This window comes from Rhineura floridana, chromosome 9 (assembly GCF_030035675.1).
Source record: "Rhineura floridana isolate rRhiFlo1 chromosome 9, rRhiFlo1.hap2, whole genome shotgun sequence".
Classification (NCBI taxonomy): domain Eukaryota; kingdom Metazoa; phylum Chordata; class Lepidosauria; order Squamata; family Rhineuridae; genus Rhineura; species Rhineura floridana.
The window spans coordinates 127480645-127752949 of record NC_084488.1 but is presented as its reverse complement, the minus strand read 5'-3'; the positions used below and the strand labels follow the sequence as shown (position 1 = coordinate 127752949).

The following is a 272305-nucleotide window of genomic DNA, read 5'->3' as shown; positions in this document are numbered from 1 at the left end:
TGGCCCTCCTGCCTGGGTTTGGCCCTGCTGAGCAGCTGGATGGAGGGACCTGCTTCAGGCGGGAATTGGCTATCCTTGCTCCTGCAGCAAAAGGCACCTCAAGCCAGGCTTCCCATGTGAAAAGGAAATGCACGGTCTTTCCAGTGTCCCAAGAGTGGAATTTCCTTAGCTCCAAAGGGAGGCCATAGCACCAAAGCCCTCTGTCTCAAACAGCCCCCTCCCAAGCCCTCATACCCCATGGATCAGCGGTCCCTTTGTGCAACCCAGATGGGGCGGCAGCTGCATGCCCTCCCCCCCCCACTTAAAGGCTCTAACTCAACACCCAAGGGCTGCCAGAGGATTTTAGGCATGCCCTTGCCAGCGAGAGCCATTTCCACATGCTTTCCTGAAGCCTGAATGGTACCTGAAGGCCAGCTGCTCAAACCCAGGGTGGGTTCTCCATGGCTAAAGTCTCTCAATGCTTTCAGGCTGTTCGCCAGTGGTGTGCTTGGAGGCACCTGCAGCAGACATCTACTCCTACTTGCGTTCTGAGGACTCCACATAGGCACTTGCTGCTGCCCTCTCCCCAGAAGACACCAGGGCTGCTCACTTCTTCTACAGAAGGTACAGGAGTCAAGGCTGGTCTCCTGACTACTGTGCTTGTTTTGTTCTTTAATGACTTCAAAGGCCCCCACAGGCTAAATACACCTGAATAGCACTTTCACACACTACTCAGAATGCTCAAAGATAATTTTGAGCTTAGTTCTGAAAGGAATCCCTTTCCTTAGGCCCTTCAGATAAGTCTCAAACTGCATTGGACTCAGATTTAAGTGGCACACAGAGCTACATTTTCAGAACTTGGGAAGTGGCTTTGGACTGGTTCACACATGCACGTCCACCACTAAAACTGCACTTGCAGCAGCTACACAGGACCCGCCCCATATCTCATTGAGCCATTGTGGACTGAACACTACCAGCAGAACGCCCTCCAACTCTCTCAAATGGAGGTTTCCTTCCCAATAGCATTGGCTCTCTCACACACATGGACCCACAGAATGCCACTGTGTTCACAGCATGGCGGTAGGGGGGCAGCCTCCTGAACATAGGTTTGTGGGACACAGACTGCCGTCCCCCTGCAGTGCTTGCTGAAGACCTTCCCTAATCACAGAAAGGATCAGGGCTCCTTTTCAGCTCCATGTGGCTACTGACTTGGAAAGAGCAGCATGCAGTCAGGAATCTAAATCTGGCAGGTATTTACCCATATACACAATGCCTGCCTGAAGCGTATGGGCACTGAGAAGGACAGGCCCAGCCACCTTGCACCAGCTAGAAGACTGTCCTGGCCTTGAGCTGCAGTTCCGGAGGGGCCATCTGGAAGCAGCAGGGGGGCATCCAGGCCCAGCCCAGCCAGCGTGTCAGACCTAAGAGGAGGAGAGGCAGGTCTGGGGAGCCGACTCCAGCTGCTGTGCAGACTGCAGTGCCCCCCATCGCTGGTCCCCATCCATGAGAGCTGTACATTCCACCGAAGCCACGGCCCACGTCCTGGACTTGCCCAGGCAGCTGACCCACCGGAGTGTGGGAAATGCAAGGGGCTTGTTACAGGGCTGAAACTGTGGGTTTGATGTTGCTTTGTGAGCTGCTTTGAGGGTACTATTTGGACAAGGCAGGATACAAATGTTAAAAATAAAATAATATGCACGAGTCTGCCTTGGCAGTTGCCATTGCTCCAGCTCACAGCAGGTGACGCTGTGCTGCTGCAGGAACAGCATTACATCCCAGTCCCATTTCCAACATACATCTAAGTGCTATCATACCACTTTCAACAGTCATGGCTTCCCCCAAAAATCTTGGGGAATCTAGTTTATGAAAGCTACAATTCCCAGAGTCCCCTAGGAAGAGGATTGATCATTAAACCACTCTGGGAGCGCTTGTTCAAGGGAGATATCCAGGCTGCGGGCACAGTAGTCACTTCAAAAGCAGCCAGAATTATTTCTCTGGCTGCAATTTGAAGCAACACTGCCCTCTGCTGTCCACACCTCCTGTCCCCACTGCTGCCTTGAGACCTTTCAGGACTGCCCATAGCAAAGTGTTGGGCCAATCACTGTCTCTGCCTGAGCCTGCAGCAAAGAGTTTCCATTGGCCACACCTGGAAGACAAAAGGGTCAATCTACAATCAGTTGTGAAACCTCCCTGAAGCTGAATTTTTTTTTTGAAAAAAATGCGCTGGACCTGATCCGATGAGGTTTCAAGAGTAAAAAGGGGCGGGGTTTACTTGCGTCATGTGTCCGTATTTTCAGAAGAGAGACATAGAGACGCGCTGGCACCGGCACAACAGTGTCTCTACGCTCAGTGAGATCCTGGCTGCAGAACAGCCAAACAGCCTGGTTGTTGCTGCTTCAGATTCAGGCCAAGGTGCGCCTACACCATCCTGCATCCGCCTTCCCACACAATTACTACTACGACGACTATAATCAACATCGGCTATTACCTACCCTTCACCCAAAGATCCCAGGGCTGGTTACAATCATTTTAAAATATTAGTTGTTGTTTTAAAAAATCCTTAAAATCCCCAAATCAGGTGGGGCCCTAAAATTCCATCTCAGGTCAAAGGCCAAGGTAAAGAGCGGTGCCTCACATTTGCCTGAAATTGTACAGTGAAGTTGTCAAAGGTACCTCTTAGGACACCCAGACGCCAGAGCTCTCCCATGGCTGCTCTCCAGCAACTGATAGCCTGCCTTGGGTGTTCAGACCAGCTTCTGGCAGCAGCCCCTGCACTTCACGGCGCTCAGTGGCAGATCCAGCACAAATTGCCCCTTAACCCAACAGGCAGGAGGTCTCGGGATGAGCTGGGCCTCTCCATGCTGCAGCCTAGTGGGGCCTCCACTACCTCCCACTCTGGAGGCAGGAGGAGCATTCTCTCCTCCTCCCTTTGCAGGGTGTTGCCTTCTGTGCTTCTAGGGACACCCGCAGGCCACAGGGTGGCACTGGCAGGCAGCGTCCTGGCAACCCTGAACCACAGCTGGGGCCCCTCCTTGCTCTCCACTGTTCATGCCACACTAGCTCCACAGCAGGATAACCTTTGCTGCTGGCTGAAGGCTCAGGCCTGGCTCCAAATATACTTAGAAAGCAGGGTGGCATTTTAACTGCTCACTAGATCAGAACAAGTCCTCCTTGCTCAGTATCCCACTTCCTGCTGCCCTGGAATCTCGACTGCAGAGCGTGGAGGAGGTGGCTGTGGGCAGCCGTTGCAGAGACCCACCAGCTGCCTCTGACCTGGAAAGCTCTGTGTCGCTATCCTGGCTAGGAGCTATCTGTCAGTCCGTCCTCCATCACGGCCTCCTGTCTGCGCGGTGTGGGTGGGTGATGCCCTATCACTGCCCACTGCTAAGGGCACCAGGATGACGGGAAAGCAGCACTGACCACCGAAGAGCCACATGCAAAGAAGAGCTTTGCTCTTTGGGGGAACAGCTGCAGCGCGAGGAGACTGAAGAAGACCTGCCCTGGGAGTGAGTATCTGGCATCTGGGTGCTTGCGACTAGCTCCTTTGGGCTGCTGTCTGTCCAGACAGCTGAAGTCCCTGGGAAGTGCTGCAAGGACTGGGACCCCCTGCCTGGCCCTTGCTCCAGAGAGAGGCTGCAGTTAATCTCGCAGCCCCTTGCAACAGCTGCTGGCTGGGCCAGGAAGCATAAAAGCCCAGCTGCCCTTGGGGAGCCCCTTAGGGAGTCCTGAGGGCGAGGGCGCTATCCCCCTTTCTATTACTTTTTCTTTTTAAATTTGTTTTCTGTTAAACCAGTCTAGAGGAGATTGGTGGTGGGGAGGGCATGTGGTGCATGCGTAGTTCCTGCACAGGGTGGGAGCCTGTGCAGTGAACTGAATGAGAGGAGAAAGTTGCCAGATGCCTTCAGAGTGAGAGTCTGTAACTGGCAGAAGGCTGGCCCTCCCTGGGTGTGAGACAGGAGGGGGAGTAGATGGGCCCTGTGTGAAAAAGTTTGAATGGGTGTGACTGCTCCCAGTCCTCGCAGAGGCCTCCTGGGATAATTCGCTCTGGCAGGCTTTGTTGGTGGGCTTGTGTTGGGCCCATATTAGGTGTTTAGGAGGAGTCTTAGTATGGAGGAACATGGGTGATGCCACCCCAATTTCAGTGATTATGGGCAGAGGGAAATATAGCCGTGGGGAGGTGGTGAATTACCCGAGAAGGCGAAGGCAAGGCTATCTGCGCCTTGTTCCTTGCTGCCATTCCTCTCATGGTTTGGTTCCTCGTTGCTCATCTGCTGTGCCCATTGGCCTGTGTGTGTTGTTGTTCAACGCCAGATCGGTACATAATAAGACCACTCTCATCCATGACTTGATCGTGGATGAAGGTGCTGATTTGGTGTGTATTACCGAGACCTGGGTGGGTGAGCTTGGAGGGATTGATCTGACCCAGCTTTGCCCACCTGGATACTCGCTGCAGCACCAGCACAGGCTGAAAGGACGGGGGGGGGAGGAGTTGCTGTGGTCTACAGAACCTCCATCTCTGTCACCAGGAAACCACTCTGTCTTGGAGCTGGCTGTGAGGGCCTGCACCTGGTGTTGGGCCGAGGAGACAGTAACTAGGGTTGCTGCTGGTGTACCGTCCACTCTGCTGCCCAGCAGCTTCTTTGACCGAGCTGGTGGAGACTGTCTCAGCTGTGGTATTGGAGGAACCCAGAACAATGGTCCTGGGTGATTTCAATGTCCATGTGCAGGCTGCCTCTAGTGTTCCGGCTTGGGACTTCATGGCCTCCATGATGACCATGGGGCTGTCTCAACTTGTTACTGGCCCAGCCTCGACTTGGTTTTTGCTCCAGATGGAGGAAGGGGTGGTCTGGAGATAGCAGGGGTGGATGTCACCCCATTGTCATGGTCAGATCACTTCCTGGTGAAGTTTAGACTTATGGCTCCGATCCTTCCTTGCAGGGGTGGTGGACAGATTAAGATGGTCTGCCCCCGGAGCCTAATGGAATCCATTGGATTCCTGAATGCCCTGGGGGAGTTCCCAGTAGATAGAGCAGGTGACCCTGTTCAAGCCCTTGTCATGCTGTGGAACAGCGAGGCGCGTTGGGCTCTCGACACGGTTGCCCCCAAGCACCCTCTCCAGCACTGTGGAGCCCAGCTTGCACCTTGGTACACCAGTGAACTAAGGGCAATGAAACAGGCTGGACGACGGGTAGAGCGCAAGTGGCGAAAGATGTGCTGTGAGGCTGATCGGGCATGAGTAAAACATCATAACTGTGCCTACTGTGTGGCTGCGAGGGTGGCGAAGAAGGCTCACTTCTCTGCCTCCATCGCATCTTCAAGTAGCCATCTGGTGGAGCTTTTCCATATTGTCAGGGGTCTGTTGACATCAACTCCAGGAAATGGAGTTTTAAACCCTTCGGAGGCCCACTGTGAATGGTTTGCAAGGCACTTTGAGGGTAAAGTTGCTTGCCTCCATAGCAGTCTTGATGCCTCATCCACATCTACTGTAGTCCCCAATGAGGTGTCCAGTGCAATGTCTGCTGCAACTTCTTGGGAACAGTTTCAGTTGATGCGGCCTGATGACGTAGACAAGGTGCTTGCGATGATGCGACCAGCAACATTTCCTCTCGACCCTTGCCCTTCTTGGCTTATTAAAGCTTGCCGAGGGGGTCTGACTGAGTGGATCCAGGGTGTGGTCAATGCATCATTGTGAGAGGGAGTGGACCCAGCCGCCTTGAAAGAGGCGGTGATCTGACCATTCCTGAAAAAGCCCACACTGGACCCATTGGTTTGTGACAACTACCAATCAGTTGCAAATACCCCCTTTTTAGGGAAGGTGATTGAGCGGGTTGTGGCGCAACAACTGCAAGTACTCTTGGATGAAACAGATTATCTTGACCCATCCCAGTCAGGCGTGGTTATGGTACTGAATCGGCCTTGGTCGCCCTGATGGATGACCTTTATTGGGAGAAGGACAGGGGGAGTGAGACCCTGTTATTCTTACTTGATCTCTCAGCGGCTTTTGATACCATTGACCATTGTATCCTTGTGGGCCGACTTGGTGAGATGGGTATTGGAGGCACTGTTTTACAGTGGTTCCGATCCTATCTCCAGGGTTGCTCTCAGAGAATAGCATTGGGTGACTGTCTTTCTGCCCCCTGGCAACTGTGCTGTGGGGTGCCACAGGGTTCCATCTTGTCCCCCTGCTGTTTAACATCTATATGAAGCCCCTGGGAGCAGTCATCAGGAGCTTTGGGCCAAGGTGTCAGCAGTATGCTGATGATACCCAGCTCTATTTCTCTGTAACCTCTGAGTCGGGAGAGGCCGTGCAAGCCCTGGACCACTGCCTGGACTCGGTGGTGGGCTGGATGAGGGCAAATAAACTGAGCCTGAATCCTAGCAAGATGGAGGTGCTGTGGGTTGGTGGTTCCCGAGTTCAGATAATTGGTCAGTTGCCTGCTTTGGATGGGGTCGTACTCCCTCTGAAAGAGGTCCATAGTCTGGAGGTGCTCCTGGATACATCTTTGTTGCTAGAGGCCCAGGTGACCTCCGTGGCTAGGGGTGCCTTTTACCAGCTTCGGCTGGTGAGACAGCTGCGGCCGTTTCTGGACCGGGATAGCCTGACCACTGTTGTCCACGCACTGGTAACCTCTAGGCTGGATTACTGTAATGCGCTCTACGTGGGGCTGCCCTTGAGGTTGGTCAGGAAGCTGCAGCTGGTGCAAACTGCGGCGGCGAGACTGCCCACTGGAGCAGGGTATTGCCAACATGTCTCCCTGCTGCTGAAAGAATTGCACTGGCTGCCCATTTGCTACCAGGCGAAGTTCAAAGTTCTAGTTTTGGCATGCAAAGCCCTATACAGCTCAGGACCAGGATACCTGAAAGACCGTCTTATCCCTTATATGCCCAGTCGATCACTGTGCTCTGCAGGTGAAAGCCTCCTGCAGATACCATCTTATCAGGAGGTTCGTTCTGTACAATATAGGAAACGGACCTTTAGTGTGGCGGCACCTACCCTGTGGAATTCCCTCCCTTTGAATATTAGGCAGGCGCCATCTCTGCTATCTTTTTGGCGCCTTTTGAAGACTTTCCTCATTCAACGAGCCTTTTAAGTTGAGACCTATCCCAGTCTGCATCTGTGTCAGACTTGTTTAATATGTTTTTTTAATGTTTTTAACCCTTTTGTAAGGTTGTTTTTAATGCTGTTTTGTTTTAATGTATTTTAAGATCTGTTTTTATGATGTTTTAAATGGTTTAGTGCTTTGTTTGCTGCCCTGGGCTCCTGCTGGGGGGAAGGGCAGGATATAAATTAAATAAATAAATAAGGAACTTTGAGAGCTCTTTGGTGAGACACCCCATGAAATAAAGCCTTGTCAACTGAAAAGCCCAGAGGGAGGTGTGGAGACACCAGTCTATTCCAGGTTGTTATCGAAACAGCTGATCCCCAACAGATTAACCATTTCTTTAAAAAAGTATTTTGCCAGGATTCTGTTGTCCAAGTTTAGTACTCAGTAACATGTTCTCAGGACCTCAGGTTCTGTGTTGTCATAAAGCTGGGCCTTGTTGCTCTGTTCAGCAGTCTTGAAACAAGCGGAAAAGGCAACGAGGCTGAGCTGGGCTGCCCTGCCCACCCCACGCCCCATTGCAAGGTGCCTGCCTGCCCACCACAGTCACAGATCCTGCCAGCCACTTCTGCACATGCAAGCAGCTTTATTGCAAAATCCTGGGCAGAAGCCTGTGCTCCCCACACACCCATGGCCTACGCTGGGCCTCTCCCTCAGGAACTGGAGGGGCCGAGGAGAGTCCAAGACAGTGTGTGGGGCAGAACCATCAGTACAAATTGGGGAGTGATGGCAGCGGGGCCTGTTATGCTGAGGGGCCAGCGCAAGTGAAGGACATTAAGGGAAATGAAAATCCCAGACCGGTTACACCATTAAGGGGTGAAGCACCTCACCCCTCCCATGGCAAGAAGCCACTGTTGGTGCTACAGGGCTGGAGCCCTTGCTGTGAGACTCGTGGGGCTGCAGCCTTCCCTGCCTCTCAGCTCCAAAGCTGGGCGACGGCAGGACTCTCTGCCTCCGGGACTCAGTGCAGCTCTGCCAGGTGAAGGTTTCCTCCGGCCCCAGCCACAGCCACCGACTGTCCTCCAGGTGCCGAGGCCACCACATGAACCGGCTTGTTTGGCAGCAGTATCTCCCCGATCACCTGTTTGTAGTAGGGCAAGACAGCAGTCAGCAGAGGGGCCTAACAGCAAGCTGGCCAGCCAGGACCCCAAGCACCACACTGAGGACAATGATGCATCTTGGAGCCAACAGCCCAGGGGGAAGCCACAGCGCAGTGGCAGAGAACATGTGTTTTGTGTGTGGAAGGTCCTGCAGCCAATCCCTGGCATCTCTCTCAGGTATCCAGCTGGGTAATAAAGGCCTGTCTTGGCCCAAGATGCTGGGGTGCTGTTGCAAGCTCTACTGAGCTGCCCACCTAAAAAAGCTGCATTTGTTTATAGGGCTGTCAGTCCAGCCCCCTGAATCCAGCTAAATTCCTGAGTGCACTGATGATCTGAACTGGTGCTCCTTGTGATGTTCCTGTATGTTAATGTAAATATGGTAAGTGGAGTGAGTGAGAAGGGGGAGTACATGGGCTGTATAATGCTGGATGATGATTGGCTGTGTGTTTGAATGGCTGACGGTATAAATGAGAGGATGACAGTTGAGTAGTGGGGGTTGGTTGAAGGTGGTGGGTGTTGAAGGTTGTTGTAGACAGAAGGTGGCTGTTGAGAGATTGGATTAGGAGTTCTGAGGCATATATTAAGAATTAAGAACATAAGAGAATCATATATGAAACCATACGCTTGTCAACAAAATCTATAAGTAATCTTGTTATTCCTAGTGTTAGCAATAAATATTTTCTTGGTTTACTTAAAGCCTGATTCCTTAGCTGGAGTGTACAGACCTGGGGGGGAAGGCAGGGTAACCAAGGCTGAAGAAGAAATTGTATCTAATGGTGGCAGCGGTAAAGGAGAAGAAACTGTATCAGCATTCAGTACCACAGAGCAACCCAGAGCTGTGAGCTTCATAGGCAAGAGGCTTCAGGGGGGTTGGGAATTACCTAAACGCACAGACACAAAGTATCAAAATAGCCAGGAAGAGACTAAGGCACAGTCTAGAGGCTATACTGGATACACAGAGTGTTGGGTAGTGTGGCCTAGCAGGGGGATCTTTTGAGATCTGTGCTAGAGTGGAGAGAGGTAAAAATAAACACGACAATCCTGACTGCTGGTAGCCATGAGTGAGAGCATCACAGGTGGTGCCAGGGGAAGGATGTCACACTCTTCCTTACCTGACCTGTGCCAATGTGGATAGCACTTGCTCCACTGCTCCCACTGCCCCCAGCCAACACCACATCCCCTGTGCAGAACTGGGCTGAATAGAGGAATTCTCCTTGGGTGGGGCTCCCGGGGAAGGGCAGGTTTTGCCACAGACGAGACATGCGCAAGTCCCAAAGCTGGAGGGCATTGCGGGGCACCCACGAACCAGTCAGGACCTGGTCTCCCTGTGTGAGGAGGAAACAAATATGCAATGTCAGCTCCACAATGGTCTTTGAGGAAGTGACTTTCCTGGTAACTGTAGCAGAATGGGAAAAGCCCCAGGGTATGCAGCTAAAATCACCCCCATTGGCCTTATCACCTAGTGCCTCTTGTACATGAGAGTCCTGCTGAATGAGACCAAGGGCTATCTGCATGAAAGAGGCGATGGTGTTGCCCCTCCTGAAGAGGTCCAGATCTCTGGATCCAGAGGTTCTAGAAATCATCCAGTCTCTAATATTTCTAGAGATGTAAAATTTCTGGAGATTTTGAAGCCATGGAAAAAAACTGGGTTTTTTCCATTTTTTTTCCAGAAAAAAACAGAAATTTTCAGAAAAATTGAAAACATGCAATATTAGCACTTTTTATAGATTGAAAGTCACTTTGTTACTTCAGGAACATCAAATGTAATTATATACAAGTTGGTCTGGCATAAAATTATCACATTTGGTATATTAAAAGTACATTTTATTCAAACAATTATTACAAACTGAATTTACTTTTAAAAATTTTTACTTTTTTTTTTTAACAAACGGATCTACAAGATCCTGAACTGTAAGGAATCTCTTTCGTTTTGCCAGTTTAGGAGGAGCAGGCAAAAAACAATTAAAAAACAACAACAGAAGAAACCATCATTTATAACAAAGAAAATTATGTCTCCACTAGTCCTCCAGAGTGTCAAGCAGACATAAGGCATCCATTGCCATAAAAAGAACTGAGAAAAAGTGGGGACCAAGATTCAATGAAACATTTTATTCATCATGCTAAAATAAAACATTCCATAATCCATTTTTTCTTCGTTTTTTTTTTCAATTTTTCAAGGGAAAAAAGGCTTCGGGGAAAAATGTTTTTTTTCCCGATTTTTCCAGGGCTTCACATCTCTAAATATTTCCTTCCGAGTAAGGTGACTGCAAGAGGACAATGGTCTGCCAGCTGAGGTGTACCTGGAGGGAGACATGCTAGATCCATTTCAGTCTGGCTTCAGGCAGTTTCAGCATCAAAACAGCCACAGCTATCCTGGTTTGGTTACATTTCTTGGGAGAGAGATAGGGGAAGTGCAACCCCGTTGGATTCTCCTTGATCTCAGCAGCTTTTGACACTGTTGCCCATAGTGTCCTTCCAGAACAACTCGGGGTTGAGAGCTGGAGGCATTATGGTAGCTCCACTCCTACAGCAGGGTCATTACCAGAAGGTAGTACTAGGGCACTTCAGCCCCATGGCTTTTGGGCCATGGGATCCCGCAGGAGTCCATTCTGTCTTCTGTGCTATTCAGCTTTTATATAAAATCTTTGGCAGCTGTTATCCAGGGATTTGGAACATATCAACAGTATGCTGATACTGTGCAGCTCTCTCCCTCCATTCCATCTGAACCAGGACAGGCTTTAAAGGTGTTGGACCAGTGCGTGGAAGGAGTGATAGGCTGGATGGGAGCCAATAAGTTAAATTATGTTAAGGAGGAGGTGCAGTGGGTGGGCGGTTCTCATCTCTGGAATTTAAGTGGATGACCTGCTCTAGGAGGGGTTGTGGTTCCTACAGAAGGAGCTGGTTTGTAGTCTGGGAACGCTCCCTGATCCCAGCTGTCACTGGAGTCTCAAGTGGCCTCTGTGGGTATACCTAGCTGAGGCTTGTTAGCCAGCTACAGCTGTTCTTGGACTGGGATAGCCTAGCCTTGGTAGCCCATGGTTTAGTGAGGCTGCCCTTGAAGATGATTCAGAAGCTGCAGCTAATGCAGAATGCAGCTGCCAGTTTGATGAGTGGGACAGCCCGATGGGACCATGTGCCACTGTGCCTAAAAGAATGGCACTAGCTGGCAGAGAGCTTCCAGGCCCAATTCAAGGTCTTTGTGCTCAAGTACAAAGCCCCAAACAGCTCAGGCTCCAAGTAACTAAAAGATTGCCTTCCCTAATAGTAACCACCTTAGGCCTTACAGGGGAGGCCCTGGTGGTGGTGCTGCAGCTGGGTACCATTGGGCTGGTGATGACCTACCACAGGGCCTTCTCAACAGCAGGTTCCTACTTATGAAATGCCTTCCCTGGTGAGGTGTGTCTCTTTTCCTCATTGTTAACATTTGGGTGAAATTTTAAAGCATCACCATTCACCCAAATGTTTGATGACTAAAATATATTGTTAATAGCGATCTTCAAATTATTTAGCTGTGAGAACATTCGACTGCTTATAAATATTTTAAAGAACTTTTGTGTTTTTATTACACAAAGGAGGAAGGGTGGGATAAAAGCTGAATAAATAAACAAAAATAAATAAATGTACAGCTTGAGCTCTGCTAGATAAAGGGTCACACCAACCTCTACAATAAATTATGCCAAGTACATTTGTACCACACCCTTCCTCTAAGGAGCTCAAGGATAGTTCCTTGCGAGGTGGGTGTGACAGAATGTGGCTGGGTTAAGGTCACCCGGTTGTAACAGACAGAGCCACCACTATGGGAAACAGGATACAAGGCTTGATAGGACTTTTCTCTGATCCAGGAAGGATGCTCTTTAGCTACTCTGAGACAGAGAAAACAAACCCAAATCCCCTCCCCACCTCCTCACCTTCACATCAATACCAGGACCACAGATGTGAGGCCCATTGATCACGCTCTGGGCACCCTTGGGCACACGTTTGTCCCACACCTATCACAGAGGAGAGAAAAAGTGAACTGTGCGCACACACGACTATGCAGCAAATTGCCACACTCCCCTCTGCTGGAGACGCAGGCCAAGTCCCCATTGCGCATACAGGTAAGTGATGGAGTAAGGTCAGGAAATGGAAGCCCCTCAAGATGACTGACCTTGACAGAGTTGTCCCAGCCGCCAGTCAGAAAGAGATGCAACTCAGTGGGGTGGAAGCACAAGGCAAAGATCCGCCGGGAGTGCCCGCTGTGGGGTGTGAACTCATCCCCAGCCATGAAATCTGGGGCCTGCATGACGTGGAAGAGCTAGGCAGTGGGAGAGAAGTATGGAAGAGAGGTAGAAGAACAATATCCCCCAAACCCTACCTCAGCTCAGCACCAAGTGCTCACCTGGTTGGTGTGGCTATCATAGAGTCGGATATGCCGGTCTTTGCCAGCTGTGGCAAAGGTGCTCCCGTCCCGGCAGAAGTCCATGGCATTGATCTCATTCTCCTTCTCTAGGGAGCAGAAGGGAGGAGAGAGTGAGGCATCCAGGACGGCTCTTCAACAGCAGATGCCTCCTGCAGCATCTCCCACATCCCAAACCAAGCTCCTGGGGGAAGTGCCTCCCAGCACAGCTGCTCCCCTGGCCGTACCTGACAACAAAGCCAGAGGATAATGGGAAAGCAGGTCGTAGATGCAGATGGTGCCATCCGCTCCTGTGGCTAGCAACAGGCCAGGCTTCACCCGGTGGAACTTCACAGCAGTGACTGCATGCCGCACGCGGTGACCCGGGAACAAAGAGGAGCCTGGCAAGCCTGTCACTGCGTCCACCAGCTGGGGAGGAGGCGAGAGCCACGTCAGCCCAAGGGAGAGGCAGGCCGGCTGCTTTGGAGGGCAGGTTCCCCAGGCGGCCACTTCGCCCATAGGGGCTGGAGGGAAGGAAGCCACCTCTGCTGAATTGCCCCATGGAGTAGCCAGCTGCCCCGCTTCCTGCTCCCAACAGCCCACCCCAGACTTACTCCGCTTGCAGGAGCCGCCTGTGCTAATCCTCCCTCTGCCACCAGCCAGCCCTTTGGCCAAGACACGCAGGGGGCACAGTGGCATCCACGTGTGTCCGGCAGTTGTCCTCCCTCACCTGCACAGCCCCGTTGCCAAAGCCGGCTGCAAGCTGCCCACCGCCGGGGGCAAAGCAGAGGCTGAAAATGCCGTGAGCATCCTTGCTGAGGGGGACTCGGTGTGGGCCAGTCAGGCTGCTGGGCCAGCAAGACTCGCCCTCGGCCTTCTTACTGTGGCACCCCACAGGCACTCTGTCGCGAGAGAGCTGGAGGGCTTCTGCCAGCCGCCGGTGAGCCATGCGCCCAGCGCCCTGAGAAGGCATCGGGGAGGTTAGGGGACGGCGGGCACCTGAGGAGCAGCAGGGCGGGTGCGCGGGCAGAAAGGTCAGGGACCCCTCGCCCCTCCCTTCCTCTCCCCTGGCGGTGAGCCAGAGAGAGGCTGCCTGCGGAGCTCGCATCTCTAGACCCTCAGAACGGTTGTGGGATCAGACCAAGGCAAGGCCACTCCCACCCGCAGCCGCTGGAGCCTAGAGGCAGACTGTCATGTCGTGGCCGCGAGTTCCACCGGCGAACGCCCCCCCCCGCCCCGAGGGCCCTCAGTTGGGGAGGGAAGAGGGGAGAGAGCCGAGGGTGACGTCACGGGGCCAGCGCCGCCTTTCGGCTCACCTCCGCCTCTTCTCACCTTTCTCTCTCTCCCCCGCCCTCGTGCGCCTCCTTCAAACGGTCGCCTGGGCGACGGACGCTCTGCTCCGAACGACCCGCCCCCAAAGGAAAAAGCGCTGCATTTTCCTATTCGCGGATTTACCTGCCTCCTCGAAAGGGGATAGGTTGGGCGCGCCTTTTCACTTTTCACGCAGGAGTGCATGATTGGCGGGACGGACGGCGTCCTCCCGCCCCTTCCTTCGATAGATATAAGATGGGAAAGGCCTCTTTGAGCCTCTAGCGCTTCTGCTTCCGAGTCACGATTTACGCTCCGGAAGAAGAACAAGAGGGAAACGCCTTGGGTGAGCTGCCCACAAAGATATAAACGTTGTAGAGACGCGTGGCTTGAACTTCCAGCTTAAACTGTCTTTTACTTTTTGCCCACTCTCCAGCGTGGCGTGGGGATGGTAATTGAGCCGGGGGGGGGCCCGAGAGAGGCTGTGGGCGGCAACCGGCACCTCCCCCCCCTCACACAGAGAGCAGCCTTCCCGCCCCGGATTGTCTCCCGGTCGTTTTATGAGGCTCCCTCCCGCGGCCCCCTTTTCTGAGGAGCGGGAAGGGGGCGGCCGCCCTCTCGGCTCCCCTCCCCCCATCGACCCCATTCGGAGGAGACTCCGGTGGCCCGTCGGCCTCCGCGAGGGCGGGAACGGGCGTTGTTGCTGCTCCCCCCCCGGGTTGGTTTTAATTTGCGAACCGCTCCGAGGCGAGTTAATTGGGAGGCGAAACTGCCAAAACCGAGGCCAGAAGCCCCCTCCGGAGCAGCACGGGAAGAGCATATCCGCCCCACTAGCGCTGCGGGCGGGGCAGGTGCGGCGAGGGGCTTGGAAGCCCTCCCGGCACTTTACAATACAGCGCAATTGTTTGCATCTCGCTGCCTCTTAAGGTCCCGCTACATATAAATGGACATTTTTCTGGCTGAGATCCAGAGCCCCCTCCCTTTTGAGTCACACGTGGGAGACCTACTGGGGCAACTTTCCTTCCATCTGCGTTGGAGAAGGGGGGGGGTCTTAGCTCCCTTCCTTCGGGTCAGGAGTCCCTTGCCCTGCCCCACAAGAAAACTCTTCGCAATTGGTGCCATCCCTATAGGACAGATGTACAGCCAGCCCCCGCCCTGTCACCTTGTTGCTGCCCAGCTTCACCCGACTGCAGCCTGCTCTCTCAGGTACTGGGCTGAGTTAGGCAGTTGTGTTTGCAGAAAGAGGTGCAAAGCCAAAGCGGGGGTGGGCGGGCGGAAGCAAGATATAATTATTTTTTGCATAAATATTCCGGCACATCCCCAACCCTCCCCTGGCTCTGGCGTAGTTCAAATAATTTGGGACCAAATACACTTTAGAAGAGGAGAAAGACGGAAAGGCTGCAGGTAAACAGTAACCGCATACAGGAGAGAGATGCTGTCCCACCACAAGAGGCAAAGACCTGTGTCACCACCAGCCAGCCCATCTCTCCCCCATCTGGGCGTTTGGGGACACACCCTCACTGCTCCCACAAGCTGAGATGGCAAAAGTGAGAACAGCCAATGAGCTCCTTAGTTGCATCCTTTTTAATAAGTCACAACATCAGGAAGTTAAAACCCAAACACAAGTGTGAGCACACAACACCCGTTTCACAGAAAGATGCTGCCTAGGAGGTGCTGCTTCTTGGGAAGCAAATACCCTGCAGGACATCAAAAGGCAAGGCGGGGGTGGGTGGGTGGAGGAAAGAGACAGCCAGGACATGAGATTTTTTTTGGGGGGGGAACAATACACATTTGTCCACATTCCAAGGTGAACACCACAATCTGTCCCTTGAGTACTGGGGGGGGGGGCTCTCTTCCCAAGGATCTCTCTCCTTACACTCTCTTGTTTGGGACAGGGAAGTCCCACATGGAGCTTCCTTCATATTTGTCAGTCAGAAAATGCCAGTAAAAGGAGTGGGGAAAGCAGCCTACTGTGACTCAGTCCAAAGGGTAGCTGCAGGGATTGAAATGGAGGTGGACAAAGAGAGGAACTGGTCAGCCCCCGCTTCTCAGTAAACATTCCAGGTGCTGCCACTTCAGCTGGCCAAGTGACCCGCACGCCAGGGTGCCACTCCTTCCAGGCACTTTGGCAGTTCCTTCACAGCAGACTCCAGGAAACCCAAATCAGTCCCTCTCAGAACACGTGGCTTCCTGGGAACACGCTATTAGGCCAGGCAGGTCTCAGAAGCTGGCCCAAGACCCTCCAGGAGGCAGAAGAGCAGGCCCCCCTGGGAAGAGTGACAGGCAGGCAGACTAAATCCCCAACATACAGATAAAACAGTTGCCGTTGTCTAAGACCTTCTCCAGGCCAGGGAAACCACCAGCCCTGTGACATCTCTCAAAGGCCCCTAGTTCTCTCTGGAGCCCTCAACTCGCCCACCTTCTCTGGCCACTAGAAGGCTGAGCAGGGCTGGAGGAGAGACCCACAGGCCTGCTCCTGGAGAAAGTCATTTAGTCTAGTCCTCTGCCATGAGCAGCAGCTGCTCACCAGGAACGCAGCAGAGCTTAGCTGGCCCTGCAATAAACTTCTGCTCCGGCCCAAGGAGAGATCCCAGCAGCCAGGCTACTGCACTGAAGCAGCCCGATCATGCTCCCACAGAGCAGGCCCCACAGGGAGCCAGCAAGAGTGACGGGGGGGTTCCTCTAGATGGAGGTTTCATCGCACTTGGCCAGGGGGACCCCTGCCAGGTAGATGTGGGCTTGCTCTGTATCCAGCTCATTGATGTACAAATGGGGGTAGCCGTTGAGGATGCCATTCTTTTTGGTGGTGGCCAGTGGGTGGCGCTCATCTTCAGGAGAGCTGGGGGTCTGAGGCTCATGGCTGCAGCTTGTGGTGGTCGACTGCATCAGGTCCAGCCCATTCCGCTCACGGCAGATCAGCTCCCGCTCAAGGCGCTCTCGCCGGCGCCGTTCGTGCAAGAGAAGACAGCCGCTACTGACAATGACGCCCAGGACAAAGCAAAGCACCCCGACAAGGACGCTGTAGCTGCGCTCTGCTGACTTGGAAGCGCTGGGACCACCCTGCCCGCCATTCACCAGGCTGTAGGAAGCAACCACCCCTCCCACACCAGACTCTGTGCAGCGGCAAGTGTACTCTCCCAGAGTTGCTGAGGCCACGGTAAACTCTATCCCGTCTCTGCGCATGGTATAGGCAGATGCATCCTGGGAAGGCCTCTGCCACTCACAGCTAGACCAAGTGGACTTGGAGATGCAGGGCAAGACCACCCGGGCAGAGAGCAAGGCTGGCACTTCAACCACAGCAGCTGCCTCTGAGGAAGAGGGAGAAGGAGGTCACAAGGAGGAGAGGGAGCCCCCCCTCCCCCCAACCTGGATTTCTCTACACTTTGAGATGCTGTTGTCAAGATTGTATTCTGGTGGCAGAGATCCCCGAGTGCAAGAAGGTATCACTCAGTCAATTGGGATTGCAAAACGAGCAAGTTGTAAGTGCAAAGAGATTGGGGGCGGGGAATCTGAAGCAGAGAACCCACAGCATGAGAGGTAGAATTAATCTCTTCACTGGGAAATGTAGTTCAAACATGCATCTTTTAGGGTTCCTGAAAACAAGGCCTCTGGTATTGCCTTTTGAACCATCTCTTCCCTGATGAAAAGCTCGTTTCAGGCCTGCTTCCGACTCACATTCTCTGGACCTGCAGACACTTCTGTGTCATCTCTGAGCTTTATTTCGATGACATTTTATGTGGTTAGTTCCAAATACGGTGACCCCAATTTCATGAGATACCCCTTTAAGTCCTGGCATTATGTGAATGGACAGACATACAGAGTGCTCCCTCTGGACTTCATGCACTTCCATCCATTTAAGTGGCAGGCACAGCCATCTCCCCCCACCCCATAATTCCCACTCTCCTGCTAGCCTCCCAACTCCCTCACCACCAGGGGGGGCCCTCCAGGAGTTTACTGTCAACTGGGATGTGTCAGACCCACCTGGAAGGTCTTCCACGGGGCACAGTGCCAGCACCTTCCCGGCTGTCATGTCCTGGATCAGGCTAAGGAGAGAAAAGCTGTTGAGCAAAGCCCTTGGAAAAGGGTCTCCCACTGGCAGGGGCAGCCTTGCAAGCGGCCCAAATGCCCGCCAGGCACACTTTGTGCCTGATGAGCCTTCCCACTTTAGGAGACAGCCCTGGTGCTGGCTGAGCTTGTACAAGGCCAGCCGCCTCCACCCCGACCCTGGCTGGAGCAGGGTCTGTGGCGCCAACAACTCCAGGCAGAGGCAGGAGCCCTCAAAGGCACTGCTGAAGTCTGTCCTGAGCAAGATCATGGCGGCATCGGAGTCACTTACCCAGCCTGCCCCTGGTGGTCTCTGCACGCCCCCAGGTCCCTGCTCCAGGCACAAGCAGGGTCTCTGGCCAGAACGCAGTCCTGGCAGGTCCTGTACAAAGCACAGGTGGACGTCCTGATTTGGGTCACTTCGCTGTCAGAAGCCACGAAGAGCCAGTTCTGCAGAGAGGACAGGAAGAGAGGCCTAACCCTATGGAACTGGATGTCTCAACAGAGCCCCCAGCATGAGGAGTCGCAATCTGCGGCACAGGTTCTGAGGGGTGGCCTCACACACACACCAGCAGAGATGTATTCCCCACACCAGCTATGCAAAAAGGTCACAACAATGACACTTTTGTCAGGTGGTGTGTGGCATCTTTCATGTCGTGGCAACCAGAAAGGGTTAATATTGGCATCTGGGCATTCAGGAGCGAATATGGAGCACCGCTCAGCATTCTGGGATTGCTCTTTCCTACAGAGGTCTGTCAAGTCTTGGGGTGAATTTCTTGACACGTGTTCTGCATTGCTGTTTGTATTTGTTTCCTGGCCTGCTCTGCACATCTCTTTTGCATATCCCTTGACAGGGGAGGAGCCGCTTCCCCCCAACCCATCCAGAATGATCAGGTGAGATCTGGACAAAAGAGCTGGGTGGTGGTGGTGAAGGAATCTTCTTTGGTCTATTTTAATAATTTTTAATTGCATTGAGTTCAGTGGAACGGTGAGGCTGAGAGGATGAAATCAGCACCGATAACACTGGAAAAGGGAAGTAAAGTGCTCTTGACCAGCAGAGATAGAGGGGCAGGTTTGCACAGTTCTCTCTCATCCTACAAGTCCATGCTTGTAATGACCACCACTTTGCAGTGACAATCCCGCCAGTTACAGGCATCACTGAGAAGGCACAGCCCTTGCATGTCTAGGAGAGCTCGGCAGTTCAGAGCCCGCCCCCCTGCAAGCTCCCCACACCCACACTCCGCATTCACACACTGCAAGGTTCCAGATTGTAACTGAGAAGCAAGACCTCCCCTCTCCTCCCAGGAAGAGCAAGAAGAGCCCCCAGCCAGGAAGAGAAGAGCCAACAGGCTCTTGTTCCTTTTGAGCCACTGGCTTTGACGGCAGAGGGGCTTCACTCCATGAGGGGACAGGCGCCCACACAGAGAAGCTGGTCTTGGCAAGGCTGGAGAGCAAGCGAGTGAGTGGGAGCGCCGCCTGCAAGGGCCTCCCTCACCTGGTGGAGTTGCAGGCTCCGGATTGGCTGAGGCTTTGCAAACAGCATCAGGTCCTCAATGAGGGCAGCTCGAGAGCCAATCTTGACCGCCTTGTGCAAATGTCCATCCTCTGTGGGTGCAGAAGGTCAGGTCAGGTCCTGGAGTGAGGCTTCCTTCCAATACGCTCCCCACCGAGTTCAGGCAGCCCACTCAGCCTCCAGCCTCTCCCCCCAACCCTTGCACACCTGTCTCAGCCCCAACTCCTGCCTGCTCCCTCACCTGTTCCCAGGTACAGGACATCATGCTCCTGCCCAGAGAGCGCCCTGACCCGGTGGACAGCCAGCCGGCAGTACTGCGTGTCTGGCTGGACCAAGACCGGTGTGTTCTCCAGGGGGTGGACGGGCTGGTCCATGAGCGGGTGGTCACGGACAAAGGTCAGGACCCGGTCGGGGAGGGCCAGCGAGGACCCGATCCCGCCCAGCTTCATGCTGTTGGTGACACACTGCAAGGAAGGACAGGGGAGAGGCGCTAAGCACCAGGACCTAGGACTCTGCTCCAGCTCATCCCTCCCCCGGAGCAGCACATCCCTCCCCAAAGCCACTTACGGCCCCCGGCCGTGGATCAGGAACATCGCCCTGCATGACGGTCGTCCACTTGTCACAGTCCCTCCGGAACTCCTTAAAGCGCCCATTCATGGCCTTCCAGATATCTTGGATGCTGTAGGCACAGACAGCAGAGCCGCTCCCCTCCTTCCTGCAAGGCAGAAGGATAGGCACGACTCAGGAGAGGCAGGGAGGAGAGTCCCCAATGCCCAGCCCTGCCCCACAGAGGAAGTTTAGACCAGCCAAACCACAGTCAGAGGAGGGAGCACTTGCTTGGGTTGGGCCAAAAACAAAGAGCCCCCCCTCCAGGCGATGCCATTTCACTGCTGAACTGCCTACAGTTCTGACATTTGCCCTGCATGTACACCCTCCTCCTCATTTAAGTCTCTCACTCTTAGCAAATCTGGGGACGGATTCACTCCTTACTCTTACTCACAGCCTGTAAACCAAGCTTTTGAGGCCTGCAGGCCGATGACCCATCTGTTCTCAACAGTCAGCCACCATCTCAGCCTTTGTAAAGGAGGTCAATCTGGGATGGAACCCAAAAACACTGCTTGGGATTGGGGAGGGCGCAAGAGAGGCTGAAGACATGGGGGACACTTCTAGCCCGGGGCTCCAGAGAGCCATAACCCCTTTGGCCCCAAGAGAGGGCCTGGGAATGGGGGAGGAAGCCCTGCATCAGATCAGTGTCCATCAGAACCCCCCTGACCACCACCATGACATGTGCACAGTCCCAAGCAGAGGGTCTTCCTCAACCCAGCTCCCAGGGGTTCTTGCCAGGGCCTGATGGGGGGGCGTTCTGTCATGCCCCTTGGGCAAGGGGCAGATCTCTGGGCCCAGAGAGCGAATCTACAGGACAGTGGGGGGGGGAGAGGAGGAGGAGGAACTCTACACTTAACACCTGCAGAGAGGACCAGTCACATGGCTGGAATGAACACTGTATGCTGGGGAAGGCAAAACCAGCCAGCAAAGCAAGCCGGGGGGAGGGGGGCTCCTTAATCGAGGGGTCAATGCTACAAGCAAAGACACAAGGAGAATATGTAGAGCCCCCTCCCCCCTCCCAAATACCGTAGTGCCTTTATATAGATCTATGGAACAGCCCTGTGTGGAATACCGACTCTGATTCTGGGCATCTCATCTCAACAAGGGAATTGCAGAGCAAAGGAGGTGCAGAAAATCTAAAGTAAAGCAATCTCCAGGGGCTGAAGGCCGGGGGCTTCCCTGCAAGGAAGAGGAGGAGGAGGAAGGAAAAACATCTGCTGTCCTTCACTTTAGGCAAAAGGCAAGCCAGGGCAGGCGTGTCGGGGGGGCATGGTGGAGGCTTATAACATCATGCCTGATGGGGAGATCCCCCCCCTTTCTGGAAACCCAATGAAGCAGACGCTAGCAAGGAAGTCGAGAGACGAAAAAGGACTCCTCCTTGACAACTGATTCCTTGGTATTCACTGCTGCACAAATGCTTCCAAAGGAGATTAGGCATCCAGGCAAGAAGAGACATCAGTCACTGGCCATGTGCTTTGGGCCCCTGGTTGGCCCCTGCAGGAAAGAAGGTGCTGGCCCTTATGGGCCCCCTTGGGCCTGATCCAGCAGCCAAGCTTGACTTAGGCTGGCAGACAGAAAGGCACAACCCCACATCCTGTCACCTTTCAGCCTTTAAGAATCTGGCCAAGCCAGGTTTTGTCCAGCGCCCTTCAGAGAATCTCCTGCCTTTTCAAAGGCTGGCTGGGACCATGCGCGCACGGGGCAGGCAGAGCAAGACGCCCCCTGAGGGAGAAGACAGAGCCCTTGTAGGCACTCTCTCACACACTCCTCCTTGTTCCCTGAGCTCTCTCAGAACACCAGCAGGAGGAAGAGGGGCTGACATCCTGACATGCAAACTGAGAAACACCTGCATTTGTGGAGCCATCCAGAGGGATGTGCGCACGCACACACGCAAATAGGTGGCCTTGGGGGAATCGCACCTGCCTCACCTCTGGGCTGCAAAGACACCATAGAAGATGGTGGCATTCCAGTTGTCCGACGACAGAGTGACCATGTCCTTCAGGATGTTGAAGACGGTGCCACTCTCAGGATCCGAGCAGACCAACTGAGTCTTCAGGAAAGTCGTCCACCTCTTCTGCAATGTCTTCTGGCCACCCAAGTCCCCCTGGAGGCAGATGGGTGGTGATGAAGGCTGGGAGGCAGACAGGAAGCACAAGGGGACCCCCGAGAGACGCACTGGGCAGGAAGCAGAAGATGCATTTGCCTCCCCAGGGACAGGCTGGGAGGCAAGTCAAATGTCTCATGCAAGAAGGAGTGGCTGCCCACTTCAAGGGAGAAGAGGAAGCCAGCTCAGCACCAAGCCTCAGCTCCAGAGCAGCCAATGCCCACGAGAGAGGGCACCCCCAGCACATCAAGACAATTCACCTTGCAGACTCTGGCAACACGGGTGACCTTGACTTTCTCATAGAAGTCGTACTCGCGAGCCGTTTCTGTGAAGAAGAAGTAGATCTTGTCGTCTTCGCTATTTTCACTTTCCCGGAGGAAAGCCGAGGCCACGAATTCGGGATCTGAGCAGCGAGAGGGAGAGACAGAGAGAGAGAAGCCTCAGTGTGTGTTATCCCAAGCCACTGGCCCCAAGATCTCTCTCTCTGCCAGTCTCCCCTAGGCTGGCTCACCATTCAGCCATGTCACAGAGGTCTCGGTCCGGATGAGCTCCGCAGGACTCCCTGTGGCTCTGGAGATGATGGGCTCTGTTCCAAGGAAGTTGTTAACCGTGGCTGCATACAGGATGCCATCTAGAGGGCGGAAGAGGCGTTGCAGGAAGATGAAGATTCTACTAGTCTTGGACCCCAAGTTCAAATCCCACTTCATGCCAATGGCTAGTTGGCAGGCCATGGGCACAGCACTCAGCCTCTGCTCTCCACACCTAAAATGGGGGGGGCTAGGGACTTGTACCCCAGGAGACTGATGATAAAGGAAAATTGTGCAGCCATGTGCAGGTTGCCTTGTGCAAGTTCTCTACCAGGGACCCAGTTCAGCCAGTGGGAAGAGTGCACAGGAGGGTCAGGCCCGAGGGTCTGTGGTGGGCAAGGAGGACAAGTCTTTCAGGAGTGCTTCAAGATGATTCCACCCCCTCCTCTCAGCCCCCCATCCTTCTTTAAAAGAACAATACAGTGGCGCCCCACTCATATGGCGGGTTACGTTCCAGACCCCTGTCTAAAAGCGGAACTCCGTCAATAGAATGGTGCCTGATGCCTGAATAACGCCATACAAGCAGAACAAGCGCAGTATGAGTGGGGCCTTACTCTAATTGAAAGCCGCCGTATTAGCGGAACGCTGAAAAGCAAGCCGCTGAAAGGTGGGGCCCTACTGTGTGCAAGACCACCTCTCTGTAGAGTATAAGTCTTCACCTTTCTCACACCTCAGAAACCTGGCTGGAAAAACAACATGTTCAAATGTGTCTATGCATCACTCAGCGTCCTCAGAACTCAGAGTTGGTTACAGTATATCTCCTTTCCCAGAGCAATGTACACTGACACTGATTCGGCCAGAAACAGACAGCGCCCACCTAATGATTTCCAAGGGATATACTGCGACAGCATCAACACCACCCTGTGTTCATTTTTTAATAGGCTACGTGTGCCCTTCAGATGCAGCCACAGTTAAGTGGGTAGCAGAGACCCCTTCCTCTTCCAGCTTCCTGCTCAGATCAAGATCCAAGCCCAAGCAATGAATCCACATCAGCCCCGAAGCCTTCCTGGGCCCCTGCAAAGCCAGGCAGGGCCTTTGCACCCTATGGGAGCTGGACTGCAAGGCCAGGCTCAAAGCAAATCCCTGGATGGTGAGGACTTGCCTCTGCCCCAGAGCAGACCTCACACACTCTTGATTACACCTTTCAGAGACAGAGAGACCTGCCGTTCTATTTACATTTGAAAGATTAGGGGCAGCTCCAAACTGAATGGTACTCTGAAGTATTTACGTCTTAATTGTGACAGTTTTCACTGAAGAATTCCTTTTGCATTTCTCTTCACCTGAAAGAATTTGAAGGGGGGGGGAGGAAGAATCTTTTTCCTGAAGAAAATTCCTGAATATTTTTTCCCAGAATCCTCACCAGGCTCCAGACTGCAAGGTCCTTCCCACACCTGATTGGGTGTTTAGGCAGTAGAAACTGGGAAAGTGCAAGGGAGAGGGAGGGAGGGAGATCTCTAGCCACAAAGAGGGGGCCACCACTTGGCCTGCACTGCACCTCAGTCACTCTTCTGGAGCCACCCACCCACGCGGATTGGGCCAGCTGAAATGGGAGTGGCCCATGGCTTGTGGGCGTCTCCTTGTGCTGCTTCCATGTGCCTGACCCTTGAGATCCCTCTGCCTGGATGTGTCCACACAAACGTCAGCCCCCCTCCCCCGAGAGCATACCTGCCATGACGGCTGCAGATGGCTGCAGAGGTTCAAAGGGGCACCTCCCTCGCCCGCTCTCTAGTCTGTCCACACTGCGGAATTCACTCACTTTCTGCAAGACATGAAGGACCCTGCAGTCACATGTGTGTGAGAGAACTGCATGCAGGGAGGTGAAACCACCCCTCCCCTCTGAAACTACCAGTGAGAGTAAGGGGGGCTTATGGGGCTCTTCCCTACCCCCACGTGGTTGAATCAGATCCATGCCAGTCAGGAGCGCAGGAGTGCCAATGCACCCATGGGGGGGAGAATCCCCAGGCAAGGCTGAGCCAGACCAGCTACTCACAATGTAGCCACACTGCGGGCTGAAGGCGAAAGTGCCACAGGTGAAGAGGTGGGTCCGGTTGGCAAATTCCAGGATGCGGACAAAGTTGTGACACTCAGCCTGCAGGAGGCAAGAAAAACGAAGGACCTTAAAAGCAGGTGGTCAGAGCACACACCGCATTCTGCCTGCAGGAGGGCCCAGATTCGACCCCTAGCAGCCTCTCCAGGCAGCCCCAGGAAAAGCTCCCTGCCTGAACCCTTGGTGACCTGCTGCCAGTCAGTGCAAATCAGGGGTTGCCCGCATCATCATCATATCATCATCATCCCTGTCCACTGGCCCTGCTGGCTGGAGCTGATGAAGGGCATCACATTGGCTACCCCTTGGTGGGCCAACGAGCCCAACTCAGGAGAAAGCAGCTTCCTATGCTGCTGAGAGGAGGAAATGGACAAAAAAGCGCTTCCAGCTGGGCATCACCCCAATAATCCTTACCAAGGCCAATATCAGCCCCCCTGCTTCAGACAGGTAGGTGCAGAAGGCAAGGCCAAGGGCACAGCTGAAGCAAACTAGGACCTTGCAGGCTACACCAGCTCTGTAAAAAAAGTGGCGTCATTCCAGCACTCGGTTTCCCGTGCGCCTAGTAGGCAGAAGGCATCACCTGCCTGCGGGTGGCTGGAGAGCCATCCAGGGCAGCCCTCCAGCAGGCACGGATCCGTGGCTCAGCCTGAAGCCCTTGCAGCCCCCACCTAGCCCTCACACCTTGCGGGGCCAGAGCCCTCCCTCTCCAGACTCAGGCGCTCTCCCTGGGGCAAAGGATCCCCTTGCTTTCCCCAACAGCTCTCCCGGCCAGGCAGGGCAGACGAGCTGCCTGGGATCGCTGTGCTGCTGGTGCCACCACCCTCATCAGGAGCCACCCAGCTGCCTTTCCTGCACAACTCCTGACCCCCATGGCCAGCCATACAGAGCCAGTCCCCCACCTTCCTGGATGCAGTCTGGGGGAGCAGCAGCCTCCCCTGGCAGGTGTGCAGAACCTCTGTGGGGCGCAAGAGCAGCGCTGACCAAGCAGCCAATGGAGCCCCAGACTGAGGAAGGGGCAGGAAGGGCTGACAGGAGCCACGGCTGTGAGGCCCGCCATCTGCAGCTGGGTCTGGGGCTCAGCCACACCAACAAAAAGGCTGGGGGTGAGGGGCAGCGTGCTGGAGCCAAGGGGCACGGCACAGCTGGCCCCAGACACAGAGCCCAGAAAGGCCCTGGAGATGGCGGGTGCAAGGCTGCTAAGGCAGGATGGCCAAGAGGCAGGCCGGAGGGGTCACCCTTCAAGATTGGGCAGAGACAAAGGAAGCAGCCGCCACCCCCCCCAAACTACAATGCCTCCCTGCTCCTCCTCAGAACAGCAGCGGGAGGAGGGGAGAGATAGAGAGAGGAGGAAGCTTCCTCTGGGAAAGCCATGTCTCAGGCAGAGAGAAGAGAACACTGGCCTTCTAGGGGCCTTTGTCTCTCAGGCTCTGTGGGGCTGGTTTCCCCTCAGAGTGCCGAGATGCAGCCAGCTCCAAAGCACCACTCAGAGCAGAAGCTAAAGGAGGCTCCATCCACCACCACCACCACTTGCCTCTTTCTTCCCTTTCAGGGTGCAGGAGACCCTCAGATTCTCAGGCACGTTCCAGGAAATCTGGAAGAGAAGCAAGAAAAGCCAGTCAGTTTGCCAGTGTGGCTGTGGGTGTCCCTCACCACCCCGACCCACCACAGGTGCGAGACAGAGAGGGCCCTTCAAGTGCTGAGCAGTGATGCCCCTGACCCACACCCAAGCCAGGGGAGAGGCAAGCAGGGACGCCACCCACCACCACCAGGGCCCAGAGAGCAACACTCCCACCCCAGCCGAACCTCAGGAGGGAAGGGCACCTCAGTGTGGGACAGAATGGTCCAGCAGGAGGAGACAGCAGCACCCCACCGCCTCCCCCGGTGCACATAACGGGCTCCGAGCCCGCCAGAGACATCTCCCATTCCCGCCCACCACCCATGCCAGCCAAACCAGAGAAGTACTGGGCTCCTTCTCCCCAACTCAGGAGAGAGGCAGATAGAGTGTCACGTGGCCCGGGGCCTGCAGCCCCAGGGCCACAGTGGGGCTCCACTGATGTCAGGCTCACCTTCTGGGCCCCTTGGCTGATGGACTCCAAGGGCAGGGCAAGAATGGCATCCTTGGCTCCCACATAGAGTGTGTGGGAATGGGGCTCCACTTGCAAGGTGCTGTAGTTGGAAAGAGTCTCACGCGAGAAGCGCTGCACCACCCGGTCCACCTCTGCAACGAGAGCACCAGGCAAGTGACTTGGACCTGCCCCCCAGCCGGCCTAAGCGCTGGGTGAAAGCATCACTTAAAAGCCAGGTTGGGGGTGGGGAGGGGAGAGAGGGAGAAGGCTGCTTGGCCTTGGGAGCTCTTGCCAGCACAGGCTGAAAGGCCAGGAAGCGCTGGCCCTGCCCAGCTTCCCAGGGCTTGGGCTCCTGCCGCCCCCCTGCCCGCCCCCATCCTCCTCTTATGTCATTTCTCACCCCCAACTCTGCTGCAAGGGCACTGAAAATCACAGAGTAGCCTTAGCGATGAACAAGGCAGGAGCTGGAGCACATCCCTGAGCTCTGACGAAGGGGCGAGGGGGGCACTGCCCAAAACGCAGGCAGCGCCCTGGAGCCTGTCCATGCAGGACCTGTGCTCAGCCCGACAAAGAGAGTGTCTGATCCGTCTGGAGGGGCTGTCCTTCCAGGGTGGGGGCAACCAGCATCACATCCAGCATCTGACCTCCAGGACAGCGGAAGTGGAGGCCGCAATTTGTGCCAGATCCTCCTACCTCACGCCAGAGGTGCAGGGGTCCACGGCTACACCACACCAGCCAAGCCAGCCACAAGGGCCTCTGCTCTCCACCCCGTGGCTGCTGCAGGGGAGACACTCTGGGCACAACTGCCAGCAGGCGCTGCCCCCAACACTCACTCGCAAGCTCGGCTGCAGCCCCAACTTGGAGGGAGGCAGTCGGACAGGCTCTCGAGAGCTGACCTAGAGCCTCTTAGACTAAGGGAGGACCCAGCACCTGACAGGATAGTCCCCCCCCCACACACACACACAACACACACACAAGTGCATACATCCTTCCTCAAACCTCCTGGGACAGCAGCATGATCCAGGGAAGGCTGGGCAGTGGCCCATATGGGCAATTCTTGCATTCTTGTTATGGCTATTATTATTTTCTTCATTTGTTAATTTGCCTAATACAAAGCGGTCGCTAGTCAACTTACAACTGATTTTTTTTAAAAAAAAATCATTGATAAAAACACATATAAACAGTAATGTCTAAAACTCTTCAATACAGTAAAACCCAAACGCAGATATATATAACAGCTAATAAAAACTTAGAAATCCACCAACAATGAATAGAATAATTGGGGACGACACACTTCGAGGGCCAAAGGCCTGCCTGTTGCCTGAAGATGGATAAAGAAGGCACCAGGTGTGCCTTCCTGGGAAGAGCATTCCACTGCCAGGGGGCCACCACTGAAAAGGCCCGTTCTCGTGTTGCCACCCCCCACACCTCCCTTGGAGGGGGCACACAAAGAAGGGCTTCTGATGAATGCAGGGTCCAGGTTGGTTCAATCAGGGAGAGGCAGTCCTTGAGATATTGTTGAGCCCAGGGGTGTTGAGCCCAGCCTCTCTCCTGAGGATCAAGGAGGGGGAAGGCATGAATTGCAGGCACCTCAGCCATCAGCGGGCATGGACGATCCAGCTGTTGTTGAGTCTAGACCAGACCTTGAGGAAGAGAGCAAGCTAGCCGCCCCACCAGTTCCCATGGATGGCCCTGCCCCTCAATGGGACAGTGCTCAGCCATCGAGCCCCCCCACGGAGCCGTTAGGGGAGGATTCCGAAAGAGCAGTAATTCCTCCTGTGCCAAGCAGTATCCTAGAGACGCCTGACGCTTCCCAGCTCTCTGCTTCCCCGCCTGCAGCTGAGGACCCTGTTCTGTCAGATGAGCCTGTGGAGGCTCGCCCCCCTTCACCACGCTCACGACGTAGGGAGAAGCGGACAGGGCAGAGGGCGTGTGTGCGAAGGAGTGAGAGGTTACGCTCCAAGACCTCTCCTATTTAAGACTGCCGCGCTGTGAAGGGGGCGCTGAGTCAACTTTCATCACACATTGCAAAGCATGTCCAGAGGGTAGTTAGGGACTTGCAGTGAGTTAGCATAGGGTCTTTTCTATGAGGCGCTCAGCCTTTGATGTATCCATTACGTTAATAAAGCAAGAGTTCCTTCCACCCTCGTCTCCGACTCGTGTTTCCCACTCTGAACCGGACAGACATTGGAGTCTTGAGCTGCATAAGGCTTTATAGATCAAAACCAGCACTTTGAATTGAGCCCAGAAACAAATCGGTAGCCACTGCAGCGTGCCAGAATTGGTGTTGTATGTGAGGACTGGCTTAGCCCAGGCTGCTGAGTTCTGCGCCAGCTACAGTTTCCAAGTCATCTTAAAAGGCAGCCCCACATGTAACATCATCCACCGGAGAGTCTGGTTCTGTTAGTGGCTGGAGATGGCACCCCACAAGTCCCACTTTAGAACAAGAGCCTCAAGAGTGTGGGAAGAACAGAAATAGGCCAAGCAAGAAGGGAGCATCTGCTAGGAACTCCCTTCTCCCTCCCAGCGGTGCTCTTTGAAGGCAGCCCCCCCCCACACATGGCTCCTTTCCACCTCCAACATCAGGGATGGAAAGATGAGTTCAAATCGGCAGGGCCCGATAAACTGCATCCTAACGTATTGAAGGAACTGGCTGAAGAACTCTCAGAACCGCTCTCTATTACCTTTGCGTAATCGTGGAGGACTGGTGAAGTGCCGGATGACTGGAGGAGAGCTAATGTTGTCCCTATCTTCAAAAAGGGCAAAACGGAGGAACTGGGGAACTACAGACCAGTCAGCCTAACATCAATTCCTGGAAAAATTCTGGAGCAGATGATAAAGCAGTCAATCTGTAAGCACCTTGAAAACAATGCAGTGATGACTAGGAGCCAACATGGATTTGTGAAGAACAAATCCTGCCAAACTAATCTTATCTCATTTTTTGATCGGGTAACCTCCATTGTAGACTGCAGGAATGTTGTGGACATAATATATCTTGACTTCAGCAAAGCTTCTGACAAAGTGCCCCATAATATTCTGATTAGCAAGCTGGATAAATGTGGGCTGGATGGAACAACTATCAGGATCCACAGTGGGCTACAGAATCATAGAGTGCTTATCAATGGTTCCTTCTCAAACTGGGCGGAAGTAACGAGTGGGGTGCCACAGGGCTCAGTCCTGGGCCCAGTGCTCTTCAGCATTTTTATTAACGACTTGAATAAGGAGGTACAGAGCATGCTTATCAAATTTGCAGATGATACAAAATTGGGGGGCACAGCTAATACCATAGAAGACAGAAACAAAATTCAAATGGACCTTGATCGGCTGAAGCTTCGGGCTGAAAACAACAGAATGAAATTCAACAGGGATAAATGCAAAGTTCTACACTTAGGAAAAAGAAACCAAATGCACAGGTATATGATGGGGACACTTGGCTCAGCAATACGACATGTGAGAAGGATTTTGGAATTGTCATTGATCACAAGCTGAATATGAGCCAACAGTGTGATGTGGCTGCAAAAAAGGCAAATGCTATATTAGGCTGCATTAACAGAAGTATAGTTTCCAAATCGCGTGAAGTATTAGTTCCCCTCTATTCAACACTGGTTAGGCCTCATCTTGAATACTGCGTCCAGTTTTAGTCTCTGCACTTCAAGAAGGATGCAGACAAACTGGAACAGGTTCAGAGGAGGGCAACAAGGATGATCAGAGGACTGGAAACCAAGCCCTATGAGGAGAGACTGAAAGAACTGGGCATGTTTAGCCTTTAGAAGAGAAGACTGAGGAGAGATATGATAGCATGCTTCAAGTACATAAAAGGTTGTCACACAGAGGAGGGCCGGGATCTCTTCTCGATCGTCCCAGAGTGCAGGACACGGAATAATGGGCTCAAGTTGCAGGAAGCCAGATTTCGACTGGACATCAGGAAAAACTGCCTAACTGTTAGAGCCATATGACAATGGAACCAATTACCTAGGGAGGTAGTGGGCTCTCCGACACTGGAGGCCTTCAAGAGGCAGCTGGACAGCCATCTGTCGGGAATGCTTTGATTTGGATTCCTGCATTGAGCAGGGGGTTGGACTTGATGGCCTTACAGACCCCTTCCAACCCACCTATCAGTCATATTATTGCTCCACCCACCTGTCAAAGGGGCCAGATAAAGAGCCCCCCCCAGACCTTTCACTGTTCATAATGGTTGAAGAGCCCCCCATGGAGCAGGCAGCTGAGCTCTCCTACCCTGGCTCACACAGGATGTAGCCCCCCTGGGGGGTGGCAAGGGACAAGACGCTGCTGCACCCTGTGCCCACCACCCAGTGGGAAAAGGCCAGACACCCCCTCCCCCATTTTGTAACAAAATCAGTATTTTGCAGCCACCTTTGACTTTATGTGCTTTAATTATTGCTTATCTTTCATTCATTTTACTACAAAAGAAAAAGAGAAAAACAGGAACGGATACAAAGGGGGCTGATATTAAAGAGAGGCTGCCCAGGGACAATTAAGAGGCTATTTATCAGCCAGCCGCCAGCCACTGTCAAGAAGCAGGGATAAAAGGGGCAGAACTGCAAACAGGAAGCTTCTAAGTAACATTACGGTTGACCTTTGGTAATGTGACTTACTTCTGAATAAACATTCTAGACAGCTCTTGAACATGAGGAAGGACACTGCTAGATAATATAGCACTATATTATGTGCTATGTGGAAGCACCATTTTAATTCTGCTTCCAGCTAATAATTCTGCTTCTAGAAAACAATGCCTCAGTCGTGCTAAAGAACCCTAGCATGGAAACAGTTAGCAAGCAGCTTCAGAGCCCCCTTGCTACAGGGCCAACAAACTCTCTACAGGCTGAGATCTTCTCATTTGGGAGGCAGTGGCAGCGATGGGGGTGTATATGGAGGAAAGAATGAGACTATATAGTGCATATATAAATATATATTGTGTGCAACAGAAACCCTGCAATGCAGGCACAACATACCAACTGTTAACCCTTCACAGGGACGGCTGGACCTTCTAGAAAGACCAAGAAACTGCTGCTGCCACCTCACCCACCTTGCCCTCCCACCAAGCGTCCCCCCGTGCCCTCCCTCCTATTAAGGGAGCAAATGGGTTCCTTTCAGATGGGAGGCTGTTGCTGGTGCCTGAGGAGGCAACTGTGAGCATCCAGGCTGAATCTGCAAGGCTCCTTTGGAGGAGCCATTACCAGGGCACTGCAGATTGTGCTGGAGGAATTGCAGACGAACCAGCCGAGGTGAGAGGCTCTTCTCTCTCTCTACTCATGCAGGCATAACAAAACCGTTGCTCCCTCCCTTGAGCTGCTTGCTCCCTCAAACCCTGCCCAATCCATACTGAGGGAGGCAGCCCTCGGCACCCACACAAGCCGTCTCCTTCCTGCACTGCACCATGCCCCTTGCACACATGCAGCTGAACACTTGGCTGGGAATTAATCAGGCACCACGGCCTCTGCTAAACCCAAATCTGTACCACACACAGAGAGACCCACTGGACAAAGGGAGACTCGGCAGACCAGCTGATCCATCCCTCTCCGTCACTGACCACCCAATGCACTGGAACTTCACTGCATTCAGCCATTTGTGGGTTAAGAAAATAGTGCCCAGGCAGTCTCTTCTCTGCACCCGGCTTGGCGGGCATCAGCATCTGAACAGAAGGAGGCAGTGGGCCACAAACAATCCTGTCTTTAAGGAGAGGTTAATGAAAATCACAAGGAACAGCCAGGGACCAGAGCAAGCGTGTGAAAAGGCTTCAGCCCAAACCATCTTGCTGAGAGCAAGTGGCGGGGGGGGGGGAAGAGAGGCAGGAATAGGCTTGGACCACAGCCCAGAAATAGCAATTGAGGTTTGGCAGGAGCACCCACTGTCCTCTGAAGCCAGGCAAGATGCTCCTCAGGGACAGAGAGAGGAACCCCATGTGATGTTCCTGTATGTTAATGTAAATATGGTAAGTGCAGGTTTATTATAGGAAATATGGTAAGTGGAGTGAGTGAGAAGGGGGAGTACATGGGCTGTATAATGCTGGATGATGATTGGCTGTGTGTTTGAATGGCTGACGGTATAAATGAGAGGATGACAGTTGAGTAGTGGGGGTTGGTTGAAGGTGGGGGGTGTTGAAGGTTGTTGTAGACAGAAGGTGGCTGTTGAGAGATTGGATTAGGAGTTCTGAGGCATATATTAAGAATTAAGAACATAAGAGAATCATATATGAAACCATACGCTTGTCAACAAAATCTTTAAGTAATCTTATTATTCCTAGTGTTAGCAATAGATATTTTCTTGGTTTACTTAAAGCCTGATTCCTTAGCTGGAGTGTACAGACCTGGGGGGGAAGGCAGGGTAACCAAGGCTGAAGAAGAAATTGTATCTAATGGTGGCAGCGGTAAAGGAGGAGATATTGTATCAGCATTCAGTACCACAGAGCAATCCAGAGCTGTGAGCTTCATAGGCAAGAGGCTTCAGGGGGGTTGGGAATTACCTAAACACACAGACACAAAGTATCAAAACAGCCAGGAAGAGACTAAGGCACAGTCTAGAGGCTATACTGGATACACAGAGTGTTGGGTAGTGTGGCCTAGCAGGGGGATCTTTTGAGATCTGTGCTAGAGCGGAGAGAGGTAAAAATAAACAGGACGATCCTGACTGCTGGTAGCCACGAGTGAGAGTGTCACAGGTGGTGCCAGGGGAAGGACATCACACCCCACAACAGGAAGATGCTTCCACGAGGGGAGAGAAGGGACCGCTGCCAGCATGGACTAGAGCCTGCCAGGCAGCACTCCAGCGCACATCCCAGAAAATAACTCCAAGCAGCACCAAAGCCCCTGTGGCTGTTGAGGCAGAGAGTCGGACTGCAGCCACGCTGCTAGCCAAGAACGTTGCCCAGGCCTGCAGTCTTTGAGGTCAGAGCTCAACATACACATGCACACGTGCGTACATACTGGCTAACCCATAGACAAAAGATTCCATGTGGTGATGAGAGAGAGGGAGATCTTTCCCACGGTCCTTCTTTGGAACCACCAAGATAGCCCCAGCTTGGCCTTTGGGACCACGGCCACTCCACCTCCCTGTCACGCAGCTGCCCACGCAGGATACAAACATTTCGGGGTGGTTGGTTTAGTAAAAAGGCAAGTCAACCATTTGGGTTTAAAGTTTTTATATTACAGACTGCAATATCTGTTCTATATTGCATGTTTTTAAATCTGCTGTAAGTTACCTAGCGACCATTGGATACGAGGTGATAAACGCATGAAAATAAGACGACGATGATGATAATAAACAAAGGTGGACAAGAGTAAGCATAATGTGAGGAAGCAAATAAGATGTTTCTCTCACATAATATTAGAGCTTGTGGACATCCAATGAAGCCGAATGCTGGAAGATTCAAGGCAGACAAATGAAAGTCCTTCACGCAGTGCATAAATAGAGTTCACTCCCTCCAGAGGCAGTGACGGCCACCAACTTGGATGACTTTAAAAGGGGATTAAACAAAGAGGAAAAGACTATAAATGGCTACTAGTCACGTCTGAATATCATCTGCTGAGGGACAACAGTGGGAGGAGGGCAACAGACCCAGAAGAGGCATCTGCTGGCCACTACCAGGAACAGGACCCTGGACTAGGAGAAGCCTTTGGCTTGTCCCAGCAGCCACACTCGTCTTACACTCTTGCATTCTTAACGTTTCATGCTACGGGAAATGCAGCTGTGCACGTACCATATGGAATCATAGAAGAGCAGAATTGGGAGGGGCCTGTAAGGCCACACGTCCAACCCCCTCCTCAATGCAGGAATCCAAATTAAAGCATACCTGACAGGTGGCTGTCCAGCTGCCTCTTGAATGCCTCCAGTATTGGAGAGCCTACTACCTCTCTAGGTAATTCCATTGACGTATGGCTCTAACAGTTAGGACACTTTTCCTGATGTTCAGTTGAAATCTGGCTTCCAAAAGTTGAGCATTATTCTGTGTCCTGCACTCTGGGATGATATAGAAAAAATCCTGGCCCTCCTCTGCAGAAACCTGGTTGGCCACTGTGAGAACAGGATGCTGGACTAGATGGGCCACTGGCCTGATCCAGCAGGCTCTTCTTATGTTCTTATGTTCTTAACCTTTCCTGTACTTGAAGACTGCTATCATATCTCCCCTCAGTCTTCTCTTCTCCAGGCTAAACATGCCCAGTTCTTTCAGTCTCTTCTCATAGGGCTTTGTTTCCAGTCCCCTGATCATCCTTGTTGCCCTCCTCTGAATCTGTTCCAGTTTGTCTGCATCCTTCTTGAAGTGTGGTGTCCTGGACTGGATGCAGTACTCAAGATGAGGCCTAACCAGTGCCAAATAGAGGGGAACTAATACTTCACTGCTTCGTGGCAGGCAGGCAGGTGAGCTCAAAGACAACGAAGACGAAGGTAACACCGCTCTCTGATCCCTGCTACTTAACCAGTTCCTGATCCACATGAGGACCTCTCCTCTTATTCTGTGACTGCGAGGCTTACTCAGGAGCTTTTTGTGAGGTACCTTCTTGAAAGTACAGTGTCAACTGGATCACCTCTAACTATATGCTTGTTGACCCTTTGAAATAATAGGATAGCGAGACAGGACTTACCCTTGCGGAAGCCATGCTGGTTTTCCTTCAGCTAGATGGCTTCTTATATATGCCTGGTAATTTAATCTTTGGCAATGCTTTCCACCACGTTTTCTGGAGCTTAACCAGCCTGTAGTTTCCAGGGGGCGCCCCCCCCAGCCGGATCCCTTTTTAAAAAATGGTGTTACACTGACCACTATCCAGCCTTCAAGTACAGAGGCTGAACTTAGGGGTAAGTTACTTATTTTTGTTAGAAGATCAGCAATTTCACATTTGAGTTCTTTAAGAAATTGAGATAGATGTCATCTGGACCTGATTTGTCAGTTTTTATTTGAACTTCATATCTCATCGTCACCATTTGTCCCATTATCTCAAACTCCCTTCCAGTGAAAGTTAGGTCAGGCACAGGGGTCTGCCCTATATCTTCTGCTGTGAAGACACGTGCAAATGATTCATTCAGCTTCTCTGCAATCTCTTTATCCTGCTTTGGAGTGCACTGCCATCAGTATGCTGATGACACGCAGCTCTATTTCTCCTTTTCATCTTCATCAGGTGAGGCTGTCAATGTGCTGAACCAGTGTCTGGCTGCGACAATGGACTGGATGAGGGCTAATAAACTGAGACTCAATCCAGACAACACTGAGATGCTGCTAGTGGGTGGTTCTTCTGAGCGGATGGTGGATGTTCAACCTGTCCTGGATGGGGTTGCACTCCCCCTGAAGAGGAGGTTTGTAGCTTAGGGGTTCTCCTAGAACCATCTCTGTCACTTGAGGTTCAGGTAGCCTCAGTGGAACGGAGTGCCTTCTACCAACTTTGGTTGGTGGCCCAGCTACGCCCCTATCTGGACAGGGATAACCTGGCTTCAGTTGTCCATGCTCTGGTAACCTCCAAGCTAGATTACTGCAATGCGTGGGGCTGCCTTTGAAGACGGTTTGGAAACTGCAGCTTGTGCAAAATGCAGCGGCCAGATTGGTAACAGGGACTAGACGGTTCGAACATATAAAACCAATTCTGGCCCACTTGCATTGGCTGCCTGTATGTTTCTGAGCTCGATTCAAAGTGCTGGTTTTAACCTATAAAGCCTTACACAGCTTGGGACCACAATACCTGATGGAACGCCTCTCCTGACACAAATAAACCCGTACATTATGCTCAACATCCAAGAGCCTCTTCCGGCTGCCTACTCCGAGGGAAGCTCGGAGGATGGCAACAAGGGAGAGGGCTTTTTCAGTGGTGGCCCCCAAATTATGGAATGATTTGTTTGACAAGGTGCGCCTGGCACCAACACTGTTATCTTTTTGGCACCAGGTCTTCTCCCAGGCATTTTAGCATGTGTTTTTACATATTTTTTTTAAAAAAGTGTTTTTAAATGTGTATTTGTGTATTTGCTTTTAATGTTTTTAATTGTTGCAAACCGCCCAGAGAGCTTCGGCTATGGGGCGGTATACAAATGTAATAAATAATAATAATAATAAATAATTTGGAAACTATATTTCAGTTAATGCAGCCTAAAATAGCATTTGCCTTTTTTGCAGCCACATCACACTGTTGGCTCATATCCAGCTTGTGATCATCAACAATCCCGAGGTCCTTCTCGCATGTACTATTGCTGAAACAAGTATCCCCCATCTTATAACTGTGCATTTGTTTTCTTTTTCCTAGATGTAGAACCTTGCGCTTATGCCTGTTAAATTTCATTCTGTTGTTTTCAGCCCAGTGCTCCAGCCTATCAAGACAAATTTTGGTTCTATCTTCCAAGATATCAGCTATCCCTCCCAATTTTGTATCATCTGCAAATTTGATAAGCATTCCCTGCACCTCCTCATCCAAGTCATTAATAAAAATGTTGAAGAGCACTGGGCCCACGACCAAACCCTGTGGCACCCCACTCATTACCTCCTCCCAGTTTGAGAAGGAACCATTGATAAGCACTCCAAGTATGATTCTGTAGCCCACTGTGGATCCACCTGATAGTTGTTCCATCCAGCCCTCATTTAGCTAGCTTGCTAATCACAATATCATGAGGCACTTTGTCAAAAGCTTTGCTGAAGTCAAGGTATATTGATGAGGTACGCCTGGCGCCAACATTGTTATCTTTTCGGCGCCAGGTAAAAACCTTCCTCTTCTCTCAGGCATTTTAATATTTAATATTTTTAACATTTTGATATTGATATCTTAATATTTCAATCAATTTAATACTTTTTTACCATTTAACATTTAGTATTGATTTTTATAGTTGTTTATGTGTTTGATTAGGTTTAGTTTTTAACTTGTTTAATATATGTTTTAATTGTATATTGGATGTTTATCTGTTGTGAACCACCCAGAGAGCTTCGGCTATGGGGCGGGATATAAATTCAATAAATAAATAAATAAATATGGCCACAGCATTCCCACAGTCTAATAGAAACACTACCTGATCAAAACATGAGATATGTCTGGCAGGATTTGTTCTTGATAAATCCATGTTGGCTTCTTGTCTTCAAGGTGCTTACAGATTGATCACTTTATAAGCTGCTCCAGAATTTCCCCTGGAATTGATGTCAGGCTGACCGGTCTGTAGTTCCCAGGTTCCTACTTTTTGCCCTTTTTGAAGATAGAAACAACATTAGCCCTTCTCCAGTCATTTGGCACTTCACCCATCCTCCACAATTTTGCAAAGATAATAGACAGCAGTTCTGAGAGTTCTTCAGCCAGTTTCTTTAATACTCTAGGGTGCAGTTCATCAGGCCCTGGAGATTTGAACTCATTCAAGATGATTAGGTATTCCTTGACCACTGTCTATCAATCTCAAGCTGCAATCCTGCCCCTTCAACTTGTACTTCACATTCGCCAAGAGGGCCATAGACCCTCTTTTGGAAGAAGACTGTGCCAAAGTAGGAACTGAGCATTGCTGCCTTTTCTTTGTCATCATGTTGCCATCCTCACTGAGTAGCTGTGCCACCATTTCGTTTCTGTCTTTTACTATGCATGTACCTGAAGAAAGCTTTTTTGTTGCTTTTGGCATCTTTCGCTAACCTCAACGCATTCTCGGCTTTAGCCTTCCTGACTCCACCCCTTCAATTCCGTTCTATCTGTCTGTACTCTTTTGTGGTCTGGGCCTTCCTTCCGCTTCCTGTATGTGTCCTTTTTTGTAGGGCCTGTGGTACAGCATGTGTGCATGTGGCGTGCCCAAGACTTAATGGAGACAAAAAGAGTTCCCGCTCACTAGCTGATACCACTTTTGAGCCTGCAGGTTCACAGCTGTCTTCAAGTAACCATCTGGCCATCCCCACAGTGGATCACCAGCCGCCCAACATGAACCAGCGTGGGCAGCAACAGAGTGTGGGAACTTGATCTCTGTGAAGTGCTGGTGATTCCCAGCACAGATAAGGCTGCTTGCCTTCTCTTTGATAAATCCCTGCCTCTAATTAAGGAGGAACCTCCCAGGCTTCGCCTCTTTCTTTTAGTCAGAAGCTGCAAACCTTGCTTGTGCTGCAGGTTTGCATCAGAAGCACAGCAGCCTTTGGCCAACTAACATGCCCTGTTTTGAAAAGCATTGAACAAGCATCACAAAGGCATCGTCCAGTGCAGGGGGGTGGGCAGAGACAGCAGCTCTGAGAGGGGGTGCTCCCTACAACTCCCCTCAACACACACACAGAAAACATAGGCAAGTTGCCAGCATGAAACACAAGCAGCCCTGCTGAGGGAATCTGTAGCAGCACACCTGCCTGCCCACACAGAGCAATGCGAGGCACTTTGAAGGAGAGGGCTGCAAGGCCGCTTCCCTGCAAGAAGTGCCAGCCGCAGGCAGCATCACAAGACCATCTGCTGGCAAGGGGTCACCACGCCCAGCTGGGGCGGGTAGCAGAGACTCTTCTCTTCCTCCCGCGGCTCCAGCGGCCAGCCTGCACGCTGCCAGAAGGTGCACCCCCTGGCACGCAGCATTGTGTTCTCTGCACAGGAGAGCCCCCTCCTTGAGGAAGAGGCGAGAGGACAACCCTTCCCTCTCAGGTCTCTTCCTAGCTGGGCTCCTCCCTTTTCTGGGATCAACAGCAGCACCGATTTAAGCTAGCCCCAGGCCAGTCATCATGTGCAAATCAAGCAGCTCCACCTCACCAAGGTTTCCTTGCCAGCTAGTCCAGGATGCCACCCTGTCCTGCCCTCTCCCCGCCCCATGGCACCAGCCTCACCATGCTTACTGCTGCAGGACAATGCATCAGAAGAAGGGCACGCAGACAGTTTGTCTCTGCTGTTCTAGAGGACCCAGCAGGCAGGGAGACACACCCCAAATCCACATCAAATAGTGAAGGGGACCCAAAGGTCAGGTAGCACAAGCTCCAGCCTGAAATCCCAGGCCAAGAACATCCCCAGAGTCTGGTTCTTTGTCCCTGTTAGGGAAGACAGGCACTAAGGTTACAAACTCTGGCTTTTAAAAAAATGCTGGCACTTGGAGCTAAGTGCCTCTGAGCATGCAGAGAGTTCCTTTCCCCAGGCAACAACCTGCTGTCAAAAAAAGGGTGTAAAGGCACATTGTCCTCAGTCCCTCTGCCGCTGCCACCATCAGAGGCAGCGTGCGTCTGAATGCCAGTTGCTGGAAATCGCGGGAGGGGAGAGTGCTCTTGTTCTCAGGTCCCGCTTGTGGGCCTTTTCCATTGGGGCATCTGTTGGCCATTGTGATCTCACAGCCTCTTCCTATGTTTTTCTGTTACTCCATGCACACTGCACCAGCTCCAAAAGCAAGGGGCCTTGCCCATCCTTCGGTGTGGGAGCTCGTGCATTCACCCTGGGAGCACTGGAGGCTCACCTGAAACTTCCCCTGGGCTTCAAGGCCTGGGTCATTTCTGCAGGCAGCCAACCCCAAGGGGAAAAACTCAGATTATGGAGAAAAGTGGCTCCAGGGCTTGCAGAGATGCTCTTTGGACAAGGGATCCCAATGGCTGAGCTTGTACACACACCCTAGTGCCTCCCCCCCAAAAAAACAACAGAGATATTAGCACTGAGGCACCTGCCATCCTCCCGCTGGTTACATCCCTCTGGGCCCAGTGCTCTCCCCCCCCCCCAGTGAAGGGCATGTAGCTCAGTGGCAGAAAATCAGAGAGGGTTGGTCAAGGCCCCACTGAAAGCCTGGAGAGCCAACTGGGGGCCCTTTAAAGTGGGATTCATCACCACCTGAGATACTCTTCCGAGTGCACGCGTCTGACTTTTTTATCTATCCAGGCTGAATGAAGAACAGCTTTGTCAAGGCACCTCGCCAAAGACTCCTGCGTAAGCTTAGCAGTCATGGAATAAGAGGAGAGGTCCTCTTGTGGATCAGGGATTGGTTAAGTAGCAGGAAGCAGAGGGCAGGAATAAATGGACAGTTCTCCCAGCGGAGGGCTGTAGAAAGCGGATCAGTATTGGGACCTGTGCTTTTTAACTTGTTCATAAATGATCTAGAGCAGTGAGGTGGCCAAGTTTGCTGATGTTATTAAATTATTCAGGGTGGTTAAAACAAAAAGGGATTGCAAAGAGCTCCACAAGGACCTCTCCGAACTGAGTGAATGGGCAGAAAAATGGCAAATGCCATTCAGGGTAAACGACTGTAAAGTGATGCACATAGGGACAAAAAATCTTGTTTCACTTGTACACTTTCGGGGTCTGAACTGGCAGTGATTGACCAGGAATGAGACACAGATTGTTGTGGATAGTTCGATGAAGATGTTGACCCAGTATGCGGCAGCTGTGAAAGAGGCATACTCCATGCTAGGGACCATTAGAAAAGTTACTGGAAATGAAACTGCTGGTATCTTAATGCCATTATACAAATCTAAGGTGTGGTCAGACTTGGAATATTGTGTAGAGTTCTCGTCACCTCACCTCAAAAAGGAAAAAAGGACATTGTAGAGCTGGAAGAGGTTTAGAAAAGGGCAACCATAATGGTCAAGGAGATGGAACAACTCCTGACAGGAAAGGTTGCAGCATTTGGGGCTTTTTAGATTAGAGAAGAGGCAAGTAAGCGGTGACATGATAGAAGTGTGTAACAACATGCATGGCATGAAGATAGTGGATAGAGAAAAGTGTTTCTCCCTCTCCCATAACATTAGAACTCGTGGACATTCAATAAAGCTGAATGTTGTAAGATTCAGGACAGACACAAGAACGGACTTCCTCACACAGCACATAGTTAAACTGTGGAATTCACCCCCCATGAGGCAGAGATGGCCACCGACTTGGATGGCTTTAAAAGAGGATTAGACAAATTCATGGAAGAGGAGGAGGAGGCTATCAGTGGCTACTAGCCAGGATGGATATGTTCTGTTTCCATGGCTGGAGGCAGCATGCTTCTGAATACCAGTTGCTGGAAACTACAGGAGAGGAGATGGGCTGGTTCGCTCAAGTCCTGCTTCTGGGCTTTCCATGCGCAGCTGGTTGGCCACTGTGAGAACAGGATGCCAGACTAGATGGGCCACTGGCCCGATCCAGCTATAGGGCTCTTACGTTCACGCTGGCTGGCCTTGCCCTTTGCTCTCCAACAGGGGGACGCTGAGCGCCAAGCTGGATGCCAGCCCCAGCTCCCCCCTTCATGACATTCCCATCTCCCAAGGGGGCTGGGCTTCAGGCCTGCCTCTGCCTGTCCCCAGACAAATGCTGCAGTGTCCTCTGGGGGCACGAGGCCAAGCCAGAGGGCCGCAGGCACGGCACAGGGACAAGAGGGCCTGTGTGAGTGGAGGCCTGCTTGGGGGCAGCACAGGCTCCCCAAGCAAATGGTGGGAACGGCCCATGCCCTCCTCCCCCATCCCAAAGTGCAAGGCACACCACCCTAGCCAGGCACTTAGTTGGCACCAGGGACCACCGGCCACTCCCAGGCCCCCAAGCCAGGCTTAGGCAGCCACATGCTGTCCGTACTCTCCCAGAGACATCACAGACCGGTCAATCCCCCAACTGCCCTGGGCACTCAAGGCGGGCTGCCCTGTGCCTGCCCCAATTTTTACATCCCAAAGGAGGGGGCAGGCATGATGGAAATCGACCCCTCCCCACCCCCGGAGCAAGGGAGGCTTTGGAGACAAGGGCCAATGCAAAGCATGGGAAGGACCTAGAGAGGCGTCGTGAGTGGACAGAAGAGGCACATGAGCAGCCAAAGCCCCCTTCCTGGCTCTGGCCGCATGTCTCGCCTGATCCTTCCGGGGTGACCATTTCCTGGCTGGTTTTTGAAAAATAGCTCTTCCTCTAATAGCAAACTCAGGTGGTGAAGTGTCTGCCTGACAGAGCCAGAAACGGGTTACGGGGGGGAATCTGAAGGTTTGCAGAAATGTTTTTAAAAATTCAAAAGCAAAAAACTGATCAACCCCCCCCCCAAAAAAACCCAACACTTAGCAGGGGGTCAGTGAATGGCTCTGGGCAGCTGGTGCCAGAGGCGACGGGACCAAGCAGGAACTTCGCAGCCCAGGTTGCCCCAGCTTCACCTTTCTGCTCCATCCAGACAAAGTGACTAGTGCAACCTGCCTCGGGAGCCGCTGTGGAGAGTGGCCCAGGCAAGGGCCACAGGCTCTCTGTTGACCAGGAGCCCCAGGCAGTGCGGCAGATTGGTGGGTTTGTCCGTCAGCAGGAATGGCTGGGGCAGATTCCCCTTTGCAGGTCTCAGCAAGCAAGGGGGCGGATCCAGCAGGCTAGACAAGGCAACCAAACCACGGAGCACCACCGCTGCCCTCCAGGGGGGCTCTGGCCTGCTCCCTCCAACTTCCACCCCTGAAGGGAGCGGCAAGGTGGCACTCCCCACCACGGGAGGCTCCCTCTGGACAGAGAAGCTGCAAGGGCTGGGCAGGAGAGGCTCAGAGCAAAAGACTGGGAGGTCACGAGGAACAGTCCACACACACCCCCAAGGGCCCTGCCCTGCACAATCACTGAGCACACCTTGCCCAAGGAACTCCCTTTGCTCAAACAGATGCCTGCAGGGCGCTTTCAGCCACCCAAGGAACAGTTTAAGCCCCAGGCTTAAGAGGAGCTCTCAGCCGGCCCAGGGGAAGGCCCACGTACCCGGGCCCCTGCACGGAGGGGGAGCACCACAGGACTGAGGGAAGTGGCCCCCTTTTCCCTGGAGGAAGAAAGTCCTGCAGGAGCAAGCCTGGGAATCGTGGGGTTTATGGCATGCTCATGTTGCAGAATGCACACACACACCCTTGGCCCAGGCCCAGAACAGCAGCAAGGGAAGCAGCAGTTGGAGCACCAAGCAAGCACTTCCAGAAGCCCCCGCCCCCAGGGAGCTCCCCAGTGCCAAGAGTGTGGCAAAGCCCTGCCTATAGGTCAGAAGTGAGGAGCCCCTGGCCCGCCTGGCCTCCAGCGCTCTGACCCAGCTACCTAAGCCCTTCCCTGCACTCCTCCTCCTCCCAGCTCCAGGCCAGGCCCCTTGTTCAACAGCCCACCCTCTGGATAGCCTGGATCTGCAGGAGGGAGTTCCGGCAGAGGATGCCTCAGCCCTCCTCAGGCACCGCACTGTTCCCATGCAGGCCAGGGAGGAGGCGGCTGCTGTTCCTCAGGAGTCAGAGCAAAAGCCAAGCAACTCACCAAAGGCGGGGGGGCACAGCACCTTCCCCTGAGCTACGCAGTGAGATGGCAGGCACAGGAAATGGGTTTGGCTGCAGCTCAATAGGAAGCAGCCTGTTCCCTCCCGCAGGGGTTGCCCACTCTCGGGTGCATCCAAGCGTGGCGCTGGGGGAAGGAGAGGCACACACCTCTCAGTACCAGTGTGGCTGCCCCGGCTGCCTTCACTTGTGTGGGGAGAGAGAAAAGGGGTGGGCCATGCTTACTTTGGCTCTGACCCACCCATCATCAGTTCCAGCCCCCAATGGACATTTCCTGGGGGGTAGCAGCCCACCCCTGCTACAGATGGCGCCTCAGTCCACAGCAGGACTGCCCTGCCCTGGGAAGGAATTCTGCTTCGGGCAGCAATTGAGCAGCCTGAGAATGGCTCCAGAGCCACTGTCCCCGTCGCAGTCTGGACTAGGCACAAAGAGCAGGGCCAGGTGGTACCTTTGCAGACTGACCACCAGCAGCAGGTGAAAGGCCTCTAAGGTGGGGGAGGTGGCAATACTGGCCTCCTGAAGTACATTAGTACTGGAGGGGTACTATCACCTCCCTGACCAAAATGCCCAGGGTGGCCTTGACACTGAGAATGACATCAAGGAGGCATCCAGAAGTGAGAGGAATGTAGCAATGGACAACTTGCATTACCCTTCCACAGACTGGGGCACTTGCATGTTCCAGACACAATGAAGAAGTTAAATTTCTGGATGCCCTAAATGATGGTGCCCTAGAAAACGTGGTCATGGCACCAGCCAGAGGGCCAGCAACCGTGGACTTAAATCTGAAGTGGCGCCCAGGATCTGGTGCATGATGTAAGTGCTGCTGAACCAACTGGGAACAATCACCATCAGGCTACCTAACTCAACATATATGTAAGTGGACAATTGTCAAGAAAATCCAACTTTAAAAGAGGAAACTTACCAAAAATGAAGGGATTGGTAAAAAGGAAGTTGAAAGACAAAGTGAAGAGGGTCAGTTCTTCCTGACAGGGATTGTTCAAAACCACCACAACAGAAGCTCATCAGAAACGTATACCGCAAATCCAGAAAGGTATCACAAAGGCGAAGAGGGTGCCCGTGCGGTTAACCAGCAGAGTCAAAGACGCTTTTACAGGAAAGGTGGATTCCTTCAGAAAACGGATGTCTTATCCAAATGAGAACAGAATGGAACACAAACTCTGGCAAAACAACACAAGCAAATGATGCAAATATGGTATTTGTAGCACATTGCTACAAGCAAAGACCAACAACAAAAGGTTGGACCCTTGCATAACAATGAAGTCAAAAGGTATGCAGAAGCAGGATAAGGAGATTGCAGAGAAACTGAATGAATCATTTGCACGTATATTCACAGCAGAAGATATAGGGCAGACCCCTGTGCCTGACCTAACCTTCACTGGAAGGGAGTTTGAGATAATGGGACAAATGGTGGCGATGAGATATGAAGTTCAAATAAAAACTGACAAATCAGGTCCAGATGACATCTATCTCAATTTCTTAAAGAACTCAAATGTGAAATTGCTGATCTTCTAACAAAAATAAGTAACTTACCCCTAAGTTCAGCCTCTGTACTTGAAGGCTGGATAGTGGTCAGTGTAACACCATTTTTTAAAAAGGGATCCGGCTGGGGGGGGCGCCCCCTGGAAACTACAGGCTGGTTAAGCTCCAGAAAACGTGGTGGAAAGCATTGCCAAAGATTAAATTACCAGGCATATATAAGAAGCCATCTAGCTGAAGGAAAACCAGCATGGCTTCTGCAAGGGTAAGTCCTGTCTCGCTATCCTATTATTTCAGAGGGTCAACAAGCATATAGTTAGAGGTGATCCAGTTGACACTGTACTTTCAAGAAGGTACCTCACAAAAAGCTCCTGAGTAAGCCTCGCAGTCACAGAATAAGAGGAGAGGTCCTCATGTGGATCAGGAACTGGTTAAGTAGCAGGGACCAGAGAATGAATAAATGGGCATTTCTCCCAAAGGAGGGATGTAGAAAGTGGAGTCCTGCAACTATCAGTATTGGGACTTGTGCTTTTTAACTTGGTCATTAATAATGTGGACTCCAGATATGGTGTCCAGTGTGGGGCAAGGAAAGGCTGCAACGGAATAATCAAGAGCCTTAAATGGCCTTCTGCTTACTCCTCGGCAAGCAGGCTTTGTATTCAGCATTCCTTAAACTTGGCGCCAAATGCAAGCCCTGCTGGAATTGGTTCCATTTTGGAGCTTCTGATCATAGCCACCCCTGGCAAAAGCAGAGACTGAAGACAGCACTCATCAGCTGTGACTTCAAGCCCCCTCTGGATTGGCTCGAAGTTGTACTTGCACTATCGGAGGCAGTAAATATCAGTCACTGGGAATGACATGCGGGGTGGAGCACTGCTGTCACACTCAGGTATTGCTTACAGCTTTCCTACAGCAGCATCTGGTTGGCCACTGTGAGAACAGGATGTTGGACTAGATGGGCCCCTTTGGCCTGATCCAGCAGCCAGGCTCTTCTTACATTCTTATAAACGGGCCCAGAAACAAGGGGGAGAGATGTGATGTGAGTCTGCCCCAGTAGATGGCAGAATATTGGCCCATCTGGTCTACCCTTGTCTACTGCAGGGAAGAATTAGCAGAAGACATGGTAGAACCATTAAGATGCAGAGAGCGAACAAATTGTTCCTTATTGGAATGCTCCCATTGGGTTTATCCAGTAAAAATGATTGGCAGCAGAGTCAAGGCAAAAGAAATAACATTTGCTTAACTTGCAGAACTCTTTGCTGCAGGATTTTATTTGTTCATATGTGTTTATAGCCTGTTCATGCAGTCCTAGGATGGGTTATATAAGTCTCAATTAAATAAGTAAATAATGTAACACATAAACATTACTAGACTACAAATGAAACCAAATCAACAGCAAGAAAGGTCTGTGCAAAAAGGTGAATTGAAATGTATACAGTGATAAGGGCAGATGCATACCTGGTGTGTGTGGAAGACTCTGTGTTTGGAAGGACTCTGTATGCTGCAGCAGCTGCTGTGGCTGCTTACTCTACAACTCTGCCATCCTGTTTTTTCCTCTGCTCCAGGTATATGAAGGAGAGGGGCTGCCTGGCCTTGGCACGTGCCTCGGCGTTGCGCCAAGTGCGACACACTTAGCGTCGCACTTGGCATCATCTTCAAAAAGAAGACCATGAAAGATTCTTTGTTTTTACTGCTTTGTTTAGTTTTATTTTTTGCTAACTGTTATGTTATGATGTGGGAATCATCTTATTTTATAGTTAGTTACTGCAAATGTTAATTAATTGTTATTTAATTTTGAGAATTGTTATTTAATCTTGAGAGCTGTATTATTTTATTGATGTATTATGTTCATGGTTTTTTGTAAGCCGCCTTGAGGGCCTTTTGGCCATAAGGCGGGGTATAAATTTAATAAATAAATAAATAAAATACTTTGGATACCCAGCAAGGGTATTCCGCAATCTCAGGGGCCACTGTGGAGAAGGCTGTCTCATGCACTGCCATCTCACAAACTTTACACAGCAGAGGAACTGCCAACAAAAAACAAGAGGAACTCCCTCCCTGCAGAACCCAACTTGCAAACAGTTCTATATAGGAGACAGCGCTGCTTCAGATATTTGGAGCCCAAATCATTTATGGCTTTGTATGTCAACATAAGCACTTTTGACCAGGCTTGGAAGCACACCAGCAAACTGGTGTACAGATCTTTACCAAGTGGCATAACAGTTGCTCAGGGACTAGTAACTGCCAGCACCCCGGCTGTTATATTCTGCACCAGTGCAGCTTCTGAACCACTTTCAGGGCACATTTCAATAGCCATGTCTTGAAGTCACCGAACTATGGATCACTGCAAGCAGCTAATGCAACAGCACCTTCCTTGCAGGCCAGATGCTGGACAGTTTAAGATCAGCCCTACATAGATGCCTGTTCTGGGAAGCTCTCAAGCAGGATCTGGATGCAAAAGCTCTCTCCCTACTGGTGATTCCCAGAAACTCCTTGACAAGGAAACATGACTACATTTTGGGGGGGGGTTAGCTTAGAAAAAAGGGAGTACGAGGAGGTACTGATAGAGGCGTACATGATTATACATGGTATGGATAAAGTGGACAGGGAGATGTTTCTCTCCTTTTCTTATAATGCTAGAGAACCCAGAACTATCAAATGAAGCGCTGACAGTGAAGCTATTTTCTTTTGTGAGACGCACCTGTCGCTGAATTTATACTGCTCTGTTCCATTTGTAGTGGTTTTATTGGTTTTATCATTGTCTGTTGCTGTAACCCACCCTGGGACCTCATGCTGAAGGGCAGGCAAGAAATAAAATGTTGGAAAATTCAGGAGATACAAAATAAAGTACTTCTTCATACAGCACACAATTAAACTATGGAATTCGCTCCCACAAGAAGCAGTGATGGCCACAAACTTGGACAGTTTAAAAAGCAATTTAGACAAATTCATGGAGGATAAGGCTATCAATGGCCACTAGCCATGATGGCTATGCTGTGCCTCCACTGAATTCACAGAATCATGGAAGGGGCCTAAAAGGCTGTTAGGTCCAACTCCCTGCTCAATGCAGGAATTCAGGTTAAAGTGTATCTGACAGGTGGCTGTCCAGCTGCCTTTTCAATGCCTCCAGTGTTGGAGATTATCAGGGAAGAATGCAAAAACACAGTACCTCTAGTTAAAAAGAGAGAAAGACCTCAATAGATGACAGACGAAACTCTTAAAATGGTTAAAAATATAAGGAAAGGAAAAGGAAAAGGCGATAGAAACATGGTCAGAACCCTAAGTGCAACAATACAGCGATTAGTACACAGAGAACTATTACAATAGTAATTGTACAGAAATAGAAAAGGACAACAAAAAGGGAAGAACAAGAGTCCTATTCCAAAAGATTAGAGAAATGAAAGGGAAATTTAAAGCAAGAGTAGGGATGTTGAATAATCAACAGGGGAACACACTGACTGACAGAGATGAAATAAAAGGAAGATGGAAGCAATACACTGAAGAACTCTACAATAGAGATGCCAGGATAACAGATTCATTCGTGGAGGAACCATATGATGAAAAACCAGACATTTTAGAATGTGAGGTGAAAGCTGCTCTTAAAATACTTGGAAGAAACAAATCACCAGGAACAGATGACATACCAATAGTTACAAGCTACTGAGACTGAATCTGTCCAAAATTTGACAAAAATCTGTCAAGACATATGGAAAACTAAACAATGGCCCACAGACTGGAAGCGTTCAATATACATCCCAATTCCAAAGAAAGGGGATCCCAGGGAATGCAGTAATTATTGAACTATTGCCTTAATATCCCATGTAAGTAAAGTAATGCTCAAGATTCTACAACTAATATTTCACACGATTTGGAAACTATACTTCTGTTAATGCAGCCTAAAATAGCATTTGCCTTTTTGCAGCCACGTTGCAGCCTTGCTTTCCAGCTTGTATTGGGCTCTTGAGAATTCCCCCCTCATTCTGCAACCATTTGCTGTCCCTAACTCCTTCCTGGTTTGCCTTATTATTGCCTTACATTTAGCTGGCCAAAGGGTGTTTGTTTAAAAAATAAGTCTCCCAATCTGATTTAGCCTCCTCTTCTCCATTTAGCCATGTCTGATGTTCCTTTGAGCCTTTCCTAATCTGTCCAATACATTTTGTTGTCTTCCTTTGGTTGAAGTGCATTTTGGTAAGCCTGGAGGTAGTTGTTGTTGATATTATTATTTATATTTATTGTCCACCCTTCACCAGTAGGTCCCAGGGCAGTTTACAAAACCTAACGTACAATACTCAAAAGAATTAAAACACGTTTCAATCACAAGAATAGGGTGGGTTCTGAGAACAAACAGCTCAGGAGCCAAAGGCCAGGGTAAAGTGGTGTGTCTTTAGCACTTGCCAAAAGCTATATGGCGAAAGTGCCTGAGGCACCTTTGCCTCCCTTTTCTCTCTCCTCTTTTGGCATCCCTTCTCCCCATCCTTATTCTGGGCAGCCTGCAGTTGCAGCACAAGCGGTAGAGTTCAGAACTCAACACTAGGCAGGCCCCCGAGAGGAATGCCCAGAGCAGGCCAAGGTTCTGCGGGCAACTACTCCACAGGCCTTGCTGGTGGCCATGCACTGTCCAGAGGCCTGGACTAGGAGGCGTCCCAGAGGGCAGCCACAGCTACGCCTTGGGATTGCCTTACTAAATTGTTTCTCTGGGTATGTGCGTTGGGGGGACAAGGTCCAGGTCACTTGGTATCGTTAGGCCAGGGTAAAGGCGGGTAAAGGCCAGGGCCTCTCAGAGGCAGAGCCTCTGCCCTCCACGCACGAGGTCACAGTTTCAACAGGAGGTCACAGATTCAATGGGATCTCCAAATCGGTGATGTGCACGGGTCTGCCTCCGATGGTCCCAGGACAGAACGAGCCCTTCCGCGTGATCGGCGGCTACACACGCCGACTGTAAAAAAAGGCTGATTTTCAGCCGTCTCGCAAAGAGGATCCTCTAGCCGCCTGCCGGGCACCCCTCGCCTCTCTCCCTCTCCGCGCCAACGCCTCCCTTGAAACCACGCGCCCCACTGCTGAGAGCGCAGAATCCAGCCCCGCGGCGCTGCCCCCAAGCCTGGCGCCCCATTTCGCCCCACGGTCCCCCCCCATCAAGCACGGCGGCGCCCTTCTGCAGCCAACTCAGGCCCTGCCCGCCCAGCGGGACGCAAAGACAATAGCCCGGAGCGATCCCCGCCAGCCGGCCGACCACCCAGCCGACCTTCCCAGGCAGGAAACGCAGCAACTGGGGGAACCGGCGCGGCAGGGAAGGCTCCGCTCAGGAACAGATCCTGCCGCGGGGGGGGGGAGAGCCGGGAAGCCCGCCAGGCCCCCGGCGGAGGCGGCGCCCAGCTGCGGCAAAGCAGCTCCGACGTCGTCGTGCCAGGCAGCCGGGCGAGGGCGCGAGGGCGATGCCGCTCCCACCCACGCCCGCAGGGAGGGAGAGAGACGGGGAGTGCCGCGCCCCCTAAGCCCGGGCGTGCCAGCCTGCGGGGAGAGGAGCGAGGGAGGGACGGAGGGGGAAGTGGCGGAGGAAAGCCCCAGGCCAGACGCCGCAGCTCTCCCTGCCCACCCACCGACCCACCCAAGCCAAGCCAAGGCGGTGCCCTTACCCGGGAAGAGGCGCGCGATGCGGGGCAGCGCGGAGGGGGGCGCCACCGAAGCCACCGGCGAGAGGAGGAAGAGGAGGAGGAGCGCAGGCGGCGGGGAACGCGGCACCATCCCCATCCCGTCGCTCACGGACCGGGTGGGCAGACGGGCGCGCTGGCACTCCCTACAGCTCCACCTCTCGCAACAGCGGCGGCTGCGGCGGAGGCGTCGTCTTCGTCGTCCTCAAGCTCGCCTGCCTGCCTGCCTGCCACGAAGCCCCTCCCACCAACCAGGTGGGGCGGTGACGTCACTGCCCGCACACTACTTCCCCCCGCGCCTCTGGCCGTGCAGGTAGCGTCGCTCACTCGCCCGCCTCCACGCCCGTTCGGAGGGGCGCGCGCGACGCAGGCAGGTGAGGCGGGCGGGGCTTGGTTGGGCTGGTGAAATCCTTCAGCGCAGGAGGAAGAAGGCGGGAGAGGAGTTCCTCCGTTCTTCTTAGCCTCGGGGCTGCGAGAAGGGTGGCGACCAGCACGGCTGAGCGAGGGAAAGCGCGTGGCGGCCTCTGCGCCCAGGGATCGGGCGTGTTGCATCCATGGCACAGCCGCCGCACAGAGAGCCTTTATTTATTTGTGGCTGTTATGTGCCTCCAAGTCGATTACGACTTATGGCGACCCCATGAATCAGCGACCTCCAAGAGCATCTGTCGTGAACCACCCTGTTCAGATCTTATAAGTTCAGGTCTGTGGCTTCCTTTATGGAATCAATCCATCTCTTGTTTGGCCTTCCTCTTTTTCTACTGCCTTCTGTTTTTCCCAGCATTATTGTCTTTTCTAGTGAATCATGTCTTCTCATGATGTGTCCAAAGTAGGATAACCTCAATTTCATCATTCTAACTTCTAGTGACAGTACTGGTTTACTTTGTTGTAACACCCAATTATTTCTTTTTTTTTCGCAGTCCATGGTATGCGCAAAGCTCTTCTCCAACACCACATTTCAAATGAGTTCATTTTTCTCTTATCTGCTTTTTTCACTGTTCAACTTTCACATCCATACATAGAGATCTAAAATACCATGGTCTGAATGATCCTGACTTTAGTGTTCAGTGATACATCTTTGCATTTGAGGACCTTTTCTAGTTTTCTCATAGCGGCCCTCCCCAGTCCTAGCCGCCTTCTGATTTCGTGACTATTGTCTCCATTTTGGTTAATGACTGTGCCAAGCTATTGATAATCCTTGACAAGTTCAATGTCCTCATTGTCAACTTTAAAGTTGCATATCTCTTCTGTTGTCATTACTTTAGTCTTCTTGACGTTCAGCTGTACATTTTCTTCTGAAATTCCTTGCTGTGTTCCATTATCCAACGTATGTTTGCGATATGATCTCTGGTACCTCTTCCCTTTCTAAATCCAGCTTGGACGTCTGGCATTTCTCACTCCATATGTGGTAAGAGCCTTTGCTGTAGAATCTTGAGCATTACTTTACTTCCATGGGATATTAAGGCAATAGTTCCATAATTACTGCATTCTCTGGGATCCCCTTTCTTTGGAATTGGGAAATATATTGAACTCTTCCAGTCTGTGGGCCATTGTTTAGTTTTCCACATTTGTGGACTAATTTTTGTCAAAATTTGGACAGATTCAGTCTCAGTAGCTTGTAGCTACTCTATTGGTATGCCATCTGTTCCTGGTGATTTGTTTCTTCCAAGTATTTTAACAGCAGCTTTTACCTCACATTCTAAAATGTCTGGTTCTTCGTCATACGGTTCCTCCATGAATGAATCTGTCATCCTGGCATCTCTTTTATGAAGTTCTTCAGTGTATTGCTTCCATCTTCCTTTTATTTCATCTCGGTCAGTCAGTGTGTTCCCCTGTTGATTATTCAACATCTCTTGCTTTAAATTTCCCTTTCATTTCTCTAATCTTTTGAAATAGGGCTCTTGTTCTTCCCTTTTTGTTGTCCTCTTCTATTTCTGTACAGTAACTATTGTAATAGTTCTCTTTGTCTCTACGTACTAGTCGCTCTATTGTTGCATTTACGCTTCTGACCATGTTTGTATCGCCTTTTGCTTTCCTTATCTTTTTAGCCATTTTAAGAGTTTCTTCAGTCATCCATTGGGGTCTTTCTCTCATTTTAACTGGAGGTATTGTCTTTTTGCATTCTTCCCTGATAATGTCTCTTGCTTCACTCCATAGTTCTTCTGGTTCTTTGTCAACTAAGTTTAAAGCCTCAAACCTGTTCCTTATTTGATCCTTATATTCTTCTGGGATGTTATTTAAATTGTATTTTGGCATTATGATTGCTTTGTTGGTCTTCTTTAGCTTTACTCTGATTTTCGATACGATCAGTTGATGATCTGTACCACAGTCTGCTCCTGGTCTTGTTTTTGCAGAAAGTATGGAACTTCTCCATCTTCTGCTACCAATTATAGAATCAATTTGATTCCTATATTGACCATTTGGTGATGGCCATGTGTACAGTCATCTTTTCAGTTGCTCAAAAAATGTGTTCGCAAGAGACAAATTATTGGCTTCACAGAATTCAATAAGTCTTTCTCCTGCTTCATTTCTGTCTCCTAAGCCCCATTTCCTAGTTCTTCTTTGTTCCCTACTTTTGCATTCCAGTCCCCCATGATTGTCAGAACATCTTGTTTTGGTGTGTGATCAATTTTGTCCTCTACGTCTGTGTTAAACTCTCCATTTCCTCTTCTCTGCATTTGCCGTTGGAGCATAGACTTGGATGATGGTTATGTTAATAGGTTTCCCGTTTAATCTCATTGATATAACTCGCTCAGACCTTGCATTGTAGCTCCTAATTGCTGTTGCTACATCGCTTCTCACTATTTAAGCAACCCCATTTCTTCTTAATTTCTCATTTCTTGCATAAAATATTTTGTAGTTGCTTGATTGAAAATGTCCCATTCCCATCCATTTTAATTCACTCACACCAAGTATTGTAATGTTAATACATTCCATTTCTTGCTTGACAATTTCTAACTTTCCCTGGTTCATGCTTCTCACATTCCATGTTCCTATTGTGTGTGTTGTACAACTCCGGACTCTCCTTTCGCATCTGTTTATTTACTGCAATGTATTTAAATTGCGCTTATACCACCTTTCAGGCAAGACGGGTTACAATTTGTAATCCTAACCCAAACATGGAACTCTGCAACATGAAACTCCAGCGATGGGCAGCCAGTGGCGGTGAGTGGCCTCGGCGGTCCCCCCTTCCAGATAGCTTACTGAGGGGGGAGGAGAGAGAGGTCCTAAGGCAGCCTGCCCTGGGCTAGTCTGGGTCACCTGCCCTTTACAGCATATCCATAGATGCTGTTCATTGCTTAAGGATCCCTGAGTGGAAGTGGATCTTGGATTTTCCACACACTCTTTTCGTTCTTTCTCCGCTTTCCTCCAGGGAGCTCAAGGTGGAATATAGGCTTCTCTCATCTCTCCATTTTATTCTCACAACAACCCTGTGAGGTAGATTAGGCTGAGAGATTGTGACAGGCACAAGGTCACACAGTGAGCTGCACAGCTGAGTGGAAATTTGAACCCTGGTCTTCAGAGTCATAGTCCAGCACTCTAACCAGTACAATCACACTGACTGTTGCCACAAGCACCGTCCTTGGGCCTGTTTGTGAACAAGATGCCCAAGAACTTCTGCCTGTCTCCCACCCACACACGCTCCCAGCTGGGCTGGTCCCCTTTTCAGGGGACTCTAGAGCCTCCCTCCTGCCTGCCCTGCCTGGCTGTTAAGAACATTGTCAGGTACAGGCCTCTTGAACCAAGGACTGCTGCTTTCAGACTTGGGTTTCCTGGGCAGAAACTGGAGGGAAGATGGAGCATGCTTGGTGTGGGTTGGTGCCCTGTGGAGGAGTCACAAGCAACAGGCAGAGCAGTGCCAGTACTGGATGTAAAGAATTGCCAGGTCAGCCTGCAACCCCAGGGCAATTGAACCAGGCCAGGCACAACCTGTGCCTCCCTTATCAGGGATGAGTTAAACCAAACCCCAGCCCTGTAAGGTAGGTAGGCTGCCACCACCCCTTAGCTTGGTCTCCCACTCGGACAGAGATTTCCAGAGCAAGAGCCAAACTTTAACACTCACTACTCTAGAGCCTCAAGCCAAACCAATTCAGTAGTTAGTAGCTTTGTGGTCAGAATGCTGGATTAAGAACCACACTGATCCCAAGTAACACACACCAAATAATATGAGGGAGTTCATTGATTAAAATATAAGTGCGTATAAGAAAAAGCAGCATACAGTTCCTTGAAGTCAAACACTCCAACTGGAGTTAGGCATGAGGAATGCCCATACAAGAAATAGTTAGAAAATACAATACAGATACACAATAACAAATCTCAGCAGCCTAAAGTACATACTCACAAACAGGAATGCATAAGGACACCCTTGACTCCTTATACCTGCAGATATCACACAGGTAAGTCAGGATGGAATGGGGCAACTTGCTGAAGGATTGTTGTTGTTGTTGTTGTTATGTGCCTTCAAGTCGATTACGACTTGTGGCAACCCTATGAATCAGCAACCTCCAAGAGCATCTGTCATGAACCAGCTCATCTTGTAAGTACAGGTCTGTGGCTTCCTTGATGGAATCAATCCATCTCTTGTTTGGCCTTCCTCTTTTTTTACTCCCTTCTATTTTTCCCAGCATTATTGTCTTTTCTAATTAATCATGTCTTCTCACGATGTGTCCAAAGTAGGATAACCTCAGATTCATCATTTTAGCTTCTAGTGACAGTTCTGGTTTAATTTGTTCTAACACTCAATTATTTGTCTTTTTCGCAGTCCATGGTATGTACAAAGCTCTCCTCCAACACCACAGTTCAAATGAGTTGGCTTTTCTCTTACCCACTTTTTTCACTGTTCAACTTTCACATCCATACATAGAGATCGGGAATACCATGGTCTGAATGATCCTGTCTTTAGTGTTCACTGATACATCTTTGCATTTGAGGACCTTTTCTAGTTCTCTCATAGCAGCCCTCCCCAGTCCTAGCCGCCTTCTGATTTCTTGACTTTTGTCTCCATTTTGGTTAATGACTGTGCCAAGCTATTAATAATCCTTGACAAGTTCAACGTTCTCATTGTCAACTTTAAAGTTACATAAATCTTCTGTTGTCATTACTTTAGTCTTTTTGACGTTCAGCTGTAGTCCTGCTGTTGTGCTTTCCTCTTTAACTTTCATCAGCATTCGTTTCAAATCATTACTGGTTTCTGCTAGTAGTATGGTATCGTCTGCATATCTTAAATTATTGATATTTCTCCCTCCAATTTCCACATCTCCTTCATCTTGGTCCAGTCCTGCTTTCCGTATGATATGTTCTGCGTAGAGATTAAACAAATAGGGTGATAAAATACACCCCTGTCTCACAGCCTTTCCTATTGGGAACCAATTGGTTTCTCCATATTCTGTCCTTACAGTAGCCTCTTGTCCAGAGTATAGGTTGGGCATCAGGACAATCAGATGCTGTGGCACCCCCATTTCTTTTAAAGCATTCCACAATTTTTCATGATCTACACAGTCAAAGGCTTTGCTGTAGCCCCTCTTTTATGGGAATTTGCCCAGCAACAGCAAGAGGGCCAATTGGAATCCTATCAGGTGTCATGATCAGCTAATTACCACTGCTCTAAACCCTTCGCAGGGGCCGAGGACCAATTAGAATGGTCCACCCTGAATCCGTATGGAATTCTGAGAGCCGTAGGGGAATTCCCAGTGGCTAGTTCCAGCGATTCTGTCAATCCTGTAGTAACCATCTGGGATAGGGAAGCTGCTCAGGCGGTTGATACGATCACTCCCAAAAGTCCTCTCCAGAACTGCAGAGCTCATTCTGCACCCTGGTATACCATGGAACTACAAGCAATGAAGTAGCTTGGGAGACAATCAGAGCAACACTGGAGGAAGACTCGCAACAAATACAACCGGACACAGGCTAGAGCTCATTCTAGAGTCTACTCTCTGGCGGAGATGGCAGTGAGGAAGAGTTTTTTCTCTGCCACCATAAGAACATAAGAAGAGCCTGCTGGATCAAGCCAGTGGCCCATCTAGTCCAGCATCCTGTTCTCACAGTGGCCAACCAGGTGCCTGGGGGAAGCCCGCAAGCAGGACCCAAGTGCAAGAACCATCGTGTCTGCAGGGAAGCAGCCAGCAGAATTTTTCCAAGTGGTGAGAGGCCTTCTACATCAAAAGCCTCAGGAGGAAGGGTTGAAGCCCTCGGTTGTCCACTGTGACCAATTTGCAATGTTTTTTGCAAATAAAATAACTTGAATCCAGTTCGATCTTGACTCAATAATAATAAATAATAAAATTTTATTTCTAAGGATTATAATAGTACTTACTGAGTTGCCTGGGGAACTGGATTGTCCTGTATTACGGATTATTTTCCTGCTTGTGCAACCTGAGGATGTGCACAAGATCCTTTCCATGTTCAGGGTGCCACATGTGCTCTGGATCCATGACCACCGCAGGTAGTAAAATATGCCAAGAATGGGTTGAGGGAATGGATTAGCAACACCGTAACTGCATCTTTATGAGAGAGGCGATTACCAGTGTAATTAAAGGAGGCAGTAGTGTGTCTACTACTGAAAAAAATCTCCTTGGATGCATTTCAACGTAACAACTACCTCCCTGTCTATAACCTCCTTCTTAAGCAGACTTATTGAGCGCATGCTGGCATCCCAACTGCTGTGGATCTTGGATTAAATTGTTTATCTTGACCCATGGCAGTGTGGTTTTTGCCAGGTCATGGCACTGAAAGTCCAAGGATGTGGGCTGGGATGCTAGCAGTATGCTGATAACACCTAGCTCTATATATCGGTCACATCAGATCCCAAGGATGCAGTGCAGGTGCTGGACTGGGGACTCCCAGCTGTAATGGGCTGGATGTGAGTAACTAAACTGAAATTAAATCCGAACACTTGAGATTACTCGGAAGCTTCAGCTGGTTCAAAATGCGGCTGCCAAGATGTTAACTAGGAAGAGCCACTTTGAGTGCATTATGCCTGTGCTAAAAGAGTTACTTTTGCTCCCAGTTTCTGAGCTTCCGAGTACAATTCAAGGTGCTGGTTTTGACCTTTAAAGCCTTAGAGGGACCTAGATATCTGTCTGTCCGCCTTCCCCTCATTAGTCATGCCCATCGCACGAGAGACAGAGAAGAGGGCCTGTTGCGAGTGCCTGCTATATCTGAAGCCCTATTGGTGAATTCTCGCAACAGAACCTTCTCTGCTGTGGCCCCTAGACTGGAATGCCCTCTCTGTTCCTATTTTTAGACATCTTTCTATCCAAGCATTTGGTTAAATGTTTACCCTTTTGTATTGATGTTTTTAAAGATTTTATGGATTTGTTTATGTATGTTTCCTTGTATGTTTTGTATTTTTAAATTTCTATATGGCTTATGTATGCTTTGTATTTTAACATTTATGTAATCCATCTCAAGACCTGCATTCAGGTGAAAGGCGGACAACAAAATTATTATTATTATGCCTGTGGATTTCCTGCCTGTATCGCACTGTTCACCACATAGTAGTTGCTCACCATTACTTACAAAATGTGTCATGTCAGACAGAAGCAGGGGTGATGTCTCATCTTGGGCTAGTGAATGAAATTTTAAACAGCCCCTATATTCTCTCCAAGGGAAGAATGTAGGTCAACGATTGATAAAAGGCGCTGTGGATTAGAGGCAACAGCAGGGCCTTTCCTTTCTTTGGAGAGCTAAAGCAACAACCCAAGATTAGTGGCAGATGCTGGGGTGGTGGTGGTTCATTTCAGAGCTTTTTGAGATCAACAAAAGCTGCCAGGATCTGCAGATTTTCACCTCTAAATATCAGGACCTCTTCACTCCAGTTCCCCCAAGAAACATATTCTGGCCAAAGGCAATTGATTTGCTGCTGAAGGAGTGCAAAGGGGTATTCTGCTGAGAGACAGAGGCCGTGCTCCACTTCTGTGCCTGCTTCAGTTTAATTTCTTTGTTCAGTAACGAGGAGAAGCTTTCCCTCAGATTCTTTTCCATTGCCACACAAACTCCTGTAAAAATACCAGCAAGCCCAGCACTAGATCACCCAAGCACTTCCCAGGTAAGCAAAAGAGGCCAGCCTATCTCTTCTGCTTGGAAAATGGTGAGCCTAGGTATAGAATTACTGCTTGGGCCTACGTAACTTGGAGGGCATTTCAGGAAGGAGCCAGATAAATTCATGTAACAGGGCAAAGCCAGGATGAGACAGGCAGGACATTGGCATCCAGGGCCCTGTGTGTGGGTGGTGGGAGCCATCCAGGAACCCGAGAAAAACCTGCAGTCCAGGTGTGGGGAGCCTTTGACCCTCTAAATGTTGCTGAACTATCACTCCCATCATCCCTGGCCATTGGCTGTGCTTGCTGGGGCTGATGGGAGCTGCAGTTCAGCAACGTCTGGTGGAAGGCGCCCGGCTGCTCCTGACATTCTTCCTTGGCATCCACAGCCACACCACAGCACTCTCGTTCTTGCTCTCTCGGCGGTGGTGGAATTGGGGCTCCCCAGCCAGGATCCCTGTATCCTTAGTCCTTTGCCAAATCAGGTGAATCCTCACCTCTCCCCAGCCGTGCCCCGACCTCCTCCATGTGTGCCTTTAAATACACTGGGGGGGGGGCAGCAGGGGTGCACAGCCCTTTGATGGTGGGATGTATGAGTGGCAGCTGCCAAGTGGCTTCTCCCCATGTCAGCCTGTTAGAAAGTGTGTGTGCATATGTGCACGCTCCTGGGCTGCCTAACCTCCTCTCAGGAAGGGAGGCCTGAGCAGTGCCATTCTCCTGAGTTGCTCTGCCTCTGGGCCAGTGCCTTGTCTCCCTCCAAATCCTTTCCTGCAGGTGCCCCCCCCCATCTAATCTGGCTTGGTTGCTTGGGTGGGCAGGGGACGTGAGCAGGCTGAGGGGCCTGGCTGGCTGTGCCGTCGTGTAGGCCGAGACCAGGCCTAGGCCTTTCCCGCTTGCTGGCCCCACAGAGGTCCAGCCAGGGCGTCTTTTTCTGCTCCTTTAGCCTGCCTGTCCTCTGGTTTCCCTCCCAGGCCGGTGCCTCCAGCTGGGCTCCCATTCCTGTGGCCTCCCAGGGCCTGAGCTACCCCGGAACGGGCAGGCCCTGAGCTGCCCCAGCTCAGCTGAGGGGCCCCTGTTGGAGACGAGGAGGTGGGGCCCTTCATCCAAGGCTAGGCATGCCCACGCGGGCCCTCCTGAGCAGCACAGTTCCCTCTCTGGCCAGGTGTGGGGAGGGGAGCATCGGTCCCCGGACTGCTTAAAATGTCCACCCCACATCCTCTCCAGCAGGGCAGCTGTGGCCACGCTGGGGCAGTCAGCCCAGCCCTCGGGGCCTCCTCCTCCTCAAACCCTAGTTCAGCAGCAAGGCAGCGCCCTCGTCCTGCTTTCAAGGGGAGCAGGGAGCTTTGAGGCCACTGGCATAGGGGTGCTGAAGGCCTTAGAGGGCCGGGCACCAGGCCGTATTAAGGTGGAGCGAGAAACCCTTTCAGATCTTCCTGTCTCCTCTGAACCAATCTGGCGCTGGTAGGTCACGCTCCAAAACAGGGAGGTTTGGCACATGGGGTGGGGGAACAGTTGCAGAATTGGTGTGTGGGGTGGACAGTCTGGGGGGCAGCCAGGCCTCGCCTCAGCCGCTTTGTTTCTTCCCCCACCCCACCCTGGGACTGCTGGCCTGCGGCGTAGCCACTGTTGGCTGGTCCCCATCCCAGAACCGGAGGCCACACCAGCCCCTCTGGGCTTGGTGAATGTTTCTTTTGTGGGTGAGTGAGTAGATGGGTAAGGGCATCCTGGCCCTTCTCCATGACAAGCCAGCCAGCAGGCCTATGAATTTTCCCTGCAGGTCTGATCATCTCCCCCCAACCGCTAGGCACAATCCATTCCTGCTGACTGCAGAGACTTTCTCATTGTGGCACTTGGGGGAGGGGTGCGACGACCATTCGGGGGTGGGCCCAGACAAATGGGATTTTTCTTCTAGACGGGCATGGGTTTCCAGAGTCTCCCTGCCTGCCTCTGACTTGGCCTCTTCTTTCTTGTCCCCTAGGTCTGCGTTTTGGTGACTTAACTTTCTTTTGTGTAACAGGTAAACCGATTTGGGATTTAGTCATTTAGCACAGGTGAGTAAAACAGATTGGGGATAAATTTTCCCAGGCTAGCCAGTCGGGAGCAAAACCAGGACCTGCTGGTGTTATGTTTCTTCTGAACAATGCCCCTGTCCCATAGCTGGTGAGATTCTCCCTGCAGCTGGAGATTTTATCTACTTGTTGATTAACAGATAAATAGATGTTAAGAAATTTGTAGGCAGCCCTTTAGCTTTGCTCCCAGGGCACTTTGCATACAAAACTGGCCATGTGATGTAGTTGGACTAGGACCTGGGAGATGATGGTTCAAATCCCCACTCAGCTATGAACTGGATGACCTTGGGCCAGTCACTGCCTCTTAGCCTAGCCTACCTCACAGCACTGCTGAGGATAATATGCAGAGGGGGATAATCAGGTATGCAACCTTGAGCTCCTTGGAGGAAATGTGGGATATACATAAAATAACAAATAAGAATGAATACAAATAACAGTAGATAATGCAAGTGCAAATCTAAAAGTACAATGCAGATCACAGAAGCAGCTAAAAAAATTATATTCTAAAAGCCTGGGAGAATAAAACTATTCTTGCCTGGCACCCAAAGGATAACTGTTGGTGTCTGGCAAGCCTCCCTGGAGAGGGAATTCTGCTAATGGAACTCCACAGCTGAGGAAGCATTCTCTTTCTTTTGGCCATCCACATTCCCTCAGACAATTGGGGCAGCAGCACATAGGGAAGTGTATCCCAAAGTGACCATTACAACACGGGACAGGGCGGCTGATTTAGAAGCAGCCATCTCCATCCTCCCCCCACATCTGGGTTCTGATGCCTGGAAAGCCACTAAAGCTGCAATCCGATGCACACTTTCTTAGAAATAAATCTTAATGTGCTTGGTGGGATTTCTTCTTAGGAAACATGAAAAGGAGGATGGGACTGCACAACCTTGCTGAGGTTTGTTCTCAGAACTGTTGTGTTTGTGCCCAGGGCCTGGCTCCTGTTTAGCAGCAGAGGCCACAGAACTGCAGTGACCAGAGAAGAGGATAGTGGGGAACATGTTCCTCAAATCCTGGCCAGTTGATGTATCTAGTGCCAGTCACCTACAATAGAATTGGACACGTTTTCAGTCTGTTGAACTATTGTTTAAATCCACTGGAGTTGGCTCTGCCTTTGATTGTGAGATAAAACAGCTTGTAAAGGCATGTCTGGAATATGATCAAACCACTTTTTATTAACCTCTTGGATTATCTCCAGAATTTAAGTCTGTAAAGTAATCCACTAGAAAGCAGTTTTTTCAGTGCTTCCCTGAGTTCTGAATAGGCCTCCCACGAGACTGGAGAAACTTATGGGGCGTGCAGGTCTGTCCTCTGCAGTAGCAAGACTCCCTGGAGTTCAGTAGTCGTTTGGAACATGTGCATTGCCTTGGTGGATCATACCATTTAGTCTAGGGTTTGGTCTCTAGCAATGACCAGGCAGATGCCCCTGGGAAGCTCGCTACCAGGGAATGAGGATTTCATATTATTTGCCATCAACCATTTATTTATTAAACTTGTATACCGCCCCATAGCTGAAGCTCTCTGGGTGGTTTACAATAGCTAAAAACAAATACAATTTAAAATACATCTTTTGAAAACATTTTAAAACACAATTTAAAAATTTAAAACAATATAGAACACATGCTAAAATGCCTGGGAGAAGAGGAAAATCTTGACCTGGCGTCGAAAAGGTAACAATGTTGGCGCCAGGCGCACCTCGTCAATAAGATCATTCCATAATTTGGGGACCACCACTGAGAAGGCCCTCTCCCTTGTTGCCATTCTCTGAGCTTCCCTCTGAGTAGGCACCTGGAGGACGGCCTTTGATCTTGAACGTAGTGTACGGGTGGGTTCGTATCGGGAGAGGCGTTCCATCAGATGTTGTGGTCCCAACCCATGTAAGGCTTTATAGGTCAATACCAGCACCTTGAATCGAGCTCAGAAACATACAGGCAGCCAATCCAAGAGGGCCAGAATCGGTTTTATATGTTCGGACCGTCTGGTCCCTGTTACCAATCTGGCCGCTGCATTTTGCACAAGCTGCAGTTTCCAAACCGTCTTTAAAGGCAGCCCCATGTAGAGTGCATTGCAGTAATCTAATTTAGAGGTTACCAGAGCATAGACAACTGAAGCCAGGTTATCCCTGTCCAGATAGGGCCGTAGTTGGGCCACCAACCGGTTGGTAGAAGGCACTCCGTGCCACCAAGGCTACCTGAGCCTCAAGTGACAGAGATGATTCTAGGAGAACCCCCAAGCTACAAACCTGCTTCTTCAGGGGGAGTGCAGCCCCATCCAGGACAGGTTGGACATCCACCATCCGGTCAGAAGAACCAAACAATAGCATTTCCCCCAATTCCCATGCCCTACTGTCCTACTAAGCATATATAACTGAAACTGCTGCATATTCCTTTTCTTTTTATACCTACTGCCTCCACTTCTGTCCTCTTCTTCTGTTGTCTCCCCTCTGTCAAATTTTAGATGGTAAGCTCCTTGGAGCAGGGACCTGTACTCTGCAAAGTGCCATACACGTTGATGGCACCCTATAAGCAAGCAGTAACATGTAGTAGTCAAATATGAACCTCCTTTCTCAGAGGCAGTCTGTTAAACTGTCCTTGACTGGTGGATATGCAAAATGCTGCAAGGAAGGAAACTGCACTGTTTCCTTGGCAACTCATCTCACTTTCTGACCATTCATATCCATTTATTATTTACCATGTGCTGGCCATGTTAGGCATTGGTTTTAATGTTGTAAAGCACTTATAGTTTACAACTAGCTTTAACTCATTTAATGGAATTTTATTCTCATGTTCCTGGGATCATAGGAAGGGGCCTTGTCCCAAATCAATCTTCAGCTCAGTATTGTCTATGCTAGCTGCCAATTACTCTGGTTTTTCCAGCCCCTACCTACGGATGCCAGGGACTGAACCTGGAAGGGGCCTCCTGCATGTCACTGATCTACAGGCCTCCTTGGGAAGTTTCTTTATATGTGAGTTCAGGAGTGTTTCTTTTTTCCTTCCTTTTGGTTTTCAGGACACCCTAAAGATTCTTGTTGAGTTTTCTGAGCTTGGCACCTCGCTAGCCTCTTTTTCAACAACAACAACAACAACAATGGGTGTCTCTTAATTCTTCTTCAGGAGCTGCCTATTTGCCTGGGCAGTTTGGCCTCCTGTGTAGGTCCTGAGACTTGTCTCATCTGCTCCCCTTCAGCTAGTGCAAAATGTTTGCTGTCTTTGCTTGTCAAGGCCCTTCTGTGGTTACAAATTCATTTCTGGGTGATTAAAATATTGTCATGATTACAATATAGTCACATATTTCTGGACACTGCGCTTTAAGAGTATCAAATCTAATATAACTTTATTGTGTATAGCCAAAGGCCTTAACAATATATACAAGAATTATTAAAGGGACCTTTCTCATACAATACTGTCACTGAAATAAAACAGAATTTTATAAAACTCATCAAAACTATTAAAAACGGCCAGTTACTACCATCTATTAAAAGGTTAGGAACCCAGGTCTTACAAGTGATTTTTTTATCATACATCGTCGTTCTTAATATGGGGAGCCTGCAGCTTCTTGGCTATCAATGCAAACTGGGCTACCGAGTATGTAATAAATAAATATTTGATCAGCTAAGAGTTCCACTGCCACTTCTTGGGGCATTCGATCTGAGAACATCTGGATAATATGTGACAATTTTTTTCCTGGGATCCAAATACAAGGGGCAGTACAGCAAATAATGAATTACATCTTCAGTCTGGTTGCACCTCAAAATACATTTCCATTCTGTGACTGGAATCTCCCATCAAGTTATGCAGAGGGCATCTGCTGAAACCTAAGTTCTGCAAGTGCCCTTCGTAGCTGAACAAAAGTCAGAATCTCAAAAAAATTAGATCTTGCATGATTAACCTAAGTTCGGGATACCAAGGGGAAAATCATTCAATTGCAGTAGCTGCCCTGTCTTGAGCAGCATCGTGGTCAAAAATTCAATTCCTGAGTGCATGTGGACTGAGGTTAAAATATTTTTCACTTGAAAGATTATGCACCTGAAGCTTATCTTGACACTCATCTTAATTGCTCAAACCAACAAAGCTTAGTAATGGAGAGATCCTCCATTCCATTTAATCTACATCAATATCTAAAACAAGACAAATCTGTTCTTGCTGTTACTGATGGTAAACCGAGTTCAGCTCTAAGGTGAGCTCCAGTATCTGTCTCATAAATTTATTTTGAAGAGCTTTCAGCTCGTGCTTAGCTGCTGCTGCTCCCCATAATTCTGCTCCATAAAGCATTTGGGCTATAATTTTAGCAGCAAAAGCTGTATGGGCAAGATTAATTAACTGGCCCCCTCAGGTATGAGCTGACCAGTAGATCTGGCACACGATAGTTTGATAGCTTCTAGGCGTTGTTTCCATAAGAGTTTCTCATTAAAATGCAAGCCTAATATTTGAATGACTGGACCTGCTCCAGTGGATACCCATCTAGTACCCAACTGGACTTTGGTGCCCTCTTACCAAATACCTTAATCTTGGACCCAGATTTGGCTAACATCCTTTTAAGGCCAATTTTATTCAGGGATAATAGTATCAGATGGTCAGCATACAGCAATATTGATACCTTGCAAATACCAACTGGGGGAGGGAAAAGGAAGGGGAAGCCATTCCAAGAATAAGCTCATTGATATACGAGTTAAATAAAAAGAGCGCCAAAAGGCAACCTTGTTTCATCCCTCAATTGATATGGATAACTCGAGATGAAACGCCATGTAGGCCACTTCACACCTGCAGTGAATTATCTTGATGGAGTAGTTGTATAAGCCAAAGTAATCTTTTAGCAATATTTGTCTTGGCCAATTTGTGCCATAGATGCTCCCTGTCTATTAAATCAAAAGCTGAAGAAAAGTTACAAAGGCTGCAAAAATAAACTTACTGGTCTCTTTATGGTTTTGTAAATTAAATTATGCAATACGTAAGTCTGGTCAATTGTGTTCCTACCTTTCCTGAAACCCACTTGTTCGTCAAGAACAATAGATTGATTACAGTACTATCCCATTCAAGCAGCTTCTAGATATGGTGAACAGTTTGGAGGCCGCATCTAGAAAGCTAATAGGTCTATCATCATGAGGGTCTGCTGTGTCATTTTTCTTAAAGATAGACACAACAATGCACCAAACCGAAGGAAGATCACATGTTAAGCTGATATATGTAAATAAATTTTCTGGAATTGGAGAACACCAACTAGCATCTTGCAGGAAGACCTCAGGAGGAATCTTATCTTCCCCTGGGTCCTTACCGGATCAAAGAGTTGAAATCAAATCCTCTATGTCATTGGGAGAGACAGGTAGCCAGTCCGGGAGGTTGGAAGGTTTTCCATTCATAGCTGGATGTATATTTATATTGCTTCCAAAAATGCCACTGAAGTGGGAAACTCATGTTTCGATGCAATTGAGGAAGCAATCTCAGGAAAGTTGTGGGAGAGCCCTCCCTGGATTAAATTCCAAAATTTGGGCTTATTCCCCTCAATGAGGACAAGACCCAGAGACTTCCAGTTAACAAAAAAAGTGCCCTTTTTTTCCTCCTGAGCATTGTTTTATATTCTCTCCGCTGTTGCAGAAAAAGAGTAGCTTAATCAGTGCCAGTAGTCTTCATCTGCCTTGTTAATTTGTGCAACTCCTTTTTCTTGAGCTTACTTTCCCTATCAAACCAAGACCGGGAAATTATGGGGATTTTGTCTGATACGGAAGTAGTCAAAAGAGGTCTAAGTGCATCAATTATATCCTGATATATCTCACAGATATTCCAGGGCTTTTCAATTGCAAGTTGTCATCACTCTTGAAGCTTATCCTTTTCTAGCAGCTGGCTTATATTGCAATCAATTTCTAGTAGATGATAGATAATTATATCTGTCAACACCCCAGATTGTATTTGCTGTAGATTAAGAGTCAGCCTAATCGGAAGATGGTCGTTTTGGGGTGTACCAATTGTCAGACATTTCACATAAGCCACAACAGAAGATTCTAGTGCAGTGTATAACTGACTCCCTTGTCAGTTATAGATGTATATCCCTTCACGCAGTCTAGATAGGTACCATTAAAACACACCAACTGAAATTTAAAAATTAAAGAAAAAAGAGCCTGGCCATACTTATTAATTATCTTATCCTGTGAGATTTGTGGAAAGCTCACTGATTCTCCCAAATCAAAGCCAAGAGCTTTTTCCAACGAAGAGTAATCATTTCCTATCCTATCATTAATAATGCCACAAATTAGAAAGAGATGATTAGGATAGTCTGTGAAAAGGCTAACAAGCAGGTAATCAAGTTTGCTCCAGACCTCTGCTGCAGGAGGGCAGAGAGTCTGGGGGAGGGGAGACAGACATTAATACAAGTGGGGGGCTGGCTTGCATCCTTGAATGATTAAGACCTGGCAAAAATTTAAGAGGCTGCCCTAGCTACCTCTATTCCATGCATCTCTAGGGTGAAGGAGATCAAGATAGCCAGGCTTCCACTGCCACGACCTAGAAGGGTAGTTTTCAGGGCAATATGTTCCCAGATCCTGAATCCTTGTAGATTTTAAGAAGTTTTTCTCCAAAGCCAGGTATCTTATAGGCAGACGATATTGAAGGTCTGAAGATAATGGACGAAATCCAAGTCCACCAATTTATTCCTCATCCTGCAATATTCCAGGATAGGACATTTATAGGATTACTTTGTCATGGTGGCCTGGTAGATGTATTACAGTATTAAGGAGAGACCTTTTTTGTCACGCCAGAGTAGATGGTGGCATTTTTTCATCAAGGTTCTGTAGACCAATGACCTCCTTCACACTTTGCAATGTTTGACCTGCATTCATGTGTTCATCTGAGAACACAGGCCATCCATCTTGTCTAACAATATGACCTTGCTGCTTATTTGATTTGATTTTTGGGGGATATGCCTCTCTCCTGCCCCCATGTCTCCCTCCAAACAGTCAGTTTGCTGCCTCGCTGTTCTGTTACCTCAGGCTGAATGAAGGACTCTTTGGTTTCCTTTCTCATCACTACAAGGTAGCTGTGCAACTTGTCTTAGCATCAATTCATTTAATTGGTTGCCCTCTTTAGGTTGCAGTGTTGGCCCTAAAGGTGCCATGTTCTTAGCTAAAGCCAGCTCCAGTGCAAGGTTCACAGAGGATAAATCCTCGTTTAGATCATAAATGTTATTTTTAAAGTCCAGAGACCAATCTTGGATAGTATTCGGGAAGTTCGGGGAATGTAAGATCTCATCTCCACATCCTTCTGCCCTGGTTGTAAAGAACTGTGTAATTTTCATTTGGCTTTTCCATTTATTTAAAGGGATATTCCCAGCAGATGGGGTAATATCTAGGTCCCTCTAGCCCAGCCTTTCTCAACCTCCAGATGATGTTGGACCACAACTCCCATCTTTCCTGACCATTGGCAATGCTGGCTGAGGCTGATGGGAGTTGTGGTCCAACAACATCTGGAGGCACACTGGTTGGGAAAGGCTGGGCTAGCCCTTTCTAGTAACGACCATTTTGTTGCAGAGCTCACAAAAGTTTCCAGGGGTTTACAGTGTTAATAGGGATAGTTGTCAATCGCCAATTAGTAATTAGTAAGAATACCCGAGGCCCTGGCAAAAATTTAAATCTTAAGTTTGCTCAGTGGATTTTATTTGTGCTGTCCAATTTGCTTATAGCTGTTGTGGCTGCCTGAGTTCTTATCTTCCCTTCTGCTGTTCAGTCCTCTGAGTTTGCAAGACAGTTCCTCTAACTAATTGTGTCCCATATCTTAGTAGAGTGTGGCAAAGTAGAAAAAGAGTTGCTGCAGTGAGTTCTTCTTAGACTAGAAACCAAATAAGCTACAGTAAATTGTAATCATAGAATCATAGAATAGTAGAGTTGGAAGGGGCCTATAAGGCCATCAAGTCCAACCCCCTGCTCAATGCAGGAATCCAAATTAAAGCATTCCCGACAGATGGCTGTCCAGCCGCCTCTTGAATGCCTCCAGTGTTGGAGAGCCCACTACCTCTCTAGTAATTGGTTCCATTGTCGTACCACTCTAACCGTTCGGAGGTTTTTCCTGATGTCCAGTCGAAATCTGGCTTTCTGCAACTTGAGCCCATTATTCCATGTCCTGCACTCTGGGACGATCGAAAAGAGATCCCGGCCCTCCTCTGTGTGGCAACCTTTCATGTACTTGAAGAGTGCTATCATATCTCCCCTCAGTCTTCTCCAGGCTAAACATGCCCAGTTCTTTCAGTCTCTCCTCATAGGGCTTGGTTTCCAGTGCCCTGGTCATCCTTGTTGCCCTCCTCTGAGCCTGTTCCAGTTTGTCTGCATCCTTCTTGAAGTGCAGGGAGGAGAAAATGGCACCATGAGTAGTAGGAGCATTTGCTGAGAGCTCTGCAATTTAAGCTGAGAATGAGCTGAGGTTAGCGAGGGATGCTAACCAGTGCTGAATAAAATGTAAATGTACTGCCTTCAAGTTGATTCCGACTTATGGCGACCCTCTGAATAGGGTTTTCATGAGGCTGAGAGCAGAGCTTGGAAAAGTTACTTTTTTGAACTACAGCTGCCATCAGCCCAATCCAGTGGCCATGCTGGCTGGGGCTGATGGGAGTTGTAGTTTAAGAAAAGTAACTTTCCAAGCTCTGGCTGAGAGGCAGTGACTGGCCCAAGGTCACCCAGTGAGCTTCATGGCTATATGGGGATTCAAACCCTGGGCTTCCAGATCACAGTCCAACACCTTTACCAGCTAATACTTCCCCCTGCTGGGGAGGAGGAAGGAGTGTCTCAAGGATTCCACCATCAGGTTCCAGAGCAGCTCAGTTCACCCGTTGCTGAACTGGAGTAGGAGATCTTATTGTCTCCTGTGACCTAATTTGCCAGTTTTCCTTAGCTTTCTGGCTGGAATAAAGGCTAGATTAATGAAAGGGCAAGTTCCAAGCCACTGGGCTGTTTAGAGGCAGAGAAAGAGTGGTCTACACAGGCACCCTGTTCCTCCTTGTCACACAGGCAAGAGATGAAGCCCCATCTCAGCTGCCAACCTTCTGCTGTAATGAAGGCACTGATAACGAGCCTAATGCAAGAGTCCATGCCAAGAAGTCCACTCTCCTCCTCCTCCTCTGCTTTCTCCGCCAGCCAAGCTGCTCAGGGCAATCCTTTTGGGCGGATTTACTCTCTCTCTCTCTCTCTCTCTCTCTCTGTGCTACGTTACCTACGGCTGTAGCAGTCCCCCTTCTCTAAGCACTGGGGACAGGATCATGCCCCTTCTCTTCCAGTTTCATCAGCCCTGAACAACATGATGCCCTCCACATTTCTGTGTTCACATTTTGTGTCTCATGACCCCCCACCCCAGTTCCACCTGCCTGTACATGTATTGAAGGAAATCAACACTTTGGCCACTTGTAGCATTAATATTCATAAAAGAGCTGTGGATTTTCTGAAATGTGTCCTGTGTGGGGATACCTTTGATACCTCAGTTGGACCAAACCAGGGCAGCAGGTTCTTAACAGGGACAGGGACTATAATCATGTTATGCCATCTGCACTGGCTCCAGTCTATTTCTGGGCCAAATTAAAAGTGCTGATATTAACCTTTGAAGCCCTAAATGGATCGGGGCCAGGAAACCTGAAGGATCACCTCCTCCCACGTCAATACTTACGCAGATTATGAGGTTGTCATCCGAGGCACTTCTCTGGATGCCCCCTCGACATATTATTTGATTTGTATCCCACCCTTCCTGCCAGCAGGAGCCCATAGAATCATAGAGTTGGAAGGGGCCTATAAGGTCATCAAGTCCAACCCCTGCTCAGTGCAGAAATCCAAATTAAATCAGCCCCAGCAGATGGCTGCCCACCTGCCTCTTGAATGCCTCCAGTGTTGGGGAGCCCACCAACTTCCTAATAGAGGATAAAGCTACGGGTGGCTACTAGTCACAGTGGCTATGTTGTACCTACTTTCACTGTTGGGGTGGTGTGCCTCTGAGTACCGGGTGCTGGAGCTGTTGTGCTCAGGCCCTGCTTGTGGGTCTCTCCCCTTGCAGCTTCTAGTTGGCCATGGTGAGAACAGGAGACTGGACCAGAAGAGGGCCTCCCTTTGGCCTGATCCAGCCGGAGGACTCTTCTTAATGTCCAGGCTAACAGTGGTGGACAGCAGGAAGCTGGCCTGGGGGCCCAATCCTCTGTCCCTACCAGCAGCTTATCTGCTGTTAGGCTGTGTGCACACTAGTTGCCTACAGCAAAGTGTTTCCATTGGCCACACCTGAAGGTCAACGGGTTGATCTGCCAATCAGGTGCAAAATCTATTTGAGCTGATTTTTTTACATAATATGCACTCCAGTGGCCCTCACCAGGTTTTACAGTAAAAAGGGGTGGGGTTTGACTAGTGTTGTGTGCCCGTTTTCAGAAAACAGAGGTGGGAAAGCACGGGAAGCAGCAGAACAGTAAGTGCATCTCCTCCCTTAGAGTGGGCACAGGAAGAGGGCCTGGGAGCTCAATGGGGGGGGCAGGCATGCTTGCTCTGGAGAGCATTGGGTCATTGTAAAGACATTGATCTGAACGCTGGTAGTTGCCTCTCTGGGTCAGATTACTGGTCCAGTCTTGGGTGCAAAGAGAGGTGGCCTTTCCCAGACAGCCTGTGTTTGCTACTGAAGTCCTTTCAGCTGGAGAGGCCAAGGACTGACACTGGGACCTCCTGCAGCAATGCCTGAGTCCTGGCCAAGGCCCCTCACAAGCCTAACAATGTTGAAAGCAAGAGCCTGCCTATGCCATCAGCTTATGGGATCCATTACCTTGGGACAGCAGCCCCTGAACTCATTCCCACCTCTGATTTGTTTAACCTTCAAGGGGTGAATCAGAGGCTGGAATGGTTCGGAGCTCAATAAGGATGATCAGGGGACTGGAAACAAAGCCCTATGAGGAGAGGTTGAAAAACTGGGCATGTTTAGCCTTGAGAAGACCAAGGAGTGATGTGATGGCACTGTTCAAGTACTTGAAAGGTTGCCACACAGAGGAGGGCCAGGATCTCTTCTCAAGTGTCCAGAGTGCAGGACATGGAATAATGGGCTCAAGTTGCAGGAAGCCCGATTTCGACTGGACATCAAGAAAGACTTCCTGACTGTTAGAGCCATACGACAATGGAACCAATTACCTAGAGAGGTAGTGGGTTCTCCGACACTGGAGGCATTCAAGAGGCAGCTGGACAGCCATCTGTTGGGAATGCTTTGATTTGGATTCCTGCATTGAGCAGGGGGTTGGACTCGATGGCCTTACAGGCCCCTCCCAATCTACTATTCTATGCACTGAAAGAGCCTCAGCACCACTCCCCCTCTATCCCCACCCCTTGGGCCTCTGAGGCACAGGCAATCATGACAAAAACAGCAAGGCGATGATGTTGACTGTTTGGAATTCACTCTTCCAAGCACAGACACTGTGCTCTGGAAATGCCCCACCAGAGATGTTGGCAATGGAGTGTATGTGTGTGAATATTTACCCTTCATTGTTTGCCTTAGCCCCCTGGGACGGCTGTGGATATCCTTTCTGCCATAGTACATATGAAGCTCACTCTCCCCCCCTTTTTTTTTAGTTTGCGATTTCCCTAATAGTCTCCCCCCTCCAATCTCTCGTCACAAGTCACAGGTGGGCAGTGGTGCTGATGTGGAAGAAACACATTCATTCCAGCTGCTCTCCACTTCCCTCTTCAGTTTCAGGTGGACCACCATGAACTCTGGAAGACGGGGAGGAGGTGTTGCTGGCAAAGGCCTTGCTGCTGCTCCTGCTGCTGCTCCCCCTGCTGGCTCCTGGCAGCCCCCACGCATTCTTGTGGTAGACATTCATCCCCCTCACTGGGCCCATACCTGCCACAAGCTCTGTGAAGCCCTGGAAAATGTCTTCTGTCTAGCCTGCAGCTTGACGGGTCCACCCCGCATCCCTCTGCTCAGCCTCTATGCGGTCCAGAGCCAGCAGGAGTGCCTGCTGCCCCTTGTGGTGAGTACTGCTGTTCCCCAAGAGGGAGGGAGGGAGGGTCTCTCTGGCTGTCCGTCAAAGTCAGGCGGAGCCCATGCAGAACTGGCCTCTTCTTCCTTGACTTGTCTTCACTGCACACAGCAACAGTTTTCAAAGTGCTTTAAACACCCACATGCAAGGAGACCTGTTTTATGGTTTTTTGTTTCTATTCTTTGATGTTATGTGCCTTCAAGTCAACTACGACTTATGGTGACCCCATGAATCAGCGACCTCTGAGAACATCTGTCATGAACCACCCTGTTCAGATCTTGTCAGTTCAGGTCTGTGGCTTCCTTTATGGAATCAATCCATCTCTTGTTTGGCCTTCCTCTTTTTCAACTCCCTTCTGTTTTTGCCAGCATTATTGTCTTTTCTAGTGAATCACGTCTTATCATGATGTGTCCAAAGTATGATAACCTCAGTTTCATCATTTTACCCTCTAATGATAGTTCTGGTTTAATTTGTTCTAACACCCAATTATTTGTCTTTTCTGCAGTCCGTGGTATCCGCAAAGCTCTCCTCCAACACCACATTTCAAATGAGTTTATTTTTCTCTTATCTGCTTTTTTCACTGTCCAACTTTTATATCCAAACATAGAGATGGGGAATACCATGGTCTGAATGATCCTGACTTTGGTGTTCAGTGATACATCTTTGCATTTGAGAATCTTTTCTAGTTCTCTCATAGCTGCCCTCCTCAGTCCTAGCCTTCTTCTGATTTCTTTTTTTTTTACAATAATTTTTATTCAAATTTTCATAAAACATACAAAACAAAATCGTAAAACATTCAAAGACAAAAAACAAAACAAAACAAAAATGATTAAACAAAAAAATAAAATGTTGACTTCCCATTTGTCGCAGATCAAATCAGTTATAGGTCTACAATATATAACAATCCTGTCTCTTAAATTATATTATAAAATCACTTTCCTCCAGTAGTTATCTTAATTAATCATCAAATCTCATAAACATTACTTTATTCTTTCCACAAAAAGTCAAAGAGAGGTTTCAATTCTTTAAGAAATATATCTATCAATTTTTCTCCAAATAAACATATCGATTAATCCATCTCATCAAAATCTGTTAAGTCCAATAATTTCAATAGCCATTATTCCATTATCCATATTAATTCCATCTTCCATCTTCAATAGTCCTGTTAGGTCCAGTAATTTCAGTGTCCAATCTTCCATTATCAGTATTCCATAATAATCTTGCTGTCATAGCCATAGTCATATAATAAGAGTCTGATGGGAATTTCCTCTATCCCAAATATTTTCTTGCCATCAATTCTGAATAAGTTGCTGAAATATTGTTGTAAAGTCATATCTGTGTTCTTCTTTTTTACAAAATGCACTGGCTCATCTCTTGAGAGTTTTTCCATTGTCACATGGCTGCTGTTAATTCCATAGATTTTCTCTATATCAAGCTCCATCATGTCATTCCAGTCCAGAAGATTATCCAAGCCATTGATAACTTTATCTCTAATATCTTCATTAATTTCTTAAGAGATAATGTTAAATTCCAAACAGTAGATTTTATTTCTAATATCCATAAACTCCAGATCTTTTTCCAATTCCACATTTGTTCCAATCTCCAAGGCTTGTATCTTCCCTTTATTTTTTCTTTTCTCATCTCTGATCTCATTCTCCTCTCTCACAGGATCCCCTATTTCTTTAAGCTCCTGCGTCATTTTGCTCAGTTCAATTTTCAGCTCCTTACTGCCCTGTCGCAGGGTTTGTTTCGTTATCTCAATCTCATCCATTATTTTCTGAAACATAATTACTTCCAGATTCTCAGCCATTTTCTTGATTGCCATTTTTAAAACCACGAAAACAAAACAAAACAAAAATAAAGAAGAACCACTTCTTATTTCAGCAACAATTGGGTTAATATTCCAGGCTTGATGACATCACAGTATAAACAGAGCAGCCTGCCTTATCTCTCTATGTTCAAGAATACAAAACAAATTTAGTTCCCAGCATCAAAACAGTTAGTGGCGTCGTGAAGAAGCATATTCGTCAAAATAAAATAGACCAAAAAGAGAATAGTCCCAGACAATATAATGTTCCTCGGAATAGAAATCCCTCTTCTGTTTATATCTTTAGAATGCACTTCCAGGACAGCTTTTTGCAATAGAAACAGAGATAAGCTGTTAATTTCGTGAATAACAGAGAAGAGTTATAGCTCACCCAGAAGTTCTTTAAAGCTGATTCATTTGACAAATCTCTTTTTGCTGCAACAATTTAAACCAAGTAAAAAAAATAATAGAAAGAAGGGTGCTTGCCTGTTAGTCCGTTTTCTCTTTGAAGAAAAGATAAACGTATCGCATTAATCAGATAGAGCTTGTTCGGAAGTCCGTCCGGCATTGCTGGCTGGACCTTTTCTCATAAATTAATGAAATCCAGTCCTCCCAACAAAAACAGGCTTTTGAGGTTGATCTCTACGTTTCTCCCTGCCCGGGATAAATTTCATCAGTCAAAAAAAAAATATCTGAATAAGCTTCTTTTGAGGCAGGAGCCCGTCTCAAAAGCAGGCACAAGCGAAGTCACCCTTCCCGGAAGTCGCCTTCTTCTGATTTCTTGACTATTGTCTCCATTTTGGTTAATGACTTTGCCAAGGTATTGATAATCCTTGACAAGTTCAATGTCCTAATGGTCAACTTTAAAGTTACATAAATCTTCTGTTGTCATTACTTTAGTCTTTTTGACATTCAGCTGTAGTCCCACTTTTGTGCTTTCCTCTTTAACTTTCATCAACATTCGTTTTAAGTTATTACTGGTTTCTGCTGGTAGTAGGGTATCGTCTGCATATCTTAAATTGATATTTCTCTCTCCAATTCTCACACCTCCTTCATCTTGGTCCAATCCCGTTTTCCGTATGATATGTTCTGCGTAGAGATTAAATAAATAGGGTGATAAAATACACCCCTGTCTCACACCCTTTCCTATGGGGAACCAATCGGTTTCTCCATATTCTGTCATTATAGTAGCCTCTTGTCCAGAGTATAGGTTGGGCATCAGGACAATCAGATGCTGTGGCACCCCCATTTCTTTTAAAGCATTCCATAGTTTTCCATGATCTACATAGTCAAAGACTTTGCTGTAATCTATAAAGCACAGGATGATTTTCTTCTGAAATTCCTTGCTCCGTTCCATGTATGTATAACTTTATTGCTTAGCCATAGGCCATCGCACAACAGATAACACATGCAGCATTTCAGTACACAAGTTACAGTTAAAATTAAATTAAAATTCATTCGTTGGATACATACCAACTAAAACCTGAAAGTCACAACAGACTATTGTGCTTCCCAGCTAAAGGCCCACTATTAAATGATTAAAACCCTGTTAACACTTACAGACTGTTACCATAGGGCATCCCCCTGACAGTTTATCGCATGATCGGAGATGTATTTCGCATGTAGCTTTTGGGCTGCGAGTGCAAAAAGGGCAACCCTATATGTTATGAAAATGTCTAAATCAGACATAAGATAAGAGATGGATTGGAGAATCTGGTCCTGGCACAAATGGGCCAACAAACAATTCAAGTATTTAGCTCGGGGACAGGAGTATAAAGGGCAGAACAGTAGATAATGAGGCAGATCTTCAACCTCTGAGACACCACATATGCAAAGACGGTGGGACCAAGGGGTCTGTGTGTAACGACCATCCAGCACAGCGTTCGGCATAGTTTGGAAACAAAGCGCTGTAAATGGTTGCCTAAGTTTTAGATTTAAAGGCTGGGTCAGGTATGCAGCTCTATGATGGTCACCTTTATAGAGCTTATACCATTTGGAGAATTTAGAAACATTAATGACCTGCCTGTCTAACATGGCACTGTGCTGATAAATTTCACCTCTAAACTTTAATCTGGTGTTTATGGTAAACGGTACCTGTCTCTGGATGTGATATAGATGATAAAGACTATCGACTCTTGAGGCCCAGTATTTAACTTTTGGTTCTTGCTCAAGGCACAATTTGAGTAGTGACTTGGCTGGGGCTACTTTGGAGATGTTCCAATAATTAATGAAAGCGTAGTGGACACGAGCTCCAACTGAGGGCAGACCGGTCTCTGCTCGAAGCAGGGCGGCTGGGGTACCATGAGGTAAAAACAGTAACCTTTTCAGGAAACTATTTTGAAGAGACTCGAGCCTTTTTAGCTGGTTTTCTTCCCACCCCCAGACTGCTGCACCATATAAGATCTGCGGAAGAACCTTAGTCTGAAAAATTTTTAAGGCAAGGGCAATTAAATTGCCATCTACTGTGCGATAAAATTTTAGTATGGCTCCAATTGTTTTTAATGCAGAAGTTATAGTCATATCCACATGTTTTTTCCATGAAAGATTTTCGGAGTATACTCCCAGGTATTTAAATTCACGGCATTGTTCAATTTGATGTCCTTCAATTCTCCATGTGAAATTAGTGTGCCTTTTGCCAAACACCATCACCTTTGTTTTCTCGTAATTGATCGTCAACTTTTCTTTAGCACAGTAATCGCTAAGTTTCAACAGTAGCCTCCTTAGACCATTGCGAGTGATAGATAATAGTATCATATCATCCGCGTATAGTAAAATGGATATTTTCCTAGTTCCAATTGAAGGTGGAAAAAACTCCAGCCCAGATAGATAAGGGACTATGTCATTTATATAGAGGTTAAAGAGTATTGGGGCCAAAAGGCACCCCTGCTTTACCCCTTTATTTATAACAATGGAATCAGTTAGGGAACCAGATATCCCCACTCTTACTCGTGCCGAGGTATTTGTGTGCAGTTCTCTAATCAGGAACAATAGACTTTGTCAATGTTGGTATTTGCCAACTTAGTCCACATTAAGTTCCTGTCGATGGAGTCAAATGCAGCTGCCAGGTCGACAAAGGCAGCATATAAATGCTTGGTGGGACCTGCCATACACTGTTTGGCTAAAAAAAGGAGGGTCAGGCAGTGATCAATAGTGCCTATTCCTTTCCTAAATCCAGCCTGTTCGGGGTGAATAACCTGGTTAGAGGATTCCCAGTCCTCTACTTTTAACTGAAGATATTTACTATAGAGCTTAGAGCCAATATCCAGGAGGCTAATGGGGCGATAATTATTTGGATCCTGCTTATCACCCTTTTTATAAATAGGGAAGACTATGCTCTGCTTCCAACCCTCGGGGAAGATGCCCGAGCTATTGATTTGATTAAACAACTTTGCCAAAATAGGGGCCCACCAGTCAGGAACGGTTTTATAAATTTCTGGAGGCAGCATATCTTCTCCTGGAGCTTTGCCTGATCTAAGGGCTGATATGAGGGATTTAATTTGTAATGCAGTAATCGGTGACCATTGAGGCATGCTTGTTTTCTCAATGGGAGGAGGATTATTAGTGGGGGAGGTCATGTATAGCTTACTGAAATGGGAATGCCAGGCAATTGAAGGTATTTGTCCAATAATTAAAGGTCTGGGAGTACCCATGCCCTTAGAGACAAGGTTCCAAAATTGGCTCTCATTCCTCGCCACTACGGCTAGATTATTTTATTTATTTATTTATTTAATTACATTTTTAAACCGCCCTATAGCAACAAGCTCTCAGGGCGGTGTACAAAAGATAAAAACAGGTTAAAACACAAATAAACATGAAAACAATACAGTATAAAAATATATAAACAAAATTAAGACAAAGACAAATTAAAGTAGAATTTAAAATGCCTGGGCAAAGAGGTAGGTCTTTACCTGGCACCGAAAAGATAACAAAGAAGGCGCCAGGCGTATCTCGTCAGGGAGGGCGTTCCATAACTCGGGGGCCACCACCGAGAAGGCCCTAGCTCTAGTTATTACTCTCCGGGCCTCCATATGCGTTGGAACCCGGAGAAGGGCCTTCGACGTCAGGCGCAGTGAACGGGCTGGTACATAGCGGGAGAGGCGTTCCACCAGGTATTGCGGTCCAATGCCGTTAAGGGCTTTATAGGTAAGAACTAACACTTTGAATCTGGCCCGGAAACATATTGGTAGCCAGTGCAGCTGGGCCAGGACAGGAGTTATATGATCATATTTTTTTAGTCCCGGTAAGAACTCTGGCCGCAGCATTCTGCACTAGCTGAAGTTTCAGAACCGTCTTCAGAGGTAACCCTACGTAGAGTGCATTACAGTAGTCCAATCTAGAGGTTACCAGAGCATGGATAACTGTGGCAAGGTTCTCCCTGTCCAGATAGGGTCGTAGTTGGGCTACCAGCCGAAGCTGGTAGAACGCATTCCATGCCACCGAGGCTACCTGAGCCTCCAGTGACAGGAGCGGATCTAATAAGACCCCCAAACTACGGACTTGCTCCTTTAGGGGGAGTGTAACCCCATCTGGGGCAGGTCGGACATCAGCCATCTGGGCAGAGAGCTCCCCCACCAACAGCATCTCAGTCTTGTCAGGATTGAGTCTCAGTTTATTAGCTCTCATCCAGTCCATTATCGCGGCCAGGCAGTGGTTTAGTACATCAACAGCCTCACCTGAAGAAGATGAAAAGGAGAAGTAGAGCTGCGTATCATCAGCATATTGCTGGAAACGCACTCCAAATCTCCTTATGACCTCACCCAGCGGCTTCATATAGATATTAAAAAGCATGGGGGACAGAACAGAACCCTGCGGGACCCCATATTGGAGTACCCAGGGATTCGAGTAATGCTCTCCAAGCACCAACTTCTGGAGACGATTCTCGAGGTAGGAGCACAGCCACTGCCAAGCAGTGCCTCCAACTCCCAAGTCCGCAAGTCGCCCCAGAAGGATACCATGGTCGATGGTATCAAAAGCCGCTGAGAGATCTAGGAGAACCAACAGAGTTACACTCCCTCTGTCTTTCTCCCGACAGAGGTCATCATACAGGGCGACCAAGGCTGTTTCTGTACCAAATCCCGGCCGAAAGCCCGATTGAAATGGATCCAGATAATCAGTTTCATCCAGGAGACCCTGGAGCTGGCGAGCGACCACACGCTCTAAAACCTTGCCCAGGAATGGAACATTTGCTACCGGTCTATAGTTGTCAAGGTTTTCAGGGTCCAAGGAGGGTTTTTTTAGGAGCGGTTTCACCACCGCCTGTTTCAGACAGAGTGGTACCACTCCCTCTCGTAAAGAGGCATTGATCACCTCCTTGGCCCATCCGGCTGTTCCATTCCTGCTAGCTTTTATTAGCCACGAGGGGCAAGGATCCAGAGCAGACGTGGTCGCCCGCACCTGTCCAAGCACCTTGTCCACATCCTCGAGCTGTACCAACTGAAATTCATCCAATAAAACAGGACAAGACTGTGCTCTGGACACCTCATTAGGATCAACTGCTACAATATTGGAGTCAAGGTCCCGGCGGATGTTCGTGATGTTATCTTGGAAGTGTCTCGCAAACTCATTACAGCGAGCTGTTGATGATATTATTGCGTTCTGAGGACCAGAATGTAAGAGTCCCCGAACAACTTTATAAAGCTCCGCTGGGCGGTTGGAAGATGACTGAATGGAGGCAGCAAAGTACTGCTTCTTTGCTGCCCTCACCGCCTTCACATAGAGCTTGGTGGAGACCTTCACAAGTGCAAGGTTACAGCCGTCGGGAGTTCGTCTCCATTTGCACTCAAGCCGTCTCCTTTCTTGCTTCATCACTCTTAGCTCCGGGGTAAACCACGGAGCCCGTTGAGCTCTGCAAAGGAGAGGGCGCATTGGGGCAATCGTGTCAGCTGCCCGGGTCATTTCCGTATTCCACAGATTTCCACAGATTGACCAGGGTTTCGACAGGAGCGTCAGTTTTATCAGCCGGAAAACTCCCCAGAGCCTTCTGAAAACCCTCAGGATTCATTAGTCTCCTGGGATGGACCATCTTAATTGGTCCTCCACCCTTGCAGAGGGAAGAAAACATTGTGAGTCTAAACCTCAATAGGCGGTGATCTGATCTAGCTGTTGCCATTGGAGTCTAGCGTATAATTCTTTTTTTTGTTTCAAAAGTAACTTATATGAAGACCTCAAATGGACTAGGTAATCATGCGAGTAAGTTACAGTGTATCTAATGGCCGAACGTGAATAGTTCATCAGCACTCTCCTGGCTATCTGTCAGGATGCAGGATTGGGACCCTAGCACTTCAGAGGATGAGCAGGAGATCACTTTCTCAGAGCTGGGTGAAGAGGGGGAGGGAGAACTCTCAGAGATAGTGTTGCCCAGTGACCGCAGAGGCCTTGAAACTCCAGCAGACAAAGTTACAGACACTACTCGTGGTAACGAGAGAGGAAGTTCTAAGCTTAATGGACAATATAAAAACTGACAAATCATCGGGCCCGGATGGCATCCACCCGAGAGTTCTCAAAGAACTCAAATGTGAAATTGCTGATCTGCTAACTAAAATATGTAACTTGTCCCTTGGGTCCTCCTCCGTGCCTGAGGACTGGAAAGTGGCAAATGTAACGCCAATCTTCAAAAAGGGATCCAGAGGGGATCCTGGAAATTACAGGCCAGTTAGCTTAACTTCTGTCCCTGGAAAACTGGTAGAAAGTATTATTAAAGCTAAATTAACGAAGCACATAGAAGAACAAGCCTTGCTGAAGCAGAGCCAGCATGGCTTCTGCAAGGGAAAGTCCTGTCTCAGTAACCTATTAGAATTCTTTGAGAGTGTCAACAAGCATATAGATAGAGGTGATCCAGTGGACATAGTGTACTTAGACTTTCAAAAAGCGTTTGACAAGGTACCTCACCAAAGGCTTCTGAGGAAGCTTAGCAGTCATGGAATAAGAGGAGAAGTCCTCTTGTGGATAAGGAATTGGTTAAGAAGCAGAAAGCAGAGAGTAGGAATAAACGGACAGTTCTCCCAATGGAGGGCTGTAGAAAGTGGAGTCCCTCAAGGATCGGTATTGGGACCTGTACTTTTCAACTTGTTCATTAATGACCTAGAATTAGGAGTGAGCAGTGAAGTGGCCAAGTTTGCTGATGACACTAAATTGTTCAGGGTTGTTAAAACAAAAAGGGATTGTGAAGAGCTCCAAAAAGACCTCTCCAAACTGAGTGAATGGGCAGAAAAATGGCAAATGCAATTCAATATAAACAAGTGTAAAATTATGCATATTGGAGCAAAAAATCTTAATTTCACATATACGCTCATGGGGTCTGAACTGGCGGTGACCGACCAGGAGAGAGACCTCGGGGTTGTAGTGGACAGCACGATGAAAATGTCGACCCAGTGTGCGGCAGCTGTGAAAAAGGCAAATTCCATGCTAGCGATAATTAGGAAAGGTATTGAAAATAAAACAGCCGATATCATAATGCCATTGTATAAATCTATGGTGCGGCCGCATTTGGAATACTGTGTACAGTTCTGGTCGCCTCATCTCAAAAAGGATATTCTAGAGTTGGAAAAGGTTCAGAAGAGGGCAACCAGAATGATCAAGGGGATGGAGCGACTCCCTTACGAGGAAAGGTTGCAGCATGTGGGGCTTTTTAGTTTAGAGAAAAGGCGGGTCAGAGGAGACATGATAGAAGTGTATAAAATTATGCATGGCATTGAGAAAGTGGATAGAGAAAAGTTCTTCTCCCTCTCTCATAATACTAGAACTCGTGGACATTCAAAGAAGCTGAATGTTGGAAGATTCAGGACAGACAAAAGGAAGTACTTCTTTACTCAGCGCATAGTTAAACTATGGAATTTGCTCCCACAAGATGCAGTAATGGCCACCAGCTTGGACGGCTTTAAAAGAAGATTAGACAAATTCATGGAGGACAGGGCTATCAATGGCTACTAGCCATGATGGCTGTGCTCTGCCACCCTAGGCAGAGGCAGCATGCTTCTGAAAACCAGTTGCCGGAAGCCTCAGGAGGGGAGAGTGTTCTTGCACTCGGGTCCTGCTTGCGGGCTTCCCCCAGGCACCTGGTTGGCCACTGTGAGAACAGGATGCTGGACTAGATGGGACACTGGCCTGATCCAGCAGGCTCTTCTTATGTTCTTATGTACTCAGGAATTTCCCACGCTTACCCCCCTCACTGAGCCAGAGCCGTTAGACCAAGAAGGAGGGGGGATTCCACTCCCTCCTCAGCCAGGGAAAAGTCAGCCTGATGGGCATGATGCTCACCCCCCCCCTTTCTCCAATCCCAGAAACAGAATCTTCAGAAGAGGAGGGGGAGGCAGAACTTCCACCCTCACCACGAACCCGGAGAAGGGAAAAACGAGTCAGGGGGAGAGAGAGAAGGGGCGGGGAAGAAATTGTCCTAAGGCGGAGTGAGAGAATTTGCGCCAGAAAGCCCCCTTAAAAAGGATAAGGGGGGGCGGGAATTCCTTGTTCTGTCAACTCTCTTGCATGTCGCAGAACACGTGTATTGTGTTGCTTCATGAGGAGACGTAGTCTCTGGATATTACATTAATAAAAACTGAATTGCTTTCATCGACTGGTGTGATTCCTGAGTCCAGCCCTGGACACGACACTATCCTACACTCCTGATCAAACCATCCATTTCCTGGTTGTCTAAAAGACAATATTCGTTTTTTCTGGACCAACATTGGTCTTAAATGTTGCAAAATAGTCTGGTAAACCTGAATGGCATTCGTTTCGGAATTCATAATGTCTTGCCGTAGGGAATGAAGAGTGTTGCTAACAAGTAGTTGTGAAACAGAGGAGTGCAGGTCAATGGACCAGCGAATTCTCTGTTCCGCATGTTGGAACCCCTCCAGATTTAGTAGAGGTTGGGGGGGAGAAGGTATCAAAGCTCTCACGTATAACAAGAGCGGGAAGTGGTCACTTTCCACTCTGTTATCCACTACAAACCTAAGTAAGTCGGGAAACAGGGCCTTAGATACTGACATATAATCTATTATGCTGGCACCCCGATTAGTCAGATACGTAAAAGAGCCATGTGACTCATCTATGTCAGTGCCATGTAAACATTCTAGATGATGCAGTAGCAGAAGTTCTGCCATTCTCCTCCCCTGTTTATTAGACTTTTTGTCCTGAACAACCCTCTCAGTCAGTGGAGTTTGAGGACTAGGCCCCTGGAGTATGATGGTCTCACCCATTGACCATACTGTCCCCATTCTGGCGTTGAAGTCACCACACAGCAGCAATCTACAGTTGGGGAATTGAAAATCTAACTGTGACAAGATTCCTGACAGTCGATCCCAAATACTGTTAAAATCCAAGTTCTTAGCTAAGGTAGGTGGAAAATACACATTAATACAAATAAACGGGCTGAGGCTTTTACCCATAATCCTTAAAATCTGGATATACTGTGAAGAGTTGTTATTCAGCACCTGAATATCAACAGGCAAATCCACCGAAATGAAAATAGTAAGGCCACCACTACCACGGCCTTTTTTGTTAAGTTTTGCCGCAGGACTAGAAAAGGCACGAAAGCCCTGAAGAGATGGTAAATTTGCTTCAACAGCCCAGGTTTCTTGTAAACATATAATCTTGAATTTTTGAAGGTAAGTGACAAAATCCAGGTCGTACTGCTTATTTGCCCAACCCATGATATTCCAAGATAAGATACTTGATTGTCAGGCTGAAGAAATTTCATTGGCGTCTCGAGCATCGCATATACAGCCATTTAGTTTAGTGTGCGATTGAGTGAGGGTTGGGAGGTGTGGGCTTTTCTTTTTAAGATCTATAACTGTTGCACGGTGACTTATGACTGGAGTTGGCAAGTTTTTCCGGGGTTGCGTATTCGTCTCAGCAATGATCTGAATAGATGAGGTTGTCATATCACTACTTGGAGAGGACCTTTCCTGTGATCCTAACTCCGGCTCTTCAAGGTATCTCATCTTGAGCCAGTAGTTAGAATTTGGGAGGTTCCTATTATCAACATATGTAGAGCCTTTGGAAGTTGTCTTAAAGGAACTAGTGGCCTCATCTCCAGGTGGAGCCTTATGTTCTGTCACAGACTGAAGAACAGGAAGCGAGACTTCCGACTCGACAGCGAAAGACCCCTCTTTCTTAAAGGGTGAGGTGGAGGACACTCCGACAAAAGCCCCACAGGCCTCCAAATCTGTTCTCTGGTGATCAGTCACCCGTCTCCCCCCCGAGACTCTCGGGGTCATATGTTCTTGTTCATACATCACCGGATCAGTGCCATGTTGAAACTTCTTTAAATGGATATCTAGAAGGTGGGACTTAAGTTGGTCAAGTCTGCTTAGTATATCCCCTTGTCGAGGCGATAAAATGGTGAAAGACTCTATCAGCAAATTCTCTTCCTTTTCAAACGGTTCATTCTTTGAGTCAGGGGGTTGGGGACGTTCTTGCGTCCCAATGTCCATCCAGCTGTTGTTACTAACTAACTTTCTAGTGTCATTGCCGATGCTTGAGTCAATCGGGTCGAGATCGATTAAGATTCCCTGGCTTCTTTCCCCCTCTTCTAACACACAGTCAGGATGAAAAGGACGTCGAGTGTGTAAAGCCAGTGGAGGGGCCTTGTTTTCAAAAAAATTTAGGATTATTTTTCCCATTTTGGCAAAAGCATCCTTGCAATTATAAATTTGGCTCACAATATTGCAGGCATTAAAGGAGATAACAGCACGGGCTCTTATCCCATTATAGTATAAATACTCCACCTGGTCAATGTCATTTATGGTAAACTGGATTGAAAGAGTTCTCTTCAGAATTTTTAACAGATGTACTTTACGATCACTTTGGAGTAGTCGGCCTCTTGGTTTGGGGAAGCTTGCTAAAACCAACTTACAGCGATTCAATACTAGGTCCCATTTATTGCCCTTAGGGCTTTCCAACTTCTCCTGCCTTAAGTTCACATTCAACAATACATCGAGCCACGGATCTTGGCAAGGTCTATACAAGACCTGCTCTTGCGTGGGGGATGCTAACTGTAGAGGCGGAGTAGTTATAACAGCCCTTTGTGTATTAGAGTCCTCAATCTGGTTTGTGTTAGTTTTCCCCATGGAGCTCTTCGACTGCATTTTTATGTCCTTCTCAGTTTTCTGTGTAGGAGGGTTTCCTACTAACTTAAATAGATTTCTAAAATTCATTTTCTTATTTCGCGCTGGCTTTTGATTTTTCAGGTTTTTACTCTTTTTCACGTTAGTAAGCCCCCCTTTTAATTTCCTGCGTTTCCGAACTCTAGTCACCAGCTTAGTGGAAGTGGTGGTTGTTAGTGAGTTTGATCGGGTTGATGTGGTTGAGCCCCCAGGATGAAGAGTCGGAGTGGCCTTTTGATGTATTTCAACTAGTAGTGTTAATAATTGGTTACATTCAGTTAAAAAGGATTTGACATGCTCTAAATCCATTGCCAGCAGGAACAGCCATCTCATTATTGGCAGCCCTGTCTTTGGGGAGTCTAGTAGTTGCACATCAGGTACTGACTCATTGCCCTGTTCCTTTTTTGAAGAGGCTTCCATGATTATAGAGTTTGCCAACTCAGTAGATTGTGACTGAGGTGAGTTGTCATGGAGAGAGCCTAATGAATGAGTTAAAGGTCTTGCACCTGAATTCTCAGCTAGTGCCAGCTCCATTGTGAGATTTAAAGTAGAATACACCCCTGGTACATCGTGCATATTATTCTTGAGGGTGAGGGACCAGTCAAGGGGGAGGTGAGGGTCTTGAACAAGATCCTCATTAGGCTCCTTATCAGTTACTGGTGAAAAAAAGTGAGTAATTTTTGTTTGACTCCTTTGTTCTTCTACTGAGGTTTCAGTCCTATGAGGTGACTCTTGGCTTTGATTCCTCTTGCTCAAACCTCCTTCCTGTGGCATAATACATTCAAGGGTGAAGGCAGCTCCCAAGGCTTTCCGAGCATTTCTTGTTAGTACCATTATGTTGTTAATCACCTCACCAGCTATCTACTTAACAGTTCACAACTTAAAGGCTGGTCTAGTTAGTGTAATCTCCTAAATTACATAGCAGTTCACTCCTTTGTCCTAGCAGTCAAACGGAAATAACTTTACGTGAGTCTCTTTTTTAATGTAAATTTCTTTGCCCAACATCTTCAAGGCATTTGTCAGTCAGCAATAAAACATTATCCATTGGCTTCCAAAATTGACTCTTAGCCCGCAAAAGTCCTTCACTTTAATTACTAAGTGTTCCCACACTCTTATCAAGTTGTACATAGGCCACTGATGTTACAGCCCACCTCCTAACTTCTTAGGAGATTTAAGAGACACCAATGGCTTCAGCGGAATAAATATTTTTGCTCACCGTACAGAATGAATCACCATGTCTCATTTACAGATATTGTTTCATACGACAGACTCCTCAGTCCAAAACCCCCTGACTGGGCATGAGACAGGAGAAAAGCAGGGAACAATCCTACGCACTCGCAAGGTCAGCCAGACGTTCCATTATCCAGCGTATGTTTGCGATATGATCTCTGGTGCCTGTTCCCTTTCTAAATCCAGCTTGGGCGTCTGGCATTTCTCGCTCCATATATGGTAAGAGCCTTTGTTGTAGAATCTTGAGCATTACTTTACTTGCATGGGATATTAAGGCAATAGTTCGATAATTACTGCATTCCCTGGGTTCCCCTTTCTTTGGAATTGGGATGTATGTTGAACGCTTCCAGTCTGTGGGCCGTTGTTTAGTTTTCCATATTTTGTGACAGATTTTAGTCCAATTTGGACAGATTCAGTCTCAGTAGCTTGTAGCAACTCTATTGGTATGCCATCTGTTCCTGGTGCTTTGTTTCTTCCAAGTATTTTAAGAGCAGCTTTCACCTCACATTCTAGAATTTCTGGTTCTTCATCATACGGTTCCTCCATGAATGAGTCTGTCATCCTAGCATCTCTTTTGTAGAGTTCTTCAGTGTATTGCTTCCATCTTCCTTTTATTTCATCTCGGTCAGTCAGTGTGTTCCCCTGTTGATAATTCAACATCCCTACTCTTGGTTTAAATTTCCCTGTAATATCTCTAATCTTTTGGAATAGGGCTCTTGTTCTTCCCTTTTTGTTGTCCTCTTCTATTTCTCTACAATAACTATTGTAATAGTTCTCTTTGTCCCTACCTACTAGTCGCTCTATTGTTGCATTTAGGGTTCTGACTGTGTTTCTATCTCCTCTTGCTTTTGCTTTCCTTCCCTCTTTAACCATTTTAAGAGTTTCTTCAATCATCCACTGAGGTCATTCTCTCTTTTTAACTGGAGGTATTGTCTTTTTGCATTCTTCCCTGATAATGTCCTTGACTTCACTCCATAGTTTTTCTGATTCTCTGTCGACTAAGTTTAAAGCCTCAAAGCTGTTCCTTATTTGATCTTTATATTCTTCTAGGATGTTCTTTAAATTGTATTTTGGCATTATGATTACTTTGTTGGTCTTCTTTAGCTTTACTCTGATTTTCGATACGATCAGTTGATGATCTGTACCACAGTCTGCTCCTGGTCTTGTTTTCGCAGAATGGAACTTCTCCATCTTCTGCTACCAATTATAGAATCAATTTGATTCCTATATTGACCATTTGGTGATGGCCATGTGTACAGTCATCTTTTCAGTTGCTCATAAAAAGTGTTCGCAAGAGACAAATTATTGGCTTCACAGAATTCAATAAGCCTTTCTCCTGCTTCATTTCTATCTCCTAAGCCCAATTTCCCCACAATTCCTAGATCTCCTCTGTTCCCTACTTTTGCATTCCAGTCCCCCATGATAATCAGAACATCTTGTTTTGGTGCGTGATCAGCTTCTTCCTGTACCTCTGCTTAAAATCTCCGCAGTTCCTCTTCTTCTGCTTTTGCTGTTGGAGCATAGACTTGGATGATGGTTATGTTAATAGGTTTCCCATTTAATCTCATTGATATAACTCGCTCAGACCTTGCGTTGTAGCTCCTAATTTCTTTTGCTACATCACTTCTCATTATTTAAGCAATCCCATTTCTTCTTAATTTCTCATTTCCTGCATAAAATATTTTGTAGTTGCCTGATTGAAAATGTCCCATTCCTGTCCATTTTAATTCACTCACACCAAGTATTGTAATGTTGATGCATTCCATTTCTTGCTTGATAATTTCTTACTTCTCCTGGTACATGCTTCTCACATTCCATGTTCCTATTGTGTACATTGTACAACTCCAGACTCTCCTTTCGCATCTGGGTATATCAGCTCCTTTCAGCTTTGAACCAGCTGTGTCATTAGTCACAGCGCTACTCATATTTGTCCGTTGTTCTTCCCCAGTAACTCGGTGAGTGCCTTCTGACCTGGGGGGTCTCATCTTCCAGCATTATCTCATGTTGCATTTTGGATAGCTTGTTCATAGGGTTTTCGTGGTAAGTGGTATTCAGAGGTGGTTTACCATTGCCTTCCTCTGAGTTTGGATGCATCTTAGTCTGGTGTCTCAGCTTTGACCATTCCGCTTTGGATGCCCCTGCTAGGAGTCTAGCCTCTTGGTCTAGACTCCTGGATGGCATTGCTCTCAGCTTCTTCAGCACTCTCAAACCCCCTCACCACGTTAAGGTGTGCATCCTAGAGGGGGGTATTCTTTGGAAGGGGTAAAACATTGCTGCTTCAAAGAGCAATATTGCTGGGGAGGAGAGGGAGAGAGAGTCCAGTGCCCTTGGCTGAGGGTGGGTAGCTTGGAAGTAGTTCTGGTCACCTCACTTCAAAAAGGATATTGTAGAGTAGGAAAAGGGCAACCAAAATGATCAAGGGGATGAGGAAAGGTTACAATTTCGGGGGCTTTTTACTTTAGAAAAATGGTGGCCACAGGGAACATGATGGAGGTGTATAAAGCGATGCATGTTGTGGAGAAAGTATATTGAGAGGAGTTTTTCTCCTCTCATAACACTAGAACTCATGGACATCCAGTGAAGCTGAATGTTGGGAGATTGAGGACAGCACAAGAACGGAAGTGCTTCCATCTTCACACAGGACATATGTAAACGATGGAATTCCACGGGAGGCAGTGCTGTCCACCAGCGTCTCTCTTCTCCACTCCCTAGTGCCCAGTTGCCGAGGGAGGGGAGAAAACCTCCTTCCAGATGCCGCTGCTTTGGGCGTGCTGCAAAGAACAGGTTTCTTATCACTGTGAGATCAGAGGAAATCTTGACACTCTGTCCTGGAATCCGACTTTCTGCCTTGTTCTGGCGTGTTTGCCCAGGCCCTGAGAGTTGCATGTGAAGCCCTCCTTCAGGTGTGCCGGCCACCTGAGATGGCAGCAGGAGATCCTTGGGGGAAGGGCCTTCTCAGGGGCGAGAACATCAGGCCAGTGGCCCATCTGGCCCAGCAACCTTTTCTCACACTGGCCAACCAGGTGCCCATTATGGGAAGTACTTGGGAATCTTGCCCCAGCGAGGCTTGTGCCTGATTCCTACCTTAATGTCATATCAGCACCAGGCAAAGATCTCCCCCCCCACTGCCTACAATTCTCTGAAGAGTGAAAGACATTAAATATCCACGTAGGAACATGGGAGTCTGCCTTATATCAGGTCAGGCCATTGGTCCGTCTAGCTAAGGATTGTCTACACTAAGTGGCAGCCGCTTTTCAGGAAGTAGAAACCATAATAAAAGGAAAGAACTTTAATTTGCCAATAAAGATTATATATATACACACACACAGGGGCTTCGCTTGCCAACCCCGCCTGCTGTCACCAGCGCTCCCTCCCAAGGGTTGTCAGTGCTCCCGCCTCCCCTCCACGAGTTGCCACTGCTCCCCCTCCCTCCCCTGTCCATGGGTCATCAGCTCTCCACCCTCCCTCCATCTCCCCCAGCGGGTCACCAGCACTCTTCTCCCTTAACCCCTCCGAGTCACCAGTGTACCCCCTCCCTCCCCCCTATGGGTCATCAGCTCTCCCCCCCCCGGTCACCCTTCCTCCCACCAGTGCACCAAGGGACAGGCCTAGCCAGCACAGCCACCTCTGCCTGTCTTGCTCACCCGCCTGCCCACCCGCCTGCCCACCTGCCATCGCCGCCTCACAGCATCATGCTACTTGTGAGTGCTTCTACGCAGGCATGCACAGAAGTGTTCACATGTAGCATGACACTTAGAAAAATATTATATAGTAAGAGCCAGTGTGGTGCAGTGGTTAAGGTGTTGGACTATGACCTGGGAGTCCAGGGTTCGAATCCCCACACAGCCATGAAGCTCACTGGGTGACCTTGGGCCAGTCACTGCCTCTCAGCCTCAGAGGAAGGCAATGGTAAACCCCCTCTGAATGCCGCTTGCCATGAAAACCCTATTCGTAGGGTCACCATAAGTGGGAATCGACTTGAAGGCAGTCCATTTTCTTTCTTTTTTTTCAAGATATTTTTATTTTACTAGCAAAACATTTCGGCTTCCGCCTTCATCTGCTGCTAACATCCAAATGCTGTTACCAAGGTGGCATTATAGAGCTTTGAGGATGGAATGCTCAGAGGGGCTTCCTTTGCAGAAGCTAGGTAATGCTGGTACTGTCCTCCAGGTTAAGGCCACGCAGTGCCAATGTGTCCAGGGAGCATATCCAGAAGTTCTCCCTCTTGGTCAATGCTGTTGGATCTGTTGGCATCTCTATAGCTGTTATAGATGTCCAACAGGCTGTGGCCCTCCGTGTTAAAATGTTTTGCAACTGGTTGCTCCACTTTTTTAGTCAAGATTGCCAGTTTGTGGCTTCTGAAATGTGTATGTAGGTCATTGTAGTTTTTCCTGTGTATTGGATATGACATCCTGGTTTTGCATTCGATGGCATAAATTATATTGCAGGACCTGCAGGTGATGTTCTGTTTGATGTAATACATTCTGCTCGCTCTAGTGCTTTTGAAAGTAGTTGTCTCCATGAGGTATAAACAGGTCAGCTCACAGTGTCAGCTCAAACCATTTTTTCCCTTGAAACTGCCAACATATACCTGTCTTAATCATTTGTAGCATGATGGTAGCCTGGAGAGGAGACAGCTCTCCCTCCCAGTTCACAAAGGCTTCCTTGCCCAGATATGGTCCTCGCTAACCCCGGGGCTGAGTGACCCCCGAGGTGCCATTCTGCCTCGTAAACCCATAAAGGAGTCAGAATGGCCTCAATTAGTCCACCAGGGACATAGGAAGCTGCCTTAGACTGAGTCAGGCCATTGGTCCATCTAGCTCAGTTTTGTCTACACTGACTGGCAGCTGCTCCACAGGTTCTTGGGGACATTTCCAGCCCTACCGGGAGATGCTGCTGGCGACTGGACCTCCTGCGTGCAAAACAGCAGCTCTGCTCCTGAGTCCCACCCCATTGAGTCCTGGATGAACAAGTTCATCTGGTATGGGTGACCAAAACCTGGTTGGATGGGGGGGGGGTCATTTTGACTGAAATGGCCAGTGAAAGGAGCAGCGATAAGAGTGTTAGCCTGGCAGACATGAAGCCATAAAAACATCAGAAGAGTTCTATGGCTGGATCAGGCCACAGGAGGTCCACCTAGTCCAGCATCTAGTCCTCACAGCAGCCAGCCAGATGCTCCAATGGGAAGAAGCCCACAAGTAGGATGGAGGCACAGCAGCAGCACTCTCCCCTCCCGTGGTTTCCAGCCACTGACATTCAGAGGCATCCTGGCGTTGGTCTTGAAGGTAGCCTATAGCCAGCACAATCAGTAGCCATTGCCTAACCCGCTTTGGAAGCCACTTGAATTGGCTGCCATTACTGTGTCCCCACTGCCCCCTTTGCACTGGAGGAGTCACTCAGATTCTGTCAGGTCACACTCCATCAAAGGCTTGGAGGATATCAGTGGCTACTAGCCATGATGGCTGTACTCTGTTGCCATAGTCAGAGGTGGTAGGCTTGTGAAAACCAGTTGCTGGGAACCACAGGAGGGGAGAGGACTCTTGCACTCAGGTCCTGCGCATGGACTTCCCATTGGGGCATCCGGTTGGCCACTGTGGGGACAGGATCCCTGGTCCAGCTGCAGCCAGGCTCTTTTGACATTCTTACGGCTACATCTATGCCAGGCTAATACTCTTACCACTGCTCCTTTCACTGGCTGGCGATGCCAGGGGGATCTCATTACCTGCCACTTCCAGGTAAGCCAGTTTGCCAGGGTATTTCTCAGGTGCCACCCAGGCCTGTTTCTTGAACTGTGAGCAGCCCGTTTCCAGAATTTAGTGTTGGAGTCTGCCTCCCCCCCCTTCCGTTTTCCTTTTGTTTCATGTCTTTTATATCCCTGAGGGCAGACCTCTCTTGCTTTTATCTATCTGTGAGCAACTCTAGGAGCCCTTTCAGTTGTATATGCCTATAATAATAATAATAACAATAATAATAACAATAATAATAACAATAATAATAACAATAACAACAACAACAACAACAACAACAATAATAATAATAATAATAATAATAATAATAATAATAATAATAATAATAATAATAATAATAATAATAATAGATGAAGCTGTCTTCTGTTGAGTCAGACCACTGGCCCATCTAGCCCCTGACTGTGCTATCCTGTCGGACGGGGGCTTTCTAACGGCCTCCCAGCAGAGGAGGCCTTTCCCAGCCCTGCTGCCCCACGTGGATGGACAGCAGGGCCCCTCTCTGCAGTGCAGCTGCTCTGCCACTGGGCCTGGGCCTCTCTCCTGGGGCCACTTCATGCTCCAACAGATCTGCATGGATCCCCTCAACCCTTGTTCTTCGCAGGTCAGTGTGGCTGTGTGAAGTGCCCTTCACTCCAATTGGACCTTTACCCTTTGCCCACTCGGGGCCAGAACTACAAAAATGACAACAGGGCAAAGCAAGACTATGATTTCTCCCCACCCCACCCCCTGCCCTTGCAGAGTCAGGCCTCCCCTTCCCCTCGAGCCCAGCCTGGGCCACTCAGCAGGTGCTTTTGTCCTCCTGACGGTGGAGGCTGGTTCCTTAGCGTGGATGGGGCCCTGTCCCACCAACTTCGGTTTGCCCTCACCTGCCTGCCTTCTTACTTTCATCCAGTCCAGGAATGGCGGCCCTGCCTGTCAGCTTCCTCCTGCTTAGTGTTGTCCCTTCTTGAACCCAGCAGGGAGGAGGAGGAGGGGGAGGAGGAGGATATAGGTAGAATGAGTTGGCTCTGCTTCCGCCTACTGTTGGCCTCCCTGTCTCCTGCCCCACCAGTCCCAGGGGGGCTCAGCTGCAACTGGTCCCTCCTGCAGCAGCTGACAGGATACCTTTCTGGTTTCTGTATCAGGTCCTCTTCTTGGTGTGCCCTTTTCCCCAGCTTTGGCTCCTCCTTGCTGTAGCCCAGCTAGCTTTGGCTTCTGCGCTTTGTCCTGGGAGCATGAGCCCATTTTCTGTGCCTCTGCTCCCTCCTTCCTTCCTTCCCTAGCCTTGACCTGCTCCCATTCCCTTCTCTGTTACCTCCTGGTATCCTTCTTCCAGACAGGCTGAGGAGGCAAGCTCGCCACCGCATCCTTGCATTACCCGCATAGCAGGCTCCCAAGCTGCAGTGTCCGGCCTTTGCTGTAGCTTATTCATGGCACATCAAAGCATGTCTAGACACTGGTCTCTGCTGCCTACAGAGGGGCTCATTAATGCTGCTTAACAGGCACTAAAACTGATCTCAGCACCCCAGCCGTATCTCTGTGCTGGCCCTTGGCCATCCCACCCAGCCAGGTCAGGCCCATCAACAGTGCAGGGAGCTGCATTGTACACCAGGTGTGCAGCCCCTGTTGTGGGGCCCTACTTTGTACAGAGTAGAAGCCTGATGCCCCCACCCCCAGAGAAGAAGGGGTGGGCTGAGGTCTGAGCGAGGGAAATGCGTGGCTGTGCCAGGGTCTGCCTCTGAGAAAGGAGGTGGTGGGAGTAACTGCATGAGAAGGAGCTCTTTGTCCCTGCTGGTGCCCCAGGCAGTGCACCCATCACGTGGGTGTAACTGGGTCCTTACTGATGCACTGAAGGGCATCCCCTTTCTCCTGTCTTTGCAGCCGGTAAGAGGGAACTTTCCTCGGCTCCAGAGTTGCATTGCAGAGCTGCGTACCTTGCCAGCAGAGGGGGCCTTCCCCCCGAAGGAGGGGGCCTTGATCCAGGCGGTGCAGGATGGGCTCCAGCAGTTTAAGCAGTACACAGGCCAAGGTATGGCAGGAGCATCTCTGAACAGCTTTTCTGTTGAGGTAAGACCTGATGCAGAGATGAACCGGGCTATTGACACGATCGCTCCCGCGCGCCCCCTCCGCTTTAGAGCTCATACAGCTCCGTGGTATACCCCGGAGCTGAGAGCGATGAAACATGAGAGGAGGAGGCTGGAGTGCAGATGGAGGAAAACTCCCAGTGGATACAATCATGCCTTGGTAAGTGCCACCAATAAGTTGTATACAAAAGTGGTAAGGACAGCAAAGAAGCTCTATTTTGCTGCCTCTATTAGATCATCTTTAAGCCGCCCAGCGGAGCTTTTTAAAGTCGTGCGAGGGCTCTTACACTCTGGCCCCCACGATACTATGGAAACATCTGAGACCCGCTGTAATGAAATTGCTGGACACTTTCAAGATAAGATTGCATGTATCCGCAGGGACCTTGACTCTGATGTTGTGACAGATGAATCCATTGAAGTGTCCGGAGCACGGCCTTGTCTTTCTTTATTGGATGAGTTTCAGTTGGTGCAGCTCGAGGAAGTGGACAAGGTGCTTGGAATGGTTCAGGCGACCACGTCTGTTCTGGATCCTTGCCCATCTTGGCTAGTGAAAGCTGGCAGGGCTGGAACCACCGGTTGGGCCAAGGAGGTGGTTAATGCCTCCTTGAGGGAGGGAGTGGTCCCTGGTAGCCTCAAGGAGGCAGTAGTGAGACCTCTTTTAAAGAAACCCTCCTTGGACCCAGAGAATTTAAACAACTATAGACCGGTGGCGAATGTCCCTTTTCTGGGCAAGGTTTTGGAGCGGGTGGTTGCCAGCCAACTCCAGGCGCTCTTGGATGAAACCGATTATCTAGATCCTTTTCAATCCGGTTTCAGGCCCGGTTTTGGCACCGAAACAGCCTTGGTCGCCCTGTATGATGACCTGTGTCGGGAGAGGGACAAGGGGGAGTGTGACTCTGTTGATTCTCCTTGATCTCTCAGCGGCGTTTGATACCATCGACCATGGTATCCTTCTGAGGAGACTCGCGGAGTTGGGTGTCGGGGGCACTACTTGGCAGTGGTTCCGCTCCTACTTCGCGGATCGTCACCAGAAGGTAGTGCTTGGGGAACATCACTCGACACCATGGACTCTCCATTGCAGAGTCCCTCAGGGGTCGGTTTTGTCCCCCATGCTTTTCAACATCTACATGCAGCCGCTGGGTGCAGTCATCAGGAGTTTTGGAGTGCGTTGCCATCAGTATGCTGATGACACGCAGCTCTATTTCTCCTTTTCATCTTCTTCAGGTGAGTCTGTTGATGTGCTGAACCGTTGCCTGACCGCGATAATGGACTGGATGAGAGCTAATAAACTGAGACTCAATCCAGACAAGACCGAGACATTGTTGGTGAATGCCTTCCCTGCTCAGATGGTGGATGTTAACCCTGTTCTGGATGGGGTTACACTCCCCCTGAAGGAACAGGTACGTAGTTTGGGGGTTCTTCTCGACTCTTCCCTGTCTCTCGAGGCCCAAGTGGCCTCGGTGGCACGGAATGCGTTTTACCATCTTCGTCTGGTAGCCCAACTACGCCCCTATCTGGACAGGGACGACCTCGCCTCCGTTGTTCACGCTCTGGTAACTTCAAGATTGGATTACTGTAATGCGCTCTACGTAGGGCTGCCCCTGAAGACAATTCGGAAGCTTCAGCTGGTGCAGAACGCAGCTGCCAGACTACTGACGAGGACCAGTCGGTCTTCGCATATAACACCTGTCTTGGCGCGTCTGCACTGGCTTCCTATTTGCTTCCGGGCGAGATTCAAGGTGCTGGTTCTTACCTATAAAGCCTTACACGGTGTGGGACCTCAATACCTTGTGGAACGCCTCTCTCGATACGAACCTACCCGTTCACTTCGTTCAGAATCTAAGGCCCTCCTCCGGGTACCAACCCATCGGGAAGCCCGGAGGGTGGTTACTAGATCTAGGGCCTTTTCTGTGGTGGCCCCTGAGTTGTGGAACAGCCTCCCCGAAGAGGTACGCCTGGCGCCTACACTTTTATCTTTTCGGCGCCAGGTAAAGACCTTTTTATGCTCCCAGGCATTTTAATTTTCTTAACCATTTTAATCTTTTAATCCGTATTTTTAATTTTTGTCGTATTGTGTTTTTGTAGTGTTTTTTGTTGTTTGTTTGTATATGTTTTTATGATTTTTATTATGATATATTGTATTTTATCTTGTTTGTTCACCGCCCTGAGAGCTATTCTGCTAAGGGCGGTATATAAATTGAAATAATAAATAAATAAATAAATAAATAAATGCTGCTCGGGTTGCCGGGGGGGGGGAATCCCTCTATCTGCTGCCCACTACCAAGCAGCGGCCTGAGGAGCCCACCTTGTGTTCAGATTCGCTGCCTCAGGTTGCAAGAACAGGAAACTGGGGGAACAGCAGACCTGTTTCTTCCCCACCCCTCCCAGTCCTCCTCCAGACCGCTTTTGAGAGCAAAGGTATTCCCAGTTCTACAGCCAGCCTGGGCTCTATTTGAGATTTTTGCCAAAAGTCATTCACTTTCACAGGCTGGTGCGGAGGGGCATTTGTGGTGGAGAGAAGCCACTTGTGCCCACAAGAGCCACCTCTCCATTCGCATCCTGATTCCTGTCAGCTCCAATCTGGCATTCTAGAGTCACTGCCTCTGCCCCTCCCACCAGCCTTCAGTAAGATAACTATGTATTGTAAACCCACCTCTGTCATACCTGAGAGAATGCCCAGAGCCCAGTAAAGCTTCACTTTGTATGGAAGGAGCAAGTTAATGCACTGCAAAGGGCCCTAGGAAGTGGCCAGTATGACTCCAGCAAAAACCAAATGTGATGGGCCCCTGAATCTGAATGGAAGGCTCTCGGCTCTTGCCAAGATGTGGCTGTGCATAGCTGAGGAGCACAAGGAAGACTTGGCAGGAGTCTGTCACATTTTCATGCATTGCTTAAAGAAATTAGAGTCCCCCAAAAATGTATCCTCACAACACGCTTGTGAGATACCTGTGCAACGATACCTTGTGAGAGCCTGTGCAGTGAACTGAATGATAGGAGAAAGTCACCAGATGCCTTCAGAGTGAGAGTCTAACTGGCAGACGGCTGGCCCTCCCTAAGTGTGAGACAGGAGGAGGAGCAGATGGGCCCTGTGTGAAAGGTATTGAGCGGGGATGACTGTTCCCAATTCTCTCAGAGGCCTACTAGGATAACTGGTTCAGGTAGATCTTGTTGGTGGGCTCTTGTTGGGTCCATATCAGGTATTGGGTCCATATCCTCGTTGCTCATCTGTTGTGTCCACTGCCCTGTGTGTGCTGTTGTTTAATGCCAGATCAGTACACAATAAGACCACACTCATTCATGATTTGATCATGGATGAGGGTGCCGATTTGGTGTGCATTACTGAGACCTGGTTGGGTGAGCTGGGAGGAGTTGATCTAATCCAGCTTTGCTCACCTGGACACTCCAAACACCAGCACAGGCTGCAGGGATGGGGGAGGGGGAGGAGTTGCTGTGGTCTACAGAACTTCCATCTCTGTCACCAGGAAACCTCACTCTGTGAGGGCCTGCGCCTGGTGTCGGGCCAAGAAGATAGGAAACTAGGGTTGCTGCTTGTGTACCATTCATCCTGCTGCCTGGCAGCTTCTCTGACCGAGCTGGTGGAGGCTGTCTCAGCTGTGGTATTGGAGGAACCCAGAACAATGGTCCTGGGTGATTTCAATGTCCATGCTGAGGCCGCCTCTAGTGTTCTGGCTTGGGACTTCATGGCCTCCATGACGACCATGGGGCTGTCTCAAGTTGTCACCAGTCTGACACATAGGGCAGGGCACGCCATCGACTTGGTTTTTGCTCCAGATAGAGGAAGGGGTGGTCTGGATATGGGGGGGATGGATGTCACCCCATTGTCTTGGTCAGATCATTTCTTGGTGAAGTTTAGACTTACAACTCCAGTCCTCCCCTGCAGGCATGGTGGACAGATTAAGATGATCTGCCCCTGCAGACTAATGGAATCCACTGGATTCCTGAATGCCCTGGGGGAATTTCCAGTAGATAGAGCAGGTGACACTGTTGCATCCCTTGTCACACTGTGGAACAATGAGGTGCATCGAGCTCTTGACATGGGAGAAGGACGGGGAGTGCGACCCTGTTATTCTTACTTGATCTCTCAGCGGCTTTTGATATTCTTGACTATTTATTTATTATTTGATTTATATCCCACCCTTCCTCCCAGTAGGAGCCCAGAGTGGCAAACAAAAGCACTAAAAACACTTTAAAACATCATAAAAATAGACTTTAAAATATATTAAAACAAAACACCTTTAAAAACATTTTCTAAGGTTTAAAAACCGTTTTTAAAAAAAGAAAAAAAGAAAAGGTTTAAAAACATGTTAAAGAGCAATTCCAACACAGACTCAGACTGGGATAAGGTTTCAACTTAAAAGGCTTGTCTTTAGTCTTTAGTAGGCGCTGAAAAGATAACAGAGATGGTGCCTGTCTAATATGTATGGAGAGGGACTTCCAAAGGGTAGGTGGCACTACACTAAAAGTCTGTTTCCTCTGTTGTGCGGAACGGACCTCCTCATAAGATGGCATCTGCAGGAGGCCCTCACCTGCACAGCGCAGTGATCGACTGGGTGTATAAGGGATAAGACAATCTTTCAGGTATTCTGGTCCCAAGCTATATAGGGCTTTGTACACCAAAACTAGAACCTTGAATTGGCCCGGCAGCTAACTTGGCCTGTGCTATTCTTTCAGCAGAGTGACATGTTGCCAATACCCTGCCCCAGTGATCAGTCTCGCTGCTGCATTTTGCACCAGCTGTAGCTTCCGGACCAACCTCAAGGGCAGCCCCACATAGAGCGCATTACAGTAATCCAGCCTGGAGGTTACCAGTACATGGACAACAGTGGTCAGGCTATCCTGGTCCAGAAATGGCCGCAGCTGTCTTACCAGCTGAAGCTAGTAAAAGACACTCCTAGCCAATGAGGTCACCTGTGTCTCTAGCAACAAAGATGGATCCAGGAGCACCCCCAGATTATGGGCCTGCTCTTTCAGAGGGAGTATGACACCATCCAAAGAAGGCAACTGACCAATTTTCTGAACTCGGGAACTACCAACCCAACAACAACAACAACAAACTTTATTGCAGACTAAGCCATAGGCCATGTGCAAGGTTACAAATGTACATAGAATAACAAAAGATAGAAGTATTTTTAAAATCAGTGTCTTGCTAAAATAAATGGGTTAGCTTTTCAGGGCGTTGGCCCTTTTACAAAAATTTTCCTCAGTTTTTGGGCCGCCAAGGCAAAGTTGGCGACTGCCAGGGTCACTGAATTGTTATTATCGCATAAAAGAAAATTGACCTTCTCTTCGTCTGTATGGCAGGTTAAAAGGGCTAAAATTACGGATAAAAATTTCCCTCTGGGGTTTTCGTGTAGAGGGCAGTAAAGTAGGTAGTGGACTAAATCTTCTATTGCCTTACATCCATAGACGCATTGACGTTGAGCCACTGGTATACCGCTGTACCTACCCTCTATATAGGCTGTGGGCATAGTTTGGAATCGGAGGGATGTAAAAGCTCTTCTGATGGGGGCGGAGTCGAGGGCGTCTAAATAGTTAGACATATAATGGTTAAGTTTGAAAGATGGGAACCAAATTGAGTAAGCAGCCGCTTCTATATGTAGACGATCCTGCTCAGCATCCTTATCAAAAATCCAGTTACGGAGCGCAATATTGTTTAAATCCATTAACTTTTCCAGGGGGAGGTTATATTTAGCTAGAATCGTCAGATAGATCTTTGCCCAACCTCCCACTCGCATTTGTTCATACCAGCAGTGTTTCACTAGGGTTGAATCCTCCGTTTTTAGGATTCGGATCCAGTATCTTAGAAATGCCAAGTCAATACGTGCCCCGACTGAAGGAATCCCCAGTTCTGCTCTGAGGTGGGTAGCCGGTGTTCCTGGGGGGAGGCCTAACACTTGTTTCATAAAGCTATTTTGAATAGTGTCTAATTGAGTTTTTGCTGTAGCCCCCCATAATTCTGATCCGTACAGGATCTTCGGTAGTATTTTAGTTTTTAATATTTTTAACATTGGGGGGACAAGTTGGCCTCCCTTTGTATAGAAATTTTTTTTCATTAAACCAAGGACTCGGGAACCGGTTAAGGACATGGCCTTGATCTGAGTTGTCCAGGAGAGTCTATTTGACAAACGTATACCCAGGTATTGAAAATTTGAGACTTGTTCCAATGGGGCCCCATTTATTGACCAGCTATTCTTTGAATTCCTAAATTTGCCACATACCATGATTTTAGATTTGGCTTGATTGATTCTTAGCTTCTGGGAGTGGCAATAATCTTCCAATTTTAGGAGCATTTGTTTAAGTCCTATTTTTGTTAATGAGCATAGAGCAAGATCGTCGGCATATAAAAGCATTGATTTTTTTGTGTGTTAATTGAGGGGGGGGAAATCTGGCGATGATAGGGACTCCACCATATCATTAATAAAAAAATTAAATAAAAAAGGGGCCAGCAAACACCCTTGTTTTACTCCCCTATATACTGGGATTTTAGATGATAGAACGCTATTAGTCCCTTGACATACCTGTATGACGTTTGATTGATAGAAAGCTCTTATTAGCCATAGCAGTCTTTGATCTATGTTTGTTTGTGACAATTTTTGCCAGAGAAGGTCTCTGTCTATTGTATCAAAGGCCGCGGCAAAGTCTATGAAGGCAATATATAAGGATTGATTCGCTTTGGCTTTAGTTTTGCTTATGAGATGTTGCAGAATAAATGTTTGGTCTATTGTGCTCATGTGTGGCCTAAACCCGGCTTGTTCTTTACAGATTATCGAGTTTGTTTGCTCCCAAGCCATGAGTTTGTTAAGGAGCATACTGCTAAACAGTTTCGATGTTATGTTTAATAGGCTTATGGGTCGATAGTTTGACGGAATCGTTGGGTCACCTTTTTTAAAAATTGGGACCACAATGCTGGTCAGCCATCCCTGTGGAATTAAGCCTGTATTGATTATGTAAGTAAAAAGTGAAGTGAGCAGAGGAGCCCACCATGCTAGATCTTGTATGATAAATTCGGGTGGTAGGGTGTCTTCACCTGGTGCTTTGCCTGCTTTTAAGAGGAATACTAACTCTCTAATTTCTTCCGGTGTTGCCAGAGGCCAGGGGGGAAGGTCCTTCAGCTTCTCTGCGATATTATCCGGTTTTGGGGGGAGGAGGCTTCCAAAAATTGAGCTAAAGTGAACCGCCCATTCATCATTTATTATCAGGGGGAAATTAATGTGAGTTATTGGGGTTATCTTTCCCTGGAGAAATCTCCAGAATTCTGTTTCGTTCTTCTCACGGGTTACTCTTGTTAGAGTTCTCCAGTTTGTCTGGTAAAAATTTTTTTTCTTTTGTTTTATTAGTTCTTTGTATGTCCTTCTTTGTGTTATTAATTGCTGGAGGGTATCTGGGGAATTATTTAGGCGAAATATCTTAATTAGCTTAATAAGTTGTTTTTTGGAGGTTCTACATTCCTTATCAAACCAGGTTCTAGGCTGGGGCGGAGCTGAAGTCTCCGTAAGGTCAGCAATTCGTGGGCTTAACTCAGCTAATAATAATTCATACGCCTTTAAACAGTTTTGGGGATTTGTTATGGTCATTTGGTGTAACTGGGCTATGGGTTGGCTGGACAACAATTGATGGGCTTTTGTCCCAATTTCTTGCAACCATTTTAGGCGCCTGCGCCTACAGGTGGACTCATTTTGGTTGTAACTTCGTCTTTGAGTGGCCTGCAGAGTAACCATTATTGGTAGATGGTCACTCTCTGGTCTTGATAAAACATTAAATTCCTTTATTCTGTTTAGCAAAGGGTAAGAACCAAGAAAATAATCGACTATGCTAGCCCCCGTTCTTGATAGGTATGTGTAGGCGCCCCTGGAGTAGTCCCATGAGGAGCCATTTAAACATACCAATTGGAATTTTAGGATCAACTGAGAGAGAGCTGTACCGTATTTGTTAACTACTTGGTCTTTAGTACTTCTATTTAGAATTGGGGGGTCTGCAATATATTTATTTAAAGAATCTTCATTTGATGAGGAACAAGGACCCATTCTGGCGTTAAAATCGCCTCCAAGGAGAAGCTCATGAGATATAAACTTAGATAATAATGTTTCCAAGCATGTATCTAACATCTGCCATGGGGAGTCTTGGTGGGTAGAGTTTGCCGGGGGAATATATATATTTGCGCAGATAAAGGGTGGTAGGCCAGGGATCTTTATACCCAGGGCTATGAGAGGAGTTTGTGTCTCTACAGTAAGATCTGTTATGTAGCTAGTAAGGTGAGTGGCCACCAGGGTGGCTATACCACCCTTAGCTCTACCCTTAGATGAGATTTTAATGGCTGGTTTTAGCCAAGTTTTATACCCTATAAGTTCAATAGGCTCTCCTGGTGTTAGCCACGTTTCCTGCAAAAGAATAATTTCAAAAGATTGTAAAAATTGCATTAGAGCCAAGTACAATATTTTGTTTTTCCAGCCAGCTATATTCCATGATATGATAGATATAAGGTAGTCCTTTTGAGAGGTGTCCAGAAGGTTATCACTTTTGCAATGACTAGATGAAGTTATTAAATTGTTTGTATTGTCTATTGCTCTTGGCTGTTGTCATGGGCAAGGGGTTATAATATTCACTGTTGGCATAAGTGTACTCACATTAGACGATACTCTATATGTTGGTAGTGTTCTTTTGGAGAAGTCTGGATTAATAATTTGGTTTTGGACTGGGGATCCCATTTCTTCCGGTTGTAGCATTCGCATCTCTAACCAAGTAGGTTCTGTTGGTGGCCTCTCTTGGTCTGGAACTACTTCTCTAGGTTGTGGGCTGGAGAATCTCCCTTGTCTTCCAGGTGGAGAGGAGTTAATTTCACTATTGGAGGTCAGATGTTGTGGTAGAAGTTGTTGAAATAGGTTTTTAAGAGAGAGGACTTTTAGGTTGCTTGGGGTCAGCATCTGGTCTGGGGAATAATTATCTTCATTTGGCTTGGAGCTTTGCTTCATTAGATTATGTATGAGGTTGACCAAACTGAAAATTATGTCGTCTTGGTCAGGTTTCGATAAGCGCTTGTACGATTCCATAAGGAAGCGTTCTTCTGGGACAAGTCCTTCTTGCCTCAGATTCTGATACTCCGGGGCATCATTTATATGTCGAAATTGGCAATGGGTTTGTCCGGTAGAAGTGATTTGTTGTCCTTGATTATTCAGCCCCCTAGGGGTTATCTGAGTTCGATGCTTCTTAGTCTTTGTCTGTGAAGAGAACTGTCTACACAGTGGCTTGGGTGGAGCATTATTTGCAAAATAGCGTTGCAATGAAATACCATTTGCAAGGAAATCTCCCTTGAGCTTGTAAATACGGTCAGCCAACTGTGGTGAATGTAAGGTAAAAATAGCCCGCTTATCTGGCTCCATAGAAAATAAGTGGGTCGCATGTTTAATGTAAGTTTTATACCGGATATCTGGTAGAAGGGTCTGTAGGCAAGTATCAAAGCATTGTCTTATTGAAGTAGTCCTCCATCGATCCAACGTTGTTACTGAGAGAGATACCACTAGTTTTTCTCTTTGTAGTTGTAGGTCCCAGTTCCAGTCATTGCGATTATTTGGGGAGAAGTGAAGTTTTTGTTGCGAGTTAGTAGTATCTTTGGCGTTGATTCCATTGGGTGGTAGCTCTGAGGCCAGACTAGCTACAGCTTTATCATTTCCTACAGTGGTGCTTGTATGTGTCGAACTTGTGGGGCTTACTCTTTGTGATAAGTTTTCACCTTCAGGGGGTAATTGATGAGTTTTAGATGGAGTATCTAGTAATTTAAAAAGAGGTTTGAAGTTCATTTTTCTATTTCGAATCGGTTTGGAGTTTTTAACATTTTTAGATTTTTTCGGTCTTTCCTTTTTTCGGTTATCTGGACATGTTATCTTGGAGCCCTTTGCCTTAGTCCTCATCCTTGGTTTCTGTTTCAGAATCTCCTTATTTTGAAAACTGTTAGCAGGTTTATCTTGATCAGGAAGAAGAGTCCCCATAGACTTAATTAAGGTGGTTAATAAGCTATTTGTTTCCGTTATATACGCCTTTATTAAGCCTAGTCCCTCAGTTACTGCCCTGCCCCATCCTATAGAGAGTAAACTGAGACCAAGATTTTCCTTATTCGGGATAGAGTTGTTTTTAATGCAGTTATCAGAGGCTCTTGATTCCTGGAGTTCTTCCATCGGGTCGCTAATAACTATTTCTGATGGGAGATCTTCAGCCTTTGGTGTTAATGAGCAATTAAGGCCCGCATCTTGTAGTTCTTCTGCTAGGCTTCTGCCATGTGGATTTTCTTTGAAAGGTCTAGTTGTTAGTTGCCGGTCTAACGACCATTCGTGGGGGGATTGATGTTGTGGAGTAATCTCAAGGTTACTTAAAGGTGCAGGCAAGGCTTGGGTCGCTTCCATTTGTGTGGGAAAAAAATGGGTTATTTTAGTTTGAGAAGTTATTGGAGAGAATATCTCATCTTCAGGGACAATGCCCATTTCCTTGCATTTTTTCCTTGTAAAAACCATCAGTTTGTAGCTTAAGTAGCTTAAGCTCTCTTCCCGTAAGCAGAACTCTAGTGCAAGGGCAGCTTATCGGCTCAGTTTGTAATAGAAGATATCTTAATTAAGCCAAAGTTCATAAGATCATAAGTTATACGAGTAAGTTGTAAAGTTCGTTCGTTGTTCACCAGCTGGGTGTTTTTTTTGGGGGGGGGGAGGGATAAATGTTTCTCTTGGCGTCCTCTTAAGTCAGCTTTATTTGCTACTATTTGCTACTATTCCGGTTGGAGTACAGCGAGGTATCTTGATTATTATTAAGTTTGTAGCTTTGAAGCAGCTTTGGAAAGTAATAACATCGTTAATGAGTGCTCCTAATCTTTGCCTTTCATAGAGGGAAAGTTTTCGTTGTTTAACTAGTTGATTAAGTAGTTTATGGAATTTCTGAGTTTTATGTTTGGAAGAGCTGTGTAAGAAACGTTCTTACCGGATGCTGCCTCCCGGAAGTTCTTTTTTCAACTACCAACCCACAACCCATCTCTTGAGGTTGGTCTGGAAGCTGCAACTGGTGCAGAAAGTGGCGGTGCAACAGCTCACTGTGGCAGGGTATCACCAACATGTTGCCCCGCTGCTGAAAGAATTGCACTGGCTGCCAATTAGGTACCAGGCTAAGTTCAAGGTTCTGATTTTGGAGTACAAAGCCCTTTATTGCTTGGGACCAGGATACCTGAAAGACCGTCTTATCCCTTATATACCCACTGCGCTCTGCAGGTGAGGGCCTCCTGCAGATACTATCTTATCAAGAGGTCTGTTCAACACAACATAGGAAGCAGACCTTTAGTCTAGTGGCACCTACCCTTTAGAATTCCCTCCTCTTAAAAATTAGATATTTATTTTTATTTATTTATTTATTATACTTGTATACCGCCCCATAGCCAAAGCTCTCTGGCACCATCTCTGTTATCTTTTTGGCGCCCTCCTCTTTCAACAAGCTTTTTAAGTAGAGACCATATTCCAGTCTGTGTCTGTGCTGGAATTGCTTTTTAAGATGTTTTAAAACCTTTTTTAAAAAAAGCTTTTTAAAGATGTTTTGTTTTAATATATTTTGAAGTCTGTTTCTATGATGTTTTAGAGTGTTTTAGTGTTTTTGTTTGCCGCCCTGGGCCTTACTGGGAGGAAGGGTGAGATATAAATTTATTATTATTATTATTATTATTATTATTATTATTATTATTATTATTATTATTATTATTATACTTGATACCAATTGGCCCAAGGTTGTCATCCACAGAGGTTCATAACTGAGCAGGGATCTGCGCAAGGGTGGTAGTGGTGGTGGTGAAAGTGCAGCACTCCCCCACCCCCCAGGCCACTGCAGTGTGGCTTCTCTTCCAGATTACAGTCCTGACCAGCCAGCTCAGCGCAAAGATGGCCAAGCAACTGGAGGCTGGGCTGCAGGGTGTCGACCTGCTCAGTCTCCGCCAGCTGCAGGTTGTTGAGATCTCCAGGGGGACAATGCAGGGGCCGTCCGATGATGCTGAGTGCAGCAGCTGTCCTGGGGAGGGAGCCGCTAGCAGCAGCAGCAGCAGCAGTGGTAAGTGACCCATCCACATGCACACTCACCTTTTGCTAAAACTGGGGTGCTTCTGCACAACGGCTGCGGAGGCATTACTTTCAAATTACTGGAGGCGCAATTTCAGAGTGTAATTCCAAACGGCGCTTCACCAAGCAGCACTCCTCATTGTTACTGCCCAGCAGTATCTGTCTCCATGGCCAAGCTCTTTCTGTAACGTCTACTCAGAAACACATCCCATTCAGTAAAGGTAAGGAGAGGAGCTCATGGCTTCTGTCTCTAATTTCTTATTGTTCAGCTCATCGCATTACTGGTTAATTACTGGTAAAGTACCCTTTAATTGCACTGTCAGTTTCTGTTCCCCATGGGGGAAGGTAGTTCTAATTACTTGGTTCATCTCATACGTTTTTTTCCTCTTGCTTTTATAGAACATTAAAATAAAACAAAAGCAATGAAAGGAAACGAGTCATTGAAGTTCAGCCACCCTGTGTGGAACAGAAATTGAGTAAAGACCTAAATCACTGAGGTCTTGCCATACAGTTTAATTTTAGCAAAAATGGCCTAGTTTGATTAGAAGCCAGGGGTGCTGGGGATGGGGTGGGGAGTTAACTCACCCACCCCAGGTGATATTTGCTAGATTAGGGGAGAGTTATGCAGTGTGTGTAAGTTTCACTTAAAAGGGCACATAGTAACTTTGGGCAGAGTGAGAATTTCATTGGGAATGCAGTGCTGCTTTTTGGCTAATGCAAAGCGATGGGAGATTCAGTCACAGATCTTGGTCATCTCATCTATTTTTTCCCCTAGTTACAGACAGCTAAGCGGCAATTAATCAATAATTCATGGCTCAAAGCGAGCTATACTGAAGAGGAAGCAATTAGAGGCAGAGGGAGTTATTCCTTCCACAGGAGGAAATCTCTAATTAAAGGCACGAGAGCCCAAAAAGCCTCAAGAGCACTTTACCTGTCCCCACTAGACAGGCTGGCACTGCAGCTGCATTTTAAGGGGGGGGGAATCACCACAAATCAAGTCTTGAGGGGAAAAGGCAGGAGGACAACACAGAAAGCCCTGGAATGCAATCAGGTTGGCAAAAGCACTGCCTGGATTCTCTGTTGAAAGTGAATGAATGAAGGATGGTTGCAATTCAGGCTAAACTGCTTGAGACTGAAGCAGCAGCCTTGATGGTTGTGATGGTCACTGGTGTCCTGTGGGGACTGCAGAGAATGAACCGGCTGCAAGGAACCCCAGTGCAGTTAAGCATTTGAAGCAGCAGAGCAGGCATGAGCCACCTACCTTCTCTTGGGCCTCCAGAGCACTCCCCCCTCCCGCTCTTGCCTGTGGAGGCAGAGCATAGCCATCATGGCTAGGAGCCACTGATAGAGCATCCCCTCTATGGATTTGTCTAATCTTCGTTTAAATCCATCCAAATTGGTGGCCGTCACTTTCTCTTGTGGGAGCAACTTCCATAGTTTAACTATGTGCAGTTACGAGGACATCCGCTAACTTCAGGGAGCCTGAATCCTCCTGGGTCATTTGAGGAGCTGGGCTAGATCGTGCTCCCTTAAGAACATGAGCAGAGCTCTGCTAGATCGGACCCAAGGCAGGGCCATCTTGTCCAACCAGCACCCTGTTTCTCAGAGTGGCTAACCAGATGCTCTTAACCACGGACTCCTAACTGAGCAGAGCAGAAAGAGCTGTCTAAGCTGGTGCAGAGGAGATACAAGCAAGCCAGCTCTCAGAGAGTGAATGAACAGGGAGAGCTAACAGGAGTTTGGCAGAAGAGTTCAGCAAGGGAGGTCAAAGGGAGGTCCCTAAAAAATGTTTCTCTTGTACGGCACACCACATACCGGTGGGACTCTCCTATTTACCCTGAAGGAGGACAGGACAAAGCACAGGCCATTCCAACACAAGTAGAAAGAAAGGAACAAAAGGTAGCAGAGACTATGGACGGGAAGGACACTCCCGTGGTGGTGACCTGCAAGGTGTGTACAATGCTTGTTTTCTTGCCTGAGAACAGCATGGCATACACGTGCAGCAAGTGCAAGCTGGTGGCACTGTTGGAAGAAAAAGTGAGAGGCCTGGAACAGCGGGTGGCCACACTGCAGAGTATAAGAGAAGATGAAGAGTTCTTAGATAGAACGCTGGAACAACAGCAGCAAAGAGAAGTACAGGAAGTGGAAGAACAGCAACCTGTTGCAGCAGAAGAGGAGACTGTTGTGGGGAGCAACAACGAAGTGGAGGAAACTCCATGGAGAAGGGTGACAGGAGCAGAAGAGCTAGAAGACACGCTTCACCGGTGGAACTACGGAACCGCTTCCAGGCACTTGAGGATGAGACTAGAGGACAGCCTGCAGGGGAAGAATTACAGGAGACCTACGCAACAGCAAGCGAGAGGCTGAAGCTCAGTCAAGCAGAGGCAATGAAACCACGCCCCACGACAAGAAGAAGAGAAGAGTGGTGGTGGTGGAACACTCCCCACTGCATGGCATTGAAACCCAAGTATGCAGAGAAGACCCATAAATAAATAGATGGTTATCATGTAGAAGAGGATTTTAATTTTGGGGGGATTGCAAAAGTATGACTGGGGCAACATGGCTTCCTGCTGCCACCTACTGGACGCAGCAGCATCTATCTGTTGTGTGGTTTGCAGTTTGCCCTCTGGATGGACCCCTGCATGGAAGAGAGAGGGAAGGAGGGAGGGGTGTGTGTTTATATAGCCTTCTCAGGGCTGTGTGGACAGGGGCAGATGGTGGCTTCTCATTACTTTTAAGCTGGAGCTGCTTTCTCCTCTGGCTCTGACTCCACTGTCCTTCCTCTCTGCCTGCCTGATCCCGCCTCCTGCTTACTCTGGATTAAGCCACCCTCCTTCCTTGGGCTGTGGCTGGTTCTCTCTTCTGTTGGCAGGCAGGCATGCAGGCAAGGATTCTCACTCCTCCTCACTCAGAGCCTTGTGGGCTTCCCACTGGGATCTAGCAGGTCACTGTGCTGGACTGGATGGGCCTTTAAACTGCCAATATCACAGTGCCTTCATGCAAATCTCTATTATCTTTTTGCTGCCTGCTGAAAACTCCTCTTTTAACAAGACTTCCAAGTGGAGATTTTTGTCCCAGTTGGCATCTGTCTTGCATTTGAATTAATTTTTATATATGTAATTGTTTTTATTGTCTTTATGTTGTTATGTGCCTTCAAATCGATTATGACTTACAGTGACCCTATGAGTCAGCGACCTCCAGTAGCATCTGTTGTGAACCACCCTGTTCAGGTCTTATAAGTTCAGGTCTGTGGCTTCCTTTGTGGAATCAATCCATCTCTTGTTTGGCCATCTTCTTTTTCTACTCCCTTCTGTTTTTCCCAGCATTATTGTCTTTTCTAGTGAATCACGTCTTCTCATTATGTGTCCAAAGTATGAAAACCTCAGTTTCATCATTTTACCCTCTAATGATAGTTCTGGTTTAATTTGTTCTAACACCCAATTATTTGTCTTTTTCTCAATCCATGGTATCCGCAAAGCTCTTCTCCAACACCACATTTCAAATGAGTTGATTTTTCTCTTATCCCCTTTTTTTAACTGTCCAACTGTCACATCCATACATATAGATCGGGAATATCGTGGTCTGAATGATCCTGACTTTAGTGTTCAGTGATACATCTTTGCATTTGAGGATCTTTTCTAGTTCTCTCACAGCTGCCCTCCCCAGTCCTAGCCTTCTTCTGATTTCTTGACTATTGTCTCCATTTTGGTTAATGACTGTGCCAAGGTATTGATAATCCTTGACAAGTTCAATGTCCTCATTGTCAACTTTAAAGTTACATAAATCTTCTGTTGTCATTACTTTAGTCTTCTTGATGTTCAGCTGTAGTCCTGCTTTTGTGCTTTCCTCTCTAACGTTCATCAGCATTCGTTTCAAATCATTACTGGTTTCTGCTAGTAGTATGGTATTGTCTGCATATCTTAAATTATTGATATTTCTCCCATCAGTTTTCACACCCCCTTCATCATGGTTCAATCCTGCTTTCCGTATGATATGTTCTGCATATAGATTACAAATAGGTTGAAAAAATACACCCCGTCTCACACCCTTTCCAATTGGGAACCAGTCGGTTTCTCCCTATTCTGTCCTTACAGTAGCCTCTTGTCCAGAGTATAGGTTGCACATCAGGACAATCAGATGCTGTGGCACCCCCATTTCTTTTAAAGCATTCCATAGTTTTTCATGATCCACACGATCAAAGGCTTTGCTGTAATCTATAAAACACAGGGTGGTTTCCTTCTGAAATTCCTTGGTCCGTTCCATTATCCAACGTATGTTTGCGATATGATCTCTGGTACCTCTTCCCTTTCTAAATCCAGCTTGGACGTCTGGCATTTCTCGCTCCATATATGGTAAGAGCCTTTGTTGTAGAATCTTGAGCATTACTTTACTTGCATGGGATATTAAGGCAATAGTTCGATAATTACTGCATTCCCTGGGTTCCCCTTTCTTTGGAATTGGGATGTATGTTGAACGCTTCCAGTCTGTGGGCCGTTGTTTAGTTTTCCATATTTTGTGACAGATTTTAGTCCAATTTGGACAGATTCAGTCTCAGTAGCTTGTAGCAACTCTATTGGTATGCCATCTGTTCCTGGTGATTTGTTTCTTCCGGGTATTTTAAGAGCAGCTTTCACCTCACATTCTAAAAATTCTGGTTCTTCATCATACAGTTCCTCCCTGAATGAATCTGTCATCCTGGCATCTCTTTTATAGAGCTCTTCAGTGTATTGCTTCCATCTTTCTTTTCTTTTATCTTGGTCAGTCAGTGTGTCCCTGTTGATTATTCAACATAATTATTATTATCTTTATTTTTATCCCGCTCTTTTTCCAAGGACTGGAACTCAAGGCGGCTTCCAAATATAAAAGTACATATAATTACAAGCAAAGAAAAAATCTACATTAAAATACAATTAAATTATGTGCAATAATAAAACCATTTAAATATGCAATTGGAGTAATTCAAAACTCACTTTAAGATAGTATAGATAAAACAGTAAAACAATACAACATCCTCTTCAACCGCATCCTTAGGAACCAACGGTTCCAAAAGCCTTTCGGAATAAAAAAGTGTTCACCTGCTGACGGAAGGACTGCAGGGAGGGAGCCATTCTTGCCTCCCTAGGGAGGGAATTCCAAAGCCCAGGGGCAGCCACTGAAAATGCTCTATCTCACGTCCCCACCAATCATGCTTGTGAGGGTGTTGGGACTGAGAGAAGGGCCTCTCCTGCGGATCTCAAAGCCCGGGCAGGTTCATATAGGCAGATATGGTCTAACAGATAGCCTGGACCCGAGCCATATAGGGCTTTATAGGTCATAACCAGCACTTTGAATTGTGACCGGAAAGAAACTGGCAGCCAGTGGAGCTGTTGTAGCAGGGGAGTTGTATGATCCCTGTAACCAGCCCCAGTTAGCATTCTGGCTGCAGCTCGCTGCACCAACTGAAGTTTCCGAACAGTCTTCAAGGGCAGCCCCACGTAGAGTGTGTTACAGTAATCTAAACGGGATGTAACTAAGGCATGTGTCACCATGGCAAGATCAGGCAACTCCAGGAACAGGCGCAGTTGGCACACTAGTCTTAACTGTGCAAAGGCACTCCTGGCCACCGCAGAAACCTGAGCCTCCAAGTTTAAAGCTGAGTCCAGGAGCACACCCAAACTGCGAACCTGCGTCTTCAGGGGGAGTGTAACCCCATCCAGCACAGGCTGAATCCCCATTCCCTGATCTGCCTTTCGACTGACCACGAGCACCTCTGTCTTGTCTGGATTAAGCTTCAATTTGTTCACACTCATCCAGTCCACCACTGATGTCAGACATTGGTTTAGAACCAAGACAGCTTCCTTGGAATTAGGAGGAAAGGGGAAATAGAGTTGAGTGTCATCAGCATACTGATGGCATCTAACCCCAAACCTCCGGACAACCTCTCCCAGCGGTTTCATATAGATATTAATAGCATGGGAGACAGAACTGAACCCTGAGGGACCCCACAGACCAACAGCCAAAGAATCCCCCAGCACCACCTTCTGGGACCGCCCCTCCAGGAAGGAATGGAGCCACTGTAAAACAGTGCCCCCAAGTCCCATCCCAGCAAGGCGGTCCAGGAGGATACCACGGTCAATGGTATGGAAAGCCGCTGAGAGGTCCAGCAGAACCAACAGGGACACACTCCCCCTGTCCAGTTCTCTGCGTAGGTCATCCACCAAGGCGACCAAAGCTGTCTCCGTCCCATAACCAGGCCTGAAACCAGACTGAAATGGATCCAGATAATCTGTTTCATCCAAGAATCCCTGGAGCTGGGAGGCCACCACACGCTCTGTTACCTTACCCAAAAATGGAATATTAGACACTGACCGATAATTATCCATTATAGAGGGGTCCAGGGAGGGCTTTTTTAACAAAGCCCTTACAACTGCCACCTTTAGGCACATTGGAACTCTGCCTTGTTGTAAGGGGGCATTAACCACTCCCTTCACCCACTGCAACTTCACCTCCCCGCCCCCCAGGTCTCGCCTGCTGCAGCACAGAGAAACCTGGTGGGCAAAGCTGAGAGAGATTACCCCCCCACCTTCATCCAACCAGGTCTCCGTAATACAAGCCAGGTCGGCGTGCTCATCCAGGATCATGTCCTGAATGGCCGTTGTTTTACCATTCACCAACCTGGCATTCATGAGCAGCATTTTCAACTCAGGGGGACTGTCCTACTCTTGGTTTAAATTTCCCTTTTATTTCTCTAATCTTTTGGAATAGGGCTCTTATTCTACCCTTTTTGTTGTCCTCTTCTATTTCTATGCAATTTATTTATTTATTTATTTATTCAATGTATATACCGCCCGACTAGCATAGCTAGTAGCAATAACTACTGTAATAGTTGTTTTTGTCCCTATGTAGTGGTTGGTTCTAACCATGTTTCTGTCTCATTTTGCTTTTGCTTTCCTTCTTGTATGTTGCAGTAGCTTCAAGATGCTTCATTCATAAATGGAACAGAATGCTGTGTGCAAACTATTTTATTTATTATTTATTTATTATATTTATATTCTGCCCTTCCTCACTGTTGCCTCCCTCAAAAAAGATATTACAGAGCTGGGCAATCAAAATGATGAAGGGGATGGAGTAGCTCCCACCTGAGGAAAGGTTACAACAGCTGGGGCTTGTAGTTTAGAGGAGAGGTGTGGGGAGGAAGACATAGGTTTATATGAGTATGCATGGTGTGATGGACTTGGTCAGAGGGACGTTTCTCCTCCCTCTCACATAACACTAACCCAGCAGGACCATCCAGTGAAGCTGGGCATTGGAAGAGGCAGGACAGACAAAAGAAATCACTTCACGGAGTGCCTAATTTTTCACTCCCAGAAGATGCAGTTGGATGGCTTTAGAAGAGACAGACAAATCCATGGAAGGAGGAGCCTTGGTTGGGTTGGACTGGATGAGCCAGGAACTCCTTTCCAACTGTAGCTTCATAGTGGGACTGTTGAGAAAACATGAAGCCCCCTCTCGGCAAGACCATCAGAGGGAGTGTGACGATCCCACCAGCTGGCGCTACCTGTGATACTCCCACCAGGGCCACCACCTGTCAGGATCTCGTTTTTTATTTCTTCTCTCACACGCTCTAGCACAGATCTCACAAGACCCCACTGCTAGGCAGCACCACCAGTCACTCCCTGTAAACAATACTGCTAGAGACTTCACCTTAGTCTCCCTATAGCTTGTTACTTTGTGTCTGGGTGCCCTTGCTGTCCACAACCCCCTTGTATCTTTGTCTATAAAGCATACAATCCTGGGTTGCTCTGGATACTTGGCAATGTTACAATATCTTCCTTCACCGCTGCCACCATTTATTTGATACTGTTTCCCTCCAGCCTTGGTAATTACCCTGCCCTCCCTTCTGGTCTGTATATCCCCAGCCAAGGATCAGGCTTTTGGTAAACCAATAAAAGTATTTATTTGATAACACTAGGAAATAACAAGATTACTTTAGGAATGTTCAACAAGCGTATGGTTTCATATAGTGTCACTCTTTATGTTTCCAGTCATATATATTCTGCCTAAATACCAGCCAAATATAATTCAACCCACAACCAACTCCAATCCGCGCTCCACAACCAATCGCCAGCAACTCCCCCCAACTCAACTGTCATCCTCTCATGTATACCTTCAGCCATTCAAACACTCAGCCAATCATCATCCACCATTCTCCAGCATTCTAGCCCATGTACTCCCCCCTCTTACTCAGTCACTTACCATATATCACTTAATAAACCCGCACTTACCATATTTACAGATATTAAAATACAGGGACATCACAGGGAGCTCCCGCAGCTGTGAGAGCGGTGGGTCATGTTGCTGCTGTGGGGAACTGGCAGGGAACTCGTGTGTGTGTGTGTGTGTGTGTGTGTGTGTGTGTGTGTGTGTGTGTGAGTGAGTGAGTGAGTGAGTGAGTGAGTGAGTGAGTGAGTGAGAGAGAGAGAGAGAGAGAGAGAGAGAGAGAGAGAGAGAGAGAGAGATGAACTTGTTGGGATGTCCAGGCTGCGGATCTGTGAAGTATTCTTGGGCAGGGCAGTCTGGTCTGCATGGGGCCTCTTTCCTCTTCCTACAGAGAGTGCCATGATTCTGGGCTTAGCTATTGACCTCCAGACAGTGGAGAATGATGTGGTGGCCTTGGAGACTTTCTTCAAAGCCTGGTTCCATGACCACAGCACTGATCAAGAGCACCTCCACCTCCTCCTGCCCGCTGGAGTCATCAGCCACTCTGCTGCAGCCAAGATAAGCCTGGGTAATTTTATTTTAACAGGATTTATATGCTGCTTAAACAGTATATAATTTACATAATATCGTTCTGTCAGGGCAGCCGTTCCACAGGATGTCGGAATCTGGGCTTTAGCATGGCGGCACCTACCCTTTAGAACTCCCTCCCACTGCTTATCAGGCAGGCCCATTCTCTGTTGTATTTTCAGCACCTGCCAAACATGTTTACGTTTCAACAAGCCTTCCAAAATCTATGTGCCAGTTGGTATCTGTCTTGGATTCAAATTGATTTTATGTGAATGCTGCTGTTTCATACTGTTTTTGTATTTATATTAATTTCCTAAAAATGTTTTATGTATGTGCTTGCTTTCACTATTTTTATATATGTAACTTACATATCTTATTGTATTGTTAATTGTTTTGGGGTGCCTCATTGGAAAAGGTTCATAAATGAAAATAGCAGCAGTAGTAGAAGTAATAAAATAAATAAAATATAAACATTAGAATAGCCAGTGAAATCAAATGTTAAAAAGAAGTTGACCTAAAAAAAGCTCAAAATATAAATAAAACCAACAGTTTTGAAAAATATACCCTATAAAATAAAATTATATATTAAAATACATGTGCATGTCTGGGTAGTCTTATTGAAACAAAAAAGGTTTAACAGGTGCTGAAAACAAGAAGGCAAAAGTGCCAGCTTAGTATCAATGGGCAGAGAGTTCCAGAGAGTAGGGCCTGCCACACTGAAGGGTTGAGTCCTTGCAAGTGCCTAATGAACGCTGTGTGGCACTTGGCGTAGAACAGCCAGCTCCGCAGATCTAAGTGGCTGAGTAGGGCAAGGCTGTCCTTCAAATAAACTGGTTCCAGGCTGTTAAAGCCTTTACATACTAAGTGTTAAAGCCTTGAATGTTGGCCCTGGTAATTAATTGGCAGCCAGTGCAGATCTTTTTGCCCAATTGTGATATGTTGACAGAGTCTCATTCCTGTCAGCAATTGTGCTGCAGCATTTTGCATTAAGTGCAGTTTCCAGACCCAGTGCAAGGGAAGCTCCACGTAGAGTGCAATGCAGTAATGTAATCTTTTAAGTTCTTCCCAGTCTTTGCCTTCCCTTCACACAGCGGCCAGCCAGTTGTACCCATGCCAGCTTCGCTGAAGGGCTGACTGGTGTGCCACAGACTGAGCTTCGTGGTCACTGTGACTTTGTGGAAATCACACCCTCGCTCACCCTGGAGCTGCACCAGCTGGAAACGGCAGGCCAGAGCATTTCTCTCTATGCTCCCCACCCCAGCATCTGTTGTATCTAGTGCTTGCCAAAAGAGCCTGCCTACACGCATAGTCCTGATCCCTCCAAACCTCTACATAGCCCAAACTCTCTGCTGTAGTAGCTCTCAGCCCAACACTAGATGTTGTGTTTGGACTTCATAGAATCAGAGAATAGTAGAGTTGGAAGGGGCCTATAAGGCCATCGAGTCCAACCCCCTGCTTAATGCAGGAATCCAAATGAAAGCATTCCTGGCAGATGGATGGGTGAACTCTCTGAAGCGAGAGGGGGTGGCTCAGAGTGGTTCCCAGCTGCCCACATGTCATTTGAAGCATGTTACTGGGTGGGAAAGCAGGGCATGCAGCCCCAGCACCAGCACCCCGAGCCCTCACCTCTTCTTCTACTCTTGCAGTGTGTGTGAAATGCGATACACAAGAAAGGCTCCTCAGTCCGGCTCTGTTTCCTGCCGCCTGCAGCAGTGGTGGCGAGAGCATGACACGAGTGGATAATGCCAGCAGCCCCTTCTGGATGGCAGCTGGGCAAGGCCTGGCACCACGCAAGCTCCGGGTCCTCAGGTACCTGCCTGGGGGGCACTTGAGGGTCCAGCACGGGGGGGCAGAGGGGAGCAACAATGGGATCTTTTGGGAGGTCTCAGTCTAGACGAGGGCCATGCCTGTCCTGCTATGTGGCCCCTGTGCACCCAGAGACAAGGCCCTTCCGCAGTGACCAGTTTCTAACGGGAGAAGAAAAGCCAGGAGCCCGGCCCTACATCCAAGATCTGTGACTGTGACAAGAGGTACTCTGCCCATTATAGACACTCTTTATTAAAAAAAAAGTGCTGGGGCTAGGCCCCGATACTCCTTGCCCGAGATCAAGGCCATGCTCCACAGGTGCATGAAAGGGCTGCACCTGGGTTGCAAGAACAGCACTTTGGGGCATCCAACAAGCTGGTGGTAAAAGGAAGTAGAATTGGGACCTGATCTCTACTGGCCCTCAGTGTGAACAGTACTCTCCCTGGATGCCCATTAATTATCCATAGGGCATTCTCTTTCCATCACTGCCTTCCCAGCTTGCAGGGTGCGGAGGCTGGCCCTCTCCTGCAGGTGAGCCCACTCCTTGCCTTTGAGGAGGAGCAAGGTCTGTTTGGCCCAGGCTGGAGTCACCTTCTGGTTAGACCACAAAGCCCACTCTGGGCTGCCCTTGGGGGGGGTGGCATGGAGTGTTGAGCCCCCTCCCAGAAAGCTTTTTCTCCTAAGAAAAGAGAATAAGTGGGGAAGGGGGAGCCTTAGCAGAGAAGGACCAGGGGGAGGGGGTGTCCCTCTGCCCTGCCATCCAGTCCACAGTGCATCCAGCTGGCTGTGCTTGCTCCAGCTGGGCAGGCAATGCCGCCTTTGCTCTGCCTGGGCCATTCTCCAGGGGAGGAAACATCAAGTCTGAAATGCACAACTGAGGCAAGCAAGGAGGCTGGGAATGCAGCAGGATTCAAGCGGGGGGGGGCACTTCATGCCCTTGCTCCTACCTGTGGCTGGCTGTGGCTAAGGGCCATTTCTGTCTGAGGTTTTTGCTGTGAGGAGGAGTGCCAATGTGAAGGAGGGAGTCTGCCTGTGGCCAGCAAATTAAGATACCCCTTTTTGCCACAAGCAGAAGGTAGGGACAGATTGGAAAGAAAATGGGCAACTTCTTAGCCCAAGTATTGGTGACTTGGAGCTGTGGGCCAGACTGGGATCTCTAGCCTGAATGGGCAGGTTGTAAGTGGCTGAGAAGGCCTCTCTTGTGGCTGGGACCCTTGGAAGTGCTGGTGCCAGTCAGGAAGCAGTCCTGGGCCCAGGGGAGAGGCAGGCTGGCTGGCTGCTTCCACACTAGGCTTCTGCTCTGGAATTGCTGATTCATGTGCTAATTTCTTACAGGGCAGTCGCATGCCTTCGTCATTAAATCATTGCTTCCCCCCCAGTGGTTCTTCCAGCTCTTTTGAACGTTCAGAGGATCTGGCTTTGGGCACAAAGCCCCAGAACAGTAGCCCCATCTCCCTGGGGTGCAGAGTGGAAAACAGGCAATTGAGGCACCTTGCAGAAGGAGCTGTCCAGGAGGCAGCAGGGAGGACTGTAGGTGCCTCACCTTGTCCTGTTTCTGTTCATAGCCACTTTATCTTCTCTCACGTCCCCTGAGCCTTCTCAGCCTGCATCATTCAGTGGCACTTGGGATGCAGTGAGCGGGCCTGTTGCTGACCTCCCTTCCTGAAAAGCAGCAGCAGCACTACCCCCCATCTCTTGCCGCTTTCAAAGTCCAAGAAGCCTTAGGAGCAGGGAGGGGGAATCCTCCTCTCTTGGTTGTTGTTGTGGTTGTTGTGTGTCTCCAAGTCGATTACGACTTATGGCGACCGTCCAAGAGCATCTGTCGTGAAGCACCCTGTTCTTACTGGCAAGCGGGGTGGAGCCTCTTGTGCTCATGATTGCTCCATGGTTCTGGTAACTGCCTGGGCCAATCTCACAACCTACGGCCGAGGCCCTGGAACTTGGTATGTGCTGAGCTGGCCCTTTGGGGTCTCTGGCTAACACAATGAGGCAAGCGCTCTCATAGCGCCAGGAAAAGAGGAGGCAATGGACTAGAAATGATTTGTGAACCTGCTGTGTACTCTGTTTAGGGGAATAGGTGAGTCCCTCCCCACTGTTTGATCTGGCCCTTTGCCGTGGCAAGGCCGGCCTCCTGATCCAGGATCATGAGGAAGGAGTGGGTGAACTCCCTAAGACGTTGGCTTAAAGGACATACTTGCTTCTCTGCTCTTACTGTGCCTTCAAGTCGATTACAACTTATGGCGGCCCCATGAATCAGGGACCTCCAAGAGCATCTGTCGTGAACCACCCTGTTCAGATCTTGTAAGTTCAGGTCTGTGGCTTCGTTTATGGTGTCAAGCCATCTCTTGTTTGGCCTTCCTCTTTTTCTGCTCCCTGCTGTTTTTCCCGGTATTATGGTCTTTTCTAGTGAATCATGTCTTCTCATGATGTGTCCAAGGGATGACAACCTCTCTTAGTGCGGAGGCTGAATATGCAACAGGAAGCCCCGCAACAACAAATAAATGGCTGCTTTGGCCTGTGGTTTTCTCTGGCTGGGAAGGTGGAAGTTGCGGTCCAGGGGGGCTTTCCTCTTCTTCCACCCACTACCCACCTCTGTCTTGGCATAAAGAATGAGACCCCCACCCCATTTTCTTTTTTGCCTTTTTGAAAACCAGCAGAGTCAAGCCTCAGCAGTCCCTTCGCTGCTCCCCTTCCTCCATGTCCCCACAAGCGTATTGCAGGAGGGGAATAAATTGTCCCTCACAGACCATAGTGGGATGTGCACATGCATGCACGCACACACACACACACACACACACACACACACACACACACACACAGCATTACACGCTGGTACTATGGGAAGCACATCGCACAGTAGAACAGCAATGGCTCAGGAGTACTTGGAGCTGCCCACTTGGGTGCCTCGTGGTCTGCCTTACTATGGCCTCCTGGCTCCCCGTTCCCACCCTTGCCAGGTAATGGGGAGGACTGTATGGGCTGTGTACACACCATACATTTAAAGCTTTCTCCCTCCCCCCCCAAAAAAAATCCTGGGAACTGTCATTTAAGAGTGCCTCACATGCTGAAGATACTTTTCCGAGGGTGGAGGGATCCTGGTAGTGGTCAATTTGATCATTAGCAACACAGATAGTTGGGTATGTGGTGGGAGTACAGACTGCAAGATTAACTGTCTGCCTGGTGCAAAGATTGCAGATGCCACCCATCATCTAGATAGCCTGGTCCATAGTGCTAGGAAGGAGTCAGTGGTCGTGGTGCATATTGGCGCCAATGACATGGCAAAATGTAGCATGAGGTCACGGAAGCAAAATTCAGGGTGCTAGGCAGGATGCTGAAAGCCAGGACCTGCAAGGTAGATTTCTCTGAAATGCTACCAGTCCCACGCACAGGGCCACGTAGACAGGTGCAGCTTGCAGTCTCAATGCGTGGACGAGACAATGGTGTCAGGAGAGGGAATTGGATTTGGTAGGCACTGGGGAACATTTTGGGACAAGCCAGGCCTGCACAAAAGGAGCAGGCTCCACCTGGACAGCAAGAGGCAGCTGGACAGCCATCTGTGGGGAATGCTTTGATGTGGATTCCTGCATTGCACTTGATGGCCTTATAGGCCCCTTCCAACTCTACTATTCTATGATTCTAAGATGGGACAGAACCAGACTGCTGGCACTTAAAAAGGTGGCAGAGCAGCTTTTAGACTCATTGCGGAGGGGGAGAGGGGAGCCGACACGAGCTGAGGGGTTCCTGTTTGGAGCAAATTTCACCCCAGGATGAAGATGAAAAAACTGATTAAAATTTAAATTAGGGTGGTATAGAACTTGGCATTGTGAGTGCAGAGGCTCAGGATAACTATTCAGAGACTGAAGTCCCACAGGCCAAACCACAAGTGCCAAAGACTCTTGAAGAGAGACACTGTATACAAGTGATTGTACACTAATGCTAGGAGCCTCCAAGGCAATGTGGGTGAACTGGTGTGACTGGTCTTATAGAGAAGAGCATTGATAGAGTGAGCAAAACAGAAACTTGCTGGAATGGAGAGAACCACTAGGGCATGGTTATCCCTGAATATAAACTCTATAGGAAGGGCAGGGAAGGGGGGTGCTGAAGGTGGTGTCACTCTGTACTTTGAAGAGGGCATTGAGTCCAGCAAGGCAGAAACACCAAAAGAAGCAGATTCCTCCACAGAATTGTTGTGGATGATGGTATTGAGCCCCAAGAGTAATTTAGTACTGGGGACATGCTATCATCCCCTTGATCAAAATGCTCAGGGGGATCTCAAGCTGAAGAATGAAATCAAGGAAGCATCCAAAGAGGAAATGTTCTAGTAATGGGTGACTTCAACTACCCTCACATAGACTGGCTACAGGTGTGTCCCAGTCATAACAAAGACGTAAAATTTCTAGTTACCCTAAATGACTGTACCCTACAAGAGTTGGTCATGGAACCAGCCAGAGGGACGGCGATCGTGGGCTTCATCTTAAGTGGCACCCAGGACCTGGTGCCAGATGTAAGTGGTGTTGAACTGATTGGGAGCAGTGACCATAGTGCTATTAAATTAAACATCCATGTCAATGGCCAAGAAAATCCAACACGGTCATACTTGACTTCAAAAGAGGAAACTTCCCAAAAATGAGGGGACTGGTAAAAGGGAAGTTGAAAGGCAAAGTCCATAAGTTCAAAACACTCTGAAATGCTTGGGAGTGTCATGCCCCCTTTGGAGGAGTCCTCAGAGGGAGAAGAGGAGGAGGACTCGGAAGTAACAGATGCAGCTCCCACTTCCTCTCAGCTGGCAGAGAACAAGATTCAGGCAACGAAGAAGAGACTCCCCTCCCACCTGCAGAGCGAAGACAACAGAGAGTCATGCAGCAGCAGTGTTGGCCTGGCCATTTAAGACAGAAGCCAGAGGACTGATTACCTATACTGTCTTAGGGAGTGGGATTTAAAAGACCACTCCTGGCTTCAGCATGTTGCTGACTACAACATCAGGCATGACCTCTGTGTTCCTCCTATCTTCCAGAACCCAGACCCTCGGACTGACCTCTCAGAAAACTGGACCTGGAAACTCCCATTGACTATGCCTCTTGGACATGGACTTGGCATGTGAGCTCAGAACAAACCCTCTGACCCATTCTCGCCTTCCCCCTGGTTATCTCTCCAGCCTGGCAGATTTATAACCCAAGCTGCCAGCTAAAGACTTTCTTCCTGTTGTCTTCTTCTTGGTGATCACTCGTGACCGAGTAAGATTGTCTTCCAAAATAAAGTCTTTAACAAAGGATCTATCTGAATCTGTATCCACCGCCAATGTACCAGTTCATGACTAGGGGCTTCTGGATTTCACAGTCCTGCCCCCGTCATCATTCACTGACCGCCATGGGACTTTTATTATGGAAGATGCCTGTGCGTGAATTTGTTCTACGTGGGGAGATCAGCACACCACGATCAACACACAATCTTGACAGAAAAAGGCTTTAATCCAATGGCATGGGTACCACAACGATTGGAAGTCCTTTATCTGCTGCAGCCTTCATCCGCCTTCACAGCCATTGTAACATACACATTGTTATCCTCCGCCTGTTCTGCCGTTGAGGACTTTCTTGGATCATTCTCTGTCTGGTTCCTCTCCCTTGACCTTACCGCCATGGGTGACCCTGCTGGGAGTACATGACTCCCGACAACATCGCTCATAGGGTTCATTGGAACACACAAACCCACTCACCGCTACAAGGTGACGATCCAGCGAGGGGTAAAGACTTTACGACCCTGACAATTACTAAGGAATTTATAGCCCAGCCTGCATCCCACCGATGCTGACATCTCCCTGTAAAAGCTGACAGGGAGCTGTTTAAAAACATAATATTATAAGCTCAACTAGAGTGTATACCACAGATCAGGAATGGTACCACCAGGACCAAAAGGATGCCAGCATGGTTAACAAGCAGAGTCAAAGCAGCTGTTAAAGGCAAGAAGGCTTCCTTCAGAAAGCGGAAGTCTTGTCCAAATGAGAACCAGAAGGAATATGAACTTTGGTAAAAGAAATGCAAGGAGACAATGGAAAATGGAAAAAATGGACTGCCTTCAAGTTGATCCCGACTTATGGCTACCCTATGAAGAGGGACTTCATGGTAAGCGGTATTCAGAGGAGTTTACCATTGCCTCCCTCTGGGACTAGTCCTCCCCAGTTCGCGAGGGCCTGCTCAGCTTGCCACAGCTGCACAAGCCAGCCCCTTCCTTGTCCGTAACTGCCAGCTGGGGGGCAACTGGGCTCCTTGGGACTATGCAGCTTGCCCACAGCTGCACAGGTGGCAGGGCACGTAACCCCTGAGCCACTCACTGTGGGGGGATCCTTAGGTGGCCCTTGACACCCAGGAGACACAAGCGGGGATTCGAACTCACAGACTCTGGACTCCCAGCAAGGCTCTCCTCCCCACTGTGCAATAAAAGATGCTAAAAAAAGAGTGCATTCAGAAGTACACTGCTAAAAGCATAAGACTAACAACAAGAAAAGTCAAATACATTAATAGTAGGAGACCATCTAGGGAGGCGATTGGACCCTTGGATGATAAGGGAGTCAAAGGTGTACTAAAGAACGATAAGGAGATTGCAGAGAAGCTGGATGAATTCTTTGCATTGGTCTTCACAGTGGAAGATATAGGGCAGATCCCTGTGCCTGAACTAACGTTTGCAGGAAGGCAGTCTGAAGAAATAATGGTGACAAGAAATAAAGTTCTAGATTCTTACTGACAAAATAAAACTAAACAGATCACTGGGTCTAGATGACATCTATCTGGAGTTCTTAAGTTCTTAAAGAAATCAAATGGGAAATTGTCAGTTTTCTAACGAAAATATGTAACTTGCCCCAAAGATCAGCCTCCATACCCGAGGACTGGGAAGTGGCAGTGTGACCCCAATTTATTAAAAATGATTGGGGGGGATCCTGGCAATTACAGGCTATTTGGATTAATGTCTGTTCTGGAAAAACTGGTGGAAAGTATTGTTAAAGATAAAATTAACCCTTAAAGATAAAATTAAGCCTCGCTGAAGCAGAGCCAGCATGGCTTCTGCAAGGGAAAGTCCTGTCTCACTAGCCTATTAGAGTTCTTTGTGAGGGTCAACAAGCATATAGACAGAGGTGATCCAATGGGTGTAGTTCCCTTGGACTTTCAAAAAGATTTTGACTAGGTTCAGAAAAGGGCAACCAGAATGATCAAGGGGGTGAAGCAATGAGGAGAGGTGGCAGCATTTGTGGCTTTTTAGTTTAGAGAAAAAGCAAGTAAGAGGTGACAAGACAGACGTGTACAGGAGGGCCCGCTTTTCAGCGTTCCACTAATACAGTGGCTAAATATTAGAGTAAGGCCCCATTCATACAGCGCTTGTTCCACTTTTATGGTGTTTTTCAGGCGTCGGGCACCATTTTATTGAAGGCGTTCCGCTTTTCAGCGAGTTTCGCTTTTAGGCAGGGGTCTGGACCGTAACCCGCTATGTGAGTGGGTCCTTACTGTACAAAATTATGCATGACAAGGAGAGAGTGGATAGAGAATGGGTGTTTCTCCCTCTCACAACACTCGAACATGCGGACATCTAATGAAACTAAACATTGAAAGATTCAAGACCGACAAAAGAAAGTACTTCTTCACAGAGTGCATAGTTAAAACTATGGCATTCCCTCCCACCAGAGTAAGGGATGGTCACCAACTTGGATGGCTTTACAAGAGGATGGATCAACTATATAGAGGATAAGGCTGCTGATGGCTACTAGCCACGCTGGGTATGCTGTGCCTCCACAGTCAGAGGGAGCATGCTTCTGAATACCAGTAGCTGGAAACTGCAGGAGGAGAGTGTTTTTGCACTCAGGTCCGGCTTGTGGGGTTCCCATTGTGGGGAACTGGTTGGCCACTGTGAGAACAGGATGCTGGACTAGATGGGCCATTGGCCTGATCCAGCTGTAGGGCTCTTCTTATGTTGGGAATTGTAGCTGTGTGAGGAGTAAATGACAGTTCCCTGGATTGTTGCAGGGGATGCTTTGAAGGTATGGTGTGTGCACAGACATGGAGAAAGTGTGCAGGGGAGGGGCCACACGAAGTTCTTCTAGCTGGGCTCCAAAGAACAGGTCAGAGAGCTGTCTAGTGGCCAATATCTTTCTCCATATGCAAGAAATTCATACCAGTTAGTGATAAACGGGTGAAGTTGAGCATTCTTGGGGGGAGGGTGACACCCTGCTCAGGAAGTGGCATGGCCTTGTGGGGGAGGGGGGCTGGCTGGGATCGTTGCACAGATGCAGGCCACCAGCTCCCTTTGCTTGCCCAGGCGCAACAGAAAGGCCTCCCTCGCTCAGGATCAGGCCAGATAGAGGCCAAGGCCCCAGAGGAGGGGGGGCAACAGACACTTGAACCTCACAGCGGGCTTCCGTTCCCTCCCCCCCAAGGCTGTCACTGGGAAATCCCCCAGAGTTGCTGACAGCCAGAATGCAGGTTCCCCTTTGGCCCAGGACATCCTACCAGGAAATGTGAATTGGCTTGCAGAAATGGCCACTCTGGGAACCCGGCCGTCCTCCTGTCTTGTTTTTAGGCAGCTGATAACAGCACTGTGAGGTGGGGAGGGACTTTGTTCTGCACCCTCCTGTTCCTCTCTGGCAGGCATGCCCCCAGCCCCCACGTCCAGTCATCTTCCCTCAGCCAGGTCAGCAGCCCTCTATGTTGCTCCAGTTTTGCGTAAGAAATAGCTCTTTAAGAAGAATAACGTTGGATTCCTGTCCTTCCTGAGGGCTCTGTGAAGAGCACGGCAGCCATGGGGCACATTCAGCCCCCCCTGCCCCCAACAGGCCTGGGGGCTGACGAGGGTGGCCCTCCCTTGCAGGGCAATGGAGGCTGAAGGGCTGTGTGCGTCTCTGCTTTTCGGGCTGCCCCTGGTCGTCAGGCCCACAAACTGCTGGCAGCTGAACTGGGATGAACTGGAGGCCAACCAGCACCGCTTCCAGGCCCTCTGCCACTGCCTACGGGTGAGTCTGGAGCAAGGAGGGCCTGCAGACCAAGGAGCCAGGCCAGGCCTGGGCTGATGGTGGGCGGGGAGCTGCTGGTACCTGCAGGTGCGCCATCCTGCTGGGCTCAGCTGCCATAGTGGCCACTCAGTGGCGGTGCCTGCCTGATGCCAGGCCCTGCGGGGCACACTGCGCCCTTGAGGAGGGGCAACCCCACCCTCTCCTGGCACAGACGGCCAGTTGAAAACAGAAAGGGCCTCCGCTCTCCCACCCCCAAACTTCTCATGGGGTTTTCATTCCTCTTTCAGAAACGGGAGTGGGTGCTTCTGGCCAAGTATGAACCCCAGCAGGAGGGGGCAGGCCCTGGGCCAGGCCCCTCCACGAACTCCTACCAGGTTCTCCGGCCCTCCTCAGATGCCGCTGCTGCCTCCTCTCTGCTGCTGTGCTCGGTGGTGGTTCGGGAGCTGCTCCTGCCTTCCAACATCCCTCTCCTGCCTGCTGACCCTCCTGAAGCGGCACTCAGGGACATGGAGGCAAGTGGGGAGGGGAGCCAGTCAGCTGGCGAGGGGGTGGGCTGCACCAGGAACCCCGTTAGGGAGGCGAGTCACGCCTTGCCAGGCTCAAGCCAAGGTCCTTCTGGCCCACCCTCCTTCCTTCCTCCCTGCCCAGCAAGAAACGGTGATGGTCCTCAGAAGAGGACATCTTGGCCAGCAAGTGCCCTTGCCCCGAACAGTGGGGCCATTTCCTTCCCAAATGCCCCCCTCTAACCCTTACCACACCCACAGCAACCAGGGCAAGTGCTCCCATTGTCCCTCCTGCTCTCAGCCCACCTCGCCTGGGTGTTGTGGGCTTGCTTTCCATGCTTGCTGGGAGAGGGTGGATGGCAGGGAGGGAAGGAGGCACACTCTCTCTTCTTTGCTCTAGGGCATCCTGGATGGCCTAGACATGGAGCCAGCCTACAACCCTCTGAGTGTGACCAGTCACCTGTACAGAGTCCTGAAAAGCAACCTGGGCCGGCCACTGGCTTCCCGGTCTCAGCGCCGGGCAGAACGGCACTTGCCTCGCCAGGTACATCAGGCAGCCACCTGTCTTGCCTCATGGAGGTTGTACAGCAACCTCAGTAGCCGCTAAGCAGGATGCAGTTTGGGGAGGAGCACAGGGCCCTTCTGTCCCCATTGTACCAGATCAGCTTCAGTAGCACATAAAGCAGGCAGCTATCCAGGCACAGCACCCTCCTCGTGGGTGCTCTGAGGCTGGCAGCTGGCAATGCCTTGGTGGTAACAGCCTTTCTGTCTCCTCTTTCTGCCCACAGCAAGCCAGCCGGTCTCACCCAAGCAAGGCCAGAGCCACCGTGGCTCCCCTGCCCATGCTTCCTCCCACTGCAAGCCCTGCGGTCCTCTCCCTTTTCTCCAGTGAGGAAGAGTTCCTGGACTCTATGTAAAACCAGCCCCGCAGAGCCTTTGGCTCGGTTAATCAACACATGATGCCCCACAGATAGCCCCCACAAACCCACCAGGGTTGAGGCAATATGGACGGGGCGGGGTGGGGCCAAGGCAGGCTCCCCCATCCCTCCACTGCCTGCTGTTGGCTCTCAGCCAGGGCCACAGTCCCCCCCCTTACAAGGCCATGGGTCTAGGGTATTTCTAGGGCAACCTCCCCCACACACACACACCCTGCCCCATGGGCTCAAGCCCCAGCAGGCTTTAACAGATGCCTCAAGGGCAGCAGAGCATTTTCCTTCCAAGCTGCGGGAGGTGAGCCATGTGGGGTGCTCCTTTGACCCTCCTACCCCATGTTCATATCGGAACACCAGACGCCTGCTGAGTGCTCTTCCCCCCCATCTTCCTCTCCCCCGCATGAAGGAACCCCTCAAGGTCTCTCTTCCCCCAGAACTCCAAACCCAGAGCAGGAAGGAAGGCGTCCCTTTCAGCCTTCCCTTGGTGGGAACAGGGGCTGTCCCTCCACTTCTGGTGACAAGACTGGACTACTTGCAGGAGTGTCTGCACTGCCTGCCTGCCTGCTGGGCTCCTGGGGGCCAGCCGGGGGAGTATCACTGTACCACTCCCCCGCTTTCTTGTTTCAGGTTTGTGCCTCTTCCTGTTTCAATAAACTCTGTCTTGGCAGATCTGAGCATTGGCCCCTCTGCTCTTCCACATACCACAGCCGGCCCTTCCAACAGCGCTATGCTGCTTCCCTACAGAAGAGGGCCCACCTCTCCCCCTGTGCATCAGCCCACAGAGGAAGCAGCAAGCAGCTGGCCTCCGGGCTGCAGGAGCCTGAGCCACACCAGCTGGGACTGCCGCAGAGGGCTCCTTTCTCCATCGCCCTTGGGCAGCTCAGTGGCTGGGAAAGGGGCCTCTCTCTCAACCCTCCAAGTTGAAGTAGGGGCTGAACTGGGGCAAGGCCACTCCCTGAGAAGGTGTTGCTGCCGCCTCCCCTCCGTCCCTTGGAGGAGTCCATGCACAGGCCTTACACCGGGGCAGGGGAAGGAGCAGAGCTTGTGCGGGCCCAGCTATTGCAGCACTCCCAAGTCCCATCAGCCCGGACCACTGCTCATAGAATAGCAGAGTTGGAAGGGGCCTATAAGGCCATCAAATCCAGCCCCCTGCTCAATGCAGGATTATGGGACTCAGGAGTCCAAAACATTGGGGGGCAACTAGTGTCCCCCACCTCACCTCGCCCACAGGCAGAAGAGGAGGTATTGTTTTCCTTTTAAAAAGCCCCCGAGAAGTCCAGCCCTGGCCAGAGGTGGCCATCCACCTCCTCCTGACCGGGGAGGCCCGGCTCTGCTCCCCTCTGCAGCCCTCCCAGACCCAGTGTCGCCCTGCTCTACACACGGTTCCAAGTGGAGGAAGGTAGGGCTGATGGGCCTCGTGCTGCAGAAGGAGCCCTCCAGCTGCTGCCAGCCTGCTCCAGAGCCCAAGCCAAGCCCTGCACGTGGCCCTCGGCTCAAGCCTGGCCGCCGTGGACTGTGGCAGGAGCTTTTTCCCTCCCCTGCAGAAAACAGGGCGTCAGTGCTGCAAAAGGAAACTGCAGAGCAGACTCCAGCGGTGAAGGGGCGGGCGTCTATAGAAGAGACGGGGAGGGAGAGAGGGCAGCTCAGGGCAGAAGGCCCCTCGGCATTGCTGGGTTGCCAGGGCCCTTCCCCCGCGCTCTGGAAACCCCACGGTGGGGAAAAGCCACGGGAGGTGGGGGGTAGGCATGAGATCAGAGAGCTGGGTTAAGCACACACCCCTTCCCTTGCCTGCCCTGGATTGCACCCTCTCAAATAAGCTTTCAAAAGCGGTTTTGTTCAGGGATTCAGCCAGGCTGCATGTGCCACAGTCATCTGAGCAACCAGGAGCTACTCAGCTTCACTAAAACAAAATGCTTTAATATCAAAATAAACATCTGTAGAAAAATATTTTCTGAAGCACATCCTGCCAGGAGATGGGGGAGTGTGTGTGCTAAGACACCCAGCTGACCCCAACTGCACTGCCTGGGAAGGTGGGGGGGGGGGTCTCCGCACAAGGCCTGCCATCATATCTCGCCCAGGTCTTCGTACACAGAGGCTGGCCGGCTCTCGTCCACTGACTGCTCCTGCTCTGAACGGCCCGGACTGGCGGGGGCAGGCAGGGGCAACTTCACCACTCGGCTGTAGAGGACTTCTTGCTTGTTGTTGTTGTTGTTGCTGCCGCTGCCGCCATTGTCAGAGCTGCTCCTTGGCCCGTCCTGGTCAGGCCCTGGAGAGGAGAGGGGCTTGCTGGTGCTGCCCAGCTGAGGGGGCCTCTTAGGGGCTCGGGGGCGCTTGGGGGGCTTGGGGAGGCCTGGTTTCTGGTGGAAGGCAGGAACAGCATAATCCCCAGTCCCAGGCAGGCAAGGGAGTTCGTAGCCAGCTTGTGTCTCCATGCCCTGAGTCCGCCAGGCCTCGTAAGGGAGGCGTGCCTCATCGTAGACTGCAGTGGGAGCAGGCGCCGGCCATGGGGCCCGTCCCTCCGGTTCATCATAGATATGCACCTTGACCTTGCCATTCTGTGGCTCCTGTCCACTGCCAGCCACTGGCCCCACTTGCTCGTACAGCAAGCTGGTACTTGGAGGGCGGTGCTCTTCCCTGCCCCCCTCACGCCAGCTGTCAACTGGGTCAGCATACAGGGCTTCTGCCCTGGGCCGGGAGCCCTTGACAGCATCCAAGGGCTCAGAGTAGACATTGACCGGGTCTTCGGGGGGCACTCCAAGGTGTGGGGAGCGTGGCGGGGTGCTAGCCCACTGGGCCAGAGGGTCTCGCAGCCCCTGCTGCCGCTTGGTTGGTTGCACAGCCACCTCCTCTTCTGCAGTAACGCTGAGCTTGGCAGTCAGAGCAGTCCTAGGCACCCACCGCTCGGAAGCAGGGCTCTCCCGCTCCAGGCTGAGGGAGTTGGCCATGGCGCTTTGGATCTGGCCCACGCCACAGGCCTCTGCCTCCAGAGAGCTGCTGCTCTGCCGGTTCTCTTCCACTTGGGCCTTCTGAGCCTGGATTGCCACCTCCACAACACGGAAGATCTCATTCCCCTGCTTGGTCTCAAAGGTGAAGTTGCCAGGGCCAGACTCGCACCGCCGGCCAGCTTCAAAAGAGAACATCACCTGCCGAACAGAAGGCTGGCGCCTCAGTCCCCAGCCAGGCCCATCCGAGGGGCCACTGGGATGCCTGCATTTGCTCACCAGCACCATCAGCCCCCTCCCTGCCCCCATCATGGGTACACAGACCCGGCCCTGGCTCAGTCTACACTGAACTTTGTCCGGCTCGTTGCCTGTGGGCAAGAGGCCTGCATGTCAGCAATCCTGGCATTCTGCTGTTTTGATGGAAAGCAGGATCCTGACACTCTTGGTGGCAAAGGGGAAGAGTCGTAGTGGAAGAGACACCCAGAGCCCTTCACGTGAGGACAGGCACACTCACCACTCCCCATCGCTCTTGCAGCAGAGAGGATTCCTAGCTTTTTCTGCACTTGCCAAGTACTCCTTGGGCAACACACGCCGGCAGGCAACGGGGCCTCTCCCCACCTACCCACTGCCTAAGCCTAACTCCATTTGCTGCCAGCTGGTAGCCTCCCTTGAGCCCTGGGAACCTGACTCTGGCTGGTGCTGGTTCCTCACTGAGGGAGCCCCATCAGCCCAGCCCCTCCATGCCAGCTCCCTCCCCCCCCCCACTGGCTCTCCCAGGACGACGCTTTGGCTAGCAGGCAGCAAGAGAAACTCCTCATGTTGGGCTCTCTCTCCCCCCCCCCCACACACGCATCGTCCTGGCCTCACAGTACCCACCTTGTCCCTTCCGTATCTGCGAAGGAGGCGGTAAGGCCAGGTGTAGAGGGGCTGGTTTGAATGGGGGTCTCTAAGGATGAGGCCGTCACTCGAAGCCTTCAGCACATACACCCCATGCAGCTTGCAGCACTCTGCTGCCTCCGTCTTCTGCACCGTCACCCAGAACTCGTTCACTGTGGCAAAGGGGAAGAGTTTTAGTGGAAGAGACACCCAGAGCCCCTCCCGTGAGCACACGCACACACCGCTCCCCATTGCTCTTGCAGCAGAGAGGATTCCTAGCTTTTTTATTGTTCTCAACTACTTTGGACAGGCTTGCCGATGAAAGTGGCATATAAATATTTTAAAATAGAGCGCAACTCAAGAGTTTCCATCAACAAGCTCCCCCCAGCGCCTGTACATCCCCAGAGCTCCCTGAATCAACAGCCCTTTAAAGCCACTGGTCCTCATGCCCAGAATCTTCCCATGCTGGGCCGTTATCTCCCCTAGGCCCAGCATGCAACTCTGTTTTACGGCAGCCATGCCCTGCGGTGGCATGGCGCTTCCTTAAGCCAGGGACTTGAGGATTTTTCCAGGTGGGAACTGGCTAAAAAGAGCCTTCAAGGTTCGGGGATGGAAGCAGCCCACCCCAGCTCTGCCACTGCCACTCCTCCTACCTTCCTCTCGTGAGTAATATATGGAGTTCATGGCCATTTCCAGAGACTGCTCTCCACCATGCTCGGCTGCAGGCTGGGCTGTGTTGCCAGGGTTACCCTGTCATGAAAGAAACGTCAGCATTTGTGCCCACAGCCCTCCTCATTCAACCACAGCTCCCTCCCACCCCCCAAGGAGAGAGGGCCAGATAGGCTATGGACACCGTATTTTAATTCTTCCTGTGCTAAGAGCTAGGAGGATGGGAAAGGAGGGGGAGACAGCCAAGGTGCTTCTCTGCACACAGACACACACACACACCTGCCACCTCAGGGCGCATGCCTTCCCCACATGCACGCAGCACCGCAAGGGTGGATTGAGAGCCAGAGAGTGAAATGGGCCCCCTCTCCACCAGCACAGGCAGACCAGCCCACCGTCATCACATCCCTGGCACCCATTCCTTTCACCTGGCCTTCCCCACCATCCCAGGGAGGCCTCGTGGCCACTGCCCTCCCTGCTGACTCACCAGAAAGGCTGTCTCACAGAGTCTAGCCACCCAGTCGGCAGCTTCCTGTCGCTCTGCAGCAAAGAGGAAGGTGCGCTCGTTGGTCTCCAGGCGGAAGGCAGACAGGCCCTCCTTGTGGCTGAAGTCTGGGGCAGGAGCCACACTCACACAGTCTGCCAGCCGCACAATCTTCTTGTCTGGGCGCTTGGTGCTGACTCGGTCAGCTGCAGTGGCCCCCTCCTTGCAGTCAAAGAACTCCAAGCGAGCCACGCCGTGAGGGCTGGACGGATACAGCACGAACCAGCTCTTCTTCCATCGCTGCCAACAGACACGGCCATGAGAGCATGAGGTGGCCCTGCACAGCAGCCCCGTCTCCCCAACTGACCTCAACCCTCGTTTCAACCTCATGGCCACGTATGCAGTCAGGGACCTTCCCCACCACCACCCTTGACTGGCATATTGGAGACATGACAGGGTTGGAGTTAGAGGAGAAGCCCTGCGCCAGCTAACATGCACACGGTCAGTTGGTCCCCTTTCATGAATTATATGAAACAGAAATTTAATATGGGTTTACACAGCGCCTTTTCTATTCCATATTTGAAGATGATTCATAAGCACATAAGGTGAGCCCTGCAGCGGGATCAGGCCAACGGTCCATCTAGTCCAATGTCTTGATCTCACAGTGGCCAATGAGATGCCCCGGTGGGAAGCCCACAAGCAGGGCCTGAAGGCAAGAGCATGGTCTAATTCTGTCTAATCCTCTTAAACCCATCCAAGTTGGTGGCCATCACTGCCTCTTCTGGGAGTGAATTCCACAGTTTAACTATATGCTGCATGAAGTGCCTTCTTTTGTCTCTCTTGAATCTTTCAACATTCAGCTTCATTGGATGTCCACGAGTTCTAGTATGAGAGTGAGAAACACTTTTCTCTATCCTTTTCTCTATGCACTCCATGCATAATTTCATTCACTTCTATCACGTCACCTCTTACTCACCTTCTCTCTAAACTAAAATGCCCCAAACATTATAACCTTTCTGCATTGGAAAGACCTACCACCACCTTGATCTTTTAGGTTGTCCTTTTCTGAAACTTTTCCAACTGTACAATATCCTTTTTGAGGTGAGGTGATCAGAATAGTACACAGTATTCCAAATGTGGCCACACCATAGATTTGTTTGATGGCATTATGATGTAGACAGTTTTATTTTTCAGTCTCTTTCCTAATGGTCCCTAACATGGAATTCATCTTTTTCACAACTAACAAATATTGGGTCAACATTTTCATTGAGCTATCCACGGCACCCCCAAGGTCCCATTCCTGGTCAGTCACTGCCAGTTCACACCCCATGAACATACATGAAATTAAGACTCTTTTGCCTCGACATGCATCACTTCACATTTGTTTACATTGAATTGCATTTCCCATTTTACTGCCCATTCACTCAGTTTGGAGAGGTCCTTTTGGAGCTCTTCGTAATCCCTTTTTGTTTTAACAATCCTGAACAACTTAGTACCACCAGCAAAATTGGTCACGTCACTGCTCACCCCTATCATTTATGAACAAGTTAAAAAGCACAGGTCCCAGTGCCAATCCTTGGGGGAAAGCAACTTTCTACATCCCTCCATGGGGGGGGGGGACTGTTCATTTATTCCTACTCTCTGCTTCCTACTACTTAACCAGTTCTTGATCTACAAGAGGATCCTCCTCTTATTCCATGACTACTAAGCTTACTCAAGAGTTTGGTGAGGAACTTTGTCAAAATCTTTTTGAAAGTCCAAGTACACTATGCCCACTGGATCACCTCTATCTATATGCTTGTTGACCATCACAAAGAACTCTAATAGGTTAGTAAGGCAGGACTTACCCTTGCAGAAACCATACTGGTTCTGCTTCAGCAAGGCTTACTCTTCTGTATGCTTGGTTATTTTATCTTTAACAGTACTTTCCACCAGTTTTTCCAGATAGTCTTGCCCTCATCTTCTATGGTAATTCACCCCCCCCCCATGGCTATACTTCCCTCTACCCGTGATCACTGAAATTGGGGTGGCATCACCCATGTCCCTCCTTACTAAGACTCCTCCTAAACAGCTGATATGGATGTGATTCCACAACACATATCCTTTGTATAAACAGTACATCTTATAATCATCACAGGAAAAACCTGCTGGATCAAGCAAAGGACCATCTAGTCCATCAACCTGTTCTCAAAGTAGCCAACCAAACATACACACACACACAGCATTTTTTAAACCTAAAAAAACCAGGAATTTAAAACCTGAAACAACTTCAGAGGAGGGCAACAAGGATGATCAGGGGACTGGAAACAAGGCCCTATGAGGAGACACTGAAAGAACTGGGCATGTTTAGCCTTAAGAAGAGAAGACTGAGGGGAGATATGATAGCACTTTTCAAGTACATGAGAGGTTGTCACATAGAGGAGGGCCAGGATCTCTTCGCGATCGTCCCAGAGTGCAGGACATGGAATAATGCGTTCAAGTTGCAGGAAGCCAGATTTCTACTGGACATCAGAAAAAACTTCCTGTTAGAGACATTCGACAATGGAACCAATGACCTAGAGAGGTAGTGGGCTCTCCGACACTGGAGGCATTTAAGACGCAGCTGGACAGCCACCTGTCAGGTATGCTTCAAGTTGGATGAAAAATGATATTTATAGGCATTAATTTAATTTTTAAAGTGAAACTTCTCTTAATTGCTTTCCTGGTGTGGCAAAGGACACCAGGGTAGCTAGTTCCGGGAAGTAGCTGCCTCAGGAGAATTGACCTGACAGTTCACAGGCTTATGAAGCCTTTCCATGCATGCACTTTGTATGCTGCAGGACTCACCTTTGGTGCATCTACAGCTGTGTGTGAAAATTCATTCTCAACTTTGACGCACGTGCTGACATCATACAGGTGTTTAATGCTTCATCACAGAAAAACAAACTTAGTAACCTTAGCTTTTGAAAGTAACATATTTGAAGGTATTTCAAGTGAACAGTTCCTCTGCAAGTTTGTGGAGAAATCACAGCGCATTACACTTAATAAAGTTCAAATCATTATGATAGGATGACTTGTATGATATACATTACTTCCTAGTCACTGTTATTGAGTTTACACAATTATTTTCCATGTGGAAAATACTGTATTTAAATTGATTTGCTTTTCTGTAAACTTCACAGTCATAGTTCCTAATTAAAATGCATAAATTGGGAGAGGAGTTTGTCATTATTTATGAAAACGTTTCCCCCCAGAAACCTCTTTTATGGTGACCAATGCCCCAACCCTTCCCCCCCCCATTTTTGACTCTGCCGCCCCCTGAAAAATTATCTCCTTACACCCCTGGACTCTGCTAAGACCTGCCACTTCGGTCTGATCTAAAAAGGGGGACTCCTCCGCTGGAGCTGCTGCAGTAGCAGCAAAATCCAGACGCTCTGCAGGCAGGCAGGCACAGGCAGGCAGCCCCCTCCGCCCCCCACCCCGAAGATGCTCCGAGCCGTTGCCAGCAATAAGGCCGGGCGACCTTCCGCTCCTGGGCACCATGCCCCACTCCGGGCTATAGGGCGGCTTGGGGTGCGAGGACGAGCCGAGCTGGGCTCGAAGGCGCCCGCCGCGTTCTCGGAGGCGCCGGATTGCGAACGGGCGTCAAGTTTGCGCGGTATCACCCGGAAGCGGAGAATCTCCTGAAGGCGCCGCCCGCCCCTCCCCCGGCGGATCAGTCTCTCCGGAGCCCCGGCATAACGCTCCGTCCCACGCGGCACGCCCAGCCGCCCGCCCCTGCGCGAGATCCCCAACACTCGGCGCCCCGCAGCCCAGCCAGGGAAAGGAGGGTGAGGGCGGTGGCAGAGGCAACAGGACTTCCCCACCCCGAGGACGAGCGGGCGGGCGGAACGGGGAGCCACGGCGGCGGCCCGCTGCGTGGCTTGCCTACCTTCGACCCGATGCGCAACCCCGACGGCTGCTGGAGCAGGAGCGGCCCCGCCTTGACCGGAGGGTCCATCCGGATACTCTGCGGGAGAGACGGGGAAAGCGAATTGGGGCGACTCCGGATCTGCCAGCGCTGGAGCCTCCACTTCGGAAGGGGGCGGCGCTTACTCGAGGGCGCGTCAGCGGCCCCGCCCAGAAAAGGGAGCGGAAGCAAGCGGGGGGAGGGACAGGCGGCTTCTCTCCCCCCCGGCCCAAATGGGCGCCGTCCTGGCTCAGTCGGGGGAAGGAAAGTGGGCTGGATGGGGGTCTCGGAAGAAAGGGCAACCGGTAACACCAGCCCAGGCCTCGAAGACGTGGCAGGAGAGCCGGAGGAGGAACTGGAGGGCGCTCGGGAGCGCCCCCTTGGCAAGCGCCCTGCACCTCTTTCAGCGCCGTTTCCTTGTGAAATGCTGCATGTGGTTATTTATGTATTTATTAGATTTATATCCCGCCCTTCCTCCCAGTAGGAGCTCAGGGCGGGGAAAAATCTTCCCCTCGCCTTTGGGGAAAAGTCTGACACACACACCCCATTAATCTTACCAAGGGGCAACTGCGAGTAAGTTTCCCCCATGGATCATCCCCATGCCCCTTCCAAAGGCTGTGGGGCCGAAGCAGTTCCCCCAAACCGGTGGGCAGGCTGCCTCCCTCCAGACACGGGGCAAGAAATGTTCAGTCGCCTTGGCTAGTTTGGCTGTCAAGGCTGACCTTGCAAGGGAAAGTGGCTTTGAGGGAGTTAGTCATGATTTTACCATGAAAAAGGCCAGAAAAAGTTTTAAAGTTAATTGCTTTATTTATAAAATGCTTCCAGCCACGTTGGTACATTAAAATAATAAAAAATCAAAACAGTAGTTTTACTAGGGCCAAAAAAAGTGTAAAAATAGCAAGGCTTGTAGAATTCTTACTAGGCCACATCCATGCCAGACCTTTATTTCACTTTAGACAGTCATGACTTCCCCCAAAGAGTCCTGGGAAGTGTTAGTGAAGGGTCCTGAGAGTTGCTAGGAGACGGCCTGTTCCCCTGACAGAGCTACAGTCCCCAGAAGAGGGGCTGCCTGCTCATCCCCTCTGGCCACTGGAGTGGTCAGGGGAAGAGGGACCCTCCTAACAACCCGCAGCACCCTTCACTAACTACACTTCCCAGGATTCTTTGAGGGAAGCCATGACTGTGTGAAGTTGATGCGGCCTTATTTCAGACTACAGGTTACATTAAACAAAAATACCACCCCCCCAAAAAAAGGGGGTGTTTGGGGGCATGATGGTAAAGTCCCAGTGTGGGATGAGTGGTAATTTCAGAAATGTAATACAAACTTTTCTTAATGACTCTTGAGATTGTATGTACAGGATGGGACCACAGTAGGTGTGTAGGAGGGAGTCCCTCCCCCCATTCAGCACTGGTTAGGCCTCACCTTGAATACTGCGTCTAGTTTTAGTCTCCGCACTTCAAGAAGGATGCAGACAAACTGAAACAGGTTCAGAGGAGGGCAACAAGGATGATCAGGGGACTGGAAACAAAGCCCTGTGTGGAGAGACTGAAAGAACTGGGCATGTTTAGCCTGGAGAAGAGAAGACTGAGGGGAGATATAGTATTCTTCAAGTACTTGAAAGGTTGCCACACAGAGGAGGGCCGGGATCTCTTCTCGATCGTCCCAGAGTGCAGGACATGGAATATTATTATTATTGTCTTTATTTATACCCCGCCATTTTTCCAAAACTGGGACTCACGGTAGCTTCCAGATAAAAATACATATAATTAAAAACATACAAAGTCTACATTAAAATAAGATTAAACTATTTCCAATATTAAAACCATACACACATATAGCTAAAAGAGTTCAAACTAGTTTAAAAATAATATAATAGACATTAGCAATGCAGCACCCTTCACGCCCTATCCTTAGCCTTCAATCCCAAAGGCTTGTTGGAATAGGAAGGTCTTTGCTTGTCGGCGGAAGGACTGCAAGGAGGGGATCATGCTTACCTCCCTAGGAAGGGAATTCCAAAGCCTAGGGGCAGCCACTGAGAAGGCCCTCTCACGCGTCCCCACCAGTCGTACTTGAGAAGATGTGGGTATTGAGAGAAGGGCCTCTCCTGAGGATCTCAGGGCCCGGGCAGGCTCATACAGGGAGATACAGTCTGATAAATAGCCTGGACCTAAGCCGTATAGGGCTTTATAGGTCATAACCAGCACTTTGAATTGTGCCCAGAAACAGATTGGCAACCAGTGGAGCTTTTTTAACGGGGGTAGTATGGTCCCTGTAACCAGCCCCAGTTAACATTCTGGCTGCAGCACATTGTACCAACTGAAGTTTCCGAACAGTCTTCAGAGGCAGCCCCATGTAGAGCACATTACAGTAATGTAAACGGGATGTAACTAAGGCATGTGTCACCGTGGCCAGATCAGACGGCTCAAGGAATGGGCGCAGTTGGTGCACTAATCTTAATTGTGCAAAAGCACTCCTGGCCACCGCAAAAACCTGGGACTCCAAATTTAACGCTGAGTCCAGGAGCACACCCAAACTGCGAACCTGCGTCTTCAGGGGGAGTGTAACCCCATCCAGCACAGGCTGTATCCCTATTCCCTGATTCGCCTTAGGACTGACCAGGAGCACCTCTGTCTTGTCTGGATTAAGCTTCAATTTGTTCACCCTCATCCAGTCCACCACTGACGCCAGACATTGGTTTAAAACCGAGACAGCTTCCTTGGAATTAGGTGGAAAGGAGAAATAGAATTGGGTGTCAGCATACTGATGGAATAATGGGCTCAAGTTTCAGGAAGCCAGATTTCAACTGAACATCAGGAAAAACTTCCTAACTGTTAGAGCCATACGACAATGGAGCCAATTACCTAGAGAGGTAGTGGGCTCTCCAACACTGGAGGCATGCAAGAGGCAGCTGGCCAGCCATCTGTCGGGAATGCTTTGATTTGGATTCCTGCATGGTGCAGGGGGTAGGCCCCTTCCAACTCTACTATTCTATATTACAGTTGCTATATTACAGTACTGCTTGGACCCCAGCTCCCCTGCAGCCAGTGGAGGCAGAAAGATCAGCCAGCCACAGTTCCCCAAAGCACCTTCTCCACCCACCTGCAGCCTCAGGGAAGAGGCAGTGGCGGCGGCAGCAGCACTAACCAACTGGAGCCAGCCCAGGGGGTGGACTGTGCACCTCTGGGATGGGTGCAGAGTGTGACGCCCTTCCCTGGCTCTCCCTGTCAGGTTCCTACCTGCTTGTGGCTACTGCCTTTCACTAGGCACCACCAGGGACTCCACCAGTCCGGACTGTCCTTTTTTATGGTTTCTCCGCTCTAGCACAGATCTCACTAGATCTCCCTGCTAGGCAGCACCACCAGTCACGTCCTATAACCAATGTTCCCAGAGACTTTGCCTGAGTCTCTCTCTACCCGGTTACTTTTGTGACTGCGTGCTTATGCTGTTCCCAACCCCCTTGTATCAATGTAGATAACTCATATAACTCGGGGTTGCTCTGGATACTTGTAATGTTATTATTCTCCTCTTCACCGCTGCCACCATTTGTTACTGTTGCCCTTCAGCCTTGGTAATTACCTTACCCTCCCTTCTGGTCTGTGAAACCCCAGCCAAGGATCAGGCCTTCGGTAAACCAAAATAGTATTTATTAAATAACAGAAATAACAAGATTACTTTTCTAATGGTACTTAAGCATATAGTTTCATCTATTCCTGTGATACTTGACTTATCATTAACTAGAACTCCCACTCCCTCTTTCTCCACACTCTCCTGACAGCCACCACCTAACACCCACCTCCAAACACCACCAAAACAACCCACAACACCTCCCAGATTCAACTGTCATTCTTCCATTTATACTCCCAGCCATTCAAACGCTCAGCCAATCATCCAGCATTCTACTGCTCATCTACTCCCCCTCCTCTTTCATTCCACTTACCATGTATCTTCTATACAAACAGCACTTACCATATTTACATTAATACAGGAACATCACACAGAGCAGCGGCCAAGAGCTGGCCTTTGAGCTGGCTCCAGTGGAGATGCTACCTCCTCCGTCGGAGGCTTCAGAAGACCAGTTGCTGGGACTTGCAGGAGGGGAGGGTGCTCTTGGGCTCAGGTCCTGTGTGGGAGCTTCCCTTTGGGGCATCTGTTGGCCACTGTGAAAACAGGATGGTGGACTAGATGAGCCCCCTTTGGCCAGATGCAGCAGCAAGGGCTTTTCTTGTGCACCAAGTGTCAGAATTCTTAGAGTTAGGGTTAGCCAGAGGAGTTATGAATGTGCTCAAGTTCCCAAATTGTTGTGAGGCTGGGTTGCTTGGTGCAAAGTGCTCCCACTGGGTGCAGAGCACTCTGGCTCAGCTGGGGTTATTATCTGCAGTACAGAATTGCACCCTGAATGTCTTTATTTTAAGCATTTATCACCCGCCAAGTGCAGTCGGGGGTCAGAGTTTTGAACCAGGAGTAAAGGTGATCCAGGTTCATATCTCCCTAAGCCATGAAGTTCACTGGGTGACCTCGAGGTCTCTCAGCCTAGCCTTCCTCACAGGTTGCTGGGAGGATTAAAGGAAAAGGGGGACGAGGCATATGTGGATATAATAATTTGTTTTGTTAGAGGCTTGGATGCTTTTATTTAGAGACTGTCATGAACTTGTATATTTTTATGAAATGTTAAAATAATATGTAATATCATGGCTCAGTGCAAAGAACTCTGGGAGCTACATCTTGTTAGAAAACAGGCCTCTGGAAAGGCAAAAATGTTAAGTTTCGTTTCCAGCTGAAGGCAGTTAGGGAGGCCTGAATAGAAGCACCTGGTTATCTGTGCTAATCAGTGAGAGCCTGGCACTCAAGGCCATGCAGGCCTGTGAAGGTTGAGAACACCGTTGGGAGGGGGGCCTGCAAGGCGCGAAAAAGTGAAGAAGCATCAAGAAGGGATTACATCAGAAAGCTCCTGACTGGTTAATTAATCCTGGACTGTTGGGTTTCTTTTCCTTAAGTATAGGGCTTGAGACCCATAGCTTTTGTTCTCTCTGGAAGGTTTCCCTGGATGATGCCTATGGGTATCCATCTTGCTGGTGGTCACCTAAGTGGGGTTCCATTGCTTTGTACCTGATGCTATTCTCTCTGAGGAGAGGTGAGATTACAACCAATTACCTCATAAGTAAGTAGACAGGCTAGCTAGGTTGTTATTTTCTTGTTGTGTGTGTGAATTCTCTTATGTGTACCTGAACCCCTGATTGGGTGTGTGGTTTTGAGGGATTGTTTTGCTGCTATATTTTAATGTGCACTTATATTTTTGAATAAAGCTACTTCTATTTAACCTGGTGTGTTCATTGAGGGTAAGGGTGGTTCTGAATTCAGCACCTTGACCATTCGACTATGCAACTACCAAAGGAAAAAGGAGTTAAGCCTCATTCTAATTTGTGGGGTTTTACCAGAGGTTTCTTGACAAGGAGTGTAAGTTTGGCTCTTGTCTTATAGAACCTTGGTTTACCTATTTTCTGGGCTCAGAGTTCCCCTAGCTCTGAGTTGAACCAGTGAGGGGTGGTGGCAGCCTACTTTCTACCTTGCAAGGTTGGTGTTAGTTTGCACAGCCTTGGCAAGGGGAATTTGGTGTTTGGGTTCCAAGACAATTGCCCTAAGGGTGGGAATTGGGAATTGGGTCTGAAGCATGGTCCCCGTGCCTTGTGGGGGCGGTGGTCCATGACAGATACAACATCAAGACATAGTATATTAGAAAACCACCCAATTCAAATGAATCAGCAGCGGCACTGAGCAAGAAAAGTCACTAAGCAGAGTAACCCAGAGGCCCCCTGGACAGGAAGAGAAGAGAGATAAGGAAAGTCTTATCTTTCCATTGCAGGGCCTGGAAGGGCTGCTGTTTGCCCACTAGAGGGCACTTGTCAGCCATACCAGTGCAACTGCTTGGGAACCCTGACTGGAGCCAGTGGGTGCTCCCACAAGTGGGTCACAGGAAGGGAGACACTAAGCAGGGCCTCCTCAGGTCCAGATCAATAGGCAGGGCAGCAGCACTACGTACAACTGGCTAAACATTTAGACGGGAGGGGTGTTGGGAGGAGAGGGCGACATGCAGTTTCTGGAAGGCAGAGTATATAGGCCACATTCACACTACGTTTATTCCACTATTCCATTTTAAACAGTAATGGTTTCCCCCAAAGAATTTGGGAGGTGTAGTTTGTGAAGGATACTGAGAGTTGTTGGGAAAGCCATAGTCGCCTTACAGGCTGGCAATTCCCAGAGTTCTCTGGGGAAAAGGACTGACTGTTAAACTACTTGGGGAATTGTAGCTGTGTGAGGAGAATAGGGGTCTCCTAGCAACTCTCAGCACCCTTCACAAACTACACTCCCCAGGATTCTTTGGGGGAAACCATGACTGTTTAAAGTGGAATAATAGTGGAATAAATGTACAGTGTGAATGTGGCCTATGCCCTGCTTGGGACAGGCCTGGACTCTGGTTGCTGAAGCTGGGAGGGAGGGGAGAGAGCGGCACCCAAAGGTCTGGGCTCCCTCATTCCGTCTCCTCTCACCTGACTTGCTCCCTGAGCAACTTGAGGAAGCGGAAGCCCCGAAGGACCTGGCTGCTGGATCAGGCCAAAGGGGCACCACCAAGCCCAGCCTTCTCTGTCCCACAGTGCACAGAGTCCTCTGTCACTCTCCACCCCATGCATCCCCTGCCTTGATTGGGTATCCCCCCCCTCCCCTAACAAACAATACCCAAACACTGGACTTTTTCATGGTAGGACATTCACTCCATTTGAGTCGCCTTTTCCAGCACCTTTCCCAGCAAAGGGTGACAACAAAGAAGGGAAAAGGTCAGAGGCAGGGAAGGGGAGACCTGCTCTTGGGAGTCAAACTCTACAGAGAGCAAAAGGTCTGATCCCCACCTGACTTGCCTTGCTGACAATGTAATCTAGAACAGTAAAACTGTAAATGCTGCCTTCAAGTCGATTCTGACTTACGGGGACCCTCTGAATAGGGTTTTCATGAGGCTGAGAGGCAGTGACTGGCCCAAGGTCACCCAGTGAGCTTCATGGCTATGTGGGGATTCGAACCCTGGTCTCCCAGGTCATAGTCCAACACCTTAACTGCTACACTACACTGGCAACAGAGGGGTCCCCAAACTGTGGTCTGTGAGCTTCACTCAGATGGTCTATGGTGTGTCGGATTTATGGTTGAAGATAAGAGATGGCACAGCCATCACCCTGAATATTCTTGTTGATTTTAATTGCATTTTATTGCTTCATTTATTTCTTATATTGTATTACAATTTGAATTACATTAAATTGCGGTTGCTGTAATAGGGAAAGAAATCTTTAAGTGGCCCGCCAAGACCCTCAGCAATATTCAGCTGGTCCATAGGGAAAAACTGTGGGGACCCCTGTTCTGGAAGGTGGAAGGAGAGTCCAGGGGCCAGTTGTCCTAGACCTGATCCTTGCCCACAGGAAGACCTGGGGCTTGAGGTGAACATGGTGGGGAGACTGGGTAGAAATGACCAGGTCATCTTGGGATTCATGATGCTGAGGAAAGGGGAAATGTGTTGCAGAATAGCGAAAATGAGAGTGGAGTGTCTGAATGAGCTTTTGTGTGTTTGAATCTTTGCTAAAGATTACACCTTCCTTGTGAATTAGTCAGAGACTTTAAGCTTTAAAATAAGAAATAACTACTTTATTCTGGAAGCACATACTTGATAGGAAAGAGTTCTACATCTAGCTAACTAGCTAAGTTGGAGATGCAAACACTAAGCCTAGTGTTTGTCCTCATGCTTGGAGGAGAGGGAGAAACAAAGGAATATGTCTGCTCTCCCTCTCAAGAGAAAGAAGAAGGAAGGAGGAAAGGAGATGTGGTCAACATCCTCTGCATAACAGTCTAGCAGGAAGGGAGAGTCAGCAGGAGATCAAAGGAGAGAGGTATAGCTTAGCAATCAGGAGGTCTCCTCTCTAGCTACCCTTTTTAACCCCATGCAGCCTCAACCCACCAGTTCGAGTTGAACCACATATTCCAACAAAACATGCCTCCTGGCCTTTAGGAAAGCAGACTCCACCAGCTAAAAGAAATACTGGTTGTGATCCCATAGAGAGAAGTCCTTGAGGAGAAAGGAGTTCAAGATGGGTGGGAGTTCCTTAAAAGCAAGCTGTTGAAGCTACAATTGAAAAACATTCCTATAAGCAAGAAAACAGGGACATGTCTAAAGAAACCAGGGTGGCTTCCCAAGGATAACCTGTGATTGAGTCATCAGTGAAAAATGGGAGAGGGGGCCAGCCCCCAAGAACAAACACAAAGAAGTAGCCAAAGCTTGCTGGAAAGTGTCTGGGGGACCAATGTTCAGGATGAGCTGAGGCTTGCAAAAGATGTTAAGAATAACCAACAGAAGAGTTTTAGAACATGTTCAGCTCAAGAGGGAGGATAAACAGATGAGTGGTCCACTGAGATGGAGAAACATCCACGGGTGGTGAAGACAAAACTGTTCAACTCTTATTTTGCCTTCCATCTTCTCCCACAAAGGAAACTCTGCTCGGGCACAAGGTAGGTGAAGAGGTGATACGAAAGCACCCACCCACATTGGACATGAATCCAAGTCTTCTGGGCCTGTCAAATTGGATCCTAGGGAACTAGTGGGTGTGATTTCAGAGCCTTCATCTATAATTCTTAAATTCTTGGAGAACAGGTGAAGTGCCATGAGATTGGAGGAGGGTAGGGGGAGAGAATCCAGACATCTGCTGACCCATTGGCTTGATGTTGATACCTGGGAAGGTTCTAGAACAGATAATTAAGCAGTCAGCCTGTGAGCATTTAGAGAAAAATGCTATGATCATGTAGATCCAGCACAGATTTCTCAAGACTAACCTCCTTTTTTGATAGAATTACTAGCTTCATAGATCATGGGAATATTGCAGATATAGTATACCTTGATTTCAGCAAGGCTTTTGACAAGGTTCCTCATCATACTCTTGTTGGCAAGCTAGGAAAATGTGGCCTAAACAATGCTACAATTAGAACCAACATGTGGGGTGCTAAGTGACTGGGATGAAGGAGTGGACAGGATGATCATCAGATTTGCAGATGACCATCAAGTTCTGGTTGCCTCACCTCAAAAAAGGATATTGTAGAGCTGGGAAGGGCAACCAGAATGATCAAGGAAATGGAGCAATGCCCATTTGAGGAAAGGTTGCAGCATTGGGGGCCTTTTAGTTTAGAGAAAAGGCAAGTAAGAGGTAACATAGTGCATATGCATGGCATGGAGAAAGTGGATAGAGAAAAGTGTTTCTCTCTCATAACGCTAGAACTCATGAACATCCAATGAAGCTAAATGTTGGAGATTCAGGATAGACAAAAGAAGGCCCTTGTTCACTCAGAGCATAATTAAACGATGGAATTAGCTCCCATAAGAGATAGTGATGGCCACCAACTTGGATGGCTTTAAAAGAGGATTAGACAAATTCATGGAGGAAAAGGCTATCAGTAGCTACAAGCTATGATGGCTGAGTTCTGCCTCTACGGTCAGAGAGCATGCTTCTGAATATCAGTTGCTGCAAACCGCAGGATGGGAGAGTGCTGTTGCATTCAGGTTTTTCTTGTGGGCTTCCTGTGGGCATCTGGTTGGCCATGATGAGAACAGGACGTTGGACTCAATGGGCCACTGGCCTGATCCAGCAGACACTTCTCAAGTCTCCCAACATTTAGGCCCAGATGTTCTCCAACACCATGGCCAAGACCACCTCAGTTCAGTCAGGAAAGCCATATAGGTCAGCAGAGTGAGTGACAGACAAATAGCAGCCCCAGTGTGTCTTTTGGGGCCAACACCAGGCACAGGTTCTCACAGCTTGGTTCCTGATGAGTAAGATTTTAATTTTTATGGACCACAGCACTCCCAAAAGTCTCTGGTCTGGCTAAGTGCTGCACTGAGTACCTGGGCAGGGAAAGCTAGGTCAGTTTGATCCTGCCCAGCTCACCCACTCAGGTCTCAGTAATACATGCCAGGTTGGCTCCCTCGTCCATGATTAAATTTGGCATTTAGGTGCCAGGTTAGAACTCTGCTCTTTTCCCCAGGCTGAGTCCCCTCCACCTCCCCCCATGCCCACTTAGCCCACATCTCCTCATTCCACCCACCCCCAGGACCCACTTCTGGCTGTCAGTTCCCACCCCCATGGCTATGGGCCCTGTTTTCATGACTGGCCAAGAGCATATAGCCTAAAGGCAAACCGTTCCAGATACATAGAAGTTGATCTGTGTAATTTTTTCAATTAGTAGCAGGTTTAATTGTTTTAAATAGGTTTTTATTAATTACTTTGAACTGTTTCATTGGTAATTTTAATATTTTTTATAAACTGCTTAGATGTGTTTACATTCCAACAGTATATAAACTTTGTTAAATAAATGAATAAAATAAACAAAGGAGCATCAGAGCGACCATGATGCCTGAATCCATGCTCTCATGCCCCCAGCAGGCTTGGCCTCAGTGTTGGAAGTGGGGCAAGAGCAACTCCTGTTTTGTTCTTTTGTTTATGTTCCAGAAGGGAGATAACTAGGGAGCTTATCTGCCCCTCCTCCTTCTGCCCTTTCTTCTCTTCTCTGACTGTCCCAGAGAGAGGAGACACCTTTGTCTCTGCTCTCTCCCTCCTAGCCATGAGAGCAACTCCCAAACCTTCAACTTAGTTGCGCCTTAGTATGCCTTTCTATCTACTATGTATTTCTATAAATAAAGTAGCTTTTCTTATTTTACTAAGTCTTAAGTCTCAGTGATTCAAGGCAGGGTAAAAGCCTGCCACTTAGGTAAATGCACACACGCATTTCAGACCATTTATGTTCTCTGCTAAAATCTATACAAAATTTACACAATACTCAGAGCCCTGCAAGGTGCCCTGTGGTGGCATACCCAAGACAGAGGGAACAGTTCCCAGCCACAGATGACAAGGGGGAGCTCCTCCCTTTTGGTGGTGGTGGGGTGGCCTGGCTCTTCCTCGGCCAATTCCCTGTGGCACCTTCAGCAGGACCATCCGGAACTTTGCTCTGTGCCAGGCAGCACTTGAGTGCCCCAAAGTGTCACCTTCACCCACAAGAGAGCAGTCAACGGGGGGGGGGGGAGACGGCAGGGGGCTGATCATCAGGTAGTGGGGGGGCAGTCGAGAAGGCTGCTGCAGACTCCACCAGCCAGCCTCCGGCCTGATCTCTCCCGTGCAGCCTTTAGGGTGGCCAGCCCGGTCCCGGAGGAGCTGCCTGCGCTGGCCTGCCTGCTTCCGTCTCTCTGACCCAGGCTAGCGGAAGCCCCCGGGGCAACGTTGCCTTTGAGGTCTGAAGCTGAGCCCCCCAGTCTCTGGAGAAGCTTCCCTCCTCCTTCTTTCGGATATATTCTGTGAAAACCCCAAAAGGGGGAGCGGTTCACGTCCAGCTAACAAAGAGGGGAGCAGGCAAGGATATTGGCCGTCGCCGCCGCCTCCCTCCCTCCCCCCGTTTTCCAGCGGAAAAGTCAGTCCCGGCCTCGAGGTCGGCTGGAGAAGGAGGCGCAAGAGGCCCGGCCGTTTTGGCCCGCTATAGGATCGCCTTGTGCGCCCGTCTGCAAATTCTCCTCCCCCAGCTCTGGTGAGGGTGGGGCTGTTGGGGGCTCGGGCCCCTTCTTGAGGAAGCAACCGCGGACTGCCCGTCATGGCCCCCTGGAGTTGGGGGCGTCTTCCTGCCGCGCTCGGAGATCCCGGGCGCCTTCTGGAAATGAACAGAGAGGGCCGAGCCTTCGCTCCTGTCACTCGCCTGGGGGCGCCCCTACGGCCCGGCCTGAGGGACGGCCGCCTGAGCGGGAGCCGCTGCCCTTCGGGTTGGAGGCCGGAGCCCGTCCCGTCCGAGCCGGAGTCCCGAGACGACGCTCGGCCAGCCCAGACGCTTTCGGAAACGACCGGCGAACTGGCGCCCCCCTCGGCTGCCTAGGGCTGCTCCCGCGACGGCCCAGCTGGTCCAGCCAAACCTAACCAGGCCAGGCGAGGGCGGGGTGAAGAAGAGGCCGGCCAGGGGCGGCCCGTTAGTCGGCTGGCGCGGGGTGCCTCGGACGGGACGAGGAAACGAGGCGGGGCGGCTGGGCAGAGGTGAGCAGAGGATCGTGGCAGGGAGGGGGCGGCGGGGGGGTCTCCCTCTTCTCTCTGCTTCTGGGGCTCTGGCGGTAGCGGGCGGCCGGCGGGCGGGGCGGGGGGCTCTTCTGCTGGAGGCGGAGGGGAGGGCGCTGGAGGTTTGGGGCTGGGGCCCCGGTGCAAGCGGCGTTTGCGCACATTAGGGCGCACTTTTCTTGGCAAGCTATGCAGGAAGGAGCGGGGCCTCCGCAGGGGCTTTGAAGACCTTCCCCCCGCCGCCGCCTCTCTCTCGGGGAAGGTGCCGTCCGGGCGTCGCTTCTTCGCCGACGGGCGGCCCGACAGGAGAGGGTGCGACTCGGCCAGGTTGACAAGAGGAGCTCCCGTCGCCTTCCTAGCTCTGGTGGGGGGTCTCGGGAGGCCCCGTGTCAGGGGCTCTGGGTGGGAGCCCCAGTGGAGCCCAGATGCAGGTGTTGTGCTGGGGGGCTCCTCTGGCTTTGGGGGAAATGAAGGCGCCCCCCGGCGGCCCTGCATGGCCAGTGGTGGCAACGACTCCGCCGCCGGTCAGACCAGGCGGGCCCCGCTTTCGGCTTCCAAGGACGCCTGGGCGGCCAGAGGCTCCTCTCGGAAACTCACCGTCAGGACACGAAGGTGCCAAATTCTGCCCGCTGCTGGATGGGTAATCGGAGGTCGGCTGTCGCTGGCCCGGGCGGCGTTATCTTGGCGGACAACCACGTTCTCCCTGGTCAGAAGATGCCACCCGTGACTTTTGCACGTCCTTTGAAGTGCGCTCTCACCGTGTCTTATATTTGCTGCTGCTGTCGCCAGGCAGGTGAACTGGACGGCCCTTAAGGGGGGGTAGTCGTCCAGGTTCTTGGGGGATCTTAGGCCCTTTACATTTTGGGGAGCAGTGTCCCAGAAGGATCCGTATGTCTCCAGTGCCCTACCAGGCAATCAGCATGAAAGGGGAATGTGCTAGCCACTGAGAAGGATTTTCTAAATTGGTTCCTTGTTCTTTCCTGCTGATTGGAGCCAATCACAGTGAAAGGAGGTGAGTCTGCCACTGAGAAGACTCTTTTCAGTAGCTAACACTCTCTCCTTTCATGCTGATTGGCTCCTAGGGACATCTGTTGTTCTGGGGGAAGGCGTTAACAAGGATCTCAACCCAGCAATAAAAGAAAAAAAGGGGGGAAGGTGTGTGGCTGTGACTATCATGAAGAGATCTTGCACTTCTGAATTTCCCACTATATGACTGCCCTTAAGTGCGGGTCGCCTGCAGGTGAGAGACCGAATGTGCCTCTGCCCATCCTCTCCATGTTCCCGGTTCCTGCCATTTTTCTAAACTAAAAAGCTCCAAATATTTAGCCCAGTTGTTGTTATGTGCCTTCAAGTCAATTTAGACTTATGGCGACCCTATGAATCAGTGACCTCCAAGAGCGTCTGTGGTTAAGGTGCTGGACTACGACCTGGGAGACCAGGATTCAAATCCCCACACAGCCATGAAGCTCACTGGGTGCCCTTGGGCCAGTCACTGTCTCGCAGCCTCGGAGGAAGGCAATGGTAAACCACCTCTGAATACTGCTTACCATGAAAACCCTATTCATAGGGTTGTCATAAGTCTGGATCGACTTGAAGGCAGTCCATTTCCATTTCCAAGTTCAGGCCTGTGGCTTCCTTTATGGAATCAATCCATCTCTTGTTTGACCTATCCACAAAGCTCTCCTCCAACACCACATTTCAAATGAGTTGATTTTTCTCTTAGCCGCTTTTTTCACTGTCCAACTTTCACATCCATACATAGAGATTGGGAATACCATGGTCTGAATGATCCTGACTTTAGTGTTCAGTGATACATCTTTGCATTTGAGGACCTTTCCTAACTCTCTCATAGCTGCCCTCCCCAGTCCTAGCCTTCTTCTGATTTCGTGACTGTTGTCTCCATTTTGGTTAATGACTGTGCCAAGGTATTGATAACTCTTCACAAGTTCAGTGTCCTCATTGTCAACTTTAAAGTTACATAAATCTTCTGTTGTCATCACTTTAGTCTTCTTGACGTTCAGCTGTAGTCCTGCTTTTGTGCTTTCCTCTAACTTTCTTCAGCATTCGTTTTAAATCATTCCTGGTTTCTGCTAAGAGTATGATATCGTCTGCATATCTTAAATTATTGATATTTCTCACTCCAATTTTCACACCTCTTTCATCTTGGTCCAATCCTGCTTTCTGTATGATATGTTCTGCATATAGATTAAATAAATAGGGTGATAAAATACACCCCTGTCTCACACCCTTTCCAATTGGGAACTAATACGTTTCTCCACATTCTGTCCTTACAGTAGCCTCTTGTCCAGAGTATAGGTTGGGCATCAGGACAATCAGATGCTGTGGCACCCCCATTTCTTTTATAGCATTCCATAGTTTTTCATCATCTATACAATGAAAGACTTTGCTATAATCTATACAGCTCAGGATTATTTTCTTTGGAAATTCCTTGATCTGTTCCAAAATCCAACGTGTGTTTGCGATATGATCTCTGGTACCTCTTCCCTTTCTAAATCCAGCTTGGACGTCTGGCATTTCTCACTCCATATATGGTAAGAGCCTTTGTTGTAGGATCTTGAGCATTACTTTACTAGCATGGGATATTAAGGCAATAGTTTGATAATTACTGCATTCCCTAGGATCCCCTTTCTTTGGAATTGGGATGTATATTGAACTCTTCCAGTCTGTGGGCCATTGTATAGTTTTCCATATTTGTTGAGACTTTTTTGTCTGTAACAAAATTTGGACAGATTCAGTCGCAGTAGCTTATAGCAACTCTATTGGTATGCCATCTGTTTCTGGTAATCTGTTTCTTCCAAGTGTTTTAAGAGCAGCTTTCACCTCACATTCTAAAATATCTGGTTCTTCATCATATCCTTCCTTCGTGAATGAATCTGTCATCCTGGTATCTCTTTTATGGAGTTCTTCAGTGTATTGCTTCCATTTTCCTTTTATTTCATCTTGGTTAGTCAGTGTGTTCCCCAACTGATTATTCAACATCCCTACTCTTGGTTTAAATTTCCCTGTAATTTCTCTAATCTTTTGGAATAGGGCTCTTGTTCTTCCCTTTTTGTTGTCCTCTTCTATTTCTCTACAATAACTATTGGGCCCTACGTACTAGTCACTCTATTGTTGCATTTAGGGTTCTGACTGTGTTTCTATCTCCTCTTGCTTTTGCTTTCCTTCTCTCTTTAACCATTTTAAGAGTTTCTTCAGTCATCCACTGAGGTCTTTCTCTCTTTTTAACTGGAGGTATTGTCTTTTTATTTATTTATTTATTTATTATGAGATTTGTTAGTCGCCCATCTGGCTGGACAACCAGCCACTCTGGGCGACGTACACGATAAAACAGTATATAAAACAGTTAAAAATTTAAAAACACAGTAAAACTAGCCCATTCCAAAAGCCTGCCTAAAAAACCAGGTCTTCAGGGTCTGGCGGAAGCTCATTATAGACGGGGCATGGCATAGATCATTTGGGAGAGAGTTCCATAGGGTAGGGGCCACAATTGAGAAGGCCCTCTCTCGAGTCCTCACCAGTCTAGCTGTTTTGACAGGTGGGATCCAGAGAAGGTCTTCTGAGGCTGATCTTGTTGAGCGGCATCCCTGACGATGCTGGAGGCGCTCCTTCAGATAGACTGGGCTAAAACCGTGTAGGGTTTTAAAGGTCAAAACCAACACCTTGAATTGGGCCCAGTAAACAACCGGTAGCCAGTGCAACTCCTTCAGCACTGGAGTGATGTGATCTTGCCGGCGGCTGCCTTTAATCAGACGAGCCGCCTCATTCTGTACCAGTTGCAGCTTCCGGACCGTTTTCAAGGGTAACCCCACGTAGAGCGCATTACAGTAGTCTAGGCGAATGGTGATCAGGGCATGTACCACCGGTGGGAGCAGATGATTGGGAAGGTAGGGGCGTATCAGATGGAGTTGATACAGAGCTGCCCGACTCACAGCCGAAACTTGAGCCTCCATGGACAGCTGGGAGTCAAGAATGACCCCCAGGCTACGGACCTGGTCTTTCAGGGGCAGTCGTACCCTGTTAAGCACCAGGTCTATATCTCCCAACCTTCCCTTGTCTCCCACAAACAGCACCTCGGTTTTGTCAGGATTCAGCTTCAGCTTATTCCTTCCCATCCAGCCACTCACCGACTCCAGACATTTGGACAGGGTTTCCACAGCCAACCTTATTGAAGATTTAAATGAGAGATAGAGCTGTGTGTCATCCTCATACTGATGACACTGCAGCCCAAATCTCCTGATGATTGCTCCCAGTGGCTTTATATAGATGTTAAAAAGCATTGGAGAAAGGATAGACCTCTGTGGTACCCCACAAATGAGGGGCCAGGGATCTGAGACCTCCTCCTCCAGTGCTACTCTTTGGTACCTCCCAGAGAGGAAGGAATGGAACCACAGTGCCCCCAATACCTAACCTCTGCAGGCGGTCCAAGAGGATACCGTGGTCAATGGTATCAAAAGCCGCTGAGAGATCGAGAAGGACAAGGAAGGTGCATTCGCCTCTATCCCACGCCCTTCTCATATCATCTACCAAGGCGACCAAGGCTGTTTCAGTCCCATGTCCTGGTCTGAAGCCCGATTTTTGCATTCTTCCCTGACAATTTCCCTGACTTCATTCCATAGTTCTTCTGGTTCTCTGTCAACTAAGTTTAAAGCCTCAAACCTGTTCCTTATTTGATCTTTATATTCTTCTGGGATGTTACTTAAATTGTATTTTGGCAGTGTGATTGCTCTGTTGTTCTTTTATAGCTTTACTCTGATTTTTGATATGACCAATTCATGATCTGTACCGCAGTCTGCTCCTGGTCTTGTTTTCGCAGAAAATATGGAACTTCTCCATCTTCTGCTACTAATTATATAGTCCGTTTGATTCCTATATTAACCATTTGGTGATGTCCACATGTACAGTCTTCTTTTCGGTTGTTCAAAAAATATTTTTTAAGAAACAAATTATTGGCTCCACAGAATTCGATAAGTCTTTCTCCTGCTTCATTTATGTCTCCTAAGCCCAATTTCCCCACAATTCCTAGTTCTTCTCTGTTCCCTACTTTTACATTCCAGTCCCCCAGGATTATCAGCACAACTTGTTTTGGTGTGTGATCAATTTCCTCCTCTAGATCTGCATAAAAACTCTCCAATTCCTCTTCTTCTGCATTTGCCCTTGGAGCATAGACTTGGATGATGGTTATGTTAATAGTTTTCCCATTTAATCTCATTGATATCACTCTCTCAGACCTTGCGTTGTTGCTTCTAATTGCTTTTGCTGTGTCACTTCTCACTATTAAAGCAACCCCATTTCTTCTTAATTTCTCATTTCCTGCATAAATATTTTGTAGTTGCCTGCTTGAAAATGTCCCATTCTCGTCCATTTTAGTTCACTCACACCAAGTATTGTAATGTTGATGCATTCCATTTCTTGTTTGACAATTTCTAACTTCCCCTGGTTCATGCTTCTCACATTCCATGTTCCTATTGTGTACATCGTACAACTCCAGACTCTCCTTTCGCATCTGTGCACATTAGCCTCTGGGCTTCCTTTCGGCTTTGACCCTGCTGCGTCATTAGTCACAGCGTTACTCGTACTTGTCCTTTGTTCTTCCCCAGTAGCTCGGTGAGTGCCTTCTGACCTGTGGGTCTCATCTTCCAGCACTATCTCGTGTTGCATTTTGGATACTCTGTTCATAGGGTTTTCGTGGTAAGAGATATTCAGAGGTGGTTTACCATTGGCTTCCTCTGAGTTTGGATGCATCTTAGTCTGTTGACTCAGCTTTGACCATTCTGCCTTGGGTGTCCCTGCTAGGAGTCTAGCCTCTTGGTCTAGACTCCTGATGGCATTGCTCTCAGCTTCTCCTACACTCTCAAACCCCCTCACCATATTAAGGTGTGCCTCCTGGAGAATTCTAGCCCTTGAGAATTCTGCAGTGCAACCCTCTCCCCACGTTGTGTCTGGTGGAAAGGACCACTCTGAGCCATGGCCACAACAGCTCTGGGCCAGCCAAGGAGGGGGAGGCTACCACTAGTCAAAGGCTTATTAGGCAGGGAGATGTGCCAGGAGCTGAGCTTTGGGGGAACCCTTGCCTCTCCCAGGGGTGTTCCAGCTCCTTGGAGGTCAACAGGAGAAGAGATGTCAATTATTGCATCAAGTGAGAGCCTCATGCAGCCCCACCAGGTCGTTAGTGCCATGATTTTTTAAATTTACGCACCTAGAAGAGCTTCCCCTCTTGTAGCCTCTGGTTGAAGCAATCATTCTTCAGGTACTGCTGCTGCTCCCTCCCTCCTGCCCAAAAAGTGGCCCTGTTGGTGCAGCAGCCTGACCTATTCCTCAGCAATGCAGAATAATTCCTTTGGCCTTTCTGCCGTCTCTTCCTCTCCCTCCTTGCTCTCCTTCGATAGCCGATTCCCTCCCTTCTGACTGGATTGGTTTTGCTGGAGGTCAGGCTGGCTGGCTCACTGCCCCCAACTCCCCACAGCGCTTTGGGCTATCCTTCCTCACATCTGCCATCTAACCACAATAGCATCCCACCCATCTTGATCCTACTTTGAAAACTCCTGTTTCATGCATTTTAACATGACCTCCAAGTTTCCTGAAGAGATTTGACCCTCCAGGTTTCCTTTCCTACCATTTCTTCCCTTGAAATACCTGTAACTTTCCGGTTCTGAACAGGATCACTGTGTTGTAGAATCTGATGGTGTCATGGTTGCCATTCAGCTCTCCTAACAAGCTGCCCGATACTGGTGATGATCCGCTCTAATCCCCAGGGTGGGCTGAGCGAGGAGGGCACACCTGCACCCCAGAGGGTCAGAAGTAGAAAGGGGGGGTTGGACTTGATGGCCTTGTAGGCCCCTTCCAACTCTACTATTCTATGATTCTATGATTAAGAGATGAGCCACTGTCAAATCCCTTCAGGAAGGTTGGACAGCAAAACCATCATGAGGATAGAAACTCAAATGAAATGGATATCGCAGATGAGGAAAAGGTCTTTTGGGGAGGGGGAGACCCTCCTAGTGTTCAAAGCACATTGCAAACATTCCTTCAGGCCAGGCCTGCATATTCCTGCAAGTGATGCATGTGCAGGGGCCAAGCCCTGGGCGCCACTCTCCATCTCCTCTTCCCGTCCCGGATGTGCTGTCACTGACAGCCAGACCAGATCAGGCCACCCTGGTCACACATGTCAGTAGGGGAGAGCAGGGCTTGCCTCAGCAATCCTCATAACAGCCCTATAAGGTCAGCCAGAATTATTATCATCCCAATGTTTCAGATGAGGGACTGAGGCTGGTACAATAGCCACTCCTGAAAGGCAGCAGCAAGTGACTCTGTGGCTATGAACATGCTAGTTGCTTACCCCAAAGCCTTTCCATTAGCTACACTTAGAGGGGGGATGAGTTGATCTGCCAATCAGTTGCAAAATCTCTTAGAAACAATTAAAAAAAAGCAGTTGAGCTGCTCCCATTTGGTTTTACAGTAAAGAGGGGCGGGGTTTGACTAGCGTTATCATGTGCCCCCATTTTCAGAAGAGAGAGGTGGAGATGCACTGGAACTGGCAGGCCAGCATGTGTGTTTCTACCCACAGTGTCTGAGGCTAGATTTTAACCCAGGACTTGCTGGCTTTCAGACCTGGCCCGGCCTTGAGCCATTGCTGTGCATCAGCCCAGTCCAGCTCCCTTTTGTGCAGGACGTTGCACTGTTGTCACTGCTGGATGTTGCCCTCTGGATGTGTCTTTGCAGCCTAGTCCAGTGTGTGTGTTGGCTCAGGAGCGACTGAGTTTGGGGAGGCTCATTTCCTGCTATAAGCTTGCTTAGGCCTGCAGCCTCTGCCCTCTCCATCCCTGGGCTTCTACTGATCTCAAAGCTTGTGTCCTCTGGAGTCTGAAAGAAAGCAGAGCTCTGGCTGAGGAAAGCTGGTCAGGATGCAGGGCCCCAGGCCAGTCTGGCCTCCAGAGCAGCCACTGCAGCTACCGCCCCTCCCCTCCCTCAGCTGCCCTGAGTCCTTCTGGAGTCAAAAAGGGTTCCCTGGTGTGCCTGGAAAGGGGGGGGGGAGAGAGAGAGAGACTGGGATTGCCCCCTCTTGCCCCAAGTAGATATGAGTCTAGGGGAGGGAGGAGAGGGAACAACCTCCAGGCATGGTCCTCTGGCCCTCTGGAGATCTTTCCCAGGTGTCTTTTGGCTCCCCACCCCACCCCTGCAAATACCTTTGTGATCCCAGGCTAGATGTTTCAGACAGACAGTGTTTAGACTGATTAACAGTCAAAAGGTTAATTGTTTCTAGAACACAACATTGAACTTTAAGTCCACAGTTGGGTAATACCTTTATTTGGAATGGACCAACCAAAATGTCACGTAATAGTAGAAAGCTTCCAGGGATTTTGGGCCCTATGAATACATTTGCAAACCAGATAAACTGGCACCCTCATCCCTGTACAAATACTGTAGCAATGCATGAATGCATGCATGGCAACCGCATGCACGCACATTTTCTGGCCAGCAAATTACGCTTGGAAAAAGGTACATTCATATTTTCCAAGCCTAATTTGGGGGGCAAGAGTGATCTGCTTAGAGAGTGCAATGGGGAGGCAAGAATTAACCTTCCCTTCCCCAGCTGAACCCTCCAGGAAGACCACCACCACCCTCGCAACAATTATTGTTTATTTAATATCTACATGAAACCGCTGGGAGAGGTTATCCGGAGTTTTGGGGTTCGGTGCCACCAATATGCAGATGACACCCAACTCTATCTCTCCTTTCCACCTGATGAAACCAAGGAAGCCGTCCAGGTTCTCAACCGATGCCTGGTATCAGTGATGGACTGGATGGGAGCGAACAAGCTGAAATTAAATCCTGACGAGACAGAGGTGCTCCTCATCAGTCGGAAGGCGGAGCAGGGAATAGGGATTCAACTTGTGCTGGATGGGGTTACACTCCCCCTGAAATCACAGGTTCGCAGTTTGGGAGTGCTCCTGGACTCAGCTCTGACCTTGGAGGCACAGGTCTCGGCTGTGGCTAAGAGTGCTTTTGCTCAATTAAGATTGGTGCACCAACTGCGCCCGTTCCTTGACCAGTCACACTTGACCACGGTGACACATGCCTTAGTTACATCCCGATTAGACTACTGTAATGCGCTCTACGTGGGGCTGCCCCTGAAGACTGCTCGGAAACTGAAATTGGTACAAAGAGCTGCAGCCAGGATGCTAACTGGGGCGGGATATAGAGAACATACAACACCTTTGTTGTATCAGCTCCACTGGTTGCCCATTTGTTTCCGGGCACAATTCAAGGTGCTGGTTTTGACCTATAAAGCCTTATACGGCTTAGGTCCAGGCTATCTGTCAGAGCACCTCTCCCTCTATGAACCTGCTCGGACTTTAAGATCCTCCAGCGAGACCCTACTCATTACCCCTTCCTTCCTGCAAGTTCATCTTGCAGAGACACAGAATAGGGCTTTTTCGGTGGCCGCCCCTAAACTGTGGAATTCTCTCCCTACTGAGGTCCGGTTGGCTTCCTCATTATCGAATTTTCGTGCACAGGTGAAGACTGTTCTGTTTAGACGGGCTTTTAACCAATGTAGTTAGTTTTAACCTTTGTTTATTTAATTTCATTTTAAATTGTTTAAACTGAATATCATGTTTATTAATTATTTCTGTTTTAATGTAAGCTGCCCTGAGTTCCTTGGAAAAAGGGCGGGGTATAAATATTTTAAATAAATAAATAAATAAAATAGGGTTGAAAATGTCTTCTGTATAACCAGTAGAAGGTTTGTCTCATACCTTATTGCAGGGGAGGGTGAGGCAATTAGGGGGAGTTGGAGCTGGGAGGGAAGGTTTAACCCTTACGACGAGGGTTGTGCTCTGCCTTCTGGCAATTCCCAGATCCCAAACTGAATCAGGCTGATTCGGTTCAATCCAGGATTTGCCCGCAGCATGTTGTGTGTGTGTGTGTGTTTTGTGCCTTCAAGTTGATTACAACTTATGGTGACTCTATGAATCAGTGACCTCCAATAGCATCTGTCATCATGAACTACCCTGCTCAGATCTTGTAAGTTCAGGTCTGTGGCTTCCTTTATGGAATCAATCCATCCCTTGTTTGGCTTTCCTCTTTTTCTACTCCCTTCTGTTTTCCCCAGTATTATTGTCTTTTCTAGTGAATCATGTCTGACATAGCCCCAAATTGTACCAGGTCAGGTATGATCTGGAGCTGCCAAATCAGATTGTCTCCAGGTCAGATTCATCCCAATACAAGGCACCAAAAAGGTCCCCAGACTGGATTGGAGGGGCCATGCACAGGGCTACTTACATCTCCAGTTGCCATACCTCAAATTGCCCCTCCCCTTTTCTAATTAAAGCAGAGCCAGCATACCTTCCTTAAGGGTCAGTCCTGTCTCACTAATCTAGTAAAGTTCTTCGAGTGTGTTAACAAGGATATAGATAGAGGTTATCCTGTTGGCATAGTGGACCTGGACTTTCAAAAACCATTCACCAAGTTACCTCACCAAAGACTCCTGAGTAAGCTTAGCAGCCATGGAATAAGAAGAGAGGGCCTCTTGTGATTCAGGAACTGGCTAGGAAACAGAAATCAGAGATTAGGAATTAATGGGCAGTCCTCCCCATGGAGGGCTGTAGAAAGTGGAGTCCCCCAAGGACCAGCATTGGGACCTTTGCTTTTTAACTTGTTCATAAATGATCTAGAGTTAGAGGTGAGCAGTGGGGTGGCCAAGTTTGCTGGTGATACGAAATTGTTCAGGGTCGTTGAAACAAAAGAAGATTGCAAAAAGCTTCAAAGGACAAACTAAGTGAATGGGCAGTAAAATGGCACATGCAATATACACAAGTGAAAAGTGATGCATATTGGAGCAAAAGGTTGTAGCATTTGAGGCTTTTTAGTTTAGAGAAAAGGCGAGTCAGAGGCCACGTGAGAGACATGCTTAAAATTGTGCATGGCACTGAGAAAGTGGATAGAGAGAAGTTTTTCTCCCTCTCATAACACTAGAATTCGTGGACATCCACTGAAGCTGAATGCTGAAAGATTCAGGACAGACAAGAGAAAGTTCTTCCTCACACATAGCATATAGTTAAGCTATGGAACTCACTGCCACAGAAGGCAGTGATGGCCACCAACTTGGGTGGATTTAAAAGAGGATTCAACGAATTCATGGAGGATTTAGGCTATCAGTGGCTACGAGCCACAATGGCTCTGCTGTGCCTCCAGGTGGAGGCAGCGTGCTTCTGAATAGCAGTTGCCCAAATCCTGCTTGCAGGCTTCCCTGAGGCCACTGTGAGAACAGGATGCTGGACTAATTTATCCATTTTGGTGTCACCCAGCAGTCTCTTTTTATGTTCATAATTAGGCTTCAGAAAACTTCTCTTGAGACTAATGAAAAAAAGCTGTCTCTTGTGAGCAGTGGGAGTTATTGTAATGCACCAAGGGGTTTGGTGGTGCTGATTGGCTGAACAGCTCTCATGTCACAGCAGGACAGGGAAAGAGCCTCCCTTGCTGGCTTCGGGGCTCTGATCCAAGAGAAAGGGGGCTGAGGCACACAGAAGAGCCTATAAGGATCTGGGGGCCTAGGCTGGGAGGGGGAGGAGCTGGGGTGGCAGGAGGGGGAAGGCTCTGAGAAGGCCAGCCAAAAGCAGCGCCCTGTGATGGCCATGGTGGGGTTTGGTCCCTGACATGAGGTAAACTTGCATCTGGGCCACAGTGAATAGAGGTTCCCTGTGGGAACAGAGGAGCCCGCAGGAGGGTGAGGTGGAAACAGGCCCTGGACCCTGAGCACAGTCAGCCTGCATCACTGGGCACTGGAGGCTCACCCCCCTTGGCCTCTCTCCCCCACTAGGTCCAGGCAGCCAGGAGGATGGATGCTGTGCGGGGCCACTGGGGGCGGTTTGGCTTGCTGTGCGGCATCTGGCTGTGGGTGAGCGCGGCCCAGCCGAGCACCCCAGCACCCACAGGGCAGAGCCAGGAGGTTCCCAGGCTGCAGTTCCGGCTGGCTGGCTATCCCCGCAAGCACAATGAGGGGCGCATCGAGGTCTTCTACAACCAAGAGTGGGGCACCATCTGTGACGATGACTTCACGCTGGCCAACGCCCACGTCCTCTGCCACCACCTGGGCTTTGTGGCCGCCACTGGCTGGACTCACAGTGCCAAATATGGCAAAGGTGTTGGTGAGCATCAGTGGGCTGGGGCAGGTAGTAAACTGGGTCAGTTTTGTTCTTGAGAAGCGGAGAGGCTCATAAACTGCAACCTTGTTCAGATCCAGAGCCTCGGGGAGTCTTGCAAGCTGTGTGTTTAAGTAATGGGTTGGTTTCCACCTCCTCCGCCCGCCCCTTAAGGTCTCCAGGAGTTAACCTGGGGCATATTGAACAGCTGGCCTGTAGAACCAGTGAAGGAGTAATGAAAGGGCCTGCCATTAAGCATGTGCAGAGTGCATTTCCCCTCTTCATTGGGTAACCACAGGCAGTCCAGAGGAGCAGGCGTTCAGGGCTCCAAGGGTGACTTCAAGACCATCTCTGGCTAGGTGTTCCCAAATGATGCTGGTATAAGCTGCCATATTCCAGCCCTCTCTCACTACCCACCCACCCACCCTGGTCATGACCTTTCCCGGCTGTGGCTTTGCAGGGCGCATCTGGCTGGACAACGTGAATTGTGGCGGGAGTGAGAAGAGCCTTGTGGACTGCCGGTCGCGTGGCTGGGGCAACAGCGACTGCTCCCATGAGGAGGACGCCGGTGTCATCTGCAAAGACGAGCGCATCCCTGGCTTTGTTGACTCCAACGTGATTGAGGTGGGACATGATTCAGGGCGGGGGCAGACTCCACACCTTCCCCTGCAGGAGCTGGAGGGGGAGGAAGGGCCGCAGTGAGCTTTGGAGCCGGGGGGGGGGGCTGGACTCCCAACGCCCAGCAGCCAGTGTGGGACTCAGAGGGGATTGGCGGCCGTCCATCAACACCTGGAGGGCGGCAGGTGGTCCCTCAATCCCCACGAGCCAGCCAGCCAGCCAGCCCTGCTTTCCTGGGCCCTGATCTGCTCAGACAACATCTCCAGCTGCTCAGGCCTCCCCTCCCTCCTCTCCAAAGCTAAGAGAGACTGTGGCTTGCAATCTCTAGGGCTGGGGGCAGGGAGGGGGGAGCACCCGCTTGGGGATGCTCTTAGCTCTGCAGGAAGAGAGGAAGCTGCTCTTCAGGCCAGGCTGTGGGTCTAGCTAGGTGGGGTGGGGCTGGAAAAGACCTCTTTCTGAAGCCTGGGAGAGCCACTGCCCGTGAGTGGAGCCAGCACTGAGCGAGGTGGATAAGGCCGTTTCCATCCCCAGGGCCGTGGGAGGGTTGCCAAGCTGCTCTCAGCCGCTGCCTGAGTGGGGTGCTCACAATCTTCTAAGCAGGATGGAGGAGACCCCCAGCTGAGTGGGTGGAAGAAGAGCCCAGGTGGGCAGCCACCGCCTTCGTGCATGGACTAGCTCCTTGCTGCTCTGTCCTGCTCACCACGTTGGCCACACACAATGTTTGTAAGAAGGATTTGGAGGGATCTGCTGCCGGTGGTATGACCCAGATGACACCTGCTGCCTTTTCAGCTGCTGCTGCCCCCCACCCCCCACCCAGATTCACGGAAGAGACCAACAGTGTCCACAAGCCTTGGTGGTGTGTGTGTAGATTAGATTAGAGGGGGGAGGAGAGCAGACGGAGGCAAGAAACAGGGCCTGCAAATTTTGCCTCCTGGGCCTTTGTGCCTGCTGGGTTGTGCTGCTGTCTGTGGGCCAGTCCTGCTGGAATGTGTCTCCATGAAGGAGCAGCAAATGTTACGTTGGAGGATGGATTTTCCAGGGCAAATGCCTTCTGGCTCCAGCACACAGATCTTTGCTGGAGCAGTCATATGTGAATTTTTCATTTTGCTGTAACTCTTACCTCCTGCCTGCCTGCAAAAGGAAAGTCAGAGCCTGGGATCTTGGCCTGGGGTGTAAGGGATTTGTGGTGGAGGCAGGAAGGGACATTTCCCCCTGTCCCAACTGGCTGGGGGCTCCAATGAGCTTGGCCTTGCATTGCCCTGGGAGTTTGTGGGCACCAGCGGGGCCCTGTGTTCTTCCATTTCCCCACTGCTGGTTTTGGCATGTTATGTTCTGGAGAAACTCCCGAGGCAAATACTCCTGCCTGAATGCTGGGGGCTGGGCAGGCTAACTCTTCTGCCCTTGTTGGGCATCATGCACACATGACCCTTTCCAAGCTGACCATGTCCCAGTCCATGAGAGCCCTGGTACAATGCCCCAGAACCCTCCTCCCCACCACCACCGGCTCCATTTGCACCTCCTCCCTTGGTGGGATGTGGAGGCTGTTCACGGCTTCTCCCTCTGTGTAAGCTCTCTGTCTGCCTGCCTGACGCCACTGAGAATTACGTCACAGCTGGAACTGGGGCACAGGCTTGACTGAAGAGATGAGACTTCACACCCACAGCATTCCTTTCTCCTGCTCGTCATCCACCGGGGAGAAGCAAAGGCCGCCTGCTGTCACTTGGGCAGAGCAAACCCATGTGCTTCCTTGTAACAGCCCCTTTCCTGTGGGTTCCATGACCCCGAAGCGGCATTTTTGCTTCCGTTGTTTGTTTCTCAACACTGGAAGCAGAACAGCAGGCATATAACCCCTCCCCCCCAAAAAAAACTCTGGCTGCCTCTTTCTCTTAGTCCCTCCCCCTGCCTTTTGGGACTGTGCTGGTCTTCTGCCCCAGGGAGAAGAGGTTTCTTTTTCAGCAAGGCTCCCCTTCCGGCCCACTCCTCCTCCCCCTCCTCCCCCCTTTCCTCCCTCCTCTTGTTTTGCTCATCTGTTCAGCCAGTGTGGTGTAGTGGTTAAGGTGTTGGACTGCGACCTGGGAGACCAGGGTTCAAATCCCCACATAGCCATGAACCGCACTGGGTGACCTTGGGCCAGTCGCTGCCTCTCAGCCTCATGAAAACCCTATTCAGAGGGTCACCATAAGTCAGAATCAACTTGAAGGCAGTACAACCAACCTAGTTCATCTTTTGGATTCTCCCTCTGTCTCCTTGAGGGCTCCAGCAGTCCTTGTTTCACTCCGGCGTCCGCTCCGATGCCTTAATTTCAGCTGTGCTTCCTGTTGCTACTGATGCAGCTCAGTTCAGCAGGAGTGAAGTTCTTCACATACTGCAGTTGTGCCAGGGCATTGACTGCTGCGGGATTTAGTGATGGCTGCCCACCTGGACCACTTTGAAAGGGGATACGGCAGATTCATGGAGGGGGGATGTCTATTGGTGGCTATAGTCATGATGACTATTTTCCCCCTCCAAGACCAGAGGCACCTTGCTTCTGAGCACTGCTCACTGGGGAATCCCTGTTGCCCTCATGTTTTCCTTGCGGGCTCCTCAAGGGCATCTGGCTGGCACCATAGTGGGAAGCGAGATCAGCCTTTGGCCTGGCCCAGCTGCAAGGCTGCCCTTGGTTTTACCCCAGCAACTTGCCAGGTGCTGTGAAGAAGACCCAGAGGGCAGAGTTCTTGGCAGAGGGCAGTATGTTTAGGCACTTTAGGTTTAGGTCCACTGTGAATTGTTTGCAAGGCAATTTGAGGGTAAAGTTGCTCACTTCCATAGCAGTCTCGATGCCCCATCCACATCTTTTGTGGTCCCCAATGAGGTATCCAGTGCAACATCTGCTGCAACTTCTTGGGACTGGTTTCAGTGGAAGTGGCCTGACGACATAGACAAGGTGCTTGTGATGATGCGGCCAGCAACGTGTCCTCTCGACCCTTGTCCTTCTTGGCTTATTAAAGCTTGCTGAGGGGGTCTCACTGAGTGGATCCAGGGTGTGGTCAACGCATTGTTGTGGGAGAGAGTGGTTCCAGCTGCCCTGAAAGAGGCGGTGATCCAACCGCTCCTGAAAAAGCTCACCCTGGACCCATCGGTCTGCAACAATTACCGTCTGGTCACAAATACCCCCTTCTTTGGGAAGGTAATCGAGAGGGTTGTGGCGCAGCAATTGCAAGTACTCTTAGATGAAACAGATTATCTTGACCCATTCCAGTCTGGGTTCAGGTCTAGGCATGGGACTGAATTGGCCTTGGCCACCCTGATGGATGACCTTTATCAGGAGAAGGACAGGAGGAGTGCAACCCTGTTACTCTTACTTGATATCAGTGGCTTTTGATACCATTGACCATGGTATCGTTCTGGGCTGACTTGGTGAAATGGGTATGGGAGTCACTGTTTCACAGTGGTTCCGATCCTATCTCCAAGGCCGTTTTCAGAGAATAGCATTGGGTGACTGTCTTTCGGCCCCCTGGCAGTTGTGCTGTGGGGTGCTGCAGGGTACCATCTTGTCCCCCATGCTGTTTAACATCTATATGAAGCCATTGGAAGGGGTCATCAGGAGCTTTGGGGCGAGGTGTCAGCAGTATGCTGATGATACCCAGCTCTATTTCTCCATAACATCTGGTGGTGGGCTGGATGAGGGCCAATAAACTGAGTCTGAATCCTAGCAAGATGGAGACTCTGTGGGTTGGTGGTTCCTGAGTTCAGATAATTGGTCAGTTGTCTGCTTTGGATGGGTCCGTACTCCCTCTGAAAGAGCAGGTCCCTAGCCTGGGGGTGGTCCTGGATCCACCTTTGTCGCTAGAGGCTTCTGCTGGGAGGAAGGGCAGGATATAAATCAAATAATAAAAAAATAAAGTAAATACTTCCAGATGCATTTATAGACCAGGTTCTCTCCCATTCTCCTCAATCAAGCCATGGGCTAACAGGTGAGGGGAGCAAGCCTCTCTTCCCTCCCCAAAGCTTATTCTTCTTGCATCCTTCTGCAGGCCTCCCACCTCCTGGAGGAGCAATCTTGGCCTCGCTTCGCTGAGGGGAGCCATTCCTTCCCAGACTGGACTGGGAGGGGGAGGCTCTCAGTGTGGGACCCAAGAACCCTGGTGGGCAGGCACTGTGTACCTGGGGCAGAGGATCCTGCATGGGGCTGACTCTCTCTCCCCTCTCCAGACAGAGCAGAACCAGGTGGAGGAGGTGCGCCTGCGCTCCATCGTGGCCTCCCATGCCAAGCGGCCGCTGCCTGTGACGGAGGGCGTTGTGGAAGTTCGCCACAAGAGTGGCTGGGCCCAGATCTGTGATGAAAACTGGGACAGCCGCAACAGCCACGTCATCTGTGGGATGCTGGGCTTCCCTGCGGAAAAGAAGGTCAACCGAAATTTCTACAAGTGAGTGAGGGTGGATGAACTGAGAGTGCCCTGCTGTCCTACTTAGCCGGATCCTCAGAGGACAGTCTTGTTGCTGACATCCACAGAGGAAGGGGCAAGGCCGACAGGAGTGGAGTGGGTGGGGTTGATGTGGACTTGCCAAGAGCTGGGAAACCAGGAGGGCACATCTAGGACCCTCCCTCTGGATTTGGTAGTGGAAACTGTTGTCATTGCAATGGGCATGTACTAGGATTCCTTTAAGGCTCTGTCCTCCTGAGTGTAAATTCTAGTCAAGAATTTGGGCTTGCTAGTAAATGACATAACCACTTTGCAGCACATTAGAACTAAGCTATCCTGCAGCTCACATTTAGCAAAGTTTATCTTAACTTGCAAAGAAGCCAAGGTTTTGAAAGAGGTTGAAAGGGAGTTGAGCTGTTTTGCAAAGGGTGTTTTTGGGTCTAGCAAGGTGACCTTCTCTTAATTCAAACAACACTGTTAGGAAACCTTAATGGAAGCGAAGCTGTCAGAGCGGAGGCCAGATTTGGGGATTGGATTTCTAAGTAAAGGAGGGAGGCTGCTAGATGCAGGCCTTGCCAGCTCACAGTGAGAGGGCCACTGCAGCAAAGGGATGCCTGGGGCCTAGCTTAGCACTCCCAGGCCACACAGCGAGCTGTTGCCCTTGGCTGCTTCCTGCCAAATCCACACTCATCCCAGCCCTTCACTTGTCCTCGTGGAAGCCTCCTGAAGAGGCTGTTGACTTTCCTTCTGCAGGCGGTTCAGACGAGCAGCCAAGGGCCAGAGGAAGCCAGGCCCCCAAAAGAGGTAACGGAGCCAGGAGGACCCTGCTTCTGCACAGCTGGTTGCCCCTGGCACCACATGAGCCACCGAGTCCACACACATGCCCGCATCTGCCCACTTGCCTGTCTGATGGGGCTGAGCTGAGCAGCTCAGCAGCGCCATCCAGGATGGATTCTCTGGCTGTGAATCCAGTGGGAAGACTGTGAACCTTGTCCCCAAACTGAGTGCCTCCTCCCTTAAGCTGCCAGCCTTTGAGTTTGAAGGCACGAGGTTCACCCAGGGACTCGGAGGCTCCGCTGGCCTGCTTGGGGAGCTGAACTGTGCTGGGGTTCCTGCTTGCTGCATCCTCTGCCTCTTGATGGGAATTGCCCAGTTGTGGATGGCATTTCTTGAATATCCAAAGGCCTTGTCCTGCCCTGGAGCACAGGCATGTCTGTTAAGGGGTGGGGGGTGCGCTGAGGAACGTGGTAGCTCTTTTCTGGACAAAACTGTGTAGCACTGATGGGAGTGGGCAGGGCCTGCATTGACTGGACTCTTCTGATCCCCTTACTCAGCTAGCTGTACAGGGTTGTTGCTGGCCAACAGAGAGAGTCTGTTGCTGCAGTAAAAGCCACGATTGGTGTCCCTGTTAGCTGTCATAAGAAGAGCCTGCAGGATCAGGCCAAAAGAGGCCTGTCTAGTCCACCACCCTATTCACACAGTGGTCAACCAGATGCCTGTTATGGGAAGCCAGCACAACAACAACTCTCCCCTCCTGCTGTTTCCAGCAACTGGTATTCAGAAGCATACCGCCTCCGACTGTGGAGGCAGAACATTGCCATTGTGGCTAGTGGCCACTGGTAGCCTCCTTTTCCTACATGAATCTAATCCTCTTTTAAATACATCCAAGTTGGTGGCCGTCGCTGCCTCTTGTGGGAGGGAATTCCACAGTTGAACCAGCTGTGTGAAGAATTCCTTTCTTTTGCCTGTCCTGAATTCTCCAGCCTTTGGCTTTGTTGGATGTCCACGAGTTCTGGTGTTATGAGAGAGGGAGAAAAGCTTCTCTCTATCCGCTTCCTCCATGCCATGCATAATTTTATAAACTTCTATCACATTACGAAAACAGCCACCGCGACATGCTGGAGAAATTGTGGGGGAATAGGTTCATAGAAGCATATGTGGTGGGAATGTAGAGTGGTTTAAAAATCCTGGATGGAGGTGCAAACAGAAATCAGTAAGATTACAAAACAGACATTTCAATTGACATCAGAACTAGCTTTATTAAAACTTTTTCTGAATTTAGCACACGAGAGACTAATCAGATATATGTTGGTAGCTGCACGTCAAGTAGTAGCTCAATGCTGGTGAGATCTGGCTGGTCTTTTGTTGGATGGGAGGTATAGAAATGTGTGGGAAATAGTGTTCGTAGAAAAATTGTCACAAAATTTAAAGGCAGCTGCTGGGATGAAAAAAAGGACATCTTTACAAAATGCTGGCAACCATTTATTTTATACACTGTGCAGGGAGAGAGAGGTAGAGAAGTTCCAGCCCTCTTTGTAAATCTTTGGGCTGCAAGATTATTGTTGATCATTGCAGAGAGAAAGAGAGAAAGAACATAAGCAGAGCCTGTGGCTGGATCAGGCCCAAGAGGACCCATCTAGTCCAGCATCCTGTTCTCACAGTGGCCAACCAGATGCCCCAATGGGAAGTCTGCAAGCAGAACAGGAAGGCAAGAGCGCTCTCACCTCCTGTGGTTTCCAGCAACTGCTATTCAGAATTGCCTCCGACCATGGAGGCAGAGCATAGCCATCCTGGCTAGTAGCCACCGCTAGCCTTATCCTTCATGAATTTGTCTAATCCTCTTTTAAAGCCATCCACGTTGGTGGCCATCTCTGCCTCCTCTGGGAGTGAGTTCCATAGTTAAACTATGTGCTGGGTAAAGAAGGACTTCCTTTTACCTGTCCTGAATCTTCCAGCATTCAGCTTCATTGGGTGTCCACGAGTTCTAGTGTTACGAGAGAGGGAGCAACACTTTTCTCTGTCCACTTTATCCATGCCGTGCATAATTTCACATACTTCTATCATGTCACCTCGTACCTGCCTTTTCTTTAAACTAAAAAGCCCCAAATGCTGCAACCTTCCTTCACAGGAGAGTCACTCCATTCCCTTGGTCATCTTGGTGGACCCTTTTCTGAACCTTTTCCAGCTGTACAATATCCTTTTATTCTTGCACTCAGATCTGCTTGCAGGCTTCCCATTTGGGCTTCTGGTTGGCTACTGTAAGAACAGAATGCTGGACTAGATGGGCCGCTGGCCCGATCCAGCAGGCTCTTCTTAGATTCTTACATGAAGCGACCAGAACTGCACACAGAATTCCAAATGGTGCCACAGCACAACTTTATATAATGGCATTAAGATACTGGTCTTTTATTTTCAATACCTTTCCTAATGATCCCTAGCATGGAATTTACTTCTTTCACAGCTGCTGCACATGGGGTCAATATCTTCATCAAGATATCCACTATGACCCCAAGGTCTCGTTCCTGGTCATTCACCGTCAGTTCAGACCCCATGAACATATATGTGGGATTAAGATTTTTGCCTCCACATGCATCACTTCACACTTGTTTACACTGAATTGCATTTGCCATTTTCCCACCCATTCACTCAGTTTGGAGAGGTCCTTTTGGAGCTCTTCACAATCCCTTTTTATTTAACAACCCTGAACAATGTAGCATTGTCAGCAAACTTGGCCACCTCACTCCTGACTCTAGATCATTTATGAACAAGTCAAAAAGCACAGGTCCCAATGCCAGTCTTTGGAGGACTCAACTTTCTACAGCCCTCCATGGGGAGAACTGTCCATTTATTCTTCCTCTCTGCTTCCTGCTACTTAACCAATTCCTGATCCACAAGAGGACCTCACCTCTTATTCCATGACTGCTAAGCTTACGCAGGGGTCTTTGGTGGTGCCCTTGTTGAAAGGTTTTTGAAAGTCCATGTACACTATATAACTGGCTTGAAATGCAGCTGCCCTGCCTTCATGTTCCTTGGACTTGGACCGAGTCCCTCACGGCCCCTCCAAGGCCTTGGCAACAGGGGCGGCTCCTGCAGGGCAGAATTGCCCCCACCCCTGCCCGAGGGCCAGGCTGTTGCTTGTGCCTGAGGGGGCTCAGTGGGCTGTGAGAAGGGAAGGCACCAGCCAGCAGAGAAGGCAGGGCAGGAAGGAGCCTGGCCTTGCTGGGTGTGTGTGCGTGCGTGGGGTGCCTGCCTGCAAGTCTGCCAGCCAGCCAGCCACTGCCACCACCCTGGACTTAGCCCGCAAGTCTGGTGAGCTCACTTCATTCTGCGAATGGCACTGAGAAGGAGCCGGGGGTTTTCCGTGGAAGCGCGTCAGCCCAGTGGGTGGGGAACACCTGCCTGATGTGAATGGAGGTCTGGTGGTGGCCTCGGGACAAAGGCTACCAGTGTGTGTTCCCTCTGGCCAGGGATGGCTGAGCGATGACTCACTGGCAGGCATGAGGGCCTCTCTGTGCTGCCGGGAAGAAAGAGGCGTCTTTGCCAGCAGGCAAAGGTGGTTGAGGCTGGCATTCGGAAGGGAGCGCGGGACCCTGGTGTTCCCCAGCATGGGCATAGTCCTCTTGCCAGGGCCAGTGTGGGCTTTTGCCAGCAGTGCCTGGCATGACACCATTGGCTTCGCAGCTTGGAGGGAAGGTACCTGAGGGAGGCCCTGAGAGGGGAAGGGATGCAAAACTATGCAGACAAGGGGGGCAGGGAGGGGGAGCTTTCCTCTCTCCTTCCTGATTGCAGAACTCAGGATGTGCGCTAGTGTCAGGGCAGAGTTCCAGCAGGGGACGGAAGGGAGCCCCTCTTGGCACCATGTGGCAGTTGCTGCCGCAAGATCATGGTGCCAGGCACTAGCCTTGATGGCTTTGGACGGGTGTTTGGCCAGTCCGTGAAGCCCATAGGAAGTTGCCCTGGTCCTGGCCCACCCAGCCCTGTGCTGCCTGTTCTGACTCTTCCAAGTTCAGAAAAGGCCTTGCCCAGCCCTTGGGACCTTCCGCATGCAAAGCCTTGTGCGTGCTCTGCCACTGAGCGAAGGCCCTCCCAATGAAGGCCTCTTGATGCTATTAGCCACGAGAACTCAATGGAGCCTCCTCCTTCAGAGGCAGTCTACTGTCTACAGACACCGGCTGCTAAGGACAAAACATGGAATGTCGTTAGCTTTGAGCTTCCTGAATCTGGCCTGCTGCTCTTGGAAACAACTGGGTGAGCCAGGCAAATGCTTCAAATGGCCCAGCAAGGGAGCTCTCACGTTCTTCAGTGTCACGAGGCAGAAGCGACGTGACTGTAGGTGCGGTATCATGTGGCTTGTCAGCACTGGGGTTGGGGCTGCTTGCATGAGTGCTGGGGGAATGGATGCCAGGCTTGCTTCTGACAAAGCCAGGACAGACTGGCAGTGCCGCAGTGGCTGCCAGCCTGATCCATTCTGGAGGGGTGATTGAGCCGAGACTTTGCAAGCATCCAGCCCTCATGGCAGGACGCATGGGTGGTGGGCTCCTTCACTGTTGTGTTCTGTCTGTCTTCCAGGCTTGTTTCCAGGTCTCGCCCCAAACATAGACGCAGGGAGGACTTTAGGGGCAGCAAGAGGTAACTGGGCCTTGTGAGTCACTGCAAGGTTGAAGCCAGGACTCCCCCTGCCCCCCCAGCTGGTGCACAGCTGCTTGGCGTGGCTGCGTCCAGGGAGAGCCAGAGGCTGTTTCTATTTTTCTATTTATTAGAACATTTGCGGTCATAGACCCAAAATACAAATGGACATCAACAGTACAGACAAATTTAAAACTTTTAAAATAGGAGATTCCTAATTTACAGTCCGAAGTAATAAAAGCTTCCTTTTCCGTATGATTTGAGCTATAAAAAGGAACTTGGCCACTGTTTTAGTTATGATCTTATCATTACCAGACATTAGTAACTGGAGAAGCTTCTTATGTGAGCAACCAGGGAAGGCCTTAAAAATTGGAGATATAAGCCTGGAGCGTAATTCCAAATAATAAGTGCATACAAACAATATGTGTGCAATTGTTTCAGCCTCTCCCTGGGAGCAGGGACACAGCCGCAGCTCTGGAGGAATTCCTCGGAAACGGCCCTCTGCCATCGCAGAGGGGAGACAGTTGAATCTGGCTCTAGAAAATAGAAAACGGTAATGGGGAATTCTCAAATTTTCAAGATACCCTGCAGGTTTTAAAAATGGGAGGGTCAAATCAAAAGAAAGAGGTGAACAGGAAGTACATGCACTAGCTCTTAGGTATTGAGAGTCAATATCCTTAAGGCGCTGTGATATATTCCTCTTTGCTACTTCTAGATCCCAAGTAGACAATGTTTCCAGTGAGAAACCCATACGATTTATCCTTTCATGGTAAAAACTAGACCAGGAACTTACAAAAGAATCCTCCCATAATAAATTTAGAAAGCCTAGGGAGGGTCCAGCATAGGCCATTTTGACCCAATAATTAAAAGCCCAAAGCCAAGGTGTACATTCCAATGATGTAAAACTGACCTCAAGTCGGAGCCCAGCTGGGGATGCACAACGAGGCAGACCAAATAAAGTGCGTAAAAAATATGATACCACTGCAGAGGCTGTTTGGCAACAGCCATTTCCATGCACACATGCCCCTCCCCTGCGCACAATGAGAAGGAGGCTCTGCTCGGCCTGTCCCCAATCCAGTGTCGGTGCGAGCCAGGCTTGCAAGGATGCTTGTGACAGCTGAACATGTGACATGAGGTGACACACGCCTGCCGGGGCCCCCAAGCTGCTCCTTGCCTAGTGTGGTGACGCTGGCTCCTCTTCCCACAGGCTTTACGCGGAGCGGCAGCAGCTCAACTACCGCCTGCACTCTGTGGCCTGCACAGGGAATGAAGTCCACATCTCCATGTGCTCCTTCGAGTTCTACAAGGGCAATGCCACCACAGCAGCCTGCAAGGGTGGGATGCCTGCTGTGGTGAGCTGCGTGCCTGGGGCCCCTTTTGCCATCAGCAGGGCCCAGAAGAAGAAGCGACAGCAGCGACAGCAGGGGCAGGTGAGCGGGCTCAACATGGTCTGGCTGGAGTGCCCCAGAGAGCAGCCTGCAAGGCACACTGGGCAGGGCAGGCCGAGGGCAGCAGGTCTCACCTCCTTGTGCTCCCCACAGCAGCGTGTCCGGCTGAAGGGCGGAGCCAGGCCTGGTGAAGGGCGGGTCGAGGTGCTGAAGGGTGGTGAATGGGGCACTGTCTGCGATGACCGCTGGAACCTGGTGACGGCCAGCGTGGTTTGCCGGGAACTGGGCTTTGGGAGTGCCAAGGAGGCTCTGACGGGAGCACGCATGGGCCAAGGTGAGTCTGTCCTTGGTGGTGCCTCAGAGCTGCAGCCGGCAGGAAGTTAAGTGGGTTCCAGGCCCAGCTCTGCCCATCACCACAGCTCTAGCCTGCCCCCCCAACTCTGCCAAATAGTCCCTCCACATCACCCAGGGCAAGGGCTGGCAGCTGGACTCCTCCTCGTCATCAGTCAGGAGCATGAGACCTGCTGCGGGGGCCAGAAGGGCCTGGCACATAATGATCCCCCCCATGATGCGCACCCCCCCATCCCCTCACCACCAGCCTTCATAACAGCTGCTCACTGCTCTGCAAAATCCACAAGGAAAATGGAGGATTGCTTTGGATGAAGAAAGCAGTGCTGTTGATTTCCATCATCATCATCATCATCATTGGTGGGTTTGGGCAGCGATTCGCTGTGGTGCAGCAGCTGGACTGAGAGTAGTTTGTGTGTGCAGCTTACCTGTGTAAAGGAGCAGGCTTTAAATCACTGAGACTTCAGACCTGGGAGAAAATAAAGAAAGGCTACTTTATTGATAGAAATGCATAGTTGATAGGGAAGGCAGCCGAGTTCTAGCTAACTAACTAAGTTGCAGGCGCAGTGGCCAGGCTTGGTCGATGCCCCACCGCTTGCTGGAAGAGAGAGAGAGAAGCAGGTGGTCTCCTCTCCCTTCTGCGACCAGAGGAGAAGCAGGAAGGAGAGGTGGAAAGGAGTGGTCAGCTTCCCTAAGAGGTACCAATTTACATGCAAGGAAGGTAGATGAGCCCAGATCAGAGGGATAGCCTAGCCCCCTTGGAGGACTATCTCTCTCCCTGGCAGACAGACTTCAGCCCTCAGATCTGAGTTGCCGTCTTCCGCGCCTCCAACAATCATCTTCAGCGCCATCTGTTTATTTGCTTGCCATTTGCCCAAAGCAGCTCTCAACATATCACATGGACAATAACAATTCCAATGTTCCCTCTCCACACCAGGCATGGGCCAGATCCACATGAACGAGGTGCAGTGTTTGGGCCCTGAGAAGTCCCTCTGGAGCTGCCCCTACAAGAACATCACCCAGCAGGACTGTAAACACTCCGAGGATGCTGGTGTCCGCTGCAACATTCCCTACATGGGCTACGAAATGACGGTTAGCTGTGCCATCTGCTGCGTTGCCACCACAGCAGGGCGAGGAAGTCTCCCCCCACCCCGCAGGCCCTTCCCAGCCCAGCTGGAGCCCCCAGTTGACCTTCAGCCCTCTGAGCCAGGCCGTTCTCTCCTCATAGCCCACCTGCAAAATGGTGCTGGGGGGGCTGGCTCTGAACCGCTTTGCTCCTCCCCTTCCTCTTCCCACTAGACCCTCTGGAGTGGCCAAGGGAGACAGCACCTCCGGGGGGGGGGAGCCCAGAGGCTCGAGGATCTGGCTCCCCAGGTCCCCTGGTGAGGAGGGAGCTCCGGTCAGCCCCTTCTGGTCATGAGTCAATTGGAGAGGCGGAATCTCTGGTTTCCCAGCCCCTTCCCAGGTGCATGTTTGCTCAGAGCTGAGGTCGTGGCGGGGGATACCTTGAAGCCTTCCAGTTGAGGCAACCTACCCTCTTTCCTGTGGCTGCTGGGCTTGTGGCCAATGTCCCACCCCTGCTGCCTGGAGGCCTTCGGGGCCAGGTGGACTTCAGGAGCACCTTTGGGTGCCTGCCCAAGAGGCTTCGCAAGTACACCTGGCAGCGGAGGAGGAGGAGAGCGCCTTTGCCTGAGTGGACTGGGAGCTCGCCTGAGGGAGGAGGCTCCTTCACGAGTCTGGCCTGGGGCCCCTCTGCCCTCCTCGAATGCCCAGAGGAGGAGTCCTAGAAGCCTTCCAGGGGCAGGACAGCCCCCAGCACCACCCATCTCTGCCTGCAGCTGTGACTGCACTGGGGGGCTGGGCTGGGCTGGGGAGGCCTCCATTTGTCTCCTTTGGCTGTTCCTCTGCGACTCATCCTCTGCTCTGAGCACTGGTCACAGGAGGTGGCCACCTGGGGCAGCTGAGGCAGGGAAACAAACCCTGAAGAACTGGCATGGACTGCTGTAGCATGTGGGGGCGCTAGGGCCTCTGCACACTTGCTTCCTGAGGTGAGAGGAGAGAGCAAGAGCTGTGGGGGGCAGAGGCTTTAGGCACCCCCCTCCTGAATCGATGGGTGGGCCAAGGCAGGGGTGAGTTGTGGCCACACTCCCAGTTCCCATGTAGCCCCTCCCCATAGAAACCCCACACAAGGAGTGGGCATCGAGGAGCGCAGATGAAGACCCACTCCTTCCTCTCCCAGTTCTGCAGTGGACCAGCCACGGAACCACTCTGCTCATGGAGTGGCTGGCTATCTCACTGCCCCCCATCGTTGCCCAGTTGCCACTACAGCACCCACCCACCCTCCAAGGCGGATGATGGGCACCCATTAGCTCTGGCCACAAGGATCCCATCTTCAGAAGTCAGCTGAGTCCATGGAGGGGGGCAGAAGGAGCCCCCCCCGAGAGGCTGCTGTCTACCCCCCAGCTGACCATTCTTCTCTCCCCCACCCCTGTCTCTCCACAGATCCGCCTGAGTGGGGGGCACAGCCATGTTGAGGGGCGGGTTGAGGTGGCGCTGGGGGCCAGGAGCAATGACAGCCCCCACCAGTGGGGCTTGATTTGCGGCGATGGCTGGGGGACCCTGGAAGCCACTGTGGCATGCCGCCAACTTGGCCTGGGCTTTGCCAACCATGGCTTACAAGTAGGTATTGGCACTTCCTGGCCTGCCTGGGCTGTGCCAGCTTCCTGTTGCCGCTAACCTCGTGGCTGAAGGCTTGCAGCAGCCACTAACCGTGCCACTGCCGTGGTGTGCTCCAGGGGGGGGGGAATGTGGCCCGGCCGGGGTGGGAGGGCACTGCATGCTCATTTCCTGTAGGGCTCTTCCACAGATCCGCATAGTTGGTGGCCGAACCGCATTTGAGGGGCGTGTGGAGGTGAAGCGTGCCGGGCAGTGGGGCACAGTTTGCAGCACTGGGTGGAGCACCATGGAGGCCGTGGTGGCATGCCGCCAGCTGGGCCTGGGCTATCCCATGCATGCTGTGACGGTAGGTGGAGGATGGAACCTGCACGGAGGGGTGTGTGCGTGTGTAGCAGGAACCACTTGGAAGATGGGGGGGATATTCCTTCCTTCCTTCCTTGCCCCAGTAGAGACAAGGATCAGGAGCACAGCTGTGCCGTGCAGGTGGCAACCACTGCAGCAAATGCATGCATGCACGCCGAGGCTCCAACATGGTTGTGTGTGTTGACATGGGAGGGGCCTGCCTGCCTGCCGCATGTGCCATTCCCTTGCCTTTTGCGCTCTGTCTCCAAGGAAACGTGGTACTGGGATGGCAGCAACGTGACCGAGATGGTGCTAAGTGGCGTGAAGTGCGCAGGGCACGAGATGACGCTGACCAACTGCCAGCACCACAGCGCCGTCACCTGCCAGAAGACGGGCACGCGCTTTGCTGCTGGAGTCATCTGCTCAGAGAGTGAGAGGGGCAAGGGGGGCCCTGCACTGCTGTGGGCAGGCGGGCCGGCCAGCTGAAGGCCAGTCCGTGGGGGTGAGGGTGGGGCTGGGAGAAGGGGAGGTCCCTTTGGATCCTGGGGAGCCTAGACATCACCTCCCACCTCTGCTGGGGAAGGAGCAAAGCCTGCAAGGTGGCTGTGGGGGTGCTCTCCTCTGCTGAGAGGATCATCTGTGGGAGCAGTAATTAAGATGAAAAAGAGCCCCCCCAGCCATCATTGAGCTGGCCCAGAGGTGTGGGGGGGGGCTGGCTCTCTTCATGTGCCTGTTGACCTGTGAGCTCCTCACCCACGGGCTTCGGCTGGCCCTGATCCACCCCCCGCCTTCCTGATCAATGCAACCTGGGCTCCTCTGGCAGAGGGGCCTCACAGCCCCCCAATATTTCTTCACAGCTGCCTCAGACTTGCTGCTCCATGCCCCACTAGTACAAGAGACAGCGTACATTGAGGACCGCCCTCTGCACATGCTCTACTGTGCTGCGGAGGAGAACTGCCTGTCCAGCAGCGCCCGCAATGCCAACTGGCCCTATGGCCATCGACGTCTCCTGCGTTTTTCCTCTCAGATCCATAACAATGGCCGAGCCGATTTCCGGCCCAAGGCAGGGCGCCACTCCTGGGTCTGGCACGAATGCCACGGGTGAGGGGCAGCTGGCCTGGGCGCATCCTTGCTTCCCTCCCAGAAGGTGGTGAGGACTTTGGGGTGGGATGGGAGCGCATGCCTTGTGCTCTGCAGGCAGCTGTGGCTCTGCCCTTTGCTCTTGCTTGCACAAGGGCCAGGTTGCCCCCCCCGACTCATTCTGTGGTCTCTCACGCCAGGCACTACCACAGCATGGATATCTTCACCCATTACGACCTCCTGACGCCCAACGGCACAAAGGTGGCAGAGGGACATAAGGCCAGCTTCTGCCTGGAGGACACCGAATGTGAGGAGGGTGGGTGACGTGCACCAGCAGCTGGGGGGGGGCGGATAACGGAGGTGCTGGGGAGGGGGCAGGTGTGTGCAATACTCTGAGACTTGGAAGCCCAGCTGGGCACAGCCGGCTGCTGGTACAGAGGATGACTACCAGGCAGTCTGTGCATGCTAGAGGCCCCCTTCCTCACTCGTTGCTGACTTCCAAAGTCAAGTATGGCCCTCCCTCCCACGGGGTCCTCCCATGTAGGGCAGCTATATGGGAGAGCAGAGGAGGAGGTCCCCTGACAGACCCTGATGCCCTCCCTCCATTTGGACAGATGTGGGCAAGCGCTATGAGTGTGCCAACTTTGGAGAGCAGGGCATCACGGTAGGCTGCTGGGACCTCTACCGCCATGACATTGACTGCCAATGGATAGACATCACAGATGTCAAGGCTGGAAACTACATCCTGCAGGTGAGTGAGGTGCCAAGGTGAGTCAGGTGCAAGATCCAGGGGCCCAGAATCTCCCCCCCCAAGAATGGCTGCTCGACTGCTTCTGAAAGAGGGAGAAAAGGGACGGTCACGGGGGTTCTGCCCCCTGGCCAGAGGGAGGTGCTTGTTGGCTCACTGTAGACTTCGTACAAACCCAATAAAGTTTAAATACAAGGCAGGGATATGGGGTTTAGGAGCAGGGAAATTGCTTGTTTAAAGTATTTATTTGCTGCCCTTCATATCAATGACAAGATGATGCCAAAGCGTCATTAAACACCATCAGGTCTGAAAGCAATCAAATAACTCGAAAGAAAGAGCAGAGCAGCCGATCGCCAAAGTCTAGAGGCTTAGCTGGTCCAGCCAGAGGGCAGCCCCTAGAATGGACATTTTAATTCCAAAGCCAGCACAGGGGATCAGCCAGATCACCTCAGCCAGGATGCTCAGAGGCCTCCATGTCAAAACAGAGAAGGCTGTTCCAGCAACTGAACCACTAATAAGAGCAGGTCTGCAGCAGGATTAGACCAAAGGGGGCCCATCTAGCCCAGCACAAGAGCACTCTCCCCAGTTGCACTTCCCAGCATGCTGCCTCTGACAGTGGAAGGAGAACATAGCTATTGTGGCTTGCAGCAGGTGGTAGCCTTATCCTCCATGACTTTGTCTATGGTGGCAGGGGCTCTGACAGAGCCTCTCCTGAGGATCATATGCAAGAGAGGGCCTTCCCAGTCAACAGCCAGCACTTTGAAATGGGCTTGGAAACAAAATGGAAACCACTCGAAATACAAATGTGGCAGCCACGATCAGCTGGTGTCCCCAATCCCTTTTCACAAATGACCTCAAGTTAAGCATATTCCAGAAATCATTCGCCCTTGATGCAAGTGGTATGCATGATTGCTGTCAGGCTGTTGCTTCTCCAGAAATATGGCCAAGTGCTGCGACATCCAGGACGCTCCCAAGCGACAGAGTTCCCCCTGGAAGGACCACTCAGCCCGAGGTTGCATCCTGCACCTGGATCAGCCACTGTTCTTGCCAAAAGCCCCACCAGATAGATAAAAGAAAGCCTCTCTCTGAAAGTCGTGATGTTGGGTATTCTTTCAGTATTAAGTTTTCTGACATTTGGCTTCAGTACACGCTAGAATGTAAATCATTTGTATTTTGCAGGTGGCATGTAATGGTATTTTACATTTGAACAGTCATGGCATGTAAGGTGGGACATTGGATGCCTCTGCTGCCCAAAGTGAAAGGGTGTGCATGTTCTTGCTCAAAGCAGCTGATTGGCTACAGGAAATACTGCAAAAGGCAAAGTGTAATTAATGGAAGGAATTAGTTGCCATAAAATGATGTTGGCCATTAGTTTAAATGACTTTTTTAAAAAAAGGATTACAGCTCTTCATGCAAGAGGATAAAATAAATGTTTGCTAACACAAACCGCCCTGGACTCCTGCTGGAAGGGCGGGAAATAAATAAATAAAATACTGCAAGAGCTTCTTGGACCTCCAGGTTCAGAAGCAGTGAGCCTCTGAATAATACCAAACACCTCCTTACCCTTACACCTTCAGGAGTTCATGGCAGAGGTGAGATGTGAACTGAGGTCAATGGCTCCAGCTCTACAGGAACACTCTGCCTCACTCTGCCGGTGCCAAACAAATAGGCGAAGGGGCCACATCTTCATAGCTGGCCTTGGAAGCATCTGCCAGGCTACTGGTGGAGACAGAATGCTGGCACAGAAGGAGATACCTTGGTCTGAGCCAGAAGGCATTCCTCTCTTCTCCCCTGGCGGCAGGCAGATGTCCTTTGGCCACTGGAGTGGTTACATGGCCTGGGGCATATAGACTGCCTGCAAGCTCCAAGGTTGCTTCCATTGGCCACATTAAGCTCCAGGGGGTGAGCAGGATGGGGAGGGAGCTGTAAACCAAGCCCCTGTGAAAAACAATGGAAAGAGGTGGACATCTTTCACCTGGAGAAGAGATGGTCCAAGATCCCACCCAACTCTGATGCCAGGCAGAGGCATCCCAAACGATGGGGAGGGAAACAGAGCTGGGGTTGCAAGTGAAGTGATTTTTCTTGTGGAGGGTTAAATCCCAAAAAACTATTTGACTCCTCAGATCTCCACAAAGCATGACTAGGAGTAGTTTTAAACTCAAGAGAAGTGGTGTTGAATGACACAGCTGGAGGAAACATCAGATAAGTTTAAGACTGCTTATTTTTATTAAGAAAATAGAAAAAAAGAAGGCAGCAGGCTCCTGCGGTTGATCCCAGGTTGTGTGAAGGAAGCCTTGTCAGGCCTGAGCACTCCATTAACCAACTTCACTGCAGTTGCCATATTCTGAGGGGCAGGAATACTCCCTCCCTCCACGCCGCAGCACAAGCTTCTGTGCCACTTGCCGGGTCCAATATCCTTCTCACCTTGGTTGCCTTTATCATAAGCAAACAGGTCAGGATCCAGACTTACAGCTGAAATCTTGCCTGCAAGCCCCGTTGAATTCAAGAGTTCTGAGTAAACAGGGCTGACAGTTACAAAAACAGCATTCGCAGAGTCTTTTGTGTTTTTTCTCTGCACTCCCCCCCCCGCCCCGCCCTTCTGTTCTCCAGGCTAAACGCTCCTCCTTCCTCCCATTTTTCCTCAGCAGCTTTGCCTTCCCTGTCTCTGCCTTCCTCGGGACTTGTTCCAGTTTGGCCACTACACCCCTCCTCTTTACAGCATAGGCAGGCAGGGACCGGTGCTCGGCCCAGGGCTCCCTCTGCCCTCACTCACCCTTCCTTCCTTCCTGCTCTCCAGGTGGTGATTAACCCCAGGCACGAAGTGGCAGAGAGCGACTTCACCAACAATGCCATGAAATGCAACTGCAAATATGATGGGCATCGCATTTGGGTCCACAGCTGCCATATAGGTACCAGCTGGTTGGCTGCTGTGGGGCACTGTGAAAGAGGAGGGATGTGGGTCAAAGAAGCCAACAGCGGGAGAGGGGTCTGGGATCTCCCTATAAGGGGGGCAGCAACAGCTCCTCATATCCTTCTCTTGTGCTGCAGGTGATGCTCTCAGTGATGAGGCCAACAGGCGCTTTGAACAGTACCCGGGACAGCTCAATAACCAGATTGTGTAGGCCAAAGCACAAACGCCAGTATCTTGGGCACCGTCTTGCCAACACCAGCTGCACGGCTGAGGAATGGAAAGCGGCATGACAGCATCTGCCCACTGAATCGTGGAAGCCCACAACAGACAGACGGCAGCTCACCTGGAACAGCCCTGCCCTGCCCAGCGCAAAGAGGTCACTCAATCGAGGGGAGGGGAAACAAGAAGAGCAGAGTCACTCACCAAACACCCCCCCCCCAAAAAACCCCAGGAAGCCGGACACTCCTGTCTACAGATGGCAGCATCTGACCTTATGCAAAGCCAAACTCGCAGCCTGGGGTGGAGGGGAAGGCAGGAAGGGGAAGGCAGTCTCCTTGCACCACTCAGGGCTCTCCTTACTGCTGGCTCCAGAGCGCCTCCTGCTTTTGCTCGCCTTCTGGTGCTCAAGAGGCTGCGGCCACATCTTGCTTCCAATATATAAAGTTAGTTTCCTTTCTCCCAACTTACCTGCTAGCTGATTGTATGAGGGGCATCTCAGCTGGGCGGCAGAAAAGGCGGGACCTGCCAGCCATTGGTAGCTGGATTTGTACAAGGTGGTGGGGGTCTGCCCCAAGCTAGGAGTGTCTCCCACCCTGTCCGGGGAGGGGGAGCCCAAGCCCTTGCAGCTGCCCCTCCTGGGGAGACACTTGCTCCGGGAGTGGGGGGATGCTTGTAGCCCCAAGTGCTTGTGCAGATCGGGGAGGGGCAATTGAGGCAGAAACAGGAGCAGGCATGAACAAGGCATTGAGAACAGCCAGGGCCAGCTGTCCCCCCTCCCAGCTATGTGAGAAATGGTGCCCAGCCCTGTGGTCAGTCAGTCAGAGAAACCGCTGGCCTAATTCCTTTTCATCCTCCCCAACTGTCCACAGCCTGCTTTCTTTTCTGCCTGGGCTCAGCAGAGGAACAAATTCCACTGCAACAGATGAAAGGAGACGCCTGTGTGGGGGGCCGGCCCCAAGAGACTCAGACCCCCTCCCTGCGAGCCACAGCCCAGCCCCTAAAAATAACAACCCTGCCTGGCTTCCTGGGGCTTAGCAAGCCCCCCCCCCGTTCAAGGTAGCCTCTTCAGGCTCTGCAGTCAGCTGTGAGCACGAGTAAGCACACACACCCTTGGCAGAAGCCAACACAACAAGGAAGAAGAAAAGTAGCAACTATAGAACCACCACTAGGTCTAAGGTAGCCCACCTGTTTGATCAGAGGGATGGCAGTGCTGTGACAGCCTCCCTCAACACAGTCCTTGCTAGGGGGTGGAGTGGGGAGAGGGCAAGAGCAACCACATTTCCCCAGTGAGAAGTGCAGCTTAGCAGCCTCTGCCAGAGCTGCTGATGGCAAGAGTAGCCTTTGGGCAGACAAGATGGCCGGGTTACCCTGTGAGGCAACCAGGCACCAATGGCCCCTCCCCAAATAAAGGCAGCAGCCATCGCTGCCCCTGGAGGGCCCCGGGCAGCTTCCGAATAAAGACTCAAGCACAACCCCAAGCCAGACACAGCAACCCCCACTTGTAAAATGTGGGATTTATTTATTTGAGCAAAACTGAGGGGGAGTGGGAAAGGCCACGGTGCACATCCCTCTCACCTGCCTCTGCTACCAGCCCTAGCAGCGGGCTGAGAGTTGTCGCAGGACAGGGTTCTAGTCCTGGTTGTAGTCCTTCACGGCACGCAGGAGGGCAGAGGACTCCATCCTATCAACAGCACCACTGCCCCCTTTCCTCCCAGTCTCCACTTCCCCCTCCCCTTAACGCCACCTTCTGCAGCCAGAGACCCCATCCTCTCTCTCAGCCGCTTCTCCGTAGCTGACAAGAGAACATTCTTATGCATTCCCACTGCACAGTGCTGCGTTCCCAGCGAGTGGAAGGCACAGGGGTGGGAGGTCGGGCCAGCTGGGCCCTCTGGTCTTGGCTTGCCATGCGATTCTGAGCATGGCGGGGAGGGGGGCAGCCTGTGAGTGAAGCACCCAAGAAACAGGCAGCTGAGGTCACTTGTCCCTGAAGGACCCGCACCATGAAAAAGGAACTGTTTAGCAACTGAACAAGTCATCCATCAAGCTGCCTTTCCGCGCCTGCGGGGCTGTCGCCAGCCCCTGCTATTGGGCACAGGCAGCCCCGTCTTCTACGGGAGCAGAGGTCAGCGTTGGTCCTCTCCGTGTTGAAGGTGAAGTCTGTTTCCAAGCAAGGACCCAAAATGACACCCCCACCTCCTATTCAGCAACTTCTGGAGTGACGGTCAGCAGCAGGGCCTCATAGCCACGCCGTACCAGCAGGGTGAGGTGCGCCTGGCTGTGCACTGCCTCATAGACGTCCTCTGCCCGCCGGGACGCCTTCCCATTGATCTCCACGACCACGTCACCTGCCTTCAGACCAGCCCTGGGCAAAGAGGGAAGTGCAGCACGAATGAGGGAAGAGGGACAGGCGGGGGACGCCACGGGTGACCTCCCCTCCCCTCGCCTCCCACCCAGACGGAACTCAGACCCCAGAGCTTACTGATGTGCCGGAGAGCCAATGATCACCTTGTGGATGAGGACCCCATAGGAGATGTCGGGGAAGGTGGGATCCCTCATCCTCAGCTCAGACAGGATGCTGGGGGAGGGGGGAGAGAGGGTTACAAGGTCAGCTCAGCAGGTAGAAGTGCCAGGGACTTGGAGGGAACCACTGCCCTGCCTTGCAAGGAGGCAAAGGCACCCAGCTTGGGGAAGAGGACCCAGGAGGAAGCAGAACCCTCCCACCCGCATGCAGCAGCTCAACCGCAACGGACGCTGAACTCTCATGCCCCCCCAAAGGGCCCAACAGCCTCCTCCTCCGACAGCCCTTGTCTATGTTTGCAAGATGCCTGCAGGCTCTATGCCATCCTCAAACTGCTGTGACCCAGCCCACTGCTGAGTCCCATTTCACAGAATGGGGGACTGAGGATAGGCTCTGCTGCTTCTGAGCAACCAGGGATGAGAGATCAGATTCACGTGGTGCACTTTGGGAACCTGTTACCTGCAGATGCAGGGTGGGGCTACAGAGATGGAGATACACACTGCCACACGTGGGCCCCAAAGGATCCAGCACAGAGCCCCTACCTGGATGTCAGGGTCAGCATCGTCACCCCAATGTAGCGCCTCTTGCCCTCCTCCGTGCTGCTGAACCAGGAGTCTGCAGGGAGAGAAGCCAGGGCTGTCACGCCATCACCAGAGAAAAGGAACCTATGCCCCCCAACATCTCCTTCTCCTACCGTGCACCCTCCCTCAGGAGCAGAAAGCCCAAAGCAGCAGTAAGCAGCAATGCCCTGCTTGGGGAGGCATCCCCTGCTTCCCCCCCACCCAGCCTTCCTGGGTGAGCCCAGTCCCACATCTCTGCCTCTGGCGAGGGAGGAAAAAATTCTCACCCTTGCGCCTCTTCTCCTGCTCCAAGAAGTCTCTCAGCCTGTCAGAGGGGATGGCAAACGAGATCCCAGGGGTCACCTTCATGGTGTTCACACCAATCACCTCACCGTCCTACGAAGAGATGGGGCAGCCACCAAGTTAGCTTTCATGGGGGGGGGGGTCAGGAGGCATGCAGGCAGCATCTGGTTTCAGAGATCTGCAGATCCCCCCATCCGTAACCATGGCAATAGACAGAGGGCCTGCAACTGGCGAACTACGGATCCCCGCACCCCAAGTGGGGCTGAAATACTCCCCTGGCCAGAGCCGACGAGCGAACTGCCCGCCTGTGCATGCAGAACCACCGCAGCCCACCCCAAAGAATAAGGGACTTACAAGATTGACAAGAGGTCCCCCGGAGTTCCCAAACTGCAAAGAGGGAGAAAGACCGTGTCACTCGGAGCAACTCGACGCCGCCCACAGCCCCTCTGAGATGGAGACAGGAGCCCAGGAAATGCTCAGGGCTCTCCCACGCCACAGGAGCAGCACCCACGCTCTGGAGCAGGCCATGGAAAAGCCCCCAAAGGCTGTCCCCCCCCCACATTGCATACAACACGTCCTTACGTCAATTGCAGCGTCTGTCTGGATGTACTCCATGTCAGAAGCGGCCAAGCCCAGCTCCCGGCCCCCCCGCTGGGCTGAGCTGACGATGCCAGAAGTAATGGTGTTCCGCAGGGCAAAGGGGCTGCCCATGGCAACCACAAACTCCCCCTGGCGCACGTCAGAAGAGCGGCCCAGGGGCAGCATGGGCAGAGGGTGCTGTGGGGAGAGAGAGAAAGAGACCTCAGCACTGGGATGCAGGCTCAGCTCCGGGAGAGAAGCCCATTCCCGCTCTTGTGGGCACCTTAAAGGACCACCTGCCAGCCCCCCCCCCGCAATGCACCCGCTCCTGGCTTGTAGGACAGGTTAAGGTGGGCTCTGGGAGGAGCTCCTGTAGGGTCCAAGAGCCGCTACTCCCCCAGCTCACACAAACAAGGGAAACCAGCAGACCTCCACCCCCTCCCCACCAGCATATGTGCCCAGGACCCCGGCCCCTCCTGCTGGAGAAAGTCACCTTAGCGTCGATCTTGATGGCGGCAATGTCTGCCACCTGGTCCACTTGCCGCACAACCGCGTCGTATTCCTCCCCGCTGGCCAGGCGCACCCGCACCCGCCTCCGGTTTGCCACCACGTGGGCATTGGTGACAATCAGCCCGTCTGCAGACACTACAAAGCCGGAGCCGTTGGAGATGGGCACCTCCCTGCCGGAGAACGGGTGCCTGGGGGAAGGGAGGAGGCGCGGCGGGTGGGCAGCGGCACAGGGAGCCCGGGGAGACCCTCGCGACCTCCGCCCCCCACGTACCCCGGCTCTGCCAGCACAGCAGGCCCGGCATCCGGACTAGATAGGCCCCTGAGGCCTGACCCACCCACGGGGCCGCTCCGGAGATCTTGCCCGCGAACGGCGCAGCTCCACAGGGCTCTGAGGGGCGGGGCTCTGAGGGGCGGGGCCACTTCAGCCACGGAGCTCCCTCCCCCTGAAGCTCCCGCGGCGGTGGCGGCGGCTACAATGTATCGCGGCGGCCTGCGAATCACCGTAGCACCCCTGGTAGCGGCCACCGTGCCCGTGGCCAGGGCCCGCCCAAGCCCGCGCTGCGCCTCGTACCTGCCCAGGATCTCGATGTACACCAAGGCCGGCGCCGTCCGCTCCACCACGTCGGCGATGAAGTTATAGGTGGCCCGCGGGGAGCCCGGAGCAGGCGGCGGCGGCGGCGAGGAGGGCACGGCGGCGCGCAGCGGATGGAGGGCGAGCGAGAGGCAGCCCGCGGGGGCCCCCCTCTCGCGACCCCCCCAGAGCAACAGCGCCCCCGCCACCCCCCCGCCACCCCCGCCGCTAGCCATGCCCAGCGCCGGCGCGGGGAGGGGCCGAAGGAAGGGCCAGGGCCGGGGCGGCTACAGCTACAGCTGCGGCTCCCTCCGCCGCCGCCTCGCCCGGCTAGCAGCCCCAGCGCCGAGACCCCTGCCGCGTGGGCGCGCTCGCCCCACGCAGCCCCCACGCACAAGCCCAGCCGCGCCGCCGCCATGCCCGCTCTCCCGGCTCGATCGCCCGTCCGCCGAGCAGCCGCCTGCGCTGCCCCGGCGCTGGCTCCTTCAAGCAGCCTGGGGCGACCGAGTCTTGGCGCGGTGCACGCCGGGAACCGTAGTCCGCCGGGCCGGAGGAGGAGGCGCCTGCGCGCGCATCGAGGCCGGGGCCAGGAGGCCGCAGAGATGACGCGCTTCCCCCTCCGAGCGGGCCTGACCGAGATGGCCGCTGAGGCCCGGGAGGAGAGGGAGGCCCCAGCCACGCCAGGCCCCGCCGCCGCCTCTCGCTGAAGGGGCGCCGAGCCGCAGAGAGAGAGAGACGGACAGGCAGGGAGAGAGGGAGGGAGACCGGGCGCCGCCATGGACCCCTCGCCGCCGCCTTCCGCGGCTCCAGTCGAGGCGGGCCGCCTCTTCGACTCGCACCGGTGGGTGGCGGAGGGGCACGGGAGGGCTCCGGGGCCGCCGCCCCCCCCGGCCGCCCCAAGCCCCGCTCACCGCCTCCCTCTCCCTCCCCCCCCCCAGGCTCCCAAGCGACGGGCTGCTGCTGCTGTCGCTGCTCGTGTACGCGCCGGTGGGGCTGTGCCTGCTGCTGCTGCGGCTCTTCGTCGGCCTGCACGTCTTCCTGGTCAGCTGCGCCCTGCCGGACAGCGCCCCGCGCAGGTGAGGCACCCGGGCCTGGGCGGAGGAGGGAGGGAGGGGATGCGGGTGTCGCTCTGTCCCTCCGCCCACCTGCCTGCCTCACCACCTCTCCGTCCGTCCCGCAGGTTCGTCGTGCGCGTGATGTGCTCGGTGCTGGGCCTCCTGGTGCGGCAGAGCGACCCCCGGCAGCGCAGCCTCCGTGCCCGCGTCTACATCGCCAATCACGTCACGCCCTTCGACCACAACATCCTCCACCTGCTGGCCTCCTGCAACGCGGTGAGGGCTCCGGGGGGGGTGCGCTACAGTCGCACCGGGCTCCGTGATTCTGGCTGTTCAAAGTTGCGGCACCCCGCTCTGGGTCCAGGGTGGGCAACCAGCGCTAACGCTAATAATAACAACCGGGCCAGCTGCTGCCTCGCTCTCCCGGCCCGTCTCCCCCAAGCGAGTCTGCCAGAAGGGTCGCTTGCAGGGCCAGGGGAGGAAGGCCGGGACTGGCTGCAAATGTCTTCCTCACCGGTGAGAGGGACGAAGAGGGCTCTGTGGAGATGGCCCGGGGGAGCCATGTCTTTTCCCTTCCCCGTTCTGAGCTGAGAGGCTCTTCTGTTTAGGAGCTCAGCAGGCGCACCAGATTTCTGTTTTTCGTTTATAAAATGTGTTCTAGGAAGGTTATCAGCTTGGCTTTTTGAGCCACAGGCCTTTCCTTTCCTTTTTGCTATAAAGCAAAGAAGGTGGAGGATGTTGCTGCCACAACAGACAGTGGCAGCCACCGACTTGGATAGCTTTAAAAGAGCATCAGATAAATCTGCAAAGGGGGGTAAGGCTACCGGCAGCAACCAGCCAAGACAGCCACCCTCTTTCCCCAGCATGGTAAAGCGTATGCCTGTGAATGCGCACGTTCTTGTGACTTGCTTGGGGTGCGAGTCCTTGTGTTGGCTTCTCCAGTGTCAGTGGGTGCCTCATCCCCACCAGCAGAGGGAGGGCCATAGCAAGGGCGTTGCATGCAGGGCCTAACCGGTGCCTTCCACAATAGCCTGCACTGAATGGCACCTCTGGCTTCATCTGCTGGTCCCGGGGGTTCCTGGAGGTGGGGGGTGCAGAGAGCAGAGCTGAGCTGCTGGAGTCCCTGAAGGCTTACTCCTCCCAGGGGGGCAATCCGCCCCTGCTTCTCTTCCCCGAGGAGACGACCACCAATGGCCGCGTGGGCCTCCTGCACTTCAGGTGAGCGGGACTTGGAGCCGGGAGGGGTGGAGGGTCAGAGTCTCCCGCCTGGCCTTGCTGACTGGGCTGTTCCCCCTTTCCAGCTCGTGGCCATTCTCCATCTTGGACAGCATCCAGCCAGTGGCGCTGCAAGTCCAGAGGCCTTTTGTTGCTGTGGTGAGTGTGGGGTGGGAGAGGGACATGTGTGTTGACTGGCATTGCTGCCTTCCGCTGATCCCCCTCCCCCAATTGCTGTTTACCACGGTGGGCTCTTTGGGGGGAGGCATTTGTTTCTCCCACATCTAGGGCAGGGCTTACCCTTGCAAGAGCGCACACACACCCTTGGTTTTTCACAGCTTTCTTTTTCTCTTTTTTCTTCCTGCGGAAAAAGAGTGTGGTTGGCACCTCCTGGGTCACTGAGCTGTTGTGGACTTTCTTTGTGCCATTCACCATTTATCAAGTAAGGTACTAAAAGTCTCTGCTTCTTTGTGCACTGGGGGGGTGATGGAAGGAGAGGGGTGTTGGCTCCCACAGAGGAGTGGCAACCTGTGGGCATTGCTGCCCCTCTTTCTGCATCTCTGTGAAAAGGAAGCCTTTACCCAAGGGTGAAGTTGGGCCTCAGTTTGGGAGAGAAAAGTCACCTTGATGCTTTGGGTGCACCCAAATCTCTCTCTGCAGCTCCTTCCTTCCTTCTCTCCTTCGTAGGTGGCTGCCAATGGTGTGCAGACCTGCCGAAGAAACCCGCGAGGAGTTTGCCCAGCGTGTGCAGCAGGTAGGAGTGGAGGCCTCAGGTGGGGGTGGCTTCCATGTCCTGCTGGGCTCAGGACAGGACAGAGCAGCTGACACAGCCATAGTCTTGGCCTGGCTTGTGCTCTATTGTTCTGGGCAGCATTGGACGTAATGTGTGGATGTAGGTGATGCCTCTGTCCACCTGGCCTGTTAGAGCCTGGATTTGGGAGCCTCCCACCCTGAATCCTGGCCTGCATCTCTCCTCGTTGCAGCTCCTGGCCTTGGAGCTGGGTGTGGTGTCCACTCACCTCACAGCTGCCGACAAAGCAGAACACTTGAAGCGACTGCGCCACAGACCCCCGGTGCCCTATAGCCCCCCCGGTGAGTAGGTGGGGATGGTGTGTGTGTGTGCTTGCCCGCCCTCTCTGCTCAGAGCTTCTACCCAGTTAATGCAAGAACCACCATCTCTGTAGGTCTGGCTGCATCCGGGGTGAGCCTGGAGTCCTGGGTGCTCCTTTTCTCTGCTGTGCTTGGTCACAGCTGTGCGATTCAGCTCTCTTTGTAGGAAGGAGCGCTCAGGAGGAAGTCCCCCCACACGCTCAGCAACTGCTGGGAGAGGATCTAGGCTTGCACGGGCAGCATTTTCCACAGGAGTCTGTACCTCACCCACTTCTTTTCCCTCTTGTACTTCTCTCTCAGTTCCAAGCCAGCCCTTGGGGGCCCCCTTCCGGCCTCCCCCCACCGCAGCCTCCGCAGAGGATGTGCGCTTGATGGACATGGCCCAGCACGTCAGAGAAGTCTTGCCTCATGTGCCCCTAGCAGTCATCCGCAAGGATCTAGGTGAGGGGTGGGTTGGTACAAAAGCAGTCAGATGAGGTCCCAGGAGGGTTATTTGCATGGCTCAGTTCAGGTCACAGTTGAGGTCCAGGCTGCTGCTGGAGGAAGAGAGAGACTGAGAAGGAGAGAGGCCTTAAAGCGCAGGAAAGCTATGGGGGGTGGCTAAGCATCTTCCTCTCAGGAGGTCGGTGGAGCTTCCCGGACATTCCAAATGTTGTGGCTGCTGTCCACGTTACGTGTCCACGTGCCTTAGCGAGCTCTGTTCAAAGTCGCTTTTGCAGCTTTTCATAGCTGGGCCCTAGAAAAAGCGGAGCAAACCCTCCGGAAGCCCAATAGGTGTGGCTACTGCAGGTCCCTTTTGGCTAGTGCCCTTTGCCACTCCCATGGCCAGGGCACCTTTGGAAACTGTTTGAAACTGTGTGCGCGTGTGTAGATGTACGTACCAAAGGATGGGTTCACATTTAGGTGGGTGATCACTGAGCCCCTTTAAATCACCGTCATAGTTCAGTATTTTTTGTTAAAACAATTATACGAGCATAACAGCTGCAATAAGAAAAATGAAGTAGAAAGCATGCGTTCTGTGTGTTTGTGCGTGCATTAACTTCCTATTTTTCTGTGAGGTTTTCTTCCCATTGGTTAAGGTATTGCAGTTCTTAAGCTGTGGAGGATAACGCTATCAGTAGCTACCAGCCACAACGGCTACGTTCTGTCTCTGCTGTGAGATGTAGTATGCCTCTGAATACCAGCCTTTGGGGTCGCAACTGGGGAGAGTGCCGCTGGTGCACTCACGTCTTGCTGTAGGCATCTGTTGGCCAGAGGGTGCCTGTCTAAATGGGCCTTTGGACTAATCCAACAGGACTCCTCTTACGTTCTTAAGCAGATGATGGTTGTTCCTGCTGCTTCCATTACCTGAGGGGGGGGGGGGCGAGTTTACATACAGTCAGTAGAATACGGCATCGGATCAGAGGAGATGGTTAAGAGATGCTGCTCCACCCCTGGGATCGAGTGTTTGGGGAGTGGGGGCTTTGCTGTAGCTCCCCTCCCCCGCTAGATATGGCCTCGTCTCTCCCCTTCTCTCTTTCAGCTCAGACTAACTGCGTGGACGCCACTATTGCCAACCTACTAGAGGGGCGGGTTCCCTTCACATCCAGCGAGGTGGAGACAGAGGCCTCCTCACCAACCGCGTCTGTCTCCAGAGGTCACTACCTCGCCGCCTCTTCCATGGCCATGGTATCAACATGCGTTTAAGAGGAGTGCGAATGAAGTCGTGCTCTGTGTGCGATGCTTGTGTGTGTGCGCGTGTGTGTTGGCTGTGTATTTGAGAAGAGGTGGGCTGGAGCGGAGGTCTCTCTGGCAGAGAAGCCGTGATCTTGGAGTCCTTGTCCCCTGTTGAGCTCTGTCCTCCCTCATGCAGGCCCCCGTGAAGCTCTTTGCCAGATCCCCAGAGGCAAGGCACCTCTCCCTCCAGGAGCGGAAGCAAGCACTCTATGACTGCGCCAGGAGGTGAGGCTGTGACCGTTGCCCTGCCAGGGAGGGAGCAGCCCCTGCGGGCAAAGGGCCAGGACCATCTTACCTTTGTTCCGGCTGAGCGCTTCCACAGGCCCTCAGGAAGGGCTCTGCCGCAGTATACTTGAGAGGCTTGTCTTGCCTTCGCAGGAGATACACGGAGAAACACGGGGTAGCCTGCAATGAAGGGAGCCGCTGACCAGCTTGACCAGTGAAGGGAACCGCTGACCAGCTTGGTATCTTGGACTTGTGGCCTGACTCACCGTGGATCTTTGTGGGGGTGGCTGCTCCGCTGGAGCTGATTAGGATTTGCACATGTGTCTGGCCTACCACTGAGCGGTGCATGCGCACGCCCTCTGATGCCGCTGCTGGCGAGAAGGAGGGTCCCAGACCATTCCTGGGCCTGGACTCAACATGGTCTTGCAGCACAGCCAGGGTCAGGAGCCGACATCGGGGGAGGGGGAAGCTTTCATTATCAAAATAAACGTTACTCTAATTCTCATTTGCGTGGACGCTCCTTGTTTTGCTGCTGTTGATGCCTGCAGTGAGGAGAGGCGCTGGAAGCTCAGGCGGGGGACATACATGCAACCGCTTGCTCTGCCCCTGCTGGGAAGGCGGGAGCTGCCCTTCAGTCTTGCATCTTGGAGTGCCCAAGCAGCCTCTGGCGCTGCCCTCTACGCCCTGCTGCTAAGGCGATGGGTCCCAGTATTGTTGGTCAGCATGTTGGTCTAACATGCGGCTAGCCTTTTGTGCTTGGGAATAGCACAAAAAAGTGTTTTGAGCAGCTAGTTTTTGAGTCTTGCTGCCTATCTTGAGTCGCTGTCGCCTGTTTCTGCGTGGTGAGAGTCTGCCTTAGATTTCTGCGTTTCACAGGGATGGGCCAGCGGAATTGTACCTCTCTGCAGCTCCTGCTTTTGCCTGCCTGGAGAAGTTCTTACTGGCAAGCGGGGTGCTCTTGATTGCTCCATGGTTCTGGTAACTGCCTGGGCCAATCTCACAACCTACGGCCGAGGCCCTGGAACTTGGTATGTGCTGAGCTGGCCCTTTGGGGTCTCTGGCGAACACAATGAGGCAAGCGCTCTCATAGCGCCAGGAAAAGAGGAGGCAATGAACTAGAAATGATTTGTGAACCTGCTGTGTACTCTGTTTAGGGGAATAGGTGAGTCCCTCCCCACTGTTTGATCTGGCCCTTTGCCGTGGCAAGGCCGGCCTCCTGATCCAGGGTCATGAGGAAGGAGTGGGTGAACTCCCTAAGACGTTGGCTTAAAGGACATACTTGCTTCTCTGCTCTTATTGTGCCTTCAAGTTGATTCTGACTTATGGCGATCCTATGAGTCAGCGACCTCCAAGAGCATCTGTCATGAACCACCCTGTTCAGATCTTGTAAGTTCAGGTCTGTGGCTTCCTTTATGGAATCAATCCACCTCTTGTTTGGCCTTCCTCTTTTTCTACTCCCTTCTGTTTTCCCAAGTATTATGGTCTTTTCTAGTGAATCATGTCTTTTCATGATGAGTCCAAAGTATGATAACCTCATTCATCATTTTATCTTCTAGTGATAATTCTGGTTTAATTTGTTCTAATACCCAATTATTTGTCTTTTTTGCAGTCCATGGTATGCATAAAGTTCTCCACCACCACATTTCAGATGAGTTGATTTTTCTCTTATCCGTCTTTTTCACTGTCCAGCTTTCACACCCATACATAGAGATCGGGAATACCACGGTCTGAATGATCCTGACCTTAGTGTTTAGTGATACATCTTTGCATTTGAGGATCTTTTCTAGTTCTGTCATAGCTGCCCTCCCCAGTCCTAACCTTCTTCTGATTTCTTGACTGTTGTCTCCGTTTTGGAATAAGGCTATCAATGGCTACTAGCCATGACTATGCTCTATCTCCATGGTCAGAGGCAGCAGGCTTCCAAATACCGGTTGCTGGAGATGCACTCAGGACCTCCTTACAGGCCAGCATGGGATAGTGGTTAGTGTCAGACTGGGACCTGGGAGACCAGGGTTCATATCCCTGCTCAGCCATGAAGCTCAATGGATGCCCTTGGGCTAGTCACTGTTTCTCAGCTTAACCTACCTCACAGGGTTGGTGTGAGAATAAAATTGGGGGGGGGAGGCCTATGTTTGTATGCCACCTTGAGTTCCTGGGTGGAAAGGTGCGATATGAATGTAATAGATAAGTGCTGGGCACCCGGTTGGCCACTGTGAGGACAGGATGCTGGCCTAGATGCGCCCCCTTAGGCTGCTGCACGGTTATTCTGATGCTCTTTCAACCACTCCTGACAGGACTTGCTTTCCAGAGCCTTCTCTGTCCTAGTCACCCTTTGTGGGAGAAGTTCCAATTCACCAGTGTCATTTTAAAAAGCACTCTGAATGTTGCAGAAATTCAGGGCAGACCAAAGAAAGGACTTCTTCACACAGCGCATAGTTAAAACTACAGCATTTCCTACCACGTGATGTAGCGGGGACCACCAGCCCTACCCCACTTTTAAACTTGGATGACTTTAAGAGGGGATTAAACAAATTCATATGTAGGAGGAGAGGTCTGTCAAGGACTGTAAGTCCTGATAGCTGTATGGAGCCTCCAGGTTCAGAGGCAGTCTACCAACAGGAGTTGCACATTCAGTATAGTGGGCCTGATTGTTGAATTCCCACCTGACTGAGATGAGGCAGAACCCCTCCCTGTTGAACTTCAGGCACTTGACAAAAACCTATTCTAGCAGACATTTTAAGTCAGTTGTACTACAACTCTTTCCTGATCTTATGTTTTTACCTGTGGCCTTTGTCTTAAACACTGCATTATTTGATTGATGAATTGTTTTTATTGTTCTGTAAACCACTTTGAGATGATCTGTGGTGAAAAAAGTGGTCTATAAATAAATAAATAATGCGCATTGTTTGGTGTGTAGGAAGTACACACATTTCAAATGTGAAATTGCTGATCTGCTAACTAAAATATGTAACTTGTCCCTCGGGTCCTCCTCCGTGCCTAAGGACTGGAAAGTGGCAAATGTAACGCCAATATTCAAAAAGGGATCCAGAGGGGATCCCGGAAATTACAGGCCAGTTAGCTTAACTTCTGTCCCTGGAAAACTGGTAGAAAGTATGATTAAAGCTAGATTAACTAAGCACATAGAAGAACAAGCCTTGCTGAAGCAGAGCCAGCATGGCTTCTGCAAGGGAAAGTCCTGTCTCAGTAACCTATTAGAATTCTTTGAGAGTGTCAACAAGCATATAGATAGAGGTGATCCAGTGGACATAGTGTACTTAGACTTTCAAAAAGCGTTTGACAAGGTACCTCACCAAAGACTTCTGAGGAAGCTTAGCAGTCATGGAATAAGAGGAGAGGTCCTCTTGTGGATAAGGAATTGGTTAAGAAGCAGAAAGCAGAGAGTAGGAATAAACAGACAGTTCTCCCAATGGAGGGCTGTAGAAAGTGGAGTCCCTCAAGGATCGGTATTGGGACCTGTACTTTTCAACTTGTTCATTAACGATCTAGAATTAGGAGTGAGCAGTGAAGTGGCCAAGTTTGCTGACAACACTAAATTGTTCAAGGTTGTTAAAACAAAAAGGGATTGCGAAGAGCTCCAAAAAGACCTCTCCAAACTGAGTGAATGGGCGGAAAAATGGCAAATGCAATTCAATATAAACAAGTGTAAAATTATGCATATTGGAGCAAAAAATCTTAATTTCACATATACGCTCATGGGGTCTGAACTGGGGATGACCGACCAGGAGAGAGACCTCGGGGTTGTAGTGGACAACACGATGACAATGTCGACCCAGTGTGCAGCAGCTGTGAAAAAGGCAAATTCCATGCTAGGGATAATTAGGAAAGGTATTGAAAATAAAACAGCTGATATCATAATGCCGTTGTATAAATCTATGGTGCGGCCGCATTTGGAATACTGTGTACAGTTCTGGTCGCCTCATCTCAAAAAGGATATTATAGAGTTGGAAAAGGTTCAGAAGAGGGCAACCAGGATGATCAAGGGGATGGAGCGACTCCCTTACGAGGAAAGGTTGCAGCATTTGGGGCTTTTTAGTTTAGAGAAAAGGCGGGTCAGAGGAGACATGATAGAAGTGTATAAAATTATGCATGGCATTGAGAAAGTGGATAGAGAAAAGTTCTTCTCCCTCTCTCATAATACTAGAACTCGTGGACATTCAAAGAAGCTGAATGTTGGAAGATTCAGGACAGACAAAAGGAAGTACTTCTTTACTCAGCGCATAGTTAAACTATGGAATTTGCTCCCACAAGATGCAGTAATGGCCACCAGCTTGGACGGCTTTAAAAGAAGATTAGACAAATTCATGGAGGACAGGGCTATCAATGGCTACTAGCCGTGATGGCTGTGCTGTGCCACCCTAGGCAGAGGCAGCATGCTTCTGAAAACCAGTTGCCGGAAGCCTCAGGAGGGGAGAGTGTTCTTGCACTCGGGTCCTGCTTGCGGGCTCCCCCCAGGCACCTGGTTGGCCACTGTGAGAACAGGATGCTGGACTGGATGGGCCACTGGCCTGATCCAGCAGGCTCTTCTTATGTTCTTAAGTAACAGTTGGGAAAAGTGCTTCAAGACCTGCTTGTTGGTTTCCTGCAGGCAGCTGGCTGCCCTCTGTTGGGAGCAGAGCAGTGGCGTAGATAGGCCCCCTTATGGCCTGACCCATAAGCTCTAATGAGGCTGGATCCTGTGCTGCAACTGAGCAACAAGAATAGCACAGATTAGCAACACCTTTACTAGGACTGACCAAAATGTTACAAAATTGTGGTAAGTTTTGCCTTCTCCAGAATTTCATCAGGCTTTTTTTACATAAAGCAGCAGAGGGTCGGGTGGGGGATGAGGAATCACAAATAAAAAAAAACAGTGGCCCAGTTACTGTGCAAATAAGATGGTCTGGAGTGGCCTTTCCCCTTGAGACGTGCATCTGGTGCTCACTTTAAAAAGGGCAGCACCCTGGTTTTTAGTGGTGGTGGGGAAAGCTCTTGTCTCTTTGCTCCTCCCCTCCCCTCTGCAGAAAGCCACCAAGATGCACCTGTGTTATGCAGATCTCCTCAGAGCACACTGAGAGTAGGACACTGCAAACAGGCATCAGCCAAGGGAGGGCGGTAGGACAAGTGAAGCCCCCGCCATTGCCCTTGCAGCCCCAGAGACTCCAGGATGGTCTTCTTCCCCACCCCCTCCTCCAGTGCTTGGCCTGGTGATGAATACTTCAGGCTGGAATATTGATCAGCTGCAGCTACCTGGCTGGTTTTCAATTTGCCTGCGCCAGACCTCCCCCAAGGGTCATTAGCTGGGAATTTTTCAGGGCAGTGCACTGCTGGCCCTCAGCCGACCCCAAGGCCAAGGACAACACTTGGAGAAAGCGCTTTGTGGCGTCTGCAAAGCTACCGAGGCAATAACATGCCTTATCACAGCAAACTTTAGGAAGCAGAACTCATCCCTGCCATGAGAGGAGAACTGCAGGTGGTTTTTAAAAAAAGATTAGAGCAAAGCATGGACAAGGACAAGAGGTCGGCCAATGAGTCCTAACAGCTCAGTGAAACCTCCATGTTCATTATCAGTTTGCCTCTATGTTGCCAGTTGCTGGGGACAAACGGGGGGTTCTGAAGTACTTGTGCTTTGCTTATGGACTTCCCAGAAGAGCCATCAGGTGGGCCACTGTGGGAAGCCATGGATGCTGGGCTAGGTAGGCCTTTGGTCTGATCATGCAGCTGGGACTTCCTAGTCCATGGCTCATGCTCGTAGCTGCTATGCTGTGCCATCTCTGTGGCAGCCCCAAATATCACCTACACCCCTGCCCCCCACTTGGAGGTTTGGGATCAGTCTCTCCCCCATCCGATATATAAAAGCAAGGCAGCCAATGAGAGGGCAACTTATGTCCAGGGCCCTCATTCTTCTCTTTTAAGATATGCTGAGGAGCCCCTGGTGTTCCTTGTATAACCGGAACTGCAGTCTGAGGATTCCTAAGTGCTACTCCCGGCCTTCAAGGTGACGGGGAGGGCTGCTGTATTCTCCATAGGGACCTTTGCCACATTGTCCCTCTGGTGATATTGTTTTGTTCTTTGCTCAGTGGCTTGCTGACCTGCATCCCCAGAACTGATTTTTGGACAGAGTTTGTTAGCTTTTAGCAGCATTAACTTTTCAGTGTCAAGAATCCCTGATTTGTAAGGTTGTTAACTAAAATGGTTCTGCGGCAAGGAATTGTGGGGGGAAACATCTTGCCTGAATTAGGGCATCTGGGAAGCCATGAGACTGTTGATTCTCACAGCTGAACTTAGTTAATTAGGCAGTGAGCAAGAACGCCTGCTTACCAGCCTGAGACTGGTACCTCAAGGCCACAGGCCTGGGAAGGTTAGAGAAGCGCATGACTGTTAGGCAGAAAAGCTCCAGAAGGTTTCATCATCAGAAAGTCCCCTGATTAGCTAATTAATTCCTGGCTGTTGCTGGGCTTTTCCCCATAAAAATAGAACTGTGATTCTGAGTTTTTGTTCTCCATTGTTGCAACCTGATGTTGCGGTGCCATCTTCCATCTGCTATCCAGGTTATACATCTTTGGAGAGATGTAAAACTATGAAGTTACTCCGCTGGTTAACCTATATTGTGTGAGTACAGATTAGGTTAGGCAGCTTTGTTATTTTTTACCTGTGAGGTGACTCTTTGCCTTTTGTATTTTTACCTAACCCTAGGGGTGTTTGGTTTAAAGAATTATTTTGCCAGACGAGGAGTGCATTCTTGGCTCTTGTCTTTTGGAATCCTTGGCAGGTCTATTTCTTGCACTTTGGGTTTCCCCTTGGCCCAGAGTGGGTGGCCAGGTTTAAGAGATGGTGGCAGTTTACCTACCTTGCAGAGTTGGTGTTGGTTTAACTCCTCCCTGTTAAGGGAGGCACAGGTTGTGCCTGGCTGGGATCAATTACCCTGGGCTTGGGAGTTGACCCTGGTGGGAACTTGTGAGTTCTTGATATTCAGTGTAGAGTTGCTTGACACACACATGGTGTACCTGGTAAAGGTGCTATGCAGCATGAGGCTCCTCATGGGAGATCCATCCTTTTAACGGGTTAGGGTTAGAGATTCAGGTAGGTTTCCAGGCACCCACAGCACTGACTCTGGTGCCTGCAAGTGTTCATTCAGTGGCTGCATATCTGAGTATCAGATTTGTCATTTGCATACACACACAGCCGTGCATACTGGTAATGATGTTACATTGTTCTTGTCCTTTGCCACCAGCTGGCTGTGGTTTGTTGTTGTTATGTGCCTCCAAGTCGACTACAACTTATGGCCACCCTATGAATCAGCGACCTCCAAGAGCATCTGTCATGAACCACCCTGTTCAGATCTTATAAGTTCAGGTCTGTAGCTTCCTTCATGGAATCAATCCATCTCTTGTTTGGCCTTCCTCTTTTTCTACTTCCTTCTGATTTTCCCAGCATCATTGTCTTTTCTAGTGAATCATGTCTTCTCATGATGTGTCCAAAGTATGATAACCTCAGTTTCATCATTTTACCTTCTAGTGATAGTTCTGGTTTGATTTGTTCTAACACCCAATTACTGGTCTTTTTCACAGTCCATGGTATGCGCAAAGCTCTTCTCCACACCACATTTCAAATGCGTTGATTTTTCTCTTATCAGCTTTTTTCACTCTCCAACTTTCACATCCATACATAGAGTTCAGGAATACCATGGTCTGAATGGTAGTGTTTAGTGTTCGGTGATACATCTTTACATTTGAGGACCTTTTCTAGTTCTCTCACAGCTGCCCTCCCCAGTCCTAGCCTTCTTTTGATTTCTTGACTATAGTCTCCATTTTGGTTAATGATTGTGCCAAGATATTGATAATCCTTGACAAGTTCAATGTCCTCATAGTCAACTCTAAAGTTGCATAAATCTTCTGTTGTCATTACTTTAGTCTTTTTGACGTTCAGCTGTAGTCCTGCTTTTGTGCTTTCCTCTTTAACTTTCATCAGCATTCGTTTCAAATCATTACTGGTTTCTGCTAGTAGTATGGTATCGTCTGCATATCTTAAATTATTGATATTTCTCCCTCCAATTTTCACACATCCTTCTTCTTGGTCCAATCCTGCTTTCCGTATGATATGTTCTGCGTATAGATTAAATAAATAGGGTGATAAAATACACTGCATCTCAAACCCTTTTCTATTGGGAACCAATTGGTTTCTCCATATTCTGTCCTTACAGTAGTCTCTTGTGCAGAGTATAGGTTGCGCATCAGGACAATCAGATGCTGTGGCACCCCCATTTCTTTTAAAGCATTCCATAATTTTTCATGATCTACACAGTCAAAGACTTTGCTGTAATCTATAAAGCACAGGGTGATTTTCTTCTGAAATTCCTTGGTCTGTTCCATTATCCAACGTATGTTTGCGATATGATCTCTGGTACCTCTTCCCTTTCTAAATCCAGCTTGGATGTCTGGCATTTCTCGCTCCATATATGGCAAGAGCCTTTGTTGTAGAATCTTGAGCATTACTTTACTTGCATGGGATATTAAGGCAATAGTTCGATAATTACTGCATTCCCTGGGATCCTCTTTCTTTGGAATTGGGATGTATATGGAACGCTTCCAGTCTGTGGGCCATTGTTTAGTTTTCCATATTTCTTGACAGATTTTAGTCAAAATTTGGACTGATTCAGTCTCAGTAGCTTGTAGCAACTCTATTGGTATGCCATCTATTCCTGGTGATTTGTTTCTTCCAAGTATTTTAAGAGCAGCTTTCACCTCACATTCTAAAATTTCTGGTTCTTCAGAGGGTCCAGAGGGTCACATCACTCAAAAATGCTTGGAAGTTGTTTAAAAACACTATATTAGAAGCGCAACTGGAGTGCATACCACAGATCAGAAAAGATACCGCCAGGGCCAAGAAGATGCCAGCATGGTTAACGAGCAAAGTCAAGGAAGCTCTTAGAGGCAAAAAGTCTTCCTTCAGAAAATGGAAGTCTTGTCCGAATGAAGAAAATAAAAAAGAACACAAACTCTGGCAAAAGAAATGCAAGAAGACAATAAGGGATGCTAAAAAAGAATTTGAGGAGCACATTGCTAAGAACATAAAAACCAACAACAAAAAATTCTATAAATACATTCAAAGCAGGAGACCATCTAGGGAGGCGATTGGACCCTTGGATGATAAGGGAGTCAAAGGTGTACTAAAAAACGATGAGATTGCAGAGAAGCTAAATGAATTCTTTGCATCTGTCTTCACAGTGGAAGATATAGGGCAGATCCCTGAACCTGAACTAACATTTGCAGGAAGGGATTCTGAGGAACTGAGACAAATAGTGGTAATGAGAGAGGAAATTCTAGGCTTAATGGACAATATAAAAACTGACAAATCACCAGGCCTGGATGGCATCCACCCGAGAGTTCTCAAAGAACTCAAATGTGAAATTGCTGATCTGCTAACTAAAATATGTAACTTGTCCCTCAGGTCCTCCTCCGTGCCTGAGGACTGGAAAGTGGCAAATGTAACGCCAATATTCAAAAAGGGATCCAGAGAGGATCCCGGAAATTACAGGCCAGTTAGCTTAACTTCTGTCCCAGGAAAACTGGTAGAAAGTATTATTAATATTAAAGCTAGATTAACTAAGCACATAGAAGAACAAGCCTTGCTGAAGCAGAGCCAGCATGGCTTCTGCAAGGGAAAGTCCTGTCTCAGTAACCTATTAGAATTCTTTGAGAGTGTCAACAAGCATATAGATAGAGGTGATCCAGTGGACATAGTGTACTTAGACTTTCAAAAAGCGTTTGACAAGGTACCTCACCAAAGACTTCTGAGGAAGCTTAGCAGTCATGGAATAAGAGGAGAGGTTCTCTTGTGGATAAGGAATTGGTTAAGAAGCAGAAAGCAGAGAGTAGGAATAAACAGACAGTTCTCCCAATGGAGGGCTGTAGAAAGTGGAGTCCCTCAAGGATCGGTATTGGGACCTGTACTTTTCAACTTGTTCATTAACGACCTAGAATTAGGAGTGAGCAGTGAAGTGGCCAAGTTTGCTGACAACACTAAATTGTTCAGGGTTGTTAAAACAAAAAGGGATTGCGAAGAGCTCCAAAAAGACCTCTCCAAACTGAGTGAATGGGTGGAAAAATGGCAAATGCAATTCAATATAAACAAGTGTAAAATTATGCATATTGGAGTAAAAAATCTTAATTTCACATATACGCTCATGGGGTCTGAACTGGGGCTGACCGACCAGGAGAGAGACCTCAGGGTTGTAGTGGACAGCACGATGAAAATATCGACCCAGTGTGCGGCAGCTGTAAAAAAGGCAAATTCCATGCTAGGGATAATTAGGAAAGGTATTGAAAATAAAACAGCCGATATCATCATGCCCTTGTATAAATCTATGGTATGGCCGCATTTGGAATACTGTGTGCAGTTCTGGTCGCCTCATCTCAAAAAGGATATTATAGAGTTGGAAAAGGTTCAGAAGAGGGCAACCAGAATGATCAAGGGGATGGAGCGACTCCCTTACGAGGAAAGGTTGCAGCATTTGGGGCTTTTTAGTTTAGAGAAAAGGCGGGTCAGAGGAGACATGATAGAAGTGTATAAAATTATGCATGGCATTGAGAAAGTAGATAGAGAAAAGTTCTTCTCCCTGTCTCATAAAACTAGAACTCGTGGACATTCAAAGAAGCTGAATGTTGGAAGATTCAGGAAAGACAAAAGGAAGTACTTCTTTACTCAGCGCATAGTTAAACTATGGAATTTGCTCCCACAAGATGCAGTAATGGCCACCAGCTTGGATGGCTTTAAAAGAAGATTAGACAAATTCATGGAGGACAGGGCTATCAATGGCTACTAGCCGTGATGGCTGTGCTGTGCCACCCTAGTCAGAGGCAGCATGCTTCTGAAAACCAGTTGCCGGAAGCCTCAGGAGGGGAGAGTGTCCTTGCACTTGGGTCCTGTTTGCGGGCTTCCCCCAGGCACCTGGTTGGCCACTGTGAGAACAGGATGCTGGACTAGATGGGCCACTGGCCTGATCCAGCAGGCTCTTCTTATGTTTTTATGTTCTTATATGGTTCCTCTGTGAATGAATCTGTCATCCTGGCATCTTTTGTAGAGTTCTTCAGTGTATTGCTTCCATCTTCCTTTTATTTCATCTCAGTCAGTCAGTGTGTTCCCCTGTTGATTATTATTCAACATCCCTACTCTTGGTTTAAATTTCCCTTTCAGTTCTCTAATCTTTTGGAACAGGGCTCTTGTTCTTCCCTTTTTGTTGTCCTCTATTTCTATACAATAACTATTGTAATAGTTCTCTTTGTCTCTACGTACTAGTCACTGTATTGTTGCATTTAGGGTTCTGACTGTGTTTCTGTCTCCTTTTGCTTTCCTTCTCTCTTTAACCATTTGAAGAGTTTCTTCAGTCATTCATTGGAGTCTTTCTCTCTTTTTAACTGGAGGTATTGTCTTTTTGCATTCTTCCCTGATAACGTCTCTGACTTCATTCCGTAGTTCTTCTGGTTCTCTGTCAACTAAGTTTAAAGCCTCAAACCGGTCCCTTATTTGATCTTTATATGCTTCTGGGATGTTATTTAAATTGTATTTTGGCGTTATGATTGCTTTGTTGGTCGTCTTTAGCTTTAGTCTGATTTTCGATACAACCAGTTCATGATCTGTACCGCAGTCTGCTCCTGGTCTTGTTTTTGCAGAAAGTATGGAACTTCTCTACCTTCTGCTACCAATTATATAATCAATATTGACCATTTGGTGATGGCCATGTGTACAGTCATCTTTTTGGTTGTTCAAAAAATGTGTTCGCAAGAAACAAATCATTGGCTTCACAGAATTCAATAAGTCTTTCTCCTGCTTCATTTCTGTCTCCTAGGCCCCATTTCCCCACAATTCCTAGTTCTTCTCTGTTCCCTACTTTTGCATTCCAGTCCACCATGATTATCATATCTTGTTTTGGTGTGTGATCAATTTCCTCCTGTACTTCTGCGTAAAATCTCTCCAATTCCTCTTTTTCTGCGTTTGATGTTGGAGTGTAGACTTGGATGATGGTTATGTTAATAGGTTTCCCATTTAATCTCATTGATATCACTCGCTCAGACCTTGCGTTGTAGCTCCTAATTGCTTTTGCTACGTCACTTCTCACTATTAAAGCAACCCCGTTTCTTCTTGATTTCTCATTTCCTGCAGAAATATTTTGTAGTTGCCTGACTGAAAGTGTCCCATTCCCATCCATTTTAGTTCGCTCACACCAAGTATTGTAATGTTAATACGTTCCATTTCTTGCTTGACAATTTCTAACTTCCCCTGGTTCATGCTTCTTACATTCCATGTTCCTATTGTGTGCGTCGTACAACTCCAGACTCTCCTTTCGCATCTGTGCACATTAGCCTCTGGGCTTCCTTTCGGCTTTGACCCTGCTGCGTCATTAGTCACAGCGTTACTCGTACTTGTCCTTTGTTCTTCCCCAGTAGCTGGGTGAGTGCCTTCTGACCTGGGGGTCTCATCTTCCAGCACTATCTCATGTTGCATTTTGGATACTCTGTTCATAGGGTTTTCGTGGTAAGAGATATTCAGAGGTGGTTTACCATTGCCTTCCTCTGAGTTTGGATGCCTCTTAGTCTGGTGTCTCAGCTGTGACCATTCTGCCTTGGGTGCCCCTGCTAGGAGTCTAGCCTCTTGGTCTAGACTCCTGACGGCATTGCTCTCAGCTTCTTCAACACTCTCAAACCCCCTCACCACGTTAAGGTGTGCATCCGAAGAGGAGGCTGGCTGTGCTAGTGCTTTGTAAAACTATGAGGACTGATAGTTGACGAATCTGCACATTCTTTCTGTTACTAGTCATTTGGACGCTGTGAACTAAAGCTGTTTTTGTATTTCTGGGCATATAAGAGATAAGGGCTGTCTAGTGTGTGACGCCAGTTGGTTTGAAAGATTAACTCCTTTATAACTGGATAAAGAAATAAACTGCTCTTTGCTTGGGACATTGAAAATTGAAAGAGTTTTGTTCCTTTGGCTTTAAGAATGACAATTAAGAAGATCATGGATGTACAAAAAGGGACTTTATCTTTAGACATGTTTCAGAAAATAAAGAATGGGATTAAGTCAATAAAACAAGAACTGAGAAATAATTGTCAAGAGTTGAGAATTGAATTTGATGAAATGAGACAGGTGCTGAAAGAAATCCAGGATTCTATGAGAAAGGAGAATAAAGATAGATCTGGAAAACCAAAAAAAGATGAGAGAGAAATTAAAGACAAGGTTCAAACTATGGAGATTGGATTAAATATGGACATGGAAAAAGATTTGGATTTCCTGGCTGTGATGGATCCTGGAGATAAATATTACACTTTGGAACTCAGCGCTGTCCCTGAAGGAATTGAAGAGATAGGAGATAAAGATATTATTGGCTTAAAAAAATTCCTGGACTGGAAGGTTTTGATGGAATTTGAAATGGAGAAAGTTAACAGAATTAATCCCTGCTTTGTGTCAATGGAAAAATCTTCAAGAGATGTGCTAGTGTATCATGTAAAAAAGAGGAACAGAGATGCGGCTTTGCAACAATACTTCAGTGATACGTTCGGAATTGATGGCAAGAAAATATCTCTGATAAAGGAAATTCCTATCAGACTCTTATTATATGACTATGACAGCAAGATTACTGGGTGCGTAAAGATGGAAGATGGAAGATGGAATCAATACGGATAATGGAAGAAGAGCGATTTGAAATTATTGGACTTAGTAGATTTGATGAGTTGGATTAATTGACAGGTTTATCTAGAAAAAAAATCGATGGACATATATCTCAAGGAATGGAAACTTCTCTTTGACTTTTTGTGGAAGAATAAAATGATATGATGTTAATGAGATTTGAAACCAATTAAGATAACCGTTGGAGGAAGGTGATTCTATAATCTATTAAGAGACAGGTTTGCTATATATTATAGATTTATAGCTGAACTATGATAAATCGGAAGTCAATACTTTTATACGTTTTTTTTCTTTTTTTATTGTATTAGTTATTGATTTGTGTTTTTTCTTTTTGTATTGTTTTGGTTTTGAAAATTTGAATAAAAATTAATTGAAAAAAAAATAAAACTATCAGGACTGCAATCTTCAAGATGAATTTATTTTAAAAATCAGCTAAATAGATGCTCCCAATGAATTGGGCAGATATATTTTTTTCTAAATACAAGTGCTTGTAAAAACTCCAGGTGGCAAAAGCACCGTCTTAAAAGAAATATTTCCCTGTCTTTCCAGTACAAGAGGGTCATGATCCAGCTGGGAAGGAGGACAAAGAAATGTTGCTTTTACCAATATACCATTCTCTGTCATTTTCTGAGCTGGTCAGAGGATGCATGTTATTCGGCAGCCTTATTTGGCAGTCAAACAAAAACAAAATGTACATTGAGCTAATTGATTAATTCACCAGTCTTCAGCTAGTTAGCTGGAAACAAACCACCGCAGGGTCATGGCTGGATCTCAGGTGAGGCAGAGCAGCAGCACCACCACCATCCAAGCATATAGCAAAAACATTAAGAAATGCATCCCCAAATGCATGTTCTTTTAAAGGTGGGTCCCAGATCTGACAAGGGTTATTCCTCTAAAGCACATGATTCATGGACTGCTGTTGCTGAAATGGGTTGCAGCCCCAACACGTTCTTTTTCCGCATGGCTCCTCTGCATTACAAAGCTGCCACTCTCTAGTCCGCTAAAATGTTTAAAGGTCCCACAACAAAGATGACTGGAAATATTTCTGTATATTGTTATGTAGCTTTGTACAATGCCTTGTGGAGGCGATTGCCTTGTAAAGCAGTTTTATTAATATTTTAAATAAACAACCAAATAAATATGATAGAAATGCTTGCTTTCACAAACTGAGAGGGCCTGCAGCTGAATGGCAGAGCATTGCCTTTGCCTGAGGATGCCCCACATTCAACCCCTGGCAGCATCTCATATGAACCTCAGAGGAGCCCTGCAGCTGCATCAGGCCAAAGGGGGCCCATTTAGTCCAGCATCCTGTTCCCACAGTGGCCAACCAGGTGCTCCAGTGGAAACCACAGAATAGTAGAGTTGGAAGGGGCCTGTAAGGCCATCGAGTCCAACTCCCTGCTCAATGCAGGAATCCAAATCAAAGCATTCCCAACAGGTGGCTGTCCAGCTGAATCTTGGATGCCTCCAGTGTCGGAGAGCTCACTACCTCCCTAGGTCATTCATTTCATTATCATATTGCTCTAACAGGAAGTTTTTACCGATGTCCAGTCGAAATCTGGCTTCCTGCAGCTTGAGCCCATTACTCCGTGTCCTGCACTCTGGGACAACCGAGAAGAGATTTTGGCCCTCCTCTGTGTGACAACCTTTCAAGTACTTAAAGAGTGTGATTATATCTCCCCTCAGTCTTCTCTTCTCAAGGCTAAACATGCCCAGTTCTTTCAGTCTCTCCTCATAGGGCTTTATTACTTGATAAGAACAACAAAAGAAGACAGGTAGGCAGCCTTTGAACTCCTCATACACACTTATAAGAAGAGTTTTTATTTATTTGTCTATATTAAACAATTCTGAGCAGTCATTAAAGAACATATATGGATTTGCTGTTAAAAACCTGCATGGAGACAAGATGGAACATACTTCAGTCCTGTCCAATGACAAACTGGCTGAACGTGGATTTTGTCCTTGGACACATCCCTGGCTGGACTAGATAGGCCTTTAGTTTGATCCAGCAGGATTCCTATGACTGGCAGAATCAGGGCCAGTCCCAAAGGGTAGCCAGGGATCTCTTGATAGGGTGGGGGAGGAGTAGCACTCCTTTTCCGCAATCCGTGGCAGAGTAGCTGCCGCAGATCGCAGGGAGGGAGCTGTTTCTGCCTGCCTGTTTGCTGGCTCCACTTACCCGTCTCTCATTATGATGACCGTAGACTGAATTCTCAGTACAGGAAAGAGAAACACCTGTAGGCATCTAATTCATAAAATAAAATCATAGAATCATAGAATAGTAGGGTTGGAAGGGGCCTGTAAGGCCATAGAGTCCAACCCCCTGCTCAGTGCAGGAATCCAAATCAAAGCATTCCCGACAGATGGCTGTCCAGCTGCCTCTTGAAGGCCTCCAGGGCAAAGCAGGACCCAAGCGCAAGAGCACCATCACCCCTCCCATCTGGGATTCCCAGCAGCTGCTATGCTGCCTCTGATAGGGAAGGAAGCCATATTATGGGTCTGCCCACAGGCTTGATTGGTGGTCCTGCTGAGGTGCTGGTCAGCTCCTGGAACGGAAAGCTATCAGTACATTTGCTCCCAAACATCCTTGGCTGAGCCATAGAGAGAATTAAGCAGTTTGGATGCAGAGGAAGGAGGAAACTCAACACCTGGAGGTCAGATGGCAGAAAACTTGAGGCCAGCCTCACTGCCAGATGATGACCGCCCTGCTGCTTCAGGGCCATGCCAGCCCTGCAATTGCCACCCCACTAGCACCACCAGTGGGCGTCATGGGAAGCAGCTCCAAGGGCACCCTGGCTAGGGAGAGTGTTGTGCACCTTCCTCCCCTGTGGGCATGGCACGAGAGAGCCCTTTGCTGCCCCCAAGGAACGCCCTGGGCCCTTTCTCACCCAGATTCCCCCTGGGCTGGAGGAGGACGACTTTCAGATCAATGGGACGGGTTGCAGAAGGCTGTTTGCTGATTCAAGGAGTTTGGGTGGTGATTTCGAAGAGGGCGGCTGCACAGAGATGAACCAGGGGGACAAACCGGCAGAGCTTCTTGCAAGGTCCAGCTTCAGCAAAGTGTAGAGGGGAGCCCAGGCGCCAGAAGGGCCTCGGGAGCTCTGTGTTTTTACCAGGGCGCTTCTTCACAGACCTCACACACGCATGCACAAGGCAAAACTGAGGGAATACTCCACAAGAGAAGCTGCATTGTGCCATGTCAAACCATGTGTCCCATCTAGCCCAGTATGGCTTGCACTGATTGGCAGCTGCTCTACTGGAACTCAGGGAAGAAAGTTGGTCTTGCTACTAGAGCCTTTTAACTGGAGATCCAACAAAGCTGAAATAATGGGAGATTCAGCCAACAAAAGAAGCTACTTCTTCACACAGCGTAGGCAGTTCAGTGGCAGAACATCTGCACTGAATGCAGAAGGTCCCGGGTTCAACCCCCACCGGCATATCCAAATAAAGCTGGGGGAGACTCCCTGCCTGAAAACTAGAGAGCTGCTGCTGGCCAGAGTCGACAGTACTGAGCTAGAGGAACCAGTGGACTGATTTGGTATAAGGCAGATTCCTGTGTTCCTATGGAACTCACTCCCACATGAGGCAGGGATGACCATCAACTAGGATGGCTTTAAAAGAGGATCAGATAAATTCAGGGAGGAAAAGGCTAACAGTAGCTACTAGCCTTCAGGCAAGGGCCCCAGCACCAAACGCCCCTGCCCAGAGAGACCCCACAGAGCTGGGAAGGAGCCGTGGGCTGGGTCTTGGCACCCCTAGGATCCAGAGCCCAGGGACTCCAGGGCCAGGTCAGCCATCCCTCCCGCTGCCCCTGAAGATCATCCCAGCCCACCCCTCTGCCCCAAAGGGCCCACCACAAAACAGCACCCAGGTCCTTTCCTCCAGGCCTCTTCCAGAATACTTGCTCAACGAATAGGAAAGAGATCAACAGGGTCTTCTCAAAACCCACAGGGTGCTTTTCCCCTTGAGCAAAGCGCTCTCCTGGGGGGGCAGCCAAATGTCTCCCCCATTCACTAGGGAAGCCCCCCCTGCAAGTCACGGGAGGTTAGACACTCTCCATCCATCCAAAAGTGGCCTCTTTCCCTGGTGATCGCAGTGAGGGCGGCCTAATTAGGCTTGGCCCCCAACCCCCTTTGTTGCCACCTGGGATGGCCCTCCCAGTCCCCGGCCAGGCCCGAAGCGGTCTCGGAAACCCTCACCAAGGGAGCCAGCCTTTGCAAACTCTGCCTCTGCAGGTGCGCTGGAGAACTCCTGGGGGCTTGCTGGTGCTGGCCAAGGCAGCTGTTCCTGGTGGTTGCTACTGGCCCTTGGCTTCCCAGCTGCTGAGGAGGCCGAGGTGGTCCTCAAAACCTACTTCAAAACCATATGCTTTTTGGGGGAGGGGGGAGTAAGGACATCAGCAGAAAATGATTGCCCGGAGGCATCTGGCTAGCCACTGTGGCATGCTGGGTGTGGGACTGATGCGATGGCTTCTTCCCAGCCCAGCCCCGCCATCACTGTGACAGCCCCCCTCGGACCAACCTAGGAGCCCTGCTGAATCAGGCCAATGGGGGCTCTATCCGGTCCCACAGCTGAATGCGAGGTGGCTCTGATCGCTTTGCGTGCAGAGGCTCCCAGGTGCCAGGTGGCCCGAAATCAAGCGAGGACCGGAGGGGAGCGAGGAGGCGTGCTACCCGTTCCAGCCTTCCGCTGAGGAGTTTGGGCTGGGAGCGTCTTTGGGCTGAAGCAAGCCCCACTCAGGTTTCCTGGCCAGGTGGCCCCTGCAGGAAGCTGGGCGGGAGGGGCTAACACCTTTGTGGAGGTGGCTGCTCCTCGACTCGCTTCCTTGAGCTCGGCAGCCTGGATCGCCTTTGCAGGGGCCCGGCTTCTCTCTGCCTGCGCCCTGGACTCTTGGGGGGGGGCAACTCTCCATCTTCCCACTGAGCCGAAAGAGTGGGAAAAAGAGGGAGGAAAGCTCTGACTGGCAGCACTCACTCAGGCCATCTCTCACTGGTCCGCTCAACGGAGCGCCGCCTGCTCGGGCCGCCAGTCAGCCAACTATTGGGGAAGGGCGGGGGTCACTGGCTTGAAAGCGCCTGGTCTGCGGGCAGAAAGGCGGCGGTCCAGTCCCGGTGGCAGGTCCAGGCAGGGCTGGGAAAGACCCTCCTCGGCCTGAAACCCTGGAAGAAGCTGCTGCCAGTCAGTGCAGACAATATTGAGCTTGATGGACCCAGAGTGGCCCGACTCCGTATAAGGCGGCAGCTGCTCCCGCCCCCGCCTTGCATACTCGGTCCCCGGGGAGCGGGGCGGGTCTGGGGTCCCTTCGGGTGGGCTTCGCCAGCCGCCCGGCTTGGCTGTGCGAAGGGGCGAGGCCTCACGGCGGCAACCTGCGTTTCCTGCCCAGCAGGTCTTGCCACAAACCCGGAATAGCCGCAGCAGACAGAGGGGGCGGCGCCCGGGAGGGACCCGGCCTGAGCGGTGTTAGCTGAGCTTCCTTGGCAGTGTTTTTGGAACCCTGGGCGGCTGCGGGGTAGGGAGCTACTTCGCAGAGCTGTCGCAAACATCTCTCTTCCACCTGTGACATGCGGACAGTGCAAAGGGACTACACTGCAGGGCTGTCGTGAGCTAACCCCGGACACGGCAGCCAGAAAGCTTCGGGCGCAGAAATGGCCGGGCAGAGATTCCTCTTTTTCGATTTAAAGGCGAATTGAAGCCAAAGAAAGGATCCTCATCGCCCTTTACGGCAAACGTTTCTTTATAGGACTTCTGGGGGTGCGGGGCTAATCAGACGGGTGAGGAGATCCAGAGGCCGACGCAGGGATTTGCCCCGCCCACAGCCAGGTGTGCATGACGTCACGGTAGGTGGGGAGGAGACCGGAAGTGCCGGTCGGCCCCGCCCCCGCTGGAGAGGGCGCTATCCCGCCAGCCATTGGCCGCCTGGGGTCACGTGCCACTTCCCCTTACCTCTCGCTCCCCCTCCGCTCCGCTGCCTTCCCGGCCCAGGTGAGACAGGTGGGGGCGCCCGGAGGAGACGGAGCCGCTGCCGCCCCTGCCCCTGCCCGGAGGGTTGGGCTTGGGACTTGGTAGCGAGGAGGGGGCTGGTGGTTGAGTGGGACACCCCGCGCTCGTCCGCCCGCCCACCCGGGGCAGCGGCATCCCTCTCTCCGCCGCCCCGAGGCCACCTGCGGAAGGGGCCCGCCTGCCGGGGACTGTAGAAGGCGGCGCGCGCCGGGGCCTTATTCCCCCTCCGCGGCTGGGTGAGTTGTGGGGCTGGGCCTCCCTCTTGCCTGCCGGCCGGGCTGACGTGTCTGGCCTGGCGGTGTGCATCTAGGCAAGCCTGCCCTGGCTCCTTGCCAGTAGGCGGCGGCCAGCCTCTGTTCGCCCAGGCTGTGGGGCGCTCAGTGCTGCGCTTCTGGGCGCAGTGGCGCCAGGAGGCGTTCCCACCATGGAGCTGCCCCTGGCTTGAGCTGCTCCCTCAGTGAGTGGGATGGTAAGGGACAGCCGCTTTGGCCCCAGCACTCAGGTCCTGATTACCTGGGCCCCCTCACTTCTCTCTCTCTCTCTCTCTCTCTCTCTGACCTACCTCCGGGGCCGGATTCTGGCCAGCCGGGGATCTGACTGGGAGCAGGAAGCACCCTCCTCCTAGCCACCTATCCTGGCCAGATAAGTCACCCACTTGGCATCTTGGCTTTCACTGTATTGTGTGTCTACGGGGGGGGGTAGTTGATCCCCATTGTGCCCCTTTCTTGCGGTGCGTTGGCTGTCTCCTCATGGCACACCAGTTGGGCAGGGCTACTTGGCGATAAGAGCTGAAGGCACTTTGCCCCCCAACTGATGATGCCATGCGGCAGCGCAGGCCCCGTGGCATTGCATGATGTGGCACATCTTGATGGCCTTGTGGTAGCTCCTTTTACTGTCCAGCTTCCTTAGCTCTGCTGATCCCTTTTGTTTCCTCTGCAGGTTTCTTAGGAGACCCTGAGGGTTGGACTGCCATGGCGGCAGCGGAGGACTCCCCCAGCCCCTTACGTCAGGCAGGCGGGCTGAGCTGCCCCCTGGATTGTGAGGAGGATGAGGAGGGTGAGGGCAGCAGCGGCAACCATGCTGCCAAAGACCTGTCTGTGGGCTGTGAGGGTGACTTGGAGGTGAATCCTTATGATGGGCTGCCCTTCTCTTCACGCTACTACGAGCTGCTGCGCCAGCGCAGAGTGCTACCCATTTGGAACTCCAAGTTCCTCTTCATGGAGCACCTCGAGGGGAGCAGCTCCATTATCTTGGTCTCTGGGGAGCCAGGAGCTGGCAAGAGCACTCAGGTGAGTGGCTGAGCTTGACTTGGGAGCAGCAGCTCTACCTGGGGGTGGCGGGGGTGCCTGTGCAGTGGGGAGTTGGCTTCCTTGCGGGGGGCAGGTGGGGAGACGGGCTCCCCATCCATAGTCCAAGAAGTTGTGAGAGTTGTTGGGTGCTGTGCTGCTGTGCAAAAGTGCCTGCTTGTCAGTTAGACCTGTAGTTTGTTGTGACTTGCAGCCTCTACCCAGAGCCAGAGGCCGAGAGCAGCCTTTGGTTCCAGTTAAGGTCTTCTTAGCTGAGAGTCTTGCTGGGGCTCCCTGCACGCAAAGCAGACCGTCTGCCACTAAACTGTGGAAGTGTGTGTCGCTGGCAGGGCTCTTGCCTTCTCTCAAACCCTGGCAGTGCTGGCACGGATCAGTGAGGTGGGCTTTTGCGGCCTTCTCTCCTTTCTCCTGGGTGAGGGCAAGGGCTGGCTTGATTTTCCTTGCCTGTAATTAGCTTTTGCCCTCACAAGTAGCTAAGGCCACCTTTGTTCAGACGCAGCCCTTGTGGCAGCAAGAGCGGCTGGCTGGAGAGCCGTGCGAGGGAAATGCTTGGGGGGCTCAGGTGGGCATAGTCCAGGCACAGCCTCTCCTGGAGCTGAAGCAGCAAGTCAAAGGGAGATGGACTTTGGCCAGGGTGGGGCCCGTGTGGAGCATTCCTCCTTGGCTTTCTCTGAGCAAAGCTCTGGCCAGGGAGAATTGGAACAGGCCCCACCAAGCAGGGGGCACCTGATTGCCTGGTTGCCCAGTGGTGGGCACGGAGAGGGCAGAGAACAAGAAAAGGCTGTTATGCAGAGCTTGCTGTTTCTTCCTGTGTTCCAACGAAGTCCCCTCGCTGGGCAAGCACCAGGAAACCAAAAGCAACCAGGAAACCCACCACCTTAAAGCCAGCCTGCACACTGAGCCACGCCAGCAAGGAGACAGTTTCTGCCTTCTGTTAATAAGGGGAAGGGGAGCTCTGTCCGTGACTCCCTGGCGTGGTGCATTTCAGGTTCATCTTCACAAAAGTTCCCTTTGGAGACAAAGGCACAGCTGTTCTTTCGTGGGGTATGTGGCTAAAATGCAGAGTGCCTGTGGAGCCCAAGTTCCCTGTCTATGGCTTTACCTTTCTGTGCTGGTGGTTGGCAACTCCTCCATAAAGCTGCCCCCCTATCCAGGGGCCATGAGCCTGCCTGTCTTTTGGGGATGGGGGAGAGGGACTCTGTTCATGCTGTGCTCAAGACACTGCTCTGGTGGCACATTTCCCTGCTGCTGGCACTAAGCAAAAGGCAGAGGAGCCTTTATTGCTGCCTTTATTATGCGTTGCTCTCCACGCCCTGAAGTGAGGCAGGTTCTTGTTGCTTCCCATTTACCAGTGGGGATCTGTGGCTGGTGGTGTCATAATGGGGAGGGTCTGTAGCTCACTGGGACAAGGGCAGGCTTTGCGTGCAAGATGCCCCAAGTTCATTCATCAGCTAAAAAAGGAGTCCTGGTTGCACAGTGGAAGGGAAGGCCTCACTCTGACCCCAGAGAGCCACTGAGAAGCCAGCGATGAGCCCAACAAGGAGAGGAAGTGGGTCCGTTTAGCCTGGAGAAGAAGACTGGAGGATGTGTGTGCGCTGACAGCACCCTCTGCAGATGCTTGTGAAGAGGCCAGGAGGGTTCTTCTCTGACATCCCAGAAGGCAGGGCCAGACCTAGAGGGCTTGAAGGCTAAGAGGGGACATAAGAGGGACCTCTTGAGGGTCAGAGCACTTTGACAATTGAGCCAAGACCTAGAGGGATGGTGGGCTCTCCGTTGCTTGGAGGGGGTCTCCAGAGGCTGCCCAGCCTCCTGTTGGTGATGCTCTTTCTCTCTGGACTCCCTGCATCGAGAAGAGCTGCTAGATGCTGCAAGATACCCACTCACACCGCAGCCCTGGCTCTAGGATTTTTCCATGGTGCCTTTAAGCATGGAGAGCAGAAGAGGGCATGGATTTGCTGTGGGCGGCTCTGCATAGCTAGCATCTGTGGGTGATGCACTGGCAGGATGAGACATGACAGCTAAGCTGGGTGCCATCCTCTGGAGAGGAAGGACAGCCAAGGCCCCTTCCCCACCTCACCTGTCCATCCTCCCTTTCCCAGGTGCCACAGTGGTGTGCCGAACACGCCCTTTCCCTGCAGTTTGCCCACGGCCAAGTGGTCTGCACTCAGCCTCATAGCCTGGCTGCCCTCAGCCTGGCATTGCGTGTGGCAGATGAAATGGACCTCAACGTGGGCCACGAGGTTGGCTACTGTGTCCCCTGTGAGGACTGCTGCACCTCAGAGACTCTGCTCAGGTGAGGGGCATAAGGTGCCCTTGGGAGGAGGAGGGGCTCTTCAGCCTGCCGGGCATGTCTTCCAAGTGGGTCTGGTGCAAGTTGAGCGCAGGGGGTTTGGGGCTTGACTTACCTCTTGCACAAGCCAACAGGAGCCCCGTGAGCCCGCCCACTCTCTCGCCTCTCCCTTGCACTGGTAAGGGCTTCCTCCTGGCCAAAGGAAGGATTTGGTTTAGCAAACTGGAGCGTAACCTAAGATGACCTCTGAAGGTGGATCACGCCAAAGGCCCATTTAGATCAGCATCCTGTTGGCACAATGGCCAACCAAACGCTACTGTTGGAGGCTGTATGCCATGTGATTCCCAGCCACTGGTTTTCACCCAGCTGTAAGCTGCTGTGTCCCTCGTGTCTCTTGCAGATGTCCCATTGCGGGGCATCTGCTTCGCCACAGGGAGAGCAGGACACTGGATTAGATGGGCCCTTTTGGCCTGATCCAGCTTCAGAAGTCATCTAAGATCCTTACGCTATTTCCAAGCAGTTTAACTCCAGGGTTGCTGTCTCTCTGGTTGGTATCATAACCAGCTGTTCTAGGGAAAATCATTTATTTATAATTAACTAATTAATTACATTTATAGTCCCCTATTCCTGCAAGACACTCAAGGTGGCCTACATGGTTCTCTTCCCCCTCCTGCTTTTATCCTCACAACAACCTTATGAGGAAGGCTAGGCCGAGAGACTGTTCCTGAGGCTGGACTCTTTTCAGGCACTGGCAAAAGGGTGGGGTAGAAACGGTGCCCAAAAAGTTAAGAAAAAGATTAAGTTTGGATTGGACATACTGTACCTCCTTGCGCATGCCCCCCAGCTTCCTTTTTCCATCTGCAGCAGCTGATCAAGGGGTTTGGAGGGCAGGCAAGACGTGGTTCTCCAGTGGAGGCTCCCCTCAGCGGCCTTTGCCGTAAGGCTCCTGGAGGCCTTTCCAGGGGGGGGTCAAAGGGCAGGGCGATCTTGAGGCTTCTGCTTGTTCTGGAGCTTCAGCAGAAGGGAGAGGAGAGATAGGGTGGGGTGGGGTGGGGCCCACAGCAAAGAGCCTGCAACAGGATCCTCCCCCCACCCCAGCACCTGCCCCACTCCACACATGTCGAACAGGCAACTTGTGGGTTGCAGGTTCTGCTCAGATGAGGTGCTGCTGCGGGAGATGACGTCTGACCCTCTGCTGCACCAGTATGGCGTGGTGGTTCTGGATGAGGCGCAGGAGCGCACGGTGCCCACGGACCTCCTCTTGGGGCTGCTGAAGGACGTCCAGCGGCAGCGCCCAGAGCTGCGCCTGGTGGTTGTGACGGAGCCCTTACTGGTGGAGCCCCTGTGCCGCTTCTGCCCCAGCGCCCCTGTGGTGCGGGTCCCAGGGCTCAGCCCAGCCCCACGCCTGGCCTACAGGGAGCCCACCCTGGGGGGCCATGTCTCTGCCGCCTGCCAGGCTGCGCTGGAGCTTCATAGGCAGAAGGAGGCTGGTGACATGATGGTCTTCCTGGCCAGCAAGCAGGTGGGGGTCTTGGGCTGTTCCTGGCCCTGTGTGGGTCCACCTACCCGCCTGCCCCTGTGGAGGCCCTAGCTGGGCGGAAGTGGGGCTTCTGCTTGTCCACCTTTCCAGGGTGCATCATGAGGGAGAGTTCTTGAGGGCAGTGGGGCCTTTGGGGATACCAGGATGTGGGGGGCTGAGAGGGGGCTTCAGGCGGGCCGAGCACGGGGAGGTCCCTGGGATCGGGGTCTCCCTTCTGGGTTCCTCTTCCTGCAGGACTGAAGACTCTTCTCCCGCCCAGGAGATTGACGCATGCTGCGAGGCCATCCGCACTGAGGCTGAGGCCTTGGACTCCGACCTGGGCCAGCTGCTGGTGCTGCCTCTTCACCCGGGCGTGGGGCGAGATGTCCAGAGACTGTATGAGACCAGCCAGGAGCAGTCGGGGGCTGTTCGGCCACGCAGGATCATTGTCACCCACTGGCTGGCGGACGCCGGCTTCTCTGTTGGGAGCGTCAGGCATGTCATTGATGCCGGACTGGAGCTCTGCAGTGTGAGTGTGCGTGCGTGGAGGGGTGTCTGTGAGCTGCAGTGGGAGCTTGGGGAGGGGGAGGGAAAGATTGACCCTCGGGAGCAATGGGGTGGGGTCCTGGCTGTTCACCGGCATTTCCATTTCTCTCTCAGCGATTCCTATGTGCTCTCTCCACCCAGCCACCTGCTCGTCCTGGAATGGCCCAGCACATACGTAGAGAGAGAGAGAGATTGCAGCTCTAGTTTGCCTTGTTCCCTCTTGGGCATGTCCACCCCCCTTGGTTCTGCTAAGTGCCATAACTACTCTGATTGGGCAAACCTGCCATCTCATTTGGGCTTTCCTTCTGGTTGCTCAGCACTTTTTTGGGGGGGAGGGGGGCAATGAAGTAAGACCATCACAGTTACAGCAACACACTGCCTCAGCTTCCCCCGGCATCCCTGGAGCGAATATAGTAGGGGGAAGGCAGCCCTGCCTGTTCGTATCAGGCCAAAGGTCCTTCTGGCCTAACAGGAGGTGACCTCCCAGGTGCCTCCAAAGAGCCTGTGCGTGCGCACACTTCTCCGGTGAAGAAGGGCCATAAAAGCCACCCTTGCGGGCTCGCCTGGGCCCCCTTCACAGGCCTCTTGGAGCAAGGGTCCCATGCAGTGAACTGAGCCTTTCCCACCTGCATCTCTCTGTAACTCGCTCTTGGTGCTCCATCTCATGCCACTATCTATGGGGCAGGTTTACAACCCACGGATCCGGGCTGAGTCGCAGGCGTTGCGCTCCATAAGCAGACAGCAGGCAGAGGCTCGGCGGCTCAGGGCAGCTGGGAGCCCCCCAGGTAAGCCTGCCCAGCGAGGCCCTGTTGGGCTGGGGTTTTGGCTGCCCATGCAGGGAACCTAGGAGCTCACGGGGGGTGGGCAGCCTCCCCCTTTCCCGGGGGCTACACCCTCCATGGCGCCTTCTGTCCTTTGCCCTCAGGGTCATGTCTGCGCCTCTATTCGGACTCCTACTACGAGCAGAGCCTCCCGGCCGCTCCTCCTCCCCACATCACAGAGGCCAACCTCAGCCGCCTGGTCCTGCTGCTGAAGAGGCTGGACATCGCAGACATGGGCCAGTGCGACTTTCTCGACCGGCCAGGTGTGAGGCTTTTTGGGGAGGGGGCCTGGGGCAGGGGCAGGGCTGTGGTGGCTTGGCTGGACTCGGAGGCGGAGGGGCCCTTGTGGGGCTGGAGGGCTGCGTCGCTCGCTCAGCTGGCTTCTCTCTGCTCTCCCTCCCCATTTCTGCCCAGCCCCCGAGTCGCTAATGCAGGCCCTTGAAGATTTGGACTACTTGGCCGCCCTGGATGACGACGGAAATCTCTCCGAGGTGGGCATCATTATGTCGGAGTTTCCTCTGGACCCCCAGCTGGCCAAGGCGCTCCTGGCCTCCTGTGAATTTGACTGTGTCCACGAGATGCTCACCCTGGCCGCCATGCTGACAGGTATGGGCAGCCCAGCTCTCGCAACAGGCAGTCGGGTTGCACTGCTCAAGGTGGCGGCTCCTTCTCTAGTCTGCAGGCTGCGTGGCTCGGGCAAGTACAGGTATTGGCTGTCCCACCCGTGCCCTCCTAGGGGCCAAGACCCCCACCTCTCTCAGCCTGCATGATGCAGACCACAAGCAGAAAGGCGGAGAAGGGTCCTCCAGGTGGCTGAGGCCAGGAGTGCCCCTCCCCTTCTTGCAGAGATGCTTTACATAGTCGCCTTGCTCAGACGCCGTGGCTCTGAGCCGCAGCCACTCCTGTGTCCCAGTATTGGGATTTTTGAAACAAGGTGTGTTGTAGGATGCCCCCTCCTTCCTCCCCCCCGCCTGTCTGCCCTCTACTGTCCCTGTCCCAGTGCCCAAAAGGGGGGCGGGCAGGCAGGCAGGCGGGCATTCTGTTGGCAGGAGGGACTTTTCTCTTCCCTCCTCTCCCTGCAGCTGGGCCGTGCTTCCTGACTCCCAGCGCTCGCTGGGAGGAGGCAGTGGCAGTGCGGCAGCGGAGCCTGCTTCACCCCGCGGGGGACCACTTCACCCTTATCAACGTCTTCAACGCCTTCCACCAGCGTGAGTGCGGGGGAGGGGGGTTGGAGAGGGGAAGGGGTGGCTGGGGCTCCTGGTCGCCTTTTGCAAACTGGGACAAGCACACATGCTCTCCCTCCCCCCTCAGAGAGTGACCCAGAGAACTGGTGCCGGAAACACGCGGTGCGGGAGGCAGCGCTGCGGCTGGCCGGGGTGGTTCGGGCGGAGCTGCTGGAGGCCATGCAGCGCATTGAGCTGCCCATTTCCCCGCCAGCCTTTGGCACAGACAGCAACGTCCTCCGCCTGAAGCGGGCCCTCCTCTCAGGCTTCTTCCTCAAGGTGAGGCTGGTGGGTTGGGGGAGGTAGATGCAGCACATTCCCCCCCCCGTGGGAGCTCAGGATCGCCCGGGGGCTGTGGGCTGGCAGAGCCCTGGGAGGGCCTGGGGGCAGGGAAGGACGCAAGGCGGAGTGTGCTGCAGCCGAGAGCGGCAGCGGAGGCTCCCCACCCACACCCACGCAGAGGTTGCATCCTTGTGCCAAGGGCGCCTTCTGGTTGGGTTGCATCTCCCCCCCCCGACGCTTCTGGGTTTAGTGTGTTGCAGACCTGAGCTGCCCTCCTCCAGGGCCAGCTGCTCACCAGGCATGTGATGCTTGGAGGGGGGAGTTCCTTGCCTGTCTCTCTCTCCCCCAAGGAGAATCCGCTGGGCCGGGAGAAGGGAGGGAGGGAGTTGCTTCCTTTTGGACGCAATCTGGTGGCGGTGCGTCATCAGCATGTCCTGCATTATGTGCACATGGACACTCACATGCACTCACTGAGATGTAGGTTGCTCATGCAAGGGAAAAGTCGAGCGTGGCTGTAGCCCCTGTGGCCCGAACACGCTCAGAAGGAGCGGGGGAGGCTGAGGCTCCTCCACCACCACCACCAGGCAGGCTTCTTGGCTGAACACACAGAGCTGGCCAGAATCATCTGCTCTGACTGGCAGCCGCTGTCCCTTGCTTTGGGCCGAGAGAGGCTTTCCCCATTGCCTGCTCCCTGGGATCCTTGCAGAAAGAAGATGGGGCCTGCCAGCTAGGTTGTGGGGAAGGGGTTAGTTCTGCCCCAGCTGAGACCGCCGGCTCTCCCCCTCCCCCTTCTCTGTGCAGGTGGCCCGGGACATTGATGGCTCTGGCAACTATCTGCTGCTGACCCACAAGCATGTGGCCCAGCTGCCCCCAAGCTGCTGCTACCGCCTGCGCCGCCCACCCCCACGCCCTCCCCCCTGGTTGCTCTACCATGAGTTCACCATCTCGCAGGATAACTGCCTGAGCGTCGTTTCCGAGATCCAGCCAGAAATGTGAGCATCAGTGGGCCGAGGGGGAGGGTGCTGGTTGTGAGCGTCAGTCCTTTGCATTTCTCTCCGTTGCATGCCATGAGGGCTAGAACCTTGCTTTTCTTTTCACAGCTCCAGTGCGGGGCTTTAGACTAGGTCAAGGGCTTGCCTCAGTGCTGCTCTGTCTGCAGACCGGGAAGCGGCTCCAGCACCGGGTGCTTCCTCACTGCAGCCTACATCTGTTTCTGCCCTCTCTGTCCCTGCAGGCTGGCAGAGCTGGCGCCCCAGTACTACCTGAGCAACCTGCCTTCCAGTGAGAGCCGGGACCTGCTCCTGGAGCTGCGTGAGAAGCTGGCAAGGGACGCGGAGTTGCTGCTGCCATCACCATCTCCAGCCGCGCAGCAGGATGAGGGGTCTCCGGCACCCAAAGGTGCTGAGGATGGGGAGGATGCCTGTGTGCTGCAGTGAGCCAGGACCAAGGTCGGGTCCAGATGGAATTCAGGTTCCAAGGAACTCCTGTGTGCATTGGGGAAAGGAGGGCTGGGGCCTTGCCTTGCCATTGCTGGGAAGAGCGGCTGGTGTCCCAGGGCGTGGCAGGGGCCATTGGAAGGCCTGACAGGCATTGGTGCCAAAGCCCCCTGCACTTTCTGGACACAGAAGAGGGGTGGGCAGGGGTGTCCGGGAGGGCTGGTCCTGCTGTGCCTAACCCATCTTTTGCCATTGGCTTCCTCAGGGCGGCAGAGCCTGGCTGCACTTTCTGGGACCCATCTGTGTCTGGCAGCAGAGTGGCCATACAGGGTGGCTGGGCCTGGCCTAGGGAGGGTGTGTGCCTTGACTCAGACTCTGCTCCCCCAGGCTTGTTTGTGAGCAAAGGTGGCAGGAGAGAGAGGAACCCAAACAGTCAGGGCCACAGAGGTTGGGCCAGGTTGGAAGTGGGGGCGGAGGTTCTGCGGTTGGGTGTGGTTATCTGTCTCGCAATCTTTGTTGCTGGGGGAGTAGGGAGTGGGCAAGCAGTATGTGGTAGTGCCACAAGGGGTGCCTTTTGAGCATAGGCTGGGCATGGAGTGGCCTTTCTCGGCCCTCAGTGGATGATGTGCAGTATCCTCTCTTGGGTCGGTGGGTTCGAGGCAGGGCTGTCTTCCTTGTTTTGTAGCCCTTGTTAGTGCTAGATGAGTCTTAGCAGGCAGGGACGCCGCTTTCCCCCCCTTGCAGACTTGCACCGTAGCCTCGTGTTTGCCAGGGAAACCATTTGCTGAGGGCTGCTTGCTTTCTCCTGGAACAGGCTTCCTGCAGGCTTGGGGAGGCTCTAGCAGCGAGTCTTGCTGGTTGGGTGCAATTCCTGGCAGTCTTTGCTGAGCTCTGCCTTTATGCCTGCCTTATTTTGGGGGTGGGGGCTGTGAAATGGCCCTTGATGTTTAGCTGATACAGCAGAGCTTTTTATGGACTCTTTTTACAAGGGAGTGGTGTATTTTCCTTTCTGTGAGAACATTATCCTCAGGTGAAAGCATTGTTCCTGAGCTGTTACCTGTGTAGGCAGATCATGTGGGAACATGCACATCTTCTGCCATCAGTACCATTCACTGGGTGCGCCTCTGGCACCAGAAAGAATCTCCCTTCTTTCTGGCCTAGAATATGATTCACCAAGCAGAATTAAAACCTTTGAAACACTGAAATCTGTCTCCTGCAGGCTTGAATTCTGTTAACCTGGTGTTAAAAACGGTGTTGCAGGGAAGGGCCACCAAAACAGTCAGGAGGTTGGAGCATCTTCTCTCCCCCCCCCCCCGCCCCGGCTCCAAGAAACAGCTGACCTGTTTGGGACTTTTCATGTAGCGAATGCAGGGAACAATAAGAGGTTTGCAAAATTGTGCCTGATGGAAAGAAAGAAATCGTTCACTTTCTCATGATCCTTAGGGAATGAACTAGTTATTGGCGTCTGTTCAGGATCCCAAAGGAAAAAGGGTTCTACACAACACGCAACTTGTACAGTCCCAGCTGCCCCGTGATGGGTAGTGTTGGTGTCTTACCAAAGAAGCCCCCTTCTCATACGGTCTCTGTGTTGGGTGGCCAGCTGTCATTTCCCCTTCAAAGAGGAATAGTAGCAGGGGGGGTGGGGGGATGTCTAATCCGTTTGGCTCCTGCTTGTGGGGCTACCTAGAGGCACCTCCCTTGGGCTAATGCCCATTTATTATTTATTTATTATTTCAATTTATATACCACCCTTAGCGAAATAGCTCTCAGGGCGGTGAACAAACAAAATAAAATACAATATATCATAATAAAAATACAAAAACATATACAAACAAACAACGAAAAGCACAGCAAAAACAAAATAAATACTACAAAAATTAAAATACAGATTAAAAGATTAAAAAAGTTAAGAAGATTAAAATGCCTGGGAGCATAAAAAGGTCTTTACCTGGCGCCGAAAAGATGGAAGTGTAGGCGCCAGGCGTACCTCTTCGGGGAGGCTGTTCCACAACTCAGGGGCCACCACAGAAAAGGCCCTAGATCTAGTAACCACCCTCCGGGCTTCCCGATGGGTTGGTATCCGGAGGAGGGCCTTAGATTCTGAACGAAGTGAACGGGTAGGTTCATAGCGAGAGAGGCGTTCCACAAGGTATTGAGGTCCCACGCCGTGTAAGTCTTTATAGGTCAAAACCAGCACCTTGAATCTCGCCCGGAAGCAAATAGGAAGCCAGTGCAGACACGCCAGGACAGGTGTTATATGCGAAGACCGACTGGCCCATGATGTTAACAGAGTTGCCTGCCCCTCACCCCCATCCCCACCCCCACGCCAGCCTTGCAAATGAAGCCCTAAGAACATCATTCTTGCCTTCCTCCTATTGGGAGGAAGGGTGGGATATAAATCAAGTAATAAATAAATAAATAAGAACTGCAGACCAGTCAGCCTAACATCAATCCCTGGGAAAATTCTGGAGCAGATTATAAAGCTGTCAGTCTGTAAATACCTTGAAAACAATGTAGGGATTACTAGAAGCCAATATGGATTTATCAAGAACAAATCCTGGCAGCCAAATCTGATCTCAATTTTTGATCAGGTAGCCACCCTGGTAGACTGTGGGAACGCTGTGGACATAATATATCTCAACTTCAGCAAAGCTTTTGACAAAGTGCCCCATGATATTCTGATTAGCAAGCTAACTAAATGTGGCCTGGATGGACCAACTATCAGGTGCATCCACAGTTGGCTACAGAACCGTACCCAAAGAGTGCTTATCAATGGTTCCTTCTCAAACTGGGGGGAGGTAACAAGCGGGGAACTGCAAAGCTCTGTCCTGGGTCCAGTGCTCTTCAACATTTGTACTAATGACTTGGATGAGGAGGTGCATGGAATGCTTATCAAATTTGCAAATGATAAACAGAATTGGGAGGGGTAGCTAATACTTTGGAAGACAAACAAAATTCAAATGGATCTTGATAGGATGGAGCATTGGGCTGAAAACAACAGAATGAAATTTAACAGGGATATGTGCAAACTTCTATACCTAGGAAAAAGAAACCAAGTGCACAGTTATAAGATGGGGGATGCTTGGCTCAGCAATACTACATGTGAGAAGGATCTTGGGATTGTTGTTGATCACAAACGGAATATGAGCCAACAGTGTGATGTGGCTGCAAAAAGGGCAAATGCTATTTAGGCTGCATTAACAGAAGTATAGTTTCTAAATTGTGTGAAGCATTAGTTCCCCTCTGTTTGGCACTGGTTAGACTTCATCTTGAGTATGGCATCCAGTTGTGGATACTGCATGTTAAGAAAGATGCAGACAAACTGGAACAGGTTCAGAGGAGGGTAACAAGGATGATCAGGGACTGGAAACAAAGCCCTAGCCCTGTGAGGAGAGACTGAAAGAACTGGACATGTTTAGCCTTAAGAAGAGGAGATATGATAGCATTCTTCAAGTACTTGAAAGGATGTCACACCTCAGAGAGCCGGGATCTCTTCTCAGCCTTCCCAGACTGCAGGACAAAGAAAAATGGGCTCAAGTTACAGTAAGCCAGATTTCAGCTGAACATCAGGAAAAACTTCTTAACTGTTAGCGTGGTATGGCAAAGGAACTGAGGCAGCTGGACAGGCACCTGTTGGGGGTGTTTTAAGTTGGATTACTGCATTGAGCAGGGACTTGATGGCCTTACTGGCTCCTCCCAGCTATATGATGCTAAGTCACCTGCCATGAGTGATTAGGCCTTCAGCCGCGGTTGGGGGAGGCTTTGCCCAGCTCACCCAATTATGGGCAAGGGTGAGAAGAAGATTCTTGGATGCAGAAGGAGGGCTTTCCTATAACCAGATGGAAGAAGCAACTCTGCCTGATTGCGAGAGGCAAGGAAGACTTTAGGGCAACAGGTGGGGGTGAAGAAGAGAACCTCAGGCCCTCGGGGGGCTAGACATGGCCCTCCAGCCTTTGGGCCTCTTTTCCAGGCTCCACCATTCACTGGCCCTGCTTGGCACCATCCTCCAGGGCTTTTGCCTGGCCACAATGTGTCCTTGAACTCTGCCAGTGCTGCTTGCTCTTGCCTGAATGGGGGAGATGGTAAAAGATACAACTTACATTTGTTGCCTTGCCCTCCATCTGGTTTGCATGCAAGGTGATCTAGAGTGCCCCACTGACTTGGAGCCACCAGCAGGAAATAGTGCAAGCAGCTTCCGAAGCCGCAATCCGAAAGCGGTCCAGGCTCCCTTTCTGGGCTGCTCGGCACTCGCTAGCCCCAGCCCTCTTTCAGGCCTGATCAATGGAGAAGAGCCACAGCAAGGCGGGTTCTCGCTACGGGCGCCCCCTTAGGCTGGGTGCTGTGCCTGCCTCCAAAAGGGGGAGGGAGGCGGGCCTTGGGGCTGGAGGTGCAATGCCCAGTTGGAGCCCTGCCCGCCCCACTCATGACTCACCAGGGTGGGGCAGGGGGTAGCTGAATTCACACTTCCGGGGGGAGGCGCTGCCGCTGCAGGAGGAGGCGGGTCAGCTGGGATCGCCGGCCATTCCTTCGCCGTGGCCCTTTAATGCCGCTCGACTCCTCCATCCCATCTGCCGCCTGGCCTGGGAGACACGACCAGTGGAAAGGGAGCAGCCGCGTCTAGGTCCGTCTAGGTTTTAGGCCTGCTCCACGAGCTAGAGGGAGCCCCAGCTGACGAAGCGGCAAGGCGAGTTAAGCAGCAGAGCGAAAAGAGGGTAAGTAGCTCCCATTTATTCCATTATTTAATTGAATTAAAACAGCTCAGAGCAATAACTAATAAGGGCAGCCCAAGGTCACCCTGAGCTAGGAGCCAAATCCTGAAAGAACCTATATCTTAGGAGACAGATCCTAGGAGAAGGAAGCCTATAGAAAGCTAGTGTTCAACACCACCCTAGCAGGAAAGCTTCAAGGGACACTGTAAATAAGGCTAAATTCCAGTCGGAGAGAAGGGGGAAAAGGAAACTCCACCGATACATACAGGGAGAGAGTCAGCTCAGTCCTTGCTAAAAAGGGCAGCTTCAGCCTTCCTGAAACACAACCACAAGCTCTGTTTCCCTAGGTTAAAGAAAGGTCAGGCTGTTCTAGGTGGGAAAACAACAAACACAAAAGACTTGCCTGGAAGGTGCAGCCCCTTGCTGAGATTAAAAGCAGCCAAAAGCTTAAACAGCCCCGCCCCTCGCTCAGGAAGGAAGCCTGCCTTCAAAGGAAGGAAGCCTGCCTTCAAAGGAAGGAAGCCTGAGAGAATACTAAAGAGTTAAGCCCCAGCTGATAGCCATCAGCCTCAAGTGACACATCATTGGCTGGCACCAGTAGCTGGGAGGAACCAGCCACACATATAAAGTCAGAGCACCCTAGCGAGGGAGCCTGCTCCACGAGCTACAGGGAGCCTCAGCTGACAAAGCGTCAAGGTGAGTTAAGCAGCAGAGCGAGTTCGACAGCACGCCGAGGAGGCCAGGGCCCCCTACTCTGCCCTTCTGTTCCCTGACCTCAACTAAACCACAGTCTCCAACCTATTGACGTAATAAACCTCAAACAAAACTATGCAGGTAAGAAGCCAGCAGGCGTGTGGGGGCTTTCCAGTGTTTTGCACAGCCTGCAGCATGTACGACTATCTGCCTGTTGGACAGCAGTCGTGGGTGTGCTCTCCGTGCAATGAGCTCCTGGCTCTCCGGGAACGACTTCATTTCCTTGAGGCCAAGGTGGCAGACCTGGAAAAGCTGAGAGAGGCAGAGAGGTGTGTGGAGGAGGCCTTCAGGGACGTTATAGCTGTGTCCCACTCCAGCGATGATAGCTCTCCTGCTATCATGGAGAACGATGGTCTCGGGGAAGGAGAGCATCCAGCTGAGGAAGAGGGAAACGATCCCTTAGAAGGGACCCATTCCTTGGGGGATGAGCAGCTATCCTCTCGTGCCGAGGATATATCTCCAGGGGGTGGAGGAATCCTTGTAGTGGGTGATTCGATCATTAGGAACATAGACAGTGGGGTGTGTGATGGACCGCAAGGTGTTTTGCCTGCCTGGTGCGAAGGTTGCGGATATTGCCCGTCGTTTAGATAGTTTGGTAGACAGTGCTGGGGAGGAGTCAGTGGTCGTGGTGCACGTTGGCACCAACGACATGGGGAAATGCAGCCGTGAGGTCCTGGAAGCAAAATTTAGGTTGCTAGGTAGGATGCTGAAAGCCAGGACCTCCAAGGTGGCTTTCTCTGAAATGCTACCGGTTCCACGCGCAGGACCAGCCAGACAGGCCCAGCTTCGCAGTCTTAATGCGTGGATGAGACGATGGTGTCGGGTGGAAGGGTTTGGATTTGTTAGGCACTGGGGAACATTTTGGGTCAAGCCAGGCCTGTACAAAAGGGACGGGCTACACTTGAACCAGAATGGAACCAGACTGCTGGCACTTAAAATTAAAAAGATGGCAGAGCAGCTTTTAAACTGACTGAGGGGGGAAACCCGACAGGAGCTGAGAAAGGTCCGGTTCGGAATAAACCTCCCCCCTGGGATAAAAACCAAAGAAATGATGAAATTTTAAAAGGGGTAGGCCTAGAAGTAGGCATTGTGAGAGCAGGGGCACAGGATATAAATTCAGAAGAGCAAAATTACCACAGGCCAAACCACAAGTGCCAAAGACACTTGAAGAGAGACACTGCTTACAAGTGCCTGTACGCTTATGCTAGGAGCCTCCGAACCAAGATGGGAGAACTGGAGTGCTTGGTCTTAGAGGAGAGCATTGATATAGTGAGCATAACGGAGACCTGGTGGAATGGAGAAAACCAGTGGGATACGGTTATCCCTGGATATAAACTATATCGGAAGGACGTATTGGTGGCGGAGTCGCTCTATACGTGAAAGAAGGCATTGAATCCAGCAAGCTCGAAACCCCAAAAGAGGCAGACTACTCCACAGAATCGTTGTGGGTGGTGATACCATGCCCTAGGAGGGACTTAATACTGGGAACGATCTATCGTCCCCCTGATCAAAATGCTCAGGGAGACCTTGAGATGAGATATGAAATTGAGGAAGCATCCAAACTAGGAAATGTGGTAGTAATGGGTGACTTCAACTACCCGGACATAGACTGGCCGCATATGTGTTCCACTCATGACAAAGAAGCAAAGTTTCTAGATATTCTAAATGACTATTCCCTAGACCAGTTGGTCATGGAACCGACCAGAGGGACGGCAACCCTGGACTTAATCCTCAGTGGGGACCGGGACCTGGTGCGAGATGTAAGTGTTGTCGAACCGATTGGGAGCAGTGTCCACAGTGCTATTAAATTAAACATACATGTAAATGGCCAATTGCCAAGAAAATCCAACACGGTCACATTTGACTTCAAAAGAGGAAACTTCACAAAAATGAGGGGATTGGTAAAAAGAAAGCTGAAAAACAAAGTCCAGAGGGTCACATCACTCAAAAATGCTTGGAAGTTGTTTAAAAACACTATATTAGAAGCTCAACTGGAGTGCATACCGCAGATCAGAAAAGGTACCGCCAGGGCCAAGAAGATGCCAGCATGGTTAACGAGCAAAGTCAAGGAAGCTCTTAGAGGCAAAAAGTCTTCCTTCAGAAAACGGAAGTCTTGTCCGAATGAAGAAAATAAAAAAGAACACAAACTCTGGCAAAAGAAATGCAAGAAGACAATAAGGGATGCTAAAAAAGAATTTGAGGAGCACATTGCTAAGAACATAAAAACCAACAACAAAGAATTCTATAAATACATTCAAAGCAGGAGACCATCTAGGGAGGTGATTGGACCCTTGGATGATAAGGGAGTCAAAGGTGTACTAAAGAACGATAAGGAGATTGCAGAGAAGCTAAATGAATTCTTTGCATCTGTCTTCACAGTGGAAGATATAGGGCAGAACCTGAACTAACATTTGCGGGAAGGGATTCTGAGGAACTGAGACAAATAGTGGTAACGAGAGAAGAAGTTCTAGGCTTAATGGACAATATAAAAACTGACAAATCACCGGGCCCGGATGGCATCCACCCGAGAGTTCTCAAAGAACTCAAATGTGAAATTGCTGATCTGCTGACTAAAATATGTAACTTGTCCCTCGGGTCCTCCTCCGTGCCTGAGGACTGGAAAGTGGCAAATGTAACACCAATCTTCAAAAAGGGATCCAGAGGGGATCCCGGAAATTACAGGCCAGTTAGCTTAACTTCTGTCCCTGGAAAACTGGTAGAAAGTATTATTAAAGCTAGATTAACTAAGCACATAGAAGAACAAGCCTTGCTGAAGCAGAGCCAGCATGGCTTCTGCAAGGGAAAGTCCTGTCTCAGTAACCTATTAGAATTCTTTGAGAGTGTCAACAAGCATATAGATAGAGGTGATCCAGTGGACATAGTGTACTTAGACTTTCAAAAAGCGTTTGACAAGGTACCTCACCAAAGACTTCTGAGGAAGCTTAGCAGTCATGGAATAAGAGGAGAGGTCCTCTTGTGGATAAGGAATTGGTTAAGAAGCAGAAAGCAGAGACTAGGAATAAACGGACAGTTCTCCCAGTGGAGGGCTGTAGAAAGTGGAGTCCCTCAAGGATCGGTATTGGGACCTGTACTTTTCAACTTGTTCATTAATGACCTAGAATTAGGAGTGAGCAGTGAAGTGGCCAAGTTTGCTGACAACACTAAATTGTTCAGGGTTGTTAAAACAAAAAGGGATTGTGAAGAGCTCCAAAAAGATCTCTCCAAACTGAGTGAATGGGCGGAAAAATGGCAAATGCAATTCAATATAAACAAGTGTAAAATTATGCATATTGGAGCAAAAAATCTGAATTTCACATATACGCTCATGGGGTCTGAACTGGCAGTGACCGACCAGGAGAGAGACCTCGGGGTTGTAGTGGACAGCACGATGAAAATGTCGACCCAGTGTGCGGCAGCTGTGAAAAAGGCAAATTCCATGCTAGCGATAATTAGGAAAGGTATTGAAAATAAAACAGCTGATATCATAATGCCGTTGTATAAATCTATGGTGCGGCCGCATTTGGAATACTGTGTACAGTTCTGGTCGCCTCATCTCAAAAAGGATATTATAGAGTTGGAAAAGGTTCAGAAGAGGGCAACCAGAATGATCAAGGGGATGGAGCGACTCCCTTACGAGGAAAGGTTGCAGCATTTGGGGCTTTTTAGTTTAGAGAAAAGGCGGGTCAGAGGAGACATGATAGAAGTGTATAAAATTATGCATGGCATTGAGAAAGTGGATAGAGAAAAGTTCTTCTCCCTCTCTCATAATACTAGAACTCGTGGACATTCAAAGAAGCTGAATGTTGGAAGATTCAGGACAGACAAAAGGAAGTACTTCTTTACTCAGCGCATAGTTAAACTATGGAATTTGCTCCCACAAGATGCAGTAATGGCCACCAGCTTGGACGGCTTTAAAAGAAGATTAGACAAATTCATGGAGGACAGGGCTATCAATGGCTACTAGCCGATGGCTGTGCTGTGCCACCCTAGTCAGAGGCAGCATGTTTCTGAAAACCAGTTGCCGGAAGCCTCAGGAGGGGAGAGTGTTCTTGCACTCGGGTCCTGCTTGCGGGCTTCCCCCAGGCACCTGGTTGGCCACTGTGAGAACAGGATGCTGGACTAGATGGGCCACTGGGCTCATCCAGCAGGCTCTTCTTATGTTCTTAAGAGGCTCCTCCGCCTGACTGATGCCCCCCGATTCATCCAGTCCCCGCGCCTGTGGAGCTCGGAGGGGGCGCACGGAAGCCGCGAAGGGCTCAAGCCCGGCTTGGCCCGCGGGGGCGACGGGCCTGGCGTCGTCACCTTTGCCTGGGTGGTGCTCAGGCGATGCCATTCGGGGGAATCCGATCCGGGCGGGTTACAGCATTGCGAGGGGAGGCTTTAACCCCCAAGGGTCAGAGGAGCGGCCTCGGTCCGGCGCGCTGATCGTGGGCTGAGAGCGGCCGATGCCCCTGCCTGGGTGAGGTCCCCCCGGCCTTGAAGGGCGGGCGGCTGGGCGGGCTCCTCCCCTTCTGCTGAGGCAGGCCCTGGAATCTTTTTCGAAACGCCAACCCCAGCCCGAAGGGCTGCATCGGGCAAAATGTCCCCAGAGCGCCGGCCTTGCTCCCCAGCCCCTCGCCCGACATTTGCCTCCCGGACGCGCCCCGCTGCACTCGAGCCGAGACCTGGAGCTGTGAAAAGAAAGGCAAGGTTCTAGCCCTCATGGCAGTCGGAGTATTTCGGGCTGGGGTCGGCACAGAGGCCGGGCGGGCGCCTGCGGGGGTCGAGGCTTTCCTGCACAGGGCTCGGGGGTTCTGCGTTGGGACCAGGCTGGGCGTTTGAACCGAAGCGAGCCGCGTGCCGGCGCTCAGGATTCGCTCTTCAAAAGTAAACGACTCGACGCCCGGCTCTTCTTGGCAAACCAAGCAACACCCGGCCTAAGGCGGCGCCCCAGAGAGTCGGCGTAGTCGTGCCGGGGGCGTCTCTTCTGGCGGGGAGAATGTTCCGCGATGACGGCGGCGCTGGAGGCGGGAGCGAGGAGCCAGCGCGGGGCTCCGGGAGGGTGCTCTCAGCCCCTGGACGAGGGCGGGGGGGAGGGTCCCCCAAGCATCCGGGCGACTGGTAGCTGTATAGGTCAAGGCCGGTGCGTGGACTTGCAAGCAGCCCTGAGCTCGATGCCAGTGCAGACCGAGCTGTTAATACCGGGAAACGCACGTTGATCGCTAGGTGAAATTCAGGGCATAGAACAGCCCCGCGTTCGCTTCTGGCCTCCACGATGCTCCACGATGCTGCCGGACCAGGCCCTGCCTTCCCCGTAGGGGAGATCGGGGCAGCCGACCACATAACATGCTTTTCCATGCAGAAAGGGCCCAGCTCACTCCGGCTGGCAGCAGAGATGTGCAGGTGGCCCGGGGAAAACACTGGAAACGTTGGAGGAGACCTCCGCTTTTAGGGGGCCTTCGCATCTCTGGTTGGGAGGGTCAGGCAGGAGGTGATGGGACAGGGTGACACGCCCCCGCCACCGCCTGGGGTCCTGGCGAGACCATCCCGGCGTGCATGTAGTCTGAGTGACCAGTAAAATTGTTGGGATTGTGGGAATGGCCTCGAACTGGGTTGAGATTTGCATGTCTGAGGGGAGATAGAGTAAATAAAAGATGAAGTCCAAGTTCACCAGTTTGTTCTGTCAACCTGCTATATTCCATGATAAGAGGTTTATCGGCCTGGCCGGTAATCAGTCTCCACTGGGAGAGGGCGGGGCCCTCCAATGCAGTCTGAGGGGAATTCTCTGCCCAACTCCCCAGTAAAAGTAGAAGATTTGTATTGATTCTGCTGGTGTGACAGACTCTTGGCCTTGGCCTCTGACAAGGGCGTGCTGGACTGATTGGCTCCAGGCGAAAGTAATTCATTTCCTGCACATCTCCTTGATTGCGCCATGAAAAAATTCGAGTTGCACACTGCAGGGCCTATAGACTCAATTGAAGCAGTGGGACACTCCATCATTTTGGGGTGTCCTCTAAGGGGGTGATTGCCTCTAAAGATGGACTCACCCTGCTAACGTTTGAAGTGTAAATTCCAGTATAGGAGGGGGGGACATTGTTAGAAGCCGCTGCCCTTCCGGGGGAGCCCATTTCACCGTTCTCTCAGAAACGCACGTCAAGCCACGAGGGTCAATTGGGCGGCTCTAGATTGTTGTTGGCGACGGAGATAACCAGTGTACTCTTGACGCAGGTCTGGTTGTTTTTGTAAATAACTGGATTAATTTCCACAGCGGTCTGCTGAGCTGAGAAGCATGTCCGCTTTCGGCCGGGGCTCTTCTTGGGAGTCCGATGGTTGGATACGGCTGGCCCCGCTGTGCCCCCCTTTTATGAGTAGAGCTGAGTTGCTCAGCTTGCAGATTTTCCAGGTGGGCTTTTAACAGATCCAGCTTCAACACGATTTCATTTTGGTCTCCTGTAGGCAAGGCACGGAAGGATTCTCCCAGCTGCATCTCTTCATTATCGAGCAGGGCGGGCTCCTTGTTTGTAGGGCTCCTACTCAAAAAGGGTATTGAAAGGCTAACTCCACCCTGGGGTAGCGGCGCAGGGCCTGAAGAGATGTCTAAATCTATCAGGTTGGTGGGGGCATGGGACATATTTTCCTGGTTGTTTTTTAGAGGAGGGACGTGAGAAGGGCATAAGGCCAGGTGAGGCACCACATTCTCAAAAAGCCTTAAGACTGTGATCCCCCTTGCAAGGAAGGCATTTCTACGATCGTGCACCATTGTAGCCAAACTCTAGTCCCTGAAGGTGACCACTGCGCGTGCACTCCAGTGATTGTAAAACAGATAGTCAACACGAACTATACTTGTTGTGCGTAATTGCCCAGGGAGAGCTATCTCTAATTTATCTAGCAAGTGAAGTTTGCACTTATGTTGGGATAAAAGTCCTCCGGGTTTTGGTTAGTTCACAAGAACCAGCTTGCGTCGGCTCAGTGCAAGATTCCAGTTCGTGGTTTTTTGTTTTTTTTTTACAATAATTTTTATTCAAATTTTCATAAAACATACAAAACAAAATCATAAAACATTCAAAGACAAAAAACAAAACAAAACAAAAATGATTAAACAAAAAAATAAAATGTTGACTTCCCATTTGTCGCAGATCAAATCAGTTATAGGTCTACAATATATAACAATCCTGTCTCTTAAATTATATTATAAAATCACTTTCCTCCAGTAGTTATCTTAATTAATCATCAAATCTCATAAACATTACTTTATTCTTTCCACAAAAAGTCAAAGAGAGGTTTCAATTCTTTAAGAAATATATCTATCAATTTTTCTCCAAATAAACATGTCGATTAATCCATCTCGTTAATAATAATAATAATCTTATTGTCATAACCATAGTCCAAATAAACATATCGATTAATCCATCTCATCAAAATCTGTTAGGTCCAATAATTTCAATAGCCATTATTCCATTATCCCTATTAATTCCATCTTCCATCTTCAATAGTCCGGTTAAGTCCAGTAATTTCAGTGTCCAATCTTCCATTATCAGTATTCCATAATAATCTTGCTGTCATAGCCATAGTCATATAATAAGAGTCTGATGGGAATTTCCTCTATCCCAAATATTTTCTTGCCATCAATTCTGAATAAGTTGCTGAAATATTGTTGTAAAGTCATATCTCTGTTCTTCTTTTTTACAAAATGCACTGGCTCATCTCTTGAGAGTTTTTCCATTGTCACATGGCTGCAGTTAATTCCATAGATTTTCTCTATATCAAGCTCCATCACGTCATTCCAGTCCAGAAGATTATCCAAGCCATTGATAACTTTATCTCTAATATCTTCATTAATTTCTTCAGAGATAACGTTAAATTCCAAACAGTAGATTTTATTTCTAATATCCATAAACTCCAAATCTTTTTCCAATTCCACATTTGTTCCAATCTCCAGGGCTTGTATCTTCCCTTTATTTTTTCTTTTCTCATCTCTGATCTCATTCTCCTCTCTCACAGGATCCCCTATTTCTTTAAGCTCCTGCGTCATTTTGCTCAGTTCAATTTTCAGCTCCTTACTGCCCTGTCGCAGGGTTTGTTTCGTTATCTCAATCTCATCCATTATTTTCTGAAACATAATTACTTCCAGATTCTCAGCCACTTTCTTGATTGCCATTTTTAAAACCACCAAAACAAAACAAAACAAAACAAAAATAAAGAAGAACCACTTCTTATTTCAGCAACAATTGGGTTAATATTCCAGGCTTGATGACATCACAGTATAAACAGAGCAGCCTGCCTTATCTCTCTATGTTCAAGAATACAAAACAAATTTAGTTCCCAGCATCAAAACAGTTAGTGGCGTCGTGAAGAAGCATATTCGTCAAAATAAAATAGACCAAAAAGAGAATAGTCCCAGACAATATAATGTTCCTCGGAATAGAAATCCCTCTTCTGTTTATATCTTTAGAATGCACTTCCAGGACAGCTTTTTGCAATAGAAACAGAGATAAGCTGTTAATTTCGTGAATAACAGAGAAGAGTTATAGCTCACCCAGAAGTTCTTTAAAGCTGATTCATTTGACAAATCTCTTTTTGCTGCAACAATTTAAACCAAGTAAAAAAAATAATAGAAAGAAGGGTGCTTGCCTGTTAGTCTGTTTTCTCTTTGAAGAAAAGATAAACGTATCGCATTAATCAGATAGAGCTTGTTCGGAAGTCCGTCTGGCATTGCTGGCTGGACCTTTTCTCATAAATTAATGAAATCCAGTCCTCCCAACAAAAACAGGCTTTTGAGGTTGATCTCTACGTTTCTCCCTGCCCGGGATAAATTTCATCAGTCAAAAAAAAAATGTTCTGACTGATTTATATCTGAATAAGCTTCTTTTGAGGCGGGAGCCCATCTCAAAAGCAGGCACAAGCGAAGTCACCCTTCCCAGAAGTCTCCAGTTTGTGGTTTTTGTGCATTCCTGTGGTAGCTGCTCTATTGGTGGAAATGCGGGCCCTGGGCCTTGGGCTGCCGAGGCGGAGAACAGCTCCTGGGATGATTGTGGTAGGGAAAACAATAAAGGGGAGATGGAAGAAGAAGGACAAGCTGGAGCAGAAGCACTAGAAGTTCCTTTGTGCCTGGCTTCCTCAGATTTTAATGCTGGTTTCTGGGTCGCAGACTTGTCGAGTAGTTTGAAGAGTTGGTTAAACCTCATTTTCCTGTATTGTGGGGGTTTGGTGTTTTTGATGTTTTTACTCTTCTATGGATTGCCCCTGCATCACAGGCGCTTTTATTGTTAGATGTTTAGCTGTGCGCCACTCTGGCCTGGGGGGGGGGGGCTCGGATGTTTGGAGCCCACACTTCTCACTCTAGGACCAGAGGGCTCACCCCCATTGGACTGGCCAGTCTTTTTAGAAATTTCCACCAGGGTGGTTAAGAGATGGTTGCATTCAGAGAGAAAGGGTTTTGCTCGAGGTCCTCCAGCATCAGAAAAATCCAACCTTCAATGAGGGCTTTAGAGCCAGAAGACTCTGTTGATGATTCAAGGGTGTCATTCCGTTTCTCTACGCCCAGGGTGCCTATTGGATCTATCAGTTGGTTGTACGTCAAATCCTTTGATTGTTTGTCATTCTCAAGACTGCGGTAAAGAGACATCTTCAGCTGCAGCCAGCTCAGCTGCTAGGTCCACGGAGGCAAAATCCTCCTTTAGTCCAATAAAGTTGGTTTTATAATCCAAAGTCCAGTCCAGATGAATATTTGAGGAAGGAGGTGGAGACGAGGGCACCTCTTTTAGCTCCGAATCTTCCTCCGTGGGTAGAAAAAACTGAGTGATTTTTGTTTGTTGGGTCCGCAACTTTGAAGGTGCCTCCCCCACGGACAGGGCAATTCCCAGGTCCCTATATCCCTTTCTGGTGAGCACCATGGTATCAGGGAGATCGCCCAAGCAAATGTACAAACAGGGGGGGAAAGGGAGGGGGGGAATAGGCCACGGACTTAAAGGCTTTTATTCCTGTTAAATTGAACTCGGCCGGTCTGGTTTCCCAGGGACTAGAAGGCCCTTATTTCCTCTCTTGACAGTTCGCCTGAGGTAGCTTTGGCTTCCCTACTGATACCGGTGAAGGCTTATAAACTACAAAGTTCGTCCGGCTCCCTGCCGAGTTGATGAATTAGGACTCTCCAGGCAAGATAGAGCCTCTGGGACTTTACAAACAATTAAAACGAGAATCTCTGGGGCCCTTGAGATCCTTGGAGTTGAATGTTATATTAAAAAGATGAAACAAGCCAGGAGCAGAAAAATAAAACACTAATTTTTTTAAAACAAACCGTGGAGATAAAAGCGAGCTGCAATTACGAACCGCCAACTTGCCCCCAGAATGGAGGGGAGATAAAGAGGAGTCCTTCCCATAAACTGATACCTCTCAGGGAAGCTGACCACTCTCCTTCCTGCTTCTTCTGCATCCCTTGAGGAGAGAGGCCTCTTTCCTTGGTCTCTGTCATCTGCAGCATGAGCTTGGAAAAGTTACTTTTTTGAACTACAACTCCCATCAGCCCAATCCAGTGGCCATGCTGGCTGGGGCTGATGGGAGTTGTAGTTCAAAAAAGTAAATTTTCCAAGCTGCTAGTCTTTGCGCCTCCAACTGAGCTACTTACTTAGAACTAGAATCACTTTTCTATCTATTGTGTATTTCTTTCAGTCAGGCAAGCTTTTCTTATTTTACCAAAGTCTGAAGTCTCAGTAATTGCAGCAGAGTAAAAGGCTGCTTCCTTACAAGTAAAGTCACACAGGCACGCGCTCAATCAGCTGCGCTGCTGCTGCTGCTGATTCGCAGTCTAACTCTGCTAACAAAAACGTCTCTGTTCCTAGGAAGCTCTGAGCTGTTCCTTACTCTCCAGACAGAGATTGGTGTATTTTTTCTTGTTATGATTTCCCAAGTAGTAATTTACTATATATTTTGGAAAGTTGTTTGTCTGTTCCCTATATATTTGAACACCTTAAGATATCATACCCAAATTTTTTCTGATGATTCCTGAGATCGAGGAGCAAGTTTTCACCTATGTTTGGATACAAGTGGACACCATTGTGAATCAAGATGAGGCACAGAACCTTTCTAAACTGCACCAATTTTAACCATGATTTCAGAACTGCACTGTTTGTTTCTTAGTATTCTCGAGCAATGCCAGGTACGAGGCTGCTAGTGGTAAAATAATAATAAAATATAGCTAATAATGAAAATTACAAGATCTGAGGAGGGTGGTCACGACAGATGCTCTTGGAGGTTGCTGATTCATAGGGTCGCCATAAATCATAATCGACTTGAAGGCACATAACAACAACAACAATAATGAAAAACATTACACATTCTGAGATTACTCATTATATAGCTTTCACAATAAAATACATCTATAAAAAATTAAAACAAAATCAATAATTCACCCATAGTTTTTATAAAAGTGACACAAAGAGGGAAAACAGGAAAACAGAATAAAAAAAGGTTATTCTCAGACTGTTCCCATTATAACAAAGAGGTTGATTCTGCCCTGTTCCTTAATATTCCAATACTGGACAAGCAAATGGCATAAAGAAATGGTTTTGTTCTTACAATAATGGTGAGTATTTGGCAAAGTCCCAGAGCCAGTCCTCAATAGATTGTGGATGTATATACGGTAAGTAATGGACAGTCAAGCAGCTGTCAGTAAATTTATGATCATTTCAGGAGACACAATATCATTTTCATATCCAAAATGAGTAGTTAAGGGTTCCAGAGACAGTTCACATCCTGCAATTATTTTAATTCCATTTACAATTTCAACCCAGAAATTCCTGACTTTAGGGCATGCCCAGAATATGTGACTCATATTTGTGCCTTTTGAACCACATCTGTCACATGGGAAGTTCCCACGTCTGGGGATAAGATGTACGTTCTGGGTGGGATCGTATTCCCCCTAAAGGAACAGGTTTATAGCCAACTTGTCACTGGAGTCTCAAGTGACTTATGTGTCTAGAAGTGCTTATGCCCAGCTTAGGCTGGTTTGCCAACTATGACCATTCCTGGACTGGGATAGCCAGACTTCAGTTGTCAATGCTCTGGTGAGGTCCCACCTGGACTTTTGTAATGCACCCTATGTGGGGCTGCCCTTGAAGATAGCCTGGAGGCTGCAGCTAGTGCAGAACGCAGTTGCTAGGTTGGTAAGTGGAGCAGCCAGATGGAATGATGGGTCACCAGTCCCAAAGCCACTGCACTGATTGCCAGTGAGCTACCAGGCCCAATTCCATTCTTGGAAGTGGTTGACTTGGCCACAGTGACACATGCATTGTTTCTATTTTTTCTATAGAAATAGAAAATAGACACATGCATTGGTGACATCGATGCATGATTACTGGAACACACTATGTGTGGCTGCCTTTGGAAACGCTTTGGAAATTGCAGCTGGTTAAAAATGCAGCAGCCAGAATGTTAAATGCATTGCGGCATGGAGATCATATACCTCTGTGCTTTATCAACTCCACTAGCTTCCAGTTTGTTTCCGGGGCCCAATTGAAAGTGCTGGTTTTGACCTTTAGAGCTCTAAATGGCCTTGGGCCAATGTACCTGAGGGACGGCTTACGCCTATATGTACCTGCCCGGGATTTAAGATTACCTGCCTCTTGTCTCCTCTGTGAGCCTGGAATGAAAGATGTCAGACTGGCATGCATGCAGGAGAGGGCCTTTTCAGATGCGGCCCCCAAGCTCTGGAATACTACCCCCAGAAGCCTGTTCTGCTCCCTTCCTGATGGCATTCCAGAGACTTTTGAAAACCATCCTGTTCCAGAGAGCTTTTGGGCTGAGATGAAACTGATTTTATTTTTCCCCCTTTTACCTCTTCAGTTCCCTTTTAATAACACTCCCCTAGATTTCTTAATTTTATTTTATGTCTTTTAATCTATTTTAATGTTTTTTGTGTTTTTATTGTGTATGATTTTATTGTGAGCTGCCCTAAGTGCTCTATTGTAGGGTAGAAGGGTGGGATAGAAATATGTTAAATAAAATAAAATATATAAATAAATTCAAGGTGTTAGTATTAGCATACAAACCGCTAAATGGCTTGAGACCCAAGTATCTAAAAGGGCACCTTCCCCAGAAACAATCATCTCAAACTGTGCAATCAGCAGATGAGGCCTTGGTGGTGGTGCCACCATGTGGGGCTGCTTGGTTGGAATTGACCCATGGCAGAGCCTTCTCAGTGGTGGCTCCCTGGTTGTGGAATGCCCTCCCTGCTGAGGTGAGCCTGTCTCCTTCATTATTGACTTTTGGGAGCAATTTAAAAACATCTACCTGCTTACCTAAGCACTTGATGACTGAAAGATATTGTTCCTGGCAACTTTGGAACTTAGGCTGTGAGCAGGCTTCCTGCCTTGAACAGGGAGTTGGACTTGATGGCCTTATATGTCCCTTCCAACTCTATGCTTCTATAGCAAAACATTCCGTTGGCCACACCTGGACGGGGAAGGGGTTGATCTGCTAATGAGTTGCAAAATTTCTTTGAAGCTGCATTTAAAAAGCCCCAAGGCTGGAGAAATGTTGGGTGAGATTTTCTAGTCCTAAACTGGAAGCGAGAGAGGTGTCTCAATAAGTGGGGCCTGCTTCTCTTCTCTCCCCAATGGGAAACCTGCAAGAGGGACGTGAGGCTGGCAGCAGCTCTCCAGCTGTTCAGGCAGAAGTCTTCACCAGCTCTACCTTGAGGTCCCAGAGACTGAACCTGGGACCTCTTGCATACAAAGCATGTGCTCCGTCATTGAGCAGTGGCCCTCCCCCATTCTAGGTTTCCTCATCAGAGGAATGTTGCAGATGATACAAAATTGGGGGGCATAGCTAATACCATGGAAGATAGAAACAAAATTCAAAGGGACCTTGATAGGCTGGAGCATTGGGCTGAAAACAACAGAATGAAAGTCAGCAGGGATAAATGCAAAGTTCTACACTTAGGAAAAAGAAACCAAATGCACAGTTATAAGATGGGGGATACTTGGCTCAACAACAGAACATGTGAGAAGGATCTTGGAATTGTCGTTGATCACAAGCTGAATATGAGCCAACAGTGTGATGTGGCTGCAAAAAAGGCAAATGCTATTTTAGGCTGCATTAACAGTATAGTTTCCAAATTGCGTGAAGTACTAGTTCCCCTCTATTCAGCACTGGTTAGGCCTCATCTTGAATACTGTGTCCAGTTCTGGTCTCCGCACTTCAAGAAGGATGTAGGCAAACTGGAACGGGTTCAGAGGAGGGCAACAAAGATGATCAGGGGACTGGAAACAAAGCCCTATGAGGAGAGACTGAAAGAATGGCATGTTTAGCCTTAAGAAGAAAAGACTGAGGGGAGATATGATAGCACTTTTCAAGTACATGAAAGGTTGTCACATAGAGGAGGGCCAGGATCTCTTCTTGATCGTCCCAGAGTGCAGGACATGGAATAATGCGCTCAAGTTGCAGGAAGCCAGATTTCGACTGGACATCAGGAAAAACTTCCTGACTGTTAGAGCCATACGACAATGGAACCAATTCCCTAGAGAGGTGGTGGGCTCTCCAACACTGGAGACATTCAAGAGGCAGCTGGACAGGCAGCTGTCGGGAATGCTTTGATTTGGATTCCTGCATTGAGCAGGGGGTTGGATTCGATGGCCTTGTAGGCCCCTTCCAACTCTACCATTCTATGATTCTATAATTCTTTTTGGGCAATGATGTTTGCCCTTGCCAGAGTCTCCCCCAATTTTAAGACTTTCTACCTCTGAAAAGTCCTCCAATCAGCATTCACATTAATTTCATCCAAGAGTTCTTCAAACGGCATTCCATGTTCCTTGTCGTATGTGTGTGTGTGTGAGGGGCATGTAAGCCACTCTGGCCTTTCCAAAAGCTGAGAAAGTAATAATCTATAGATTAGAGGGTAATGATTTTTGAGCAGGGAAGCCAATGAGGACTCCACTATCAATGGCAGATCATTAGCTACTATTCTATGATTCTATAACACTGCCAGTATCATAATGCCGTTATACAAATCTATGGTGCAATCACACTTGCAATGCTGTGTACAGTTCTGGTTGCTTTATAGAATCATGGAATCATTGAGCTGGGAGGGGCCTATAAGGCCATTAAATCCAATCCCCTACTCAATGCAGGGATCCAGCTTGAAGCATCCCCGACAGCTGTCTGTCCAGCTGCTTCTGGGATGCCTCCTGTGCTGGAGAGCCCACCACCTTCCTAGGTCATTGGTTCCATTGTCATACCACTCTAACAGGAAATTTTTCACTCCAAATCTGGCTTCCTGCAAGTTGAGCTCATTATTCTGTGTCCTGCATTCTGAGATGATCGAGAAAAGATCCTGGCACTCTATGCAGAAACCTTTCAAGTACCTGAAGAGTGCTATCATATCACAACTCAGTCTTCTCAAAGCTAAACATGCCCAATTATGCATGATGTGGAGAAAGTGGACAGAGAAAAGTGTTGCTCCCTCTCTCGTAACACTAGAACTCGTGGACACCCAATGAAGCTGAATGCTGGAAGATTCAGGACAGGTAAAAGGAAGTCCTTCTTCACCCAGCACATAGTTTGACTATGGAACTCGCTCCCAGAGGAGGCAGAGATGGCCACCAATGTGGATGGCTTTAAAAGAGGATTAGACAAATTCATGAAGGATAAGGCTAGCAGTGGCTACTAGCCAGGATGGCTATGCTCTGCCTCCATGGTCGGAGGCAATTCTGAATAGCAGTTGCTGGAAACCACAGGAGGTGAGAGCGCTCTTGCCTTCCTGTTCTGCTTGCAGACTTCCCATTGGGGCATCTGGTTGGCCACTGTGAGAACAGGATGCTGGACTAGATGGGTCCTCTTGGGCCTGATCCAGCCACAGGCTCTGCTTATGTTCTTTCTCTCTTTCTCTCTGCAATGATCAACAATAATCTTGCAGCCCAAAGATTTACAAAGAGGGTTGGAACTTCTCTACCTCTCTCTCCCTGCACAGTGTATAAAATAAATGGTTGCCAGCATTTTGTAAAGATGTCCTTTTTTTCATCCCAGCAGCTGCCTTTAAATTTTGTGACAATTTTTCCATGAACACTATTTCCCACACATTTCTATACCTCCCATCCAACAAAAGACCAGCCAGATCTCACCAGCATTGAGCTACTACTTGATGTGCAGCTACCAACATATATCTGATTAGTCTCTTGTGTGCTAAATTCAAGTTTGTATTCAGAAAAAGTTTTAATAAAGCTAGTTCTGATGTCAATAATAATAATAATAAAATTTTATTTTTGAGTTGCCTATCTGGCCGAATGAACGGCCACTCTAGGCGACGTACATAATACAGTAAAATACAATATAAAAACCAAGAAAGGACCATAATCGATAATTAATTTAAACACCAGTTAATAACAATAATTAAAAGACTAACCCACCATAGGCCTGCCTCAACAGCCAGGTTTTCAAGGTCCGGCGAAAACTTGACAGGGAGGGGGCATGGCGTAGATCGAATGGGAGGGAATTCCAGAGGGTGGGAGCCAGGATCGAAAATGCCCTCTCTCTGGCCCGCACCAGCCTAGCTACTTTAACTGGTGGGACCGAGAGAAGGTCTTGTGTGGCTGATCTTGTCAGGCGGCATGATTGGTGATGCTGGAGGCGTTCCTTCAAATAAACTGGGCCAAAACCGTATAGGGTTTTAAAGGTCAACACCAACACCTTGAATTGGGCCCGGAAAACAACTGGTAGCCAGTGTAGATCTATTAACACCAGAGTAATATGATCACGGCGATGGCTGTTTTTACTCAAACATGCCGCCACATTCTGTACCAGCTGTAGTTTCTGGACCGTTTTCAAGGGTAACCCCACGTAGAGCGCATTACAGTAGTCTAAGTGGGAGGAAACCAGGGCATGTATCACCAGTGGGAGCAAATGAGCAGGAAGGTAGGGTTGCAGCCTTCGTATCAGATGTAATTGACACCAAGCTGCCCGGCTCACTGCCGAAACCTGAGCCTCCATGGACAGCTGGGAGTCAAGGATGACCCCGAGGCTGCGGACCTGGTCTTTCAGGGGTAATCTTACTCCATCGAACACCAGGTCTATATCTCCCAACCTTCCCTTATCTCCCACGAGCAACACCTCGGTCTTGTCGGGGTTTAGTTTCAGCCTATTCCTTCCCATCCATCCACTTACGGATTCCAGGCACTTGGACATGGTCTCCACAGCCAACTCTGGTGAGGACTTAAACAAGAGATAGAGCTGAGTGTCATCCGCATATTGGTGACATTTCAGCCCAAATCTCCTGATGATGGCCCCCAGCGGCTTTACGTAGATGTTGAATAGCATGGGGGAGAGGATAGAACCCTGTGAAATGTCTGTTTTGTAATCTTACTGATTTCTGTTTGCACCTCCATCCAGGATTTTTAAACCACTCTACATTCCCACCACATATGCTTCTATGAACCTATTCCCCCACAATTTCTCCAGCATGTCGCAGTGGCTGTTTTCGTAATGTGATAGAAGTTTATAAAATTATGCATGGCATGGAGGAAGCGGATAGAGAGAAGCTTTTCTCCCTCTCTCATAACACCAGAACTCGTGGACATCCAACAAAGCCAAAGGTTGGAGAATTCAGGACAGGCAAAAGAAAGGAATTCTTCACACAGCGCATAGTTCAACTGTGGAATTCCTTCCCACAAGAGGCAGCGACGGCCACCAACTTGGATGTATTTAAAAGAGGATTCATGGAGGAAAAGGAGGCTACCAGTGGCCACTAGCCACAATGACCATGCTTTGCCTCCACTGTCAGAGACAGAATGTTGACCAGTTGCCAGGACTCACAGGAGGGGAGATTGCTCTCCTTCTCAGGCCCTGCTTGTGGGCTTGCCATGGGCCATTGTGGTTGGCCACTGTGAGAGCAGAATGCTGAACTAGATGGGTCCCCTTTGGCACGATACAGCTGCTGCTGCTGCAGGTCTATTCTTACGTTCTTAGGTTAATTACAAGTTAATTACAATTACTCCTCTGGGATGCACACCTTAATGTGGGGAGGGGGTTTGAGAGTGTTGAAGAAGCTGAGAGCAATGCCATCAGGAGTCTAGACCAAGAGGCTAGACTCCTAGCAGGGGCACCCATGGCGGAATGGTCAAAGTTGAGACACCAAACTAAGATGCATCCAAACTCAGAGGAAGGCACGAAAACTATGAACAGAGTATCCAAAATGCAACATGAGATAGTGCTGGAAGATGAGACCCCCAGGTCAGAAGGCACTCACCGAGCTACTGCGGAAGGACGAGTAGCGCTGTGACTAATGACGCAGCTGGGTCAAAGCCAAAAGGAAGCCCAGAGGCTGATGTGCTCAGATGCGAAAGGGGAGTCTGGAGTTGTACGACGCACACAATAGGAACATGGAATGTGAGAAGCATGAACCAGGGAAAGTAAGAAATTGTCAAGCAAGAAATAGAATGCATCAAGATTACACTACTTCGTGTGAGTGAATTAAAATGGACGGGAATGGGACATTTTCAATCGGGCAACTACAAAATATTTTATGCAGGAAATGAGAAATTAAGAAGAAATGGGGTTGCTTTAATAGTGAGAAGTGATGTAGCAAAAGCAATTAGGAGCTATAACTGAAGGTGTGAGCGAGTGATAGCAATGAGATTAAATGGGAAACCTATTAACATAACCATCATCCAAGTCTATGCTCCAAGAGGAATTGGAGAGGTTTTACACAGAAGTATAGGAAGATATTGATCACACACCAAAACAAGATGTACTGATAATCATGGGGGATTGGAATGCAAAAGTAGGGAACAGAGAAGAACTAGGAATTGTGGGGAAATGGGGCCTAGGAGACAGAAATGAAGCAGGAGAAAGACTTATTGAATTCTGTGAAGCCAATAATTTGTTTCTTGTGAACACTTTTTTTGAGCAACTGAAAAGACGACTGTACACATGGACATCACCAAATGGTCAATATAGGAATCAAACTGATTATATAATTGGTAGCAGAAGATGGATAAGTTTCATATTTTCTGCGAAAACAAGACCAGGAGCAGACTGAGGTACAGATCATGAACTGGTCGTATCAAAAATCAGAGTAAATCTAAAGAAGAACAACAAAGCAATCATAATACCAAAATACAATTTAAATAACATCCCAGAACAATATAAAGATGAAATAAGGAACAGGTTTGAGGCTTTAAACTTAGTGGACAGAGAACCAGAAGAACTATGGAGTGAAGTCAAAGACATTATCAGGGAAGAATGCAAAAAAAAAATTAACTAAAGAAAGACCTCAATGGATGACTGAAGAAACTCTTAAAATGGTTAAAGAGAGAAGGAAAGCAAAAGCAAAAGGAAATAGAAATACGGTCAGAACCCTAAATGCAACAATAGAGTGACTAGTACGTAGGGACAAAGAGAACGATTACAATAGTTATTGTATAGAAATAGAAGAGGACAACAAAAAGGAAAGAGCAAGAGCCCTATTCCAAAAGATTAAAGAAATGAAAGGGAAATTTAAACCAAGTGTAGGGTTGTTGAATAATCAACAGGAACACACTGACTGACCGAGATGAAATAAAAGGAAGATGGAAGCAATACACTGAAGAACTCTATAAAAGAGATGCCAGGATAACAGACTCAGTCATGGAGGAACCGTATGATGAAGAACCAGACATTCTAGTATGTGAGCTGAAAGCTGCTCTTAAAATACTTGGAAGAAACAAATCACCAGGAACAGAGACAGTTGCTACAAGCTACTGACACTGAATCTGTCCAAATTTTGACTAAACTCTGTCAAGAAATATGGAAAACTAAACAATGGTCCACAGACTGGAAACGTTCAGTATACATCCCAATTCCAAAGAAAGGGGATCCCAGGTAATGCAGTAATTATCGAACTATTGCCTTCATATCCCATGCAAGTAAAATAATGCTCAAGATTCTACAACAAAGGCTCTTACCATATATGGAGTGAGAAATGCCAGACGTCCAAGCTGGATTTAGAAAGGGAAGAAGCACCAGAGATCATATTGCAAACATATGTTGGATAATGGAATACAGCAAGGAATCTCAGAAGAAAATCACCCTGTGCTTTATAGATTACAGCAAAGCCTTTGACTGTTTGTTGTTGTTATGTGCCTTCAAGTCGATTATGAGTTATGGTGACCCTATGAATCAATGCCCTCCAAGAGCATCTGTCATGAACCATCCTGTTCAGATCTTATAAGTTCAGGTCTGTAGCTTCCTTTATGGAATCAATCCATCTCTTGTTTGGCCTTCCTCTTTTTCTACTCCCTGCTGTTTTTCCCAGCATTATTGTCTTTTCTAGTGAATCATGTCTTCTCATGATGTGTCCAAAGTATGATAACCTGTTTAATCATTTTAGCTACTAGTGACAGTTCTGGTTTAATTTGTTCTAACACCCAATTATTTGTCTTTTTTGCAGTCCATGGTATGCGCAAAGCTCTCCTCCAGCATCACATTTCAAATGAGTTTATTTTTCTCTTATCCGCTTTTTTCACTGTCCAACTTTCACATCCATTCATAGAGATTGGGAATACCATGGTCTGAATGATCCTGACTTTGGTGTTCAGTGATACATCTTTGCATTTGAGGATCTTTTCTAGTTCTCTTATAGTTGCCCTCCCCAGTCCTAGCCTTCTTTTGATCATGAAAAACTATGGAATGCTTTAAAAGAAATGGGGGTGCCACAGCACCTGATTGTCCTGATGCGCAACCTATACTCTGCACAAGAGGCTACTGTAAGGACAGAATATGGAGAAACCAATTGGTTCCCAATAGAAAAGGGTCTGAGACGCTATGTATTTTATCACCCTATTTATTTAATCTGTACGCAGAACATATCATACGGAAAGTGGGATTGGACCAAGATGAAGGAGGTGTGAAAATTGAGGGAGAAATATCAATAATTTAAGATATGCAGATGATACCATACTACTAGCAGAAACCAGTAACAATTTGAAACGAATGCTGATGAAAGTTAAAGAGGAAAGCACAAAAGCAGGACTACTGCTGAACGTCAAGAAGACTAAAGTGATGACAACAGAAGATTTATGTAACTTTAAAGTTGACAATGTGGACATTGAACTTGTCAAGGATTATCAATACCTTGGCATAGTCATTAACCAAAATGGAGACAATAGTCAAGAAATCAGAAGAAGGCTAGGACTGAGGAGGGCAGCTATGAGAGAACTAGAGAAGGTCCTCAAATGCAAAGATTTATCACTGAACACTAAAGTCAGGATCATTCAGGACATGGTATTCCCAATCTCTATGTATGGATGTGAAAGTTGGACAGTGAAAAAAGAGCATAAGAGAAAAATCAACTCATTTGAAATGTGGTGCTGGAGAACAGCTTTGCACATACCGTGGACAGTGAAAAAGACAAATAATTGGGTGTTAGAACAAATTAAACCAGAACAGTCACTAAAAGCTAAAATGATGAAACTGAGGTTATCGTACTTTGGACACATAAGACAAGACATGATTCACTAGAAAAGACCATAATGCTGGGGAAAACAGAAGGTAGTAGAAAAAGAGGAAGGCCAAACAAACAATGGATTGATTCCATCAAGGAAGCCACAGACCTGAACTTACAAGATCTGAACAGGGTGGTTCATGACAGATGCTCTTGGAGGGCATTGATTCATAGGGTCGCCATAACTCATAATCGACTTGGAGACACATAACAACAACAACACAATATGTAACTCTGTTTGTTTGTTGGAATACACACACCCACACAGGATAAAATAAAACAAAATAAAAGTTTAGGCTTGTATAATGGGTGTGTGTGTCTTTGCATCTTTTATCATCACGGGGCTTTGGTGGAGGGTGTAACAAGGAGGGACCCAATTTTCCAGAAGCTGGTCCTATGTATGCAACTGCTTGGCTAGTGTCATGGTAAAGTTTACCCACTAGGTGGCACTTTGCATTTGTTGCATCTTATTTATTTATTTATTTATTTATTTATTTATTTATTTATTTAATTTCATTTATAAACCGCCCTTAGCCAATGGCTCCCTGGGCGGTGTACAACATACAATAATAACAATAATCAACAAAAATCGGAAGATATAAAATACAAAATACATAATAGCACTACCTAATATTAAGGTAATTAAAACATTAAAATACATACAAATGAATTAAAATGCCTGGGAGAATAGGAAGGTTTTGGCCTGGCGCCGAAAGGATAACAACGTAGGCGCCAGGCGTACCTCCTCGGGGAGACTATTCCACAATTCGGGGGCCACCACCGAAAAGGCCCTAGATCTTGTCATTACCCTCCGAGCTTCTTGATGAGTCGGTACTCAGAGGAGGGCCTTAGATGTCGAATGAAGTGCACGGGTAGGTTCATAGTGGGAGAGGCATTCCATCAGGTATTGTGGGCCCACACCGTGTAAGGCTTTATAGGTCAATACCAGCACCTTGAATCTGGCCCGGAAACAAATCAGCAACCAGTGCAAACGGGCCAGAACAGGTGTAATATGTGAGGACTGATTGGTCCTTGTCAACAGTCTGGCTGCTGCGTTTTGCACTAGCTGGAGTTTCCGAACCGTCTTCAAGGGCAGCCCCACGTAGAGTGCATTACAGTAATCCAGTCTAGAGGTCACTAGAGCGTGAACAACTGAGGCGAGGTCATCACCGCAGAGATAGGGGCGTAGTTGGGCTACCAATCGGAGATGGTAGAACGCATTCCGAGCCACCGAGGCTACCTGAGCCTCAAGTGACAAGGAAGGATCGAAAAGAACCCCCAAACTACGAACCTGTTTCTTCAGGAGGAGTGTAACCCCATCCAGAACAGGATGAACATCCTCCATCTGTGCGGAAAAGGCATTCACCAACAGCGTCTCAGTCTTGTCTGGATTGAGTCTCAGTTTATTAGCTCCCATCCAGTCCATTATCGCGGCCAGGCAACGGTTCAGCACATCAACAGCCTCACCTGAAGAAGATGAAAAGGAGTAATAGAGCTGCGTGTCATCAGCATACTGATGGCAACGCACTCCAAAACTCCGGATGACCGCACCCAGAGGCTTCATGTAGATGTTGAAAAGCATGGGGGACAGAACCGATCCCTGAGGGACTCCACAATGGAGAGTCCAGGGTATCGAGCAATGCTCCCCAAGCACTACCTTCTGGAGACGATCCGCCAAGTAGGAGCGGAGCCACTGCCAAGCAGTACCCCCGACTCCCAACTCCGCGAGTCTCTCCAGAAGGATACCATGGTCGATGGTATCAAAAGCCGCTGAGAGATCAAGGAGAATCAACAGAGTTACACTCCCCCTGTCCCTCTCCCGACAAAGGTCATCATACAGGGCGACCAAGGCTGTTTCTGTGCCAAAACCAGGCCTAAAACTGGATTGAAACGGATCTAGTTAATCGGTTTCATCCAAGAGCGCCTGGAGCTGGCTGGCAACCACCTGTTCCAAGACCTTGCCCAGAAATGGAACATTCGCTACCGGTCGATAGTTGTTCAAATTATCTGGGTCCAAGGACGACCTCTTCAAGAGAGGTCTCACTACAGCCTCCTTGAGACAGCGAGGGACAACTCCCTCTCTCAAGGAGGCATTGATCACTTCCTTGGCCCAGCCGGCAGTTCCAGCCCAGCTAGCTTTTACTAGCCAAGAGGGGCAAGGGTCCAGTACCGATGTGGTTGCACACACCAGTCCAAGCATCTTGTCAACTTCCTCAAGCTGCACCAACTGAAACTCATCCAATAATTGAGGACAAGACCGTGGTCTAGGTACCTCAAAGGATTCAACTGTCCTAACATTAGAGTCGAGATCCTTACGGATGCATACGATTTTATTTTGGAAGTGCCCCGCAAAGTCGTTGCAGCGGGCTTCAGATGACTCTGTGATATCCTGAGGGCCAGAGTGTAAAAGCCCTCATACTATCTTAAAAAGCTCCGCTGGGCGGCATAAAGATGATCTAATAGTGGCAGCAAAATAACACTTTTTTGCTGCCCTTACCGCTTCTACATACAACTTAGTGGAGGCACTTACCAAGGCATAATTGCATCTGTCAGGAGTTTGCCTCCATCTGCAGTCAAGCCTCCTCCTCTCTTGTTTCATCACTCTCAGCTCCGGGGTGTACCATGGAGCTGTATGAGCTCTACATCGAAGGGGGCGCGCAGGAGCGATTGTGTCAACAGCCCGGGTCATTTCCGTATTCCACAGTTCGACCAGGTCCTCGACAGGAGCACTAGTCTTATCAGCCGGAAAATCTCCCAGAGCCTTCTGAAAACCCAGAGGATCCATTAGTCTCCGGGAGCGGACCAACTTAATAGGTCCCCCACCTTTGCAGAGGGAAAGGGACGCCATAAGCCTAAATCTCAGCAGGCGGTGATCTGTCCATGACAATGGGGTAGATGAAAAACACCCCACCTGCAGATCACCATCTCCATGTCCAGTGGCAAAGATCAAATCAAGAGTATGTCCCGACACATGCGTTGGGCCAGTAGAAAATTGAGACAGCCCCATTGTTGTCATGGCGGCAATGAAGTCCTGAGCTGCCCCAGATAAGACAGCCTCGGCATGGATGTTGAAATCCCCCAGTACCAAAAGTCTAGGGGATCACAACAACAACTCCGAGACTATCTCAGTCAGCTCAGCTAGGGAAGCTGTTGGGCAGCAAGGTGGATGGTACACCAACAGAATTCCCAATCTGTCTCGCTGGCCCAACACAAGGTGGAGACACTCCAGGCCAGTCACCGCCTGGACAGGGTGCCTGGTGAGAAGAAAAGAGCTCTTATAGACCACGGCGACCCCCCCTCCCCGGCCCTCGGAACTACCACAATGCTGAACCATATACCCGGGTGGGCAGAGCTGGGAAAGAGCAACTCCTCCCTGCTCCCCCACCCAGGTCTCGGTTATGCATGCCAGGTCGGCGCCCTCATCCACAATTATATCATGGACTAAGGAGGTTTTATTACATACCGACCTGGCATTTAAAAGCAGCACTTGGAGATCCGAGAGCTGGCTGATAGGACAACCCGAAATCCTGTGGATATGAGGAGAACCGGAACAAGGCACAGACACGACTTGTCTGGGATGAGTTCCCCTTACCTGGCATGTTCTCCTCCTAACACCATACCTCCCATTACCCGTCACTACGTTAATCGGGGGCCCCGAAAGCCCCCCGCCACACATAAAATCCTCTCTCCCAGGCACATATTAAAAACACAAAAAATTCATACACACAAACACACTAACATACACACAACACAATCCTCACTCATACAACACTACAACATAAGACGACAATTAACACTTCCTCTTGTTCTGTTTAAGTGCTGTGGGGGGGGCTAGAGGGTGGGGGGTCACTTTAATTCAGCTATTGATTTAAATAAACAAATATAATTTTGCTTGTTGCACAGCAACAGAGCACCTTCTGGCTCGAGCTGTGTACACACCAGAGTGTTAATATGGAGATGGGTTGCACAGATCTGTTCCCCCCTCCCTGTCTGCTTTTGTGCATGCTTGGCATATATGAGCACTTTCAAGGGTCTCAGTGTTTCCCAGCCACACTAGTTGGTGGTGTTTGATGGGATGCATTCACACTGTGTCCCCTCCCCTCAGTTAGTACCTCCTCCCCTGCAAAGTTCCAGAAATCTGAGGTCACCAGAACATCAGAAGAGGACCAGACCAAAGGGGGCACATCATCCTGTCCTTGCAGTGGCCAACCAGATGTTCCACTCGTGGGAAGTCTGCAAGGTCTGTTGTGCACAGGGATTTGTTTGCCTGTGCATGTGGCCAGTTTTTTATCATTTTTTGAGGCTGAGGTTTTCTGATATACCAGACTTGCACACAACAGTGGGTTTTTAAAAAGTGTGTGCTACCACCAGCCCCACCACCAGCCCACTGAGGGACACCTCACTAAAGGAAGGAGGGGACATGCTGATAGATGGCATCCAGCAAAACGTCACCTCGCACGTAAAAGATAAAACCCTAAAACTCCCACCAACACAATGCGCTTCTGTATGTCCACAGTTCGTTAACGTGAAATTTTATGTTGGATTCTCCCCCCCCCCATATTTATCACATTATCCTGATTAAAGGGGGCGGAGGGAGGGTTGCCACTTGGATGCGGACACCCTCATGCGGTTGACACCAACAACATGTGTATGTGGGATGCATCAAGCCCAGATTAAGCTGCTGTGGTGCGTACACAGCTTTTCTCTCCAGGGAGGTGGCCTTCCTGCTCTCCCACACCCCATGAGGGCTCTGGCCTTTAAGAAAACCCCACCGAGGGCTAATGCAGTGGCAGAGAAGGACAAAGGGAGGCCCATAACAGCAAGGCAACTGGTCTGCACCTGTGACTCTGGAGAGCGGCTTGCCAGTCAGGGCAGGCAGCACTGCTGAGGGAGACAGGCCAGTGCTCTGTCCTGGGGACAAGGCCGTTTCCTAAAGGCCAGGCGGGTGGCAGCCTGAGGAAAGCTAGCTTGGTTGTGTGCATGGGGGAGGGTCTGGTCCCAAAGAAGGCAACTGGGGGTCCCTTCATGCTGGCCTGAAGAAAGCAAGGACTGGCTGCTGCCTGGTGGTGCCAGTGAGGATCAGAGGCAGAGGCTCTGAGGACCACGCCCTTGGTGTCTTTATATGTGGCAGTTCCTCAAGAGCTTTGGGAAACACAGCCAGGGTCGGAGGGTGGGCGTCTGTGGGAATCCGGTGCAGTCCCAGCTGAAAAGGGCAAAGCCAGAAAGAGGATTCCCCTCTGCACTAAGCTCTTTGTCACAGCTTCCCCTTCCGGCAGAAGGCAAACCCAAGAGCAAAAAAGACAGTGGGGATGAGTGGGCAGTGGGGGGCAGCCCCTTGGCTCACAGGGGCATCTCCAGGGAGGGAGGGAGGAGTGCAATGGGCCCTTGAGCAATGCTGGGGGGCACCAAGGTTCGTCCTGCTGAGGCTGCACCCAGTGGGGAGGGGAGGGCCTGGCCCTTGCCTGACTCCTATGCTGCAGACGGTCTTAACCAGGGACAGAATGCAAGATTCAGACCTGCCTGGCAGGACCCCTGCGTGGCCTCTGGCAGTGCAGGGCAAGAGGCCCCAGTGCGCCCCACCTCCTAATGGCTATTGAACATGCCAGGGATGTGGCATTGCGCTCTCTCTCTCTCTCTCTCTCCAGGCACAGATCCCAGTTCCTGCTCAAGGTCTGCCTGCCCCACCCCATTCGTAGGATGCTTGCTGCTCCGTTGGTGGGAGCTCACAGCTCCTGTTGCTGCCATTGTGCTTCTTGGTGATTAGTAGCACAGGTTCTGAGGGCTTCCCTGTGCACTCACTGCTGGGGCCTAATTCTCCCTCTCCCCCAGGCCATCTCTGCCTGCATCAGTTTCACCCAGCTGTGTCACATCAGGACAGTTGGGAGGCTGGGTCATAGTCTATAGCTAGCCAAGCGCCAGCAGGCTTGGTGATGGGAAGCCCACAAGGGTCCATGGCAGGTATCTTTCCACCCTTCTGCTTGGCCTCCTGCCACTCGTGGCGGCCTCTGCTCAGGCCACACACACTGTGCTTTAGAGCCCCCAGCCAGTTGAACTCTGTGTCAGGCATGGGGGGCAGCTGCCCCTCCCTCCTCACCTACAGTGAACACCTGAAGATGACTTTGTGGTCCTGCAGTAAAACATCCCCCTTTCCAGCTGCTTCCTCAGATTAAGGTGACTTTGAAATGCTCTTGCTGTGAGCACACTAGTTGCCTACAGCAAGCATTGCCATTGCCACACCTGGAGGGGGGGTTGATCTGCCAATCAGTTGCAAAATCTCTTTGAAGCTGATTTTTTTTTTAATTCACTTGCGTGGATCCCACCCAGTTTTGCAGTAAAAAGGGGTAGCATCATAATTTGCCCCCATTTTCAGAAGAGAGAAGTGGAGATGCACTGGAACGAGCAGAACAGGGAGTGTCTCTCTCCCCTTTGACTGTCATGGCTATACTGCATTGTGTAAACACAAAAAGCTGCAACAGCCATAACCGGGAGGGGAAAGGCGGGACCACACACATTCATGTGCTTGTTTCAAAGTCCTGGCAGTGCAGCCAGTGGGAAAAGCTCCTGTCCTGGCACTGCTGATCCTGCCAGGTGAATCAGGGTGGGGGGGCAGGGGGGGGCCTGGTCCTGAGTCTGGGCATTTTCCACCTCTGGTCCAGAGACTCCCTGTGTCTGTCTCCACTCTCCATCCTCCATCTGCCCCTTTGTTGGGGGAGAGTCTGACTTAGTTTTGCCCATTTTGCTATACGGATTCACCTGAATGTGCGCCTGTTCTGGGCAAAGACCTATTATCAGTATAGTGTCACATGAGCTCCCTCCCCTCTCCCCCATCTTGTAGCTGGTGGGGTTTGTCTTTGTTCATTCTTCTTCAGCTGTGGTGCCTTCATTCTGGGGCTGGGAGGGGGTCATTGGCCAGGTGGCTCTGAGCATCACATGACCTTTGGGCATCTACATCATAAGAACATAAGAACATAAGAACATAAGAAGAGCCTGCTGGATCAGGCCAGTGGCCCATCTAGTCCAGCATCCTGTCCTCACAGTGGCCAGCCAGGTGCCTGGAGGAAGCCCGCAAGCAGGACCCGAGTGCAAGGACACTCTCCCCTCCTGAGGCTTCCAGCAACTGGTTTTCAGAAGCATGCTGCCTCTGCCTAGGGTGGCACAGCACAGCCATCACGGCTAGTAGCCATTGATAGCCCTGTCCTCCATGAAAGTGCATGATTTCCCCCCAAGAATCCTGGGAACCCATCGCAGAGCTAAAAATTCCCAGCACAGTTAACAGACTACCATTCTCATGTACTCTGGGGGAAGTCATGTGCTTCAAGTGTATGGTGCGGTCCTCACAGATTGTGAAGGCAGCTGCAGCCAGTGACACAACAAGCCTGGCCTTTGACTCTGGTGGGGCTGAGGAAAATTATTCATTGTACTCCTCCATGAGACCCCAAGGGCCACCGCCTGCCTGACCCTGAAAACTTAGCACACGGACTGGAGCCTGCATGCGCCCCCACACAGGGTACAGACACATTCAGTCTTCTGTCCGTTCCAGTGCGTCTCTACCTCTCTCTTTTGACAACGGGGTACATGATGACGCTAGTCAAACCCCGCCCCTTTTTACTGGAAAACCTGGTGGGAGCAGCCTGGGGCTGTGAACACGCTCGTCGCAGAGCAAAGCGTTTCCATTGGCCACCCCTGGAGGAGGAACGGGTGGGAGGGGGGATCAGTTGCAAAGTATCTTTGAACGGAATTTTTTAAAATGCACTCAAGCTGATTCCATAAGGTTTTCCAGTAAAAAGGGGCAGGGTTGGACTAGCCTCCTGTGCCCCCGTTTTCAGGAGAGAGAGGTGGAGACGCGCTGGAACCGGCAGAAGAGGGAGTGCGTTTCTAAAATTCGGCTTCAAAGATATTTCGCAACGGATCGACAGATCAACCCTTTCCCCCTCCGGGTGTGGCCAATGGAAACGCTTTGCTCTGGTTCACAGCCACGTTATTCCTGCAAAGGCTCTTGTCCCAGCATCTTCCCTATATTTTAGGGAGGGAGTCGCCCTTTGCCCTCACCCACTCAGCACAGCAGGCACACCTGTACACACTCAGGTAAAGGCAGTGGAGGGCACTGCAATCGGCAGGGCAGCTACATTGAGAATCAGGGGTTGCTCTCGGTGCAGCGACAAATGTGACTCAATTCCTCAACAGCTTTGGGAAGTCCAGCTGGGCTCTGGGAAGGAAGTTTTGGTGACTCTGTGGCTGCCCCTCCCTGCGAGGGCCCGGGTGCGGTGGGGGACCTGCCATCCCTCCTCCTCCTCCGTTCTGTGGTCTCCGGGAGATTTCCTTTGCCCACCCACTTGCCCCCTCCCAGCAGGGAAGGGGTATATGACACTCCCCACCCTCCCCAGTCCTTACACACCCGCGTGCTCAGCCAGGCGAAAGGTACGGTGCGTTTCTATGCTGTGCTCTCTTTGGGAGGGGCGAGGAGCAGCCTTGGGTCTGGGTGGTGTTGGGAGGGGAAGAGCAGCCCGGCTTCCTCGGGAGGGGGCTTCGGGCGTGGAGAGTTGCCAGGCTCAGCGCTGCAGCCTTTGGACTTTGGGGGGTTACCCAGGGAATCGGCAGGACTCCCTCGGGAAAGATCCCCCTAGGAGAACATTCAGAAGGAAAGCCCTGAGAAGCGCTTCACAGATGGAGGGGAATTCACAGCCCGATTTCAAATCGTCCCTTTCGGTCTTATGTTCGTTTCACAACCAGCTTTGCAAGAGTTTAAAAAGGAAAGACAAAAAGTTGCCATGAGAGAAGAAAAGGCAGCTGTGGGGAGAGGCAACTCTTGGTCTGGGCTGCCCCAGGAAACGGGAAGAGCCTGGTGGCGGCATGTGAATCAGATCGGGGGACATCTGGGCAGCATCCTCTTCTCGCAGTGCTGCTGACCAGAGCATGTCTCCTCCCTTGCCGCGGAGGGGTGAGTGCGCGGAGCGTGGAGGGCAAGGCGCTCACCCTCGCCGGGCGGCGGCTTCCCCATGCCCTTAAGGGCGGCAGCAGAGTCCCATGAGGGGAAAAACCGTCCTACTGGGTGGCAGGGTCCAGCGGGAAGCGGAGACACTCCCGGCGACTGGCAGCGTGCGGTCCATGCTCAGAGGGCCTTGCGGGAGCTGCTCATGGTTTTGCGTCTCAGACACCCAAATGCCCTTGAGCTGAGCCCGTGCCTTCCTTCTCATGTTCAGCACCCACGCGGGCCTCCTTCCCAGGGTTGACGGCCAGAGAGCTGGGTTGTGCCCGTCTCCCTCGCCAAGAGCTGAGCCTGTCTTCCCCCTGCTGGGGCCCTTGTGAGGATGATCTTGGTGGTGGCTCTGCTGGGAGTGGCGGTCGCTGAGGACGTCTCCGGCGCTTTCCCCACCAGATGTAAGTGCTTGCAAGCCCATCCCAAAGGGCCAACCCCCTTCTTGCGTGGAGGAGGAAAGTGGGCGTAGAGTGGGGGGGTACACATGTTCTCCACCAAAGGGGTGTATGTCTCTGTGTGAGGACGTGTGCGAGTGCAGAGAGAGAGCAACTGTGGGGCAGGCAACTTAGGCCCAGACTGCTGTGCCGGAAAGCCTGGCTCCAGCCCCCCCATCCCAGGAATTTGGGGGCTGCATTTGATTGCTCAATGGGAGGACAAGCTGCTCTGCAGTGCCCTGGCTGGGGGGGGCACCATTAGTCAGTCCCCCAGCCTTGAGCTTTTTAAATTGTTTTACATTTTAAAATTGTGTTTTAAATTGTTTTTTAAATTGTTTTAAATTTGTATATTTGTTTTAATGTTTTTGGTTGCTGTAAACCACCTAGAGTGCTTCAGCTATGGGGCAATATATGAATACAATAAATACATAAATAAATCAAAACCAGCTTCCAGGGCTCGACCCCTGGCCATGTCTTCCCCTTCTCACAAATGGATGCCCCTGCCCCCCCTGCCCCCTTCTGCCATGATTCTCCCTCCAATTCCCCCTGTTCTCTCTCTCCCCCTCCCTCCCTCATCAGTGAAGGTTGGGAACGTCACTCACAGCGTGGACCTGAGCTGCGAGGCCCTGCCTGGGCAGAAGGTCCACTGGGAGGTGGAAGATGAGGCCCTGGTGGAAATGGAGCAGATGCCCCCCTGGGGCCACCGCCTCCGCATCCTGAATGTGGACCTCTCCTCTGCCAAAAACTACACCTGCTGGGGACCAGGAGGCGAGTTGCTCGACAGTGTCGTCCTGGCCGTTCAGGATCCAGAATCCCCCCTTTTCCATCGTGAAGGTGAGGAGACCATATAAGACCACAACAAGGGCCCTGCAGTGCTGGATCAGGCCAAAGGGACCCCACCCAGTCCAGCGTTCTGGTCTCCCAGTGGCCACCAGATGCCCCAGTGAGATGCCCACAAGCAGGACCTGAGCACAAGAGCTCTCCCCTCCTGTGCTTTCCAGCAACCAGTATTCAGAAGCACGCTGCCTCCAACAGGGGAGGCAGAGCACAGCCATCAGGGCTAGAAGCCACAGGTAGCCTTTCCCTAATTTGTCTAATCCTCTTTTAGAGCTGTTCGAGTTTGTGGCCATCAGTCTCTTTGTCTGTCCTGAATCTTCCAACATTCAGCTCATTGGATGCCCACAGGGTCTAGTGTTAAGAGGGGAAAAATTTTCTCTATCTGCTTTCTGCATGCCCTGCATTATTTTAGTCACTTCTGTCATGTCACTCGCCTTTCCTCTAAACTAAAAAGCCCAAATGCTGCAACCTTTCCTCATAGGGGAGTCACTCCATCCCCTTGATCAGTCTGGTTGCCACTATGTGTGTATTGGATCCTTGCCCTTCCTGGCTCATTAGAAGTACCAGAGGGGGACTGGTCGATTGGATCAGGGGAATAGTTAATGCCTCTTTACAACAAGGCAGAATTCCATCATGCTTAAAGGAGGCAGTTATAAGACCACTGCTGAAAAAGCCCTCCCTTGATCCCTCTTTATTGGGTAACTACCGGCCAGTCTCCAATATTCCATTTTTAAGCAAGATAATACAACGTGTGGTGGTCGCCCAACTCCAGAGATTCTTGGATGACACGGATTATCTGGATCCATTTCAATCTGGTTTCAGACCAGGCTATGGGACAGAGACGGCTTTGGTCACCTTGGTGGATGACCTATGCAGAGAACTGGACGGGGGGAGTGTGTCTCTGCTGGTTCTACTAGACCTTTCAGCAGCTTTCGATACCATCAATCATGGTATCCTTCTGGGCCGCCTTGCTGAGATGGGACTTGGGGGCACTGTTTTACAGTGGCTCCAATCCTTCCTGGAGGATCGAACCCAGAAGGTGGTACTGGGGGACTCCTGCTCAACCCCTTGGCCACTGACCTATGGGGTCCCTCAGGGTTCTGTTTTGTCCCCCATGTTATTTAACATCTACATGAAACCGCTGGGTGAGGTTGTCCGGGGTTTTGGTGTTCGGTGCCATCAGTATGCTGATGATACTCAACTCTATTTCTCTTTTCCACCTGAAGCCAAGGAAGCCGTACAGACCCTAAACCAGTGCCTGGCATCAGTGATGGACTGGATGAGGGTAAACAAGTTGAGATTAAATCCTGACAAAACAGAGGTACTCCTGGTCAGTCGGAGGGCAGATCAGGGAATAGGGGTTCAACCGATACTGGATGGGGTCGCACTCCCCCTGAAGTCTCAGGTTCGTGGTTTGGGTGTACTCCTGGACTCAGCTTTGAATTTGGAGGCCCAGATTGCTGCAGTATCCAGGAGCGCATTTGCCCAATTAAAACTGGTGCGCCAACTGCGCCCGTTCCTTGACCTGCCTGATCTGACCAGGGTGATGCATGCCTTGGTTACATCCCGTTTAGACTATTGTAACGCGCTCTATGTGGGGCTGCCTTTGAAGACTGTTTGGAAACTTAAACTGGTACAAAGAGCTGCAGCCAGAGTACTAACTGGAGCTGGTTACAGGGATCATACAACTCCCCTGTTACAACAGCTCCACTGGCTGCCAATTTGTTTCTGGTCACAATTCAAAGTGCTGGTTTTGACCTACAAAGCCCTATACGGCTCAGGTCCAGACTATTTGACAGATCATATCTCCCTACATGAACCTGCCCGGGACTTGAGATCTTTAGGTGAGGCCCTTCTTGTGCTCCCTACACCTTCGCAAGCATATTTGACACAGACACGAGATAGGGCCTTTTCAGTGGTCACCCCTAGGTTGTGGAACTCCCTCCTGAGTGAGGTACGATCAGCTCCCTCCTTGCCATCTTTTCGGCGACAAGTAAAGACTGTTTTATTTCAGCGAGCACTTGGGACAGAGAATGATCAGGATTAACGTCTTATCGGCTTGGTGATCATATTATATGGTTTTATTATTTTAAATTGTTCGCTGTTTTAACCTATATCTTGTAGTTTTTAATTTCCCTTATAGTTTAATTCTTTTTTAATAATATATTTGTATGTTTTTAATGATGTTGTTTTTAGTTGTAAGCCGCTCTGAGTCCTATTGGAGAAGGGCGGGGTAAAAATAAAGTTTTATTATTATTATTATTATTTTCTGAACTGTTTCCAGCTCTGCAATATCCTTTTGAGGTGAGGCAGCCAGAACTGTGCACAGTTCTGTACACACGGCACACACAGGAGGGGACTCTTCTTGGGCAAGTGCTGAACATGGTCCCTTTGAAGAAATGGCATCTGTTGAGTGTTAACAGGTTTTAGATCAGCAGCGGAGTGGATTGAGAATGTGTGACCTTACCTGTAAAACAGCAGACTTTTACTCAGCTACCATCACTGAGGCTAAAAGAACAAACGCTTACTTTATTGAAAGAAACACATAATAGATAGGAAACACTTCTGACTGACTACCTGTAGCCACATTGGAGGTGGAAGAACCTGGCATGGTCTTTGCCTTCATGCTACAGGTGAGAGAGACAAAGCAAGGATGTCTCCTCTCTCCAAGAGAAAGCAAGGAAGCAGGAAGGAGAGGTAGAAGGTCAGCATCCCCAAGAGGTATCAGTTTACAGGAAGGAAGATTAGCAGATGAGCAAAGGGCAGTTCCAACAGGGGTGAGGTGGGGACTGTGCAGATCTGACCCCAAGTGGCATCACCCTTAAACCTGACTCTCAGAGCACAATGAGTATGTCGGGGGCCATTTTGATTATCTGGCTCTGGCCTTAAAAGGCCGGAGTATCCCCTGCAGAGGGAGAGGAGGGGGGCAGCCAACAGCCCTGTTAATCCCCTGACCCACTCCCTGCAGCTGGCAAGGCAGAGGCCAAAGTGACCTGTGAGGCGCAGTCATACAATGGCCACTTCAGCTGCTCCTGGAAGACCTCACGTCCAGCTGCCGTCCGTGCCCATCTGCGCCGCAAGTGAGTATCTGGCGCCCCCCACCTGCCCACCCTCTTTCCCGTGGGGCTCAGTTTGGGACAGAGCTCAGCTGGACTCAGCTCCAGGACTTCTTGGAAGTGCCCAGAGCATGTGAAGCATCCCCAAGGAGGAGGAGAAGGAGAGTGTCTCTGGGCATGGACAGAGCAGATCTCCCTCACCATGGAGCCGCAGTGGTGGGCAGATCTTGCAGGCAGCTTAACCCCCCCAGGAGCTCTCCCTTTAGAAACTCCCCACTCCCACTGGAGCATCACCTCTTCCTCTTGTTCCATCTCTTCACACCACAGAGGACTTGACTCTGCCATATGCCCCTCCAAAGAAGTGGCTGCGCCCCCTGGCAAGGGGCACATCCTGCTGGAGGACTGCTCCTTCTGCCCTTTTGCGGAACAGCAGGAGACGGCGCTGGAGGTGGAGCTGGAAGGTCTGGGGGAGGACGGCAGCTACGAGAACCTGAGGAGAGAGCTCTTCCTGTGGGACATTGGTATGGATGCCAGGCAGCCCCAGACCCTGCTGCTCCCCCACCCCACCCATGGCTGCTCCCAGCAGAGTCCACATTGCAAACCTACCCTGTCCATATCAATGAGCCCAGCACCTGATCTTTGAAGGCCCCAATCCTCTGGACGCTGAGCAGAGCAGGAAATCACATCTGGAGGCATGGGGCAGGCACAGGAACATCTGCATTAAATCCATAGAATGTCCATAACTGAATCTCTAAGTAAGAGCCTCTCTGAGGCATCACAAGGTCTTCCTGTTCAGCACCCTTCCCCAGCCTGATGCCCTCCAGATGTTTTGGACCACAACTCCCATCAGCCCCAGCCAGTGTGGGTATACCAGCTGGTGCTCAGGGGAGTTTGAGTCCAAAGCGTCTAGAGGGTGCCAGGCTGCTTCTGAGGATGACAAGCAGATGTACATCTCTCTCTCTTCTGTATGGAATTTCTCTCCTCAACTTGCTGCTGGCCTTCTGCAGATCATATCTCGCTTATCACTTGCAGAGCAGCTGAGGCCTTGCCGAGAGCTCTGCTTTCTTTAATCTATCAGATTCTGCTTTGGTAGAAATATTTTATGTTACAACCAAGAGATAAATGTTTTGTGATGGTTTAGATAATCTGGGCACCTCAGCAGTGGGAGACTGGCCAGGGTGCCCCTCCTCAGGATTTTTATATTGTGGCCTCCCCAGAGAAGGCAGGCCAGGGAGGGAGAGAGGGTTTTCTTGAGCAAGTCTGATGGTTCTTGTATCATCCCTCCCCTTGTAGTGAAGCCAGACTTCCCCAGAAACCTGACAGTCCACAGGGAGCTGGATAAGAAGCTGGAACTGAGCTGGGCTCCCCCAGAGTCCTGGCACCCATCCTCTACCTATTTTCCCTTGCACTACCACCTGAAGCTGGAATATTATGACGGTGACCAAAAGGAAGCCAACAGCGTAAGTCAGGGGCTTATCTTCTGTTTATTTCTGTATAACATCCCTAGGGCACTTCCCCACATGCACAAACTGGCTTAGAACGGATGAGATCTCACTAGCAGCAACGAAATGCCGGCCCCTTCCATCATTCAGCATAAGACTGGTCTTGCCAGACCAGGCCATTCCAAGGGCTCCTCTAGACCAATATTCTGATCCCAACAACTTCTCACCAGATGCCTTTTGAGAAGCTCACAAGTTGGGAATGACAGTTAAAGCTGGCTTCCCTTCCCCTTTCTCCAAAATCTGAACTTCAAAGGTATAGTGCCTTTGTATAGGGAGGATCTAAGGCAGGAGTAGCCAATGTGGTGCCTCTCAGATGCCCGACAGCCCAGGCATGATGATGGGAGCTGTAGTCCAGCAATATCTGGAAGGCATCAGATTCTTCACCCCATTGTATGTCATGAATGTTATCATGGCTAACATCCAGCAGGCTCTTCTTATGTTCTTATCACAACAGTCTCTTACAAATGGCCCCCATTGCAAGGTCTCAGAGAGACAGTAGTTCATAGCAGTCATCCCTGTGAGCACCTTTGCTGTGTGTCCCCCCCCCCGCACCATCAATCCTTCCCTGCAGGGGTGGTGGACAGATTAAGATGGTCCACCCCCAGAGACTGATGAAATCCACTGGATTCCAGAATGCCATGGGGGAGTTCCCAGTAGATAGAGCAGATGACCCTGTTGAAGCCCTTGTCACACTGTGGAACAGCAAGGCGCATTAGGTTCGTGACGGGGTTGCCCTCAAGCATCCTCTCCAGCATTGTGGAGCCCGCTTTGCATCTTGGTACACAGTGAACTGGGGCAATGAAACAGACTGAATGATGGCTAGAGTGCAAGTGGAGAAAGAAGAGCTATGAGGCTGATTGGGCACAAGTAAAACATCATAATTGTGCCAATTGTATGGTAGTGAGAATGGCGAAGGCAGCCCACTTTTCTGCCACCATCACATAGTGGCCATCCAGTGGAGCTTTTCCATATTGTCAGGGGTCTCTTGACATCAACTCCAGGAAATGGAGTTTTAGACCCTTCGGAGGCCCACTATGAATTGTTTGCAAGGCACTTTGAGGGTAAAGTTGCTCACCTCCATAGCAGTCTTGATGCCCCAACCACACCTACTGTGGTCCTCAATGAGGTGCCCAGTGCAACATCTGCTGCAGCTTCTTGGGATTGGTTTCAGTTGATGCAGCCTGATGACGTGGACAAGGTGCTTGTGATGATGTGGCCAGCAATGTGTCCTCTCGACTTGCCCTTCTTGGCTTATTGCAGAGGGGATACGATTGAGTGGACCCAGGATGTCGTCAACACATCTTTGCAGGAGGGAGAGGGCCCAGCCACCCTGGAAAGGGTGGTGATCCGACCACTCCTGAAAAAGCCCACCCTGGACCCATTGGTTTGTGACAACTACCAATCGGTTACAAATACTCCCTTTTTAGGGAAGGTGATTGAGAGGGTTGTGGCGCAGCAATTACAAGTATTCTGGGATGAAGCAGATTATCTTGACCCATTCCAGTGTGGGTTCAGGCCTGGTTATGGTACTGAATCAGCCTTGTTCACCCTGATGGATGACCTTTATTGGGAGAAGAACAGGGGGAGTGCGACCCTGTTACTCTTACTTGATCTCTCAGCAGCTTTTGATACCATTGACCATGGTATCCTTCCGGGCTGACTTGGTGAGATGGGTATTGGAGGCACTGTTTTACAGAAGTTCCTATCCTATCTCCAAGGTCATTTTCACAGAATAGCATTGGGTGATTGTATTTCAGCCCCCTGGCAGTTGTGCTGTGGGGAGCCGCAGGGTACCATCTTGTCCCCCATGCTGTTTAACATCTATATGAAGTCCTTGGGAGCAGTCATCAGGAGATTTGGGGTGAGGTGTCAGCAGTACACTGACGATACCCAGCTCTATTTCTCTGTAACCTCTGAACCAGGAGAGGCCGTGCAAGCCCTGGACCAGTGCCTGGACTTGGTGGTGGGCTGGATGAGGGCCAATAAACTGAGTCTGAATCCTAGCAAGATGGAGGCGCTGTGGGTTGGTGGTTCCCAAGATCAGATAACTGGTCAGTTGCCTGCTTTGGATGGGGTTGTACTCCCTCTGAAAGAGCAGGTCTGTAGCCTGGGGGTGCTCCTGGATCCATCTTTGTCACTAGAGGTCCAGGTGACCTCATTGGCTAGGAGTGCCTTTTACCAGCTTCGGCTGGTAAGACAGCTGTGGCCTTTTCTGGACGGGATAGCCTGACCACTAAGAACATAAGAACATAAGAAGAGCCTGCTGGATCAGGCCAGTGGCCCATCTAGTCCAGCATCCTGTTCTCACAGTGGCCAACCAGGTGCCTGGGGGAAGCCTGCAAGCAGGACCCGAGTGCAAGAACACTCTCCCCTCCTGAGGCTTCCGGCAACTGGTTTTCAGAAACATGCTGCCTCTGACTAGGGTGGCACAGCACAGCCATCGGCTAGTAGCCATTGATAGCCCTGTCCTCCATGAATTTGTCTAATCTTCTTTTAAAGCCGTCCAAGCTGGTGGCCATTACTGCATCTTGTGGGAGCAAATTCCATAGTTTAACTATGCGCTGAGTAAAGAAGTACTTCCTTTTGTCTGTCCTGAATCTTCCAACATTCAGCTTCTTCGAATGTCCATGAGTTCTAGTATTATGAGAGAGGGAGAAGAACTTTTCTCTATCCACTTTCTCAATGCCATGCATAATTTTATACACTTCTATCATGTCTCCTCTGACCCGCCTTTTCTCTAAACTAAAAAGCCCCCAATGCTGCAACCTTTCCTCGTAAGGGAGTCGCTCCATCCCCTTGATCATTCTGGTTGCCCTCTTCTGAACCTTTTCCAACTCTATAATATCCTTTTTGAGATGAGGCGACCAGAACTGTACACAGTATTCCAAATGCGGCCGCACCATAGATTTATACAATGGCATTATGATATCGGCTGTTTTATTTTCAATACCTTTCCTAATTATCCCTAGCATGGAATTTGCCTTTTTTACAGCTGCCGCACACTGGGTCGACATTTTCATCGTGCTGTCCACTACAACCCCGAGGTCTCTCTCCTGGTCGGTCACTGCCAGTTCAGACCCCATGAGCGTATATGTGAAATTCAGATTTTTTGCTCCAATATGCATAATTTTACACTTGTTTATATTGAATTGCATTTGCCATTTTTCCGCCCATTCACTCAGTTTGGAGAAGTCTTTTTGGAGCTCTTCACAATCCCTTTTTGTTTTAACAACCCTGAACAATTTAGTGTCGTCAGCAAACTTGGCCACTTCACTGCTCACTCCTAATTCTAGGTCATTAATGAACAAGTTGAAAAGTACAGGTCCCAATACCGATCCTTGAGGGACTCCACTTTCTACAGCCCTCCATTGGGAGAACTGTCCGTTTATTCCTACTCTCTGCTTTCTGCTTCTTAACCAATTCCTTATCCACAAGAGGACCTCTCCTCTTATTCCATGACTGCTAAGCTTCCTCAGAAGTCTTTGGTGAGGTACCTTGTCAAACGCTTTTTGAAAGTCTAAGTACACTATGTCCACTGGATCACCTCTATCTATATGCTTGTTGACACTCTCAAAGAATTCTAATAGGTTACTGAGACAGGACTTTCCCTTGTAGAAGCCATGCTGGCTCTGCTTCAGCAAGGCCTGTTCTTCTATGTGCTTAGTTAATCTAGCTTTAATAATACTTTCTACCAGTTTTCCAGGGACAGAAGTTAAGCTAACTGGCCTGTAATTTCCGGGATCCCCTCTGGATCCCTTTTTGAAGATTGGTGTTACATTTGCCACTTTCCAGTCCTCAGGCACGGAGGAGGACCCGAGGGACAAGTTACATATTTTAGTTAGCAGATCAGCAATTTCACATTTGAGTTCTTTGAGAACTCTCGGGTGGATGCCATCCGGGCCCGGTGATTTGTCAGTTTTTATATTGTCCATTAAGCCTAGAACTTCCTCTCTCGTTACCACTATTTGTCTCAGTTCCTCACAATCCCTTCCTGCAAATGTTAGTTCAGGTTCAGGGATCTGCCCTATATCTTCCACTGTGAAGACAGATGCAAAGAATTCATTTAGCTTCTCTGCAATCTCCTTATCGTTCTTTAGTACACCTTTGACTCCCTTATCATCCAAGGCTCCAATCGCCTCCCTAGATGGTCTCCTGCTTTGAATGTATTTATAGAATTTTTTGTTGTTGGTTTTTATGTTCTTAGCAATGTGCTCCTCAAATTCTTTTTTAGCATCCCTTATTGTCTTCTTGCATTTCTTTTGCCAGAGTTTGTGTTCTTTTTTATTTTCTTCATTCGGACAAGACTTCCATTTTCTGAAGGAAGACTTTTTGCCTCTAAGAGCTTCCTTGACTTTGCTTGTTAACCATGCTAGCATCTTCTTGGCCCTGGCGGTACCTTTTCTGATCTGCGGTATGCACTCCAGTTGAGCTTCTAATATAGTGTTTTTAAACAACTTCCAAGCATTTTCGAGTGATGTGACCCTCTGGACTTTGTTTTTCAGCTTTCTTTTTACCAATCCCCTCATTTTTGTGAAGTTTCCTCTTTTGAAGTCAAATGTGACTGTGTTGGATTTTCTTGGCAATTGGCCATTGACATGTATGTTTAATTTAATAGCACTGTGGTCACTGCTCCCAATCGGTTCAACAACACTTACATCTCGCACCAGGTCCCGGTCCCCACTGAGGATTAAGTCCAGGGTTGCCGTCCCTCTGGTCGGTTCCATGACCAACTGGTCTAGGGAATAGTCATTTAGAATATCTAGAAACTTTGCTTCTTTGTCATGAGTGGAACACATATGTGGCCAGTCTATGTCCGGGTAGTTGAAGTCACCCATTACTACCACATTTCCTAGTTTGGATGCTTCCTCAATTTCATATCTCATCTCAAGGTCTCCCTGAGCATTTTGATCAGGAGGACGATAGATCGTTCCCAGTATTAAGTCCCTCCTGGGGCATGGTATCACCACCCACAACGATTCTGTGGAGGAGTCTGCCTCTTTTGGGGTTTCGAGCTTGCTGGATTCAATGCCTTCTTTCACGTATAGAGCGACTCCGCCACCAATACGTCCTTCCCTGTCCTTCCGATATAGTTTATATCCAGGGATAACCGTATCCCACTGGTTTTCTCCATTCCACCAGGTCTCCGTTATGCTCACTATATCAATGCTCTCCTCTAAGACCAAGCACTCCAGTTCTCCCATCTTGGTTCGGAGGCTCCTAGCATTAGCGTACAGGCACTTGTAAGCAGTGTCTCTCTTCAAGTGTCTTTGGCACTTGTGGTTTGGCCTGTGGTAATTTTGCTCTTCTGAATTTATATCCTGTGCCCCTGCTCTCACAATGCCTACTTCTAGGCCTACCCCTTTTAAAATTTCATCATTTCTTTGGTTTTTATCCCAGGGGGGAGGTTTATTCCGAACCGGACCTTTCTCAGTTCCTGTCGGGTTTCCCCCCTCAGTCAGTTTAAAAGCTGCTCTGCTACCTTTTTAATTTTAAGTGCCAGCAGTCTGGTTCCATTCTGGTTCAAGTGTAGCCCGTCCCTTTTGTACAGGCCCGGCTTGTCCCAAAATGTTCCCCAGTGCCTAACAAATCTAAACCCTTCCACCCAACACCATAGTCTCATCCACACATTGAGACTGCAAAGCTGGGCCTGTTGTCCATGCACTGGTAACCTCCAGGCTGGATTACCGTAATGCCCTCTGTATGGGGCTGCCCTTGAGGTTGGTCTGGAAGCTGCAGCTGGTGCAAAATGCAGCAGCAAGACTGCTCACTGGGGCAGGGTATCGCCAACATGTCACCCCAGTGCTGAATAAATTGCACTGGCTGCCCATTAGCTACCAGGCTAAGTTCAAGGTTCTGGTTTTGGTGTATAAAGCCCTATACAGTTTGGGACCAGGATACCTGCAAGACTGTCTTACTCCTTATATACCCAGCTGATCACTGCACTCTGCAGGTGAGGGCCTCCTGCAGATTCCATCTTATCAGGAGGTCCGTTCTGCACAACAGAGGAAACAGACCTTTAGTGTGGTGGCACCTACCTTGTGGAATTCCCTCCCCTTAAACAGTAGACAGGCACCATCTCTATTACCTTTTCGGTGCCTACTGAAGACCTTCCTCTTGCAACAAGTAGAGTCCTTATCCCAGTCTGTCAGAATTGCTTTTAAAGATGTTTTTAAAGATTTTTTAAAGATGTTCTTAAGATGTTTTATTTTTGGTGTTTTGTCCCATGTTTGCAACCCTGGGCTCCTTCTGGGTGAAAGCGTGGGCTAGAAATATTATTTTTATTTATTTTTTATTATTATTATTGTTTTTTAAAAACCTATAGCCATGATCAAGGGAGAAGCTGGGACAACCTGCCTCTGCCCTGTGGGGACATGGAGACATCTCCCTCTCTGGAGACAGCCTCTTCTCTCTCTCCCTCCTGCCCGCCCTCTGACATGTGGTTGGTCCATCTTGCAGGACCAGCTGGAGGAAACCATAGAGGATGGCATCGAGGGGATGCATTGCGTGCAGATCCGCTGTCAGGATCCTTTCTCCAACCTGGCATGGAGCCCCTGGTCTCCCTGGGCCAGAGTAGGATGACACCTGCCGAGACGCAGCCTCTCTTGCTTGACCCAGCAGGAACCTTCCCCACATCTGCTGCCTTGAAAGCTGCCTCTGCTTCATCCTGCCCCATCTGGGAGCCTCTTCTGTCTGATGCTGGTGTTGCCCCATCTCCCTTGGCCAGACTTCTAGAGCCTGCAAAGGGAGAGGCGCAAGCACACAGACCCTTCCCGCCTCCCCTGCCGCACATGAAATGCTGTTTCAGTCTTGTGTCCCCAACTGCAGAGTGCTGGGAACTGCAAGTGGGCTCTGGTGGAGAATCTGCTGCATAGAATCATAGAATAGTAGGGCTGGAAGGGGCCTACAAGGCCATCGAGACCAACCCCCTGCTCGATGCAGGAATCCAAATCAAAGCATTCCCAACAGGTGGCCTTCCAGCTGCCTCTCGAGCAACACTTGGACCAAACAACCACGTTGTTGGAGAATGTGGACAGAGACCAAGAGGGAGGGTGAAGCCAGCCAGGTGCAGCCTCGATTCAGGGCTGCACCTCTAACTGCACAATCCCCAGGCAACTGCAGTGAAGTAGCTCTGCTTTCAGAGCCACCCAGCAAAGCCACCTGTGTCCCCAGATGTTCCCTTGCAGAGTTGCAGAGGGTGCTAAGGACCCACTGCTCAGGATGCAGGCACAGCAGCCACCAGGGTGGGGATAGAAGAAGGTCTTGGAACAGCCCCATATAGTGAAGTCCCTGCCAGCCTGCAGGCAGTCCCCCCCCTGTTTGTTTCCAGAGAGCTTTCTTCTCCACTGTTTCAGTGCATCCCCTCTCAGTCAGTGTGGCAACTTGAGGTGCGGAAGGTGCCCAACCCCCGTGCTTGGTTCCAGCCCCAACAATTCTTCTAAAGAGCACCCAGCCCCACATTCTGAGGGTACATGGGGAGGGAGGCATGAATAATAGCCCACCATCGCTATTCTTAATTTGTCATTGTTTGTGATAATTTATTTGCTGCTGCAGCACTTAGTATGCAAAATGCTGCACATATTGGAAACGTCCATGTAATTTGCTTTTCATTTCCCTAATTGTGCATGTTTAAATAAAGCACCTCCACCTGGGCTAATCTTCACAATAGCTATTTCTTCTCTTTTGTGCCTGTCTGCACATGGAGGAACAGACAAAAGGGCTGCAGTGCACATTGCACATGACCTGTAGCTCAACTCCCATGGCTGTTCCCTGGAATTGCTCATAGCAGCCACTCCACAAGGCAATTTGGGGGAAATGGGGAGCTGTTCAAACTCTGGGGCCTCACAGCGGTCCACTGGGCTGGCCGCAGACATCTGCCTGCTTAAAATAGGGGTAGAGCAGGAGCCGAGAAGAGAACAAGCAGGAAGCTGGGCCCAGCTCTGACATCTCACATGCCTGTGAGCAGGCTGAGTTGCACAAACGCCCCCAGCAGCCTCCACTGGTGAAAACTCCACAGGATTCTGGAAGGGGGGGTGGAAATGCTGGACTGTGCAGCACTGGTGACTAAACAGGTGGCTCCACAAGAGACTACCGGGGTTGTGTCTGCAGCCAGGCTACCCCCAATATGTCTGGATGCACACCATACATCTAAAGCACATTTCCTGCCTGCCCACCCCAAATCCTGGGAACTATGCTTTGTTAAGGGGGCTGGGAACTGTAACTCTGTGAGGGATAAACTACCATTCCCAGGATTCTTTGGGGGAGGAAATATGCTTTCAATATGTGGCGTGTGTACACTACAGCCTATGTCTCCCAGAAAGGGTCATTTTGAGTGGTGGCGGGTGCCCACTGCAGCAGGGAGGTGGGTAGGTGGAGCCAGAGCTGATGACAGCAGAGTAGCCACCCCACCCCACCCTTTTGCATGTCAGAAGGCAGGTAGGTGGAGGCTGGCTGGGGGAAGAGGGAGGCTGGTGGGGCAGAGCCCCATTGGCCCTCGTGGACTTGCCTCCATTTCCCTGTGAGTAGAACAAAAAAACTGTGATAGACCCACATCTTCTGATGGATCTCAAACAGCAGGCAATTTTCCACATGGAAAACTCAGAGCCAACAGGCTAGGGCCAGGGCAGGTGTGTGGAGGGCAGGGAAGAGAGAAACATAAACTCAGCTCCATGAGAACTGCAGTCACAGCCTCAGCAGAGAAGCAGTGAGGCTGCTGGAGCCAGCCAAATTCTACTGAGGCAGAGGCAACATGCGTTACTTCCCTCCGTTCATAACATTGGATGCATCCAGCAGAGAGCAGCCTCTGACGTGACCATCACCATCTGGGATCATTGGGAGCACTCTGGAGGCCTCTCCAAGAATCATGTTGTAGGAATTAGGATTGAGACCTTGGCACAATTTTCCACAGACAACTAGTACCTCTCCTGCTGTATTCAGCTTCTGAGACAAACACACACACACACACACACAGAGAGAGGGGGGGGGAGGGAGGGAGAGGGGGGGAGGGAGGGAGGGAGAGGGGGGGAGGGAGAGGGGGGGAGGGAGGGAGGGGGAGAGAGGGAGAGAGAGAGGGGGGGGAGGGAGGGAGGGAGGGAGAGAGGGAGAGAGAGAGAGGGAGGGAGGGAGGGAGGGAGAGACTTTCCCCAGCTTTCTCTGAGACGATCTTTGTTGGAATTGTGGGAATGCAACCCGAACTGGGTGGGTTTCACGTCTGAAGGGAGACAGTGATGAGACCTCCAGGTTGCGAGATTGTACGTGTCCTTTGCTCATCTGCTAATCTTCCTTCCTCTAAACAGATACCTCTTAGGGATGCTGACCACACCTCCAACTCCTCCTTCCTGTTCTTCTCTATCCTCTCCAGGAGAGGAGGCATCTTTGCTTTGTCTCTCTCACCTGTAGCAGGAGGTCAACTATGATTGGTCTCTGCACCTCCAGCATAGCTAGTTAGACAGAACTTGAATCCATTTCCTATCTATTATGTATTTCTTTTAATAACGTAAGCTTTTCTTGTGTTACCAAGTCTGAAGCCTTGCCTTCCTTTCTCCCGCTTTCTCCCGCTTCCCCCCAATACATTTCTTCCCCCGCTCCTTTAAACAAAATCACATTTCCCGCCCCTTCAT

General features: G+C 50.1%; 9 protein-coding genes across 21 annotated transcripts; 5 read left to right on the top strand and 4 right to left on the bottom strand.

Moving 5' to 3' along the window:
- Nucleotides 1–7648: 7648 nt before the first annotated feature.
- On the bottom strand, nucleotides 7649–15337 carry LOC133363970 (POC1 centriolar protein homolog A-like). 4 transcript variants are annotated; one of them, XM_061583803.1, is made up of 9 exons: nucleotides 15028–15337; nucleotides 14013–14216; nucleotides 13288–13518; nucleotides 12806–12986; nucleotides 12561–12667; nucleotides 12330–12476; nucleotides 12091–12171; nucleotides 9295–9507; nucleotides 7649–8163 (listed from the first exon to the last, which is right to left on the bottom strand). In XM_061583803.1, the coding sequence occupies exons 2-9, from the start codon at nucleotides 14070–14072 to the stop codon at nucleotides 8044–8046; spliced, it is 1140 nt and encodes a 379-aa protein (XP_061439787.1). In that variant the 5' UTR covers nucleotides 14073–14216; nucleotides 15028–15337; the 3' UTR covers nucleotides 7649–8043. The 4 variants fall into 4 exon arrangements, with proteins under 4 accessions (XP_061439787.1, XP_061439789.1, XP_061439786.1 ...); XM_061583805.1 differs by lacking the exon at nucleotides 13288–13518; XM_061583802.1 differs by lacking the exons at nucleotides 14013–14216; nucleotides 15028–15337 and having other exon boundaries at nucleotides 13288–13883.
- Nucleotides 15338–15434: 97 nt separating this feature from the next.
- SEMA4F (ssemaphorin 4F) lies at nucleotides 15435–51419 on the bottom strand. Its single transcript, XM_061583801.1, has 14 exons — nucleotides 51079–51419; nucleotides 26830–26981; nucleotides 26295–26354; nucleotides 24710–24808; nucleotides 24385–24478; nucleotides 22644–22763; nucleotides 22393–22535; nucleotides 21957–22132; nucleotides 19990–20137; nucleotides 19664–19886; nucleotides 19405–19514; nucleotides 18202–18359; nucleotides 17847–17908; nucleotides 15435–17173 (listed from the first exon to the last, which is right to left on the bottom strand). Exons 1-14 carry the CDS (start codon nucleotides 51191–51193, stop codon nucleotides 16548–16550), a joined length of 2286 nt encoding a protein of 761 aa, XP_061439785.1. The 5' UTR covers nucleotides 51194–51419; the 3' UTR covers nucleotides 15435–16547.
- Nucleotides 51420–72886: 21467 nt separating this feature from the next.
- M1AP (meiosis 1 associated protein) lies at nucleotides 72887–128791 on the top strand. The gene is made up of 9 exons (XM_061582972.1): nucleotides 72887–73153; nucleotides 94909–95094; nucleotides 107000–107198; nucleotides 115797–115973; nucleotides 117619–117781; nucleotides 126629–126770; nucleotides 127058–127282; nucleotides 127674–127817; nucleotides 128062–128791. Exons 1-9 carry the CDS (start codon nucleotides 72887–72889, stop codon nucleotides 128188–128190), a joined length of 1632 nt encoding a protein of 543 aa, XP_061438956.1. The 3' UTR covers nucleotides 128191–128791.
- A 1310-nt stretch (nucleotides 128792–130101) lies between these two features.
- DOK1 (docking protein 1) lies at nucleotides 130102–137523 on the bottom strand. The gene is made up of 5 exons (XM_061583793.1): nucleotides 137084–137523; nucleotides 133177–133473; nucleotides 132677–132773; nucleotides 132024–132196; nucleotides 130102–131348 (listed from the first exon to the last, which is right to left on the bottom strand). Exons 1-5 carry the CDS (start codon nucleotides 137150–137152, stop codon nucleotides 130269–130271), a joined length of 1716 nt encoding a protein of 571 aa, XP_061439777.1. The 5' UTR covers nucleotides 137153–137523; the 3' UTR covers nucleotides 130102–130268.
- An 11580-nt stretch (nucleotides 137524–149103) lies between these two features.
- Nucleotides 149104–181972, top strand: LOXL3 (lysyl oxidase like 3). Of its 6 annotated transcripts, none has more exons than XM_061583787.1 (14): nucleotides 149104–149191; nucleotides 161049–161376; nucleotides 161831–161994; nucleotides 166180–166394; nucleotides 173005–173227; nucleotides 173339–173519; nucleotides 174471–174625; nucleotides 176036–176212; nucleotides 176822–176981; nucleotides 177409–177652; nucleotides 177832–177947; nucleotides 178246–178382; nucleotides 181177–181288; nucleotides 181428–181972. In XM_061583787.1, exons 2-14 carry the CDS (start codon nucleotides 161067–161069, stop codon nucleotides 181499–181501), a joined length of 2268 nt encoding a protein of 755 aa, XP_061439771.1. In that variant the 5' UTR covers nucleotides 149104–149191; nucleotides 161049–161066; the 3' UTR covers nucleotides 181502–181972. The 6 variants fall into 6 exon arrangements, with proteins under 6 accessions (XP_061439771.1, XP_061439772.1, XP_061439768.1 ...); XM_061583788.1 differs by lacking the exon at nucleotides 149104–149191 and adding an exon at nucleotides 149704–149998; XM_061583784.1 differs by lacking the exon at nucleotides 149104–149191 and adding an exon at nucleotides 149815–149998 and having other exon boundaries at nucleotides 177832–177938.
- Nucleotides 181973–183008: 1036 nt separating this feature from the next.
- On the bottom strand, nucleotides 183009–187849 carry HTRA2 (HtrA serine peptidase 2). Its single transcript, XM_061583789.1, is given in 9 exon segments — nucleotides 183009–183871; nucleotides 183989–184084; nucleotides 184570–184642; nucleotides 184875–184983; nucleotides 185245–185277; nucleotides 185473–185667; nucleotides 185963–186167; nucleotides 186551–186666; nucleotides 186669–187849. Coding segments are annotated over 9 exon segments (1653 nt in total). The 5' UTR covers nucleotides 187329–187849; the 3' UTR covers nucleotides 183009–183705.
- AUP1 (AUP1 lipid droplet regulating VLDL assembly factor) lies at nucleotides 187227–192376 on the top strand. Of its 2 annotated transcripts, none has more exons than XM_061583792.1 (12): nucleotides 187227–187391; nucleotides 187489–187626; nucleotides 187731–187881; nucleotides 188636–188823; nucleotides 188907–188979; nucleotides 189194–189267; nucleotides 189508–189574; nucleotides 189804–189912; nucleotides 190231–190371; nucleotides 191453–191598; nucleotides 191783–191871; nucleotides 192025–192376. In XM_061583792.1, exons 1-12 carry the CDS (start codon nucleotides 187327–187329, stop codon nucleotides 192071–192073), a joined length of 1290 nt encoding a protein of 429 aa, XP_061439776.1. In that variant the 5' UTR covers nucleotides 187227–187326; the 3' UTR covers nucleotides 192074–192376. The 2 variants fall into 2 exon arrangements, with proteins under 2 accessions (XP_061439776.1, XP_061439775.1); XM_061583791.1 differs by having other exon boundaries at nucleotides 191420–191598.
- Nucleotides 192377–210882: 18506 nt separating this feature from the next.
- On the top strand, nucleotides 210883–222180 carry DQX1 (DEAQ-box RNA dependent ATPase 1). Of its 4 annotated transcripts, none has more exons than XM_061583781.1 (12): nucleotides 210883–211371; nucleotides 212491–212840; nucleotides 214958–215151; nucleotides 216295–216670; nucleotides 216948–217196; nucleotides 217899–217998; nucleotides 218139–218297; nucleotides 218449–218640; nucleotides 219117–219242; nucleotides 219346–219536; nucleotides 220341–220531; nucleotides 220774–222180. In XM_061583781.1, exons 2-12 carry the CDS (start codon nucleotides 212523–212525, stop codon nucleotides 220973–220975), a joined length of 2298 nt encoding a protein of 765 aa, XP_061439765.1. In that variant the 5' UTR covers nucleotides 210883–211371; nucleotides 212491–212522; the 3' UTR covers nucleotides 220976–222180. The 4 variants fall into 4 exon arrangements, with proteins under 4 accessions (XP_061439765.1, XP_061439766.1, XP_061439763.1 ...); XM_061583782.1 differs by having other exon boundaries at nucleotides 210883–211388; XM_061583779.1 differs by lacking the exon at nucleotides 210883–211371 and adding an exon at nucleotides 211410–211533.
- Nucleotides 222181–257190: 35010 nt separating this feature from the next.
- Nucleotides 257191–269267, top strand: LOC133363703 (interleukin-12 subunit beta-like). The gene is made up of 6 exons (XM_061582971.1): nucleotides 257191–257260; nucleotides 257873–258127; nucleotides 261099–261210; nucleotides 261514–261707; nucleotides 262480–262646; nucleotides 269145–269267. Exons 1-6 carry the CDS (start codon nucleotides 257191–257193, stop codon nucleotides 269265–269267), a joined length of 921 nt encoding a protein of 306 aa, XP_061438955.1.
- The last annotated feature ends 3038 nt before the right edge of the window (nucleotides 269268–272305 follow it).

Excerpts from the sequence above, each read along its gene's own strand:
- DOK1 (XM_061583793.1), bottom strand. The coding sequence starts at position 137,152 with ATGGACCCTCCGGTCAAGGCGGGGCCGCTCCTGCTCCAGCAGCCGTCG. Across the intron at positions 132,197-132,676 it reads ATATTACTCACGAGAGGAAG|TGAACGAGTTCTGGGTGACG; the intron begins GTAGGAGGAGTG and ends CCTTTGCCACAG. Across the intron at positions 131,349-132,023 it reads GCAGATACGGAAGGGACAAG|GTGATGTTCTCTTTTGAAGC; the intron begins GTGGGTACTGTG and ends TCTGTTCGGCAG.
- SEMA4F (XM_061583801.1), bottom strand. The coding sequence starts at position 51,193 with ATGGGGATGGTGCCGCGTTCCCCGCCGCCTGCGCTCCTCCTCCTCTTC. Across the intron at positions 26,982-51,078 it reads CATCGCGCGCCTCTTCCCGG|AGGTGGACCGGGTGGTGCAG; the intron begins GTAAGGGCACCG and ends CTCTCGTTGCAG. Across the intron at positions 19,515-19,663 it reads TGTCCTGTACCTGGGAACAG|AGGATGGACATTTGCACAAG; the intron begins GTGAGGGAGCAG and ends CTGCACCCACAG.
- LOC133363703 (XM_061582971.1), top strand. The coding sequence starts at position 257,191 with ATGATCTTGGTGGTGGCTCTGCTGGGAGTGGCGGTCGCTGAGGACGTC. Across the intron at positions 257,261-257,872 it reads CGGCGCTTTCCCCACCAGAT|TGAAGGTTGGGAACGTCACT; the intron begins GTAAGTGCTTGC and ends CTCCCTCATCAG. Across the intron at positions 261,708-262,479 it reads GCTCTTCCTGTGGGACATTG|TGAAGCCAGACTTCCCCAGA; the intron begins GTATGGATGCCA and ends CTCCCCTTGTAG.
- M1AP (XM_061582972.1), top strand. The coding sequence starts at position 72,887 with ATGAACTCTGGAAGACGGGGAGGAGGTGTTGCTGGCAAAGGCCTTGCT. Across the intron at positions 73,154-94,908 it reads AGTGCCTGCTGCCCCTTGTG|CCGGTAAGAGGGAACTTTCC; the intron begins GTGAGTACTGCT and ends CTGTCTTTGCAG. Across the intron at positions 107,199-115,796 it reads CAGCAGCAGCAGCAGCAGTG|AGAGTGCCATGATTCTGGGC; the intron begins GTAAGTGACCCA and ends CTCTTCCTACAG.
- LOC133363970 (XM_061583802.1), bottom strand. The coding sequence starts at position 13,665 with ATGCGAGCTCCGCAGGCAGCCTCTCTCTGGCTCACCGCCAGGGGAGAG. Across the intron at positions 9,508-12,090 it reads GTCCTGGTATTGATGTGAAG|GGAGACCAGGTCCTGACTGG; the intron begins GTGAGGAGGTGG and ends CTCCTCACACAG. Across the intron at positions 8,164-9,294 it reads TCCACATTGGCACAGGTCAG|GTGATCGGGGAGATACTGCT; the intron begins GTAAGGAAGAGT and ends TACTACAAACAG.
- AUP1 (XM_061583791.1), top strand. The coding sequence starts at position 187,327 with ATGGACCCCTCGCCGCCGCCTTCCGCGGCTCCAGTCGAGGCGGGCCGC. Across the intron at positions 189,575-189,803 it reads TTGCCCAGCGTGTGCAGCAG|CTCCTGGCCTTGGAGCTGGG; the intron begins GTAGGAGTGGAG and ends TCCTCGTTGCAG. Across the intron at positions 191,599-191,782 it reads CCGCCTCTTCCATGGCCATG|GCCCCCGTGAAGCTCTTTGC; the intron begins GTATCAACATGC and ends TCCCTCATGCAG.
- LOXL3 (XM_061583788.1), top strand. The coding sequence starts at position 149,846 with ATGGGTAATCGGAGGTCGGCTGTCGCTGGCCCGGGCGGCGTTATCTTG. Across the intron at positions 149,999-161,048 it reads TTTGCTGCTGCTGTCGCCAG|GTCCAGGCAGCCAGGAGGAT; the intron begins GCAGGTGAACTG and ends CTCCCCCACTAG. Across the intron at positions 176,982-177,408 it reads TGGAGTCATCTGCTCAGAGA|CTGCCTCAGACTTGCTGCTC; the intron begins GTGAGAGGGGCA and ends ATTTCTTCACAG.
- DQX1 (XM_061583781.1), top strand. The coding sequence starts at position 212,523 with ATGGCGGCAGCGGAGGACTCCCCCAGCCCCTTACGTCAGGCAGGCGGG. Across the intron at positions 217,197-217,898 it reads CCGGACTGGAGCTCTGCAGT|GTTTACAACCCACGGATCCG; the intron begins GTGAGTGTGCGT and ends TCTATGGGGCAG. Across the intron at positions 218,641-219,116 it reads CCTGGCCGCCATGCTGACAG|CTGGGCCGTGCTTCCTGACT; the intron begins GTATGGGCAGCC and ends CTCTCCCTGCAG.